The 205,031-nt window shown below is 38.2% G+C and overlaps 3 protein-coding genes and 1 pseudogene across 6 annotated transcripts in view; all 4 read right to left on the reverse strand.

The window, feature by feature from the left end:
• Positions 1–618, reverse strand: part of CCNJ (cyclin J) — a 14,760-nt gene extending 14,142 nt beyond the window's left edge. For 2 of the 3 annotated variants that reach the window (XM_045568248.1, XM_045568245.1), the window contains exon 1: positions 312–475. The gene's annotated coding sequence lies outside the window, so the exon portion shown is untranslated. Of the gene's footprint in view, positions 1–311 lie in introns of all 3 variants that reach the window. The other variant, XM_045568247.1, reaches the window with a different exon arrangement.
• Positions 619–11,455: 10,837 nt separating this feature from the next.
• CC2D2B (coiled-coil and C2 domain containing 2B) lies at positions 11,456–91,146 on the reverse strand. The gene is made up of 35 exons (XM_045567909.1): positions 91,095–91,146; positions 89,901–89,977; positions 89,462–89,507; positions 88,796–88,807; positions 86,579–86,679; positions 83,858–84,056; positions 83,405–83,541; positions 83,178–83,306; positions 77,435–77,644; positions 73,838–73,935; positions 66,196–66,336; positions 63,153–63,161; positions 60,805–60,898; positions 60,484–60,602; positions 58,072–58,249; positions 54,754–54,904; positions 53,395–53,542; positions 49,957–50,095; positions 48,592–48,795; positions 43,059–43,151; positions 37,647–37,738; positions 36,452–36,622; positions 35,023–35,119; positions 34,138–34,247; positions 32,764–32,860; positions 27,520–27,618; positions 25,153–25,335; positions 24,796–24,993; positions 23,362–23,451; positions 21,845–21,958; positions 19,419–19,553; positions 18,950–19,069; positions 16,098–16,156; positions 13,934–14,111; positions 11,456–11,710 (listed from the first exon to the last, which is right to left on the reverse strand). The coding sequence occupies exons 1-35, from the start codon at positions 91,144–91,146 to the stop codon at positions 11,522–11,524; spliced, it is 4,269 nt and encodes a 1,422-aa protein (XP_045423865.1). The 3' UTR covers positions 11,456–11,521.
• LOC123649619 lies at positions 40,832–41,209 on the reverse strand (annotated as a pseudogene).
• Positions 91,147–100,841: 9,695 nt separating the features above from the next.
• Positions 100,842–190,724, reverse strand: ENTPD1 (ectonucleoside triphosphate diphosphohydrolase 1). Of its 2 annotated transcripts, XM_045567857.1 has the most exons (10): positions 190,608–190,724; positions 146,815–146,942; positions 130,505–130,622; positions 128,075–128,225; positions 125,935–126,094; positions 125,026–125,265; positions 123,310–123,570; positions 110,067–110,180; positions 106,208–106,345; positions 100,842–104,066 (listed from the first exon to the last, which is right to left on the reverse strand). In XM_045567857.1, exons 1-10 carry the CDS (start codon positions 190,621–190,623, stop codon positions 103,860–103,862), a joined length of 1,533 nt encoding a protein of 510 aa, XP_045423813.1. In that variant the 5' UTR covers positions 190,624–190,724; the 3' UTR covers positions 100,842–103,859. The 2 variants fall into 2 exon arrangements, with proteins under 2 accessions (XP_045423813.1, XP_045423814.1); XM_045567858.1 differs by lacking the exons at positions 128,075–128,225; positions 130,505–130,622; positions 146,815–146,942; positions 190,608–190,724 and adding an exon at positions 126,228–126,314.
• Positions 190,725–205,031: the final 14,307 nt, after the last annotated feature.

The raw sequence follows: 205,031 nt of genomic DNA on the forward strand, positions 1-205,031 counted from the left end.
CTCCCAGCGTCGTGGGTTCGAACTCTCCCGCCGGCCCTGAGGAGCGGGAGACTTGACACTGGTCATGGCCCAGCTGAGGTGAAAAGCTCCCCGCGAGAAGCCCGGAGGTCAATGTCTGCCTGCCTGGGGGGCCCCGCGTAAGGCCATCGGGCGCTTGCTCCTCCTCGGGAGCCCGGAGGGACTCACGGGACCGCGCGGCCCCAGAATGGCGAACAAAAGGCCGGGCCGGCCGGGCTCCGCGCCTCGCCCCGGGCCGGTCCGGTGCCGCGCGCGCAGTCCAGGCCCGCCCGGCCCTACGGCAGCTCCCTTACCCGGAACCGCGGCCCTCAGAGCCCCAGCCCCGCCGGCGTGCTCGGAGCGCCGGCCCCGCTCATGCTGCGGACAGTCGGCCGCGAAGCGCCGGCCTCAGCTCGGGCCCAGCGCCGGGGCGCTCGCGCCGCCCATTGTTAAAGCACCGGCAGGCGGCTCCGCGTACAAAGCCAGCGCTGGGGCACAGGCGGCCCGCTGCTGCCAATCTCGTCTCGCGATACAGTGGGGTCGCCCCGAGCCGCCCAATCGGCTGCCGGGCCGGGCCCAGGTGCAGCGCCCGCTGAGCCCCAGCCTTGGCCCGGGCAGCATCCTGGGCGGCGCCTTGTGGCCTCGGCTTCGGTTGCCCAAGAGACCTGCCACCACCTAGCGCGAAGCCGGACTGAGGGTGGCTGAGATCGGAAGTGCGTCGGAGATATTGTAACGTTGATCACTGCAATGACCAATCCAGCCAGGCCACTCACCTGCTGAGAACCTTCGATGGCTCCCTGGTGCCCGGAGGAAAGTTCCGACGCCTCAGTCTGGCATTTAAAACCCTTCACAGCATGGATTCAATCTGCCCTATCTCGCATTGCAACAGCCCCATATATCTTAGGGGCTGCTCTGTGGGATCATCAGTCTTTCCAAATCTGCTTTAGCTGTTTCAACTGCCCCTAAAGCACTTTTTCTGTGAAATTCCAATCTCTTTTAACTTCCACCTCAAAACCCATTCTTCCAGAAACCTAATTAATCTCTTTCCACTTCTTATTTCCTTTGCTTTCGAGATTCCCAAGAGCTCTGAATGAAGGAAATTAAGATTACCTTTAGTAACCTTGCTTGTCAAATCCATAGTGGATGTAATTAACCATCTGTGGTCGTAAGTCAGGAATCTACAAAACTGAAAACACTCCAACGTCAATTAAAGTGATGTGGGAGCTGAAATGTAATTAGCAGAAACCTAACCAATTTATTTTAACCTGTTTGGTGGACCATCACTAAAGTGGATAGTCACCAAAAGGCAGTGATCCCCACTTCTCTGAAACTATCAGCCTCCTTTAACATTAAAAAAATAAATATTAAAACATAAAACCCCTCCACTTTTACTGTGAATCCTTTTCCAAAAAGATGCCTGATGACAAAGAACTACTACAAAGTGATGAATGTGTGTTACGTGCATCTAGGTTTATCACAATGGCATCTTCATACACTTAAAGAACGGGAGCAGGCATATATATGAGCCATAGTCCACCTATAGACTATGCCTATGCCCAGGAGAGCAGGGCTATAGGAACCAATGGCAAGAAAAGGGAAACTTAGAAGCAGAGGTTGTCAGAGCCCAGAAAGGCTGCCCTGGCCTATTTCAGTTGCAGGGGTTTCTCTAGAAAGGAGATACACAACATCAGGCTAAAAGCTCCGTGCCATTTTAATGGCATTTAAGTAGTATCAACGTCCTCAGGTTCCAATTCATGACTAATGAGCAACTTTATGTCAATAATTTGGCTTCCAAATGACTTAAATATCCAGGGCCTATTTAAGAACTCTTTCAGAAAAATAGGTCACAGACTATAATCATCGGTATAATAAGTAGGTTGTCTCATGGTTTCTACTTTGAAGGTATTGTTCACTGGGAGATATTTGTTCAGAAATCATTCTTTTATTATTTTCTGGATTTGCCTCATGTGATGAGAAGACTTCAATGTTCATTTCCTTTTATAGATTAACATTCATTATATAGACATTAATCTACACACATGTATTTTTCCCTAGTGTGTCTTAGATTATAAATCCCTAAAATGCGAAATTCAGGTTTATTATTATTTCTTTTTAAATTCCTATAGAGCAAGGTGGACACAATTAAGGTATTTACTTAATTCCTAAATAAAAGTCTTCTCATAGAATTTGAATGGAAGAGAGAAACATAATGAACAACAAAAAAACATGTCACATGGTGACAAGTGCTGTGAAGAAAAACAAACAGAAACAGAGGCTAGAAAGTGACCATGGGTAGACCTTTTTTTTTTTTAATGAAGGGGTGAGGAGTTGTGAGGAGGCATTGCTCAGTTGCCTTGTTTGTTGTTGTTGAGACACAGTCTCACTCTGTCGCCCTGGGTAGAGTACAGTGCCGTCATTGTAGCTCACTGCAACCTCCAACTCCTGGGCTCTAAGTGATCCTTCTGCCTCAGCCTCCTAGGTAACTGAGACTACAGGCGCAAGCCACAAAGCCTGGCTGGGTTCCCCGCCCCCCCCATTCTTTTTGGTAGAGACAGGGTCTAACTCTTGCTCAGGCTAGTCTCGAACTCCTGAGCTTGAACAATCCTCCCACTTTGGCCTCCCAGAATGCTAGGATTATAGATGTGAGCCATGGCACCAGGCCAAGCCCCAACCCCAGCTGACTTTGTTTTATGATAAAGTGAGGCATGCAAAGGCATGAGGGAAAGGAGTGAGAATACACATAATCTGGTGGCTGAGATTTCCAGGCAGAGGCAACAGCAAATCTCTAAGGAGAACATATGTTTGGCATGAAAATAGGGGCCAATGTATGTCTGCAGTGAAGAGGAGATAGGAAGGATATTCCAAGTATAGGAAGCAGTGATCATCAGCAAAGGTATGAAAGGATGGAAGTAAAAAAGGCAGAACATCTACATAAAGAGCAGAGAATGGAAACTCCAGAGTCCAGTGTGACTGCAGCATAAGGCACAGCTGGGTTTGGCAAGAGATGAGGGAGGAACCAGATTCTCCGGAGAGCTTTTGTAACTCACTAAACTTTAGGCAATGGAAAGGTGCTGGTTTTAAATTATTTATTGAAATTTTTTAAATGAATGCATACAAAAGGTAAGACCTTCAAACAGTAAAAGGCTATATACAGTGACTAGCAGGTCTTCCTCCCTCCTCTAATCCCAGTTCTTCCAGAACCAACACTATTACTCCTTCATACCCTTCTAGGGATATACAGGTATTTATGATTATGCATCTATATAACCCCCTTGACCCATTTTGTACACAAATGGTAGCACATTACATACTGTCTTGTGTACTTAGCTTTTGTCATACAGAATATTCTGGTGAACATTCCATAATAGAATTTCCAGGATTACTTTCAATGGCTACATTGTATTCTACTGGATGCAAAAGAGTAGGAGCCAGAAGTCCTGGGCTCTGGTTCTTGGGTCTTGATTTGCTGCTATTTGTACTATTCAACTCATTGCAACTACTATTCATATCCACCATCAACATTCTTGCCTAAAGTACCATCATTTCTCACTGGGACTTGTACAATAGTCTTTTAACTGGTTTTATTGCCACTACTACTGTCTTTTTCCAAAATATTTGTCACCTAGTAGCTGGAGTGGTCATGAAAAGGTAAATCACACCTGTTAAGAACTTGATATGGAAGAGTTCCTAGATCACATTTCCAAACTGTTTTAGCCTGTTGCAGAATGTTAAGGTTAGTTTTTAAGTCTGTTTTCAAAAATAGATGCCAGAATATGTAGACATTTATACATTTGAATATGTAATTTTCAAATTTTAAAATGCTGTATAAGATTCTACTTCTGGATAAGATGGATGTGATAGTTAATTTTATGTGTCAACTTGACTGGGCCACAGGTGGCAGATATTTGGTTCAACATTATTCTGGGGGTGTCTGTGAAGGTGTTTTTGGATGACATTACTATATGAATCATAGATTAAGTAAAGTGGATTGCCTTTCCTAATGTGGGTGGTCCTCAGTTGAAGGCCTGAATAGAATAAAAAGGCTGACCCTTCCTTGAGTAAGAAGGAATTCCTGCTGCCTGATTTATTTTAGCTGGAACATAGGTCTTTTCTGACCTTTAGATTCAAACTGAAACATCAGCTCTTGCATCTTGAACCTGCTGGCTTTCAGACTGGAACTATACATCGATTCTCTTGATCTCCAGCTTGCTGATAGCAGATCTTGGAACTTCTCAGCCTCCATGATCATGTGAGCTAATTCCTTAGTTTATACATCTATATATATATCTCCTTCTAATATATACATTTACACACATACATGCATATATAGACATATGCACACACCCATGCTATTGGTTCTGTTTTCTGCAGAACCCTAATACAATGGATTAAGCAAACTTCACCCTGTTTCTCCCACTTAATGTAGATATAAAACTTGGACAGACTGCATGGAGTAGCCATTTGAAGACACTGAAAAGTAAATTGTAGCAGGCAGTTGGGGAAGAAGACTATAATTTGTAGTATCACCAAAATGGTGGTGAGTTGCCCATTCTTCCACCAGCATCCCCCGGCCTGACTCAGGCAGCCTAAAACTTAGCAATGGGCACCAGGGCACCGAGAGAGTCCTAGGAGAATCCCTTTTGTCATGAGGAACAAGAAAGGAGTCTCTTAATGTGAGGGAGTCTTGCTATGTTGCCTAGGCTGGTCTCAGACTCCTGGCCTCAAGTGACCCTCCCACCTTAGCCTCTCAAGTAGCTGGGATTACAGGGCATGGTGACTTGGGTCTGCCAGTCTTTCTTTCTTTTTTCCTTTCTTCTGCTCTAGCCCCCAGGAAATTCACAGCAGATTGGTGGTAGCCACAAGAGTGGTGATAGGGGCCCACACAGGTGCCTAAAACCAAAGGGAGGGAAGCTTCCTATCTGGAGAAGCTTTGGTTGCTTTTTTTGCTCTTTGTTCTCCCACTGCTTCACTCTGGATGGAGGTACAATAGTAGGAATTGCAGGCAGAGAGTTGTAACTAAAACTCCAGCTTTATGTATGTAGAACCCAAAAAGGGAGCCCCAGGGAACTGAAAAGTACTGGGCAGACTGTGGAGAGGAAGGAGGAACTTTGGAAAATGATCCCACAAAGTTGTTATAGACAACTGGGCTTACCTCTAAGTTGTGCATGCATAGATCCACTCTGGAAAGACCAAAAACTTTGAGAACTTCCCAAATCTCAGGCTGGCCACTAAGCAGTACACATATGTGACAGATCTGAGTAGCACTAAAAGGCTTTGAAAATGGAACTGACGTTGAAACTACAATCCACAGAAGGCTAGCCAGAACTGGCAGCCTGAACCCAACCACGTTGATTCCTGGCTACAACAAAAAATGTCAACATTTTCCATAAGATTTAAATAAGACACAGATATCTTAACATATAACATATTCAGATTGCCTCAGATACAATCCAAAGTTACTCCACATATGAAGAACAAGGGCAAATCTCAATTCCTGTGGGAAAGACAATAAACAGACACCAACACTACAACAGAGAATTATCTGACAAGACTTTAGAACAACTATTATAGGAATGCTCCAAGAAGATCAAAATTTCCTAAAATGAATGGAAAGATAGAAAGTTTTAGCAAAGAAAGAGACTATATAAAGAGCTAGATAGAAATTTTATGACTAAAAAATACAAAAACCCCACAAAAATTAAAAAAAAAATTCATTGGATGGGCTCATTAGAATAGTAAACTTGAAGATAGAGCAAGAGAAATAATACAATCTGAAAAAAAGGTGGAAACAGCCAGGCATGTAGCACATGCCTGAAATCCCAGCTACTTGGGAGGCTGAGACAAGAGTTTGCTTGAGCCCAAGAGTTTGAGACCAGCCTGGGCAACAAACAAAACTCCATCTCAAAAAAAAAAAAAAGAAAAGAAACAAATCAACAGAGACTTGGAGACCCATGGGATAATAATACCTAATGGTCTAATGTTTATGTCATTGGAGTCCCTGCAGGAAAGGAGAAAGAATATGGTGTAGAAAAATATCAGAGAAAATAATGGCTGAAAACTCCCTCAATTTGAGAAAAGACATAAACTTATAGATTCAGGAAGCTCAGATGATACTAATGAGGATAAACTCAAAGAAATCCGCACCCTCACACATCATAATAAAACTGCTAAAAACTAGAGAAAAAAGAAAAATTGTTGAAAATAATCAGAGAGAAACAAGGCATTATTTATAGGTGAATAATGAAAGATTCAAAGGATGATGGATTTCTCACCAAAAAGTAAGAAAGAGACCAGAGAGAACTAGAACAAGATTTTTAAAGTGCTGAGAGAAAAGAACTGGCAACCTGGAATTCTATAGCCTGCAAAAATATCCTTCAGAAATGAAGTTGAAATGAAAACATTGACAAATGAAGGACAACAAAAGAATTTGTTGTCAGTAAACCTGCTCTAAAAGAATTGCTAAAGGACATTTTTTAAACAGAAGGGAAATGATACCAGAAGGAAACTTGGCATATCAGGAATGAAGAACAGAATGATAAATGTCTGGGTAAATACTCTTCTCTACTTGAGTTCTTTTAAGTGTATTTGATGGTTGAAAGCACAAATGTTAGCCCTGTCTTCTAGTGTTTTCAATGTATATTTCAACAGATACAATATGTGAGACAACTACACCATAAAGACAGAAGAATAATGGAATGTGGTAAGATTTCTATACTCTACTTGAAGTGGTAAAAAGTAGATTCTATATAGATTGTGAAAAGTTAAATATGTATTAGCATAATCCCTAGAGAAACTTCTAAAAATATATATAAAAACATATAGTCAAAAATACATGTATTAAAATAAAATACTAAGAAATGTTTAAATAACCTAAGAAAGCAGGAAAGAGGAAACAATGAAACAAAAACTGAACAAATATAGTACAAATAATAAAATAGTAGACCTAAGTCCAAACATACCAATAATTACAGTAAGCGTAAATGGTCTAAATATACCCATTAAAAAAGAGATTGTCAGATGGTATTAAAAATACCATAACCCAAATATATGCTATCTACAAGAAACTCACTTCAAATATAATTATATAGGTACATTAAAAATAAAATGATGAAAATATATATACCAGGTGGACCCTAATCAAAAGAAAGCTGGAGTGGCTACATTAACATCAGACAAAATAGACTTCAGAGCAAAGAAAATTACTAGGGATAAAGACAGACACTGCATGATGATAAAAGGGTTAATTTACCAAGAACACATAAATCCTAAGTGTCTGTGCATGTAACAACAGAGCTTCAAAATACATGAAGCAAAAACTAACAAAGGTGAGAGAAGAAATAGGTAAACTCATAATTATTGTTGGCAACTTCAACACACCTCTCTCAGTAACTGATAGAACTAGTAGACAGAAAAACAGCAGGGATATAGAAAAATTAAATAATGCATCAACCAACTGAATCAAAAGAAATTCCTATCAGTAGGGGAATGGTTGAATAAGTTATAATAAATAACATGCACAACCAGGGCTGCAACATACTACTCCAGGGGTCCTTGCACATAAACTTTGAGTTGTGTGGTATATAACCTGCTTAAGCGTATTTAATGGTTCTGCCCACACTCTAGACCATTATGCATTCCTTAAGAAGAATGAATAGTTCAGTTGGGGGGGTTCACTATTTTTGAAGGAGAAAAGCAATATGCAGAAACACATACATAATGTGATCTCATTTTTCTAAGATAAACAGGAACAGGTGCATATATATGCGTGCGTGTGTGTTGGCATATGAATATTTGAACACATTGGTTAAGCGAAAGGATACATACTTAGTTGGAAGGAGGTGGGGGAAGTAAATAATGTGAGTGGAGGAGGGAAGAACAGTGGGATAGGGACCCAAGCAAAAAAGGAAAAGAAAAATAAAACCTGCACTTAAAACATGGTCACATTTATGCACTTATACAAAATAATGAGTAACAAAATGAAATAATTTTTAAAAAATGAAAAAAGAAAAAAGAAAAGAATGAGTATCTGTAAAAAGTTTTAAAAGTACTCTCAAATATAAAAAAGGAAATATTATTTTATTTAGTAGCTTAAAACCTTTCAATGATTTCCTACTGCACTGTCAATGAAATCTGAACTCTTTACTATGACCCACGTGGTCGGGTCCTGATGTACCTCTCCAGTGCTGCTACTCTCCCCTCCCCAGGAAAGTCTCTTTTTGGACTGAAGATCTTTGCAATCAAAGTTTCCTCTTGAATACTTTCATCACAGGTCTTTGCACTACTGGCTTCCTTTCACCTCTGGTAGACTGTGATTTGCCCCCCCAACAGCCACCCTCCTCTTCTTCCTCACCAACAGAATGCTGATTTTAGTTGGGGGAGCAACATATCCATGTAAAACACTTGATCTCCCAGCCTCCCTTATAGCCATAGGAGTGATACAGTTCTGGCCAGTGGGATATAAACAGATGATACTGGGAATGGTCTCCTGGGAGGCATTTTTAAAACAGCAAAACCAGCTGGCATACTCTACTATCCCACTCCTTTTCTGTATTTTCTGGTCATGAAAATGCTTGTGAAACTACAGCCAAGTTTCTGAAAGTGTGCTCCCTAGATCAGCAGTCTCAACATCACCTGGGAATTTATTTATTTATTTTATTTTTTATTTTTATTTTTTTGAGACAGAGCCTCACTCTGTTGCCTGGACTAGAGTGCCATGGCGTCAGCCTAGCTCACGGCAACCTCAAACTCCTGGGCTCAAGCAATCCTCCTGCCTCAGCCTCCCTAGTAGCTGGGACTACAGGCATGCACCACCATGCCGGGCTAATTTTTCTATGTATATTTTTAGCTGTCCAGATCGTTTCTTTCTATTTTTAGTAGAGATGGGGGTCTCGCTCTTGCTCAGGCTAGTCTCAAACTCCTGAGCTCAAACAATCCTCCTGCCTCGGCCTCCCAGAGTGCTAGGATTACAGGCGTGAGCCACCACGCCCGGCCATCACCTGGGAATTTATAAGTGCAAATTATCAGGCCCCACCCTAGACCCACAGAATCAGAAACTCTAGGGGTGGGGCGAGCATCTGTTTCAACAAGCCCTTCAGGTGATTCTTATGCTTGCTGAAATTTGAAAGCCACTGAGGTAGAAGATAGAAGCCACCTCAGAGATGGCCAAGAAGTTGGATGAAGCTAGTATACCTACAACATCATGGAGCCACTATACCAGACTTGGACTGGCTCCTCTGGACCTGCAGTGATGTGAAAAAGTAATCCCTATTTGGTTATGCTACTGTGGTTAGGTTTCTACTACATGCCATTGAATGCACTTCTAATTGATAAATCATTGTTTAAATCTCAGCTTAAATGTTATCTCCTTAGAGAAGCCTTCCCTGACTACTCTGCTTACAACCTTCATCTCCACCAAATACCTTCTTTATCATCTTATCCTATTTGTTTCCTTTATAGTACTCAAATCACATCCTGAAATTTTCCCACTCACTTGCTGTTTATATGCTATGGTTTCTTTGTCCTGTAAGAATGTAAGCTTCACACCTGTAGGAAGGGTCTTTGTCTTTTTGCTGCTGTACTCCAGCACATACTCAAGTGTCTGGCACATAATGGATGCTCCCTAATTATTTGTGGAATGATTTAAAAAAAACTTTAAACTTATACATCCCACTTAAAATCATGTATTTTTAATGTTTAAATGAAAAATGATTCATTATATATAATTTCACAATTTTCAGGGAAAAAATTTAGTTGTAAAAAAAATTCATACAATATGGAAAGGTCCTCTGTGCTTGCCTGTGAACACTTGCTACCTTACTCTTGAGTGGCCTATCAATTCTAAAACCACAAACAACTAATAAAATAGCTATGTAAACATTCAGAGCTCCACAGAAGTGAACTACATGAATTCAGTATTTCTTTGGCAACTTTATCTTTCCATCAGCATCATTTTGACTTGTTTAATAACAACATTTCATGCAACATTTAAACACAAATATTCAAATAAAAATAAAAATTCTCATTAGTTTTCTAGTGCATGCCACAAGACATGCACAATTAGGTTTTAACCTGGGAGGAAAAAACATTCCTTTATCCACTTTGCTTTCTCTAGTAATCTCAAGCTTTGTCTAACATCACTGCAAATAAATGAGGCCTGCTCTGGCACAGGTGCATGCAGGCACATTTGGGTAAGGGATGCAGATTGGGGGTCTCCTGCAGATGAATTTGGGGTCTCTGGTCTCTGCATGTGAGAGTGAACCAAGGAACCCCTATGCTTCTGTCATGGGAGAGATGAATTATCTTTCTCTTATCTTTACCTCATACAAAACTGCTCTGGTCAACCTTTGGAAATCTGTATCCCTTGATTATTTCTTTTAAATAATAAGTTGTTATGTCACATTTAAGTAAATTGTATAAATATTTTTCTCGATGAGGACAAAATAATCAATAAGAAGAAAGTATAGTGTTTCCTACTTAGATCCCTGTCCACTTTTTCTTGAGGAGCTCCTAGGATCTAGATGGACCATCACTAGGAAAAAAAAACCAAACAGCAAAAAGTGCCAGAGGCAGAGTGAGGGGCTGTTCACTAAGGAGAAAAGGAGCCCTGAGATTTGTCAAGACCATTTCCTCCCTCACAGAATCGGGAGAGATTAGAGCTTCCTCGGAGTCCCTTCCAAATACCTCTTTCATGTGTAGCAAACTTTCATCAGGTGCAACCTTTTGAAACAGCTCCAGAAACTGACGTACCAGCCCAACATGGTAGATTTTCCTTTTTTTCTTTCTCAGTGAAACAACCTTTTATCTATGAGAGGCAATGACCTTAGGTTTCCATTTGAGTAACATCTACCTGAAATTATATCAGTACCAGCCTTACTTTTGTAATGACAACATTTCTTAAGTCTGGGTTCTTCCTCTTAAAAGTGCATCAGAATTATCTGGGGGTGCTTGTTGAAAATAATGCAGGTTCTGGAGCTCTACTCCCAGAGGTTCTGCTTTAATAGGTCTTGGGTAGGATATAGGAAACTACATTTTCAACAAGGCTCTCCAGATGATTCTGATGGAGATGGTGTGAGGCCCACAATTTGAGAAACACTGGCCTTAGGAGGAAAGGCCAGAATTGCTTCTTTCCCAGAATAAGACTTACTGCAGACAGTGACCCAAGACAGCCAGACTTCCCAAAGGGTCCTCCTTGAAGAGGTTTCTGGTGAGGAGGTCATCCAGACTCATCCTCAAAGACTCAGGGGAATAAATCTCCATACTTCCCAAATTGATAAGTGAATCAAAAATTTGGTTCAGCACTTGGCTAGATTTTAGAATAAGCAGCAAAATCCCAAGGTACCAGAAAAGTTTGGTTTGCTCCTGGTCTAGGGACTCATAGCACAATCTTTTCCTTTTTTTTTTTTTAATATTTTTATTATTTTTTCTTTTTCTTTTTATTTCTTTTTAATTTTTTTTTCCTTCTTATTTCCCTTTCTTCCAGACCCCACAAGGACACCAAAATCTTTCCCTTTTCTCTTCTTCCTTTTCACTTATATTGGGTTAAGGAAGCCAAATAAACCCACACAGACAATATGTTACTTGGGTATGAGTGGATGTATACAGCTAATGCAAATTCTGTCTGGGGAAATTCAGAAGAGTGAATTCCAGTTTGATACACGGCATCAATAACTGACTGTAGATCAGTGTATGGCATCTGGATGGGAAACCCTACAACCTGGATCAAAGACAGAACAATATATAAACCCACATTACAATCACGTAATCAGGAATTATTGTACACAAAAAGATCACAGAAGCCTCAAAGAAATGATAATCATAATATAATAATAGTTTTTTGTAGGTGCTGATTATGTTCTAGGAATAACTAAATGTTTCACATACATATTTAATCCTCAAACAACCCTATGAGGTAGGTACTATCATAATCCCCACTTCACAGGTAGAGAGGAACACAACCAGGTCTGTCTGATGCTAGAGCCTAGCCTGCACATTTAACATTCTACATACTTGCACCCTTTCTAGACAGCAAACTGCCAACAAAGAAATTACTTGGTCCTACATATGAGAGATTTAAGTGAGAATTTTTGAAGACTTTATTCAACATTGATTCAGTTTATATTTACTAAGTGACTATGTAACAAGATTAACAGATCATGGAACATGGTCCTTTGCAAAATTATCTATTTAATAATACATAGTGACATTCATAAGCCTCTTTCAACCTTATACAGGAATATTTTCCTAATTCTTAAATCTGTTCACGTGTTCTTCCTATGTGGTTGTGTAGTGCACTGTCCTTCCTTGAGCTTACTTAAAAAAATATATTGCAATTATCTGTTTCCTAGTCTGTCTTTCTAAGTATAAGTAGTCTGTCATCTCTGTGGATGCACAAGATCATATCTGCCTTGTTTAATGCCATAACTTCAGTGCCTAGCACAATTCCTGGCACATAGAATAAAAATAATAAATAGCATCTACTAAGCATTTAGTAGGTGTTGGGTGCTATAGTAAGTAGTAACTCACACAATCCTCAACAAAATGACAAAACAGATAACTATTTTTATCCCAGTTATCCAATGGGGTAGAAAGTGTAGACAGGTTAGGTAACTTGCTCTAGATCAAAACTAGTGAGTGGTTAAGCCAGGTTTGAACACAGGCTGCAGGGTTCAGTCCAGGTTTATTATTGTTGACTGTATTATTAAATAGATAATTTTATATCAGAACACCAAGTTTTAAACCTTGGCTTATATTTAACTATGCCTTGCTTATCTGTTTACTCCCTAATTCTATTGAAAATAAAACAAAACAAAAACAGCTTCTTCCCTACTCATGAATGAATAGTGCTGACAGATCCCTTCCTGGTGGCCTAGGTACTCAACTCCAAACAATCTCCTTACTTCCTCCTCTCAGAGGCTTCCACTAGGAGACATCTTCCAGTCTATATTGATGGTAAGGGGAACGAGGAGTCTTACTCTCGGGAGGCTTGGTTTTTCAAAAACCCACTGGACCAGTTCATGGGGAGAGGAGGTGAAAAGATACCCAGAGCTGAGGGTAGGGTAGGAAAAGGAAAGGAGAATCCTAACAATATATCAGATGCCCACCATGTTTGCTTATGGACTTGCTGAGTTTGAGATGCCTTTTTCCCATCCAAGAAGATGTCAATGGGCTGGTGAATATATGAGAGGAGGTCAGGAGAGAGGTCCAGGCTTAATGTATAAATTTGGGAGTACAGCTGGCCCTCCATTTTGGAAGGTTCTGCATCCCATCCACTGATTCAACCAACCAAAGATCAAAAATATTTGAAAAAATAAAAAATAACAATATGACAATAAAAAATAATATGAATAAAAAACAGTCTAACAGCTATTTACATAGCATTTACATTGTATTAGGTATTATAAGTAATCAAGAGATGATTTAAAGTATACAGGAGGATGTACATAGGTTATATGCAAATAGTATGCCATTTTATTAATATATGAGGGACTTGAGTATCCATAAATTTTGGTACCCATGGAGGTCCAGGAACCACTGGTCCTGGATGACTATAATTTGCATATAGAAGATAGTGAAGCTTGTCTGCAGTCCTCTTGCCCAGAACTAGTGACAAGGAATCCAATCTATTACTAGAGATCATCTTTTACTTTCTTAATTACAGGGTGGTTTCCTTTTGGGCATCTCTTTCCAAAGTCTATAGCTCATACATCATAAAATATGTGACTGGTTTCAAGAAAATGCCATGCAGTGTGGTCCTGGTAATGACTGTTCACTACATTTGAACAATTATTCTTGGTCTATAAGTAAATCCATTTTAATACCATAGCATCTATCTTTCAGGATCGAGACAAAAGGCATTTCAGAGATATTCAAGATTGCTATTATTTAGCAATTAACATAGATAAAAGAATGTCATTAATGCATTAAATTATATACAAACCCAATAAAGTTGTAGTAGTCTTTCAAATTCACTCTCTTTTTCATCTGAAGCAAAGCTTCCTATGCCAACTTCTAGCTTAGGAAGGATTTGTCGCAAACTAGATGAACATTGTCGATTCCAACGTGTTGGTTGTTGAGGTCGCCATTCCATCATTTTACACTTTAGAGTCCTTTCAATCCTAAGATAAGATTGCAAAGATAATTTTATGAGAAATTACAACTCATCTAGTAAATATGATAATAGTTTTGTCACTTTTATTCAGGTATGAGAATGATACTTTTTGGGCTTAGGAGGAAACCAGACCTCGATAGCTAGGGGTTATCTGCCACCATTGATATTAATCAAGTTGGGGAGAAGCAAGGTCTTGCTTGGCTTGGGAAGGCAAGAAGCTTCCTGGAGTAGCCAGAAATTAGCTCTCCAAGTCACATCTCTTTTCCAGTTACCTGTGTGTAGGAAGCTGCCTACTGGGTATGATTTGACAACACTTACTATCCGATTACTGGGTTGACATTCCTACTCCAAGACCCTACTTTGACATAGGATATAGTATTTCTAAGTATCCACCTTTACGAAAATTCAGAGATCTGGTCTGGCATGATGTTAGCAGGGATAGGATTATTTGATCAGTTAACTTAGCAAACAGAGTTTGGAGGAATTGAGGCATTGGACTGAGAAGTACGAGAGGTATGGTGATCAGCTTCCCCCTACCAGGATGTAAGCTCCATAAGGGCAGGGATTTTTACCTGTATACTCAGCCCCTAGAACAGTGCCTGGTGATGAATGTGCCAGGGAGGAGAGAGAATGGGGACAAAGTGTGGGTTGGTTGATGAGGTCTTCCTAAAAAGCCTATCTGTGCAGGATGACTGTGTGCGATTGATTCTCTAACTGCAGTGTGTTACAGAAGAAGCTGCTGGGAATCTCCTCTTGGTTGACTTTATAGTCCCACTAAGCGGTTGGAGTTTGCAGAAGGTCCCAACAGTGGCCATGCATCAGAATCCCCTGTAGGGCTTTATCAAAACGCTTCACCTCCAGACATTGATTCAACAGGCCTGGTCTGGGATCCTGGCACTTGTATTTTTAAATAGTTCTAGAAGTGATTCTAATGAAAACCAGAAGTTGAGAACCATTTACATTCTGCATTTCTTTCTTTTTTTGCTAAGAACTTGGATATGAGGAATGGGAATGACAGGGTATAGGGGAGGAGGTTGTGTGCTATTGAGAAAAGAAAGTGGCAAAACTATTTTTGTTATGCTCTGTTTTGATTGGTTGGTGGTGGCTTACATGCCAGCCTGCTGTGTGAGTGTGAGTCACTGTAGGCAGTTAGATCTAGAGCCTCTGATATATCTGGAGTAGGAGTGAGGCCTGCTGCCAAGTCTGTGACCCTCTGGGCTTGACTGACCAGCTCCTTAAGGCATTTGTGTGTATGTGTTTGGGGAAGTGGGGAGCGCCCAGGAGTGACAGCAGTGTTGTTTCTGCCACCCAGCTGGAATGCTTTTACCATGCCCCAAGTCATGGGCCATTTACCTTCAGGTCCTTTCAAAAGTGTTAGCTAGGCTGGGCATGGTGACTCACGCTTGTAATCCTAGGACTCTGGGAGGCTGAGGCGGGAGGATTGCTTGAGGTCAGGAGTTCAAGACTAGCCTGAACAAGAGCGAGACCCCATCTCTACTAAAAATAGAAAAATTTAGCTGAGCAACTAAACATAGAAACAAAATATTAGCCAGGCATAGTGGCGTGTGCCTGTAGTCCCAGCTACTTGGGAGGCTGAGGCAGGAGGATTGCTTGAGCCCAGCAGTTTGAGGTTGCTGTGAGCTATGCTGAGGCCACGGCACTCACTGTAGCGTGGGCAACAGAGCAAGACTGTCTCAAAAAAAAAAGTGTTAGCCATTGCATTATTATTACTACAGGCTTAACAGGCATATGTGCTGAGAACTTTTCAACGGTGACCCACAATGTTTCCCAGAGTTAACTGAGACTGTCCTTTCAAGGAAAGCCCTAGATGGCTAAGGGCTCACTTTTCAACGCATGTACCAAGAGATAGGTGGTTCCATGAAACTATTACAATCTCCCTTTCATGTTGAGTTGCTGAATGTAGCAGGTATTTTGAATGGCTGGGTCAGGGGACTGAAAGGTGACTAAATAGATTAGGGAGAAAACACAGTACCTGTTCTTTAGATCTTCTACCATGCTTTTATTAGTATCAGTGTAAGTTATTTCTTCAGGCTAAAATACAGACAACCAAAAGTTAGGAAAGAGTGTATAGAGACCATTTTTACATCACAGTCACCCTGGAGTGCTACCTAAAATGAGGAACCCAAACCAGGCTCTCGTGGCAAAAACACTTCATTCCATGGGTAAAATGTAGACCCCAGTATTTTCTTAGACACATGCAAACACAAAGAACTGGATCCTGGCAGCTGAAAGAAACAAATAGTCAAAGAAGGAAGAAGACAAATGGTGTTAGAAGATTAATAACGATGTCCAATGTTTATTGAGCATTCCACATGTGCCAGGATTTACATGTATTACTTTATTTTAAAAACTTTAAAGACCCTAGAGCAGTAAGCACACTATTGCCCCTACTTTAAAGATGAGGTAACTGAGACTCAGAACAGAGAGGTTAAGTAACTTTGCCAAGGTCACAGTGAAAAAGACCAGTATAGCTGCCAAAGATTATTTGGTAGAATCAATGAGCATGTCAAATGCTTGTCTGAATAAATGAATGGGGACGGCAGGTCTGTCTTACCCATGAAAAATACCTTCTTTTGTAAATCCATACCCCTTCCCATGCACTGGGGAAGCCTCTATGGGTCTTCGTGCTCGTTGCTGCCACTCTCTGATGGGACTATTCTCTTTCCTGATTTCTGTCTAGACCAGCTCCTGCTCCCCCTTCCTCACTCAGCTTGTCATCACTTTTCCCCAGGAAGCCCCTGCAACTCCTCCTCCCTCAGGTCGTCTGGTGGCCATGCTCCCAAAGTACATTCATTTCTTTTGTAACAGCATTTATCACTCTGTACTGGACTTGCTTGTTTCCTTTGTTTCCTCCTCTAGAACCCAAGTTCCAAGAACACCAAGGCATGTCTTTTTCTTTGTAGTATCTACACCTAACATAGCACTGGCTCACAGCTGAAATCAATAAACATCACTTGAATGAATAAGAGAATGATCATATATTAAATAAACGAAACCTTCATTTCCAAATAGGTCTTTCAACCCCTAGGAGGTAGCAATACTTTGGTCACACCTTTAGGAGGGGAAAGCAAGGCATGGGTTATAGAGGCTGTGAATGTCTGCTCAGGAGAGATAAGCACATTTCGGCTTCTTTAAAATAACTTTTCAAATGGGAAATACATATATATGTTTGCATCTGCATGGAGAATGTTAGAAAGATGCCCCCAAAACACTGACAGTAGTTATTTCTTCCAGTGTGGGAAAGCAATGTTGAAGGGGAGAGAAACACTTCACTTTACACACTTGGGTATTCTTTGGTTTCTTCTCTCACAGCCACCATGCATTCTTTTTGATGGTGTGAATGGCCTCGAATATACAGACAAGCATGGAGAATAACACAAGGAGAGCCACCCACCATACTCCTTTAAAAACTACTGATGTGTGGCTACTTCTCTCAGAGATTCTGATGTAATGCACGTACAGACAAATTGAGAACTATTATAAATTGGTTCAGTTGGTTCATCTTTTACTGCTGTACGGAAGATTTCATTTTATGAGTACTTCACAACTCATGTACCAATTTTCCAGTTGATGAATCGTTTCAAATTTTTGCTCTTTCGAGCAATTCTATAATGAACATTTTGTACTTGTCTCCTTGTGAATGTTCCTCTAGGGGATATACATAGAAGTTTGAACTTCCCTTTACCAGATATCATCATATTGCTTTCCAAAGTGTTTATAGCAATTTATGCTCCCACCATTTCTCTGCCTCTTTGCCAACACTTGGCAAAATGTATGATCACACGATTTGTTTCCAGTTTTATGCACGTGAAATATTTATTTCACATTAAACTATTAATTTCATAAAACTAATAGTTTAGTTTAAATTGCATTTCTCTGATTATGAGTGTGGTTAAACATTTGAGTTTCTGCTTCTGTGATGTATTTTGCCTATTTTTCTATTTTGTCTCTTTTTCTCATCCTTTCTCTCTCTCTCTCTCCCTCTGGGCTCACAGCTCCTAGTTTGTAGATTTTGCCATTGCCTGCACCCTGACATACCATGGCCCTCAATCCAGAAACAGCTGCTGATACAGTATTTGGAGTGCCTTCCCAAAGTGATACTGAGTACATCGCAGGTCCACTGGCCAAGCCATCTAGTGATTGAGTTAGTTTTCAGTCTCCTGCCTTCTGCACCCCAGGCAGTGAGTCTACAGGTTTTCTTCCCAATTTCTTTCAAAAGTAGGAGAGTAGGGGAGCCCCATCATAGTCTCTGGCTTCAAAAAGTGATGCTTGCTCTGGTTCCTCATAGTCTCTGGCTTCAAAAAGTGATGCTTGCTCTGGTTCCTTGTCTTCCATGAAGCATTTTCAGACCTTGCTGCTATCCCTGCTTCAGCCCCACTCACTGTCAATGTTTCTCTCCCGTTTCTAGTCCATGAGATAATTATCATGGTTTGGAGCCCAGATAAGCCTTTTGTCTGTCAATTTTTATACCTGATCATCACCATGGATGTGGAGCAGGAGGGCTAGGTTAAAGTAATAACTTACTATACATCTTGAACATTATATGCTATGTTTTATGATTAAAAATTTTTAAATTCTATTTTAACATTGAAATTCACATTTGAAATGGCACTTTCTTCTCAATTTCTTTTTCCTTCAGGTAGAGCAAAGGGGCCAAAGTAGCCCGAACATGGGCTGGATGGCAGAGAAAACTAATTTTTGATTAACGTTGCAAATAATTCAATAAGCAATCAACTACGGACCATGGCAAGAGCTGTCACAACTAGTAAAGATTAGAAGCAATGGTAACTCTCATACAGACACGCCTGGAAAAATATGATTTACCTGTATGCTTTGTGCTGTCTCTTGAAAATTGTTTGGAAGCAACTGTTTCCAGAAACTTTCCTTTGAATAGTCAAAATGTACAGCCATTGGTATATTATTTTGTTGAATATTAAACCAGACCTATTAAAACATTAATAGAAAATCATTGTAGGTCCATGGAACACAAGGCCCATAGTTGGTAAGGATGAAGCAAAATTTTACAGTCTTACTGCCCAATGAAGTGGCAGAAGCCAAGGGCAGTTCTGAGGCGAGAGACACAGATTCCAGGGTTTTGTGATCACTAGACTACCTCACTGGTTCTCAACCTTGGAGGCACTAGAGACCCACCTGGGGGATTGCCCAGGCCTCATACCCCAGGGATTCTGATTGAACATCTTTATTTTCTCCAGAGTTCCCAGGTGATTCTAATGTATAGCCAGAGTGACTCCTGAGGAGATAACTCAAAATAAGATTTCCCCCATACACTCACATTTCTATCATCAAACAAACAATCTACACTTTGTAAGGGACAAAATGGGTCAAACTGCTTATGATGTTGCCCAGTTGATGGATTCCAAAGCAAATATTCATCAGTTTCTTGAGTTAATACATAAGCCACGGGCCCCTGTATGAAGAAACAGAGTTAAAGTCATTTGTGGTGCATTTAACTAACTTCTGTATGTGGAAATTATAATGCGCTGATGCTAATTCTTAAAAGCCTTTTTTAGGGCTTTTTAATTTTTTGAAAACAAACAGACCCCCAAAGCTCCAGAAATCCTCAGGCCCAGCTTAGCACGAGGATTCAGATGAGAGAACCTATGAGCCAGTGCAGCCACGTATGGTCCTGCAGGGTATTACCCTCATGGCAATAAAATATGTTATTCTAACAAAATCAGTATATTATTATGATTTCCCAACAGATAGTACTAAAGTGTCTTGAGGCGGGGGCACTTTTGTCTAATTCACACAAGGTGCTATATGGACTAGTCCTGCTTTGATGAGAATATAGTTGGAGACTTAAGGGTGAACATCAGGCAGAGTTACGGAATGGAAACTGGCTTATGGCTCTGATAAAACCAAGCCACTAAATTAAAATTTAAGAAATTTTAAGCCATTAAATTAAAATTAAGAACAAGATTAGAGGCTAAAGAGAAAGTATACAGGAAACTAGTCTGAGGAATTAAAAAGTAGTCATTATGTTATTATTTTTCTCTGCACATACCTTTTATAGCGTAAGCCTTTCTTGGCAAATAATACAAGTTCAGGTAACAAGAATAAGACCATTTAACATTTATTCATTATTTATGTGTATCAGGTACCATTTTAAGAATTCACACTAACTTTCACTCCAAATTTTGTGACGTAGGGATGCCCATATTTCAGATAAAGAATCAAAGACTAAGCTAGGGTAACAGTGAATGGAATTATTCCTGTTTTGTAAGGATATAACTGAGGCGCAGAGAGGTAAACAAGGCTGACAGCATACAGTTAGTAAGTGGCATTGCTGGGTGTAAAACCCATGTCTGACTATGCCCCTAACCCATGTACTTAACACTATGGTGTGTAGCCTGGTCTCTCTGACCCCTCAGTTCTTGCTCTCCATCACCACACTCCTCTTCTCTGTAGGATAGAGGAGGCTTCAGCTAAACCATGCAGCCGAGGGGAAGCCCTGTATGGCTGCCTCCGGCGGTGTGGTTCACAGGTACAGACGCAAATGTCCATCAAAATATTGTTGACTGTTTACTGCCATCCTAGTGGCACTTAAAACTACAGCAGGGAATTATATGGGAAGAATTGACCATAGCATAGGCTTTTAGTGAACAAACTTGAAAAAGAAATAATAAGGGAATATAGGGAAACAAATGATTATGACAAAAACCATAAGGCAAGACACTCCCGATAGGGCTAGAAACAGTTCAAAAAGTATAGTTTTCTAGAGGTATGAATGCAGGAGAAGTATATAAATTAAGTTATAAAAATGTCTGATAGGTAATAGGAATTTCTGACCCACTTCTTATAAGATTAAAACCTGGGTAATGGAGCATGAAGACAACTGTTTTTTTAAAGATCTTAAAATATACTTATTATTAATAGAAACATATGGTGAATTATAGCTACCACAAACACACTGTAACTATTGCTACATAACAACCACCACCACCATTTATTGAGTATTTTCCATAAACAGGTGCTATTCTCAGTGCCTTATATGAACTAGGCCAGTGGTCCCCAACCTTTTTGGCACCTGGGACTGGTTTCATGGAAGACAATTTTTCCATGGACCGGGGAAGTGGGGATGGTTTGGGGATGATTCAAGCACAAAATCTGTATTTGCAGCCACTCCCCAGCACTAGTGTCACCACCTCAGCTCCACCTCAGATCATTAGGCGTTAGATTCTCATAAGGAGCGTGCAACCTAGATCCTTTGCATACACAGTTTACAGTAGGGTTTGTGCACTTATGAGAATCTAGTGCTGCCATTGATCTGACAGGAGGCAGAGATCAGGCCATGATGTAAGCAGTAGGGAGTGGCTGTAAATACAGAGGAAGCTTTGCTTGCTCACCCACTGCTTACCTCCTGCTGTACAGCTTGGTTCCTAACAGGCCAGTACCAGTCCGCAGCCCAGGGGTGGGGACTGCAGTACTAGGCACTTTAATATTCCCAGTAACCCTATGAAGTAGAACTATTTTTAGTACTATTGTGTAAAGGAGAAAAACAAAAGGAAGTCACTCTTTACATTGTATTATAGAAATTTTGATGAAACATTATCCTCTTAACTAGTAATAATAATTGCTCATGAAATTCCAAATTAGCTTGTGAAGAGATGGAAACTTGGAGTTGAAGTCTTTTAAATTTGCAGCTCGTATCTGATTTGGTTTTGCTTACATTATTTCAGTATGAACTCCAACACTTACTTCTAACACTGAGGTTCCCAGTAGGACAAACGCCTTCTTCCCCAAATACAGGAAGAAATTACAGAGAAGTATGGCATGCTCCTCCTTATTTCCAATAGCCAAACTGATGCAGCACTAAGGCAAAACAAAAGCAACGAGAACAAAAAATAAAAAAGGAAAGGAAAGTTGAGTAATGCAAGCATCCAACAGATTTAGAGCCCCTCTACTCCCTTTAATTCCAAACCTACTTATTTTTGCCAAGGTGCTAAGATGACAGCAAAGCAGTCAGCTCTGGCTTTGCTAGGGCATTAGAAGAACAGAACATTGACTAGGAACATTGGGGTTACCTTTATTATGGGGCACTTAATATAGATATTATGTAGAGTAACCAGATAATTTATACACAAAATGGGACATTTTTTGTTTAGGACAAATATTAAACTATGCTAGGCAAACAGGGACATATAGACTGGTATTTTGAGGAATCTCATCTGATAGGGAATCAATCACATAATGTTTGGGAGGAACTGATACCTTTCTGAGTTCTACCAGATTTGAATCACTGGATCTTAGAACAAAACCATACATTTGTATCTTCCTTGGTCCACTTGGCAGGACACCGGGCTAATTTAACAGACCTAGTAAGTCTATTAAGTCTAACCTATGAAGTTAGCCCTGTGTCCCTTAAATCCAGTTTAGCTCTAACCCAGCCTTAAAACATTCTAGATAGGTACCAGGATTATCACTTCCAGATGAAAGTGTCCCTTTATTAGGCTCCCATTATATTTGTATTTTCTAATTCAAATATTTATTGAATGCCTGCTAAATTTAAAGCAGTGTACAAGTGATGAATATAAAAACAGATAAGAACAAAGTCTCCCTCTGCCTTCAAGGAGTTTACAATCAGGATGTATGTGTACAGGGTGTAGGTGTGGGGTCAACATGTTAGCAACTAAACATAATTTAAGGAGAATGGAGGAAGTGCTCTAGGGTTGCTAAATTTAGAAAAAAAATTTATAGGATGCCCAGTTAAATTTGAATTTCAGATAAACAAATAATTTTTAATATTAATTTGTCCCAAATGTTGCATGGGGCCTGTATTTAATTTGGCAACTAGTCTAAAGAGACCTTTAATCCAAGTGCTAAGGAAGAGCACTGCTATATGAGCTCTTCATTCCATTGGGGGAGACTGAGGAAAGCTTTAGGGAAATGACAGTGTTTGCCCAAGACTTTAGGGTCTGACTAACTCTACAGTGACAACCATACTGCTCTCTGGAGAATGTCATAATATTGTATTTTTGGAATTCCTGTGGAATCAAAATATTCATGAGCCACCACTTAGAATGTTGAAAAGATTTTTTGGCCTTCATAAATTATTTCCATAGATTGTTGCAGAACTGAAGATGTATTTAAAATTATCAAATACTTTTAAATTTCACAAGGCAAAATATTACATAAATACATAATATTTTAAAAGGCTTCTTTCAAAGAAAAGCAAGAAACACTATACACTTTAATTATAAAATATAATTTGTTACCTCTGATGTCAACCATATATCAAAACCATCATTTTCATCCAGTGTATCAGGCATAAAGGGAATCAAAGATACAAATCGAGAAATGATGTCCTAAAATAATATTAATTTACATTTATTCAGTATGTACTATATGTCCATCACTGAGCACAGTGTTTTACATGCATTATCTCATGTAGTATACGCTATAAGCCTATGAAGTAGAAACTATCATTATTCTAGTTTCACAGAAGAGGAAACAAGCTTGGAGTGATAAAATAACCTGTACAGAGTCATATGGCTAATATAATATATAGGTGAAGTCTCTGGGGAACTAAGCCCAAGTTGGCCTGACTCCAGAGGGTGCATGTTAGTCATTATATTTTATCGTAATAAATTATTAAAATTTTAATCATTATAACAATATGTATCAACATTAAACATGTACTTTAAAGTGTAACTGTTAAAAAAAAATTTCTTTTTTTTGGCCAGGCATAGTGAGTCATGCCTGTAGTTCTAGCACTCTGGGAGGCCGAGGCGGAAGGATTGCTTGAGGTCAGGAGTCTGAGACCAGCCTGAGCAAGAGCAAGACCCTGTCTACTAAAAATAGAAAAATTAGCTGGGAGTGGTGGCATGTGCCTCTAATCCCAGCTACTCAGGAGGCTGAGGCAGGAGAACAGCTTGAGCCCAGGAGTTTGAGGTTGCTGTGAGCTGGACTGATGCCATGGCACTCTAGCCTGGGTGACAGAGTGAGACTCCATCTCAAAAAAAAAAAAAATTATTTTTAATGTTGAAGAATAGCAATGGTTTGATTTGCTTTTAAGTTCAAAATCTATTTGAATTATTTTTAGTAATATGAGCTTATTATAAGCTGCTGCAGTGGGGAGATAGATAGTGGTTCGGTCTGCTTTCTCAAACAACAGAAGCTATACCGTGGATCTTCCCCCAGACAGCGCTGGAGACAAGGACTCAGACTAAGGTAGGAAAGAAAAAAAGGATACAAATAAACAATGAGTTAATGAACAGAAAGTTCATTAACATTTTAATTGACATACAATAGCTGTCATTTATGCACAATCATGATTCTGTACACTGGTGACTTCATGTAATTAATAAACGTTTCATAATCCTTGACAAGCAAAGGAGTTAGGATTTATATACTTTTTAAAACCATAACGATAGTCTTTGAAATAAATCCGAGAGCACTATTATCTCCTTGGATATTGGGTGTCAGGAAACATACGAAGAAACCCATGATGGAAAAGTAGAGGGTAGCAAAAGGCAATCTAAATTAGAACTTTTGATTTTAGCTTAAAGACTAAGGCTAAGAGAGCTTTATAATTCACAACTAGTATAAATATTCTGAGAAGAGATAACTGACTAGATTGAACCCAAATAAACAGAAGGTAAAGGGATTCCTCAATCACAATGAAGCTGTTATTAATAAAAAAAACTTACAAGTGTTGCACTAGAATCATGAAGTAACATATCCAGAAGTTGCCGAGGTGGATTTAATGCCTTGATGTATCTTGTTACTAAGATCTGTTTCCCTTCATCATTAAAGACAGTAGTTATGATTCTTCGGTTAGGAAACATTGCCTTGCAATTTTTTTTAAAAATCTGTGCTCTTTGCAAAACATCTATTTGATCTGAAAACTAGAATCAAATTTAAAGTATTGTACTATATTGTTCCCACAGGAAAATGTCAAGAACAAATGTTTATTTTTGCTAGCTTTGAGATTATTATCACTAGTTTTCAAAATAATTTAAACTTCTTTGATGGTATAAATGAAAGAAATTAAATGTAAAACCTACCTTATCTGGTTTTGGATTATAGGTAACATATGATATTTGAGGTTCAATGGTAGCAAAAATATTTAAGAAGGTACATTCTTTTAAATTCTGCCAATTGTAATCTTCTTTAGGAGATATATAAGTCTTACTCCAAGTATACCCAAGCAAAACTGGTGGAATATTTACTTGAAATGTTCCACTAATCTGAAAGAGTATATTAATATAATAGATTATACATGATGAAAACAAGCATCACTTAAATATTATAGCCCAGCTCAGTCCTCTCCATAGGAGAAAGCAGGCTTGCATAAGTACATGGGCTTCTACTTGTATGCACTTGCCCAAGAATGATCAGGTTCTCCATGATGATCTGCTCATAGGTACTCCTGACACCTTGGGTCCCTGCCCAACATATACTATGTAGAGACGGCAGGAGTAAGAAAGGGATGAAACAAGGAAGGAAGTTACTACATTGGACTGATAAAAGCTCTGAGAAAATCTAATTCAGGCTCAGAGGAGAAGCTACAAGATCATGTTGCAGTTTGCATTGGGTCTAGAAAGAGAAAAAATGTAACAGCAGGAAAGACATCTCTGAGGCATCCAGGAGGAGGGATTGTGTGTGTGTGTGTGTGTGTGTGTGTGTGTGTGTGTGTGTATGTGTGTGTGTTTGGAGGGAAGAGATGAGTTACAATAATAACTAATAATAATAGCTAATAATTACTGAGCACTATGTACAAGACACTGTGCCAAGTTTTTGGTATAGATGGTAACATTCAATGCAGTAGATAATGCCCTTATCTCCATTTTGCAGATAAGGAAACAGAGGCTCAGAGAGCTGAAGTATTTTGTGCAAGATCACAGGAACTAATGGGTAGTGGAGCCAGGATTACAACCCAGGTTTGTCCACCTTTGAAGCCTCCATTCTTAACTACCTCTCTCACCTACAGTCTGGCCTGAGACTGAGAAATGTCGTAGGGATTTACAAAGTAGGAAGCCCTGTATTTCCAACAACTTAAATCCCTATTGCTTTTTTATTTGCAACATACACCATGCAGGCACTTCTACTCTTCTACCCAATATCCATTCTTTCCTCCTTTCTTACCAACAGTTTTAGTTGGTAACATAACAGCTAGGCAGTGGCCATACCACACAAATAAAATGCAAGCAGAAGTCTGTTGGAGTTTTCTGGGGAACTGTCTGTTTTTCTGATACAGGCATCGCCCCTGCTTGCTTCTCCCTGCCCCCTGTTGCAACATAGATTTGAGGCTAGAGTTGCAATGAACGTTTTCCATTAATGAGGATGAAAGCCACGAACCTGGATTCTTGATGATATCCTTGAGCTGCTGCACTGGCATCTGGACTTCCTTTTAGGTGAGATAAATAGACCTCTTACCTGCATCAGCCACTGTTAGTCAAGTTTTCTGTTGCATATGGCTGAATGCAGTCCTAACTAATACACACACGATTCCTTCTCACTCAAAAGCCCTCATTTGCTTGACAAATTTATCTTTAAGGACTTAACTAAAAAGTTATCTCCTCAGTAAAGTCTTCCCTGACCTTTCATTCTTCTCCTCAGCCTCTGCTTATCCACCACCAAACGCTCTGAACCACACCCCCATCCCTGCCCACTTCCCCCTGCAACCCAGGAAGAGTAATGTACTTCCTACTATATGTTCTCACAGTACCTATCTCCTGCCTCTGTTAAAGCACTACTGCAGTATCACATTGTACCAAAATGTTAGTTTTCTTCTATAGACAGTGAACTCACTAATCTAGAAAACTCATTTGTGAATTTTTAAATCTTCTGTGTCTGGCATGGCCTCAGAGATATCAAGGCAGTGACCTTGCCTGAAGCCACTCAGTAAATAAGTAACAGAGCCTAAAATGGAGTCTAGGCTGGGATTTTTATACTTTGCTGGTCATGTAGGCATATTCTTGCTACATAACCCAACAGCAGAGCCCTCTGAGGGTCTCACAGAGATCAGGTGCTAATCATCAGTCTCACCATTAACAACAAGCAATGCTGACAAGCTGAAACTCCTGGGACTCATCATTACAAAGCAACACCATTGAGCATATTCCATGAATCTGGGCTTACAGAACTGTTATATGCAAATATGAATGTTGCTTTAAGACCTAAGGCTAGTTGTCCTATTCTTTATTAGTGAACACTCTCAAGATATAAGAAATAAATTTGTGGGTATCCCCTGTTCTAGAGATAGTCAAAACCTTCAAATACTCTAAAACCCAGAATACTCTAGTACAGGATAATTTTAATTGATTTACCAATCTGCCAATCACAGAATCTGATTCAAAGACAACAGAAAGTGTTTCTATTAGGCAGAGGTCAAAACTTGGAATAATTAGCAAAGAACCATTTTCTATTACCTCCGATTGTTGCAGAAGAGCAGAAAAGGGAAAGATGATAGATCCAAGCCAATTCTTTCTTACATATGAATGACCACTACAGCTCTTGAGACAGTGAACCTATTAAAATAAATAAATTTTTTATTATTTAATATTATGTGATGAATAGTTTCATAAACTCACAGGTAAGTATAAAAAAATCATCCTTTCTTTTTGAAAATAAAACAAAAGATAAATAGAAAAGACATTTTTTCTTGTGTTTTAATTTTTTAAAAAGATAATTGACTACTGAAAGCAAAATAATAACCTGTTGTGGAGTTTATGACATGTCTAAGTAAAATGTATGACAACAAAGCACTGGAGGGGGAAATGTAGGTGTTATAGCATTCCATTCTGCACTATATGTGAAGTGGTAATACGTTATATAAAGACAGTCTGTGGTAAGTTAAAGAATATATTGTAAACCCTAGAGAAACAATTAAGAAAATAAAGAAGTATAGCTAAGAAGCCAGTAGTGGAGATAAAATGAAATCATAAAAGTAGTCTATCAATCCAAGAGAAGGCAGGAAAGGAGGAAAAAAGAATAAACAACAGATGGGATAAGCAACAAATAAGAAGATGGAACCCAGCCAGGTCAGTAATTTCACAAAATGTAAATGGCCATATATTAAAAGACAGAGATTGTCAGAATGGATAAAAAAAAAAAAAGCAAGACCCAACTATATGCTGTCTACAGTAAACCCATTTTAAATATAAAGAGACAGATTAAGAGAAAATAATAAGAAAAGAAAGAAAAGGGAGAAAAAGATATATCATACAAATATTAATTAAAAGAAAGCCAGAGTGACTATATTTATAGTAGATGAAGCACATTTAAAAACAAGAAATATAACCAGGGATAAAGAGAGATATTTCATAATGACAAAGAAGTCAATTCATCAAAAATAAATACACTCCTAAACATGTATGAACTTAATAACAAAGTTGCAAATTACCTAAAGCAAAAACAGAGCTGAAAAATATGAAATCAAAAGCAAGTTGGTAAATTTGACATCATCAAAATAAAAAACCATTCTCTTCAAAAGACACTGTTAAGATAATGAAAAGATAAGCTATATACCGGGAGAAAATATTGGCAAATCATATATCTGATAAAGGACTTATATACAAAATATACAAAGAATTCCCAAAACTCAACAATAAGAAAATAAACAACCAAATTTTAAAAACAGAATAAAGACTTGAATAGACACTTCCCCAACATAGATGGCAAATAAATACATGGAGAGGTGCTCAACATCATTAGTCATTAAGAAATGCAAATAAAACCACAATGAGAAACCACCATACACCTATTAGAATGGCTAAAATTAAAAGCTCTGACAAAGTATTTGTAAAAATGTGAAAGACCTAGAAGTCTCATATGTTACTGGTGGAAATAAAAAGTAGTACAATCACTTTGGAAAACATCTTAGCAGTTTCTTAAATATCTACTCACTATAATATGCAGCCATTTCACTCCTAGGTATCTACTAAGAGAAATGAAAGTCTATACAAAGACTTGTACACAAATGTTCACAGCAGCTTTATTTTATAATAATCAGAAAATAAACTTAAATGCCCATCAACAGGTGAATATATAAACATGCAGTAGGATGTATGTTTATCAATGAACTACTACTGTACAATAAAAAGGAACAAACTATTTGATAAACACTCCGACCTGGATGAATCTCAAAATAGTTTTTCTGAGTAAAAGAAGCAAGATTGAAAAAAAAAGAGTACATACTTTATGATTCCATTTCTATAAAATTATAGAAAATACAAACTATAGTGAAAGAATGCAAATCAATGGGGTGGGAGGCAGGAAGACAAGGGAGGGAGCTATGCCTCCAGAGCAGAGGAAAACTTTTGAAGATAACACATATGTTGATTATCTTGATTTTGATGATGATTTCTTAAGTGTATACATATGTCAAAACTTGTCACATTATACACTTTAAATATGTGCAGATTATTGTATGCTAATTATTCCTCAATAAACTATTTTCTTTTAAAGACAGGGTCCTGCTCTGATGCCTGGGCTAGAGTGCAGTGGCATCATCATAGCTCACTGTAACCTTGAACTCCTGGGCTCAAGCAATCCTCCTGCCTCAGCCTCCCAAGTAGCTAGGACTATAGGTGCACGCTGCCATGTCCCGCTAATTTTTTAAAATTATTTTTTGTAGAAGCGGGGTCCTACTATGTTGCCCAGGCTGGTCATCAACTCCTGGGCTCAAGTGATCCTCCTACCTCAGACTCCCAAAGTGCTTGGATTATAGGCATGAGTCACCATGCCCAGCCAACACTATTTTTAAAATTAGGTAAATTATGTATAGTGGGGAGGAGCAGGGATTAAGCATAAAAGGGATTGGCGTTTACTACCACCACTGTCCCTACCACTGGCAGTATCCTATGATCCACTCCACTTTTAGCCACTTAACATTTTTTATTTCATCAACCAAAGGCCAGAAGTGGAGGGCCTCTGGGGAAAGTGGGAGAGAACAGTTGAAGTTTGAAAAAAGTTGCCAAAACCCTGATTCCTGCCTTGGGCATCAGGAGCCCTTCTTTTTGTACTTTACTTTTTTGTACTTGTCCTTGAGCTGAACAAAATGCACCGTGTTGCTCTAGTCTAAAAAGTAACAGGCACTCTTAGGTAGTAGCTTTGTAGCAATTAAGGCCTTGGACTTCTGACTGATGTGATCTCAACTGAATTAATCTTTCCATCCCAGGTCCCAGGGATGCTGGAGGCTTCCTAGGTCTACCTTGTCTCAGGCTATAGATTATACTTCTATTGGAGTTCACTTTACAGTTGGTTCCCTACGTATCCTCTCTGAGAAGAAATGAAAGAATTTTATTCTTAAGACCATCAATATGAATTATATATGAAGCAACCTTTAAAGAATCTATTAGTATGAGAATTGTTTATATCAAGTGATAAAAACAAGAGTTAATATTCCTGAGCTATAATTTGTATGTGCTAAGTCTGTAACATATTGGCATAAGTTGAGGCAGGGCCAGGGACTCTTTAAATGGCTGAAGTGGGGCTGCTTTGATTGGACCACATTTATGTGATTTATTTATTTAAACCACATAAATAAAACTGAGCTATTTGTGTATTTAGTTTCTCCAGCCCCTTGTAAATCAAAATAACCCCTTCATCTTTATCCCGGTATGTGATTTCTTGGTGAGCAACCAGCTTGCCCTATAGGATCCCTTATCTTGTCATTGGGATAAGAGATACAGTCTAAGATTTTTTTAGAGATAAATTCATAGTCTTAGAATGTTTCCGTTATTTATAAGAGGGCAAGAGATCAAACAACCTAGGCATTCAACACATTTGGCCAAAATATGTACAAAAATCAGTCCTAAGGACATTGGGGAAAAAATTATAAAAATACAAGCAGAAATAAATGAATTAGAAAACCAAAAATGAAATGTAAAAGCAATTTCAATAGTTAGTTCTTTAAAAAATAGGCAAATCTTTCTTCCAAATTAAATCAAGAAAAAAAAACCAGAAAGACACTTGGATAAAGTTAGAAATGAGAAGATAAATAACAGCAGGTCAAAAATTATGCTGAAAAATTGTATGCTAATAAATTTGAAAATCTTGAAGAATAATTTTTCTTTCTTAAAAAAATAGCATTTAAACCAATATCTGAGTATTAGATTAATTTAAGTTCTTTTTGTGGCTACTGGGATTTTTGTGAGAGATTCTAGGCTCCAAATCTGGAGTGGTGGTCAGGGCTTGCTTTGTCAGCTCCAAATGTAAATTTCTTTCATCCCCAGTGTTAAAAATAGGGTATGTGCCTGTGAGATTTCCAAGTCCTCAGGTTGCTGCCAACAGGTAACTAAAGAAGGGGAGACTCACGAGAAGTAAGAATCAGTAGATAGCAGAAAGAAAAAGTGCAGGAGGGACATAGAGAAAAGAGAGGATAATTGAAGAATTTCTAGACAGAATAGTAATCAATGACAAACCAATACCTTCTTTCAACTGAGTGGCCATCTTGGGACTCCGCCTAGCTCTAGTTCTTTCTGAGAAAATGGAATGTTTTGGCCCATAGTTACCCTGCAACCCTGTCCATGAGAGGAAGGCAAGAGTACATGGCCCCTTCCTTTCCTAAATAGCATGTCAATACTGTCACAACCAAGTCTGATACCTAAAGCATATGGATCATTCCAATAACAACACAAAGCCTTTTTAAGGTTCTATTGTTAATCAACTGCTATTCAATTCTGGTCAAATTAGTCACTGAGATAATTCTCTTTTGAGAGAGAAAATCTGGTAGGGATTCTTATGGGTTTTCTAAGCTGTACCCATTATCAGTTTAGATAATCATAAAACTGCTCAGTTTAATTCCTTGGAGAAAAGCTATCACCAAATTTCTATTTAATATTTTACCCTCTGCCTTTATCAGGAGCTGGTAAAACGTGTTTTAATATTTGTCATATCTCTTGGAAAACTGGGTTTGAAAATATTTGCATTATGATCTGTAGTCATTTTACAGAAAGCTTGTTCCTGAACCATATACTTCAAGGTCTCATTCAACTTCTCTGACCTGGACCCCTGTTCGCTCCAGGTAGAATTAATTGCCCCTTCAGTAGTCTTGCCCTAGAATTTGATAAACATCTATATTCAGGCATTTAATTTACCTATCCCAAGAGAGTAGTTACAATGGATATGCATCTTTATATTTTTAGTGCCAAGTTCAGTAGGGAAGAAACTAACATTTATTTCAGAGCTTGCCATGGCACTAGGCATTGTGTTAGGAACCTTCACATATCTATGAGAAAGACATTCAGTAATTTTAGAAATTGATTAAATAAAACTGAATTTTAGTCCTAGGAATAACTTGGTCTCTTTTGTAGAAATGGCGTATTTTCTTTGATCAGATAATGAGAACTATGTAAACTATTTTTGTTTATCCTTCTGTCTTAGCTACCAGGAAGCTCACATTTAAATGTAATGTTCCATTGCAGAAACCTACTTCTCCCAAGTTCTTGGTATATTTATCCCTCCTCCTATATATGGTTTATGATCTCTGTTATTTTTGAGCCACCTTGTCACATATCTGATTTTATTGTAAGTTGCCTCAAATCCTTTTAAGAAAACGTTGGATATAGATATTGCATCTAAAATCAAATTTACAAATATTACTAGACTTCATTCAGATTGACCTTCTTAGAATTATTCCAGTGTTGGTTGTTATAATTATTCTACTTTACCTCATGCTTTTCAATCATCATTTCATCAAAAATGTTAATATATATATAATCTTTTATTTTAGATAAGCTTGAGAAGCTATAATCATGTCCTGGTGAGCTGCAAATAAAAAAAACATACTTAAATGCTTGATTTTCTCAAAACCTATTTATTTTCTAAGAGCATTATTCATAAAGAACTATAAAATTGCCTGTGTTCTTTTCTTTTATAAAGAGTAAACTAAGACAAAGCTATATCCTTTGAAGACTGTCACTTATCTAGGTGATTCTAATGCACAAAAATGTTTGAGAGCCACTGTCTTAAAAAGAAAGTCTTGCACATGTGCTCCAGAAGATAAGTACAAGAATGTTCAAAGCATTTTTTGTAATGTCAAAAAATTGGAAAAAAGACAAATATGTATCAACAGAAAAGAGCATAAATAAATTATGGCATTTTCATACATTGGAATACTATATAGAAGTGAAAATAAATAACAGTGTCTTAGTTTATTTTGTGCTGCTATAACAGAATACCTGAGACTGGGTAATTTATAAAGAACAGAAATTTATTTCTCATAGTTCTGCAGGGTGTGAAGTCCAAGATTGAGGTGCTAGCATCTGGTGTCTGGTGAGTGCCTTGTTACCGTATCTTCACATGGCATAAGGCCAAAGGGCAAGCTAGGGAGGAATGCTGTGTCCTCACATGGCAGAAGAGCAGAAGAGGGTGAACCCATTCCCACAAGCCCTTTTTATAATTAATCCATTCATGAGGGTGGAGTCCTCATGATCTAAACACCTCCCATTAGGTTCCACCTCCCAATACTGTTGCATTGGGGATTAAGTTTCTAACAAATAAATTCGGGTGGGACACATTCAAACCATAGCAAACAGCTGCAAGCATGAACATGGATGAATCTCTCAAAATAATTAAGAGTAAAGAAACAAGACTGCAGAAGAATACATAAATATAACTCGATTTACATAAGTTGAAAACATGTATAAATAAATAATATATAGTTAGGGATAGATACTTATGAAGTAAAATTGTAAGGAAGAGAGAGTGATTAGAGAAGAATGATAAACACAAATTCATGGTTGTTACCTCTGGGGGGAAAAAGGGAGATGCAGTTAGGTTGTGGCACAGATGGCCTTCTAAGGTATTGGTAATATTCTATTTTGTAAGCTGAATGGTGGGTACACAGGTATTCATTTTATTTTTCTTCAGAACTTATGTTTACATATATATCATATATTAGTTTATATATATGAAATATTTCATAAAATAAAAGCTTAAAAAATAAAGCCCATATCAATCATTATATACAATAAATGGCTCAAGAAAATAATTTTGTTATTGCTCTTTTTTTAGGACCTGTGGAAAAATGGACTCCAACTTACATAAAATCTACTTTAATTTCTTCATTCCAGCATGGATGAGATCCACTTGTAGTATTGGTTTGGTATACAGTGTGCTGAAAAGAAACTTCCACAAAAGGGTGTACAGCATCCTGAAACACGTAATAAACACGGACTAGACTTGTGTAATATTTTACATAGTTGATAAAGGTAGAAGGCTAGGAAATTATTTGGCAACTGTATGGCTAAGTTTTTCCAGTTTTTCAAACAGCCATTATTCATTCATTCATTTAATGAACATCTATTGGTCCTATTCTATATCAGGTATTTTTCTAGGCTCCAAAAATAAACAGAATGTTCCCTTAGGGATTTCATGGTCTATTAGGGGGAAATCAACAGGTAAACAAGTAAGGGCAGTGAAATGTGAGAAATGAAATAAGAGAAATATATTCAGGGTACAAGAATTACTTAGGAAAGGGAGTGATTAACTTTCTGGGGTGAGGACAAGGAGGGCATCACAGAGAAAATATTGCTCAAGCTTGGGCTTTGAAACATAAAGTAGTATACAGTTCACTTGGCCAATGATATGAAGATGTATGGAGGCCATTCCAGGCAAAGGAAACAACTAGCAGCGGCCTTGAAGAACAAGTAGCAGTATGATACAGCTGGGGAGTAGAGACAGCTGAGGCTGATTGGTAGGCAAGGGCCAGATAATTGAAGATTGTGTGGTTTCTACGGAGCTTGGACCTTACCCTACAGACCCTGAAAACAGGGAATGAAATGCTTAAAATTACATTTTATAAAGAACACCTTCACTGTGTTACAAAAAGCCAAGGAAAATAGAGATGAAGAGACCAATTAAGAGCCAATTGCAATTCAGAGCAAACATAATCAATATTCTACTTTACAGAAGTGTTAAATACTTACCTCATTTAGGATCTCATCTGAGGCTGCTGATTGGATTGTGTCTTTCTGTCTGAGGCAAGATATAGGTGACATCAAAGAATTAGGCATATCCAAGACTCTTCAAGAAAAACAATATAGAAATATATACCTTAATTAGTTTTCACATTAGTTTTGGTAAAAGGGGGTGGGTTTTCTTCCTGTACTTATGGAGATATGTAATTCAGTTATTCTGGATCTTATAGAGTTTGCTTTGGATTGTCACATTGTAGGGAAGTAGAGCTAAACATCTGACAATCGCTACTCTGGAAGAGTGCCTCCTAAATGCTGATATGGATTAGATACATACACTCGATGATAAAATTTTCACTGGTATTCAGCAAAAGGAGAACAATAAGGCAAGTGATACTTTGAGAATATATACTTCCTACTTTTTTGGTGTTACAATATGTTTTCTTTTACATAATGATGATTACAGAAAATGGTGGTGACTTTGTATGTCCTTACTGCATGAAACAGCCTTTGAAATGTACATTTGTTTTGAGAATATTGTATTCAATTAGATGAATAAGGTTATAGTTTGTAAAACATAGGCAAAACTTTTATGACATTTTGACTGTAGATTAGTAGCCAGTAAGCAAAATGTTTGTTTTTCATAGGTAGAATTCATGGGTCGTGGTAAGCATAATCAGGTAGAGCACATGTGTGTTAAACACAGATAGAGAAGGATATCTAATATTCCTGAGGCGCTTGGGCACTAAATATTCATAATATATAAATCATACATGACATTAAATACATGAGACACTAAATATCCTGGATATACTAAACATGCATGAGCGTTCATATTCGGTATCTAGCCCCACATATCTTTTGCCCAAGAAACATAAATAAAACCCCACTAAGTGCATACAGAAAGGATGGGTGAAATCCCACTTTTGTAGAAGTCATCTAAAATAACAGGTCAAAAGCAGAGCAGGGTGTAAATATAGCAATTCTAATTTCATAAGCTATTCCACATTTCCTTCACAGCTTTCCTGGAACATTTCCTACAGCAAAATTAGTGTCCCACCTACTTTCTCCAGCTTCATGCTTCCAATATTGAGAGGGTAAGTGGCATGGAACAGAGCAGTTGGCAGCAGAAGCTTCAGAATTTTCACAACAGGGAATATGGACAAAAGGTATTTATTTGATATAGCATGAGAAGGCGGGCATGGGAAAAAACCTCTAAAATATACATGTTAAAGTTACTCTGGGAATCTCAAACTTCAGAAAACTTAATATGTGGCATTGACAGTAGGTCTGACTATCCAAATGAAGATTTCAACTTTCATTCATTTTATGTATCTGAAATATTAATCAGGTACAAGTTTTACAAGTAGGACAGCATGGAAATTTATCACATTTAAGACAGATCTTTTGTGATTCTAAAAATTGGAGTATATTATCTTACCTATTAACTATTGTTTTCCTTGTAGGAATATTATAGGCCCTCACTATTCTGATAAGAATTTTAAGATCTCCATCAGAGACAGTTTGTGCTGTGACTTTTTTCCTTTCTTTCCTCTGAGGCTTTAACTTTCTTTGTGGTTCAACAAACTTACAAATTGCATCTGTCAACTGGCTAAAGAGTTAAAAAAAAAAAAAGATCAGTCACCGATTTTTTGATTAATTATAAATAAGGCCATTATTCTGAACCATATTCTTTCCATTATGAAGGGGATACAGAGTTGTCTTAAACCCAAGGAAAGAATCTCTTTCTGAGCATAGAAAGGAAGAGATGCTATGTTCCTTTGTGTTGAGAGACAATGTGATTGCCCCAGGCCCTTTAGGTACATGGTCCAAAGAGAGAAGGGACAGGGAGAGGTAAAGCCATGAAACATGATGATCTTTCAGATTATTCATTTTTTAGGGATTATTCTCTTGAAAGTGCCTGGATATTCACATTTTCTCCATGGCTCTGAAACCAGAGTTACACATGCTGCCAATTTTGGCAACACAAATCCATGGAATTATAGTTTTGTGGTCACACCCAGTTTTCCCCAAGGACTAAAAATAAAACACCATAGAGTTCATCATCCTAAACCAGTTAAAACCTTATTGGTAATACCAAGAATCTGTATGTGGCCTCCTAGGAGTTTCCCAGAGACATGGCAGCCCTATTCTTACCCTTAGATTTCACAGATGGACAATATGAGAATTGAGTTACTATAGCGAAAGCTCCCCCAACTACTACTTGTAGATCTCAGCACTCTTGTAAATTGAGGATTCTCAGTTTTGCAGGGGAGAAATTACAGGCTTAGTGTGGTGCTACCAGCAATGACTATTCCAGTAGCAATTTTAGGGCTGGTAATCTTAAGACAAAACTAACTTGGAACAAAGGCATTTCTTTTCTTTTTCTTTCTTGCCCTAAAAACTATCAATGAGTATAGAGCAAAAAACTACCCTAAAATAGTATACAACTGAAATCATATACATGTTCCAAAATGCAACTTTAAAATGAACAAATATATTTTAAGTCACTATATTTCACTTTATGCTCTGAAACTGCATTTTTGGCATATTGCTTAATTAAAATAAAAAACAGAGAACTTAGACAATTTTGAAGGTATTAGCTTTATGTTTAATACTTAATCTTTAGCAGTTACCTTGTAGATGCAATTTCTTCATAATCATTCACAATATCTGACAAGTTAAATTTGCTAATTTTGGCAATTCTTTTCATTATCAATCTTCTCATCTAAAAAACATTTTTAGAATTTAAAGAAATGTAAGGCTTATATTTTAAGATTAAGTATTTACAAGCTACTGGTGCCACTATATTTTACTCCTAATTTTTACAAGCAATGAATGGAAAGGGGGATTATACAAGTAAAAATATAGTTCTGTTTGCTACCATTATTAAAAAATTTTCCAACTCTCACACTAAAATGAGTTCATTTCTTTCCACTTTTTTATCCTTCTATATCCACTCCATCTCATCTTAAACTCATTGCTCTCATATTTTTTCCATCTAACTCACAAGTATACAAGGCCAGAACTAGTTTTCACCAAAGGAGATAAATCCCGTTCTACAATAGCCACTAGTAATGGACATGAATCTTGATCTACAAACTCAAAGAAATATGGTCACATTCCTGTATCTCCTCGGAGTCAATCCTTTTCTGACTTTAAGCCCTTACTCTATCAGCCTGGCAACAAAGTCAGTGCTTTAACAGAGCCATCTCCCTAAGCCCTTGCTACCTGCAGCACCTCTAGGCCTTGGGTCCTCAAAGGACTCTGAATATCTCCTTTTAATCTGAGGAAACCCCTTTCTCCTGCAACTCCATTTTCCCGAATGGGTTTAGGTTAGTCATTCAGACGTGAAACCACGAGAAGCATGTCTGGAGGCAATTTTCTGCTTTCTGTCCTGCCACAAATCATTCTGGAGACAACGTAACCTAGAGCCTAATTACCATCTTGAATGGGGTAGGAAAATGGAGTGATGGGAGAAGAATGGGAAAAACATAATTCCTAAAAATTATCCCATCACGTGAGCAACAAATCGTTTCCCCTGAAGATAAACCAGACCCATGTGGCCCCATCACTGCCCACACTCTCTCCTCTCTCCCTTGGCAGCAGGCAGACTAGACTCCTTGCTGTTCCTCCCATAGGCCAGGGTGCTCCACTTCATAGTTTTCACGTAAGGGTTCCAGCAGGCTGCATTGTTCTTTCCCAGATAACTCCATGGCTGGTTCCCTCACCTGCTTCAGGTCTTCTGCTGAAGTGTTACCTTCTCACACGCTTCCTCGACCACCTTATTTAAAATTGCACCCTTCTCACCACCTCCACCCCCTGGAACTCCTATCCTTTCTTCCTACTTTTTTCTTCTTTTTTTGACAGCCAGTGCAACCATTTTAACAAATAAACTAAAACTAAACAAATAAAATGTGCATTGCTGTTTATGGACCAAGAATGCTAATTCTACATATAAAGGGTAATATATTCATTTTCCTTCCATTCAGTACCTTCATTTTGGCATACTTTAAAATGAACACAATTTAAATTTTGAAGTTTACATTAAAATATAATAGATTATAAATTTCTTATAAATCAAAAAAATATAATTGCATTGCATACTTACATGTGACTGCTGAACTCTATAATATAGTGCTGGTGGTAAGAGATACAGCTCACATTTTTTTTCCCTAGACAAGTCTATCTCCCACTTGATTTTAAGCTATCCCAACTCTCACACTATTCTTACTCTGGATTTGGCTCTTCCATTGCCTTCACGGTCTTCCACTGTTCATTTTCACAATTGAGCCCCAATTAGCCCATGATATGCAAAAGGGTCCCTAAAAAAGAGCCCCATCTCAGTCTGGAAATCTGCCCTAACAAAAGGTAAAGGGGTGCTTCTGGACGTTTTTGTTGGCGAGCTGCAATTCAAATTTACAAACCATACCTGAGTATAAAGAAGGTTAAGAAGTACTACCCCAGTGATCCTGCTATATATTCATTCAAAGAGCTGCTTTTCAAACCACAGGTTCTTGGCCTAGTCTTCATTAACCCTATTTTCTGTTAAATACCCAGATTGAAATAATACAGTACTCCGAGCACTTAGAAAGCACATAGCTGATCCCTTCCTTTTAACTCAAATTCAGCATGTGATATTTAGCACCACCCAGTGGCAATCTTTTCTTATGTTCTTGTGAATAAATAGCAACTTTTGCAAACTCTTGATCATAAGAGAGAACACCTCAATCAACAGATACTAGAAAAACATTGCAAATCAAGTTAAAGCAGTTTCATTTTTAGTATATGTGCTGCTGAAGCGAGCACGAGAAGTTTCATTTTTAAAAAGTCATCTATTTTTAAAAGTTGAGACTGTTTTAAGATTGTTTTCCTTGCCTCCTGTCTCCTTAACGATGAATAGCTTAGATAGTTTAAAAACAACAAAGAAATAAAAAAAATTCTCCTTTTCTTCTGTAGCTGTATACATATATTGGCTTTAAAATAAAATTATAGGTTAGAGGAAGGGTCCATTTGTAAGGTATAGTAGTAAATTTTTCTGTCTTTTCTTTTTTTATTTGAGATAGGTGCAGTGGCATCATCATAGCTCGCTGCAGCCTTGAACTCCTGGCCTCAAGTGATCCTGCTGCCATGGCCTCCCAAAGTGCTGGGATTACAGGTGTGAGCCACTGCTCCCAGCCTGAATTTTTCTTATGAGAAAATAGGAGTGTTATCATCAATGCTTTAAAAAACAATGTAGAAGAGTGAGAGAGAAAATCAGGGCTCTTTCTCGAGAAATCTTCTGATTATTTCTTCTAAGAAAACCAACTGGAATACAGGATGACTCTGTCCTATAGCAGTCTAAAACATGACCTCCCTTAACATACATGTAGACAATCTACGTCTTAACCAACTTGGAAGAAAAGCAAAATTCTAGAAATGTATTTTCTCAAATTATTCTTTTTTTGAACTGGATTCAGTCCCAGGCTGCTGCTTACATCAGTGATCCCGTCTATTAAACAGGACCAGGCTGGAGGGCTTGCATCCCACTGAAAGGGCATGAGGCACCTGCTGCCACAGCCGGGAATTAAAAAAAGAAGGACCATAACTGCCCTTCAAGAACCGAAGAATTCTTTAAAGTTTGAATATTTGGGGAACACAGACCAAGGGTGTGCCCTGATTTTCCATTTCTGAAAGTCACACTTTAAGTGAAAAATTTCTGTTCTGCAAATTTCCACATATCAAAAGAAAATATATAATTTAAATCATAGTATCTTCTCAAAAAGAAGAGAAGAAGATAGTTCTTCACAGAAGTCTTTTTCTTTTCTTTCCTTTTTTGGTGTCTTAAATGTCAATGATCACAAAAACTTCTGGCTTCTCTTCATTGTAGACCTGCATTGCTGAATATGTTATTGCTTTGACTTCTGTTTCCTGAGGGTGTTTGCACAATGAAAATTCTTCTTCTCACCCAGTTGACTGTAATTTGAAATTTCAACATTAAGTACCTTCACTTCCCAGGGTGTGAAGAATTCATCAGCACTGAACTTATAAAGCCATTCATCCAAAAAGCGAAACAGAAGAGACTGTTAAGTCATCTCTGAACATCCTCTGTGTGATCCAAATATTCGTACTTCCTATTGACTGGCAGATGCTTGGCCTTAATTGCCTTCTGCTCCTCGGTCAAATTGTAGTCTCTAATATCTGCCTCTTCCTGCACCATCCCTTCCTGCTTTTTCCATAGCACGTTTCACTCTCTAACATACTAACAATGTGCTGTTTATTATCTTATATATTCTATATACTCCAGGAGGTCAGGGATTATAGCGAGTGCTCAATAAATATTTGTTGAATAAATTAACAAAATGGACAGACTTAGGAGACGCACTGCTCTCTTAAATGCAAACATTTTAGCAAAACTTTAGTAATCTTTGAGACTGCTGGGACTCCATTCTTTACTGCTATACCCCTGGCCTCAGCCACCACTGATCCCAGTAACACAGCAGGAAGTTAATGCACACAACTGACAGTTCCACAATTTCCTTCTGTGGAAGGATTTAAGTATTTATGGCCCTAATAGGCCTCCAGGATCCAACCTTTCCAGTATCTGTAATTAATTATCCCATGAAAGTACCAAACTTGTAGTTTTAAACTGTCTCCAGAAAGCAAAGAAGTCTTTGCGAAGTGTTGAAATCTAACCACAGAATTTTCTTAAAGCTCTTTCCCAGGATTCCTATATGAAGTTCAAGCATCCTCAGTCACTTGCTTATCCTCTGCCACCCTCCCTCTGAGACTTCCCCTTAAATAAAAAAGAAGAGACAGGATAAGAAGGATATGTGCTCTCTTTTCTCATGAGCAAGAATACTTCTTTATTTTCCAAGATAGCAAACTCATTATTAAAGCACATCCCAACTTTTAAGAAATATGGAGCTAGTAAAGAAGGGGTAACAGGGGTAGGGGAGAGTGGGGAAAACACCTGCCAGTGATAAAGGGGGGCTCTCTCATGCCTGGGACAGCTAGAGTGGTCTGCATTCTACCACCATCTCATAGGAAAGATGCATGAACTAGAATAGCACTTGACGTTTTTAGCTCATTTGACCCTCAGGTCAGAAGCAAAGCAAAGCAAGCATTATTGTCTGTTTTTATACAAGAAAGTGGGACTCAGTGATTACGTTACTTGCCAAGGATAGACGGGATAGTAAGAACAGGTCTTCAGACACCTGCTGGGGCTCTTCTAGTTACACATGGCTGCTTCTCACTTGTCCCCATGAGGGATCTGGAACGTATGTCTTAGATCTTTCCACGGCTCTCCTTGTTTCTTTTCAAATTACCCTACAGGGCTGTTCTGGTGCTGTCCAGCAAAGGCTATTACTTGGGTGAGGGTCTATTTTTGTGGGAGTTTTAGAAACCACCTCAGGCCCTAATCCCTCCACTTCTTTCATTTCTCAAACTTTTATCAGCTGGGCACTGAGGATCTGCAGATACAGTCCCTGCACTAAGCTTCTGAGTCTAGAAACTTAGAGTGATGAGGGGGCCATAGAAAGAAATCAAGAATGAAATTCAGTGAGAGATTGCACCTCAAACCTGGCTATGGCTTTGCCAGAGTGTTCTGTAAATGTTTAATATTTGACTTGGTATCAAAGCGTATGTATTTCTCTAATCCTTTCTGTGTGCTTCTATTGGCTCCTCCATTCCTTTATGTCCTGAATTGCTCTGGTCTATGACATTACAAGGTACTAGTAAAAATAGGGATTCTGACAAAATGCTGGAGTATCTTTCAAGGTGAACTACTAGGGTCAAATAAAATATGGAAAATTTTTAAAATTCATGTTTAAACAGAAATGTGCATAAGCACATCCCAACCATTCAGAGTTCACCATCAATGAAGTTAAGCTAACTCTGAAGAGGAAGTCTAAAGAGAACAGAAAACTCCTCAGTGATCAAAAAGAGGTGATGAGTAAGTGTATTCATGCACCTGACTCTTTGGGAAAGTATAATACCATGTATGCAGCAGACCAATTTTCACATAAGTAAATGCAAACATATGGATAATACTGTGTTGATGTTTTTACCTTTTTCAGAAAATTGGCAGAATTAATCCTTTGTGCAGTAATAGAATTCACATCTGAAAGGGATACATCCTTCTCGATCTGACTTTCAGACTCCTAAACACAGAATTAAGTTAGTTTCACTTCTCCAATGTAATAGAGTTCAGATATGACATGTTGCAATAAATATTACTATTCATTTCAGTTTATGTGTAGGACATTGGCTAAAAGCAGTTTATGACTACGTTCTGTTTGCCTCTAGGTTGAGGACCATTCATCTTTTAAAATAGAGTAATGATTGAGAAAAAAATTATGACTGAGAAAATGATGAAAACGTGAAGATGATTGAGAAAAAATTTATTTATGTATGCATTTGCCTGGCAATCACTGAGAACAAAATGAATGGGAAGTAGTATAGTGCAGTGGTTACTAAATGGACTTTGGAGGCAGATAGTCCTGGATTCAAGTAGGCCCTGCTATTTACTAACTGTATGGTTTGGAGAAAGTTGATTAATTGCTCTAGACCCCAGTTTCCTCTTCTATATAATAATAATGATAATGACACCTATGCTACAGTATTGTTTGTGAGGCTTAATTGAAACAGTATCTGTAAAGTGCCTGGCACCTAGTAGTCAACATGTGTTGAGTATAATCAGTAACTTTAATATTACATGTGTAGTTGTATATAGACTCTTCATCTATATGATTTAAAGTAAATTTGCACCTGTTATTTATGCATTTGTAGTACACATCCCCAATGCACATGGAAATCATTTTATATTATAGATGTCATTAAAGACTACACAAAAACAATAAAGTAGATATTTTAGAATCTTCAGCCATATTACAATATATGTTCTATCATCTGAAGGTAAGTCATTTGTTCTTCTAATTACCCATAAGAAATCTTGAAATTAATTCTGTTGACAAGTAACAAGTTTTACTTAAGGACATATTATATAATATTTTCTATCACTTTATTTAATTTTTAAAGTATTAACTTGTAGGAGTTAAAATACTCTGGATATTAATATTTTATTGTTATGTATGTTATAACTTTTTCTAGTCTGTAGGTTAATATTAATGTTATCAAATTTATTAATCTTTTTCTTTATAGTTTATACTTTTTGTATCTTAAGAACTACTTTTGTACCCAAGAGTAAGATACCCATTTAAAGTTTTGCTTTTCACAAGTAATCTTCATTACACATGGTATTTATTTCTTTTGTGATGTTTGAATCTAATTTTATTTCATTCCACATGTATGAACAATGATCCCAGAACCACTTAATGGATCATTCATTCTTTTCCAATTGATTTGCAATGACACCTCTGTCAAATATAAAGTTTCCACATAGGCATAATAAGTCTATTCTATTTTCACTGATTTGGAATTACATTACTACATTTACAGATTAATTTGGGGAGAACTGGCATCTACAATGTTGACTCTTCCTATCAACGAACATTTATTTAGATTTTTTTTTAATCAAAGAAGTTTCATAATGTTCTTTTTTAAGTTCTTGCACAATTTTGTTAAATATATTTGTGTTTCTTATAGTCTTTATTGCTCTTGCAAGTGATATCTTTGTTAAATTACATTTTTAGTGGGTTTCTATTGGTATATAGGATGCTATTCATTTTTGTTTAAAATTTTTTCAAATTTTCAAACATACAGAAAAGTAGAAAGAATGTTAAAATCCATATCCCCACTCCCTAGATTAAATAATTAAATATTAAAACCATACTTGCTTCATCTGTCTCCCTGTTTTTATTTTTTTTACTAAAATATTTCAAAGTAAATTATACACATTATAACACATCACCTCCAAATAAATACTTAAGCATGAATCTCCAAAAACTAAGGACATGCTTCTACACAACCAAAATGCCATAATCATAGCCAACAAAATTAACAATTCCCCAATATTATCTAATACTCAATCCACATCCAAATTTCACTAATTGCCTCAAAAGTCTCTTTTACAGCTGTCTTTTTTTTCCTCCCAAACTAGGGTCTAATAAAGGATTACGTGATACCCTTGGTTAAGTCTCTTTAGTCTCTTTTACTACAGAACATTCTCCTTCCTTTTTAAAAAATGATGACTTTTTGAAGAGATCAAGCCAGTTGTCCCACATTTCATATTTGTTTGATTCTTTCCTTGTAGTGCCATTTAACTTGTTTTTCTATCCCTCGTATTTCTTATAAACAAGAAATTAGTCTAACATCTTAATTAGATACAGAATATACATTTCTGGCAAAGAGACTAAATAGGTACTGCTGTGTATTTCATATTGTGTCACATTAAGAGGCAATAATGTTTGATTTTCCTTTATTAGTGTGCTAGTTTGCTATTGCTGCCATAACAAATTATTACAAATTCAGCAGCTTAAAATAACAAAAATTTATTGTTTCACAGTTCTGTAGGTGAAAAGTCCCTGTCGGCTCAGTTTGACACCCCCAAGGGATCACAATGGAGCTACAGTAGTGAGCTCCAACCACAAGGAATTACCAAAAAAACAGAAATGGAATTCAGAATATGGATGGCAAATAAGATGAATGGAATTGAAGAGAAAGTTGAAAACCAACAAAAAGAAGCCAACAACAACAAAAAATCTTAGAAAATTAATGAAAATGTCACTAAAGAGCTAGGCAACATCAGAAAGGATATAATAGAACTTAAGAAATGAAAGAGTCATTTAGGAAATTTCAAAACACAGCAGAAAGCTTCAGCAAAAGACTAAACCAAGGAGAAGAAAGAATCTCAGGGCTTGAAGATGAGGCTCTAGAGTTAACCCAGTAATTCAAAGAGGCAGAGAGAGAATAAAAAAGACTGAGCAATCACTTACAGAGATATGGGATTATTCAAAGCAAACTAACACATAAATTATAGGTATCCCTTTAGGAAGAAGAAGAAAGAGTTAAAAGCATGGAAAACTTCCCTGTTATTGCCAGAGATCCAAACATCCAGATACAAGATGGTAATCTAACACCAGGAAGATTCACAGCAAACAGGACATTTCCAAGACACATAGTAATCAACCTGGCCAAAGGCAAAATAAAGGAGAAAATTCTACAAGCATTAAGACAAAAAAACAAAAGACCTCCAAAGAAAACCCATTAGGCTAACTGTAGGTTTCTCAGTGGAAACCTTATAAGTCAGAAGGGAGTAGGGCCCCAACTTCAATCTTCTTAAACAAAACAACTGCCAGACTAGAATTTTATATCCTGCAAAACTAACTTTCACAATTGATGGAGAAATTAAGTCTTTTCCAGACAAGCAAACACTGAGGGAATTTGTCATGACCATACCTGCCCTGCAGGAAATACTCAGAACTGCATTATACATGAATCAACATAATAGACACCTGCCAGTATAAAAACACCCCAAATAGCTAAAACTCACAGCTCTTATAAAACAACAGCACTAGAGGAAAAACAAAGCAATAAGGTACTACCCAACATAATGAAGAGAACAGCATACCACATATTGATTCTATCACTGAACATTCATGGTTTAAATGTGCCACTCAAAAGACATAGGCTGGCTGAATAAAGAAAAAAACACAACCCAAATATATACTGTCTCCAGGAAACACATCTGAATCACAAGGACACATACAGGCTCAATGTGAAAAGATGGAAAAAAATATTCCACGCAAATGGAAACCAAAAGAGAGCAGATGTAGCCATTCTCATATCAGATAAAATTGACTTTAAATCAACAGTGGTAAAGAAAAAGATGGCCATTATATAATGGTAAGGAGAATGTTCAACAAGAAGATATAATAATCCTAAATATATATACACCTAACACAGGAGCTCCCAGATACATAAAACAAATTCTACTAGAGCTAAACAAGGAAATAAATAGTAGCATCATAATTGCTGGGGACTTCAACACTCCACTGTCAGAGCTGGACAAATCATCAAAGCAGAAAATAAAGAAACACTGTATTTAAAGGGGACCCTAAAACAAATGGACCTAACAGACATTTACAGGATATGCTACCAAAAAACTACTGAATATACATTCTTCTTATTAGCACATGGGACACTCTCCAAGACTGATCATATCCTAGGCCACAAAACATGTCTCAACAAATGTTTAAAAAATCAAAATCATACTAGGTATCTTCTTAGGCCACAGTATAATAAAACTAAAAATCAATTCCAAGAGAAATACTCAAATATATAAAAAGTCATAGGAATTAAACAACCTGTTGCTGAATGATTATTGGGTAAATAATGAAATTAAGATGGAAATCAAAAGATTCCTTGAACTGAATAACAAAGGGGACACAACTATCACAATCTATGGGATTCATCAAAAGCATTCCTAAGGAGAAAATTCATAGCTTTAAATGCCCACATCAAAAAGACAGAATGATCACAAATTAATAACCTAATATCACATCTAAAGGAACTAGAAAAGGAAGAGCAAACCAAACCCAAAGCCAGCAGAAGAAAACAAATAACTAAGGTCAGAGCAGAACTAAATGAAAAGGAAAATAAAAACAAAAATACAAGGCTGGTTCTTTGAAAAGATAAACAAAATTGATAGACCTCTTGCTAGATTATTGAGGAATAGAAGAAAAGGGACCAAATTAAGCTCAATCAGAAATGAAAAAAGAGATACTACAACTGATAGCACAGAAATACAAAACATAATCCATGAATGCTACAGAAATCTCTACACACATAAACTAGAAAACATAGAGGAAATGGACAAATTCTTGGAAACATACAACTTCCCAAGACTCAATGAGGAAGAAACAGAACTCCTGAACAGACCAATAAACAAGAGGTGAGATTGGGGCAGTAATGAAAATTCTTCCATAAAAAAAAAAAAAAAAAAAAAAAACACAAAACCCAGACCAGATGGATTCATAGCTAAATACTACCAGACTTACAAAGAAGAACTGGTATCCATAATACAGAAATTATTCCATAACATCGAGAAGGAGGGATTCTTCCCCAACTCATTCTACAAAGCCAGTATCACCTTGATACAAAAGTCCAGAAAGGACACAACAAAAAAGAAAACTACAGACCAGTATCCCTTATGAATTCAGATGCAAAAATCCTCAATAAAATACTAGCAAACTGAGTTCAACAGCACATCAAAAAAATAAGCCACTATGACCAATGGGCTTCATCAAGGGATGGAAGGATGGTTCAACATACGTAAATCAATAAATGCTTTATAATCAATGTGTAAGTTTACTGTGGTAGTGTTTCTCCCTCTTACCCCCAAAAGCTGCTTTTAAATTGGTGATACATTTTATGATAACAAAAATAAAATAGTTACATAAATTTAGAATATACATGAAGGATTTTGGCTGTTAAACTGATTGGACAATATTAAGTTGCAAAATCAAGCTAAGGGCTTTCTGGAATTATGGGAGATCTGTACATTTTTATTGTCTAAAGAGAAGGAGGTAAATCTATCTACAGATTATTGATTTAAAAAAAGAAAGAAATTAAGATGAGTTTAAAGCAGCAAAATGTTAGCTTTAGCATACAACAAGCCATATTCAAATAGAAACCAAGTACCTGGAAGACCGAATCTGGAATTTCTCTATCATAGGCAGGCATTTGCTGCAGAAGGAAAATATCTAATTGACCTGCATTTCTAAGCTGCAATAGCTGGAAACGTTTACTCTTTTTCATCTCCTCTTCAGAAACAAAGTTAAATTCATCTTGCAACTGTTCAAGACGGAAATATTTTGGAATAACCTGCTCCTTATGTCTCATGTACTGTAAAACACAAAAATGTAAAGTCTTTACTTAAAATATTAATTTTTTTAAATTAGGAAATATTTCAAAATTCTTTTTCTTCCTCATCTGTGAGATGTAAGAGTAGCAATATAAGTAGGAAAGTAGGAGAAATTGAATCTGTAGAGGGATAGTACATGCAAAAAAATACAGAATGCAGTCTACATGGCTTCTCGACCTTCTCCTAGTCATGACTTACACAGAGAATGAAAATATTTGTATGGTACACTGAATAAAAAGGTGAGCCTGTTCCTATTTGGTTGCCCTAAGAGTTGAGAGAGGATCAATATTTCTGTATACCTGTAACCAGTTCTGTACATCAGTTGGAAAGCTCTAATCTAGGGGAGCTCAATGTAATAATCTAATTTATAGTTTGCTTTAATCAACAAATGCAAATATGAGTGCATCATTCATGCAAGGAATAGTGCTAGTTGCCAGCAGAGAGACAAAGATTTATTAGCTGTAGTTCCACAAGAAAAGATAAAACACATGAATGAATAACTACAGTAAAAGGCAGAATGAGATTAGAGTTGTAAGAGTTTATTTAAAAAGAAAAAACATTGATAGGAGAGCAAGGGAAGAGCCAGCCCATGTCTAACTGAGGCTACCAGGGAAGCATTTTTCAGCCTTGCAGGGTGGCTAAGATAGCCACTGTGGATGCCCTTCTAGGCAGAACAGTGGCATGAATAAAGGCATAAAGAAAGCATGTTTGGGGTACATAGAGCAGTTCAGTTGGCTATAAGGAAGAATTAAAGTGATCATAAATGGAGTCTGAGGGAAGGAGTGTGTCAATAAATCATCTTGATAAGTCATCTTGATATCTTCAGCATCTAATAATATGGCTGGCATATCTACTGGTTTACGATAGATGTTAACCTCAAGGTTAGCCTACTAGATACGCTGTGGTCTGCTCAGTAGGTACAGAGGACCAACCATCAGGCCTAACAGTAATTATTTCAGTTGCTGAATGTCCAATTGCCTTTACAGTACTGTACACTAGTTGAAAACTGTATCTGTCCTCAGATTTACCTTGACATGCCCCCTAATGCCTAGAAAAATATATAGCAAACTATGGGGGAGGAGAAAAGGGTGGAGCTTAGGAAATAGAATACATTTACAGCATTGATATTTGCTATAACTTACCATAATAAATTCCATTAAATCAGAATATTCTGGATTATTTGGATCAATTCTGACTTCGTTTGACCATTCAAAAAGCTTCTGTGCATCAATGAGCCATGGAATTCCAGGAACCCCTCTTGCATTTACATTCCTTAACACACTGACACAGAGAAAACATTTTGTGAATTTGCATACAATATGCAGATTATACATTATTAAGCAGGGTAAAAACATACCCTTTGAGTCTTTAAAGATAAAACCTATCTTTCCCCTGTATTTGAGGATAAAATAGAAAGTTTAGATGTGATAGCTCTCCTGGTTCTTCTCCTATTCTAACTTGTATCATAGTTTTTTGATAAATGTCTACAAAAGACAGGAAGCTTCTTAAGAATAAAGTCCATAAATCTCTGCCATCTCCACTCTGTGTAGTAGCTAAAAAATAGCAGATGCTTAAGGGAACAGTGCTGTGGATGTATTCTGTAAACCCTAAACATAGAAACTTATTATTTGCTTTTCACAGGATGCACAATAATGAAATTTAACTAAAATGTTTGCTTAAGCAAAATTAAGAAAGTACACAAAATAAAAACAACTTTAGGCCATATCTTTACAATTGAAACATAATAGAGAGTAATGCAATTAACCAGACAGGATGTGCCAGGCAGATATCTTTACATGATCGTATGAGACCATCTTCAAAACTCATAGTATAGCCTTAGTGACCTTAGCTGTAGGCTAAGTGCAGAAGGAATTCAACCCTAAAGAGTAAACATTTCTTTAGAGCTATCAATTATCCTAGTTATTAAATCTCTCTCTTCATAGATTTGTTCCATCATGTGTAGAGAAATTTGGACTAAAAAATTTCCAATACCCTTTCTATAAAATACTTGAGAAAAGGTCCCATCTATAAATTGGGACTCCAGAAATACAGTTCTGACGAAGATTGAATGATGTTTTAGCCCAAATACTTTATACATCTCCTTTCCATCTGTTCATGTTTCTATGAAAAATCTTCTGAAGCTATTGCTGCAAAAGCCAATGCCTGGTATGATAGGATGTAAGCAAAATTATAAATAGGTGAAGTTTGAGTATTCTTCTTTTCTTTTAATTCTTATTTCTGCTCTCATGTTTGAACTGTTTTGATGTCTATGTCATAAAAGATCTCTAGGACTTGACACCCTTGATAGTACCATGTAACAAATTTTCCTTCTGAAAACAACCTTAGCCCAGGTCCCCTATAAGACAGAACCTGAGGCAAAGATTAAATGTTAACAAATAGATTAGAGAGAGAAACTTACCCCATTATATCCTGAAAAAAAGGGAATTTGTAATTGGATTTCAACATAGTCCCATGATTTCTGCCTCCTGGGAAGTAATAAAAGCCTCAGAGCATTGCTACAGTGATTCCTCCAGCTGTTCTGTAAGTAGTTAGCTGAGGGCTATGGCAAAGTCCCTGTGTCATCTGTAGAGCCCCTCCACAACTGAACACCAAGTAAACAATGTGTCTCTTGGCTCAAGACCAAACAATTAAAGGTTTTCTTTCTCTTTCCTTCTTTTCTTTCTCTTTCTTTTCTCTTTTCTCTTTCCTTCCTTCCCTTTCTCCCTTCCTTCCTTCTTGAGACAAAGTCTCACTCTGTCGCCCTGGCTAGAGTGCAGTGGTGTCATCATAGCTCACTGCAACCTCAAACTCCTGAGCTCAAGCAATCCTCCTGCCTTAGCTTCTGGAGTAGCTGGAACTACAGGCACACACCACCACGCCCAGCTAATTTTTCTATCTTTTGTAGAGACAGGGTCTCACTCTTGCTCAGGCTGGTCTTAAACTCCTGACCTTAAGCAATCCTCCCCCCTTGGCCTCCCAAAGTGCTATGGTTACAGGTGTAGCCACCATGCCTGGCCCATTCTTTCTTTTTTACTAAAGATTTTCACTTTGCAGGTGGAGAGCTGGAAGTAGTACACAAAGGGCATGTGAAACTTTTTGATTGTTGTCTGTCTAATGGTGTCCTAAAATATTATTTCAGTCAAAAAGAATCAAAGTATAGCATGGCCCTGAAAAAAAGGCATTCTTTAATTCTAGCAGTCCCTAAGACACATGGCTTATATTGCCAAATGCTAGGCCAAAGGCATCATTTTTTAAAATTGAGATAAAATATACATAATATAAAATTTACCATTTTAACCATTTCTAAGTATACATATAATTCAGTGGTATTAAGTACATTCACAATGTTATGCAACCATCACCTCTATCCATCTCCAAATTGTGGTGATAATTGTGCAACTCTGTGAATATATTAAAACAATAACTCCCTATTTCTCCTGGCCCCAGCCCCTAGTAGTCTCTATTCCACTTTTCACCTCTATGAATTAAGAAAAAAAATTAAAGTTACCAGGGAGGAAAAACAGTCTAAAAAAGCCCAACATTTAGACTGATAGTGAACTTTTAAACAGTAATAATAAATCCCAGAAGATTATGCAGTACTATAATAGCTTTAAAGTGTTATAAAAAATAAATACCATCCTCAAATTTTATACCCACCTAAATTACTAGTCAAGAATTAGGACAAAATAAAGACATTTTCAGATAAACAAAGACTAAACAAATTTGCTATCCACAGAAACTAACTGAAATAAACATTAAAAGAGCAGACTTTGGCAAGAAAAATAAATCCAGAGTGAATGTATGTAAAATAAGAAATAGGGGCAAACATAAAAGTCAATAAACTATTAATATGTTAGAAAATTTCATTAACTATTAAGTGTAAGAAAAGTGTTTTATGTTTAAAAATGTCTAAAATGAAAACTAGATAATCATTGGGATTGGAGAGGTGAGTTTAAGGTAGTACTAAAGCATTCTAAGACCCTCTTTTGGTTCACTGCTTTATCTCCAGCTCAATCAGCATTCGATAAGTGAATTAATAAGTGGATAAATGAGTGCATTAGAAATGCTGCCTTTCAGATCTCCTTCAGCTTCGTTCTCTGACTCCCACAAGTTAGCCCTGCCTTCTGGAGTACCCATTCTGAGTTCCCAGAACCACTGCTCAGTGCCAGCCCTTGAGCTCCCACGACTGTGGAGGACAGTTCTGTAACTTTCTCTAATTATAAAGTTTTACTTAGAGAGAGCCCTGAACTTTGAAAACCTCTCTTTCAATTCACTTCCTGTTGAAACCTGTCACCTGTCCCACTCTTGCACAGAACCGCTTTCAATCTTTTGTAAACTTGAGTTCCCCAGTAACTGGAATTGTAAAACAGTGAGGACAGGCCAATGTATATGGCAAGAAGGTCACATTCTCCTACACATAAAGTTACTGCCTTAGAAAAGTGATTTAAAAAAAAAATAAATCAACATCCAAATAAACTAAACTGTTCCTACTACTCCTTGAGTTTTCTCTTTCACACACGCATTTTGTCCGATGTCTTGATCAGATTTGGCATTATTTTTGAAACATGTATGTTTATTACCTGCAGTAAGCAGATCTTGATGGCTGGGACAGAGGTGTCAGAGGAATGCCATTTTCATCTAAGGCCCATGATAGAGAATAGCTCAGTTTTCCTGATGTTAAAAGACACAGTTCTTCAGTTCCACCTCCCTCAACAATAAAAGGCACATCTGTTTTGTAAAAGGCAGTAAAAACATGAATTTTTAAAGTGTGCAGTTGAAGCACATTGTGGATTTTTCTCCTGACTTTCACTTGTGGAACCAAAGGAACACAAAGGAGGTTCTGTGCTGAGCCCAAGCTGTTCTCTTAGTGCTCTCCCTCATCTCCCCTCTAAGACTTCAAGGAAGACTAGTTCAAATAGACTACAAAAGAGAGAGGAAAAGACTGAGCTGACTACATAGAGATGAACACCTGTATTTTCCTCTTCTTATGCCTAGAAGTTTCTTAACCATTCTGTCTGGGAGTGGCTTCCAGCAGGAAAGGACCACTGGCAGTAGAAGAAGGGGCAGACAAGCTCCTCTTTCTCCCCTATCCCTAAATTCCTGAGTCTTCTGCCTCTACCCATTTTCCTTCTCAATCTCCAGAGACTTTACCAATACTTCTTGAAACTTTTGCTGAGTTCCCAGTGTTCCTTAAATTTTTTGCATCCTGAGTCCTTTTCTCCAGGGTTTCTACAACCCTATTCCTCTGCTTCATCTGGACTCTAAGCAGACTCTATACTTTCCTCATTCCTTGTTCTCCCCAGGCACTTTTGCCTACTTATTATCTTCCCTTCCCTCCCTGCTCACTTGTTCTAACGTCCTGCCTTTTCACCAGATGAGTAGTTGCAAAACCCCTAAGAAGGTGAAAGAAAGGAATCCTGGGGAGGAGAGGAAGGACAGTGTTCTTGGAGATGTGCTAATTGAAACTTAATTGCCTAAGAGTAAAATCCATTGAAAAACAAATAAACAGAAACATCCCTTTTTCTTTCCACTCTCCTTTTCTCTGTCCTTCCTTCTATGCTTCTCTCCCTCCCGTTCTTCTTCCCTTCCCTACACAGTCAGAGACTAATCCACATGTCCTGGAGGCCTTTAGGCTCACTGAGGGAGAGGCAGAGGCAGAGCCATCCATCCACCCAGGAGCAGAGCTGCTTCCAGAGAGCATAATGCTCTTGACCTGGAGGGAAAACACAGGCGCTAACCGCAAATTTTAAATTTCCTGAAAAATCTGATTCAAGACAAAGTTTTAAACAATCTAGTTTACCATCTAAATGGAGAATTTAATTCATTTTTAACTAAAAACTATAAATACAGGATTCTTTGCTCACGTAAATGACCCAGGGTTATTTAGGATATGGTGCTCATAAAGAAAATGGGGGAAGAAACATTTTTAATAAACTCACTGCTTCGTACTTCTCCATCCTTAGGTGTGACCGGCTTCTCAGAGCCAAACTCTGCATATTCCAAAACAGTTTTGCCTTTCAGTTCTGTGTAGTTAGGTAAAGGCAAGTATAGTTTTGCCAGTAAGCTTGTACTTTTACTTACTTCATAAACCTAAATAGAAAAGAAATGGTTGATAGCTCACAAGAAATACAAAATAGAAAAGAAAAAAATAGGCACCCTCAATAACATATTTTTATTCATTTTTTAAAAATACTAGAAATAGGTGTTGTTCTATAGCATTTCAACCACATGATTATGAGGAAAGTGAATAATCATATGTCCTTAAAAGTATAATGTCTTTTACTGGATTCACAGAAAATAAATTGAATATAAGAATTACAAATACAGTTCAGAGAATATAGGTACATACAACACAATATCCTAATAACTTACTTTGTGTAGCACTTTAAAAATTCTTTATATCATTTCAACCTGATAAAAATTATAGGAAATATTAATAGATGTTATTCTCATTTTACAAATGAGGAAATGGAGGTTCTATATGAAAATATATTAGTTTTGATTATAAGTGATTGAAACCCAGGTTGAATTGGTTAGTAAAAAGGGAAATATAATCCTAGCACTCTGGGAGGCTGAGATGGGAGGATCTTTTGAGCTCAGGAGTTCGAGACCAACCTGAGCAAGAACGTACCCGGTCTCTACTAAAAATAGAAAAATTAGCCGGGTGTGGTAGCAACATGCCTGCATTCCCACCTATTCGGGAGGCTGAGACAGGAGGATCGCTGGAGCCAGGAGTTTGATGTTGCTGTGAGCTAGGCTGAGACCATGGCACTCTAGCCCAGGCGACAGAGCGAGACTGTCTCAGGAAGGAAAAAAAAAAAAAAGACAAAGAAAAAGGGAGAATCACTGGCTTGTGGAATCCAAGGACAAGTTAAACAAGCTATGACAGTGGGAGAGGGAGGAAAAGTTCTGGAAGAAGGGAAAAAGGAGGTGCTAAGTAGAAAGTACCATAGGGGTTCAGTGGGTACCAAACCCAGGTCTTCTGATTCTCTATGCTGTGCTTTCTACTACAATGCCATGCAAATTCACTGCCATAACTATAAACCAAACTTTTTTTCAATAGAAAAATGTCATTTTAACCTATACTATTTTGTCAGTGCTTGGGGAAACAGTGACATGTGCTCTAAGAAGGAAATCAAGGGGGAAAACTGCCCCTTGGAAGGTAAGAAAAAATGTGCCAATCAAAATGATGGCTGATTAGCAGAGAAAGCAAAGAAAAACGAAAGTCAAATAAGCACATATTTTTTTTCTGGTCATCTAAATGCTTTCTTGTAAGAGTGAATTTAAGCCAACACACTGTTCTCTTTGACAAAGGCATCCCTAGCGTAGAAAGGTTCGTAGGAGGTGCAGGCCTGGGAAAGAAATTTTTTTTAGGGGCAGAGTATCCAACTCCTGGGCTCAAGTGATTCTCCCACCTCAGCCTCCTGAGTAGCTGGGATTATAGGCATGTGCCATAATCCTCTTATTTTCCTCTTCTTATGCCTAGAAGTTTCTTAACCATTCTGTCTGGGAGTGGCTTCCAGCAGGAAAGGACCACTGGCAGTAGAAGAAGGGGCAGACAAGCTCCTCTTTCTCCCCTATCCCTAAATTCCTGAGTCTTCTGCCTCTACCCATTTTCCTTCTCAATCTCCAGAGACTTTACCAATAATTCTTGAAACTTTTGCTGAGTTCCCAGTGCTGGAGTGAGAAATTTCTTATTGTAAATCAATAAATTGACTAACTAAAAAGAGAAAATGAACTGATAAATATATTCAAATGTTGAATTGGCATTCTGATTTTATACTTCAGCTTTGTGAATTAGCTTAGGGTTTGTAGAAGGATTCTCAGTGGCCTGTAAAATCCAGGTTCTCTGATTATGGCTGGAGGCCAGCCCCTGGACAGTGGTAAGTGGACAAAGGTAGAAAACTGCACCATAGTGAGGCCTCCCGGGAGACAGTCTTGCATCCTGATGACAGTTATCAACACCACTGTGTGGCTGAGGCTGAGCATCTTAAAAGTGTTAAGAATGAAAATGGGCATTATAAATGAAGCGGCTAGAATTTGTAAAAGTTCAGATGTAGAAAACTGCAAGGATGTATGGGAAAAAGAAAAGCAGTTCAGTCTGGCAGAATTGAAGAGTAAAGAGGAAAGTAAGAAATGAAGTAGAAATATAAGTTAGAATCTGTTAGGCTAGGGCATAGAGATTTACTTTGCAATTTTTGCAGCTGCTAATGGTACAATTTGTAGAGACAAGCTAGATTCCTCTCCTTCCCTGCCTCTTGGTATATTAGGATGATGTGCTAAGTGATAGGATGCATGAAGGACTCAAAATACACATTTACCTATTTGGGGAAGCAGATTTTAAACCTCAAGTGATTGGACTATTATATCACAATTTATTTTAGGTTAAACAGTAGGAAAATATAGTCAGCATATTTTTAATGTAGGAATTTACACAGAGGGAGATTGTAAAGATGATAGGAACTTGAATAAATAATACCCAATAGAGCATCTATCAGGGATAGAACAAAATTATCTTAGGCATTATAAAAATAATTTTGATTTAGATTTGTAATTATAATCCTCTCCCTACTCCTCAAGCTCCACCTTCCACAAATCTTTATTCCCTCCTAACTTTTCTTTCAGGTCTAGCTTCAAGTTTAACCCCTATATGAGCCATCAGGACTTCCTGTTTAGACTCCTTTACTGCCTCTATTTTTTTCCATCATCCTATTTTCTTCTTCCTTTAGCACAGGGGTTCTTATGGTGAGATCTCTGGACAGGGTTCAGGGGTCTTGTGTATATACTTTCATCTGATTTTTAAAGGGATCCAAAATCCAAAACAGATGAAGAACAGATACATCAAGAGACCGAAGCCACCAAGTCAGGGCTGGGGCAATGTGGAGAAATCATTCCACACTTAAAATAGCTATGCTACTCATTATACTTTAAGAAACTCTCTTCCACCTCACTTGAGAATGAATAGTAATGCTGTACATCCAGGGTGGGCAGAAATTTTAGCAGGAGAAAAGTATTTGGAACAACTACAAATCAAATAAAAGATTATATTATAAATTAAGATTAATTATAAATATCTTGCCTATATTGAGATTAGGGATAATCTCAATATAAAATATATAAAATGATCCATCTCTTAATATAAAAGAAATTACCACATATGTTAGTAGCTAATAAAAAATTTTAAATTATGTATGGCATAATACATACATTAGATGCAAAAGATACATAAGATACCAAAGTAAATGACAGTGGCATACCTTCAAGCAAATTGTTTCAGGCCAATATAATAACTGCATATTGAAAATTTGCTGAAACATGACTTTAAAATCAAACTGTAGGGAAGATACTGAAGTACGAGAAACTTGCTTATCATTGTAAAATATTTTAATAAAGTACTTAAGCTTCTGAATTTTGGCTCTCCTCTTTTGTTCATGCCTAAAAATTAAATAAACCTTTAATTGACCCTTGAAAACGGAATGGATACAAAATAGTGTTCTTTCAAAATGTACTGTAGCATGTTAAAATGAAGGTGATATTTTTAGAGGACAAATGGTATCTTTAAATCAAATAACACTTGTCTACGTGTGGATAAAAGTTTCTCATTCTCAAATGTTTTTAATGAAAAATATGTACTCGGAAATAGAAAAAGAACTAAAATCAAGGTACTTTAAATCATTCAGCTATTATTTTACTAAATTATAACATAAAGAGATTACAGCACTTATCCACCAGATGTCTTACAAGAGGAGACAACTAAGGGACTGGGGAATGCGGGGAGGGGGCTCGAATAAAAAATTTAAAAATATTTTCTAACTTTTAAAAGACACACACACACCATGTTTTCAATAACTTCAAGGATGTAGCTCTAAGGCAATAGGCCTGTTGTGTCCTCTTAAAGGTCTTTGTAGATCCCCTTAGGCTTTAGGCTGTATACCCCTTTTCCCAGGACAGTGGGGAAGCTATTCTTTCTCTGAACCTAAAGATCAGAGAGGCAAGCCAGGTTACATCCCTGGGGCTTCTGTGGAAATATTTTTACAGGGAATAAATTGATTCTGTGAGTGATATAAAACTCCTAGTCTTTCATCCATTCATTCATTCACTCAACCAACATTTATTGACTATCTTCTCAGCTGCAAGGCAACTAGCCTAGTGATGTTTAAGAACACCTTCTTTTTCAGAAGAGAGAAGACTGGAATAAAAGCCCTAGGCTGAAACATAAAATCCCCTTCTGCTTCCACCCTAATCATCCTGTGAGCCCAGTGTCTCTCTGCCCCATTATCTGCCCATCTCTGTAATGTTCTCAGAGGATTAGGGGACATCTAATATCTCCTATCTCCCTGTGGGCCTCTTTTGACTATCTTCCCAATTACTTTTAGAGAAATATCTAAATAAAAGTTACCCTTTATGTTGCCCTCTAATAGTAGTTTTAACAATGAGCTCATGAATTGATTATGAAAATTTCTTAATTCAGGACTATATTTATCTTAAGGAAATCTTGCCTTTTTCTTCACCTGTAAATTCTTTTTAATTTCTCTCTAACCTCTGTATTCCTCTCACTTCTATCCTTGATATCAACATATTATTCTTTTCTAGAGAATCAATTTTTATTAAACTGAACGTTTTAAATGAATGACAACAATGCTACCAGATAGCAATAGCTTTGAAAGTTAATAAGGCATTATATTTCCTTTTGCCTGGACTTCCACTAAGTTTTAGTTTAGGTTTTCCACACATCTTCTTTCTCTTTGTTTTTTTTTTCCCCTCCAACTTCCATTCTATGGCTCCTTTTTTCTTACTGTCGTTTAGATAGTCTTCATTTACATAATAAATCCTATTTTGGAAGGAGGTGTGCAATAAACAAAGGATTGCTTCACTGCTGCACTTCTCTGGTCAGAAAGAGAGTGGTGATAATTGTGTCTTTGTGTCTGCTACTCTATGTTCCTTTTAAAATGTAAATATCCATTCACTCATTTAATAAATAGGAATATTTCTCAGACACCCACTATGTTCCAACACTGCTGAATGATGCACGTTCACAATACTCGAAGATGGACCGGTACAAAGTGTGCTATGGGATAGAGATGTTGAAAAATTGGACCTAGTGCTCTAAGTTGCTGTATCCATAAACCTTGTAGGTGAGAGAAATGGGGATATGTATGATGTCTGTTTTTGCATAAGGTCCAGAAAATTGTCCAGAGGGCCCTCTTGATATGGAATAGTTTTTATGAGAGCCAGGGGTCCTTTAACAAGCAGAGGTTATGGCATAATCTTATTTTTCATAGTAGTTTATATCCCACCTATCTATACCTGAACAAAAATTATTATCATAGCAAAATGAGAAACCCAATTCTCAATATATGAAGCTTAGTAGTGAAGACATTATAGCCTCTATAGCAAACATGACTGGAATATATCCCACATCAGCCATGTATTAGATGTGTTACCCTGGGCAACTTAACCTTCCATAAGCATAAATTCCCCCATCTCTAAGATGAGGATAATATCAGACTTCACAAGAGCTATGGTAACAATTAAATGTGAAAATGCATTTTTAAAAACTTAGCAGAGTATGAGGCATATGGCACTCACGCAAGAAATCTAACATTATTAAAAACAATATAAGTAATAGACAATATACAATGAAGAAATAATTCTTAAAAAGTGCTTACAGTGAACACTTGGATAAGTTTGTTAATTCTGCAGTGAAGGAAAGTTGTGGCATCAAAGTAATTGGCTTTATTCTTTCAATTTCTACTTCTTCAAATTCTGCACCTAAATATGACAGTTTCTAGAAATCAAAAAATAAATATATAATTTACCATTAACATTTCTTATGTAGGATACGTGTTCTTAAAATTAAACTTTTATTCCCTATATTTGTCATTTTGTTGGATATCTGTTACAAATACCAAGATTTCCTGAATTCTACCAAACAATAAACTATTATAACTAGTTAAGATGAATTGAATATTATTTTACAATATAAATACCTCCTGGTTTTCTTCATTAAGTGCTTTTCCTTTAGTTTTCTTCTCAGTCTGAGATATTTCTGACATTTGCTCTTGTTCTTGTGCATATTTATTCCTAATAAGTAGAATTATTTAAAGCAGAAATAACAGCAGTATTAGAGAGTTGTTAGAGGTCTTGTCAAAACACACACACACACACACACACACACACACACACACACCCAATCTCTTACAACAAATTATTTTGTATCCTAATGAAATTATCAATATGATAAACATAAAAAAAACTTCATAAACTTGTTCTTAGCTTTCACAGATTTCTCGCTAGTCTGTAAATTCACCATTAGTGTTTACAGCCCTTTTTAAGGGCATCAAGAAACCTTTCCCTGCCAGGCATGCTAGCTCACGCCTGTAATCCTAGCACTCTGGGAGGCTGAGGTGGGAGGATCGCTTGAGCTTAGGAGTTCAAGATCAGCCTGAGCAAGAGCAAGAGCCCGTCTCTACTAAAAATAGAAAAAAAAAAAAAAATAGAAAAAGAAAAAAAAACTTTCCTCTGGTGAGAATAAGTAACCAGGGGAATGGGGAAGTATAAATTAATGTATACACACCGTATTTCCTCTCATTTTTCTTCCTCTCATATTTTTTAAGCTCTGAGAACATGACAAGGTATAAGGACAGGTAACCACAGTGATGTTAAGTGTTTATGCATAAACAGTATGTAGTTCATGACATTAGTACTATTGCTGCCACTGCTACCTCTACTACTAGCTAACACTTATGCAGTACTTAATAAGTATGTGCCAGGTAATGTTCTGAGTACTTTACACATATTAACTAATTTAATTCTCACAGCTCCATGAAGTAGGTACTATTACTATTCTTCTACTATTAGTAGTTCAACAAAATCCCTGTTATCTCAAACTATGTCAGAAAATAATTGATGTAGTTGTTTTTCTGATAGCTTAAAGGTTTACTCTTTTGAGCACAAAGTTTTGTTTTTTAATTTTCATCATTTAAGAAGGAAACCCTTTGGTAAAGTAGGATTATATACTCTGTTGGGAATGGAAAATGGGGTGCAGCTATTTTAGAAAACAGTCTGGCAGGTCCTCAAAATGTTAAGCATTAAGTTACTATATGACCCAACAATTCCACTCCTAGGTATATAACCAAAAGAAATAAAAACATATGTCCACACATACGAGGAGTAACTGCTAATGGGAAGATGGTTTCTTTTCGGATGTGACTAAAATGTTCTAAGATTGAATTGTAGCAATTGTAAAAGCCATTGAACTGTACATTTTAAATGGGTGAACTGTATGGTATGAAAATCATATCTCAATAGAGCTGTTTAAAAGCTATTGTGACCTGAGACACCCCCTTACCAACTACTATGGACCCTAAGGTGAAGGAAACACAAGTTTCCTATGGGTCGAGGGTTCAGGGCCCGGCTGGCATGGCACATTTCTAAATTCTTAAGGCCATGAGAAAAACCACGCTCTTGCTCAACTCCCTAACAATAGGCACTATCAGACCCCTCCTAATTCTGATTTATAACCCAGACCACTACAACTCTCACTGGACAGAGGACTGGCCTTAACAAACATTCTCTTCTGATGAGCAACTGCAGACCTTAAGCCAGTGCAACCAGCTTACAGAGGCTGTGCACAAATTGTCTTTGTGTCCTACAGTTCACCTTTTGACATAAAGAGCCAAATTCCATCTCATTTTAATGCTAAAACCCTGCCCCAAAGCGAACATGGGATGTATTTTACATATATATTTACCCATTGGGTATAGCTTTCCCCCCAAATCTGCAGAATATTTATGACTCTATTATGTAATACAGACCCTATAAGGCATAAAAACCCAAACTGCCCCTTTCGTCCTCTAAGAGAGAACACCTTCAGCACATGCCAGAGACTATCTCATCCTGGTTTGCAAACTATCACCAAAAATCTCTCCTTTCTATTATCTTTCTACTATTTAGCTACCCTGGTGGTCTTTTGGACCAGTGGTCCCCAACCTTTTTGGCACCGGGGACCAGTTTCATGGAAGACAATTTTTCCGTGGACAGGGTGGGGGTGCAAGGTGGTGGGGGGTGGAGTTCAGGCAGTGATGCAATGGGGAGCAGCTGTAAATACAGATGAAGCTTCACTCTTTCCCTCTAGCTCACCTCCTGCTGTGCTTCCCGCTTCCTAAGTTTCATGGGAGACACTTTTTCCACAGATGGTGGAGGGGCTGGGGGCAGAGCTCTGTGGCCAGGTCCCTAACAGGCCACAGACTGGTACCAGTCAGCAGCCTGGGGTTGGGGACTGCAGTTTTGGACAGCACTATTATTAATAGAAGGTTTTTGCCTTCTGAAATAGAACATAGGGAGCCTAGTATGGATATTACCTGTATGGTCTATGCCTTACTTTTCTCATCTGAAAATTAGGTTGTTATGAAGATTAAATGCACTAATTCATGTAAAGTGCTCAGCCCAAGGCTTGGGGTAAAAGAAACAGTTAATAAATATTATTGTTTTCCTCTGATTTAGGGTAATCACTATGACATCAATTAACCTGCTGTTCTTTAATACAGTGGTTCTCAAACTTTGTTACATATTAAAATCATCTGAGGAGCTTTTTAACATGTCCATTGGTATGGGGTATGTCCAGACTATACCCCATACCAATTAATCAGAACAGTGGTTTATAAAATTCCCCCAGGTGATTCCAATGTGCAATAATTTAGAGAATAGCTGTTATTGTAACTTACAGAATGGGTATTCTACCAAGAATGCCTTTTGGGGGAGGTTACTGAGGCAGTGATCTTAGATCCATAGCTTCCTCTTTTCTATTCTGGGCCAAGTGCCTCTGGGAAGTGATGACAGGCCTCAAGTTATTCTACCAAATGCTCTGGGGTTTCCAGCTTGTATAGCTTGCACTTTCTCATTTTAAAAGCCTCCTTGACAGTTATCTGAATCTTCTCCAGGTAGGTAATGCCTAATAGAGGGCACAGGTGAAGAAAATATGCAGGAATCTTGGTTCTCGATGCTATTTACCAGTGCTGTGGTTTGGATTCCATGGCCAGAAGACAACAAAGGCTACAGCTACTTGCCCAGCCAGTTTCTCTAAACTTAATGCAGTGTTGCTAACATTTGACAAGGAGAATTTATTGCCTGAATGAGAAGAGAGAGCTACAGCCTCAATTTCCTGCTACCTCATTTCTGCCACTATCACTTTACAAAACTTGCTCTAGTTAAAATTATCAATAACCTCTATGTCAGGAAATCCAATGAACATTTTTAGTCCTGAATTTAACTGATATTTCAGAAGCATTAAACACTGTTAACCACTTCCTCCTACTTACAATGACTCCCTTTTTTTTGCCTCTGTGACAAAACACTCTAACGGGTGCTTCTCTCTCCCTTCTCTGGTTTCTCCTCCTCTACCTAGTCATTCAAAGCAATTTCTCAAGACTCGGTCCTTAGCTGTCTTCTCATATTGTTCCCTACCCTCTCCCTAAGCAGTTTCATGTACATCCATGGCTTCAATTGTGATTACTCTGCAACAGACTTTCATACTTTTATTTCTAGCACAAACCATACATCTCACTGCTCACTCAATTGCTTTATTCAGTGATATCTCAAAGGCATATCAAATTCAACATGCCCCAAACTAATTATATGAAGAAAAGCTAACTCAAGGGAAGTGTCTAGGTCTCAGATCTTATTGTCATAAATACTGTCTTTCCTAAAGGCCTGGCTACAGTTTATTCAGTTAGGACTCACAAGGACCAAGTTTGTTGTGAGGTCAATAGTGGTAACCTTGGCCAGAAAACAGAGTTTCCAGAAACATCTTCCAACGTATAGCTCTTCTAGACGATTAGAATGATACGTTAACTGCTTAAACTAAATGCCCCAATTTAGGATCACTCGGGCTAGCCCTGCTAGAGCCAACCTGGTCACTGACAGAGTAGGATTTAGTTCAGAGGTCTCCAACTAGACATAGTCTGGAGAGGTGAATGTTTCCAAAGTCCACTGAAAAAGTTGATTGTTAAATGTCAGGAAGAACAAACTCATAGGGCCTCAGGTGGGACTGAAGCTCAGAGCAGTGGCAACAACAAGAGTTGTTGGTGAACACGAAATATGGGTCCGGAGCCAGTGTTCTCAGTAATTTTCCTCTTTTGCTCATGACTTCATGATGCATGGCTGTGTCAGGCTGGTTTAAAGGATTAGAGGCAAGTCATTAGAGTTATTTTAATTCAGCAGTCTAAGATAAAGTTCCATGCTAGGTTTAGGTTTAGAAATTGTCGGAAGCACATTTGTTGAAAAAACACTGTAGCATGAGAAAAAATCAACAAAATAAACATCTTTCTTAGTCGCCTGAAATTACACTAAACTTTTATACTTTTAAAAAACAGAAAACCGGCCAGGCGCTGTGGCTCACACCTGTAATCCTAGCACTCTGGGAGGCTGAGGCGGGCGGATTGTTTGAGCTCAGGAGTTCGAGACCAGCTGGAGCAAGAGCGAGACCCCGTCTCTACTAAAAATAGAAAAGAAATTATATGGACAGCTAAAAAAACATATATATATATAGAAAAAATTAGCCAGGCATGCTGGTACATGCCTGTAGTCCCAGCTACTCGGGAGGCTGAGGCAGGAGAATTGCTTAAGCCCAGGAGTTTGAGGTTGCTGTGAGCTAGGCTGACAGCCACAGCACTCTAGCCCAGGCAACAGAGTGAGACTCTGTCTAAAAAAAAAAAAAAAAAAATAACCAGGACAATGGGTTGTGGTTAGGAAACTAGTTATTTCCCTGTGAGTTCACAAACAGCCTAAGTGTTTAGTTTTGAATTGTAATTATCTACTCCACTAGACTGAGGAGACCTTTATGCTTTTATGACTTTATCCAATTATCCAAAATATGTTTCACCTGGGAGTAAGATTGCTGGGTCTATATTTAACTTTATAAGAAAGTGCCAAACTGTTTCCAAAGTGGCTGTACCATTTTGCATTCCCACCAGCAATGAATCAAAGTTTTGTTGCTCAGCGTCCTTTCCAGCATTTGTTAGTGTCTTTTCTTATTTTTGTTTTATTTGGGATTTTAGCCATTCTAATATGTGTGTAGTAGTATTTCATTGTAGTTTTAATTTGCATTTCTCTACTGACATGACATGATGCTGCACATCCTTTCATGTGTTCATTTGCCATTTGTGTACATTCTTTAGTGAAGTGTCTGTTCAAATCCTTTGCCCATTTTTAAATTGGGTTGTCTTCTTACTAAGTTGTAGAAATTGTTTATATATTCAAGATACATGTCTTTGTTGAAACAGTTGTCTAGCTTCTGGATTTTTTCCCAGTTACTATAAATTCCCAGTTATTCACTGACAGTTTCCAGGAGACCAATAAGAGCAAATAGAGCAGCCACTTACCTCTGGACCTGTAACTTTATCGGGGTGCTTGTAAACCCTTGCCATCGTCGAAGAGATTTTATCTGTTTCCAAGTCCGTATTATACTACGTAGTAGGGAGAAGTCCTTTTCCCTTTCTAAGTCATATAGCTGTTTAGTATTACTACAATAATGGTAGATCAAAAATATTTTGGTAGATTAGAACCATAAGTCATTAAAAATGGCATGGAAGAATGGTATTGCATTAACTCTTCTGAACCACCTCCCCACTTTATTTTTTTTTTCATTTTACCCACATCTGAACCCCCTACCTTATTATTTTTTATGTTATTCACTGAAATTCCACTATTAGAAATTCATCCCTTTATGACTTAAAAGTTTTTCACTATTCAAAAGTGCTCTGCTAAAATGCAAATGTTCCTGAGAAAGGAAATATCCTAGTTAGAACTCTGCAAGATTTTGAAGTACCAAAGAGAGAAGAGCAATAGTGGAAGAAAGAAAATAGTGAGAGAAAGATGGGTAGAAAGCCATAGTGGGGGACTGGTTTAGATTCAGGATGTCAAAATCTCAAGAAGCCTTGATGGGAAAGGATAGTGATGGCCCCAGACCACAGAGTTTGAGTTACTCTAAGAAAATGCTGGGGAGAGATTCTTATTTCATTAATGTGCATGAGGATAGAATATATGCCTTTCAAAACTCAGTTTATATCACTTCCTTGGTGCAGCCATCCTGAATACCACTCAAACACAAAATTAAAATTTCTTACCATAGCCTGTTATGCTTATCCTTTTTAATACTCATAAAACTTTCTATAACTCATTCAATGTCTGTTTCCCCATGTGATTTCAAGGTTCAGTATACTGTGGGTAACAACAGGTATGTACTGTAAATAATACCAACATTTTGTGTAACCCCATATCACCTCCCAATCCATTCTTGTAGCTGAAGTGTTGAACAAATATACATAAAGGAGTATTCTCCTTTAGGCCATTTTGAATAAGTGCTACTAGAAGTGTGATGTAGTAGAAAGAAGAGCAATATCCTTAAAGTCAGACAAACCCATTTTTTTTTTAAATTTCAGAGTGTTAGGAGGTACACACACTTTGGCTACATATATTGCCTTTGCACTGCCCAAGTCAGAGCTACAAGTGTGCAGAACCCTCAGAAAGTGCACACTGCACCCATTAGGTGTGAATGTACCTATCCCCTCCACGCCCTCCCACCTGCTCAACACCCGATAGATGTTACTTCCATATGTGTACATAAGTGTTGATCAGTTAGTGCCAATTTAATGGTGAGTACATGTGGTGTTTGTTTTTGCATTATTGTGATATTTTACTTAGAAGAATGGGCTCTAGCTCCATCAAGGATAATACAAGAGGTATTAGTTCACCATTGTTTTTTATGGCTGAGTAGTACTCCATTATATACATATACCACATTTTATTAACCCACTCATGTATTAAAGGGCACTTTGGTTGTTTCCACATCTTTGCAATTGTGAATTGTGCTGCTATAAATATTTGAGTGCAGATGTATTTATTAAAGAATGTATTTTTTTCCTTTGGGTAAATACCCAGTAGTGGGATTGCTGGATCAAATGGTAGTTCTACTTGTATCTCTTTGAGGTATCTCCATATTGCTTTCCACAGAGGTTGTACTAGTTTGCAGTCCTATTATCAGTGTACGAGTGTTCCTATCTCTCCGCATCCATGCTAACATGTGTTGTTTTGGGACTTTTTGATAAAAGCCATCACAACACTGATTGTGTTACAAATCAGTAACACAAATGATACTCATCTGTATACACTGATTTTGAGGTAAGTGACATCTCATTGTGATTTTTATTTGCATTTCCCTGATGATTAGAGATGTTGACCATTTTTGCATATGTTTGTTGTCCATGAGTCTGTCTTTTTTTGAAAAGTTTCTGTTCATGTCCTTTGCCCATTTTTTAATATGGCTGTGATTTTTTCTTGTTAATTTCCTGAGTTCTATACAGATTCTAGTTATCAGCCCTTTATTGTAGCTACAGCATGCAAATATTTTCTCTCATTCTGTAGGTTGTCTGTTCGTGCTTGTGATAGTTTCCTTAGCTCTGCAGAAACTTTTTAATGAGATCAGGTCCCATTTATTTATTTTTGTTGCTGCTGTGTTTGCTTTTGGGGTCTTCTTCATAAATTCTTTGCCTAGGTCAATGTCCATAAGAGTTTTTCCAACATTTTCTTCTAAAATCCTTATGGTTTCATGCCTTAGGTTTAAGTCTCTTACCCATCTTGAGTTGACTTTTGTGAGAAGTGAGAGGTACAGATCCTGTTTCAGTCTTCCACATGTGGTTATCCAATTTTTCCAGCACAATTTGTTGAATAGGGATTCTTTTACCAGTGTATGTTTTTGCCTGCTTTGTCAAAGATCAGATGGCTGTATGAGGATGGCTGTTTTATATCTGAGTTCTCAGTCCTGTTCCATTGGTCTATGTCTCTGTTCTTGTGCCAGTACCATGCTGTTTTGGTTACTATAGCCTTGTAGTACAGCTTGAAGTCTGGTAAATTGAAGCCTCCTAATTTCTTCTTTTTACTTAAAGTTGCTTTAGCTATACGAGGTCTTCTCTGGTTCCATATGAAACATAGAATTATTTTTTCTAGATCTGTGAAAAATGACGTTGGCATTTAAATATGGATTGCATTAAATCTGTAGATCATTTTGGGTAGTATAGACATTTTAACAATGCTGATTCTCCCAATCCATGAGCATGATATGGTTTTCCATCTGTTTCCATCCTCTGCTATTTCCTTCCTTGGTGTTTTGTAGTTCTCCCTGTAGAGGTCTTACACCTCCTTAGTTAAATATATCCCTAGGTATTTTATTTTCTTTGTTGCTATTGTGAAAGTTAATGAGTCTTTGATTTGGTTCTCAGTTTGACTGTTGTTGACGTATATGAATGTTACTGATTTGTGTACACTGATTTTGTTACCTGAGCCAGGAAAGGACTCAACAAAAAAGAAAACTACAGACCAATATTCCTTATGAATATAGATGCAAAAATTCTCAATAAAATCCTAGCAAATTGAATTCAGCTGCTCATCAAAAAAATAATCCATCACAACCAAGTGGGCTTCATCCCAGGGATGCAAGGATGGTTCAATATATGCAAATCAATAAATGCAATTCACCACATAAACAGAAGTAAAAACAAGACCGTATGATCCTCTCAATAGAAGCAGAAAAAGCATTTGACAAAATTCAGCACCATTTTATAAGAATGCTTAACAAAATAGGCATAGACAGGTCTTAGCTCAAAATGATAAAAGCCATATATGACAAACCCACAGCCAACATCATACTGAACAGGGAAAAATTGAAAGCATTCCCTGTTGGAACTGGAACCAGACAAGGTTGCCCTCTATCACCACTTCTGTTCAATAGATTTATCAATCACAGTGCTCTCTTGGCAGAATCTTTGGAGCTTTCTAGATACAAGATCATATTGTCAGCAAAGAGCAACAGTTTGACTTCGTCTGCCCCCATTTGGATGCCCTTGATTTCCTTATCTTGTCTGATTGATTTGGCTAGGACTTCCAGCACTATGTTGAAAATCTCAAAGTCTTTTATATTCAGAGGATTTAAATCACTCAGTGCAGAAACCCAATACAAAAAAATACAGCCAGGAAATCTCCTTATGTTTGCAAATTAAGAAATACATGTCTAAATAATCTATTTGTCAAAGAAAATATCATATTGATAAATAGAAAATATTTTGAATCTACTGTTAAAAATTACTATGTACCAAAATTTCTGAGGTACAGCTGAAATAGTTCTTAGAGGAAAATTTGTTGATTTAAATACATATATTAGAGAAAAAGAAAAGTGAAAATGAATGAGCTAATCCTTCTTACCAAGTTAGGATAAAGGACAGGAGTAATGAAATAATAAAGAGAAGACTAGAACTTAATAAAACTGTAATAGAGAAAAATCAATAAACCCAAATGTTTCATAAAAATTGATAAGGTTTTAAATTTTAGCTTTATGTCCATAAATATAGTGTAGGGAGTGTTAGAAGGATGAGAGAGATTAACTTCTAGCTTCTGCAGGACACTGTTCCCTGTCTCCAGACCATCCTGCACCCTCCCACTTCCACCTTCCCAATCCCTTCAAGCACTTGCCAAAAGTGGACTCTGTCTCTTAGCTACCTTCTACTGATGGGCTGGCATACCAAGACAGAGATAGTACACTCATTTGAGTTTTTTTGACCTCTGATATCCTCTTTTACCTCTCATAAACATGTTAGGTCTTTGGTGCTTTTAAGAAGAAAAACTGTATTTCATCCATACTTTTTTTTTTTAAATCTATCTTTGGCGGGAATGGTAGGCCTCTATTACTGAAGTGACAGTCCAATGAATTTTTCTTTGCTTCTTTAAATTTTAATTAATTAGATTTAATTTTTTTTACTATTCTCTTTTTTTCTTCTATTGAATTTTTAAAGTCTATTTTGTCTGATATTTGTATACCCACCCCTGCTGTTTTTTGGTTACTATTTGGCATGGAGTATCTTTTTTTTTATCCTTTTACTTTCAATCTATTTGTGTCTTTGGATCTACAGTGAGTATGGTATAAATACCATATAGTTGGATCATGTGTTTTTATCCATTCTGCCAATCTCTTTTGATTGGGAGTTAAAGTAATTACTGATAAAGAGAGACCAGCATGTCCTAGTCTTTAATATCTGGCTCCAAAAAGGAGAAAAAAAGAAAAATGAAAGGAGGGAGGGGCACCAGCCTTTTAAGTCCTGTGGAGGTCACTGTAGCTAGAGGTGGAGGAAGACTTGCAACTATGGGGGAAAGTATAACAATAATGGCCCCCCTCTCTTTTCACCTCTGTGATCAGAAGAAGCAATCAGTTATCAGAGCACAGATCCCAAATATTTGGAAGACTAAGTCCTTTTTGCCAACTCTGGCTCCTGCAAACTCTGTGTAGGTTGCTCCAGGAACACATGGACAGCTGCCTGCCATGGGGCTGAGGGGTGGGGCATAGGTAGCTGCTATTGTGCTGAGAGCTGAAATTGACCAAAAATTAACCCTAATTTGCCATCCAAGTCTTCCCCTGCATATTGCAAGCCTTCAATAGACTCTAGAGTTCCAAAGTATAGTTGGCCCTCCACATCCACTAGCTCTCCATCTGCAGATTCAACCAACTGCAGACTCAAAATATTCAAAAATAAAAAATAATACAAATAAAAAACAATACAGTATAGCAACTATTTACATAGCATTTAAATTGTATTAGGTATTATAAGTAATCTAGAGATGCTTTAAAGTATGTAGGAGGATTTATATAGGTTTATATGCAAATACAATTGCCATTTCATATAAGGAATTAAAGCATCCATGAATTTTGGTATCTGCAAGGGGTATCTAACATAGTGCTAGAAAAAGAAGCCTACATCCATTCATTCATTCAGTAAAGATTTGTTCAGTGCTTACTACATACCAGGCATTGTTTCAGTCAAGGGGGAATAAATACATCAAAAGACTTGCTGAGTTCAAGAAACTTACAGACACATAAATTAATCAATGCAATAAAATGTTATAGGTGTTATGATAGAAATCCACACAAGTTAGAGTTTGGGCATAAATAAGAGAATGGTAGATAGAAGTAGGGAAAGACTTCATAGAATATATGATACTCAAATAAATACATATGTAATAAATATCTATTATGTGGTAGGAATTATCTTAGGTGCTGGTAACTAATATCCCAGCAGAAAGGACAGAACAAGTAATTACAAATGTGATGAGTATCACAAAAGCGGAAATACAAAGTGCCATACAAGTATATAAAAAAAGAGAATTTAATCTAATTTAATGAACAAGTAAAGGCCTCCCTGAAAAAGTGACATGAAATTGAAAAAAATTTGCAATATTTACTAAGTATTAGGCAGAAAAGGATAAAAGAACATTCTAAAAGCAAGAGGCATTAAAAGAAAAATATAGATGTGTTAGCACTGCCCATTTAGAGTACTAAAGTTCCAAGGCAGAGAGCTCCTAACATGAGGCTGGAGTGGCAGCAGGAATCAGATTATGCAGGGCCTTACAGATCATTCCAAAGATAACAGGGAGCCACTAAAGATGTTTTATTTATTTATAAAAATCACTATGGCTTCAGTATGGAGCATGGCTTAAAGAGGTATTTTAGGAGACTATCTGAGTAGTCAGGCTACAAGAGAAGCACCTGAAATAAACAGAATCAGTGCAAAGAGAGAGGAGGGCAAAATGGAAAGAGATTTTAAAAATTAAAAAATATAATAACTTGAGTTGTTATATGAGTTGGATGTGAGGGATGAGAGGAGAGGCAAAGGGAGGGTCGTACATGACTTACAGATTTCTTTCCTGGGTACCAGGTGATTGTGGGTACTAGGCACCTAGTAGATAGTCATTAAAGGTTAAATATATATGTGCCATTCTTAGTTAATTGTATTTTGTGTGCAAATCTTCTCTAATAGAAACGTTATTTTTCAAAAGTACCCAAACTACCCTTTGCAGCATTTCAGTATCACCCCCAAAATTTCCTTAATGAAAATCTATTACATGCTTCTTTTCTGCTTTAATAAAAGTGATTACCTCTTCAGCAATCACCCCCTCCTATACACACACATACTCACACACAGTAGCAGACCCCCATTCACCAATACTGGACCCCATCTAGAGCCAACTTTTTTCTTTTTCTTGAATCAGTGTTTACTTGTTCTGTGCTCTTTATGTCCATGTTTGTTCTGTGCCTTCAATTTTAGCTAAATTATAAATAACACCAGTTATTGCCTTATAAATGCTGATGGCTTCTGTTCATTTATTCAACTAATATTTATTGAGTACTCACCATGTACCAGGCCTCATGTAAGGTATATGTCAACCTTCTCAAGTAACACTGTTTGCATTTAAATAGGTTATCCTAGGAAACCAACGATTTAAATCAATTGTTGCCTCTAGTGAGTGGCTAAGAGTTTGTAGAACCACGTCAGGTCAATGAGCAGGGAGTTGGGGAATTTCTGTACCTAGCAAATCACTCTTATATATAGGCAACTGTTATATTTTTGTGCACAGTTGATCTTTCTACCTATTATCTTATAGTGAGCTTACCTGCTTTTGGAGATTCCTTGACACATGAATATTTTTTGTCTTAAAATTATTTTTCCAGTTATTTCATACTTTCATAACTTCTCTTCCCAGCTAGTCTATAAGCCATTGGTTTCCAACTTGTAGACCATGTTTTCTTACACGAGTCCTTAAATCCATATGTTCATAAAGTATGGCTTTAGATTGAATTAGTAATATATTTTTGCACATACACAATGTGTACCAGTTCTCAACTATATACAAATACTTGAGATTAATAATCCAAGTCACTTTAAAAGTATTAGTGAACTCACAGTTTTTCAACAACATTTTAAAAATCAATAGATATTAAAACTACAATTACTTTCACATGGCATTTCTGTGAAATACTTTTATACAAACATGGGCCTTAAGGAAAGATTGGAACCATTTAGGTAGTCTCCTAAAGTGTAGGGATCTTGTACTTTTCTTTATCTTCCATAGAAAGTGCAGTAGTTTGTCTAAAGAAGTTACTTAATAAGTACTTGATAAATACATGAGTGGCTCAAAACCTACCTTATCTGCCAATAATAATCTTGTAGGGATTTTCTGGTCAGCTGGTTTATTTCCAAATTTTCATTTGCTAATTTGGTAGCATTTGTCAATGCTTTCAGCTATAACAAAGAAAAGAGCTCTCTGGTATATTTTATCCACCTGTTATCATTACTCTAATTCACTTGCAGGTCTAGGTGTGTGCAGCAGAAGCATAAATGTGTAACTTTTTGGTGTATTATTTTCTTGTCTTCTAAAATATATTTCATACAAGCATCTTAAGACAGAACTGAGAAGAGCTTCAATACTATCTAAGCAATAAACATCATACCTTGAATATACTAGATGATCAGTTCATCAATTGATATAAAGAAATGCTATTAGATCAAGACAGAAGATTGAAGACAGACAGTATCTATTTTATCTTCCGCCTAAAATCCCCTGGTTACAGAAAAGATATCTGTTTGTCTTTATTCACATCCATTGCCATCATCACATCTATATCTATGTACCTATATTGATAACTATCTACATCTATGAAAGAATAAATGCATAACATAGGAAAATGAAAATAAAATCAAGAGAATAGAATATACTGCAGAAGGTATAAAACAGAGTAATATCCATACAGAAATAAAACTAGAGGAAACTATACGCTAAAACACATACAGGAGACATCTGTCACAGTGAGGGGTAATTTGCAGGAACTTCAAGACTAGAGTCAGTTGATATAAACTTTTACTGGAAGACATAAGAGAAGACCTAAACAAACAGGAAAACATACTATATTCATGGATAAAGAAACCCAGTTTTTACAAAGATCAAATTTCTTTCAAAATTAATATAACAATAAAAGCTATCACAATAAAAATGGTAATATGACTTTTTAAAATAGAAGGTGACAAGCTAGTTCCAAGGTTCATATGGAAGATCAAATCTATGAGGGTACCCAAAAACATTCTAGAAAAGAACTATAATAAGGAGACACTTGTCCTACTGCATACGATAATGTAATAATTAAATATGGTAATGAGAACAGAGCAGGACTAGACTAATATGTCATATAAGCTACATGAGTGGAGCTAACCAAGTCTATTTGCTGAAGATGAAGAGAAGGAGAGAAAAAGCTAGCATTGTAAATATTGTTGAGCCACCAAATTAACTATCACTATAGTTACCCTAATTTCGGAAATATGAAGTAATACCTTTTCCTTATTGTTTAAAGTAATTGAGGCGGAGTTTTCTGTGAATTGCAACCAAAAGTCTGCTAACTGATACACATGAGGTAGAAAAGGTCTTAGGAAACTTGGGAAGCAAAGAAACAAACAACAAAACCTAAAATCCACAAGAGAAACGACTGACGGATTTGACCTCATAAAAATTTAAAAATGTTTGCCAAAATATATAATAAATGAAGTTAAAAAGCAAGTAACCAAAGGTGACATAATATATAAAACACACTTAAAAGACATACATCTTTTATGGACTTACATCCAGAATATATTAATACATATTTTAAAATGCTTACAGATTAATTAGTTAAAGATAAGCAAAGCAAGAGAAAAATGGGCAAATATCACAGGTAAGGAATCTGGGAAGTGGTTTCTGTCCTGTCCTGCCAGTGTAAATTCAAATTGGAGCAATGTTTTTTGGAAAGGCATTTTATCACTTTCTAATAAAATTTAAACGGTATGTACCCTTACCCTTGATGAAGCAACTTCACTTTTAGAGATTTAGTCTATAGAAGTATTGATATGTGTACTCAAATACATGGGTTTAAGGATGTTCATTGTTTCATTATTTTTACTCATAAAAAAATGGAAATAACCTAAATGTCTTGAATGGGAAGTGATTAAATATATTATAATAAAACTATGTTATGGTCCTGTATATAGTGATATGGAAAAAGTTCCAAGATACAGTATTCATGTTAAAACACCAAGTTGCCAAATAATATATATGGTAAGATCTAATTTATGTTAAAAATGATTATGGCATATGTATATGTAGAAATAGAGGGGAAACAGAACTTTAAAGTTGTACTGCAAACCATGAGGTGAGGAATTAAGTAGGCCTTTCACCCTTTGACACTTCTACAATGAATCCTTTCTAATGAGAATATATTCCCGTATTACTTGTATGATTTAAAAAAATAAATCTAGAGGGAAAAATAGCAGAAGTATACACATCTGTACATTCTTTCTACTCTCTCATACTATCTGTAACATTCCTCCTTGTTCTTTAAATGGAGTTCATGCTCATATAAAGGAGCATATTCCAGTTTAAGAATTCCTTGGATGCCAGTGAGTCTTCCACTACTCTGAACTGGTTTGAAAACACTGGGAACAAGCAGAGCCACATATTTCACACCAAAGGACTAAACAGATACATACTAAAAATCAACTTTGCCTGCTAAGAGTCAATCATAATACTGAAACATATTGCAAGTATCAATCCCAAAAGATTTTTATTTTATGCAGAGAGCCATGCATGCTACATGAAAAATAAACCTAAAGTCTATACATACACTAATATAATAGTAATCTAATCAAATAAAATTGATAATGCTAGATAAGACTTTAAAGATTATATATTGTTGGAAAAAATTTCATAAAGTAGAAATCTGTAAATCAAATCACTTTTTACAATGACCTGCATCTGAATCTCAGAGTTGGTTCCTTTACTCATTAAAAAAATGGCCATACTGTACTAAAAGTTAAAATATTCAGTATCTGTTTTAGGAAATATTCTGATGTTATTAATGTATGGTGTTTATCTATTAAATTCTCCCACATAATTGCTACATGAAAATTCAATCAAATAGATTAAGTCTTGCAGATTTTGCACTTGTATTTTAAAAAGCTGATATTTAGTAAGGTACAGTTCGTGTTCAGCTTATCAAGAGGTGTTGGTGACTCCATCAGGATTGAATGTTTAATTAAACATCTAGTAAGTAGTTAATATCTTACTAGGTATTTAATTTCAAATGTACCCATAGTTGAGACCTATTAAAATACCGTTCCTGAAAGAATACTAGTTAACAAAATGATCATGTATCAGAAACCCAGAGAGAGTTTAAATGAGAGGTACAAGTCTGTAAAAATAATCAGTCGGTACTCCTTTGATTTCTCTTCAGACTTTATATACCCTTAATAATGTCATTAGATGGCTATCTGGATTAACTCTTCTCAGACCAAGACTCTTCAAATTTGATATGAGATTCAAGATTTCTAACATTTTTAACAAAATACTTTAAGACTTAAAACAGGTACATGGCTCTTCTAAATAGCAATCATTTCAAATACTCTTCTTGAGTCATAGGGCCAAAAATACTGATTATCAAACCATTTATATGTGGTAAATATCCTGCAGGATATGTTTGAGGCTATATCCCCAGCCAATCAACTCCCACAGTTTTATCAAACTGTTGTTCTAATTAGTTAAATATTTAGAGTACTAAGGGAAAATATCCTGATAACCTGCTCTGTACTAATAATTTTTTCTCTTTCAATATTAAATGTTGAGCTCTATTCAATGGTAGGCTGTCATGATTAATGAAGTTAAAATTAAAAAAATTTAAAAAGTGTTCAGCATTATAAATGTAATGAAAGCCATTCTCACCTTCTCATAAAGCAGCTGAGGTAAATTCTGTTGCTGCCTGTCCTGAAAATATTCATAAAGTTGGAGCAGCCTAGCACATAACACTTGTTCTTGATTGAAGAGATGATGGTGGCTGAATTGCAAACCCACAATGTTGAGATCTAATTGGTACACTTCCCTTTGATTTTCCATTTTCTCCCTAAAAGAGCTTCCTACGTCATATTTTACTGCCTTTTAAAGAAAAATATATAAACTTTGTTAATTTGATTCAATTTCTTTTGGAATTAGAAGTACTTTTCCTTATAAAAATAACATGTCAATGATAGGAAAATCAAGAGATACAGAAAAACAAAAAACAATAATGTGATCCTTCTTCCTTTAAATTGATTATGGCTCTTAATTTCATAAAATATATTTATATTATAGCATTTTAATCATCTTGCATAAATTATCATCTGCTTCACTATTGTGCGCTGATGGAGGTTGGACTTTCAAGTTATAAGACAAAAAATAATTTCCTATAGGAACACTATGACAAATGGTGCTTAGAACTGTTGGGTCACTAGTTCAGCTACATGATGATGTAATGGACATCTGCGGGCCAGAGCTAAATAGTAAATACTTATTAAAATGTTATTTCTTAGTGAATATATTAGTGATCCTCTGGAAAATTCCCTTGAGGAATCTGGGTCCTCTGAGAAAATGCTACATTCCACAGCACAAATGTATATGCTGCACATTCTTTATCCATTCAACTGTTAATGGACATCTAGGTTGTTTCCACCTCCTGGCTGTTGTGAATAATGCTATAATGAACATGGGAGTGCAAATATCTTTTCAAGATCTTGATTTCATTTTTAAAATAAATACCCACAAGTGAGATTGTTGGATAATAATTATAGCTCTATTTTCAAATTTTTGAGGATACTCTTTTCCATAGTGGTTGCACCAATTTACATTACCACCAAATAGTGTATAAGAATTCCAGTTTCTCCATATCCCTGCTAACACTCATTATTTTCTGAGATTTTTTTAAATAATGATCATCCTAACAGGTACGAGGTGATGTTTCATTGTGGTTTTAATTTGCATTTCTCTGATGATTAGTGATGTTGGGCATGTTTTTATACATATAACTATTGGTTGTTTGTATGTTTTCTTTAAAGAAATGTCTATTCAAGTCCTTTTCCCATTTTTTAATTGTTTTTTTTGTTACTGAGTTGTAGATTTCTTTACATATTTTGGATATCAACTCTTTATCAGATGCAAATACTTTTTCCCATTCCATAGGTTGCCTTTTCTCTCTGGTGATTGTTTCCTTTGCTGCACAGAAGCTTTCCAGTTTGACGTAGTGCCACTTGTCTATTTTGTTTTTATTGCCTATGCTTTTGGTGTCATAGCCAGGAAATCACTGCCATTGTCATAAAGCTTTTCCCCTATGTTTTCTCCTAGTTTTATAATTTCAAGTCTCATGTTTAAGTCTTTATTCCATTTTGAGTTGATTTTTGTGTATGGTATAAGACAAAGGTCCAATTTCATTCTTTTGCACGTGAATATCCAGTCTTTCCAGTATAAGTTGTTGAAGAGACTCTCCTCTCCCCATTATGTAGTCTTGGTACCCTGTTGAAGATTATTTGACTATGTAAACGTGGGCTTATTTCTGGGTTCTTCATTCTGTTTCATTGGTCTATATGTCTGTCTTTATGCCAGTATCATACTGTTTTAATTATTGTAGCTTTGTAATATGTTTTGAAGTCAGGAAGTATAAGACATCCACCTTCAAGGTCTTTTATAGTTACTCATGAATTTCAGGATTTTTTCTATTTTTGGAAAAAATACCATTGACATTTTGATACATTTTACACTGAATTTGTAGGTTAATTTGGGTAATATGGGCATTTTAACAATATTAAGTCTTCCAATCCATGAACATGTGGTGTCTTTCCATTGAATAGTCCTTTATTTTTAAGGAAATAGTATATATAATTAAAAACGTTCCCACAAATTAATTTCCAGGCTAAGGTGGATTCATCAGTAAATTCTTCCAAACATTTAAAGAGGAAATAACAACAATCTTACAAAACTCTCCCAAAGAAGAGAAACAGGGTACATTATGCAATTTGTGTTGAAGCCAGCGTAACCTTGATAGAAAATCCAACAATAACATGATGAGGAAGAACAACTTCTCTTAGGAACAAACTTGTGAAAATCCTAAGCAAAATGTTAGTAAATCAAATCCAGCAATAAATATAAAAATATACTACAAATGAAATTTATTACAGAAATATTTGAAAATCAATGTAAGTTACCACATTAAAAATAAAAAGGGGAAATTGACACTAATATCTCAATAGGCTTAGAAAAAGCATTTGCTAAATATCAAAATCCATTCATGATAAAAATTCTCAGCAAACTAGAAAGAGGGGAAATTCCTCAACTTGATACATATTATCTATAAATCTTTCACCAAAATCATACTTAATAGTGAAATTCTGATAGCTTAATTCCTGAGATTATGAGAAAAAGGATGACTGTTATCACGAGTTATACTCAACTTTCTACAAGCTAGCATCATATGGTGAGACAAAGAAGATATCTTGGTCTTCTTGGGCTGCTATAACAAAATACCACAGAATGTGTGGCTTGAACAGAAATTTATTCCTCACAGTTCTGGAGGCTGGAAAGTCCAACATCAAGGTGCCAGCCAATTCGTTTTCTTGTGAAGGGTCTCTTCCTGGCTTGTAGACAGCCTCCTTTCTCTGTGTGTCCTCACATGGTGGAGAGCAAGCAAGCTCTGGCGTGCCCTTCTTTTCCTATAGGGGCACCAGCCCTATTGGGTTAGGGCCTCAGCCTTACGATCTCATTTAACCTTTATCACATCCTCACAGGCCCTTTCTCCAAACCTAGTCACATTCGGGTTAGAGCTTCAACATATGAATTTTAGGGGTCACAATTCAGTCCATAGCAGAAGATATAAGAATTGAGAAAAATAAAATAAAGTTATATTTTTTATAGACAATATGATATTTGAATATAATCCAAAAAACTCTACAGATGAACTATTGAAATTGATAAATGAATTTAGGAAAGGTGTATAAAAGGTCAACAGACAAAAATCAAGCGCATTTCTACACAACAGCAAAAATAGAAAACAAAGTTTAAGAGGTAATACTATTTATAACTACATTAAAAAACATTATTGCCTAGTAAAAAACATTATCAAGATAAAACTTTTGAAAAAGTAAATACAAATAAATCAAAAGATGTTTTAAATTGCATTATCAATCAAAGTCCAGCAATTTGACATGCCGATTCTAAGATTTATAAGGAAATTTGCGAGGGCAAGAATAGCCAAAGCAACCTTGAAGAACAAAAAAACTAGTGGACTTTCATCATCAGATATCAAGACTTATTATAAAGCAAGAGATTTCTAGAAGCAGAGAGGAGCAAACACATTTCCATACTTGGGCACCTCCTGACTCTCTCCTGGGTTCCATTAGGGCAGAGTAGTTGCCAGTTCTCTGCCAACCCAGGATTAGGCCCTGTGGCTACAGTAAAAAGAGTTCCAGGAGAAAACTCAGGAATAAAAATGGAGAAAGTGAGACTTCAGATTGAAATTATTAGAAATTCTCAAGAAGTAAAGAAGAAAAAAGAAACCAGAAAAACCATTAGAGCAATTAATTAAACCTTGGAGTAACCAGAAGATCCAGATTTTCCTAAAAGAATGGGAATTTCTTGAATTTGAAGAGTTGAGAAAGAAGAATCATGATCTAAAGCAACTGCCCAGCGTCTCCAGAAGAGGGGCAAAGAGTAGTAGGTAAGAATGTTTCCAGATAATGACAGGTTTGTAGGACTCATACTGGATGACTCATGAGGCCAACCAGAGGTCAAGGAGCCAATATTGTCCTTGTCCTAATGTAGAGGCCCTACACAGGATTCTGGGATGCAGATGGAAGCACAACATCTTTTCAGGTCCTCTCTGTGCAGACGTGGTCATCCTACCAACACTTGAGTACCAGCCACAGATCTGTGCCACCGATGTTCACTTTGAGAGGCAGCTGTTGGCTCTCTGACCCATGATCTACATAGAGGATTCTCAGGTACCCAGATGAGAGCCCTGGAACATAAACCCTCCAGAGCCAGCTCCATGTCTATTTCCTTCCTTTTTTCTGGCATCTCTCAGCCTCCAGAAGCAGTGGTTGACCTATTTTGACTCTTACTGATTCAGACCCTGAACTTAGAGACAGTTAGAAAGCAAAGGAATAGCACAACCTGTACACTAGTGCCTAACTCCATCCTCTCCCATCCCAATGTAATGAGAATAAAATGTGAAATAAACATATGACAATGACCTCAAAAAACTAAAAAAGACTTATTATAAATCTACATTAACACAGTGTGATATGGGATTAATAATATACAAGTGGATGAATAAAACAGAATGGAAACTCCAGAAACAGACCTACATATATACGGCCAACTGATTAATGTCAAAGATGACAATGAATTATAATAAGAAAAGAATTACTGACCTTTTTCAATAAATGGTACTAAGTCAACTGAATATCCATGTGGATAAAATAAAACATGTCTCTCTACCTAACATTATACACAAAAAGTACATTCTAGATGGGTGATAATTCTAAACAAGAAAGGCACAACAATAAACCTTTTAGGAAAAAAAAAGAAGAATATCTCCAAGACTCAGAGTATGCAAAGATTTCTTAAACAGAACACAAAAAAATGCTAACCACAAATAAAAAGAAAATGATAAATTAAACTACATTAAAATTAAGAATGTATCATCAAAACGCACCATTATGAGGGTGAGAAGATTAGCCATAGAGAATTATATATATTCATCCAACATAGGGCTCATAGCAAGAAATCAACATGTCAATAAGAAAAAGCAGACAACCCAATAAGAAAAAAATGTATAAAAGTCTTAACCAAGGTTTCATAAAAAAGCTGTCCAAATTGCCAATGAACATGAAAAGGTGTTCAATTTCATTAGTCTTCAGAGAATAGATTAAAACCTCATGAAGTATTACTTATGTACACCAAAATGGCTATAATTTAAAAGCCAGACAATACCAAGTGTTGACAATAATATAAAGCAGCTGAAATTCTCACACACTTCTAGTTTATGTATAATGTGGTACGACTACTTTGGAAAACTGTTTGGTACTACATATTATAGTAAAACTACACACACACAAACCTAAAACCCAGCATTTCAACTCAGATACTTACCCAACAGAAAATGTATATACATATAGTTGTCAGAAGATGTGCAAAAATTTTATAGCAGTGTTATTAGTAATAGCCAAGAACTGGATGCAACTTGTATGCATCAATAGGAGGATGAATGGATAAATAAATAAATGTATTTTTTTGTACAATGGAGATCTATACAGCAATAAAAATGAGCAAACTACTGCTGCACACAACAACATAGAGTACCTTGTGTATGATTCCACTTATGCAAAATAGGTAAAACAGACAAGCATAATCTATAGTGGTAGAAATTATCTATTTTTATAAATTTAGGATCATACATAAGTTTGCATTCTGGCCTTTTTTCAGTTCACATTTTAATTTGAGCATTTCCCTGTATCATTAAATATTCCTTGAAAACATAATTTTAAGGGCTATTTACTAGACTTAATATCATTAAAGGGTAGGTTAACACCACAAAAAGATTAGTTATAATTGACATTACAAGAATTCTAACCATAATTATAAATAAATTATTGTTGATTACCTTCCTGTATGTGGTCTTTAGTGCTGGATTTGAAGATTCCTTGCTTATGTTTAGTAAAGAACTCCATGACTCTTTAATAGGTGTAGGTAATGATATTAATTCTCCACTTTCTTCAAACCAACACTTTCCCTACCAAAAATATTTGATAAATATAGTATTAAATATCTCACTAAAAAAAGATCACATAGTATCTGTGAGCAGTTTAACATGTTAGCTGGTGCACTTGCCTCTTCTAATTTAAGCAGGCGATTTTCCATTTTGTTGCAGGTCTTTTTATATATTTCTGGCTTTCTCTGAATATAGAACCCTTCATCTTCTAAAATGCGTGGTATCATACCTTTTGGCAGTTTATGCTGGCTGTCCACTTAAAAACAATAAAACTCAGATATTACAGTTAAAAATATTAAACAGGTATTGACCAAATAAGAAGCACAAAGGAGTTATCATTATACCCTACCACTAAAGTCTAGCAGAAAGTGTGTGTGCACACACATGTATATACGAGATAAATGAGTTCTCTTAATCAATTCCCCTAACTCAGAGAAGGCATGGAAAACAAATATAGAAAACTTACTATAATTAGAGATAAGTACTTTTTATTTACCCAGCATACAAAGAAGGTATTATCTTATAACATGATTCATTAATGACTTGACTATTTTATTGTAAAACAACATTACCTGGAGAGCTACTTGGCACAAAAATATTTGCCTGCTGCTTTTTAATTTGTTCTTGATCATCTTCATATTCAGCAGCTTTTACTTCAAGTAAATCTGTAAAAATGACTTTTTCCATAAAATTTTCATCTTGGCTCTCAGCAACATTTTGTAAATTAGCACCAAGTGAAGAATGTTTGGAGTAACTATCATTTACTGATTTCTGTTGAATACCAAAAACAAAAATAAGTCTACATGCTTGTCCCCAATGATTAATATGCAGATAAATGAAATGTACTGGAACCTTACTGTGAACTGTGTTCCTGATCCATGCCACCTAGATCAAGTTCTAGTTGAAATGAAATTTTACTGAACATAATGGAACTCACTTAGGCTTAGTATCATACAATATGATTTTTCTATAGCTCACCGTTGCAATTTCCAATGAAAGACTGCTGAAACAGAACTATAATTTAAGCCCTTCCTCCACTATAGACAATGTTCTGAGATACTGGACTATAATACTTCAATTACTGAGAATTCACAGTGTAGGGCAGGGTCCAGGGGCATCAGACTATGTGGTCTTAAACCCCATTTTCTTTATCATTCAGAAAGCAGTACTACTTACAGTGCTGTGGGGTCGGAGTACTGTTTTCTAGAAGGTATTTAAGAAAAAAAAAAAAGAAGAAATTTCAATTCAACATAGAAGTCTGGCAGAGTGATTACAGTGAAATTCTGAAATATGATGATATATATAAAAGTTATAAATAATCTGAATATAGGTATGAAAACAGACATATTACTAAAGTATACTTTATACCATAATCAGAAATTTAATGAGTCTATTCACAAAAATATAACCATTAATTTATTTTAGACTTTGTCTAATTTGAAATATATATATAATGAACAAGAGAGAACATGTATGAGTTATGCAAATAAGAATCCCTCAATTCTCAAAACCATACATTTAGGGTAAATTATAAAATAAAAAGAATTAAAGAATTAATCACATAACTCCCTTTGAAAAGAGAACCTACATGGCTTTGATCAACTCTGACAAAATTAAATAAGCTATGTAATTAAGCATCACCTAGGTTCATATGAAGTTATATCATCACACCCTCCTTCCTATCCCTGTCATAAAATCAAGAAAATATTTTATACTCAGAAATCTTTGCAATGGCTTTTTCAGAATTCAAATAAAGTATGATACCAACCTCTAGGAGCAAGATTTGAAGGGCCTATACATAGGAGAGATCTCTGAAGATCCCAATCATAGACTAAACACGGCTCTTTGCTCCAGCTCGAACTCCCATTACCAAGCTTCCTTTACAGCACCCCTAGTGTGGACCATGGCTTCCAACCTGCCTTCAGAGCTAAGGTCTGCCCTGATGGCTGAGTATGTCGGGCTCCCATCTTGGACCCCAGCCTCTGATTTATGAGCCCGATCCAATCTGCCTATATTTTTAGCCTGAGACAAGCTGTGATCTCAACCCATGTAAGCCCTATCTGTCTAACTATTTCTCTAAATAGTTCTCTAAACAGGATTTGTGATGCATTGGGCACCAGGCATGCAAGTAAAAGAGGATCCGAGGGTGACACCAAAGTTCGGCTCAGCAATTGGAAAAATGGAATTGCCATTTACTACTATGATTCTGTATATATGAAACTGTGTGTATGCATATACGGGCATACACATAGAGAAAGATATGAAAAAAGATAGTAGTGATTATCTCAGGGCAGTGGGATTTTGGGTGATTTTTATTTCCTTCCTCATGGTTTTCTGCATGAAGTTTTTATAGCGTATATGTTTTATTTGTTTGAAATTTAAAAAGATAAAAATTTTTATTGTGGAAAAAACAACGATAACAAAAAAGGAATGAAAGGACTGGAGCAGAATTCAAAAAAAGGGGAATGGAAGGGACTGGGAGGCAAGTAGGAAGGCACATGGGGGTCCCAGAGCTACTTGAAAGGAGGACTGAGGGATCTGGAAATGATTGAGAGGTGTCTGAAGATACTGGCAGGGAGACCACTGGGAATCGGAGGTGCAGGGTAGAAGGGGCTGAAGAAAACTGGGGAGACATGAAGGTACAGAGGAATCGGAGAAAGCAGACAGGAACAAGAGCAGATGGGGAGACTAGTGAGCTGACAAATCAGGAAGAGATGGCAAAACCTGGTGAGACTAACTAGTACTGGAGGAAAGGGCAATCAGAGAGGACAGGGCGACTTAGCCGTTTGAAAGGGACTAGGAAGGACTGAGAGAAATTAGAAGGGTCTGGGGTTGGACTAGGAGTGAGGAAAAAAGGGGAAACTATGAGGAGTGACAGAGATTGTGGAGAACAATATGGGGCACTTGAGAAGGACAAGAACAACAAATAATAAAGAAAACCGAGGTGCTTGAGCTGACAGCCTATGCTTCCCAGCTCTATCAATGCTTAACCCTCCGTGCTCAGTTTCCTCACCTATAAAGTAAAGATAATCATAGTGCTTCCCTCACAATGATACAATGCACTTTAAAAACTCAGTATAACATTGGGCATCCAGTAGGCACTCAATAAATGTGAGGTATTATCATAATATTATATATAAATAATAGTATTATTGTTATGAACAGCTTTTCAAAGGTAAAAGGAAAATACAATAAAAATTTCATCCCCCATCCATGTATTTCATTCTATACCTTTAATAAAGAATTATTTTTCCTGAGAGTGAGGAAGTGGAAGGGAGGGGAACAAATCTCACCTGTTCTGAAGACTGGTCCAAAGCTGAGCCTTCTTCACCAGTCAGAATGAAAAATGAAAGACCTTCCTCTGATGAGACTTTAGTCTGTGGGTTAAACAATGGTAAACCATTACTTAGTGCTGAAATGAATAATTTTTCTGCTTATAAAAAATACTTTTCTATAATATGGTAAACAATAAATATCTTAATGTACAAAGAACAACAAGGCAGACAATATAAAGTTATATTTAGCTTCAAGTCTCTTTGGTTCATGAGCTTTTATTTTATTTTTTTAATGTTCTGGTTACTTCAGTAAAAACCACAATAAAGTAGAGCCAAATCTTCTCCATCTTCCCAAACTATCTCCTCACTCTAGTCTGAGCATTAAGAACATTACCTCACAGTTTGACCAAAACGCCAGCTCAGGTCAAACTGTTTTCTCTCCCTGTTTTTGGGTGTGCGCTCGCACGCTCTCTCTCTCTCATACACACATACACACACACACACAAACACGAGTACCACCTCGCCCCACAATCTTTTGTGGAGTTAGATATAATTAAAAGTCTTAAAAGTAGTATATTCTTAGCTATAAACTTGCTGATAAAGAAGCTCCCATTTTGCAATCCTGTAAAGTCTGAATCTTTGAAATATAAATCACATCACTTCTTTCTTACATATATATATTCAAATGCATTGTTTTAAGGAAGGTTTTATCAATTCTATATAAAAACTAGAATGCATAGTTCCTAGGAATCAAAGAATTTAAAAATATGTAAAAGATAAAAACTTATAACCTGTTTGTACATAATTTAGCTGTCACATTAACTTTAAAAGTTATTCACTTTGCAACAATGTTGCATATAGGAATCCTCAGTATATATTTATACTTCCCATCATCTCTGCTCATCTCAAAACCATTTGCTAAAATACCCTAATTCCTGAACAGATATCCCTGTCTAGTAGTCAGTATGGAGATTCTCAGAGGCCAATTTCTCTTCTCTTTTACCTCTCTCTTTTTCTTGATACTCAGTGGATTGACCTTGACAAACTTTGTACTATTCATAGTTTTTACTATTTGTAGTCAAGTTAAATCCAATTTAAGCCATGCTTTTATTCATATGTTGAATGAATAACATGTACATAAACATCAGTTTCAGTCTACTTTTATTTTTAAATTTAATTACAATAAATTTTATTAAGCACTTGTGAGGGGCACCATAGAGGAGAGAAAGATAAGTTAAAAAAATCTTTACTTTTTAAAATTTGCAAATTGTTTTTTTTTAAGAAAGGGATCTCACTCTGTTCCCCAGGCTGGAGTGCATTGGTGCAATCATGGCTCACTGCAGCCTCCAACTCCTGGGCTCAAGCAATCCTCCCACCTCAGCCTCCAGAGTAGCTGGAACTATGCATGCCTGGGCAATTTTTCTTATTTTTTGTAGAGACAGGGTCTCACTATGTTGCCCAGGCTAATCTTGAACTCCTGGCCTCAAGTGATCCTCCCACCTCAGCCTCCCAAAATGTTGGGGTTACAGGAAGGAACCACCATGCCCAGCCAAAATTTGTGGAGTTAAATACTTCAGGTGTTTGTGGCAGCAACTACTAGTTATTCCTTACTGTCTTTTCTCCCATCTCTAATAATATAACCTACTTTTAGCTGGATACCCAGATACTTCTCCCACGTTTGCTTAGTGGAAATGATGTGTACAATTTGCAGGTCTTATCCCATAAAAGATCAACCTGCAATCCTTTGGTTCTTTCCTCCTCCCTTCCCTTTGGCTAGAAAATGAAAAAACTGGAGCTTTCCCATTGGACCCAGAGATGGAAATCACATGTTGGAGATGGGAGAACTTTCCTACCAGCCTGTACTACTTGTCTGTTACACTAGAGAGAAATAAAACTTCTATCTTAATTAAGACATTTTACTTTTAATATTCTTGTTACAGCTACTGAGTACTCTAAATCAGGGGCCCCCAACCTATGGTGAGTTGTATAATTATTTCATTATGTATTACAATGTAATAATAATAGAAATAAAGTACATAATAAATGTAATGCACTTGAATCATCCTGAAACCTTTCTCCGCTCCACCTCCCTAGTCCATTGAAAAATTGTCTTTCATGAAAATGGTCCCTGGTGCTAAAAAGGTTGGGGACCACTGCTAATACAGTTCTCCAAAAATATGAGTGGTTTAGTCATTTCAAGTTTCCAATATGTGATTACATATTGAATTTTCAAATATCGATTATGCACTGAAAATCTGTAAATTGGGGGTCACCTATAATATTGTTATAATAGTTAGTTGGAAGGCCATTAGACTGAGGTGGTTCTAGGGCCCTGAGCTCCTGTGTAAGCAAACTGAAACCCAACGCAGCATGAATGGTCATATTCCAGGAAAATGAAACTTAAGTTTTACCAATCAGAAATTTCCAACTAATCTCTAACTGGGGACTTTAAGGCTATTGCTCCACTTTAGCCAATCAAGTATTTTCTTTGCCTTGCTTTGCTGGCACGTTATAAAAGTTTTCCCCTCATGCCCCTTTGGTAGAGCCCTAACTACCCACAGTCTGGTACTGCCCAATTCATCAATTGCTGTCTGCTCAAATAAACTGCTTAAAATTTTAATGTGCCTAAGTAAATCTTTTAATGATGTTTTATTAGAATTTTTAGGATAAAAAGTAATGCTAAGTAAGAATAAGTAGTGGCTGCAAATGGGTATGAGAGATCTATTTTGGACTGATGAAAACCGGATTGTAGAGTTGATGGCATAATCCTGCAAGTTAACTAAAAATCAATAAATCATACACTCCAAATGGGTGAATTGTAAGTAAGGTTTATGTAAAGTATAGCTCCATAAAGCTGTTTTTAAAAATTAAAAAAAAAGTTATTCACTTTGGAACATTGACATACCTTATCAATGTGCTGAGTTGAAGATTTTTCACCTTGAGTAATCTGAAACACAACATAAATAAACCTCAACAGAAACAGACAAAATTGTGCTCTTAAGTCTTTTGTCCAAAATGGATAAAAGTTAAGCCTTTTCAATGTTTTTCTTCTTAAATGTATATATACATATAGATTTTATATATATTCCTCATATATATAATTATTAATACTATTACTATGATCAAACCATTTAACTTTTCTTGGCTTTAGGTTTGACATTATAGGGATGTTATGAGACAAAAGGAAAGAAAAACCATGGGAAAGAACTTGAAACTTTTTGGAATTAAGGAGTTATACTAAGACTGAATTTCAGCTATTTTTTGAGAAAGAAAAGTTTATTATGCTATATGTCTCATTTAAACAATATGTTTGAAAATAGGAAATTTTAAAAAGCATTACCTTAGCATTTTTAAACTTTTCTCTTACTTTGCCTCTCAACGTGTTTGCCATGTTTCGATTTTCTTCTGCATGGAAATCTATCAGGAAACCAACATAATACAGTTCATGACACTTTCTTATAATTCAACAGCAATAGCAGCAAAAATATTTAATAAATATCTTAATTGCATGCATTTCTAAGCCTCGTGACAATTATGACAAATGGGTCATTGCCCCATGAGAGCTTAGAACCTAAGGGCAATAGGCATCCCTTCCCCCTTCTCCATCTGGAATAACTACTTTCATCTATGGTCAGGACTGAAGTTTATCTTTGTAACTTCTTCTCTATCCTCTATCACATTCTTTTGGTGCTTCCTCAGCTATTGGGCAGAATCCTTCATTGGCTTAAAAAAAAAAAACACAGATGAGCAAACTTTTATTTTTTTTCCTTTTAGGAAAGAAAATCCATGAGAACAGTCATATTCTATATAGATATCTCTGTGAAATATATAAATATCAAAGCCAGGTTACTTCTATTTGATTAAACTGGAAAGAAAGGAATCTGAAAAGAAGAGCCTTTTAAGACACAATGTTCTACAAAAAGTATCATGACTTCCAGGTATTCCATTACCTGACAAGTTTGAAAATTAACATCTTTTAGTTAACTGTGCTCTTATTTTCCAAAATCAAAAACTAGGAACAAGTGGGCTGACAAAGGATTTTCTGATCTTTGAATGTCTTTGAATGCCATCAAAACTAAATCACCCACTGCTCTCAGAACCAAGGCTTGTACATCAAGAAAGATTTGTACTCACTTCCCTTTTTGGGGACTTCTGGTACAGAAAAGCTGAATAAATGTGGAAACAGGTGGTACTATATTTTGAAAGTTTATATCTAACACACATACAATACAATATAGTGATGATACTCACAAGTTAATTACAAGATTTATAAAAATGTACTAATTGATAGAGCAACCATGGGCCATGAGGTCCAGAAACTCTGACACATTTAAGTCCTGAGATGTCTTTTATTCAAACCTGTAGATTTATCTCTGCCTGCACCATAGCATCAATTGGAGAGAAAGTCAACCCAGAGGCCCTTTCTGAAAGTGAAGTCAAAGGACCCTCATGGCCACTTCCCCATCTAAGCCCCGTTCACCACTCTCCAACAAAAACCTTCAACTACAGCAGGCTCAAACTCTTGTTTACACACCCTTGACACCTCCAACCTTCGATTTTTGCAACTTTCCCCTCATGGAGAGCATTCCGTGTTTCAAAGCTTGATTCAAACTCCACATCCTCCAGGAAGTTTTTTCTGACTCTGGCCTTTGACTTCCAATAGTACTTACAGTTTGTAATGCTAATTCTTGTGCATTACATTCTACCTTGCAAGCTCATCCTTCTGCTTAGCCCAGACGAGGGCTGGGACATGAACTTGCCTACACCCACCCATCCTAGCAAGGTGTTCAGCGCACGGTAGGCACTCGATATGCTGACCCGCATTTGATGCAGACCAAGCACTGCTCTCAAACGCTGTAAAAAGCAGCGGTGTTCAACCCTATTAATTCCCGAAGGGGATGACTGACGGGTCGGACGGGCCCTGCGGACTTGCACGTCCCAGCAACAGGCCCGCGCGGCCCCGGCCCTGGCTACCCCGCCCGCCGGTCCTTCGCACGGCGCAGAGCGGCGACCCCGGTGCCGGCGTGTCTGACGGGGAAGGAGCCGAGGACTCGCACCAGGCAGCACGACGCTCACCTCGCTGGCCAGCGCACTTCTGTCAGGTCTCGGCAGCGGCGGCAGGGCGCGCGAGTCACCGCGGACCGCGAACACTCACCAACCGACCGGCGCCGCCCCTCACGCCCGGCGGGCGCTCACGGCGGCCCCGGAGCATGCGCGATGCGTCCCCTCGCCGGCGGTGCGCCTTCTGGAATGTTCTGTGCGGTTCCTGTGCTCGTCGCTCCCTCAGCTTGTGGCTCGCGTTGAGGCGCCAGAGTCTGCCGCTCCCGCCCTCCTCTCTGTCCGCGCGCCTGACGGGACCCGGTCACCCGCAAGCTACGTGGGTGCCACAACGGCCGTGGCGGTGCCCGGGCTCTGGTGAGGCCTGAGAGCGGGGTTCCCTGGGTCGTGGGCGCCCCGCGCCTCTCTCGTCCTGGTGAAGACGGGGAGCACCCCCAGCGGGTGGGTATCAGCCAGAGCCCCCGGTCGGTGGGCGCGGCCGCAGGCAGCGTCTCCGGCTGGTTGGGTCCTGGGGAGGGTGCCCGGGCGCAGGGGGCCGCCGTGGGCTGGCGCGTGGGTTGCCCGCCGTGACACCGGCCTCCTTTTTTTTCGTCGCCTCTGCCTTGCCAGGAAAGAGGGGTGCTTTGCTTTCAGGGTGATTTGAGTATGGCATGGAAAAGAGCCCCCTAAATATGCAAGCAGTTCTTTACATTTCCAGAGTTTTCTAGCAATGTACAAATTTAATGTTTTTTAGTCTTAAAATAGGGTATAGTAGGCATGCTCACTTGGTCGTGTCATCATCACTTAATAAACGAAACAGCTTACACCGTTTTTTTTTTTTCTTTTTCCCGGTGCCTCGCCAGAGTTATTAATAGTTCCATAGCTCTACCTACCTAATACAGCACTGTAACTGGATTACATTCTTGTAAGGGCAGAAGTGAGTGTGGAGTAGTGAGAACTTTATTAGAGAGACTTTGTCTACCTTTTTCCTGTAACTTCTTTGATCTTGTCAACCTAAAATAATCAGAAAGGTCAGAATCTAGTTTAAAGGGAGATTATGCAAGAACAGAGGGTGAAGATGGGCCCACCCGGGAAGCACAGATTCCAAAGAATGGAAGTCAGCGTTCCAAAGTGTAAAAGTTCAGGATCATTTATCCAGACAAACTTCAGGGAAGTTTAGCAGAATTTCAACATCTTTCTATGTAAGGCTTAATGCATACTTGCAACAAACTAATTAGTTGAGGTGGTCTTTTTCTTTCGGGAAAGGTACATTTAACATTCCACATTGAGGATGTAACTCTCATGGGGTCTCTGTTCCAGCATCATTTGGTCTGACTTGGGTACAGGACAATAAAGGGAGTAGTTAATCTATAACAAAGATCAGTGATTGGAAGGGAGAGATCTGTCTGGTCTTCCCTAATAGTTTACAGAACAAGAACAATGAGAAAGAGTTAAGCTATAATGTAAGAAGCCGAATTGCAAACATGTCACCCTGCTCTGCTTGCAGTCACATCTCTCTCAAAACTCAAAGAGTTTTGGGGGTTCAAACAGCTTTTAAATTTTCTTTTCACAATCCAATAATGCTTTGGAGAGCTCTTGAAATTCATATACCAAATAGGAAAATCAGACATTATTCATTTATATCCTTGATTGTGGAGACTTTAAATTCAGAGTCTGAAGATACAGTTTCTTTCTTTTTTATTTCAAAATAACTAAGGGGGTACAAATGTTTTTGTTACATGGATTGCTTTTGTAATGCTTAAGTCAGTGCTGTTAGTGTGCCCACCACCCAAATACTGTTTGTTATACCTGTTAGGTAGGTTTTTACCTCTCCTCTCCTGCCCCCTCCCTCCTTCTTGACTTCCAATGACTTTTACTTCTCTCTGTGCCCATTGATTAGTTCCAAATTACCAGAGAGTACATGTGGTGTTTGTTTTTCCATTCCTGGGATACTTCACTTAGGATAATGGTTTCTAGTTCCATCCAAACTGCTACAAAAGACATTAATACATTCCTTTTTATGGCTGAGTAGTGCTCCATGGTATGTATATGTATATACATGTACATACCACATTTTATTAATCCACTCATGAATTGATGGGCATTTAGGTTGATTCCACATCTTTGTGATTGTGAATTGTGCTGCAATGAAAATTTGAGTGTGGATGTCTTTTTGGTAAAATGAATTCTTTTCCAATGGGTAGATAACTCAGTAGTTGGATTGCTGGGTCCAATGATAAGTCTATATTTATTTCTTTGAGGAATCTCCATACTGTTTTCCATAAAGGTTGCACTAATTTGCAGTCCCACCAACAGTGTATAAGTGTTCCTATCTCGCCTCATCCATGCCAACATTTGTTGTTTGTGACTTTTTGATAAAAGCCATTCTTACTGGAGTTTGCATGCTGTACGTCCAATAGAAGGCTGATAACTAGAATCTGTATAGAACTCAGGAAAATCGGCAAGAAAAAAAACAACTCCATTAAAAAGTGGGCAAAGGATATGAACAGAAACTTTTCAAAAGAAGATAGACTTATGGCCAAGAAACATATGAAAAAATGCTCAACATCTCTAATCATCAGGAAAATGCAAATTGTTGAGGGTTTTTATCATTAAAAGGTGCTGGATTTTGTGGAATGTTTTTTCCACATCTATTGAGATGATCACATGATCTCTACTTTTGCTTCTGTTTATGTGGTGAACCACATTTATTGATTTACATATGTTGAACCATCCTTGCTTCCCTGGCATGAAGCCTACTTGGTCATGGTGGATTATTGGTGTGCTGTTGAATTCGGTTTGCTAGCATTTTGTTGAGAATGTTTGCATCTATATTCATAAGGGATATTGGTCTGTAGGTTCTTTTGTTGTTGTGTCCTTTCCTGGCTGTGGTATCAAGGTGATATTGGCTTCATAGAATGAGTTAGGGAGAATTCTCTCCTTCTCCATGTTATGGAATAATTTCTGTAGGATGGGTACTAGCTCTTCTGTGTAGGTTTGGTAGAATTTGGCTGTGAATCCATCTGGTCTGGTGCTTTTTTATTGTTGTCGGGAGATTTTTTTATTACTGCTTTGATCTTGCTGCTCATTATTGGTCTGTTCAGCAGTTCTGTTTCTTCCTGACTGAATCTTAGGAGGTGTGCATTTCCAGGAATTTGTCTATTTCCTCTGCATTTTCTAGTTTATGTGCTTAGAGATTTTCATGGAATTCACAGATGATATTTTGTATTTCTTCAGTATCAGTTGTAATATCTCCTGTGTCATTTCTGATTGAGTTTATTTGGGCCCTTTCTCTTCTATTCCTGGTTATTCCAGCAAGAAGTTTATCAATTTTGTTTATCTTTTCAAACAACCAACTTTTTGTTTTGTTGATCCTTGGCATTTTTTTTTATTCCATTCCATTTAGTTCTGGTCTGAGCTTTGTTATTTGCTTCCTTCTCCTGACTTTGAGTTTGGTTTGCTCTTCCTTTTCTAATTCCTTGAGATGTGACATTAGGTTGTGAATTTGTGATCTTTTTGTCTTTTCAATGTAGGCATTTCAGGCTGTGAATTTTCCCCCTAAGACTGCTTTTGCTGAATCCCATAGATTTTGATAGCTTGTGTCCCCTTCGCCATTTTGTTTGAGGACTCTTTTGATTTCCATCTTAATTTCATTATTGAAATTATCATTCAGCAACAGGTTGTTTAATTTTCATGACTTTGTGTATATTTGAGTGTTTCTTTGAAATTCATTTCTAGTGTTTTTCCACTGTGGTCTGAGAAGAGACATGGTATGATTTTGATTTCTTTGAATTTGTTGAGATTTGTTTTGTGCCCTAAGGTGTGATCAATCTTGGAGAATGTCCCATGTGTTGATGATTAGAATGTATATTATATTCAGTTGTTTTTGGGTAGAATGTTCTATAAATGTCTGTCAGTTCCATTTGTTCTAGGGTCCTGTTTGAGTCCAGTGATTTATTTATTTTCTGCTTTGATGATCTGTCCAGCTCTGTCACTAGGGTGTTGAAGTCCTTGGCAATTATTATGCTACTCTCTATCTCTTTTCTTAGACCTAGTAGAATTTGCTTTATGAATCTGGGTGCTCCTGTGTGAGGTGCATATATATTTATGATAGTTATGTCTCCTTGTTGAATTGCTCCCTTAACCATTATATAATAACCATCTTTGTCTTTCTTTACTATTGTTGATTTAAAGTTAATTTTATCTGATATAAGAATGGCTACACCTGCTCTCTTTTGGTTTCTGTTTGCATGGAAATTTTTTTCCATCTGTTTACCTTGAGTCTGTGTGAGGCCAAGGAGGGAGGATCGCTTGAGGCCAGGAGTTCAAGATCAGTCTGGGCAACATAGTGAGACCCTGTCACTACAAAAAATAAGAGAAATTGCCCAGAATGCCTATAGTCCTAGCTACTCTGGAGGCTGAGGCGGGAGAATTGGCTGAGCCCAGGAGTTCGAGGCTGCAGTGAGCTATGATCATGCCACTGCATTCCAGTCTGAATGACAGAGCAAGACCCTGTCTCAAAAATAAATAAATAAAGAAAATTAAAAAAAAAATTAAAAACTAAAAGCAGACTTAGCATATGACCCAATAGTTGCACTTGTGGGTATTTATCCCAGAGAAATGAAAACATTTGTTCACATAAAAACCTGATATGAATGTTCAAAGCAGCTTTATTTATAATAGATAAAAACAAGAAACAGCCTAATTGTGTCATTTTTATAATAAATATGTTATCACCTCTGTTAATATCTTTAGGAGTAAATAATAAATCAATATACATTTTTGATTGTTTCTTCTGACATGAAGTTAGTACAATAAACCAGCACATCATCACTCACAGTTGTAAGATTACTTCTTTAATGCATCAGGTAAATTATGCTAAAAGTGATCTGGTTATGACATATTCCTTTAAATGAAAAGATGATGTGAAATGTGTTATTCACCAGTTTTTACACAAAATTTACTCTGTCTAACACCAACACACTTTTGTTTGGAATTTTACAAGCTGACAGTTGCAGGATAGAGAGTTTTGGGCTCATAAGCAGATACAAAGGAGAAATGACAATGAGGGACAACCCAATTTAGGTGACATTACACCAAAGTTATCTGTGTGCTGTTGAATTGGATAAAGGGAGATTGTGCTAATAACAGAGCATTTATACTTTATTTATTGTTAAAATACTAGGGATTTATAGCATATTTTCCACTCCTACACACAGGTCTGGGAAAAGGTCAAGGCTTCTTAATGATCAACCCTCTCAAAATGATGTACAGATAAAGGATTATGATTATGTCAACAATGGACTTTCCCAAAGACATGGGAATTTTTGTGAATACCAGCATAGTGACAGCATGACAGAACAGAGACACCTGAGAGCCTGAGATTTTGGTAATAAGGGGCCAGGACCAAGATGTTCATTTTTTGCTAATCACCAGTGTTATGATGTCCCCCAAGAAGGGATGGATTTCAATAACAATGTGCCTGGAATAAGACCAAGACCATTTCGTGATCACCAGCCTCACAGTAACTTCCATGAACCAGACCCTGGAGATGATTTTGATTTTGTTAGCAAAGTTTGTGGATGAAGGATGCATGCTATTCATAACCATCAGGACTATAGTAACTTTCAGGAACAATTTTCAAGGAAAGATTTGGTTTTGTTAGCAGAGGCCAAAGACGAAAACAATGACCTCTCTGTAACAGCCATGAGTACCCACACATGATGATTTTCAGGATCCGTTACCTGTACGAGGTTTTCATTAACTCAGTAGAAGTAGTTTTCAAAGGCAAAGACCTTTCCGTACCAGCACTGTTCTCATGATGAAATGAATTTGGAAGATTTAGAAAATACAGAAGTATCAGAACATACACTGACACCTTTACATGACCATTCCAACAATGACAGAAGAAACACTTGGATTGGTGTGTAAGAGAAGGAGTAAGCTTTGTAAGTGGCACTTGAGGTAGCCCACTATAGAGCAGGCTACCTATGGAGGACAGCATTCGGGTAGTAGATGAACACTCATCTGAGAGCCAGTAAAAAACTCCATGGAATGATAAAGTGGTCTAGATCTTTCATACCCAAAGTGTGGTCCCTGGACAGACATATTGGCATTACCTGGCAGTTTGTAAAACCTCAGCACTCACCTCAGATTTACTTAATCATTTTTTATTAATTAAAATTAAATAATTTTTATTCCAGCAAGATCCCTGGGTCATTTGTATACACATTAAATCTGACAAGCACAGTCTTTTAAGGTTCATTCTAATCCTTAAATTCCACTTTAATAATGTGTACAACAAAGTGCTGTATGGTGAGCTACACAGAAACTAAATGTGTGTTCCAAAATGGAAAAGTTCAGTGTGGATAGAGTAATCAAAGAAAGCTTCATCAAAGAATCAGGAGTTGAGCTGGTTCTTAAAAGCTGGAGAATGAAGATGGTTATATCAAGAGAAAACATAAAGAGAGTGAAGCAGAAATAGTGGTGTGGACCACCCACCAGGAAGAGAAGAGTTTGTAGCTGGCAGTGACAGGAAGATTGGCTAGGACTGTTACCTTATGTCCTATGAAAATACCCTGGAATTCAGCTTTTCAAAAAAATAGATCACATATATGTTGCCCCAAGGAGCTTCACCCAGATACTGAACAGAATGGTTTGAGTCCTCTAATGGAGGCCCACATAAAGGGCTATGGTAGCACAAGGAAGAAGTATCCTGACTTGGAGATTTGGAAAAGTCTTCATGAAAGAAGGGCATTTGAGCTGAACTTTGAAAGTAAAGTGGGGCAAGGGTATTCCAAGTTGAGCAGAAAACCTGAATAATGTCTGGTGAAGAATCAGTCTACCTAGCTGAAGTGTAGGGAATATCAGAGGGGTGGCATGGGATGTGACTTAGGAGAGAGCTGACAGCCATAGATTGTCGAAAGCCTCGAATGTCTGCTGGGGAGTTTGACTTTACTTTGTAGGCAGTGGAAAGCCTCCAGTGGTTTTAGTTGGGAAGCAATGTGATTAGGCCTGCTTTTTATAAAGATTAATCTGGCAGCAATAGATTGGAGGCAAAACCACCATTCCTGGTATCAGTACAGGTGACATATATTATAGATCTTTACTGGGGTGATAACAGTAAGATTAGAAGGGGAAATCAAAATGGAAAATCTTGCAAGGGCAGAATGGGCTGGTCCCATTGGTAAAGCAGATTCTGATCTTGGTTTGTTGAGGCAGTGGTGGCATTAATCATGATGAAACACAGGAGGAGGAGCAGGGTTAGGATAATGGTAGAGTTCAGTTTAGGTCATCCCAGTTACATACTATTCCGTGCCTACTCCCAAGACTTTCCTTCCCTCCTTTCTTAGAACTTCATTATAAGGGGTAATGTTGTTTGTTAGGGTATCTTACTTGCCATTGACTAATCTGTGTTCTCTGGTGAGCTCTGCAATTCAACATACATGCAAAAAGGGATATTAAAAACAAAAAGTCAGCACTTGTGCTCATGAGGGTGATGCCAACATTGTGTCAATTTAAATTTAGAAATTAATTTATCTAAAATAGATTTAAAAGGTATAGCAATGCCCTCATCAAATTAATGGTCTCGAATGTCACTTTTCTAAAGAGAAGGCTCATAAAGGCACCTCCTCTCTCTATTATTGAAAAATCTATTGTACCTGTGATAAAACTGATTGTGTTCAGTTGTGTTAGATTCATGTGCAAATAAAAAGTTGGGTAGTTAGCTGTACATTGTCCTAAACATATAAAATAAGAAAAATAAATAGATACAGTCTCTTAGGAAATCTACCAGTTTAGAATATGAAGTTAATTAGGGAGCTGTTAGAGCATCCTGATTAAGGTTATGGAAAAAAGTTACAGACTGATAAAGTCTTGGAAATAATGACATTTTTTTAAAGAGAATATTCCTTTAAATGTTGTAATTTACAGGAAATGCACTTGATGTTTCAGTTAATGAGACACTGGTAGATTGAACCATCATGCCCAGTGCTTCACTCCTTTCCTGTGTTGGAATTAATCATCCATGCCCTTTGCCATATGTCTTCTTCCCAGTGTTTCTCTAACTTGCTTATAATGTATTGAGCTTGGTCATATGACTTGTTTTGGTCAATAGGATGTGGATGGAAGTGATGGGGGCCCCGTCCTGGCCAAGGCCATAAGAGACATCCTGTTAATAGTTTCCTCTCACTCTCAATGCTGTTCATCATGAGAACATGTCCCAAGAAGCCACTGGATGAGGAGAATGAGAGATACATGGAACAGTCTTGATCCAAACTTGAAGTAGAGATACCCAGCTGACATGCAGACCCGTGAACATGAAAATCAGTGTTTATTGTGGTAAGCCACCAAAACTTTGAGGTTGTTATAAAAAATAAAAAACGTAATGTAAACTGAAAGAAATGTATAGTTAGTGACCACAGCTAGTTATGAGCAACTGTCATGTTCTAACAGGATAGCAACTATTAGAATTTGAATCAGAGTGGGACCAGAACAGTTTGGGTGAAATTCAGTTCATCTTTTAAGCTGATTATAAATGGGAATATATTTTAATAGTAATTTTACCATTATGTGGCAAACTTTGTTCTGTGAGCTATAAAAATACTGATCTTTATTTAATATTCAAATTTACATTTTGATTATGGAATGTAAGCATCAAGGATTATCTTATATTATCTTTAAATCCAGATGAAATTTTCCCAAGGTCTCTCATCAGGCATCTTGGCCTGTGTAACAGTCATCTCTGCCTTCGCCTGAAGGCCTTCACCTAAGGGCAACAAAACCTGAGAAATAAAGTGAAATTCTGAGCTGGAATCTGAAAGGGTTGTTTAAGAATAATGTTAAACCTCACATATAATAAATATAGCAATAATATAACAGCATCTGTAGCTGCTGAAATCCCCCACCCCCAAGGGAAAGGCAATGAGGGCTTAGTCTCTGTGTCTTTTTAACTTTACATGTACTTTTTTGGACACATGCTGTCCAGTATGGTAGCCAATAGCTACACATGTGCTGAGCACTTGAAGTGTAGCTAGTCCTAATTAAGATGTGCTATAAATGTAACATACCCAACATATTTTGAAAACTTAGTATAAAAAATATTAATAACTTTTATATTTATTACTTATTGAAATAATAACAGTTTGGATTTAGTCACTTTCTTAAACTCTCCTAAGTTACTCATCTGTTGAGTGTACCATCTGTTTCTTGCAGGGACCCTGACTAATACAACAGTAAAAAGAAGTGTACTTTTAAAAACTTTTATTTATTAATATATCACATTACATATTTCTTATGAAGAACTGGGTAAGTTGAAAATTTTATATTTCTCTCTCTTTCCCTCTGTCACACAAACACATACACACACACACACACACACACACACACAGAAAGCCTGATTAAGTAGCTTCATTCTTTTGTCTACAGAAGTAACCACATCTGCTGATTTTCTCCCTTGTGGGTTCATAGAAAAAAAAATTCCTACCTTATCTTTATCCTTTGAACAGAGTTACCAGAACCAAGTTTTGAATATTAAGTGAAAGTCCAGGGAAGAATGGTAATCAATTATAACCAGTGGCCAATTCAATAGTGACCCATCTTATTTCACCTACCCCACCCAGAATGGCCCAACGCAGATTCCTGGATCTGCCTCAAAACCAACCCTCTCTCCAGCAGAATTGAGATTAGGTTGTACCTGCTAACTGTCTCCATAATTGGAGATTTTGACAAGTGGATTTTGGCTTCCAGATATCCAAAGGATTTTTATTTTAGAACTAGGCAACAAAACAGAAATGGAGTAAGAAAATATTTGTGTTCTCTGAAGGAAACTTGTGAATTATTACATAATTCCAACTTGCTGAGGGGCAGTGTTTAGAAAAGAAAAAGCAGTATACTGGAGGCAGCAGACATGAGTTTGAGTATCATCTCTGCCATGTAGTAGTTTGTATGACCCTCGTTTCTAAAATGGAAGTAATATTTACACCCTCATGGTTTGTTGTCAAGCTCAGAACAAATAGATAATGTGCATGACAGTGCTTTGTATATGCAGACAGAAGGAAGAAGGGGGCTGTTACTGGCTCAACTTATTTAATCTTTATTTTCATCATCTCATCAACACTATTTATTTGATGCTGATCTACTGTGGCAGCAAATGAGCAGTATAATTAAGAAGCCAGGAGTACAGGAACCATTGATTAGCATCGTATGCCACACATTACCATTGAGACCACACGAACAGAGTATCTGTGTTGCCATGACATCCTTTGTGGACTTAATATTAAATTACAAGCCCATCAGGAACATCTAGACCATCTGTCTGCTTCCCTTTCTACCATGTCCCACGAACCCTGTATTCATGTGGATCATGTGGAGTTTAAGGTGCATGCTTGGAAGTTATGAAGAGACAGCCTAGTATATTCAGGAAAGAAAATAATGGTTAAGTGCATGCCATGCTTTTGCTCAGCCATGTAGGCAAGTGACTTCTCTGAGATTCAGTTTCTGTTTCTATGAAGTAGAGGTGGTAATAGCTACCTTCTTCAGATTGTTGTGAGGCTTAAATGAGAAAATGAATGCAATGCACTTGAGCATAGAGCCTGGTACAACCACAAATGCTCAGTCAATAGCAGCTATAACAACATAGGCAACTACCACTAGAAAGAGACTTTGAACATGTCCCAATTTGGCTTCTGGTTCCTTATCAATGTCCAGAGAATTCCAATGTGAGTAGCAGAGAAGAAAACAAAAAGGTCCTGTGCACAGCTTTTTAAAGTTTATATTCACCTGGCTGTTGTAAAAAATGGCTTGGTTGTTCAAGAGATACAGAGACATTTGGCTTCTAGTTTGTGGGAGAGATTTTCTTTCCCCATAAGTTCAACAGTCAGTCCCCAGATCCAGAGATGGAGAGCTTGGGACAAGGTCAGAATAATGCATCACCACTCAGTCCTGCTCAACAGGTAACTCTTGCAGCAATCCTTAAGGGAAAGGGATATAGGGTCTCTTCATCTTTTCCATCTTTGCATTCTGCTTCTCCCACAAAATATTCCATGGAATAAGTAAATAAAGCCCATACTGAGTGACAAGGGTGGTGCAGACTTGGTTCCTGGCACATTTTGATGTGTAAACACCATGAAGGGCAAAAGCATGTCACTCCAGACTAATGCCACCCTCTCACTAAATTAAACCCTGTGACAATGAGATGTGGCACAGCTTTAAAACTCAGCCATCTTTGCAGGTGCAGTTGTTAACTGAAAGGTTTGTGGTTTGTGCCTACCCAGGATGGTCTTATCTCCAGACAATTTCTTGATGAAAATGTTCTGGAACTAAATAGTGGGGATGGTTGCAAAACATTGTAAATGTACTAAATGCCACTGATTAGTACTGAATTGAATGCTAAAATGGTGAGTTTTATTAATGTATATTTTACCATAATAAAAACAAAACCTCATAAGATGCGTTGGAGGATGTATTTTCCTGACCCTGAGTTGTAACTATATTTTCTTCCTGACATGTATACGTTTACTATATAGTAAGCCCTGATATTTCAATGCCTGTATGTACATCTGCTTTTTAAAAATCTCTGCTCTGAGTGTTCCTCTCTGTAGCATTTTGGCATCACCCAAGAATATGTGACTCATTCACATCCCTGTTTTGGATGAGATTAATAGTAATAATTATATTAACTGCATGAGTACATAGATTCCCTTGTAAAACTCTTTGGCTTTAGCACATATTTGCCTACTCTAGAAAATTTTCTTAACCAAAAGGCAGCCTGGGAATGGGATGTGTGTCTTCCCTCTCCAAAGGCATTATATGGCTTTATTAATGAATGGAAAGCAGGAGAGAGAAATTCTTAAAGAGTACAATTGAACCAGTTCCTGAGATTCTTCTTTTAACCAGCTCAACTTCCAGGCACAGGACTCAGGACTCTCAGTTTTTCTAGGCAAAGTCAGTATTGTTCTTTTATAAAGCAAAGATCATGAAAAGTGGCAGGTCTTCACAACCAACATCAAGCACAGAGTACAAAGGAGAAAGGGGTAGCTAAGAAAGACTCACAAAAGAGAGTGTCTACCGGAAGTCCTTGTGGCAGAGGGTGGTGAATACCTCCCAAAGAAAGACTTCAGCAAAAGCCAAGGAAGCTTCATGCTGGTCACGACTGACCCTGGCAACCAGGGAAGAATGACCTTGTACACCACCATATAGGAAATTGCTCCCTGGGCAAGTTTTTTTTTTCCTCACTCCAGCCAGCAGATTCCAGCTGTTCTTGCTATACCACTTCTTTCCGGAAAAATGAAGGCTTATGAAAGATAAACAAGCCTGTGATGACCACTGCAACAAGGATCAGGGAGAAGAGAATCATGAGGAAGACATATGTGGAGTGGGGGAGAGGTAAGGATATAGGCTTCTCAGCTGGGATCATGTTGGTCAGGTTCAGCATGTAGCCCAAAGTCCAGCCGGCGTCGCTGCCGTGGATCTGCAAACAGTGGGGAAAGTTGTAGTTTGTGGTTCAAAGAGATAATCTGTAGCTTTCATGCAACCCCATCCATAACACTAAGCACCCAATAGGTGGAAAGACCACATCTGGTTCTCTAAATGGATTAATTTTATATTCCAAACTGGGAGGATGATTTTAGGGAAAATAGAGAATAGGAACAAGTGATTAAGAAAGATAGTTCGGAGCCACCCTACTATATTCCCAAAATTCAGAGAGGAATCTGGTGAATGACTGCCCAATTTTCCTGCCTAGAAGAGCTTAATTTAAGTAGACCTTTGAAGCTTTGCATTTCTTTTTTGTTTGTGTGAATTTGGGGGGAGGATTGGTGAGGGGTGACAGGAAGCAGACAAAAGGCTAAGGAAATAATGATTGTCCCTAGCCTTTTACATCTTCATGAGGCCCAGGAAACTCATCCATACAAAACCAGGACTTCTCAACTAGGGAAAAATTATGGAATAATCCCAGCAAGTCAATCTTAATTCATGGAAGTTGGAAGACTATGCATATGCATGAGAATGGATTTTTATTAAATGATAAAACATGCTCTGACCTTCCCATCTTCCTAGGAATATTTTCCAGTTACCTTAAAACATATTGGAATATAGGTGGTCTGTGGATAATAAATAATTTTGGAAATTTTTTTATTGCATGAGCTATGCATGGTCATGGTAGAAAAATTAGGAAGTATAGATAAACCTAAAGAAGAAAATAAAAACCATCCATACTTCACCATGCAGAAGTTGCTGCTGTTATCATTTTGTGACATATTCTTCGAGTCCTCTCTGCACGTTTTTTTCTTACCAAAAATGGAATTAAATTGTATATAGAATAATTCACTTAACAGTACCTTGTGAACATCATCCTATGTCTCAAGATATTTCTGCATCCTCACTGGCATGAACTGCCTTATACATTCACTTTTACTCACTTTATCCAATTATCATAAATTCTAGAAACAGATTAGACAACACGATGTGCACATTTTTAAAGGTCCTTAGCACATATTATCAAAACAGTCTCTCAAAAAGTTGTGCCAGTTTACACTCCAACAAATATCACATGGAAGTTCCCTCTCCTTTAAACTCTTAACAATACTGGGGATTAATAATCTGTGAAAGAGCCACTCCCCTCTGGAGGATGGGAACCTTATCTACTGCCTGTGTCAAAGAAGGATCCAGAGCTAAAGGAGTTAGCACCTAGGGCTTAGAAATGCTGGATCATGCTTTGGAAGAGTTCAAAGAATAGCTCAGTACTGCCTGTGTGTCAGTCCTGAATTTGACATAGACATATCCCTCAAACAAAATAAACTGTGATGGAATGGAAGGATGTCTGGGATATGAAAACAAGGAAAAGATTTGAGCTTGAAATAGCAAGGGCAGTACTGACAAGAGTGTAATGAAACTAGTATCCTCAGGGCTACTACAGCCCTCTGCCTCAGTGATTTGTTTTGCTTGAAATCACCATATTTAATACAGGGATAAATGTTTTTGCCATTAGTGAGCATGGGTTTAAAAAGGTGGAGAAACACTGCTGTCAATGTTTTTCATAAAGCATGAGTTGCTAAACTGATGTCCTGCAGGTGGCGCTATGACAAAGCACAGCAGTGAGGTTGCTTCAGGGCTCACGCTAAGCCTGGCTTCTGAACAATGGTCCCATCATTTATAGCCACTCAGTCCCTCTCGTCACACAGAGCTTTTAGATTGGTCAACCTTAAAGTAACAACCAAAAAGGATGATGAAACCAGGATTATCCTTGCCCAGATTGTGAAAGGGGCCTTTGAGAGTGTTGTTGAAGTCAGCACACAGAATTACTGTGACTACTGAAATGCTGTTACTTTAATATTTCACTTTTTTGTTTTGTAAGGAATTAGCCACTGTTATGTGGGAAGGGAGGTGCAACCGAGAATGAAGGGAGCTCTCCTTGAAGAGGATGCCCGCAGCTGGTCGGCACACCCAGGAGGGCTTGACACAGCGCCAGCTTGGTTAGAGGAGGAATGGTAGAACAGAACATCAGGCCAAAACTTAAATCAAGTTGACTCCCACTTCTTTCAGGCCCAAAGGTGCTTCAATCACTAACACCCAAACCCAACCTCCCCCTGAGCCAAGAGTTACCCAAATTACCTTGCCAATGAAATGAATATGCTTCCAAGAATCGGCTGTGAAATGATAGCCTTGCAGGAGGAGGGAGAGGATGTAAGTCCCAGAAAAGCAGTATTCACTCAGGTATTTCTCCTTTACGCCGACAAAAGATGCCTTTACCTAGAAGTAAAGTGAAGGAAATATCACACTTGTACAGCAAGCACCTCTCCATGGCTCTCTGTTTCACTACTAGACCTGATGGAGAAAGGAGAAAGCCCTTAGTTCAGATGGGCCTGAAGGTTGGCCTCTCCCAGGAAGCTTTGGAGTGGTGCTGCGCTCCTTCAGTGGGTGCAGGGGTTTACAGTTTAGGGTCTCTTAAGGAAGCTTTTCCTCCACAGGATTCTATACTAATAGGTCCTCTAGGGAAAACGTAGTTCCTGTGGTCTAGTAGGTTGAGAAACACTAAGTTTTAGAATCCTTTTCTTCCCCTAAACTTGGAGTTTCACAATCACGTTAGCATATTAAAAGCTGTAAAAAATGTGCATGAAAGAAATCCATTCACCTTTCTTTAATCAGAGTTTTCTGTATGCCCTTGACCAGAGTCTTTGGCTCAGAGCTTCTGTCAGCATATGAGGACAATAGAGTCATGAAAAGCCTTACAGCTCAGTTTAGTCCCTGGACTACCAACTCAGAATCTGCATTTTAATATGATCCCTAGGTGATTACTATGCACAGTAAAGTTTGACAAAACAGATCTGGAGCAGAGTTTAGGAAGCATTTTGCTAAGGACTGCTAAAAGTACCAATACCTCTCCTTCTATCTTTACTTAACCTCTTTTTTCTTTTTTTTATCTGGGTCATGCAAAGTGGTTGCTCCCTTGAGTCTTTCATGTGTTTACTCATCCTGCTCCTACTGAAGATACTAAGAGCCACCCGTCACCCCTGGCCCTTACCTGTCCTAGCTGTTGTGACTGTAAACCCAGATGCCCACAGTCTACCCTGTTCCCACAGGCCAGGGCATCTCTAGTTCAGCCAGAGTTCATCTGTAGCCCTTCCCTGCTCCTCAGCCCTTGAGATAGGTATTTCCTCCTGGACACCCTGGGCAGAGAGAGAACTAACAGTTGTTAAGCATATATTATGTATCAGGAACTATAGCAGATGTTTTATATGTAGTATCTCCTGGCTGCCTGAACCACCCCCATTTTCCCAGATTTCTCTCCCATCCTATAAACCCTACCTGCTGGCTGGGGACTGTTTCTCACTTGGTTCCTGCCTTCCCCCAGTTTCCAGAAGGATAAGGCCATGCCTAGCCTGCCTTGCTCTGCTCTGACGGAACTCTTAGAATGACCCAGCTTGGAACTGTCTTTCCAACACAGTTCTGGAAAATACCTGTTGATCGATTCCTCTATGTATGTAACATTCTCCTGAGACCGTGGTGCGGACATCAATTGACACTGCCTGTCCAGGCCCCTACCTCTTCCTTTCAGTACCTGCATTCTGCTTTTCCTTTGTGGAAAGACCTCCTCCCCTATTTGATATAGTCTTGGTGGGCCTGTCAAAGAACACCTGTGGGACATGGAATTCCAATAATCCACTTAGACCCAACTTGAAACTGCCTGCCCCTCCTCCCCACCCCCCTCCCCGTAGGTTCTCGAAGGCTGGCTTATCCCTGGAGAGGAATGCCATTTTGGCCTAATTTCCCTGAATTCTTCAATATTCCTATCCCTCCCCTCCTTCTGGAAAGTTGTACATTAGCTATGAAGTCTGAGCTCCTGGGGGTTATGATAGCCAACAATATAGAAGCCAAAGGCATCCATCTTGTTTATCACTCCAGAACTGATCATGCTAATGTTTGCAGATTCATTACTATGTGTTTTCCAAGTGGGGGGAGGGGCTCCACTCCTCTCTCTCTCACATCCCCCTCTCTCTTCTCTTTTTTCTATTCCCAGGGCAGTGGAACAGTACCAAGTTCTCTGTCCCTCACCAACATCTGCTTACTCCTCCCATCTAAAGGGGCATTGGTAGATCTTCAAGAATGGGATGCATTTCCCTAGAAGGGCTAAAAATTCATGGAGTTGAATGTCAGTGTCCAGAGCATACTGAGAAATACCTAGTTATTAGTACACATAGAATCTCACAGCATTGTTCTCTTGGATGACCAGACTTTCAGAGCAGGGAACAAGTGGCTGTATTCTGATTGCTGAAAGATTCTACCAGCCCTCTAATTAACCTACCAGAAGGTAAAAGGGAGTGTCTCTTTCTCTCACTTTTATAGTCGTTCCACCTCAGGGACCCATTGATTTGGGGCATCCTACTGAACATTAGTAGGTGTGGTTTATATTTTATTTCCCCTGCCAAAGCAGAAACAAACAGCATGATATGACATGTATGAAGTATCTAGCCCACCTTTCAGCATATAATATATGCTTAACAATTGTTAGTTTTTTCTCTGCCAAAGGTGTTGGAAGGAACATTCCCAAACACAGCCATGCTGGAGTAACAGACCTTCCTCATGGTGAAGTTAGGAGGAAAAGAAGAAAGAGTCACCTTTTAACAGTGTACTTGACAAAACAATGCTTCCCACATGAATAGACAATGTAGTTGGGGAAAATGAACCCTGGGTCATAACCCCCCTCACCATTCTAGGCTCTTGGTAAGGATGTGGGTCTCATCCTGAAATCCATCCCCCCCAAAAAAAAATGTTTCAAGATTTCTCCCAAATGCAGGCCTTTCTGAGCTTACTTCCTGGGCCTTTGAGCAATTCCCCATGTGGCTGACCTGAGCAGACCTACAGGTCTGCATATGCATGTTCCCAGACTAACAATCTGATGATGTAAAAAATTAGATGTGGAAAAGAAAGGAAATCTGACAGAACTTTTACTCTGCACCAGAATTAATTTTTTTTCAAAGAGCAGCTTAAGTCTACTTCCTCAGCAGCCACATGTCGGCCTGGTCTCAAGTTGCCTTTACTCCAAGATGCTTATCTTCCTCCACAGATCACCACCTGCTGCACAAAACCTCCCCAAAGTGTTTTCTAAACTGTAAAGTGCTGAGGCATACTTGAGCAGCTCTTGCTGAAGACCTTGACCACACTCCTTTCATGTTCTAACTCAGAACACTTGGAGAGAATGCCAAACCTCCAGGCACAGCTTTTCTTCCCCCTCTGTCAGTGCAGATGAGGACAAGCATCCTTTTTGAATTAATGGCATTTCTTAAGAATGAAACTACCATTCACTTTTGCAACTGTATCAACTTTAAAACAGCTGCTGTTTTGAGCTACCCCTAGGTGATCTATCGGTCTTTTTATAATCAGAATGGTCCCCTCAGGGGCTGAGGAAGGACAGTGAGCCACAATGTGCCCAGCACCAGGCAGCAGCTCAAGATGGGTCTAAGGCTCTAAGCCAATCATGAAATCCTGCACCTTGCTTTCCCAGTCAATCTTGGCCAACGAGATATAAGGGGAAGACTGCTGAGGGACTTCTGGGATAGCTTTTTGCTTTCCTATAAAAAGGAACAAATGTATCTGGTTCTGCTCTTCTTCAGACCTTGAACATGGCTGTGATGCTTGAAGCCACAGCAACCATCTTGTATCCATGAGGAAATAGGCACAACAGAACTGAAGCAGCAATGGCTGAGATAGACCTGATCTGTTGACCCCATGCCAGCAGCTGTCTACTGGCCGACTTTGTATTAGGTGAGAAAAATCAGATTTTATTTAAGCTGCTGTATGGCAAGTTATCAAGGAATGCTGATGAATTCATTCCTGAGTCCGCCATCTGTGCTTCTCTAACACATTTCCTGGATCTTGGTCAAACCAGCCACAAGTTTAAGAGCAGACTTACATCCTCCACTCTATTGAGGTCACAGGGCAATTGTGATAGCTGCTATTTCTAGTCACTTACCTCCTCCCAAGGCCTAGAGCAGAAATTTCTCATCATCTCAATCACATTTTCCTGAGAGAGTTCCTCTGATGTCAAGTTTAAAAAATTCATCACAAAGTAAAAAGCTGAAAATGCCTGGAAGAGAAAATTGCAGAGTTTTAGGCTGTGTCCAACAGAGAGGGATGTCAGCTTGCTTGGCTTAAGGCCATATCCCTAGCACAGGTACCTCCGTAGAGTAGATTAACACACCAAGTGATATTGCAGGTCCCAGAGCTGTTTCCTTCCTGGGAGAGGGGCCACTTGGCTGCTGACACACATTTCTAAGCCACTGTAAAGTTACTTTTCTCTACGTTTGTAGTGGGAAAGTCAGGGAGAAAGAAAGACGGAGAAAGTGGTTAAGAGAAGAGAGAGGAAGGGGTTGCAAAAATCCCATTTAAAAATACTGTGTATTATATATGAATGTTTAATAAATAAATAAAACTGGAAACTTTTATGCAATGGTATTAAGAGTTATCTCTGAATGGCAAAATTATAAGTTTTTTTCCCCTTTGTGCTTATTTTTTGCCTATTTTCTCCCATCCAAGTACTAACTAGGCCCAATGCTGCTTAGCTTCACGGGATCAGACAAGATCAGGCACGTTCAGGGTGGTATGGCCATAGGCTATTTGCTTATTTTCTATAATGAACATATACTGCTTTCTTAATAAAAACCCAACCTATTCAACAAATATTTATTATAGGTCTACTATGAGCATGACCCCAAATTCTACTACTTAGTGACAACTGCTATTAAATATGGGATATAGTCTTCTAGTCATTTTTTCCCCATCAATAATAATATACACATAAACTTTTATGATACTTTATGCCATCCTAAAACTACCTCTTTTAATGAAGTATGATTTAAAGGGGAAAAATAATTGAGCAGAGCTTGTTATATAAGGCAATTCAAACCCCAGCTCTAGTACTTTTTCTCTCTCCTGCCCTAAAGGGTGCCAATTTTTAGGGGAAATCATTTTCGAGGTTATAGGAACACATCATTTGTTCATTCAACAAACACTCTGAACTTTTTATGCTAGGCACTGGGCTGAGTCAGAGAGTTTACTGTGATTGTTCGAGGGAAGCGAAAAATTGTCCCTGTGCTAGAATGGTTTGGATTAGGGATTATAATTTGCCTTTTGTAAAACTACTAAGCCAGAATTGAACATAGTAAGGAAATGTCATTCCCAAACAAGCCAAGCAACAATCTTACCTAATTCTCATAGGCAAAGAAACAAAGTTTTGGTGGCAAAGAAACAGGAGGTAGCAGAGATCCCACTGGGGGCTCACTGTAACTCAGAAGATGGAAAATGCCCTCTACCGGCAACTTCCTGCTGCAAACAGACCTTATACTTCAATTCCAGCTAACATAAACCCAATGCCAGCTTCTTAAAAATTGCATTTAAAAAATTATATTCTTATATGTATATAGCATGTCTAATTTAACAAAAATTAGGTATGAGCATATTAGTCCTTTTCATAAATTTTCTTTTTTCTAGCTTGATTATTTTCTTCCACTTCTAGTCCCAACAGGAGCCTATATTAACAACTTAATATAAAGCCTTCCATTTTGCCCCCAGGCTCACACAATCATATACAAACAAACATGTATAAAGGGTTTGTTTTATAAATGAAATTTTAAACATATTCTTCATCTTGCTTTTCTTACTCAACAATACTTTGTAGAAATCCCTCTAAGTCAACTAGCAATACTCTAATGGTTACATAACAGTATCTGTGGTGTGAATGTATTAATATCTTAATTGATTCAATGACTCCCTACTAGTAGATATTCTCTTGATTTCCAGCATTTTCCCTTATGAGCAATGTTGCTACAAATACCTCTGCACATTTACCCTCTAAACTGGTGTGCTCATTCCTTTGGGAAGTTGAGCTCCCCGGGAACTCTGAAAGGCAGCCTCTATATTCCCTGAACTCAGGAATGCTAGCACTTTAAACATCATTGTATGCCAGTTGCAGAAAAAAAAAAATCTTGGTTTGATGCTATTTCTGCGATCTTAACCAAAGACATTATCATCTTTGTGTGGACACCGCAATGGCCTCTTAATTGGTCTTCACATTACCTTTCTGGTCCTATTCCAATGCATCCTGCAAACAGAAGTTATAGGAATCTTTTAAAAACAAATTCGATCGTATTATTTCCCTGCTTAAAGCCTTCAGTGGCTCTTAATTATACTTAGAATAAAGTCTAAATTCTACTAGGTCTCTCAGGGCTGGGCATGTTCTAATCCTGCTGACCTCACCAATATCATCTCATACCCCTGCCCACCTTGCCCACCACCCCACAGCCACCCTGTCCTTCAATCACTGCCAGGCTTTTCCTCCTTCAGGGCCTGCACACACTTGAAATTCCCTCTGCTGGAATTCCTGGACTTCCATATCTCCTCCAGAGAGGTCTCTGACCACTGGCCTGGACTAGGACACTCTGTTATGCCCTTTCACAGGACTCTGTTTCTTTCTTCCAAGTAGTTGCCACAGTCTGATTTGCTTTTCTGTGTGTTTCTAGTCTCATGTCTGCCTTCCCTCTGGAATGACAACTCTGTGATGGCAGGGATGGAATCTGCCTCTCCTTGGCTCAATCTGCCCCACTGACATGGCCCTCGGCACATGTGAGAGCTCTATAATGAGGAAGTGGCAGAAAATTGCTCTCTCTCTAGTTCCTAGGCCACTGCCTAGAATGTGGGAAACATTCAGTAAACCTCTGTCAACTGAAAGACTAGATAAATTTCTATATGCTTGGATTTGCATAACTAATGCCTAGAAAATTTCCTTCTATTAATTACAACTATTAAGAATTTTTTCCCTCTAGTGAACTGATGGTCAGGTGGGAGGGGAGGAGAACTTTTTAGTTTTTACTTTAAATATTTTGTACAGTTTGATTAAATAAAAATTATAAAAAACAGATGAACAAACAAAAACTTTCTATGAGGTAGACTCAGCAAGATATTGAGCCTTCAGTGGGATACACAGCAATCAAGTCAGCAGGGCCTCTTGGTCCATGTCATCCCTGACCCCCCAAAAACTCTGCATGCCATGGGCTCTTGAAAACTTCCCCCGACCTTCAGAAGCCTCCCTTTGGCATCTCAGAATCCTGCTTTTATTTATTTCTCAACACATGAAAGTTACCCTCTTCATTTCTTTTTCTTCAAAATAGAAATGTCTTCAAAATTCTGAATTATTCAAAAGTAACACATTTATTATCTAGAATTAACTACAAGTTAAAAATGAAAGTCTCTCCTTAATCTAATCGTCCCCTAGAGATAAACACTTTTAACAATTTACTGTTTAATACATACAGCAAATATACTTTTAAAATAGTAAAATAAATGTATATATTTTTACCTAAATGTGATCATACTAGACACAATGTTTTATAATCCTGCTTTGTTTTACTTAATAATAATACAGCACAGACAAATTTCCATGTAGATTTACCTTACTCATTTAATGACTATAATAGGTTCTTTGTATGGACATATCACAATTTACTTAATCTCCTTTTAGGCTTTCTACTTACTACCATAAACAGTGCTACAGTGTGCTTTACTTTTTGGACCTTTACCTATTCATTCTTGAGGAGGATTTCCTTGGGGTAACATGTTTGGCTAGAAGGTAAATATGAGTACAGATATCCACCTAAAAGACATGATCAAAAATGCCCATATACCAATTCATAACAGTCCAAAACTAGAAACAATCCAAATGTCCACCAACTGTAGAGTGGGTAAATTTTGGTGTATTCCTACAAAGAAATAATACAGTGCAGTGAAAAAGTAAACAACGATTACCTACAACAACACAGAGAAATCTCAGACAACACTGAGTGAAACAACCGAGATGCAAAAGAATATGCAACACATGATTTCAAGAACTGGTAATACTAAGCTATGGTGATAGATGTCAGAATAGTGGTTACCTTTGGAGGGAAAATTATCAAATGGGAGGAAGGACAAGGGAGCCTTCCGGGGGTGCTGGAATTGTTCTATATCTAGATGATGGACTCATGGGTATACACCTTAAAAACTATCAAGCTGTGCCCTTAAAATGTGCACACTTTACTGCAGGTATGTTAGACTTCAATTTCAAAAACAGAGGTAACCATATAGTAAATATCTATATACATCTTGTCAGATCATCTTTCAAAAAGATTGGATCACTTTAAAATTATTGGAGATAGCTTTTTTTTTTACCCTAGAGCCTAAAATATGTTCTATTTTCTATGAGTCCCAGAAATTGCCTTCTGTATGCCCCCTAAACAGACTATTCATTTGCTCCAGAGCCTGGACAATTTTTCTTTCGAGACCGCTGTAGCCATCTCTTCATCTTCAATCCTCCTAAAGTCACCATTTTCCTGTACTATAGAAACCCAAGTTTATGGATCATAAACCTCAGACTAAGCCATCTGAAAATCAAAAAGATGATCTTTCAGCTTGGGAAAGCAGCCATCAGCCACTTCCAAAAACAAAATATACAAATAATTTTTTTTAAAGATGCTAAGGCAACTGAAGTTCTCAATACTAATGAATATAAACAAATGGATTTAGATTCAGTAGTTAAAAGGGAAGGTTTAATTTTATTTTGGATAGATTAAAAAAATTGATGTATAGCCAAAATTTTTAAATTTGAAACATAACCAAAATTTGAAATTTTAAATTTTAGGAAGTTACAGTCCAATAAAAGTTATGTCCTAAAAATTAAAATAATTCTAAGAAAAAATGGAAGGTTTTGTGATATGATGTGCTTCCTGTCATAGATATCTCAAGTGGTTGAGAGACCTTCTATGTGGAGAAACAGTAGAATAGAAGGTATTTCTGCATGAGACATGAGGTTAGATTGCATATGTACTAAAGATCCTTCCAACACTAAGATTCTATAATTTAAGAGTTCAGCTATGGCCAAGGACAGATTAATGCAGACTCTATTAGTATTGATAAAGATTATAATAAAACAGAATGACTCCTGAGTTGCTGAGACTTTATTAGAGCAGCTTACAAAAGTATGTGAATTAGCCAGGCATGGTTGCTTATGCCTGTAATCCCAGCACTTTGGGAGGCTGAGATAGGAGGGTCCCTTGAGCCCAGGAGTTCGAGACAAGCCTGATCAAGATCTCATCCATACAAAAAAATTTTTAAAAAATATCTGGACATGGTGGTTCTCATCTGTAGTCCCAGGTACTTGGGAGGTTGAGGCAGGAGGATCGCTTGAGCCCAGGAGTTTGAGGTTGCTGTGAGCTAGGCTGATGCCACGGCACTCTAGCCCGGGCAACAGTGCGAGTCCCTGTACTTCTACCCCCACAAAAAAAGCATGTGAATTGCTTGATAGCTCCCACAGTTAATCTCAAACCTGTGAGTCAACTGGTGGAGAATAAATTTGTGACTTTTTTCAAGATGCTGATACCAAAAGGGAGATCACAGGATGACTTGAAATATCAGAACTGCCTGAAAAATCTAAGCTGAAAATGAAAGAAAGCCAGAAATATCCCATTTCAAGATCATCATATACTTGAAATTGCCAAGATCTTACAGAGAGGTGAAGTGGAGGCTGGAAAGACATTTGCTTTTTAAATAGTAATGAAACAAGATTCAGGAAAGAAGAGAAGAAATATGTCAGAACAGCTGCTGACACTTTAGGCTTACTAATAAACCATATCTTGAGGACATAGAGCCCATGTCAGAAAAGGGTACTATGCTTTATGCAAAATATGCTCTGGGTGATGGTGTGAACAAAAAATATATGAGTAAATGTGATTCTATTAGTAAGTGGTCTGGGGGCTGGGACCCACACTCTTATGCTTTGGTTCCACTTTTGCCTTCTAGAATATCGAGGGCAAGTCTCCTTCCTGGCCCACCTGGGAACCCATTGATGTACTTGCAGGTCTCTGAATGCACTTCATTCTTTCCCATCTCCAAGTTTCTGTGCATGTTGGTCCTTTCCCTAGAATATTCAAAATACTAAATTTCTTTTACTGAGCATGTGTTAATACAATGTTCCAGGCACAGTGGCTGACCTAGAAAAGGAAAGATGAAAAAGACAAACCCTGAGTTCCAGGCCTCAGGATATTGTGAGGGAAACAGACATATGAACCTATAATGACAATACTCATTCTTGCCAACAATACTTCTGCCACTCTTAGCTTTCACAGAAATACAATACACAGCAAGAGGATAGCATCTAGTCACCTATAAAGGAAACCCCATCAGAGTAAGTGGACTTCTCGGCAGAAAGCTTACAGGCCAGAAGAGCATGAGACGCTATTTGAAAGTACTAAAAGAAAAAAAAAAACCTATCAACCAAGAATTTTATCTCCAGCTAGAATTAGCATCATATATGTAGGAGAAATAAAGTCTTTCCCAGACAAGGAAGCCCTGAGGGAATTTGTCACCACTACATCAGCTTTACAAGAAATGTTGAAAGGAGTCCTAAACATGAAAACAAAAGGCTAATATTCACTATCATAAAAACACACTAAAGTATAAAACTCACAGATCTTAAATAATTACACACAGGGGGAAGAGAAAGGAATCAAATGGCAACACAACAGAACTCCAACAAACCACAGAGATAAACAGAGAAAAACAAAATAAAGAATTATAAAACAACTAGATAATGAACAATATGACAGAAACAAAACCTCACATATCAATATTAACCTTGAAGGTAAATGGATTAAATGCTCCACTTAAAAGATATAGATTGGCGGAATGGGTAGAAAAATATGATGTAACTGTGCTGAGTACAGAACTCAATTTACCTATAAAGATACATATGGACTGAAAGTAAAAGGGTATAAAAAGATACTCCATGCAAACACAAACCAAAAGCAAGAAGAAATAGCTATACTTACATCAGACAAAACAGACTTTAAATCAAAAATAGTAAAAAAAAAAAAAAGATAAAGAAGGTAATTATATAATGATAAAGGGATCAATTCAGCAAAAGGATATAACAATCCTAAATATATATGCACCCAGCACTGAGGCACCCAGATTCATAAAATAAATATTACTAGACCTAAGGAAAGAGATAGACAGCAATACAACTATAGTGAGGGGCTTCAACAACCCACACACAGCATTAGACAAAACATTGAGACAGAAAGTCAGCAAAGAAACATTGGACTTAAATTGTACTTTAAACAAATGGTCTTGACATTTATGGAACATTCTACCCAACAACTACAGAATATACATTCTTCTCATTAACACATGTTGGCCGGATGCAGTGAGTGGCCCACGCCTGTAATTCCAGCACTTTTAAAGCAGGAGGATTGTTTGAGGCCAGGAGTTCAACTCATTAGCATGTGGAACATTCTCCAAGACAGACCATAAGTTAGGCCACAAAACAAGTGTCAATCAATTTTCAAAAATACAAATTATATCAAGTATTTTCTCAGACCACAGAGGAATAAAACTAGAAGTCATTATCAAGAGGAGTTTTAGAAACCATACAAATACATGGTAATTGAGGGGGGAAAAATGGCAGATTAGAGGTGACCTCCTGGCTCACTGCTCCCAGAGAAAAGTGAAGAACTCGGACAGCTACACACCAGTGGATCACTCCCCCCGCCCCCGCAAGAACAGTGTTGTGAATCTGCAGAGAAACAGCGTGGGACACACAGCGCAAGGGGAAAAAAGGTGAAAGGGAGATAAGAGTGTAAAGACTGGAGAGTATGAGATATACAACAGGGAACAGATGGCAGGAGGGCTGCGCCCACCCAGCCAGCCAGCGCAGTGTGATCTGTCCGACCCACAGGAGGATGCCTGGCTCCACTACAGACCTCCACACCCATTCAGACAGGGATATGCCTGAAGGTGGGGCAAAGTCGTGGCACCAGACGACAGGCTCTGTGAAGAGGAGACAATAGCGGGAAACATTTTGAATTCTCAGTGCTCTGTGCTGGGTCCACACTGAGCTGGGGTGGGACTGGTCTGAGTGGTTATTTCCCGCAACCGTGACCGGCGCGAGGGACTTTAGAGACAGGCACATCACCTCTGGTGGTCAGTGGGACCAGAGCACAGGAGGTAAACGCTGAAAAGGGGGCTCTGCCCCCTGGAAACCGCTGATGATTTGGCTGGCTCAGGGTGGGACAGAAAGAGCAGGACACTCTGCTACGCAGACGTGAGACTGTCGGACTGTGATACAGAGGGGACAGCTGGTGGTGTTGATTCAGCCCGCTGGACCGGCATCTGCCAACTCCTGAGTGGCTGCCCCCAGCACTAGCTCTCCAGGGCCAGGCGGCCACCGTTTTGGAGGGCCACAGCCCAGAGGTGCTGTCGCATGCAGCGGTTTCGGGTAACACCCCTCCCCCAGCCCTGGGACTTTCTCTGTGGGCGGCAGGCTCAGCCCTTGGAGGTGGGGAGAAGTGAGAAAAGTCGTGTTCTCTGTACGGCTGGCATGAATCTACACGACTTTGATGCAGAAAAATAATCGGTGACAGGTTGATTTAGCTCACCAGGCCAGTCGGCAGACAAATCTTGAGTGCGCCCCCCCAAACGCTAGTTCTCCAGGGGCGGGCAGCCGCCATCTGTGGGGTCCCCAGCCCGGAGATGCTGCGGCATGCAGCAGTTTCCAGCAGTTTCAGGCAACACCCCTCTCCAGCCTGGGGACTTCCGCGCCGGGCGCCCTGGGCTCCGCACCTGGAGGTGGGGAGAAGTGAGAAAAGCCACTTTCTCTGTGTGACTGGCAGGAATCTGCGGGACTCTGGCACTGAAAAATAGTCGGTGGCCTGTTGATTCAGCCCACTGAACCAGCTTAGGTCATCTAATAAGATCTTAATTCCAGGGCTTTCTCTCTGCATCTGGACAGCTGCCAGCATTAAGGATTGTAGACAGGAAAGGAAAAACCTGGCCAAAGACCTCAGCAAGTGCACCAATTGACCCCTCCCATCAGGAGCAGCCTTACCTGAAAGAGCCCTGAATAACATATTAGCGGCTCCCCCTAGCGGCAGATCAAGCAGCCATAGAAGCACACACACTCAGGCCTGCAGGCACCAGCTGCAATCTATCTGGCCCTTAACTGCACCTTAAAGGGGAACAGGGTCCAAGTAATTCTCAGGAGTGGCAAGGCCCCTCCTAAAGATTGGGGCATTCGTATACCCCTTCCAGGGGACAACAGCCTAACATAGAGACATCAGATTACTTCAATAACTGGCCCCTCCATGCAAACTACAATCAGTGCCAGAGAGGGGAACCCCATAGCTTAATACAGTGCCTTCCATCTCAAACTATTAGAGGGCAGTGGAGTCATACTCACAAGTACGATCCACCAGCTGGGAGCTTAAGCTGGGGGGCCAAATTCACTAGTCTCCATTGGCAAGAGGTGAAAACAACAGGTCAGAAGTACCTAAGGCAATACAGGACCAGTGTGCCTCTCCCCAGCACTGTCAGGGAACAACCCTTGGGGACATGGAGATAGGACCATAAAATAGTCCTAGCACCCCCAGTTCTCAACCAAATAGCCTGATGAGAAAGAATCCGGAAAAGAACACAGGAAACATGTAAGATCAGAGAGAAAAGTCACCCCAAAAGAAATCATTAGATCCTCAACAACGGATACCAACTTAAACTAAATGATTATAATGTCACAGGAAGAATTCCGAATATGGATTGTAAGAAAACTCAGTGGAATTGAAGAGAAAATAGAAACCCAACACAAAGAAGCCACAAGAACAATAACAGGAAATGAATGAAAAATTCTCTAAAGAAATTGAAATATTACAAAAGAACCAAACAGAAATACTGGAAATGAAAGAAGCATTCAAGGAACCACAAAACACAGTGGAAGGCCTTAAGAATAAGACGGAAAAATCAGAGGAAAGAATCTCAGAGCTTGAAGATGATGCCTACGCGCTAAACAAATCAGATGAAGAAAAAGAACACAGAAGCAAGAGATATGAACAAAACATACAAGAAATGTGGAATTATGCAAAGAAACCAAACATAAGAATTACACACATCCCGGTGAGAAGAAAATACACAAGGACTGGAAAACCTATTTCTTAGAATAATGGAGGAAAACCTACCTGGCCAGAAATCTAGATGTCCAGGTACAAGAAGCACACAGAACTCCTTGGAAACTTGATGTGAAAAGGCAATCGCCATATCACATTAGGCTGGCCAAAATTATTAGGCCAGCCAAAGTAAACACGAAAGAGGCAATCCTTTGAGCAGTAAGACGAAAACAGCAGATAACCTACAAAGGAACACCTATCAGACTAACTACCGACTTCTCAACTGAAACCTTACAAGCTAGAAGCAACTGGACACCCATCCTCAATCTTCTAAAACAGAATAATGGTCAACCTAGAATTCCTTACCCTGCAAAACTAAGTTTCATCTACGAGGGAGAAACTCAGAGCTAAATACAAACACACACGCACACGCACACACACACACATGTTTATCTATGTAAACAAATACATTTTTAATGTTCTTTAATTCCAGTTCCCTATTGAATTTGTTGCTACCCTTTCTTGTTTATATAAACGGCAAAATGTGTTCTTAAAAAATAATTTCTAAATTACCTCATAAGTAATTCCCTACAGATGTTCCCTCTTTTCTTACTGTTGTTTCTAATTTGCCCACAACACTGGATTCTGTCTAGCAACCAAGGCCACAGTATAGCTAGACTACGAGGGCTTTTAACACTTTACTCATAGACTAAGAATTAGATCATCAGTGCTGAATGTAATTATGGCAAAAAATTCCCTCCCCACAAATTCTCTGTGCCTTGAGAACACCCAGGCTAACTGGTTCTATAACTAATGGGAATGCGACTGGATTTTTGTGTTGTAAATAGTTATCCTTCAAGAGGCAGGACTTGGAAATGGGAACTTCCTGCATGAAGGACCACACAGAATAAAGACTACTAGGAGAAAGAACCTTTTTAAAGGCCCACCTGGTGCCAGAATATGTTAGCTTTTTGCTATTTGCAGTACTGTGCTAGAGCTGACTCTTACATATTCATGAGTGCTGACTGTTAAAATTTCAGGATTTTTGTGAGTCAGTTGATACCATGTTAATAGCTTGAAATAGGCTGTGTTGGGAATATTTATACCATAGAAATTGGCAAATACTACAAATCAGCTCTCCATTTCCAGAGACCTGGTTGTTAAACATTTACCAGCCCATCACTGCTTGTCTGGCTCACAACAACCTACCAATGAGATAGGTATTACTGTCCCTATTTTATAGATGAGAAAACAGACAAAAAAAAAAAAAAAAACCTTAGGCTTTAAGGAAACATTACAGAGGGAACCAACAAAAAATACAAAGCAGAAAAGAAACTGCCAAAGCAGCAATAGGTATAGGGCAGTGCTAATTCTGAGGGCTGTATCCAGAGGAGAAAGGCCCTATTCAGAGGAAGGAAATGAGCCAATTTAAGGAATTGCCAAATTGAAGTTCAGAAGGCTGTCGGAACAATTTCAATGAGGGACTAACGAACCAAACAGAAATACCACCAGAGGGAGCATGAGGATCCTCCACCCTTTTCCAACCCCTATCTCTCCCTACCTTGGTTGAATGAATCACATTCAAAGGCAAAAAAATTCCATCCTCCCAAGGAGGAAGGGAGTAGTCAAGTGTGAGGGCAGGAATTAGATCATGTTTCCCAGTAGGCAAAGCTTTCAGAGAAGTTACAAAGTCAACACACAAGGATATGTTCATTTTCCTTCATATTTTACTTCCTAGCAGTGACTGGAATGGAAAAGGCCCTCGGTAGATGGCCTCCCTATTGTAGCACCCTCCTTCCTCTTCGAGGAGTTTGACTCAAAGCAAGGGCCCTAGCCCAAAAAAGCCCAAGGTGAGCAGCCAGTGCCAACTTAGCTATAGGGCACCCAAGTGGGGTTCTAGTTTGTTCTGAATTTGGGTTTGCAGTCAACTGATAACCAAGTATTACTCTGCCAGTCATAGTCCTGTCATGTATTAATATTTCCCTCAAGAGTCTGGAGGGGAGGGGATGCTGTGGCTTGGGCCATGGTTAAAGCAAGTCTTGATCCACAGCACTACCTATTATTGTTTTCTCAGAGACCAAAATAATGAAGAACTCATACAGTTTACAGTAATCCAGAAGTTAAATCAGGTCTGAGTATCATGGGGCCTGTACACTCTCCACAGAGTTCTTTCTGTGACATTGGATGAGGCTAGGAGACCTTGCAAGAAATTCTCTAGCTGGAGTCCTAGAGGGGAGTTGAACTTCCCTCCTCACATGCTGATCTGTTTTCTGAAAATGGAGAAAGAGTATGAAAAGCCCTTGTTTCTTTGAATGTTATCTTGAAAGAATAAATGAGATAATGTGCATATGGTGCTTAGTCAGTAATTGGCACTTGATAGATGGCAGGTAATTGTGCAATATACTACCAAACTATGATTATAATAATGCTTGGTCTCCAGGACCAAAATATGGAATTTGAATAAGATTAAGGAGTATCTCTTCTGCCTCTGCTCAAATATTTTATCTTTTTCTGGTATAATTAAGAAAAGAAGGAATTTGGAGCTGGGATTCAAATAATTCTGCAACTCTTCAAAATGTAATGACAATGATGCTATCTTCAATATTTCCTTGAGATTTCCTCAGTTTCTACCTCCTAAATGTCTTTATAGAGGAAAACTCTCAGCCCAGTCATCTAAGTGCTGCTTCTTCTCCTCCAACATTTGAGAAGCCACCTGTGGCAGACTCAGATGTGTGCATACCCCACAGCCAGCCCCCTCCTTCCTTGCCTATGGATTTAACCCAGGTAGAGGGAAGCAATATGCTCAGGGAATACTCTCCCAAATGATGGACAATGATTAGTCTAAACCAACCATGTAATCCATTTCTCCTTATCACAGATTGGTATAGAGGTGTGTATTGTACCAAGTTTTGGCCAACAGGATCTAGAAAGATGTCTGTTGGCACTTCTGCAAAATAGGAGAGAGATGTGTGCGAGAGAACCTCTAAAATTCTTTCCTGCTTTGCCTTTGCATGTGAAGATATGATGCTTAGAGCAGTAACTGCCATCTTAGCACCACAAGGTCAAGAAGATAATGGAGAAGCTGATCCCAAGTCCTGACATTGTTAAGCCAAAGAACTCACCCTGAATTATCTACCTGAAGACATTATTATATGAGAGAAAAATAAATCTTATTATTTAAATCCTTTGTAGGCACATATTCCATAACTTGCAAACAAAATCATTCTAACTGATATGCCTCATCATTTCACTTACCCCAAAATTCCCTTGGAGTGGTGGCAAGAAAATCCCATTGAAAGCACACTGGGAATAAGGGCAGTAACTGGTGTTGAAGAGCCCTAGGATGCTTTGCTGACATTGTTGATAGTCTCCAGTACCCTGGATTTCAAACTGCTCGAACGGAAGGGTCATCTCAAATTTCTTGGTGCAGGGGGTCTTGTAAAGGTCACTTACATTCACTGTCTTCTCATATCCAGAGTGAAAGCATGGGTCCTTGAGAATTCCATTATTTGCAACCTGAATGGAAAAATCACTTGAAGGCACCATGTGTTAATGCTTTGGATACCAAGGGCACAGTCTGACTTCATCAGTGTGTAAGCATTATGCTACATCCCAGCTCTATGTCCCTGCCCTGCCCTTGGGATTAAGTTTAAAAAAATAGATTTGTATAACAGGCACCAGATGTATTATCAGATGTAAATGTATTTGGCTATTTATAGAATGCTGATATAAAGCTGGGTCCAAAATGCTATTAGTTTGGAATGACCCTGAACACTTAGTGCTAATCACATAGGTCAGGAGCACATTCACAAGGAAAATTTTGAAGGCTCTCTAAATTTGGGGCCTAGGGGTAGTTCTCTAGGAGTCTGCATACCACCCCTAGACCACCACCACTTCTCCTGTCAGAGAATCAGAAACTCCAAGATTCTTTAGGTCATTTAACACATTGACTGCCATGGGAGTTGTATTTAACTCAGGCTAGTTTTAAACCCAGGGCCTCGTGAAGCAAAATCCTGCAGTTGGTTCGTGAAAATCTTCCTTGTTGATGTTTTTATTGTTACAATTGATGATTTAATTCTAAAAATGTGGATTGCATTGCATATAACTCACACATAGAAAACAATAAAAAAAAAAAAGAATTAGAAAGGATCATTTTGTTTTAATAAAACACCATGGCCCCAGGGAAAAAAAATTTTTTTTCTAGTGTGGCAATGTGTTAAGCCAGTAGTATCAAAACGATTTCTAACCCATAAGCTATAAGAGGAGAAAGGGGATTGTGGTAGATGAGAAGATTAATGGCTCCTATGGTGATTATATTTTTGATAGTGGTCTTGAGAATTGGAGAGAGTGTCTTGGAGGAGAGCAGAGAACTGGTTGTCCTTTCAGTGGAGACAGGGAACAGCTGGATGTGATATCCTTCCTCTGTGTTTATTTGTCAGGGTGTGCCTGGTACTCGCATGATGTTGAGTGTGTTTAACTTTTCTTGCCTTCAAAATGCAGAAAGCATCTGGGGACAAGATTTGAAGCACTGATTGATAAACTTTCTGTTTTTTCTGAAGTGTTTTTTTTCTCCTCCTCTTCAAGTCATTTCTAACAACTGCTTTCTGTAGTTTGTAGGAAAGGGAGACTAAAAAGTGGTCTAGAAGTACTTATAAACTGCAATCCACCCCCCAAACAACACTCTACCATGTAATCTTCATTATCATCCCCACAAGGGTGAGAAATTATTTCCTAAGAAAGGATCCAAGTCACATCCTTGGAGATAATGCAGTAAACAAACGTAAGAGGTGATGTCTGGATGGAACAATTCACAGGGGTCGACCAGATGTCATTAAATATCCTGCCTGAAAGGTTTGGAAAGTACGATAACCAACTTCAGACCAATTACTGAATTAGAAAAAGAAAATAACAGGATGTGGGGGCTGGAAGCCCAGAGGTGGGGCGGGCAGGTCTGGATTCAGTTATACTTGCCTGAATGTCCTTGGCCAGTTTCTGCCAGAGCGCTTGATCCTTCCCATAGCACAAGAAGCTATGTGTGTATATGCTGTAGTCCTTGCCATAGAGGCGAAATTGCAGATAGCTGTCTGCGGTCCCAGGAGTATTGTTTTGGGGCACAAAAGTGATTTGTGTAGAGGCTCCCCCAAGGTCCAAAGCTCCAAAGGTTCCCTCATCTTTGCTTTCATAAGAAATTAGGTCTAACCAACTCGATTTCTGAAAGAGAGTATAATGACCAGTGCTAGAAGTCTCTGGACACCTGCTTTTCATATTGTTTCTTGGACCCAGGGACTCCCTAAGGCAAAGAAGCAGGGACATACAGGTGAGGCAAAGCTCACTGGAGGTTCCCAATCTGCAGCAGATCAACAGCAAGAAAAGAGAGGCTTCAAAGACAGCTCAGACTGCAACAACACAGAAGCAGTGTGACTAGTGTTTACAAACAAGGGGACTGGGGCCAGATGGACTCAAGTTCAAGTCCCTACTCAGTCAGTCATTAGCTGTGCAGCTATGGGCAGAATAAGTACACTCTTTAGGCATCAATTTGGGGCTCTAAAATGGGAATAATAATACCTCACTGTGTTATTCAGAGAATGAAATCAGTGCATGAAAAGTGCTTGGCATAGCACAAGACACGTAGCACTAGGCAAATATTAGCTATTCTTATTTTAATGATAGATTTTTAATTTCCTTTGTGTCTTCCTAAGGTGAAGACGTGGTTTAACAGAATTATACTTCCAGTAAGCCTTACAAATGTGGTAGTAAATTCATTCATTCATTAATTCATTCATCCATCATTCATTCTGGCTAGTCACCCAAGTACTGCCTGAGATAGCAATGGCATTGGCCCTTAGGGAGCCACCTCTGTGGGTGCTGTGAGGTATTCACCTGAGCAAATTTGCCCAGCAGATAGTTGACAGTAATCCAGCCGTAGGCACCTTCCTCTTGGCCAGTGATGATCCTGGCACCCTGGAAGTCAAAGGAGTAGCTGCTGAGGCTCTTTGTCACCACACCCAGGACCCTGTCCGCCAACTGCTCACTTTGCATCCTACACAAAGGAAGAATTGAGATTATCATTTTTGTTTTAATAACTACACCTATCCATTTCAGCTAGAGATTCCATGCAATACTCCTAAGAAGTGGATCATAACACACTGGAATAAACAGAGAGAAAGGGATACCTGCACATGGCTGTCAGAGGAACCCTCTTTTTGGATGAGGCAGAACTAATCTTTTGGGCCCCCTCTCCAAATTCAAATCCTTTCAATCCTTGGATAGGTTGGTTTTCCTAAAATACCATTTTTGTTCTGTTCTTCCCTGGATGAATAAAAAATTATCAAGACTTTTAAAATCACTGTGGTGTTGATAGCTGGGTATTATTTGATCACCATACCTGGAGCTAATGTGTGCTATATTAGCCATTACTGGTGGCTCCTAGGGGGTTACATAGCCAGACTCTGCTCGCAGTTTTAAATTAAGGCTTTAATAGAAACCAGGTGGCAAACGACCCTGCTGCCAGACTGGGAAAAATCTTCCTCGTATTATCCTTCACTTCTTGGGTCTGTTTGAGACCTTGAGACCTAAAGGAGTCTTCCAGGGTTGTCATAATGAACATGGGATGCAATTGCTTCCAAGATCTAGTCTATGTCACACTGAGAGCCTCTGGGTGAGAGGATGCTGCCTTCCAGCTGGCCCCTGTAATCTCTCATCCATACCTACGAACCGCTTTTCTTTTATCCCCAGCTTTCCTCCCCTCAAAACCATCTTCTCCACTAGTGTCACCAGTTGTGTAAGGTCCTATAATGGCTTCCCACTATCTTCAAGATAAACTCCAAACTTCCTAGCACTGCCCATAAGGCACTTTGTGATCTGGACCGCATCTTCTCAGAATCCCACTTGGAACCCTGGCTCTACCACTTACCACAAGTGTGACCTTGGGTGAGTTACTTCCATTTGTAAGTCACAGCTTCTTAATCAGGTTAATAATAGTTAACAACATCTCTTCGTAGAGTGATGATGATTAAATTAAACAATGTATGTTAAATTCGTAGCACAGTGCTAAGAATAGCAAGGACTCAAGACATAAGAAGTGCCATTATTATTATTACTACTATTACTATTATTTTACAACATTTCACCCTATCTTCTATCTATGCAAAACTACTTATGGTTCTCTGAATATGCCATGGTCTTTCACACTTCCCTCCATTTGCATATCCATTAGAACACAAGCTCCACGAAGTCAGCTGCTGTATCCTCAGCACTTAGAACAGTGCCTGACAAATGATAGGTGCTGAATAAACATTGGTTACCGATGCATGCTGTCTGCTCTGCCAGTAATGCCCTTCCTCCACCCCCAACTCATTTTTTATGATCAGCGCATGTAACCCCTCCTCTGGTAAGTCTTCCTGACCTCCTTTCATCCCGGGAAGGGCCAAATGTACTCCCATAGCAGCTCTGAGCACTCCTTTATTAGAGAATTGATCATCCTGTATCAAAACTGATTTCCTTGAGGGCTGAGACACATATTTCCATATTCTAGATAGAGTAAGTACTAAATAGACGTGGAATGAATGAATGAAGGAAGGAATGAACAAGTGAACAAATAATGCACACAGCTACCAGGTGGTAGCCAATAAAGATGTGTTACTTGTGATTCTTTGTGTCTTAGGACACCTGTGAGTCTCCCTTGACCCTCCTTCTCCTAGATATTGAATGGCTAAACCTGTAACCCCAAATCCCAGAGTATATAGGATCAATCTTTCTCTCCCTGTGTCCCCTTCTCCCTTGAATTCCCTGTGGGGAGATGGGCAAGAGGTCTTTTTTTACATACTTAAAATCCTACAATAATAGTATACATCCTACTAGAAATTTGGAAGTTTTACTCAATTATTGAAATTTTCTTTCTTAGAAATGGACTTTGGGGTGTGCAGAATTTGAGTTATTGGTGAAGTGTAGCCCTCTCACACAGGCTTTTCACTGCCAAGCCTAACTTCCAGACATTCTTGTTCCCTACATGCTGCTATACCTGAGCAAACGCATGCCTGCTGTGGCTCCCAGGTAAACAGGTGTTTCTCGGTGCTGGGACTGTGGAATCACTTCCTTGGCTCTTTCCATGCATTCAGACAGGTGAATGCCTACGTCAGTTATTTTCTGAACATATTTTGAGATTCCAGGACCTATAAGGAAAGATGTAGAAGATAACCTTTTTATAAAAAGTATAAAACATACCTTGACAATATTAGAGCAAAATATGGTGTTATCTGAAAAAACACAAGAAAACAATTTCCTGATGTGGTATATATTAGGTTGTTGTAATTAGAGGGTAACTCACTGGACCTAGCCTTGGTTAATTTTCAAACCTTGAGTTGGGTCTATCCGGTGTTCAATAATTTTGCCACTGGATGGCGCAATTTTACAATTGCATAACATTCCCAGATTTTCATGGGGCTCTTATACATAGCTACTCTATTAACTGCTTTTTGATGTTTCTTCTACAAAGTTTTAATAAACAACACTAATTTATGGAAGAACTAAATAAATGTGATATTTAGAATCAAAGTTAAAATAAGCACCAGACACACTGGCTTTTACTGAAGGAAAAAAAAAAAAAAGAAGCAGGTACTGACTAGCTATGTTGATCATGGCCAGTGCCCTAAAACTTCTGAGGTGGAGTTTCTTCCTTTGTTAGACGAAACAGAAATAAAATTCACGTATCCTCAGCGACTTTTCAACTCCAGTACCCTGCCTCTCCAGTAAAACTGTTTTTCCAGTTTTAGATCAAAACTAACTGTTGCTATGGAGAGGATTTGGAGCCAAGATTCCTTAAGCTTTTTGAAGTTAACACGCAACATTTTCATTTCACATTAAGATAAATACTTACACTATTTGCTTTAAAGTTAATTATTCAAATAATTTACCTAGATCATTCATAGGTTTTTAAATAGCCTGTTTACTTAATCATGAGACAATCAGCTCTAAGTTATCAGCTAGCTGTTTTGATTCAGAAAATCTGGTGTTAAATATTTGATTAACTAGATAACTCTCTTTTGAGAAGGGAATATACTGCATTTGTTAAGCCAAATGCTCATGGGATGAGTCTCAGAAGAAAGACATCTGCGAGATTAAAAAAAAAAAGAACTTTTAAAAATGGAAGCCAGTGAATTAAATAAAAGGCAAAAAATGAGAGATTTGGGCTTTAAGAAATACTAGAAGTACTGTCTCAGTATTGATGGTGCCAAAGGCTCAGGATATCAGGCTACTGAGTAGAATGGCTTGCTTCCTTGGAAACATCTCCTCTGTACTACTTTCTTGACAAACTACAAAAATTAGTGGACTCCACAGGCTATCAAACTAAAAATCCCTTCTGGGATCTAGGTTACCTAGCTGACTAAAAATATACAGTGGGTTCCTGGCCCATAAAGCCAACAGATAAAGGTCAAAGAGATTACAGTGCAATGTGATGTTTGGTGCATGGTGGGATACTGAGTGGAAGAAGTGGAGAGAGCTGAACTGTCAACTGCTTTAACTTGTATTGTGACCTTAAAAGAAAAATAACTAGAAATAAAAAATCAATATGTAATGCATAGTTCAGAGGAGCAGGAAGCCTGGAGTACAGTTAGGAGACCTAGATTCTTGTCCTGGTTCTGTTGCTGCTTACAAGGCACTAATCCTCCAGGTTTTCGTATCCTTCTCACAAGATTTAAATGATCCACAAGGTCTTTTGCCCAGCCCTAAAAGTCTATGATTTGGGCTTTCCTGCCTACACAGGGGTCAAAGGCTTTCAAAAACATCTTCTAAGCTACAGATTAGGGTACAAGGATTAAGAGAGCAGTAATTCCTTGGACCAGCAGCATCAGCATCACGTTGAACTTGTTAGAAATGCAAATTCTCAGGTTTCATCCCAGCTCTGCTGAGAAACTCTGCGGGGTGGGGCCCAGCATCTGTGTTTTAACAAGCCCTCCAGGTGGTTCTGATACAGTTTCAAGTTTGAGAACCACTGGCTAAGACATGGGTTTGATGTTGGGCAGAACTTAGTTTGAACCCCAGCTTCATTACTTACTAGTCCAAGTAACCTTAAAACAAGTGATATAACCTCTCTCAAGCTCAATGGCCTCATTTAAAAATGGGAATAATAACACATACTTCAAAGGAAAACTGTGATGATGAACTGAAATAATACATGTTCAGTACTTAGTGCATGGCATGCAGAAGTGCCATTTATGAAAGCCACTATTACTCAGTTATTTTTAAATGTGCTTATTCTTGAGGCTTGATCATTATGGACTGATTTCAATATTATTTTTGTAATGATAATAAGATAACAACAATAGGAGCTCCACTGTGTTCTTCACTTGGCTTCCCATGCTTGGGGCTCATTTTACTTTTGTGTTCTACTTGCCATACACCCTCATATTCTCATGTCCCACTGTCTCCCCTTCCCTTTTCTTCATCTTACCTTTTACTTTGCATTCTTCTATCTGATGCACCACCCCTGTGTCATTCTCCTTTTCTGCTGGCCACTTATAGATATATAAGCTTGTGTGAGAAGAGCCTGCATCCAGCACAATCCCATACTGAAAGCAAAACAAACCAAAAACTTATGAGTATCACATCGTTCACATCCATATTCAGTTTACAACAGAAAGGCCATTAATCTGTAGTTTCCAAACCTGTCTACACCTAGGAATCATATTAGAATCACCTGGAAAGCTTCAACGGCTACTGATGCCTGTGTTCTAGCCCAAGATAGTGTGATTTAATTGGTCTGCTATGTGGACTGGTTTTTGGAATTTGTATAAGACCCCAGGTGATTCTAATGTATAGACAAGTTGGGAAACAGTTAATCCATTGAGGGCCACACAGACATAGTAAATATCTTAATCTAATTTTAGTTCAAGAAATGTAGAGTTTGTCTTAAAGAGATGTAGAAACTACTAAGTGCACTTTCTTCTTAATTGTAAATATAGCTATAAAATTGTATTTAATACATTTTAAAATATATGTACTTAAACATCATGCTTTTAGCTCTTAAAAGTAGGGGGAGATGAAAGGAAGAATAAACTAGCGGGAAGAGGGGGGAAAAAGCATGAGGAATAACTAGATGGCCAGAGGAGAAAGGGAAAAGAACAAAGTCACCATATCATGTTTCATGAGTGTATTAAATGTTATCAGGCAGGTGTTGTATGAAGCATCTTATATGACTTATCTGACTTAATTCTTAGAACAGTGCTATAAAATAGCTACTATTTTTGTCCCTTCTATATAAGTGAGAAACTGAAGTACAAAGAGCTTAAATAATCTACTCAAGATACACAGCTAATAGATGATAGAGCATAGATTTGAATCAAGGTCAGACTCAAGACCTTATGCTCCTTGTACACAGAAACATAGGAGCCCTTAAGGGCTGGGCAACAGTTTTCAAACTGGTGCTCCCTTTTAAGGACACGAAATGAGGGACAATTACAGAAAAGTGTGCAAATCTTAGGTGTACACCTCAATGAATTTTTTCATATGTGCACATCCTTATAAGCACGACCAAGATCAAGATACAGAATATTTTCTAGCCCCAGAAGGCTCCCTGGTGCCCCTTCTCAGTCACTTCCCCTCAAAGGTGACCACTGTCTTGACTTCTGTCACCATGGATGAGTTTTGCCTAGTTTTGACTACAATAAATGAACTCATATAGTGTGCCTCCTTTATGTCTTCTTTCACTCTACAGTCTGTAAGATGCATTCAAACTGTGCATGTCAGTAGTGCATTAAATGCATCATCCCTTTCCATTGCTATAGAGTATTTCATTGTATGCATACACTATATTTTTATTCATTTGACTGTTGAACACTTGAGTTGTTTTCAGTTTGGGGTTATTGGGAATATAGCTGCCAGAAACATTCATGTACATTTCATTTTGTGGAAATAAGCTCTTGTTTCTTTTGGGTATTTACACAGGAGTAGAATGCTGAATGCCCATTTTGATCAATTGATACTCATCTTTTATTTTTTTAAGAGACAGGGTCTCGCTTTATTGCCCAGACTGGAGTACAGTGGCACAATCATAGCTCACTGCAGCCTTGAGTTCCTGAGATCAAGCAATCCTCCTGCCTCAGCCTCCCAAGTAGCTGGGACTACAGGTATACACCACCACACTCGGCTAATTTTTAAATTTTTTGAGATGGGGGAGTCTTGCTATATTGCTCATGCTGGTCTCGAACTCCTGGCTTCAAGCGATCTTCTTGTCTCAGCCTCCCAAAGCACTGGGATTACAGCCATGAGTCATCGCGCCTGGTTCCGCATGGACTCTTTATTATCCCTATACTAGAGAGAAACACAGAAGGGAGTAAATGGGCAAGCAAAAGGAAGAGAAGCAGAGGAGGTCCTTCTGAAATGTGACCCAACTACTCTTGTTACATTTGGCTGCTCATTTAAGCTGTGGACCTCAAAGTATGATCTGCCACTTGAAAATACTTAATTTGGCAGTTTATAGATATACATACATATGTATGTATATTTCTATACCCTCATATTGTCTTGTCACCTGATAAGAACCTAAGAACCTCCTCCAAGGAGAAAAGAAGATAAGAATGAGGATTCAAGAGACCACCCTGGATCATTAGGGAGGATTTGAATCAGGCTCAGACTCAAGACCTTATGCTCCTTATACACAGAAACATAGAAGCAAGGGCTGAGCAACAGTTTTCAGACTGGTGCACCCTTTTAAGGACATGAAATGAGGGACAATTACAGCAAAGTATGAAAATCTTAGGTGTACACTTCAATGAATTTTTGCATATGTGCACAGCCATATAAGCACAACCAAGATCAAGATACAGAATATTTTGTAGCTCCAGAAGGCTCCCTAGTGGAGCCTACTGAACGTCAAACTTCATTCCATTTCACTACAGACCAGGGAATATCACTGTGCAGACTTCATGAAGATCCTTGACCCTCCATAACCTTCACAGTGTCCTCTGCCTTGTTACACACAGCAGGGATTCCCTCTACTAATTAGCGTCATGCCCTCAGAAAGAAAAGGGCCTGTGTACTGGCTTTGGGCACAGCAAGGAAGCAAGCTGGACAGACTCCACTGCAGCTAGGCCTGCAGTGAATGGAATTCAAAAAAATGGCTTAGGTGGTGACCATTGTGGGCAGAAAGGGATGCTGAGTGAGGTCTGGGGCCTTTGGACCTGGGGGAAGCCTCCCTAGATGGAGAAAGAGGCTCAGGGGTTGCAGAGTAGAAAGTTCTGTTGTCCCTAGCAGAGCCCATGAATTCTTCCTGCCAGAAAATGTTCCAGCCACAGCAACATATGATAATAGCTGGCGAGGCAGCAGCAACAAGCAGCCTTTATCTGGAATCAGGATGTTCTATTCTGTCTAACTTTGTTAACATGAAAGTCACTCTTCTAGTAGAGCCAAGGAACCAGCCTTGCTTCTGTCAGCTTGTTTCTCTAAGGCCTTACACAGTGAGGTAGTTGAAAAACAAAAGCTTTTACTATTAATACATTTCATGTGGCCAATGTTTGAGAAAGGGGTAGAGTATATTTTAACACAGGAATTGAAGACATTTCACTTTATGTATACAGTACACTAGAATGCTAACCTGTTGAACTGTGCCAAATGTTTTGCCTTCTAAAACGGTTTGCAGAATAAAAAACGGGCATTGCTTGCAGCTTGAGAGAGAGAGAAAGCTTGATTGTCTGCAAGTTCTCGGTTTGAGCACTTTAGGAGTTTGCCTTTCTTTGTTCCAATGTTCATCAGAGCCCAGGTCGCCACCACTTTCTGTCCTCTTTCCACCGCAGCAGCATTTTCCAATGCATGTTCCAGAGAGCACAAGGCCTGCAAAGGTCTTGGCAAATTAAGCTTCCCAGAAGTTTGGGGAATGCTTGTGCATATGGGCTTACAAACATTAGCTAGTGAATGCCTCAGAGAAGTCTGACAGTGGAGAAACCCAGTGTTTCTCTGTAGCTCATATTTAAAACATTTCCAAAAGCCCTTATGAGTATGTCTCTCACATTAAAGAAAAAAATCCAACATATGGGTGTTAAGGAAGAAATCTGACACTCCCTTAATATCATTACTTCAATCTTATTTTCTACTTTAAGAGTACTAAAAGTTTATTAAATATCACCTTGAAAAAGAAGGAAAAAAGAGACATTTAAGATTCCACCAACTAGATATCAGTTATTTTTATTTCATTCTGTTCTTTTAAAAATGCATAGTATTTTTATATAGTAGTAATCTTACTGTGCATGCAATTTTGTCCTAAGCTAGCTTTTTATCATGCACATGGTTTTAGTGATCATAACTGATCTTCATGAGCTAGGCTGCATGAACAGAAGCAGTGGTCTGGAAAGAGGGAGAGCAGAAATGACCTTGCTTGGTTCACAGAAACACCATTGCACAGGCCCTGGTGAAGACCTGTAAATGTAGGCAGTAACAGACCCTGAGCTCATTAAGCCTGGAGGCAATGTAGAGGTGTGGCAGAACCCTCCTTAGGATGGAAATAATTCTACCTGCACAAGTGTCATAGTTTTGGGCTTCTGGGTAAGTAACCTTAGATGCAGAAATAGAAAACTAGAGTTATCGGATGGCTTGCTTCCTGGTTCTGCAGAAGTAGGACGTTTAACCCTCCCCTCTGAGTCTCATCATTCAGAAAATACATGCCATGGAACTAGCTTACCTGCAGTTACCCGCAGGCTATATGGATTCTGTTCTGGGGCCTGTGCCCAGAAAGCCCTTCACTTGACATCCCAGCCTTCCTAACCTCCTTGGATTAAATCCTGCTCCCCTGATCAGAATGCCTGTGTGTGTCCTCTAAAGACAGCACTGACCACATAGTATAATTACATATTTTGTGGGTATTTGATTAATGTCTGTCTTTCCTATTAGATTGTAAGCTACCTGAGGGCAGGTCTACTTTCCTTACCATGTATATCCAGTATTCACTATGGTATATCCTACTATATATTAGGCACAGAGAAGGGTTCACCATCTTCTGTATTTCTGCCATGTGAGGAACAATGTTCCTCCCCACCAGAGGATACAGAATTCAAGGCAACATCTTGGAAGCAGAGGCCAGGCTATTACCAGACACTAGACGCTACAACTTTGATCTTGGACTTTCCAACCTTCAGAACTGTGAGAAAATTAATTTCTGTTCTTTATGAATCACCCAGTCTGTGGTATTCTGTTTCAGCAGCACAAAAATAGACTGAGACACCAGGTAACACAGGCAACAGTGTCATCATTAACCTCTGGTGGTCCCTTCAGATATACTGGTTCTTCAAAAACTTTCTTAAAAGTTCCTGCAGCTTTAATGGTAACTTCAACAGCCTCATCAGTCTGTCTCAGTGAATTTGGATTTATAAACAAAGCTTATCCCTTTGAATGTAACTCTAGTAATCTATAAACAAATCAGGTTAGCTACAGAGATGCTAGCAGGACCTATAAATATTTAGAAACCATTTTCTTCCTTTCCTTTTTTTAAATTAGAGTTACTAGATCTTTAATACAAACCAGTTTTCTTAATAGTGTTAATATATATTAATACATAACATAAAATTTACCATTTTAATCATTTTTAAGTATACAGTTTTGTGGTATTAAGGATATTCACACTGTTGTGCAACCATCACAACCACCCATCTCCAGACGTTGTTTTTAAAACCAATGTTAAAATCCAGTAGAGTAAAAATAATACAAATATTTTCCAAGAGTATTTGAGGTTGGAAATCAGAGCAAATCCATCCAAATTCTCTATTAAAAGATAAAATCACAAATGCTTATTATCTAAGAACAGTATTTTAGTTCATTTTGAAAAAGCAGATGCATAGAGAAAGGCAGTAGTTGAAAATCCTGCAGGGTGCTGGTCCAGTGACCATAACACACTAACAATTAAGGGCCTTCCATAGAACACATCTTCATTGACCAGTGTTGACAGGGGGTCTCCACTGAAAGTTTCTGATATGTTGGGCACTTTGACAAGTCACTTGTATCATTCCACTTAATCCTCACAATCATCTTCCAAGTAGGTACTATTAATATCTCCATTTTACATATGAGGAAACTGAGGCATAGAGGGAAGAATTCATTTGCCCAGAGTCTCAGATAGAAAGTAGCAGATGCGGGATTGAAATCAAAGCAGTCTGCTCCCTCAGCCTACATTCCATAGAAGTGGCAGCTTTTAATGAAGGCATGTGGTTTGGTATTGGGTCAGTCTAATTCCTGTGTGAGAGCCTCAGTGTGTGCCAAAACATGGAATGTTTGTGCTAAAAGGAATATCTGATAACTCACTAACTGCCAGTGTTCAGTGATGAGCAGGCAATTAAGGAAGTGGTGAACAAAGCAGACCTCAAAGCTACCTCCACACCTAGGTCCACCAGGATGAAGGCACTTGCCTAGGGGAGACTTAGGTACAGCTAATGACTCTTCCATTCATTAAGGTCTGTGTTTAAGTGATCATTGTGTCCCTACTATTAATATCTACAGACAGTGATACACAGAGTCCAGTGACATGAGAATGTCCCAGGATGCCTTGTTACACATGCAGATTCCCAGGCCCTGCACTCTGGAGGTTCAGACTGGGAAGGCTCTGGGGCTAAGAGTGGGGAACCAGGATCTCTAGAGGATCCTCAAGCAGGATTCTCCCTCCCACACTGACATCATCTGCTATCAGGCTAGTCCTGTGACCTTCACATCCAAGGAGAGAGTAGTTTTATCGGTTCAAGATGCTCTGTCTATTCACTGAATCAGCAAATTTCTATGGAGCAACTACCCAAGAAAGATGCTGTGCTGGTTGTAACTTTAACATTTATTTTGTGATTATGTGATTAATGATTATCTCCGTACTAGACCATATGTCCAAAGAGAGTAAGAACTTTGCCAGTCTTGCTCACTGCTATATCCCCAAGACCTAAAATAGAGTAGATGTTCAATGACAATTTGTTAAATGAATGAATTCATTCATTGAGTGAATGAATAAATACAACATATGCAAAGACAAATGAAACCCAGTCCCTGTCCTCAATATGCCTTACAACCTAGTAGGTAGCTGGGCAAGTAAATGCATCAGTACAATAAAGAGTTATTGCTGTGCTGTGCCAGATGTGGCCCAGGCATGAGGCCACCACCTCCCCAGCAAGGCTGAACCCAAACTGGGTCAGGCAGGAAGATGACTAGACTGGACTAGCAGCGCTTGTGGCTGACCTGAGCTGAGCTAGATGAGGGAAAGTCAGATGGCGAGAAACAGGAATAAAATAAAATAACTGTCAATTTGTCACTATGGCAGACTAGCTGTCAAGAGGATAATACATGAGCTATCAATCATTAAGTGTCCACAGTAGGCCAGGCCTCCTGCTTGGCACCTCACATTTGCATATACTTTATACCATTTAATTCTCACAGCAATCCTACAAGATGAGAATTATTAGCTCCATCTCACAAAGTGGAGAAACAGGCTCAGAGAGTTAAGTCCTGTGATCCTAAGAGCAGAGCTGGGGTTCAAACTCAAGGCAGTGTGAGTCTATGGCCCATGTTGTACTGTGCCCTGGGCAGGCAGAATAATTATTCCTGCAAGAAGACTGGGATGATGAATCAGAGGGAGCGGTTAGAAGGACAGCTGAAGTTGCAGCGCGAAAGGCTTGTGGCTACCACGAGTCTTAGGACTTTTTTTCTGCTTCTGTGAAGAATGTCATTGGTATTTTGATAGGGATTGCATTGAATCTGTAAATTGCTTTAGGTAGTATTGTCATTTTAATGACATTATTGATAATTCTTCCAATTCATGAGCATGGATTGAATATATACTGAATAAAAGTGGTAGAAGTGGACACACTTGTCTTATTCCAGATCTTAGAGGAAAGGCATTCAGTTTTTCTCTGTTCAGTATAATGTTGGCTGTGGGTTTGTCTTACATGGGCCTTATTATTTTGAAGTATGTTCCTTCTACACCCAGTTTGATGAGGGCTGTTACCATAAATGGATGTTGAATTTTATTAAATGCTTTCTTAGCATCTATTGAAATAATCATATGGTTTTTGTTCTTGGTTCTGTTGATGATATATCACATTTACTGATTTGCTTATGTTGAACCACTCTTTTATCCCTGGGACAAATACTGCTTCATCATGGTGAATGATCTTTTTCAGTCTAACGCTCTCCCAACTGAGCTATTTCGGCTTCAAGTGAATGATCTGTTTAGTGTGTCATTGAATTCATTTTGCTAGTATTTTGTTAAGGATTTTTATATCTATGTTCATCACTGATGGTGGCTTATACTTTCCTTTTTTCATTATGTCCTTGGTCTGGTTTTGGTATCAGAGTAATGTTGGCCTTATAGAATGAGTTTGGAAATACTCCTTCCTCTTTAATGTTTTTGAAGAGTTTGAGTAGACTTGGTATTAGTTCTTTAAATGTTTAGTAGAATTTAGCAGTGAAGGCATCAGGTCCCAGGCTTTTCTTTGATGGGAGACTTTTTATTATGTCTTTGATCTTATTACTCTTTATTGGTTTATTGAGGTTTTCTATTTCTTCATGGTTCAATTTTGGTAGGTTGTATGTGTCCAGAAATTTATCCATTTCTTCTAGGCTTTCCAATTTGTTGGTATTTAGTTGTTCATAATAGTCTCTAATGATTCTTTGTGTTTCTGAGGACTCAGTTGCTCTGTTTTCATCTCTGATGATATTTATTTGAGTCTTTGTTCCTTTTTTCTTACCCTAGGCAAAGATTTGTTGATTTTTGTTTACCTTTTCCAAAAAACAACTTTTAACTTCATCTTTTATATTGTTTTTTCTAGTCTCAATTTAATTTATTTCTACTGTGACCTTTATTATTGCTTTCCTTCTACTTTTGGGTTTGATTTGTTCTTGCTTTTCTAGTTGCTTAGGGTATATCATTAGGTTGTTTATTTGAAGTCTTTCTACTTTTTTGACATAAGGGTTTATTGCTATAAACTTCCCTCTTAGTACTGCTTCTTACGTATCCCATAGATTTTGTTATGTTTTATTTCTGTTTTCATTTGTTCTGAGAAATTTTTAAATTTCCTTCTTAATTTCTTCTTTGATTCATTGGTCATTGAGAAGCATGTTGTTTAATTTCTATGTGTTTGTGAAGTTTCCAAGGATTCTCTCGTCATCAATTTCCAGTTTTATTCCATTGTGGTCAGAAAAGACACCTGATGTAATTTCTACTTTTCTGAATTTGTTCAGACTTGTTTTGTGGCCTAAGATATGATCTATTCTGGAGAATGTTCCATGTGCTGATGAAAAGAATGTGTATTCTGCAGCAGTTGACTGAAATGTTCTGTAAATGTCAGTTAGGCCTATTAAGTCTAGCATGTAGTTTAACTCCAATGTTTCCCTATTGATTTCCTGTCTGGATGATCTATTACTGACAGTGAGGTGTTAAAGTCCCCTACTATTATTGTATTGCAGTCTGTGTCTCCCTTTACATCTATTAATGTTTGCTTTCTATACTTGGGAGCTCTGGTGTTTCATGCCTAGGTATTACTTAACTGACCCCTTTATCATTAAATAGTGATCTTCATTGTCTCTTTTTACTGTCTTTTATTTGTAGTCTATTTTATCTGATGTAAGTATAGCTATTCCTGCCCTTTTTCGGCTTCTAGTTGCATGAAATATCTTTTTCCACCCTTTTCAATTTCAGTCTATGTGTATCTTTATAGATGGCAGTGTATAGTAGGGCCTTGTTTCTTCATCTATCTAGCCACTGAATGCCTTTTTATTGGACAATTGAGTCAATTTACATTCAGTGTTATTATTGCTAAGTAAGGACTTAACTACTGCCATTTTGTTACTTGTTTTCTGGTTGTTTTGTAACTTCTCTCTTCCTTTCTTCCTGTCTTCCTTTGTGGTTAAGTGATTTTCTCTGGCTGTATGTCTTAATTTATTGCTTTTTATTTTTAGTGAATCTATTACAGGTTTTTGCATTGTGGTTATGATGAGGTGTACAAAATATCTTAACATAACAAGTTATTTTAAGCAGATGACAACTTATCTTAGATCAGAAACAAAATAATAGAACCAAAGAAAAAAATTTTTTTAAATTCTTACATTTTAACTTCACTCCTTCTCCATATTTTTACTTTTAGTTCTTTCAATTTATAAATTTTTACATTACCTATCTCTTAACAGGTTGCTGTAGCTGTTTTTCAATAGATTTGTCTTTTGGGCTTTATACTAGAGGAAAGAATAGATTGTACACCACAATTACAGTATTAGAGTATTCTGGGGTTTCTATGTACTTAATTTTACCAGTGGGTTTTATACCTTCAAATGTTTTAATTGTTTGTATGTTTGATTGTTTTTTGCACATTAGTGTTTTTTTTTTTTTTTCTTTCAGATTGAAAAACTCCCTTTGACATTTCTTGTAAGACAGGTCTGGTGGTGGTGAATTCTCTCCGCTTTTTTTAGTCTGGGAAAGACTCTATCTCTCCTTCATATTTGAAGAATAACTTTGCTAAATACAGTATTTGGGGATGGCAAATTTTTTCTTTCATCATTTCAAAATGTCATTCCACACTCTCCTGGCCTGTATAGTTTCCATGAGGAGTTCCTTTATATGCTATTTGCTTCTTTTCTCCTGATGCTTTTAGGATTCTTTCTTTATTCTTGACCTTTGAAAGCTTTATTATTATATGCCTTAGGGTAGTCTTATTTGGATCAAATCTGTTTCATTTTCAATGACCTTCCTGTACCTAGATATTTATATCTTTCTCAAGTTTTGAAAAGTTTTCTGTTATTATTTCTTTGAATAAGCTTTGCTCTTGCTCAACTCCCTTTTGAACACCAACAATTCTTGAATTTGGTCTTTTGAGGTAATTTTCTATATCTTGTAGGCAATCTTCGTTGCTTTTCATTCTTTTTTCTTTGTTCTCTTCTCACTGTGTATTTTTATATAACCTGTCTTTGAACTCACTGATACTTTCATCTGCTTGATCCATTCTGCTGCTGAGAGCCTTTAATGAATTTTTCAGTTCAGGAAATGTATTTCTCAGTTCCAAGATTTCTATTTTTTTTAATTATTTCAATTTCTTTGTTAAATTTCTCTGATAAATTTCTGAATTGTTTTTCTGTGCTATCTTGGAGATCCCTGAGTTTCCTTAAAATTACTATGTTGAATTCTTGGTCAGAGAGCTCACACGTCACCATCTAGATATGGTCAGTTACTGGCTCCTTAATTTGTTTATTTGGGGAGATCACGGTTCCCTGTTTGCTGTTGTTTCTTACAGAAGTATGTATATTTCTTTGCATTGAAGGATTAGTTATTTATTCCAGTCTTCTCTGTCTGGCTTGTTTTGGTTTTGATTGTATATATTTGCTTAGAAGTTTTTTAGTGCTAGGCCACTGCCTCCTTTTTGGCTCTAAGTATCACCTTCAGCCCAGGTCTTGGCTCTAGTAAATGATCAGAAATCTGCCCTTCTCAAATGGGGGAGGTCACAAAGGGGATATCCTGGCAATGTGGGAAGGCTGGTGAGGGGTCCATGCCCAGGGGATCTGTGAGATGAACCTCCTATAGCATGATGCTGCTGACCAGCCCCTCTAATTTGGCATCTCCTCTGGTAGAGTTACAGAGCGGAGTTTCTCAGCCTGGAGATAGTAATCTCACTTTCTCCCTTTGTCTCTGACTGTTATCAGGGATATTTCTCCCTTAAGGTACTCACAATACTTCCTATGGGTTAAGGCAGGGATAGGTCTCCTGCCAGGGAATCCAAGATGGTGGGGATGCTAGTTGTACACCTCTAGCTCACTTTTTCCAGTGTAGAAACAGTGAGTGGGGGGAATTTTCCATGCTCTTGGTGCCAAGCAAAATGGGGGAGGAGTGTCTCAGATGTAGAAGTCTGATTCTTTTATCATTTACTTGGGTTTTTTCACTTCCTTGTCACCCCAGGAACTGGTTTATCTGGCATATTTATAGTGATAATCTTGGTGCTATATATTTGTTTTTGGTTTTCTGTTGGGAGGAGTGAAGCCAGCTTGCTTCTGTGCTGCCATTTTGGAAGCAGAACCCAGACATCAAGCTCCCCAGGTGCTTTTAATATGAAACCAAGCTTGAGCACCACTGAAGTTCAATGGTGCCCACTTTTGAGCCAGGTATACTAAGCTCAGACTTGGACCTCCTCTCCCACAATTCCTTCCTTCCATCATTCTAGCCATACTGATGGCTGTTGATTCCCTAGGCATTGCTTGCACTTTCAAGCTGCCACTCTTCAATACACAATATGACCTCTGTCTGGAATGTGTCCTACCACACCTTTTGGAAAACTCTCTACCATTTATCTTAGTTCATTTTCTGTTGCAATAACTGAATACCTGAGACTAGATAATTTATTTTTTTTTAAAAAGAAATTTATTCTTACAGTTCTGGCAGCTGGGAAGTCCAAGGTCAAGGGCTCACATCTGGTGAGGGCCTTCTTTCTAGTGGAGACTCTATGCAGAGTCCTGAGGTGGCACAGTGCATCACAAGGCAAAGGGGGCAGGCTGAGAGCCAAACTGGCCTTTATATTAACAGACCTACTCTCATGATAACTAGCCCACACCTGTGATAACCCATTAATCCATAAATGGATTTGTAACAGAGGGAATGGCCTACAAAAATGGCAAAACATGTTTTCTCTCTTTAAAACTTCCCCCACTCTTTTTGGGAACTGAGGCCTGCATCCCTGACTTGGGGGCAGGTGGTCAGAGGGGCAGGGGAATATCTTTTGTTCCTTGTGTTACAGAAAATAGCTCAGCTGAACTGCTGGCTTCAGCCCAGGCCTGGTGCCTGGCCAGCAGAGGCCTGGGTAGGCCTCCCAGGTGAGCGGTGGTCACAGGCTTTGTCTTAGGCAGAGATGAGACTATTAGAGTCATTAAGGACAATAGCCTAGAACTGAAGGCCCTCCCTTTAAAAGCTCTGTATTTCTGCTTATGTTCAGGAATTTGGATTTTGATATGATAGTCTGCCACTTTTCCTCCTTTGTCAGCAAAGTAATAAATTTCTCTTTCCTTCTCCTCAAACCACTTGTTCTCATTCTTCTGATGTGGCCTCCAGAACAAGTGCTGAGCTTTTGGTAACAGATTAATCCATTTATGAGGACAGAGCCCTCATGAACCAATCATCTCTTGAAGGTCCCACCTATTAATATTGTTACATTGGGGATTAAGTTTCAACATGAGTTGTGGAGGGGACAAACATTTAAACCATAGCACTGTCCTTTAAGACTCAGCTCCAAGGCCACCTCCTCAGTGAAGTCTTCCTGTGATCAGACGCAATTGGTGGCTTCATTCTCTGAGCTTCCACAGCACTGTCTACCTATCTCTGTATTAATATATCTCTATTGTATTGAAATTATTTGTACAAACAACCTCATCCCATAAAAAGCAATAGGTGCAATGATACTTCAGATACCTCTGTGGCCACTTCACATCTTCTTCGCCAACTTTTTACTCCAGCCCCAGCTGTATCTCCTTATCTCTTTATTTCTACCCAGAGGCTTCTCTCCTGCTGCCTAGTAGGTCATCTGTGGGATCCACATAGGCCCTCTGACACATGGACACATGTGCAAACCTGGAAGTGCTAGGGTTTTAACACCCAATGGGAGTAACCCTTGACCAACAGGAAATGAGAACCAGGGGATAAGTCCCCAGGGCAGAAAATTCTGAAGTTCATTCTCCACAGCTCTTCAGAGGGTCCCTGGCAGGATCAAGTCTCAGTTTCCAATGTAGTGATTTGCTCCCAACTTGGGGTTGCTTTCCTTCCTTCTGTTTCCTTGGGAATGCTTCACAAAATTTCACTGCATGCAATTCTTGTTATTAGGGTGTGTTGTTTGGAAAAACTCACTAAGACAAATGGAAAGAATTTAATCATTGCGTCAGAAAACTGGGTTCTAGTTTTAGTTCCACCTCCACTTTGGGCAACAGAACCTCTAAGACTCTGATTTTGTTATCTATAAAACAGGAATAACCTTCCATTCCTCATAGCACTCAGGGGGGAAAAATGGAAATGTGTGTGGAAATTATTTATAATTTCAAAGCACTATATTAAGTAATGTTATCATTATGCTCTAGGAGGCATTAGTTCACTATTCACCCTTTAAATGACAGAGCTCCTCAGGACTCAATCCTTGACCCTCTTCTCACTGTATCACCCCATCCTAAATGACTTCATCCATTTCTAAGGCTTTAGTACATCAATGCCATCAGAGACAAGACCTGTGCTTTCATTTTTGGAAGCAAATACATTTATTCCAACAGACTACTCAAAACAGTTTGGTAGCCTTATGATATTTGGAATGATCTTGGTACTAGTTTATAACTATGCAAGAAAAAAAATTATCGTATTTTGTGCCTTATTCTAGATTTTATAAAATGTTTTATCATACACCTTATTCATTACACTTAGTTTTGAATGATTTCAGAGTTATCAAAGAGTATGCTCTAAAGCAGCAATGCCCAATAGAACTTTCTGCAGCAAAGGAAATGCTCTATGTCTACATTGTCCAATAGAGTAGATATCAGCCACATGGGGGTATTGAGCACTTGAAATATGGCTAGTGCAACTGAGGGACAGAATTTTTAATTTTATTTAATTATAATTAACCTAAATTTAAAGAGTAGCATTTGGCTAGTGGCTGTCAAATGGACAGCACAGCTTAAAGCCATCACCAGATGACAAGTTCCTAAAATATTCTGCCCCCAGTATGTGCTAGGAATCTTATTAAAATTAGTATATAACTTCAACAAATGGCAGTTTGCATATATAAAATTATCTTTGTGTAAAATAAATCAATAGTATCATAAAGTTCCACTTCAGAAGCCAGTGACTGTTCTTGAAATACTCATACTTTTCATTTAAAGAATGCCAAAGACTGGCTGGGCACAGTGGCTCACACCTGTAATCTTAGCACTCTGGGAGGCTGAGGCAGGAGGATCGCTTGAGGTCAGGAGTTTGAGACCAGCCTGAGCAAGAGCGAGACTCCATCTCTGCTAAAAATAGAAAAAAAAAAGCTGGGCATGGTAGTGTGTGGCTACTCAGGAGGCCAAAGCAAGAAGATCTCTTGAGCCCAGGAGTTTGAGGTTGCAATGAGCTATGATGATGCCACTGCACTCTAGCTGTGGCAACAGAGCAAGACTCTGTCTCAAAAATAAAAAATAAAAAAGGAATGCCAAAGACCTTGCTCCATTGTGCCAGGCCAATATAACAACACAGAAGCACAACAGACTTGAAGAAGACCACTGTGAATGAGGGAAGGTCATCCGTGACCACAAGAATTCACTGGGAACACAGAGCTCAAGTGTATCATGGATTTGGCCTCCTAGGCAGTCGCCCTCTCCAATGATGCAATACTGAACATGTAAAAAGGTCAAATCAAGAAGGAAATCATGTATTTTTGGAGCCAGTAAACAAATAGCAGAATCAAGATATCAACTGTGAGTGAAGTTTTGCCAAAAGAACAAACGTTACTCAACATTAAAAGGCAAGAGACCATTGACAATAAGATAGCATCAGCATCTGCTCTGACAAAGGGGCTGTTGTACACAGCCCCGCTGAGTTGAACTTGACAAAAGGATACTACCCACGCCTCCACTACACAGTAAATGATTTGGGTGGATGGCAAAAGCTTCAGAGGCCTGGCATTTGCATGCATCTTTCCAGGCTCACAGCTCACCATCTTCAAATACAAGAGAATGTATTTCTATACATATATTCCAGGACCTCTGTGGTCAAGTTAACCTCTGGATCTGTCTTTGCCCACGTGTACATATGTGCTCATTAGCATATTGGTATCATCTGGGCCCTTGTAGATTCGTTTACTGTAATTTCAGTGAAAGTTTAAAATGGTATATATTTTTTTTAACACCCACTCCCACAAGGCCTTTTGGCACAGCCCCCCCTCACAACCTGAGCACCCCCAAAATGGTATATTTATAATATAAATTTATATTTACTACATGCTTTTTAATTAACAGTTTAGATAAAATAATAACCATATTACAAGATACTTGTGAGCTACTCATGTCTGAAATTTTACTTTGATGAATTGGAAAGAAAGCAGAAATATATCACAGAAAGGTAATGATCTTGATGATATTTAATGATATTGATTAGTTTTTCAAATGTAAAAACTTCACAAGAAATCTGCCCATCCATGAATTCATTTTAAATGACTATACTTGACACATGTATATGTTCTCTGGTTCTTTTTTATAGATTTTGTTGCTTTTTTAATATTTTAGGAGATAAGAAACATGTCTTCTCTACAATCTTTGACTTCTAAAGTGCTTTGTACAGAGCTGTCTGATAAATTTTATTATTTTGATGATAGTGATAATATTGGAGTAAAAAGAACAAAGAGTGCAATGTTTCACCCATGGTGAAACAATGAATAAGAAGTACACATAGCAGTAGAACATAGAATATTGACATAGTATAACACAGATCTAGATGAGGTAAATAAAGCATTCATCTCTGTTAGAGTATCAACATATACTCTAATTTAATGAGTTTGCTGAATAATCATAAAGGCAATTATTTTCCTACCACTAATTGATTCAAGGCATTCCCTCTTGCAGAATGAGCATCCTTTTCCATTTTACTTCCCTAATCCAATGGATATTGACTTGTTCCCAGGCTGCTAGAACCTGGACTCCACCTGTATGTTGTGGTTTACCTCCACCCTCCTTCTCCTGCCCCACTCAGACCCTTTCTTAGACTTAGACACACACACACACACACACACACACACACACACACACAAGTATTTGACTTACCTTAACATTTTCTGGCAATGGTTTATTCTGGGTCAGCCCCACAGCAAGCAAAGATATCACAGACATGATAAAGAAGAAGCCAAGGATGGCCAAGATATTTCGGGAACAAAATCTCTTCCCCTCAGAACCTAAAACCAAAAGCAGAAGAGAAAATATCAACAAGACATCAACAAACACTAATTTTCCTCACCTTTCTGTCTGGTCTTGTAAAGGGTATCTGAAAACGAAGAGATAAATGCCAACCTTTATTAATGATGCGCTTGTGAAATAATTGGGAAATAATTCAAGAACAAAAGGATTTGTCTGTATTGTGACAAGGCCAAGGCTGAGTTAGTGCCTATGGCAAGGAAAATGGACAAAACTAGGTCAGTGATCAGATATGGAATGAGGAGATGGAAGAGTCCCAAATCGGCAGTTTATTTAATAGGTCATATAGATCTTCCAAGGGACAAGTAACAAATAACAAAAAACAAAGATAACCATCCTCATTTTTAAAATCCACCACAAAATGTTTAAGATGTTAAAAAGTATTAAGAATATATCATCAAACATCAAATCCTACCACACCATGAAATTTCCTGGCTTGACATACCCCTTGCATTTCAATCATCCTTATATAGTAAGCAACTAGTAATAGCCTAGAGGCTGAAGAGTTTTGAACATTTCAGATCATTATTCACATTATCTTACTTATCCTGTCCTTAGTCTTACTCTGTCATGGGACATAAAAAAGCTCCAATAGCAGAATTATATAAAAGGCAAAAGTTGCTTTGATCATATGTAAACAGAATATATAGAGGAGGTAAGCAGGAAACAAAATTATTGCACCATCCCCTCCACTCTGACAACTCAATGTCTTCTTCCTCTCTCAACTCTCCAAACTATTCCCAAACTTTTTACTTAGGCTTTGTGGAGGAAGGATACGATAAAGTAACAAACAAGCATATGGAAATGAGATGGTTTTCCAGAATAATTCGCACTTCTCTAATGACACTGGGGGTGGGGGGATCAAAGCAGCTGAAAGAGGAGTCCAAGTCTCTCCCTTCTCTTTCCCTCTTGGTCAGTAGCAGCTTGCTGGGCACTGAAATGGGAGCTCCTCCTCAAGCTCTTGAGCAGAAGCTTAGACAATCTAAAGGACTGTAACTGTATATAGGTCTTCAGTCTGCCTAAACCCCTAGAATCTTGAACCAGTTTTTACCCATCAGACCAAACAGTACAAAACTTACAAGAAAGAGTTTTAGCAATACCATTATCTATTGCACTTCCACCCTTCTTCCTTCCCAAAAGAACCTCCATTTTGTTCAGATGCCTGAATCTCCCCCAAGCTTAGGAGAGAAAAGAAAAGAAGTACATAAATAAGTGATTTCAGGTCATGAATGATAAGTGCCAAGAAGAAATTAAAACCAAAGAAGATGATAGGGTGATTTACAGCAGAATTGGGGATGAAGGGAAGGGTATTAGATTGAGGGTCGAGAAATCATCTCTAGGAAGTTAACATTTGATTGGAAACCCAGATGAGGAGAAAACACCAGCTAGGAGAAGGAGTAAGAACACTCCAGGAAGAAGAAACAGAAACTGCAAAAGCCCTGAGGTGGGAACCAGTTTGATGTGACTATAACTGTTCCTTCCTTTTCCTAATGAGAATATTTACTAACTCTTATTTTCACTGAAGAGTTGGATGTATACTTTTCTACATTTGCCCAACTTTTTCAATGACATTCACACTACTAGAATATATTAAAGCCTCTCATATTATTTCTTATTAAAGATATGATAAGAAAAAGAACTTACACCAGAGAGAAAGTTTAGGAATTTTCCATACAGTATTTTCAAAAGGTTTATTACCAAAAAAAAAAAAAAAAAAAAACTGGCTGTTTTTCATGTAATTAACTAGATTACCCAGACAGCAGTAATTAAAATGCTTTGTCCATAGACTACATGACAGGTAGTTTTCAAAAGCCCTAATCATATGCAGGGAGGGGGACTCGTCTCAGGAAGTGGTGCTAGAGGTGGAGTGTCCAGGTTGACATCTTCAGGATGTGCTCACAAAAAGGGAATCTCTTCAGTAACTGCCCCCTCTACTTGGGCCCCAAGAGTTCTTTCAGATCTCATGATTGCTACAGTCACATTCTATTATGGAAAATGCACACTGACAGTTTTCCCCCTGAAAAGCCCTTCGTTTGCCTCATGGATAACAGAAGTGTGGTTTCTTTAATACAATATGAAATGTTATTTCAAAAAACAATTTTAAGAAACAAGTTTACCAAAAATATACAACAGCAAAGTTTTTTTTTTTTCCGTTTGAATTGGCTCACTATACTGAAGAATTTAAGACTGCCTCTTCCTTCTCATTTTTTTCTTTTCATGTGATAAGTGAGAGGGCTTTTCTGTTTAAAGCGAGAGAGCCAAGCAGTAATTTTAACTCTTCACTTGACAGAGAGACAAACCTGAAGGAAACTCAAGCTTTGAGTAAACACAGACTGATTTCAAGCCAATTAGCTATGTTAGAAGCAAAAAAAAAAAAAAAAAATCTAGCTTTTTGATTCTCATAGAAACAGCCATCATGACGTCTGATTAGAATCCTTTCAAAGTGAAAATCAAAATTGTTTAATTTTGTCCTTAGAATCCTGTCTACAGAGAAATCCCAGCATCTCTACTTCATGATACCAAAAATATATTATCTTAAAACTTTACTGCAATAATAAACACATATGGGGTATTGACAGACATGGTGAATTTCAGGCAAAAACAACAAAGTTTTGCTTTGCAGATCCAGTGCAACTGACTAGATTCAAATTGTTTCCAATTTCTGATGGGTCACATCCTGACTAAGCTTGGCTTGCCATATACTGAACAAAACAGCAAATGTGGATAAGCACTGGAGAGTAAACATTGGAGGAACTCCGTGGTCCTTACTGTGTTTACACAGCCCAGTGACAGAATAATCACTGAAGCTAACTCAGGAGACTGATCGTAATTAGGCTTTGCCATTCCCCTACTGTCAAAGTCTCCACACCATCTCTGCCACCTTCCTTGCTCTCGATCATGGAGTTCTTGGGGACACATATTTAAGTTGTTCTCACACTCAAGAGCCTTAAGATCCTTTCTTAACTGCTTCATCCCAGGCCCTTTAGACTCACCTTCTTTTACAGTGATATCCAACCCCCTGTTCCAGTCATTCCTACTCATATCTGATCTTCAACAGCCCTTTCTGGTGACTCCTACCCTTCCTAATTCTTTTCCTTGTCTAAACCATCCTTCATGTAGTTGCAGCAATCTTCCATAATTGACATTCCTAAGGGTCTTCCTGATTAAGAACCTACAGTAGCTTCCTGCTGCCTGTCAGATGAAAGCTATATTGGTCTACCTAGACCTCCCAGCCCTTCCCACCTCACTACTCTAATAAGCAGATCTGTTTGTGCCCAAGATCAGAATGTCTGACACTATCACCACTAAAATGTAAGCTCCCTGAGTGCTGGGACTTTTTTGTGTGTGTGTCTTGTCCATTGCTATATCCCATGTTGAATGAATGAATGAATTTTGGATTCCCTGAGTTTTTTTCTATGTGAGATTTCCTCTACTTGGAATTCCAATCCCCTCATTCTCCATCAAGTCTTTTTCTTTGTCTTCTTCAAAATCAAGCTCAATAGAAGGCTATGTTCCCCTCCGTATTCATCAAAGCTCAATTATTCCAGTAGTCCTCTCTACATTTGCTACCTCTAGACATTTAATAGTTTGAATCATTTTAGTTTGGGAGTTCTATAGTTGTTGGAGAGGGAGCTGTGCTTTATGATCACTCAGACTAAGGCAAAGCCCTCACTAGGACCTTCAAGGCCTTTTGAGCAAGGCACCCTGTAACTCCTCTGACCATCTCTTACTACTCTCCCCTCATCACTCTTCCTGCCACACTGGCCTCCTGGCCAGGCACTGTCCCGTGCAGGGCCTTTCCATGTGCAGTTCCAGATGCCTTAGGTGCTCTTGCCTCAAAGGTATGCATCCTTTCTCTCTGCTCCCTAGATTGTTATAAAGATCACCTTCTCAGAGAGGCCCTTCCTAATCACCCCATCCTTCCTCTTCATTGTTGAAGTCCCTGGAGAGTGAGCCTGTGGCCTTTTAGGGCAGCACATCCCTGCCTCTTGTGGTGATGAGGTGCTGAGGCTACTCCAGTGACATCAGACCACACAGCCAAGTGGGGACAGAGCCTGGCTCCATCAGAGCAGAGCTTGGGCCAAAACAGGGATAAGCAGATGCATCCAGGAAGAGTAAACACAGTCACATGAGGTGGTCTTCTCAATACCTTCTGGACTTCTTGGTGGTGAGCCACTGGAGAGTCTCTGGTGAAAGAACATCATCAGGAAAGGTCACCGAGCCAAGAGTTACCAGGATCCATCAGCAGAAAGCCAAACTCCACAGACATCTGGGGGATGGTTCAAGGGAGAGCAAAGTCCAGACAATCTTACCTTTGCTTAGTCTCTTTAAGCCTCCATTTCTTCATGTTCAAAATGGGATTCATAATAGTACCTACTTCACAGAGTTGCTATGTAAGTTTCAATGAGCTAACCATACCTAATAGGCTATACTTGCAAGAGATCTTACTGTATTCCAGATTCTACTCTTAGTACTTTAAATATAGCCACTAATTTAACCCTCATGACAATCCTGTGAGGTAGATGTAATATTATCATCTGTATAAAATCTGTATCAGTTTCCTAGGGCTGTCACAAGACATAACCATAAACTTGATGGCTTAAAACAACAGAAACTTATTCTTTCATAGTTCTGGAGGCCAGAAGTCTAAAAGTAAAGGTGTTGGTGAGGCCATGCTCCCTTCAAAGGCGCTGGAAGAGATTCCTTTCTTGCCTTTTCTAGCTTCTGATGGCTCTTGGCATTCCTTGAGTTGCGGCTGCAACACTCCAATTTCTGCCTCTGTCGTCACATGACCTTTTCCCCTGTGTCTCTGTGTGTCAAATTTCCTTCTTTCTCTTACAAGGAACCAGTCATTGGATTTTGTGGCTACCCTAAATCCAGGATGGTTTCATCTCAAGATCCTTAACTTAATTACATCTGCAAAGACCCTACTGTATTTCCAAATAAAGTCACATTCACAGGTACTAATATTAACATTGTCATTGCTATTATCACCTTACAGATGAGTAAACTGAGACACAGATAGGTTAAGTAATTTGCCCAAAGTTACACATACAAATATTGGGCTAGGAATTAAACACAGGAATTCTGGCTCTAGAGTCCAGGCTTTTTTTATTATTAATTTATTTTTTAATTGTCAGCTTTATTAAACCTTGTTTTGTTTACACTACTTTTTGTTTTCAGAATATTACAGGGGTACAAACCCTTTGGTTACATAAATTGCCTTTGCACTACCTGAGTCAGAGCTACAGGCATGCCCATCCCCCAGACAGCATGCACCCCGCACCCATTAGGTGTGAATTTACCCATCCCCTCCTCCCTCCCAACCCACTCAACACCCAGTGAATGTTCCTTCCCTATGTGCATGTAAGTGTTGATCAATTAGTACCAATTTAATGGTGAGTACATGGGGTGCTTGTTTTTCCATTCTTGTGATACTTCACTTAGAAGAATGGGCTCCAGCTCTAACCAGGATAATACAAGAGGTGCTAGATCACCATTTTTTTTTTTTATGGCTGAGTAGTTAGAGCCGAGGCTTTTAACCAGCATCCTACCCTACACCACACAACTGAAGCTTATACAGTGCCTGGAGCATGGTACTAATACTGTATGTGGAAGCCAGAAATAAAAAGTGACTGACAATGAGGATTTGGCTGGAGGAGTTGTGTGGACTATTCTCACTAGAGTCTTTGATTCCCAATCCCCTAAGCTTAAAGTTAACTGGCTGAAGCCTGAGATTTTGATTCTCAGGAAGGTTAAAGGACTTGTCCAAAGTCATACACCTGGCCGGGTGCGGTGGTTCACGCCTGTAATCCTAGCACTCTGGGAGGCCTAGGCGGTGGGTTTTTTGAACTTAGGAGTTCAAGACCAGCCTGAGCAAGAGCGAGACCCCATCTCTACTAAAAATAGAAAGAAATTAACTGGACAACTAAAAATATACATACAAAAAATTAGCTGGGTGTGGTGGCACATGCCTGTAGTCCCAGCTACTTGGGAGGCTGAGGCAGTAGGATCGCTTAAGCCCAGGAGTTTGAGGTTGCTGTGAGCTAGGCTGACTCCACGGCACTCTAGCCCGGGCAACAGAGCCAGACTCTGTCTCAAAAAAAAAAGAAAAAAAAGAAGTCATACACCTTCCAAATAGCAGGGGAGGGATTTGATCCAAGTCTCTCAACTCCACTCCATGGCTTCAACCACTGCCCTACATTAGAGATGTATAGAAATTTCTCAGCTCCATTCTTTCTTAGTTGATCCAATGCAAAAGAATTTGTCCAAAATTCTATTCAAATGGAAAGGTCTTATTCTATTTCATAACTCTTCATATCTCTCCAATTAACCAATCCAGGGTCAAAGTTGGAGGATAAAGCAGTTTAATTTAGTGCTTTTTTTCCTGCCTGTGTTTGTACTGTCTGAAGTCAGTACAAATGTCAGTAAAAACACAAATGCTAAAGATGAACTACAGGGCTTCAGTGATGACCAGTTAGTTAAAGGCAAAGGAAGAAGGAAGGAAAATAAGATAATAAGATGGATATTGGGTTGGGAGACATAGGCAAGAAGATAGAGCCAGGGAATAAGATGGAAGGGAAGGGGTGTGGGTAAGAACAGAAAGAGAGGTAGAGAGACAAGATAATTGAGTAAATAACCCATGTCCTGTTCCACTGATCTCTTAAACCACAGATCTCAGAAGAAGTTATTGGCTTTCTTTTAATTATCTTTTATTTCCAAAAAAAAAAAAAAAGTAGGACTGAAACCTCAGCCAAGGGAATGACCAACTTTGGCAGTCTTTTAGGTGTAAGTGTTAGTGTGTTTGAGAGTGCTTGTGTTAGGCTGTTTTTATTGACATTATAAATCATGATACAGCTGTAAATTAACAAAATAATTTAGTAGTTAGAGGACAGAATTTTTACACCATGTACCACACTTATACAGAATAAAATAAAACAGTTTTCAAAAAAATAAAAATAAAAGGAATTGATACAAGGAAAATCAGAATACTAGAAAACAACCCAAAATGGATGGGAAAAACAGAGTCCAAAGTGAGTTCCTGTAAAGAAGAATAAAATGAATAAACCTTTGGTGAGACTGTACCACTGCCCAAGAGAAGTAACCAAAAATATCAGGATTAAAATGTTAAAGAGAGAGCAATCAAGAGCTGGAAATATTTTTAAAACGATGACATTGTGATTACCTATGCCAATGAATTTGGAAGGTTAGGGAACACGGGAAAATTCCTAGAAGGCTTAACCTGCCACAAAAGATATTAGAATTGTGGAAAGTCATAAATGTTTAATGCACCCCATGATAAAAGTGAATAGTGCCCAAAATCATTCCACAGGGAAAATTCAAAGAATGCTGCAAGGATGAAGTTTGCCAAATACACTACATATGAAATATATGTACAAACCACATTGGATGGAAAAGTAAAAATAGCATTTTATTAACCACATAATCAGGTTAGCACAACCTTGAGGACAAAAATGTAATACAGATTTTTATGAAAAGTCTGATGATAAGACTATTTATGTCATGAATCTTGTGAAAAATTGTTGATACAAAATAATTGTAAATATGAATTCTACATTATGTAAAAGATTCAACCAACAGATCAAGAGAATTTTTAAATATGCAAGGTGAATTTAATGTAAATTTTATCTGTATGATTAATCACAATAGGAGATTAAAGGAGAAAATCAATAATCACTTCAACAAGTATATAAAATTATGTGATAAAATTCAACATATATGAATGGTTAAAATTTTAATTATGCAGCAATAGAAAGGCTTTACATGGCTAAAAGAAAAATATCTACAATGTCAACAGTATCATATTAATGGTTACAAATTGAAAGAAAGTCAAATTTAGAATAATTAGGGAAAAAAACTTTTTGAAATATTAATTAACTAATTATTCTCAGTTCACAGCTTTTTAGCTAGAAATCTTAACAAAGTAGCCTGATACTGAGTGGACCCCTCTGAGGCTCAGGTTTGGGTCCAAACAGTGGAGATGGAGTTTGGGGTACAGAACAAGCTCTTCCTACAAATCAGATTCTGCTAACCCCAGGCTCCCCATGCACAGTACTTTTTGTGCAGCGTGCTCTTCTCAGGCTAGTAGCATATAACTGACTTTGCACTTGGTTGCGCCTGACTCTAAAAATGTTAATGATTGCAAAAATCAGATGCCAGCAGAGGCTCTGTGTGTGGGAATGAGGAAGCAAAGGAGTCCCCTTCCCTTGCTTTTCTCCTTACTTCCTCCCACAACACCATCCACACGCTCTTCACCCACACCCCTTCTGGCCTCCCCTGAATTCTTTTGCCCATAGATTGCATTGAGCATAATAGGCCTTTGTGGTCAGAGTGGAATCCCAGTTTAAGGGTAGGGTTGGCAGGGAGGAGGGGTGTTTCCGGCAAAGTGATGTCACTGAGACTGCAGACAGGAATTCCCTGTGTCCTAGCCAAAAGGCATTAACAATCTGGTGTATTGATGGTCTCTGCAATAAGCACATTGCTTCCACTAAGTGAATCCCCTTCCACAGCTGAAATTGAAGAATTGTGCTCTGGGGACTCTACCCTTTCTCAGAGCAGCTGCATTTGTCAACACGCCTTGGTTATTTGCAGATGGGGAGAAAGACTGAGAAAATCTGTACTGGCCATGCATTATAATGTGGGATAATAGAGGAAGTGGGATGAACTGACTCAAGGGTGGAAAGCCTTATAATCCCCTACCTTCTATACCTTGCATTAATAAATTCATTTCTACCTCCTCATTTTTGTACCACTGAGGTATAAAATTTGGAAGCTACATAAAAATATTACTGTAGAAAAATATGCTATAAACAAAGTAAAAAATGACAAACTGGGAAAAATGTTTATAATAACTATGAGACAGTTGGTTTCCCTAATATATAAGATTCATTAAAAATCATTAAGAACATGATCAACTCATCTAATAGGAAAATAGGCAAAGAATATGAATAAGCAATTCAATGAAAAAGAAAGACATATTCCCAACATATTAAATGTATTCTAACTACCCTTAAAGAAATGTAAATGACATAATGACGAGATTCCTTTTATCACTTATCAGGATAGCAAAGTTTTTAAACATCTGATAAGTACATGATAGTCACTACATACTTACAAAGATGGCCAAAATTTTTAAAATACTGACATTATGAAATGTTGGTAAGGATGTGGAGCAACTGGAACTCTTGAACATTGTTGCTGGGGATGCAAAATGGCACAGACACTTTGGAAAAGTGTTTGGCAGTTTCTTATGGAGTTAAATATATACTTACAATAACACCAGGTAATCCCACTCTTAGATATTTACCTGAAAAAAGTGAAGACCTACATCCACCCAAAAATCTGTACCTAAATATTTCTAACAGCTTTATTCATAATCACCAAAAACTCAAAACAATCCAAATGTCCAGAAACTGTTGAATGTACACAGACTGGGATACCACCATACAATAGAATTCTACTCAGCAACTAAAAGGAATAAACTATTGATAAATATAACAACTTTGATGAATCTCAAAAACATTACGCTAAATGAAAGAAGCCAGACTCAAAGGCTATATACTGTATGATTTATTTCATTGATATAACATTCTAGAAAATGAGAACAGAAATTAGATCACTGGGCAAAGGCTCTGGGTGAGGACAGAGGACTGACTACAAACGGCCACAAGGGAACTTTTAGAGATGATAGAAATACTCTACGTCTTGATTGTTGTGTGGTTAGATGACTTTATATATCTGTTAAAAGTTCATAGAACTGTATGCCTAAAAATGGTGAATTTTACTATAAATTTAATAAAGAAATTATACATATTGACAAGGATGTGAAAAAACAGACATTTCTTATATGTTAGTGGGAGTAAAAATTCTTGCAACCTTTTTGGTGGGAGACAATTTAGAAATATCTATCAAAAGGTAACACATATATGTCCTTTGACTTGAGAAATCTATGTCTAGAAATTTAACCTGCTGATATACTCATGAATGTCTGAAATGATGCATGTATGGGGTGTTCAGTGCAGCATTGCTTATAATAGCAAAAGACTAAAAATGACTAAAGGTCCATCAGTTGGGGTCCAGATATATAAGTTTTACAGCAACCATAATGCATAATACTATGCAGACATGAAAAAGGCTGAGCTAGAGCTATGAATGTTGATGCAAACTGTCTTTGAAACATTTCATTATGTAAAAAGCAAGATATGGAACAATGTATACAGTATATTCCTATTGGGTAAAGACATAGACATCTCTGGAAGGATGTAGATGGATCTATTAACAGTAGTAGCTTTCTAGGAAGGGTCTGGGGCTCTATAGTGGGAGTGTCAGAGTTCCCCAAGACCAGACCACCCCAAGTCTGATAATTCACTAGTAGGACTCACAGGACTCAGCATATTTGTCATAGCTCATGGCTAAGATTTATTGCAGTGAAAGGATATGAAGCAAAATCACTTCATAGAAAAAAGATCAGAGATGCATCAGACTAAGTCTGAGAGAACCTAGGCACAAGCTTCCAAGGGTGTTCTCCTGGTGAAATCACACAGGATGTGCTTAATTCCCCCAGCAATGAATTGTAACAGCAAGTATGAAATGTCTAACAGGGAAGCTCACAGGAGTCCCAATGCCCAGGGCTTTCACTGGGGGCCTTTCTTTCACATAGGCACCTTCCACCCAGCACACACCAACGTGCCAGATTCCCAGAAGGCAAACAGGTGCCCAGCACCAACCATACTGCCTGCAAAAAATAATCCAGGCACAGCAAGCAATTTAAAATCCTTAATAGAAATTTCTGAAAACCCAAAGGCTTTGAGTTGAAGGGAAAAATTTACAAAGGGTTTCCAGTCTGGAGTAAAGTGGCAATGATAGGAGCTGGGAAGGTGGGCATTGGGTACATGGGAAGTTGTGCACTGATGTTGACTTTGATGACTCTGCCCACTCTAGCACCCACTCTAGCATCCTGCTCGCCACTCACTCACCTGATTAATCCAAGCAGACACCTCTGCATTCTTTCCTTCCAGATCAGTGCCATTTCTGAACTCTTTGAGCAGAACTGAAAGGTCTTACTTGGCCAGACTTTGGGTAGATTCATAGCTCTATTTGGCACCTCACCTCAGGCACCTCTGGTGTTATGCATCAGTTTAAGAGAGAATGTTCCTCTTGGATAAGATATGGGCAAGCTTGTAAATGCTCATGGTAACTGTCACAGATCATCTGGTATCTAAACAGCTGGCTCTCTCTTTAACCATCAGCACAGAGTATCTGCAATTTAGATATGTAAGAACTCAATCTTAAATTGATTAGTATCTACTCCTATCAAGAATGTGACAGATATGGCTGATATTTCAGAGTGACAATATAAGGGTCCCTTAGATTTCTTTCTAAGCATATTTTCTGTACCCATTTAGTGAAGAGGAAGGCAGAAGCGGTTAGAGAAAGGTCCCTGAACCTTGGAGACAGGAGTTTTCTCCAAAAGCAAAGCCAGTAAGACCAACATAAAACAGACCAATATATAACAGATGAGAGTAGCTTTGACCAAAACCATCCACACTTAGAAGAAAAGTGCATTCAGTCTTGTGGCTTGAGTATTTCCTCAAATCCAGAGTATGACCAAGTAATGTTCTACTCAATTTTGTACCCTGAATGAAGGAAGAATATGTGAATATGTTGGGAGTAGGATCACTTGGAGTAAAAAGGCAACTAAGGGTTGGGTATGGTGGCTCATTCCTGTAATCCTAACATTCTGAAAGGGAGAGGCAGGAGGATCGCTTGAGGTCAGGAGTTCGAGACCAGCCAGAGACTTGGTCTCCACTAAAAACAGAAAAAATTAGCTGGCCATGGTGGCACACACCTGTAGTCCCAGCTACTTGGCAGGCTGAGGCAGGAGGATCACTTGTGTCCAAGAGTTTGAGGTTGCTGTGAGCTAGACTGACACCACAGCACTCTAGCCCAGGAGACAGAGCAAGACTCTGTCTGAAAAAAAAGGCAACTGAAAGAATTTGTCCTTGTTATCTCCAGCATGGTCTAGGGGAGAAAGTGCCTTGGCCTGTGGACTCAAATATGCCATTTCCCTGAAAGTCCTTTTCCCATAATGATGAATAATGCCCCCTCTAAGTTTAGCACACTAATTTCTCCATCCTGATTTCCTGTTCACCAAGCTGTCTTGCCATGTCCATTTTTTTACAAGGTAAAAAATGAGCTCATCATTGTTAATCAATAAATAGGTATTATGCCTTATATACCCATGTTTTGCACGTTTGGTTTCACAGGATTCTCATTCTTTTTATTCCATGAGGTGAAACAGATTGTCCCTAAAAAACCTGGGCTCCCTATAGAATGCAGAGGCAATATGGAGACCACTGAAACCACATGTACAGCGCAATCCATGTACTTCTTGCTCACTCCCAGGCAATTGCTTTGTCGTTTACTCAGACTCACAGAACTAGGATGGGTGCAGCCATGCAAGCAAGGCCAACGCAGACAACAGTAATTCCACAGGCTTTTTCTCATTTGGAATTATAATAATGTTCTGAGTGAAGGAAAAATTGCCTCTAACAAAAGCTCCAGATACCACCCTGAAGAAAACATTTATTACTGTACTGGAAAATGAGTGGTAAAATAGTTCAAATTCTTTACAGAAGTTCCTAAAAACCCAAAGACTCTGGGGAACACATGAGTTAAAGAGGAAAATAAATTTTACTCTACCTTCTGGGAAAGTCTTTGTTACCTAGAGCTGACCTCTGGAAATGACTTGCTAGACCCATCTTTAGGGATGGGATAGCTAACAAAGACAATATTAAACCTACCCCCCATCCATTCTCTCGGGATTGGGTGGGGTGAAGCTACTTCTTCTCTTCTTAGAGCTTTTTATAGTGATGATTTATTCCCTTCTCTCATCTTCAGTTCTCGCCCTCCAGCATCCCCCAAGAGCTGATCCATGCCACTCCAGTTCTAATAACTTGACTTCCTCTAACTTTTTTTTTCCTCCTCTTACTATGTTCATTTTTAAACTCTACCACCCCACACACAACCCACTTGCTCAACTCCCTGCATCTGGTTTCTGTCTCCTGATTCCACGAAACCTGCTCACACAAATATAACCAAAACTTCCTAGTGACAAATCTAATAGACACATTTCAGTATTTATACTTCCTGTAGAATTTAACACTTGACTTTACTACTTAAACTCTCTCCTTTTTTGCCTCCCATGACACCAGGCTCTTCTAGAACCCTCCCACTTCTCTGACCCCTACTTCACCAGCTCCTCTTTTGCCCCATGCCTTTTAAATATGAATGATCCACAGCCTTTTAAATATGAATGATCCACAGTACTCCATCTTGGGATCTTGGTTCATCCCATTTTAAATACATACACCCAACTGAATAGTGATGCATCCCTAATCTATTATCTATTGGGATGACTCCTTAATCTCTGTGAGGATAACTCTCTAATCTCTATGATGACAACCCCCTAGTCTTTTTTTTTTCAGCTTATTATGGGGGTACAAAAGCTCAGTAGGTGACTAGCATTATGAATCTAGAGCTCAAGAGAAAGGCCTGGGCTGGCCATGGCCATAATGGCCATGATTCCCTGATCTGTATTTCCAGCCCAGGCCTTTCTCTTGAGCTCTAGATTCATAACGCTAGTCACCTACTGGGCATATCTGCTGCTTAGATGTCCCACAGCCAAATTTACCAAGTCTAAAATTTAACTTTTTCCCTCTCTAAATTAATCTTTCTGCATTATCTGCTCAGTAAATGTCATCATCTTCCCCCCTAGTCTCCTTAGATTCCTTCTTCTCCCTCCAAACTCCAAGTTTTATTGATTCTATACAGTATCTCTCAAATCCATTCATTTCTCTTTATTTCTTCCCTAGACATCTACAACAGCTTCTGTAGAGGCCTCTCCACCACTAGGCTTCTCCCCTTCCACACATCATCTACTTTGAAGCTAACATGGTCATCCTAAATATGCAAACCTCATCATGTGGCCTGACCAATGTGAATTCCTTCAATGTCCATGCTGCTCAAAAGCCAAACTCTTTAAGAACAATTTTAAGGCCAAGCTAACCATCCAGCCACACAATCTAGGTGTAGTAAAAGGTGTTAGTTTCTAAATGGGGCCTACTTTTTCATATCCTCATGCCTTGTAAAATGTCCCTGCTTCTTTCTTCCACCTCAAACAGTCTTCTTTACTCTCTTCTTTATCTAACTGTACCTTATAAGGAAATTGAGGCTCAGGATAATCAGGTTTATGGGTCACTGATTCCATGAAGTCTTCCTGAAAGCCTCTTGCCCCTTCTATAATGATGGACCAAATACCCTCCTTTGCATCCCTCTTTTAGCATCCCTCCCACCTGTGTCAGGTCTCCCACTGAACCTTGAGAACAGGGTGTACCACTCCAGAGCCCAACAAAGGATCTGCCCTATAGTGGTGTTCCATATGTGAGTTGAATAGGTGAGATTGATTTAAATTTTTAGTACACAGTGTTTTCCATCGGGGGGTGGGGGGGTTGGGATGGGGTGGGGATTTATGTCACTATTTCAAATGTGTTTTAACATCTCAACTCTCTGGTTCTATTTTTAGTGAGCTTCCAGGCAATCTCAACTTCAGTTTGCATGTTTTGTAGGAAGCAAGGGGACAGATGTTTGGGCAGTAAATCCAAAATCTGTATCCCAGAGCTTAGTCATAAACTCCATAGGATTTTTTTTTTCACAAATTACCAAGAATAACAGACTCAAATGCCATGTTTATAATTGAAGGAAATACTTAGCTGGTCATTCCTTAGCAAACATGGTTAACTCTACACTGTATCTGAGAATCAGTCATTCTGATTAAGGAGAGGCAGTATGACTAGGTAATAATACATCTCCTTCTGTGAAATGAAATCTTGACCCTGCCTCTTACCAGTTGTGTGACTTATGCAGGTTACTTAAAGTTTCTCCTTTCTTTTTTTTTTTTTTTTTTTTACCCCTAGATACAGGGTCTCCCTGTGTTGCCCAGGCTGGTCTTGAACTCCTCTCCTCAAGCAATCCTCCCACCTCAGCCTCCTGAGTAGCTGAGATTACAGGCATGAGCCACTGTGCCCAGCTAAGTTACTTAACCTTTCTAAATCTTCATTTTCCAGACTAAAATTTTAAATACATCACTTACTTTGGTAAGTTGATATGAAGATGTAGTAAGTGCTATATGAAAATAATGATTACAGTGATCCCACCTGGCCCTGTAGCCTCAGTTATGGTCCACATGTGGGAAATACTGTATATTTAGTCCATACATATGTACTGTTGACCTTTCAGCTTGGATGCCGCACAAGCACTTCAAATCTATTCTGCCCAAACAGAATTCATGCTTCTCCCTTCCCTCCACATCTGTTCCTTCTCCAGCTTTCCACAGCTGAACATTCACAGCTCAGTGAACAGCTCCACCACTCCCTCAGTCACTGATACCAAGAACAGCGGCATCATCCTCTAATCCTTGCTCACCCTCGTCCTTCACATCCAGGCAACCCACTCACTCAGCAAATGTTCCTGAGGTCTTGTGTCAAGTCCTAGGATTCTAGCTCTCAAAGATTCTGAAACCCATGCACCCCTCTCCATCACGCTGCTGCCTTCTTACTCCAACCACCACCACCTCCCACAGCAGGCTCCTAACTGGTCTCCCTGTATCCACTCATGCCTCTCACCCATCTGCTTTCCTACTGCAGCCAGAGTGATCTTTTCAAAGTATTTATATGATCATCCACCAGTTACTTAGAACACTTCATAGGTTCCCATCACTCCTTTATGTAGCCCATAGGTCCTGCATGTTCTGGTGCCTTTCTGGGTCTCCAGGCTCTCTTCTCCCCATTTCCTTTACTCTTTGCCCCCTGCAGCCCTTACTTCACCATGCTATTCCTGGCATAGGGCCCTAGCACAATTTATTTGCTTTGTCTGGAACATTCTCCTCCTACCCTCATTGCTTAGCTATTTTCTATTCAGCCTTCAGATCCTAGCTCCAACTCACTTGCTCAAGGATGCCTCAGAAACCCCTCCCTTGAACTCCATGCTATTAATAGCTGGTGCCCTTCACAGCAATCTGAAATTTTTCTTCATAGTACTTAAGGGTATTATAATGAATTGTCTACAGGTGTAAGTCTTTCACCAGACCAGTCCTTCTCAATTCTGGCTTTACATTAGATTCACTGGAGAATTTTGTAAAAATAATAACTCTGGGGTCCCACCTCAAAGCAATTAAATCAGAATCACTGGGGGTGGGGCCTGGGTATTGGCATTTTCTAATGGCTCCCTGGTGCACCTAACATGTAGTGTGCATTGGGAACCACTGGTTAGGAGGGCAAGAGGCATGTTTGCTTATCCATGACTTTATCCCTAGAGCTGAGCACACAGCAGCATCTGCACAGAGTAGGCACTCCATAAATGGTAACTGTAGTTATGGTTGTTGTTGTGGTCTAAATAATTATGATTGAAAAGATCATTAAGCCATATGACTTTTTTTTCACATTTTTGGCCTCTAATTCTTTGCCACAGAACTCTAAGAAAATAAAACCCTAGCAGCCAAATCATCATTTTAAAATTCAGTGAGTTCCTGTTTTCCTGTCAACATAAAGCTTCAGTTAAGGATTAACCAGAAAGTACTAGACATAATGTTTTAGCAACAAGTCATATTTCCAAGATGAAACAAAATACAGCATATCAAAAAATTCAATGGATATCATACAATTCCTTTTTATGCAGGTATATACTAGTAATTACAGTCATTTCAATAGTGATTTTCTAATTTTGTAATGACAAGAATCACTCAGATTAACTACTGCTATGTCATTCTGATTCTGTTTTTACTGTTACTTTTTCTCTCCTGTCACATGACCTATCTTACCAAGTAAGTGTCAAACCCACTCCCCACAGTGGCTCAGTGGTTAGGACTAAAGTTTCTTCTGCTTGCAGTTTTCCTGTTCAGCCCTGTGTCAGAGGCAGGCCCTGGACAACTTCTCCTTTAGAGGACATAGTTCCTCTAAGCCAGTTCTCAACCATAAACCTGCACCAGAATCACCTGGAAAGCTTGTTACAACACAAATTGCTGGACCCCATCCTCAGAGTTTCTGATTCAGTAAGTCTGAGGTGAGGCCAGAGAAGCTGCATTTCCACCAAGTTGCCAGGTGATGCTGCCACTGCTGGTCCACGGACCACACTTTAGCAACACAACTGCTTTAGTTCATTATGCACAGTAACTACCCCCTAGTTAATAGCTGATATGAGAGAGAGAGAAGCGCAGTTGTGAGGCCTTTCAGGGGACAGTGGGTGAAGACTACTCAATTTATCCTTTATATTTAAAGTGCAAACTTGGGCCCTTTCCCCATGATTTCAGAGGAATTTCTCTATGCTATTTTTGTAACAACCCAACATATCCATCCCATCCATACTTCTCCTTTTATAAGAAAGATATTGTATGTGGGGGTAGCATGCCTCCACTCTATTCCTTATTAGGCAATTCCCTCAGTCACCATTAGCCTGCTTTTTAAGGGCAGCTCTTGTTCATCCCTAAAGCCAGCCTGTTTAATGAAATCACTTTTGGGATTGTTTAACACAATGGTGGGAGGGGGATTGAAATAGCAGTGAGGAAATTGCTAAGAGCTCTTCAAAGAAACAAGCTTCAAAATCACTTTAGGAGGTTTCAGCTGGAGTTAGGACAGAGTAGTGAGGTAAGAAACTCCACAGCACCCCAAAGAAAGCATACTGAGCCCAAGACCAGCACCCTGGCAAGATGCTGGGCAGGCAAGCAAGACACTATCACTGGACTAAACAGCTAGAGTCAGTATGACATTTTAGCCTTTGTAGTTACTCACTTTTAGTCTCTCTCTTAGCCAGTTCTCTTTTCTCCCCTGAACTTAGTTACGTGCCTGACTTCACTGACATCTTTAGGCTTTCCACCATTCTGACTTTTTAAACACTTCAATGAACATGATTTATCTTTTTCAGACCAAAAAAATCTCAAAGTTGAAAGGATCCTTAGAGTTCACTCACTCCAGAGGTTCCCAGCTCTGACTGCACAGAAGAATCACCTGAGGACTTTCCCCAGTCCTACCTAGAGCAATTGCATCAGAATCTCTGGGGATGGGACCCATACATTAGTCATTTCTAATTCCCCTCACCAGGTGATTCTAATGTACAGCCAAGGCTGTGAACCTTTGACCTAGTCCAACTCCTTCCAAGTGGCAAATCTGCTCCTACAGAATTCTTGAAAGATGAGTGTTATCCTCTGCAGTAAAATTCTCCATTGATGGGACAGAAGTGCATTTCCATGTAGCCCAGGCCATTGCCAGATATCTGTAATTGTTAGGAAGCTCTTATCTGGATGCAAGTTTTGTTTCATTCTAACTTGCATCCACTGATCCCAGCTCTAAGATACAAAGCAAGTTAAAATGTATTTACTTCTTTGTTAAAAAAAATTTTTTTTTCCAAATCCTCAAAGGTAGCCAGTATATAAACCCGGTCTTCAAGTGTGCTGTTCTCTAGGTTAAATAGACCCAGTTCCATTAACTATTATTTACATATCATGATTTCCAGATTTTATGTCACCCTACTTACCTGCCACTAGATGCCCTTCAGTTTGTGAATGTCCTTCCCAAAACACACTGCTCTGAACTGAAGATACTGTAGCAAATATAGTGGAATTATTACATCCCTTCATCTGGAAACTAAACTTCCATTAACACTGCTTAATATGACTAGTCATTTTAGATACTCATATTGAGAATTGTAGTCCGGGAAAACCCATAGATTTGTTTCACATGAACTACCCCCCAGTCAGGAATCTCACCCCGTGTGTATCATTCAAATGTCAACCTTATGGTTTCAGCCCATCTTTTCAGCCTTATACTTGATATTTTTATGAAATACATCACAGTCTCTCACTAAAAGTGTTTTATTGTTGGCAAATTTTCTAAGCATATTTTCCAAGTTTTCATCCAAATCATTGATAAAACATGCCATGTAAGATAGGGACAAGGACAGAATGTTGTGGTGTATTCCCCTATATCCTTTATTCAAGGTGGATTTCAAACCATTTATCAACATGATTTGGCCATGATTCATGCTAGTACCAATCCTCTTAGTTCACTCTTATCCAATCCCTATTTCTCCAACTCATCTCTAGGCATATCATAAAAGAATTTGCTATCCATCTTTCTCATGAAGTACCTACAAGTAAAATGATATAATATCTGGATTTGCTTAAAATATTCTAGTACCGACAACATAATGGGGGGGGATGATAAATGAAATAAAACATCTCAGACTATTGATAATTGTTGAAGAGGGGTAATGTGTATACAGAGGTTTATTATACTATTCATTTTGTATTTGAAAATTTCTACAAGTAAAAACTATTTAAAACCTCTTACTGAAATAAAATACACTATGTCTATGAATTCAAGAGACTCCCAACATTTCTTAATCCTAGCACCCTCCTACATATTTTCCAAATTGGAGCACTTTGATACAAGTTGATTTAGAAAATCCATCCCAGTTTCAAGTGATTGGAGCTGTCTTTTCAAGATGCTAACAAATCGTCCATATTTATTTTAAGATTTTGCCAAATATCAACCTCATATGGAGTTTCCTGAATCCATCCTCTTCCATCTTTTGTGATATGGATCACCAATTCTAAGAATTTAAAGAGCAGAATCTCTGTAAACTTCTTTAAGCTCACATAGAAAAGTCAAGGGCTCTCTTAAATAATTTTTCATCTGTTTTGATGACTTCTTAATTACGTGTGTACTACTTTGTCTTGATTGAACTGCATTTTTTCAAGATGGAAGCAAAATAGAAGTTCAAAGATTCCAATTCCCTTGCATCGTCCATTATCTTTGTGCATCCCTCTTCCTGTTAGTGTTCTTGCACTGAACCGTAACCAAAATAACTTTTGTTATCTTTAGCATTTTTTCCTGGATGCTTCATCTCCAGCAAATATTTAGCCCAAGTGGTGCTACTTTTAAAAGAATTCTCCTAACTTCTAAATATTCTTCTCAATTACTTGCCATCTACTTTCTCTATTGTACAAATCCTTGGGAATGGGGAAAGTTTTTATTTTGTAAAAGTCATGGTCACCACAGAAATTTTTAGAAAATAGAGAAAAGTATACATAAGAAAATTAAACTCACCCATAATTTTGGAGCTCCTTCTTGAAGTCCCTCTGGTCAAATGTTTTAAATGCCTTTTACTTTTCTTACCCATTAGGATTCTTTATGATTGCATAATCAGACTTCTCATCTTGTTATTTCTTTTTTAGACTCTTATCTTTTTTGAGCCATATTCTTTTTAGCATATCTGACTATGAGATATCCATCATTTTTCCGATTTTTTTTTTAATCCGCTTTCTTAAAAATTAAGTCCATGTGTTTGGTTCCCTTACATTTTCCTCTTTTAAAATTATTAATGCCTACGTGAACTTATCATTTCTGCTACCTTCTCTATCATAACTTTCTTTTGAATTAAATCAAAGAAGAATGGCACAAATACCTTCCTCTAACTTGCAAAAAGTATCTGCAAGGAAAATGAAGAATTCTTCACATGTTCTACTTTTGGAATATTAGATTTCCAATAAATATCCAGATAAAGTTACAGCGTTTCAGAATTTTCACAATCAAAAGGGTTTTTGGGGTTGCCAATGTCCATTGCAACTATCTTTGTGCCAGGCACTGCAGGCACTTCACATAATTCTTTTCACTTAATACTCTCAAATATTGTATAAGGTAAATACTATACTATTTTAGTCTCCATTTTATAAATAAAAATGCAAATTATGTAAGTTAAGCAACTTCCCCAAGACCAAGACAGAAGACTATCTTTGAAATAATATTCATAATTTTCATATCCAGTGTGTAAATCCCACCCCTAGTTAAAATACTCCATCAACACTCTATTTTGCTTCTGTACCAGCCTTGTAATTTGTAATAGAAACAGTTAAGCCAGATCCTGCCCTTAACTGGGGTGATTTATCTTATATTCATACAACAATGTCTTTTTTACCCTCTCTCCTTTGCATTCTCACCGAAACCCCTCTGTGGAGCTGTCAATTTCATGCCTCTATATTTTTATACAGGCAAACAATACCTTTAACATTCCTTTCCCTTTCTAAAACATCTATACTATATCTTGAAATAAAAAATAGACTTCATTGCCCTCTGCCAATTAAGAGGCCCATCCTTCCAAACCCTTAGTAGCATGTCAAGCTTCATGTTTACATAGAGTAAAAGAAGTATGTTTATTTTAATAGGTTAAACTTTGATTCGGAAAAACATGAAGATGATCAAAATAAAGTTTGGAATACCAGACTGACCAAATTTCCCTAAAAGTTGTATCAATGAATCATATATTTATTCTTCTTTTCTTCCTCCCTCAGATCTTTTTCTGGAAATTAATACATTGGGTGATGCTTCATCGGAAGATGCAAAGTCTGTAGCCCAGCACCTTTCTATGCATCATTCTAATGTTGGTAGCTCCTTACCTAAGTCAAAAAACAATAGCAAAAGAAAAAAAACAAAACCTAGAGGTTACTAGCTCTGGGATCTTGAGTAAGTCACTTTTTCTATCTTTGTTTTCCTCAGCTGTAAAATGAGGATTAATGGTAATACATATTTGACAGGGTTGTTAAGAGGATTAAATTATATCAAATAGTGTATAAAAATCTGCCATATGAAATGTAAATTCAATGATTATGATGATGATGATGGTTCACAAGGCCAAAACTCCATTTGTAATGAATACATAAATTTAAATATGTAAATATGAAATAACCAAGTAACCAGAGGCTTTTTATGTTTATAAATGGTGTTAAAAATGTTAAGTTTCCCAAGTTTCCAGGTTTCATCTTGCTGAGAATTTTTCTCACTGGATTTGGTGTTTTAGGAACCAGTTTTTTTTTTTTTTTTTTTTGCTGACAGTAGGCACTGGAAGCCAGAATCTAGGACTGAGCTTGGCTTGGTGGGTCCGGTCCTGAGTTGCCTTCCTCCTTGGGGAAAAACATTAGTGTCTAAAATCAGGGTTTTAAAATCAGAGTTTACTTTCTCAGACAAAGGAGGTGATGAAGTAGGGAGGCTGGGGATGTGTACACCTTCCCTTCCCTGCTGATCCTGCCCTCCTCCAAGCTTATTTTCCAGGCTCCTTTTCAAAGCAATATGGAAATCCTTGTGCTCAAAGTACCCTCCATCCTCCATTACTTCTTACTCCACTAATTTCCAATTTGGTGAAGTTAAAAAGAAATATCCCTGGTGTCTTAAATGTAAAAGGCTGTGTGGTTCTCACCAAAACCTGGCTATGGCAAACCTGAACAGAAAGAACAGGAGTTTGGGGTCATTATGGGAAGAGGAAGGGCAAACCATCCTAGGAAGTTGGGAGCAAAGGCAACGCTGGGAGGACATAGTGAGTCAGGAGTTAGAAGAGAGGCTCAGAAATGAGGCCTTCAGATAATCACATCTACTTCACCAGCACTCAGTTTTCCCAAGTACCCACTCTGTCTCCTCCCTGCCTCCTTAGATAACAAGAGCAGTACCACAGGACTCTAGGCCAAGAAAAACCCCTGTCAATCTCATAGATCATCCTCTTCACCATTTTTCATGTGCTTTCTAGGTCCCAGACACTGTGCTAAGCACTTTACATGCATTGTTCCTAAACTCTTCACAACATTGTAGGTAATATTAGCCTATTTTACACTTGAGGAAATCAGGGGTCAGAAAGTTTGATAATGTGCTCATGGTCACACAGATGGTAAGTACAGGGCTGGAATTTGAACACAAGCCTATCTGACTTTGGGAATTCTATGCTCTTAGTCATTTGAAAGAACTGACACTCCTTTAATCCTTCTCCCTACACCCACCCACTTTCTTCAGTCCAGTGTGGTCAATTTATACAGTCATTTTCTGAGAAAAGTTGTCACAGGTGGTTTCTGTCTCATAAGTTGCTAGGTTAGTTTTGTGGCCAACTTTATGTCTTGAAATCTTATGTTCTTGGCCACAATAGATTGTTCCAGCAACTACAGGTTAAGCCAAAGTCAACTATAGGCTGGACTTGCATTATCTCATTTAATCCTCATAACAAAGCTTTAAACTAAGTACTAATATCAACTCAGTTTTTACAGGTGGGAAAACTAACTCTCAGATAAGTTACCTGCCTAAGGTTGTACAGCTAGTAAGAAGCAGAACTAGGATTGGAAGTTAGGTTATCCAAATGCTGGAACACTCTGCTCTACCTCCCTCTTTTTGAGAGATCGGTGGAGTTGGCCTGGAACAAAAGACTCTTTAGAATGCATGTTGTAGCAACTGAGGGAAGTTGTCCAGCCACAGCAGTAGGAGATGCAGACAGCGTAACAGAGTCAGAGAAGAGCTAAGCTTTGAGAATGAAAGTGATGAGAGGAGATGACTTCCATAGTGGCTGTCTGGTCATTTGGGCTACTGTTCTACCCTCATCAAAGGGATTTCCACTCCATGAGTCTCTGATGTGCACCTGGAGAGCCTATTATCTGTGTTTCCTGACTTCTCCATGTGGGCCTGTCAAACCTCCAACACCTCAGATAATAGAGCCCTGTTCTTGTCACCTTGTGCCTCACACACACACTCCCTTAGGCCTAAACTCCCTGCAACACCCCCATCATCGTCTAGGCCTTATGGAGTGGAGTGATGAGAGCCTTAGACCTTTGCAGACCCTAATGCTTGTATCCTGCCACTACCTCAGCCCCCAGTTTTACTTCCTCCCCCAACAGGTAACTCTTTCCCCTTTCTTCATTGTCTGCCAGTTCCAGGGAAAGAGTACTGAAGCCTAGGGGTGTTTTCCAAAAAGCTCTGGGTGCACTGGGTGTACATTAAATGTTTCCTGAGGGAACAGCAAGACTGAGGCAGTATGTAATTCAGAAGGCCTTATAGCTATTGGCCTCTAGAAATGCCACATCCTGGGTCCACCAAGGTCTTGGGATGACTGGGGAACAAAGCCAAAATGTTTTTGCCATGTCTTCACACCCTGTGGTTAGACCCATTCTCTACACAAGAAAACAGAGCTCATGGGAGTCCCCATGTCTCTGAGGTTGGCTAGGGCAAAGAGCTGCTGGTGAAAGTCATTGCTGGAAATGCTGGCAGCAAGCCACATAAGACATTTTTAGTGACCCCATAAAGTCTATGTATTCTAAGGAACTTGTATTCATGAGCAGCTAGTGCTACATCATTAGAAGTCATGCATGACAGGCTGTCTCAAGAAAGATCCAGAAATACAGTAATCTGGATTTCTAGGCTTCAGTGTCCCTGGATCTTTAATACTCACCCTGTCTTATAGGCAATTTGGCCAACGGTCAAATTGCTACCCTGATCTTTCCTACAATTTAAAAAAAATGAACAAGAAAAGGAGTTGGCTATATAAAGCATCCCACTATATTCCTCACTCAGGAAGGAAGGATATAGTAATCAGAAACAGGCAAAAAGAAAAAAAAATTAACTAGGAACCTATGTTTTTACATAGATCTACCTGCTTCCACACCTCTTCCCTGGCCTCCTGCTGTCCTTGCTCACCAAATTTGTTCTATCTCCAAATCTGTTCCTCTTCTCTATAATCAGTAATATCTAGAAACTGAGTTCCCCAGGCAACCACAAATATTTGTTATTCTTTCTGTCATGTGACATGCCCTAAAAATAAATTCAGATATTTTTCCTACCGTCAAAATGCCAGAAAGAATGTAAACGGATATTAGTTTTTTATGCATACTTGTAAAATAGAGACGGCCTAATGCTACATAGCTGAAATTTCTAGGAATAGTGTGAAAGTCCTAAAACAGAAGATAATATAAAAACCTGGTTGTTTGATTATCCTGTCTTTAAAATGGGACAACCAAAGGAGGGCTTGGGAAAAGAGGATTGGTACATGCTCACACACACCCTTTCTTTTTTAGAAACAGAGTAGCAAAGAGAAGAGTGCATGTTTGCTCTAAAATTTAGTCAAGATTTTGCCTATTTCCTTTGAAATGCTCCCTTGATGTGCCAGCCAAGGACCCTTAGAGATCTCCATTTGAAGCTGACAGTACTTGAAGCCAATTAACAAACAAGATTTGCTTTCTAGTCTCATGTGACTCTGGGGTGGGTGACCTTTCAGAAATCATGGACAAAGTCTCCATTTAGAGCTCTTACATAGTTATGACCCCACTATACAAATAATTGTGAATTAGGAGGCTTCCAAATTAAACTAGGTCCAGAAAATAGAAGTGTGACAATGACAACAGTGTTATTTATAAAACTTTACATTTTGATAGTCTCAACAAATACATTTATGTCCACTCTCTTTTTGGATCCTCAAAGAAACTCCCTAGGACACAGAGGATCCACACACACATACACACCCCCATACACTTCCATTTTACAGGTGTGCAAAAACTGAGGCTAAAGAGCAAGGGAACTTGCCCAACCTGTATGTAACTGAGTATAAAATTCAGCCAAGTCTTCTACTTTCAGCCCAGGGTCTTTTTAGCCTAGTTTTCCCATGCCCCGATCCCAGTATCACCCAAGAATCCTGAAACCAATAGGATTTGTGATACAGAGGACCAGGAGTGGAAAAAGCAGCCTTACAGCTCTTAGATAATCAATTCAGAAATAGATAAAAGAATGGAAAGAATGTATGGGGGGAAAACAACAGGAAGAGCTGAGATGAACTAACACAGGATGGAGTCACTAAGGCAAGGGGGCAATTTCTCTCTTTTTTCTCCTTCATATCCTTCTTGTTCATGACTGCCTATCCTAGGACACAAGACTTCCCCAAATGGCCCTATAAGAAAGAACCCTTTCCCCCAACATTATGTTGTCTTTACCAGGTTCATGTGATATTCTCTTAAAATATTTTATGAAACTTTCTTATTGACTGGAAATAAGTTTCCATTTTTTTTTCTTGGAGCTACCATATTACCACCAGTCATGTTGATTTTCACTACCTCCTTTGACATTTGTTCTTTGTATGGCATGGTTTCTGAATCCTTCCCCATTCTGGACATACCCACCCAACTTTGTAAATATCTCACTTCAAATGTGGTACAAAAAGGAAATGTACTACCCATAGAGTGATTTTCAGTTCTTCACTCAATAAATCAACCAAAAAATAAATAAATATATCCTGAATCACAAAGGAACACTTTGGAGTGATGGAAACATTCTGTATTTGATAGGGAAGTAAAAAGTGTTGTTGTAGGGGTAAACAAGGTGATGAAAGTCAAGCACTTAGTACAGGGCCTGGCACAACATGAGTCCTTTATAGACCACTGCAAACTAGTGTCTTCATGGCACTATATTTGCAGTATTATCTTCAGTTCAGAGCTGTATATTTTGAGAGTGACATAAACAAACTGGAAGGCAGAAGGTCCAAAGAAGAGAAAGGAGCTCCTACTCACAGAACTCCTACCAACAATTTGTCCCTTTCAGTTTACCTCTCTCCAGTTCTGCCCTGCCCCAGTGAAGACATATCAGGCTTGACTCCTGATATTCAGTCCCACCCAATTCCTGGAGTACATTATAGACTTCTTCACTCTAGTGGGAGAGCATCTGAAAATCCACTATTACTCCCATGCTTGTGGTCAAGTGTCCTGGAAGGAATTTAACCTCCCTTTGGGAGAATCTGGGCAAACCTCCTTGGCTAAATCCATTCCAGAGTATATAATACACAGTGTGACCTTCTGTCTGGCTACCAAAGTCCTAGTCCTCATTTCATTTCTACCCTAGGACTAAAGCCTGACCTCAGATGTTGACCAAACTGATAGAAGGGCTGGCTCCCTTCGGTGGTTTTAGTCCTCTCCTCTCACACATGGTCTGAATTCAGTCTCCAGTATCTCCCTGGTGCTCACTGAGACAGACCTCCCTGACCAGTGACTTGGACACAGACCAAGAATGTACTCCCCAGATGCCCCCACAACTGAACCCCACACCTAGGATCAAAGCCCTTAAATATGGTCATAACTTGGATCAAACATAAGTTTGTTCCTCTGCCTTGGACACAATGATCTAGATTGTCCGAGACAACTTCCTTTACTCTCTCCCATTTGCAAAGAGCTTCAATCAGTTTCATATCTATAGATATTCCACTTACAATGATAGTGAAGAAAGAAAAAAATTACAAAGAGCAGACACACAAACTCATAAAGCAAAACTGTCTGGAAGATTTAGTGTAGGGGCAAATAGCTCTAAAAACTTTAAAAGACCTTGAGATAATTGCTGTTTTATAACTTCATTCATTCTTTCATTCATGTATTCATTCACTATGCATGCTTGCACTGATTTGAATGTTTGGCCCTGGATATACAAATATGAATAAAATTCACATTTATAGTGCAACATATTTATTCATATTTAAAGGGCCACAAAAATTAGTGTTCCTAATGTCAATGTCATCACTTTGACCTAGCAGATAAAAGCTTTTATGTTTGGTATGCTCTGTTAAAGAAGGGAAATATGCAGTACACCTTAGCAGATTATAAAATTCTATCAAACAACATCAGCTATAATTGGCATAAAATGTAATGTACAAGCTTCATTTCTCTGGGTAACAGCAGTATTAGTCTTCAGTTTGGCATGTTTAGGTCTACATTACACCTTTGGCCCTCCTAGTTGTATGGCACTGGCCTCAGTTCCTCATCTCAGAAGTGGGAATAGCAGTAGTTCTCATCTCATAAAGCTATTATAAAGGTCAAATGAGATAATACAAAGTGCTTAACATGGTACCTGGAAAGCCTCTGTTTATATTGTATTTTCCTTCTCAAATATGCATATCATAGTTTTTAATTGTGTGATTTACATTAACAAGATCTTTCCATTTTTCAAATGACCTTAGCACCTCCATTTGGGGTTAATATCTAAGGTTAAATGAAAATGGCCTTGAAAAGGAGACTTTAAGAAGTAAAAGCAGTAACCAATAAGGACAACACACCCATAACCTTAATTAAAAAGGAATCAAGTAGAAGTAAGCAGCCCAGGGCCCTAAAAATTATAATTTGTGAGAAAATTATCAAAACTATTACCTACTAGGAAAAGAAGTTATAAGACATAAAACTTCCCAGGCTGAAACTAAACCAATTGCAGGGATGCATCAACAAAAATGCAGTATCTCATTCAAGGATCAGTCTTTCAAAGCATACCTACCTGGAGACTCTGTATTAAGTTATAGACACACACTTAAAGTGAGAACTTGATAGCCAGGATATGGTCCAAAACTTTCCAAAAATGTAAGCCAAGCAGAGTTTGACAAAGAAGCAAAATACAGTAGGATCTAGGCCTCTTCAGGCTGGGGAATGGCAGATGTGGAGGAGTCATGACAATATCATTTCAAATATCTGCAGGGCTATCTCCTATGGAAGATTTAGATATGGGAGTGAATCTCTGTGGCCCAGAAGGTAGAACTGGTGTTAATGGCAGAGAGAAGAGAAAGATTTAATTCAACTTGAAAAAGATCACAACTTTCTAACAAAAAGGCAGGGTACTGCACACACCCAGCCACCAACCAGCTGTGCAACTGGGCACATTCCTTCCTACCTGAGGACTTCAGTGTTTCTGTCACTAATACACTGCTGAAATTTGGAAATTCTACTTTTAAGAATTTATCCTAAAGAAATATTCAAAGATGTGCACTGGGATTGATCCATGAACAGTTATTTATAATAACAAAATAATTGGAAATTTCCCAAATGCTCCATAAAAGGAAATGGTTAAATAAACATGATATGTGTTCAAATGATGAAACATTATATGCAACCATTAAGAGATCATACGGTAAAAGCCATTTGATTATCATGACATACTGCAAAGTAAAATAGAAGACTGCAATTGGTATGTATAATATTGCCCTCAATTTGTAGAAAATAAGTAACAATAAAATGTAGGACAAAGAGAGGGAATAAGAGAGACTGGAAAGTCACATGACAGAGATATGAGTATAGAATTTTTATTTTTTACTTTTTCTTTACATATTCCAAATTTTCTCTTATAAACTTGTATTATTTTTGTAATTTAAAAAGATAGCAAATGTAATTAATTTTACTTTAATTAAGATATTTGAGGATACTCAAGTCCCTGCCAACACTAAAATGCATTAGGACTTTTTAAAATGCCAAGTGCATAGATACCTAGACCACATCTGAAATGTGATTTTCTACTCTCCCCCTCCCGGCCCTAATCCTCCCTTAAAGTGCAGAGTCCTGCAAACCATTGGGTTTTGCAAACAGATATGCCCTCTGAAGCCATAATGCAGTTCTGGGAAGAGCAATCGTAGGTAGGGGCCTGAGGTTTGGGCTGTCTTCGCAATCTGAATCCTAGAACAAGCTTTTTGAGAAAAACACACTTGAAAAAGACCACACTTCCTGGTCCTGAAGGGCCTCTGGTTTTTCTTTCATTGAAAATGTTTGCATCTTGATGGTCTGTCGGCACCAGGGAGTTACAGGTCTTCCTGTAAATGTTTCCATTCCTAAAAGACTTTACAGGTAACTGATAATAGAGGTATAAATAGAATACAGAGCACAGAAACAGGCTATTTCTAGCTGAAGTGAACATTTGTTGTTATTGTCTGCCAAAAGTCCATTTCCCCTTTTTCTGGTACAAGGGCTGTAAATTTCCTTTAAGGAACCATACCTCCCTCCATCTCAACCATGTTCTTTGGATGTCACTGATTCCTTCTTAGTTCAGGGAGAGAGGAGGGGTTGAAAACAAGGGGAGGAGAGAGTAATGGGACAAAGTTCAGGGAGACTTTTGTATCCAAAACTCCACCAAAAGCGTCTTATCAAGGTTACCAACAACCTTCACTGTGCTAAATGTCAGGGTTAATTCTCAGTTTCACTTTATTCCACCCATGAGCAGCATTAGACCCAGATGACCACTTCCTCTTCTTGAAATACTTTTCTCTACTTCGCTCCCAGGACACCATACTCTCCTACTTTATTCCTCCCCCCCCCCCCCGCCCCCACATATACACTTGCTCAGTCTTCTTGGATGATTTCTCTTCTTGTCCCTAACCTTTAAAGTTGGAGCATCCCAAGGCTCAATCCTTGGATCATTTTTTCTTTTATATCTACACTCAGTCATTCAGTCCTGTTACATTTAAATCCAGTGTCACTGAGTTTAAACCCCATCTGATGACTCAAATTTATATCTGTAGCCCAGTCTTCTCCCCTAAACTCCAAATTTGTATATCCATCTGCTCTAGTCAAAATCCCCATGCTGTGACCTAACTTCTAGCCCTCAATTAGAAAACAAATGAGAAACTAAACCAGTTCAACGGAAAAATAATGATTGGTGAGACGTGTCCCTTCATTTAAGTGAAAAGATCTTGGCCAATTAACTCTGAAGCATGCTAATTCAGTCATAGAAAGATAATAGAGAAGAAAGAAGACAAATGTCTTTATATTTCTCCTAAAAACAACATCTTACCTTAAAGCAAAGAAAAAACAGAAACTAAATAAAGCCGAGAAAGATGGATAAAACCATCCTCGGTGTTAGTCCAGATCTGTGTTTAATAAATGTTTCCAATGATGATTTATAAAAGAAAGAAAGAAATCCCCGTGTCAAATAGGCATTTGAAACTTAACACATCCAAAACTGAGATCCTGATCTTCCCATATAAACCTGTTCCTCCTACAGTCTTCTCATCTCAGCCCAAGACATCTCCATTCTTCTAGCTCCTTGGAAGGCCCAAAACCTTGGAGTCAAGCTTCCTTCTCTGTTTTCCATCCAATCCAATTAAGAAATTCTGTTGGCTGTATCTTCAAAATAGATCCAAAATCCAATCACTTCTCACCACTTCTGCTGCTACCTAGAAATGGACACCATCTTTCACCTGTATTATTGCAGTAGTTTCACAACTGGCCTCTCATCTTCTACTCATGCCCCCTTTAAGTCTATTCTCTACAATAAAGCCAGAGTGACCCTATTAAAACATAAATTAGATAAGGTCACGCCTCCGCTCAAGACTCACAGTGCTTTCCCATTGCTCTATAATTAAAAGCCAAAGGCTCTACAGTGGCCTGCAAGACCCTAGATATTCTGTTTAGGCCAAACCTCCCTCTCAGCTCTCACACCTCCTTGCTCTTTCCACTCCAACCACACTGGATTCCTTCTTATTCCTTAAACACCTAATTTCTCTTCAGGACTTTGTATTTGCTGGTCCCTCTGCCTGGAACGTTCTTCCCGGAAATAGCCACACTGGCAACCATGTGTTTTCCATGAGTATAAAGAGGTCTTAGAACAGTTATCATCCAATAAAGGCTCAGGAAAAGTGTTAAGCAGTAGAATAGGAGTTCACTCCCCAATTCAACAGACATTTCCTCTCTGTGGGAAAGAGCAAAAGAAAGAAAATGGGTCCTTCCTGAATGCCTTTATGCCTCTGGGCAGTGATATAGACAGAATTCTGACAGCCCTAGTCTCTTTATCCTCTGAAACATAACTACTATATATGACAAGAGGACTTTTGCCTTTTTTCCTGTACCTGAGTCAGCCTTTCTGCCTAGAAGATTTAGATATCTTCCCACACTTAGATAGGGATCTAGCATTAGGTGATCACATTCTTCTAAGATCCAAACAGAATCTGAGGAAGCCATGGACAGACTAAATATTCCAGTCACTTCTAACATTAGACGGAGATGACTCTACCCTAATGCTTCTTTAAATCCTTTTTAGAATAAGGTGAAAAGCACATACATTCATTTGTACAAACATACAAAAGGAATTTCTTTCTTTCAAGGATAAGGCCTTAGATTAAATAAATTTTGCATGAAAGTATAAAGCAGAATGAAGGAAAAGCTTGCCTCCAAAATAGATATGACTCAGGAAAGAGAGGGAAATCTTTTTTTTGTTTCTCTTTTTAACTATATACAGAAGGACGTTGCTATGAGAACAGACTAAGAGAAAAGATTTCATGGAAGCCAAAAACACTGTAGCCAAATGAAAGTTTATACTGGAGATAATTAAGGAAAATTCAATCAGTGATGTAGAAGAAAATCTTAGGAAAATATTCTCAGAGTGCAGTGAAAAATAAATGAAGCAAAGGAAGGGAAGAAAAAAGGAAGGAAGTAAGGAAAAAGAAAAAAAAGAAATATGAAGTTTAGAGATAAAAGATCCAAATAATAGGTCCCTGAAGAAGAAGAAAACAAAGCAGGAGCATCTATCACAGTCATGACAGAGGAAATCTTTCTTGCTCCAAAAGAAGTCCTGAATTTGGAAATCAAGAGGGTTTTACCACTTGCCAGGCAAAATCTAAAGGAAGTCTATATCCAGCGGTCAAAATTATAAATTTCAGGAATAGGGAACAAAAACCATTCAGGCTGAAAAACAGCTGTCCTCAACTTGTTAGTCCATTTTGTGCTGCTATAATAGACTAAGTAATTTATAAACAATAGAAGTTTACTTGGTTTATAGTTCTAGAGGCTGGGAAGTTCAAGGTCAAGGGGCCGGCATCTGTTGAGGGTCTTCTTACAGCATTATCCCATTGCAGAAGCCAAATGGCAGGAGAGCATGAAAGCAAGAGATCAACCTTGCAGCCTCAAGTCCTTTAAAATTAATCCATTCATGAGGGTGGAGCCCTCATTACTTAAACACCTCCCATTAAGCCCCACCTCCCAACACTGTTGCATTAGGATTAAGTTTTGAAAACATGCTTTTAGGGGGACACATTCAAACTACAACAACTTCTTTACAGCATCAAACTTCTCAAGACAGTGAAGGAATGTCTCCAATGACTTGAGCGGGAAAGACTGCTATATTTAAGATAAGTTGTCACTATTTTACCACACTGATACCTTTACTAAAAAATTATTTTTGTATGATTACTAGATCATTATGAAAGGCATGGAGGGATGAGATTGATTGTTAGTATCTAAATAAAAAGGAAAGCCCCTGTGAAATAAATGACAACAGAATTTTCAATATTGGAGTTTATAACATTATCACACCAAACATTTAAAATAAGAAAGGAGGACACAGGGAAGCAAAAGCTCTTAATCCTTCTTTCATAATAGGGTTCAGAAGTTACTCCTTTTCACTTTGATATTTAGATAAATTTAAGCTAAAGACTATTTTTCTTTTAACTTAAGATTTCCACAGGTAGAATTAAAAATAAGATGTCTGTTATCCACAGCTTTATAGAAACATATGTAAAAACAAAGAACAAAAGCCCAGAGTCTGTATAGCAAAAAGCATAATAAGAGAAAACATTAAATATCAGGGAGAATAAAACAAGAATGGCAGATAAAATAAATGTGAACTCTTTAAATTCCTCTATTAAAACAAAGGCTCAAATTGGATTTGAAAATCCAATTACAGAGATTCATCTAAAATAAGTGGTATAGAGAAATTAAAAGTAAAGATGGATGAAATATATCAGCCAAATGAAGGGGAAGAGGAACAGAATTTAAGACAAAATAGATATTCAAAGTGGGTTATCTAATATTGCATCAAACTATGGACTATAAAGACTGTATAAAACATGAGTAGAGGTGAATAGACAACAGGTGATTGTATTGTATTAAATGTACCTTAATTGTATTAACAGCATGAAGTCATTATTATTTGAAGCATTGCTCAAGAATCTATGAAGAGTATAGTGTTGGGGCCAATTGAGGTAATTAAAACTATGATAACAGGCCAAAAATGAAATTTTAAAACAACTACATTTATAATAGCCTCAAAAGGGACTGCATCAATAAATATCTCTTTCAAAAAAAACCAAAATACTTAGAATAAATTTAACAAAAGAAGTATAGAACTTATACTCTGAAAACTACAAAATATTCTTGAAGAAAACTAAATAAGACCAAATAAATGTAACAGAAAGATATCACATGTTCATGGATTGGAATGCTTAATATTTTTAAGATGGCAATATTCTCCAAACAGATTTACATATTTGATGCAATTTCCATCAAAATATCAGCTGGTTTCTTTTCAGAAATTGGTAAGCTGATCTTAAAATTTATTTGGATATTTAAGGAACCTATCACAGCCAAAACAATATTGTAAAAGAAAATCAGAGGGCTCACACTTCCTGATTTCAAAACTTACTACAAAACTATAATAATCAAGACAGTGTGGAACTGACATAGGGATAGATATATGGATCAATTCTCATTTTTCAAAGAAGGGTTTCAAGAGATACTGTCCATAATAGATAAAAGAATAAATATTTGTGTATTTTAAAAGTGATTTAGGTTAAACTATGAATTTGTCATTTTTGTGGGTCAAAAATGATTGAAAATTTGTAACTTCATATGACTCGGTGAAATAAAAAGTCATCCTAGAGAAAATTAGAAAAAAAAATAGTAGAACTGAAAGTCCAGAAATGAACCCTCACATTTATAGTAAATTGATTTTCAACAAGGGTGCCAAGACAGTTCTCCAGATAAAAGAACAGTCTTTTCAACAAATGGTGCTGGAACAACTGGATATTCACATTAGGAAAAAAATGAAGTTGAATCCCTCATAACATATATAAAAATTAACTCAAATTGGATCAAAAACCTAAATGTAAGGACTATAAAACTTTTCAAAGAAACCATAAAACTCTTGGAAGAAAATATAGGCATATATCTTCATGACTTTGGATTAGACTATGGTTTCTTAAATATGACAACAAAAACATAAGCAACCAAAGAAAATATAGATAGATTGGACATCAACAAAATGTAAAACTTTTGTGCTGCAAACAACACCATCAAGAAAGTGAAAAGACAACCTATAGGATGGGAGAAAATTTTTGGAAATCATATATCTTAAAAAGATATATAAAAGATACATAAAGAATCATTACAACTCATAATAAAAAGACAAACCAATTTAAAAATGGGCAAAGGATCTGAATAGATATTTCTCCAAAAAAGATATACAAATGCCCACTAAACACATAAACAGATATTCAAAACCATCCATCAGCCATCAGAGAAATGCAAATCAAAACCATAATGAGATACCACTTCATACTCATTAGTAAGTTTATAATCAAAGACAGATAGATTATAACAAGTGTTGGCAAGGATACGGAGAAATTGGAATCACCATACACTGCTGGTGGGTACAGCTACTTTAGAAAACAGTCTGGCAGTTCCTCAAATGATTCAAAGTGATCCAGCAATTCCACTCCTATGTATATACCCAAGAGAAATTAAAAACATAAGTCCACTCAAAAATTTGTACATGCATGTTCATAGCAGCATTATTCATAATGCAAAAAGTAGAAACAACACAAATATCCATCAACTGATAAATGATAAATGAAATGTGGTATATCCACTTAATACAATATATGATATGAAATCAATGTCCAGAATAAGCCAAACTGTAGAGACAGAAAGTAGGCTGGTGTTTGTCTAGCTAGGATTCAGAAGAAAGGCAGCGAGCAGGTAAGGAGGAAATGGGGAGTGATCGTTAATGGGTACAGGGTCTCTTTTTGGGATAATAAAATGTTCTAAAATTGATTGTGGTGGTGCTGGTGCACAATTCCGTGAATATATCAAAAACCACTGAATTGTATGGGGTGAATTGTATGGTATGTGAATTATTTAATATATATCTCCCAATAATAATAAGATCAACAACTATGGATTTGAATCTCAACTTCAACACTTACAAAACTTATGAAGTGAGACTTTAAGTAAGCTACTTAACTACCTATTCCTCAGTTTCTCATCTGTAAGATAGGGACAGTAAATAGTAAAATACCAACCTCACAGGATTGTTTGAGAACTGAGTTAACATCTGTAAGGTGATTAGACCAGTGTATGGCCCAATGCACACTATAAACCTGTATGTTAACTAACTAAAGCCACTACCACTTCCATTTATTAAATACTTACTGTATCAGTTTACTATGGCTGCTGTAACAAATTACCACAAACCTAGTGGCTTAAGACAACACACATTTATTCTCTTATAGTTCTGTGAGTCTGAAGCCTGAAATCAGTTTCACTGGACTGAAATCAAGGTGTCCATGGGCTTAACTCCCTCCAAGCTATAGGGGAGATAAATTTCCTTGCCTTTTTCTGTCTATAGAGCTGCATTCCTTGTATCTCTTGAATTGTGGTCCCTTCCTCCATCTTTAAGCCAGTGACATAGCACCTTGCTTCAGTGGTCACACTGCCTTCTTCTGTGTTAAACCTCTCTCTTCCTCCCCCTTATAAAGACACTGTGATTGCCCACCTGGATAATCCAGGATAATCTCTCTATCTCAAAATCCTTAACTTAGTCACATCCACAAATACCCTTTTCCACATAAGGTAACATTCATAAGTTCTAGCAATTAAGATCTAGAATATCTTTGCGGCCTACCACAGTTACTATATTAGCCAAAAAAGAAGAAAAAGAAAGAAGAATCTATGAAAAAAAATCTTATGATTATTTCAAAGCATACCAAAGTAAAGACATTAAGCAAAAGATAGTAGCAACATTTTATAAGCTTAAATTAGAAAATATGAGTAGTGAACTATTAATATTCCATTTACTCATACTTGTTCACTGGAAACTTTCCCTTCCATGACTTTTCAGTGCAATACCTAAAAAACTTTTTTGCTGATGACACCTCTCTTCAGATGTCTTTCTGTGCATGTGTCTGAGCAATACCATTCTGATTTAATAGCTCAAAGATTTGGATACCCAACTCCACCTTCTGATTCTGGCCTCCTGGGGCCTGCTCTTACTTGGGGGTTGGTAATTTTTGCCACATCCATTCCATATTACCTACAGTTGTGCAGCCACACAAGGCTCAGCTCCCTAAGATACTATATGAAAATGTTACCTCATCTTCCTTCATCTTTGCCAAGTCTTTATGGAATTACTCCTTCTCTATATTACTTTACCTTCCTTTTATATTCCCAACTAAATAGCCACAATAAAAAATATTCAACTCATTTTTTTTCAGGAACTGAAATTCTCATGGGTATCAATAAAGTGTACAAAAGTAAATGTATATACATTATAATTTTACATAGGAGAATAATACAGTTAGAGATAGATTACTGTATAATTGAAAAGCCTGGCTTTATTAATAAATATCCAATTTTATATCTTAAGAACAATATATCTTATTCACAAGTATTTATAGATTTACAAATCCACCAAATGCTTGGTTACAAGAAGACCTCAAAAATTATAAAGCTATATACTCTAACCATGATGCAATAAAATGAAAAAATAATAATCTAAACAGAAATAAAAATCATTTGGGAATTTAAAAAATTATTAACCTGGATTAAAGAGGCAATACAAATGCAACATCAAGTTACTTAAAAAACAACACTATATATAAAAATGTGTTGAATCTATTCATAGCTTCTCTTTATAAAAAACACTAAGAGTAAATTCAGAAAAACTATTACAAATATGGCAGAAAAACCTGAATATCTTACGTGATGAAGAACTCACGTAAGTTAATTTAAATAAAGTCCAAATAAGTTATAAACCTGCAAAGGATGTAAATAGCATACAAAAGAAGCAGCACATCATGTGAAAAATGTCAAATTTATTAGAATTAAATACAAACTAAAAAAAAATCTAAAAGTGGATAAGATTATTTAAAAACAAAAACACCAAAACTGTCAAAGATGCAGCAAAACAGGAACTGTTTGTGCATGAAGGGTCCACTCTTTAGGAATGCAACTTGGCAACAATAATCAAGGATTTTTAAAAACATTAACAAGTTTTAATCCAGTAATTCTACTTCTGGGATCCTATCCTCAGAATGCAATCCTACATATGGAAAAAACTTCCTGCACAAGGACATTTATTGGAAATGGAAACAACCTCAATGTTCAATAACAGGGGAATTGTTAAATAAACCATGTAACTATAACAATTATAACAAAGACTATTGCTATAAAATGGAAAATACTTGTGCTTCACTGCTACAGTAAAAGCCAGGCTTTAAAATTGTATATACAGCCTAATGATCATGGTGCCATCTCATAATTTTTCAAGGTTCTACTCAAGTAAATGTCAATGAGAGAAATAACCCAGACATAGTAAAAAGAAACTGCAAGGAAATACACCAAAATATCACAAGCGATTGTTTTTCTCCCCTTCCCTAATCTTTATCATCATGTTCTCTTTAATAGAGATGTGCTATATTACTTATATTATCATGAACATAAAGGAAGTATTCACATTCTTCCTATGAATCAAAAGAAAACACTTCTTTATGTAGAGCAAGTACTGCCATTGTTCCTGGGTCTCTAAAGTCACTTTGATACTCTAACACAAAAACTGCAAGTTGCACACATGTTAGACAACTTCTACCCTACATTCTTTTCTCCAACAACTTCTTTTCTCCTCACAATCCCAAGTTTCCAGACCTAAAGAAATTTCATCAGTCCTCTCTGCACCGGCTTTCCTTCCTTTGCACCTAGGATGATCCCCACCTCTCCTGTGCAGAAAGGGAACAATTCCCTGCTCCCAATCTCAGAGCCCTAAGTCTCTGCTATCCCCAGCTCCCTGTTCCACTCCAACTTCTCAAGTTGGTGGCAGGGAATAAGGGAAGCTCAGGGAAACTTGGAGCCATGTAGAAAAGGTGGAGATATTTAGGAAATCCAACAAAATGCCATTTTGCCTAACAACAGTTCATGTGTGCTTATGATTCAGATTTGTTTCTAGGATTTGGCAAATTGGGGGCCTCAATTTCCTCTTCTAGGCTGTGTATTTGCTGAATGAATGAATGAATGAATGAATGAATTAGGCTTCCCATCTTCCTGCACTGACAGCTGATCACTATGACTCAAAGTGGTAACTTGGTAGGGGGTGTGGGAGCAGGACTTGGTTAGTTGGTACCAAAAGAAGCCCTGAAATCAAGGCATGGAATGACCCTTTAAGATTGCTAGTCAAAGTGTGGCCTATGGAGGGGCAGAATTACCATCACCTGGGAACTTGTTAGAAATGCAGAATCTCAGACCTCACCCCACAGCTACTGGATCAGAATCTGCATTTTTACAAGATTCCCAATGATGGATACGCATGTTAAATTTTGAGAAGCACTGCCTCAGAACACAAACACACACACACACACACATACACACACACACTTAGACAAAAACTAGTGCCTTGGCTCTTCCACAATTCCATCAAACCATCAAGATATTTGATGATTCTTCACCACAGGGGCTTCCCTTGATTTTGGCTTCCCTCCAAAACGTTTCAAAGAACAGACTCTATGCGATTTACCTCAGGCCTCATCTTCACTCTGCACAGGCTGAGCTCAGCACCGCTGGACAGTAGAGGTGGGATTAAATGCTTACTGCCCTTGAGCACAATTACTGATTATAAAGAGCAGAGAAGCAACCAAAAACACAACATAAGGGAGAAAACACTCTTAAAATGAGGTCTGGCCAAGTAAAAGCATGCCAATCACAATCATGTATAAAAGCTGTTTACCAGATGTACATTATCACCATGCAGGACAATCATGATTAAAGAAACCATTTAATGTGCTGATTACTTTGTAAAGGTTTATTTGGTTACATGACTCAGTCCGGGATAAACTCTGGACTTCTGCCTTCAAATCTCCAGGATGGACAGGAAAATAGATTGCCTATTCAGAACTTGGAAAAGAAGAAGGAGCTTTTTACTCTTAAATCTAGACTGTAGTTTTGGTAAAAGAGGGAGAAAAGATCCTTAAGCATTGCTTGGCAGTGAAGGAGCTTGTCATGGGCACCAGACTCTATACATCTTTCTAGTTCCAACTGAAATATCCCATCCCCATCCTTTGAGAAGTTTTCCCAGAAGTCTTCATTCCCTATTTTGTTTCTCATGGCATTTTCTTTTTATTATTTTTTTGAGAGGGGTCTCACTATGTAGCCCAGGTTGTAGTGTAGTGGGCTACAACCTCAAACTTTCTTGACTCAAGCAATCCACCTGCTTTAGCCTCCTGAGTAGATGGGACTACAGGCATATGCCACAGTGTCACTGCACTTTCTGTAGACTTTTATTACAACTCTTAGAGAGGTAGAACTCATCCATTTGGATCCCAGGCTTTGCAGCCTAACTACATGGGTCAAAATTCCCCCTCTGCCTATTCCTAGCTATGTGCCCTTGGCCAAGTGACCTCCTTCCACAGCTGTAAGATGCAGTATCATGGAGTTTTTGTGAAGATTATGAAACAATGCATATAAAACACTACAGTGGGGCTGGGCGCAGTGGCACACGCCTGTAATCCTAGCCTTCTGGGAGGCCGAGGCAGGTGGATCGCTCGAGGTCAGGAGTTCGAGACCAGCCTGAGCGAGACCCCGTCTCTACTGAAAAAAAAAATAGAAAGAAATTATCTGGCCAACTAAAAATATATATAGAAAAAAAAATTAGCCAGGCATGGTGGCACATGCCTGTAGTCCCAGCTACTGGGGAGGCTGAGGCAGTAGGATCACTTAAGCCCAGGAGTGTGAGGTTGCTGTGAGCTAGGCTGATGCCACGGCACTCACTCTAGCCTGGGCAACAAAGTGAGACTCTGTCTCAAAAAATAAATAAATAAATAAATAAAAATTAAAAAAAAAAAAAACACTACAGTGTCAGGCACATAATAAATAATCATTGTTAGCTGTTGTTATTAGCACTTCACAGAATCTGGCTTCGATTACAGTAGGTGGTGAATATGTCTGTCCTACCAACTAGACCATCAGCAAACTGTTTATATCCTGAGCATCTGTCATAGAGACATACAAATGGTAGACACACAATAATATTTGTCAAATTGGTTTGAAGCTATGCCAGGAAGAGGAAAGGGAGGGTGCTGGAAAAAGAAAACTTAATGTACTTTATGATTTTACCCAGGGCCAACTTCTGTAGTGTTTGTTTTTCTTTCATTACCAGAGTACATTGTTTCAGACAGCAAGGTTGTTATAAAGTGGGGCTAGGGAGACACTATTTATGGAACCAGATGTTCTGTTTAGAGATAGCAAAATTGTTCTATGAGGTTCTATGAGGCCAAATATCCAGTTTGGCCCCTGGCTGAGCAGGGAGTGGTAGCTGAACCAGGTGCCTGGGTATTGCATCACCTTTGAATTTTATCCACCTAGAAGGGATGCATTTTGTTTTTCAGTGTATCTATTTAGGGGGATGTCTTTACAGATTGCATACAAGAACTGTATTTGCCTACTGCAGACTCAAAGGTCCCCTTTTAAACCAGCCTCCTGACTCTTGAATGATCATCAGCTAAAACAATAATACTGAAGTTACTAAATATTTATTTAATGCCCATTAAGAAGCTCAAGGTACTAGTGGTTGACAAGGACCTTCTGGACTTGCACAAGAGCCTGGTGTTCACCATCTTCTGGTGAAAACCTGGCATATTCTCTGAGATAGACACCAACTTCAAAAACCTGTTCCAGGGGCTGGTGAATATGGCTGTCAAGCTGACACACAATAAGGACATCGGAGACCTGTTTGTGGACCTTGGGGAGAAGTTTATGGAACTCTGCCACCCTGACCCCTTGCCACTAAATGACGTGTGGCTCTTCCTGACTCATTATTTAATATCTGTCCACTCCCTGGATGGCTTACTGGCACCAGACCTTCTGGGACTGCTACATGGGCACCATTTGTAGCTGCCTCCTGTGCCTCTATCAGGACTGAGGCCCCTCTCCCACCACCCTGCCCACACTGACAACAAAGTTGCCTTGAGTCTAAAGACTGAAGAAAAATTGCACTAGACACTACAGTACCAAAGGTGATTACAATTGGGGAGGGGGTAAGGAGGGCAGGAATATGGACAAGTATTATGAGTGCCACCTTAGGCATAAATGGAGAGGTATTGTAGAAACATCCAAAATGGGGCCTAATCTAGGCTTGAAGGGTCAGAGAAGGCTTAAAGCGAGAGTAACATCCAAGATGAGGCTTCAAGGAGTGATTTATTCAGCACGTTCTACACATCAGGCTCTGTTTTAAGAACCTTACACAGATCCCTCATTCAGTCCCTACAATACCCCTGTGAGACAGATGTTATTATTATGCATTTCATTTTACAGATGAGGAAACTGAGGCACAGAGTAAATGGTGGAGCTAGGATTCAAACCAAGGCACGTTGGCCCCAGACTAAAGGGGAAGGAAAGGGTCTCGCAGCAGTCTGAGAGGGAGGAAAGGAGCAGTTCCCTTGGGGAACTGAAAGCAACTCAGTGACGCCCAGCTGGGGGTGGGAACAGAAATTCAGAGATGACTGGGCTTGCTTTGCATGTCTCCTCTAGACTTTCAACAACTAGCTGTGTGATTTGTGTCACCTAACCCTGGCCTCAGCTTCTCCCTTTTGTAAAAGGCCATAATAATACCTGCTTCTTTATCACAGAGAATGGCCATGAGCACCAAATGAGAAAAATGTATGTGAACTTGACCGCAAAGTACAAATTCCTTCACAGACTTGAGCTTTCATCAGTTTCATTTCCCCAAGAGTTTCAAGTATTTGCAAACCTGGAATCTACAATGTCAGGGGCACCAGAGAAAGCAGAGCAACAATGTAGTGGAGTGGAAAAGCCCTCAGGCTCAGACTGCCCACATCCCAAGGCAAGTTACACTCTCAGTATCTCAACTTCTTCGGTCATCTGGAAAATGGGAATGATAATGATAGCACTTATCTCATAAGGTTGATGCAACAAATAAATACCATGTGTAATATGTTTAGTACAGCTCCCAGGGCAGAATAGAGACTTTAACGTTAACAGCTATCATTATTATAACCATTAAGAAATGTGTTGGCTACTTATCCTATTCCTCCCCATTCTATGCACATACTAGAAGTTAGAGATGATGAAGAAGGTTTGCAACTCCACACTCCCTCACTGCTGCAGAGATTCTTCCTGGTTTCCACAGGCTGGCAAGCAGCTGGCTCTCCGTCCTGGCAGAAAATGCCCAAAAGAGGTAAAAGACAGAGACTGCACGCCATCTGTGCAAACTAGGCTGCTCTTGTAGGTTTTAGACAAAAATCTAAATGTAGTCAGCCAGATATGACCTGCTATTTTAAGACATAACTATTCTTTTTCCTCTTTCCACCCGTCCCTGCTCCCCTCCACCCCCCTATATGAACTCTCCCCCCCTCCCGCCCCCCACACACACATCTTAAGAAACTTTCAGCTTTTTGAAAGACATACTCTGGGGTCCTGTGGTGACAGCCTCTTGCCACATTAACTTCTCTGTCAACTCGCAGCAGAGAAGCCTTTGCTAATTTCACAACAGGAAAGCACGCAGGAAATTCAAGAACAAAACAAATCTCCTACACACAGAGCCCAGCATCTTCCAGCAAACACACTGAGGTACAGATCCAAGGCAAGATGACTCCCGACTGTAGATGAGGCAGCTGCCTCTTAAACGGCAAGGGAACTGAAAAAAGTCATTTGCATCTAAAAACCGAGATCTGAATACAAATTGATAATGAATATTCATGAGCCCTTCAGCTTGCTCCAGAGCCACCCTTAACTACATACAACCCTGGGCTCTGCTTCCTAAAAAGTTTCCCAAAGTTCTTTCTCTGCCTCTTCGCAGAAGGAAGAGGGTGGGAAAGTTCATTCAGTGCTTTTTGCCTCTTGCTCTTTCAAGTACTTGCTGTTGGTCTGGGCTTTTTTTTTTCCCTCTTTTTTTTCTCCCCCATAAGGATTCGGATCAAATCAATTTTGGTCTTACCCTTTATATCTTCCATAAGTAGCAGCCTTTGTTTTCCTCTTTCCTTGTTTTTTTTTGTTTGTTTGTTTGTTTTGATTTTTTGGGTTTTTCCCCCCAGCCTCTGCTTGCTGTGGTCCGTCTCAGTGACAGAGGTACTCAAGGAACAGAGATATAACAGAACCTTGCGCTCGTGGGAGGGGCTAAATTAGCCGGCCCCCGTTTCGGAAGGAACCTCAAACCCTGTCTTTTTCATTGACTAGAAATGACAGATTGGCCGAGGAGTCCAGCAGCTCATTTCCCCAAAGTTTACTCGAAGGATTCCCCAGGTTGTAACTTTTTATATTCTTGAAGCAATGTGTGTTCAAATCTCTCTCCTCCCTGCCTCCCTCCCTTCCTCATTCCCTTCTCATGTCTCTCTCTCTCTCTCTCTCCTCCCTCTCTCTCTCTCTCTCTCTCTCTCTCTCTCTCTCTCTCTCTCTCTCTCTCTCGCTGTTACAGAAATCCCCTTTTCTGATCACTTCTGGTCCTGTAATGAGCAATCCCTTTTTGAGGCTCATTAGACATAAAGAGCAACGGGTCCCCCAAGCTATGGGCACTGCTTCAGAAGCCAAGTTACTGGTTGGAAGGCCCGGTGAGAACACAAAGGAGGCTGTTCACTGGGCTGTGTAGCCATGATCTGATGAAAGTCATCCACCATTTCCCTTTTTTGACTTCCTACCTGTGAGTCTCATGAGCATGAATTGCCACGCCCACACTTTGGCACAATGACCCAAATGCAAATGAGAGGCTGACCAAATTATTTTTAAACTGTGTATGCAAAATTATTTTGAAATCAAAACAAAAGCTAACCTTCTGAGAGGAAGGTAAGTCCTCAAGTCCCAAGGCCATTTGGCAGCTTCTCCCTAGACTGTCGCAAAACTCAGCATTTCAGGTTTCAAAGAAACCTCAGACGTCTAGTCTAACCAGGTTAAAGCTGTGGACAGGTAAAGCCACCTGCTGATGTTCACACAGAGAACAGGGTGCTGGTCTCTCTCATTTGCTGCCATGCTCCCCAGAACTCAACACAATTTCTCCCACAGTGTGGTCTCTCAGTAAATACCTGATGAATAGTTGAATTAATGAATGAATAGCAGCAAAGCAGGAACATAGATCTGGTTTTTTGGTTCAAGTTTATATTTTTCTACATTGCCTTTCCAGCATGAGAATTTGTGTCTAAAACCGATTATATTATAAGACATTCTTCTGCATATAAATCATTAAGTTTGTAAGCCCTAAGGATTGTTTTTGACTATATAAATTTAAAATAAAATAAAATATATTCTCCATTAAACTTTCAGTCATACTTTAATAAGATCAGGGCTGATTTTTTTAGTTTAGGCATCACTTATTTTGCATACTGTCCGGAAAATGGTATGTGCTCAATAAATTTTTGATGCTTTAATAAATATGAAGTTGTATAACAAGACTTTCATTATCTTACTAAATGGTTCATAGTCACAGGATTTTGCATTTATAATAACAACTAATTATACTAAATGAAAAATCCAATGATGCCTGCTCCAGAGACAGTTTAGACATCTCTAATAATGAATATTGATTTGATATTTGTCCTATTGTGGTAAAATTGTTATTAACTGATATGATGGGATATTTGTAAAACTCAACAATCTTTATTATGGGTTTGTGACTGTTTTTGTACTATTGGTTTGAAGAAAAATTTGAAAAAGAACATGCCCACAAAATATCCTGTGAACTACAGAATGAAAACCAGACCATCAAAGCTAGAAAGAGAAATGAATGATCAAAGGAAAGATCCAGAATGGCTGATAGATTAGGCAGAAGAAACAGACAAATACCTGAGCATGTCAATGAGAGACCCACTTTCGGCACTGTGGCAACACTTCTCTATTTTAAACAAAATTAAAATTCAAAGCAACTCCTATCATGTTCTATTTGGATGTTGTTGACTACAGGTTACTTTGTACAATTGATTCATTCCCTTTTCATTTCATCAGAGAGAGATGCAATCAGGAGTAAAGTGTTCTACACAGGCTCATATGACTCAGCCTTGACCAGCCTCATTCCTTCATCTGCCTCCCCTGTGGTGGAGTACAAGGAGTTCCCTGGGAGCTCCAGGCCTGCACCCACCACCTGGGGCATCCAAGTGCTTCTCCTGATCCACTAGAGCCAGTCAAAGGTCCCTAAAAATACCACTGCAGCTGGCTCTTTCTTGTAATCACCACCTTCTGGCAGGGAGGACAACCTGTACAGCCCATTACAAGATTTACTGACTCAATCATACAGGGCGTGGCTGATTCTTATCCACAAGCACCACCTACTGTCTCAGAGATTAAACTGGGCATTCACAATATAATTCATACTGTTAAGAAGACAATAGGGCTGGGGAAAAAGAAAGGATTTCAAAGATCTCCATCTTCCCTCATCAACCAGAAGAAGGGAATCTGCCTACACACGTAACATACCACCACTACATCCTACAAATAACTAGCAACTGAGAAAACCACCACACTAGGGATGTCTATAACAAACATGTCCATCCAGAACCTAGACCCCCATCAAAGTACCCAGAAACAAAGCCAAAGGTCTTTACCCAATACATGTTACAGATATATGTTGTATGTCTTAAGAGTGAGGGAGGTGGGGAAAGTCTCATCTAAACAAAAGAAAATCCAAAAGCAAGAAGTGGCAGTCACTCCAGATGAGAAGGAATCAGCACAAGAACTCAGGAAGTATGAAAAATGGTTTCACAGCCAACTTTTGTTAGACCTACAGAGAATTGGTGCCCATATGGTGGAAATTATTCCATAACATTAAGAAGGAAGGAATCCTCCCCAACTCATTTTATAAAGCCAATATCACCTTGATACCAAAGCCAGGAAAGGACATAACAAAAAAATAAAAGTACAGAACAATATCCCTTAGGAATATAGATGCAAAAATTCTCAATAAAATCTTAGCAAAACAAATTCAACTGCACATCAAAAAACTAATCCATCATGACCAACTGGGCTTCATCCCAGAGATGCAGGGAGGGTTCAACATATATAAATCTACCAGTGTGGTCTGGTGGTTCAAGGCACTCTCCGTACACCCAACAGTGACCAAGCAGAAACCACATGGATTAGACTGAGTAATGACGGTAGTTTCTGTCATACTGGGGGCCTGGGAAGAAGGGGGGCGGCTGGTTGGATAAGGTGTGGAGGATGGGCATTCTGGTCTTTACATTGTTTCTAATTCTCCATTAAAACAGAAGTCTATTGATAAAACTCATGAAAGGAGGTACTCTGGTTTTATGCATCTTAAAATAAGTGCCCAGGGTAACTATTGTACAAAATGACTTGCTTTGCCATTTCTAAGAATGCCTGTATTTATCCTTTCAGCTTTTATTATATGTGAATATACTAAAATGTCCTTCATAATATTTGACACAGTGTTCAAAATGTTATGTCCTTTTGATATTTTTAAAATAGTCCTTGCTCATGGTCAGTTTCAAGGTTAAAAGGACACTGTAAAACAATGGGTTTTTATAATTGATAGAGATGCCATAGACGTGGCAAATCACAGTACTTTAAAAATATTAGGATAAAATGTTACATGTTATATGGCAATTAACAAATCTAATCTTGGGAATTCATAATTTTTTTCTCCACCAGCAATAGACCCAACGTCTATATGTTTATACTTCCAATAAACCAAGGTACTAAGTGAGTACTACTTAGTGTTTGTGTATCATATTCAGCAAACCATTTATCAACACATTTTGAAACCATATCAAATTTTCTTGACACTATCTGGCATGGTGCTTTTTTCTATTTCAGAGTATTATGGGGATACAAATGTTTTGGGTACATGTATTGCTTTTGTACACTTTGAGTCAATGTTATGTGCCCATCACCTAGATAGAGTGCATTGTACTTATTAGGTGTGAATTTACCCAACCCCTCCTGCCCTCCCCACCTGCTTGATTTCCATTGAGTTTTACTTCCATATGTGCATTAAGTTGTTGATCAGTTAGTTCCACTTTAATAGTGAGTACATGTGGTGTCTGTTTTTCCATTCTGGTAATACTTCACTTAGAAGAATAGTCTCCAGTTCCATCTAGGTTGTTACAAAAGGTATTAGTTCCCCATTATTTTTATGGCTGAGTATACCATGGGATACATATACCACATTTTCTTAATCCACTCATGTATTGATGGGCACTTGGGTTGATTCCACATCTTTGTGATTGTGAATTGTGCTGCAATAAACATTCTAGTGCAAGTGTCTTTTTTATAACTTTTTTTCCTATGGGTAAATGCCCAATAGTGGGATTGCTGGATCAAATGGTAGGTCTACTTTTAGTGCTTTGAGGTATCTCCATATGCTTTACATAGAGGTTGTACTAATTTACAGTCCCAACAGCAGTATGTAAGTGTTCCTTTCTCTCTGCATCTGTGTCAACATCTGTTGCTTTGAGACTTTTTGATAAAAGCCATTCTCACTGGAGTTAGGTGATATCACATTGTGGTTTTGATTTGCATTTCCTTGGTGATAAGAGATATTGAGCATTTTTTTGTGTTTATTGGCTATTAGTATTTCCTCTTTTGAAAAGCTTCTGTTCATGTCTTTTGCCTGCTTTTTAATGGGCTGTTTAATTTTTTTCTTGATGTTTTGCTTCAGTTCTTTAAAGATTCTGGTTATTAGCCCTTTATCAGGTGTATAGCATGTGAATATTTTCTGCCATTCTGTAGGTTGTCTTTTTGCTCTACTGATTGTTTCTTTGGACATGCAAATCCTTTTTATTATAGTTTGATCAGGTTCCATTTATTTATTTTTGTTGTTCCTGTGATTGCCTTTGGGGTCTTCTTCATAAATTTTTTGCCTAGGCCAATATCTATGAGTTTTTCCAACATTTTCTTCCAGAATTCTTACAGTTTCATGCCTTAGGTTTAAGTCTTTTATCCATCGTGAATTAATTTTTGTGAGTGGTGAGAGGTGCAGATCCTGTTTCAGTCTTCTACTGTCTACAGTCTTCTATGGCTATCCAATTTTCCCAGCATCATTTATTCACTAGGAATTCTGTTCCCCATTGTATGTTTTTGTCTGCTTTGTCAAAGATCAGATGGCAATATAAGAATGGTTTATATCTGGGTTCTCTGTTCTGATCCATTGGTCTATGTCTCTGTTCTTGTGTGAGTACCATGCTCTTTTGGTTACTATAGTCTTGTAGTATAGCTTGAAGTCTGGTAAATTGATGCCTTCTGAATTGTTCTTTTTGCTTAAGGTTGCTTTGGCTATGTGAGGTCTTTTCTGGTTCCATATGAATCATAGAATTATTTTTTCTAGATGTGCAAAAAATGACATTGGTATTTTAATGGGGATTGCATTGAATCCATAAATCACTTTGGGTAATATAGACATTTTAACAATGTTGATTCTTCCAATCCATGAGCATGATATGTTTTTCCATTTGATTACATCCTCTGCTATTTCCTTCCTCATGTTTTGTAGTTCTCCCTGTAGAGGTTGTTCAGTTCCTTGGTTATATATATTCCTAGGTATTTTATTTTCTTTGTTGCTATTGTAAAGGGTATTGAGTCTTTGATTTGGTTCTCAGCTTGACTGCTGCTGGCGTATAAGAATGCTACTGATTTGTTTCATTAATTTTGTAACCTGAGACTTTGCTGAATTTATTTATTAATCCTAGGGGGTCTCTTGGCAGAATCTTTGGGGTTTTCTAGATAAAAGATCATATCTTCAGCAACGAGCTGAAAGAGCGGATTTTGACGTGAGATGAAAAGTGGATTTTATACAACAACTGGTGACGACCAGCTCAGTTATTTCTATAAATACGTTTATTTTTTTAAAATATGTTAACATTGCATAGGTATTTAAATGCAGCTGTTGTACCGAAATCCCTTGCTAAAGCACGTCTTTATTGAAGTACTGCTACATGGACATGATTTTGCAAAAGCATTTATTACACGTTTTCTTGTTTAAACAAAACTCATTGTAGCCACATCCAGCAAAGCAAAGTTAACGTGGGTTGTGTGCCAAGGCATAGAAATAGCCTTGTTATATTGAACTCAATGTGATAGTATTAATGGCATTCAAATCTTTCTATCCATGATACACAATATTTCCATTGGAAGAAAGAAAAGAAAGAAAAGGAAAGAAAAGAGAAAGACAGAGAAGAAAAGAGAAAAGAAAAGAAAGAGAGGAGGAGAGGAGGAGAGGAAGAGAGGAGGAGAGAGGAGAGGAGAGGAGAGGAGAGGAGAAGGAAATTCTCTACTAAGCTGACTTTCCACTGGCTTAAATAGTTTCCAAATAAGTGTCTCTGGGGAAAAGACGTCTGAAACTCTGGGGCTGGGAGAGAGCAGGAAGGAGTAGCGACTGTTGGTGCCAGCACTTGAAAAAATAATAATAAAAGGAAGGAAAAGGGTTAGGCTTCTCCAGACAGGGTCACCCTTATTTAAGAACATTACCAGAGAACTTAAAGTAGCTCTGAAGGAGAAAAGCTGTTGTTAAGCAAAATTTACTACACTAACCAACCTTAAGTGCCCCAGGATTGTACTTGCTAGGTAATTAAGATTCCAAAGGGCATAAATCTCTGTCTTCTACTTCTGGACATTGCTGGTCCTAAGAGTTAGCGGAAATTTTTGAAGAACACATGGCTCTTGGAATCTTATGCTGATGACCTTATCAGCATGGCTGACACACCCAGCTTTTGAAGGCAATAATGTGCCACAATACCAGACCAGGCTATAACAGGAAGCTCCTGTGTTGCTGTTAATGCCTCCGCCTTTGCAGAGATCAGCCAGGCGTGACAAACTTTTGAGGCAATGCCAAAATCAGGCTTCCTGTTCTCCTTTACATTAGGCCCTTCGTCCTCTGGGGGCCAGTTGGGCATGAAGAAATAGGGGAGCAGGAAAAGATAATAGCAATTTTTCAGACTTGAGATCATTATTTATCTCAGACGATTCTCTCAGCTGATCTTTCAAGGTCTGGTTCAAACCTTAAATCTTTAAAGTCTTCCAGGTAACACTTCCTTCTCCAAATCTAAGAATATGATTCTTCTTTCACAAATATCAAGCCATATGGCACTTACATAATGTCTCACATTGCTAGTTTTTCATGTGTAATATGTTTCATATAGGTATACTGCATTTCATTGCACTTTGCTTTATTGTGCTTTGCAGATATTGCGTTTTTTACAAATTGAAGGTGTGTGGCAACCCTGTATCAAGTAAGTCTATCAGTGGCATTATCCCAACAGCATGTGCTCACTTCAAGTCTCTGTGTCACATTTTGATAAATCTCACAATATTTCAAATGTTTTCATTATTATTATACCTGTTATGGTGATCTGTGATCAGTGATCTTTGATGTTATTATTATAATTGTTTTGGGGTGCCTCAAACTGTGCCCAAATAAGATAGCAATCTTAAATGATAAATGTGTGCTCTGACTGGCCCACCAACCAGCCAATCCCCCATCTCTGTCCCTCTCTTCAGGCCTCCCTATTCCCTGAGACACAAAAATATCGAAATTAGGTCAACCAATAACCCTACAACAACCTCTAAGTGTTGAAGTGAAAGGAAGAATTGCACATCTCTCACTTGAAAACAAAAGCTAGATGATTAATCTTAATGAGGAAGCCATATTAAAAGCTGAGATAGGTCGAAAGCTAGGCCTCTTGTGCCAAATGGCCAAGTGGTGAATAAAAAGAGAAAAGTTTTGAAGGAAATTAAAAGTGCTACTCCAGTGATCATATGAATGATAAGAAAGCGAAACAGCTTTATTGCCGATATGGAGAAGATTAGAGTAGTCCGGATTAAGCCAAAGCCTAATCCAGAGCAAAGCCTTAACTCTCTTCAATTCTATGAAGGCTGAGAGAGGTGGGAAACCCACAGAAGAAAGTTGGAAACTAGCATAAATTGGTTGATGAGGTTTAAGGAAAGAAGCCATCTCCATAACATAAAAGTGCAAGTGAAGCAGCAAGTGCTGATGTAGAAGCTCCAGCACATTATCCAGAAGATCTAGCTAGGATAATTGATGAAGGGGGCTACACTAAACAATTGATTTTCAATGTAGATATTATAAAACAGCCTTCTCTTAGAATAAGATGCCATCTAGGACTTTTATAGCTACAGAGAAGTCAATGCCTGACTTCAAATCCTCAGAGGACAAGCTAACTCTCTTGGTAAGGGCTAATGCAGCTGGTGACTTTAAATTGAAGCCAATGCTCATTGACCATTCCAAAAATCCTAGAGCCCTTAAGAATTGTGTTAAATTTACTCTGTCTGTGCTCTATAAATGGAACTACAAAGCCTGGATGACGGCACATATGTTTACAGCATTGTTTACTAATATTTTAGGTTCCCTGTTGAGACCTACTGCTCCAATAAAAAGATTCTTTTCAAAATATTACTACTCATTGACAATGCACCTGGTAACCCAAGAGCACTGATGGAGATACATAAGAAGATGAATATTGTTTCCATGCGTGCTAACACAACATCATTCTGAAGCCCATGGATCAAGGATTAATTTCTATTTTAAAGTATTATGATTTAAGAAATAATTTCTGTGAGGCTATAGCTGCCAAAGATAGTGATTCGTCTGATGAATCTGGGCAAAGTAATTTGAAAATCTTCTGGAAAGGATTCCCCCATTCTAGATGCCATTGAAAACATTTGTAATTCCCGGGAAGAGGTCAAAATATCAACATTAACAAGAGTTTGGAAGAAGTCAAGCCCAGCCCTCATGGATGACTTCGAGGGGTTCAAGACTTCAGTGGAGGAAGGAACTGCAGATTTGGTGGGAATAGCAAGAAAACTAGATTTGGAAGTGGAGCCAGAAGATGAGACTAAATTGCTACAATTTCATGATAAAACTTGAACAGATACAAAGTTACTTAAGAGTTGACCAAAGAAAGTGTTTTCTTGAGATGGAATCTACTCCCAGTGAAGACACTTAACATTGCTGAAATGGCAACAAAGGATTTAGAATATTACATAAGCTTACTTGATCAAACAGCAGCAGCAGGGTTTGAGAGGATAGATTACAATTTTGAAAGACGTTCTACTGTGGGTAAAATGCTGTCTAATAGCATCTCATGCTACAGAGAAATCTGTTATGAAAAGAAGAGTCAATCAGTGTGGCAAACTATTGTTTTATTAATCTTTTAAGAAAATGCCACAGGCACTCCGACATTCAGCAACCACCACCCTGATCAGTCAGCACCATCAACATGAAAGCAAGACCCTTCACCAGCAAGATTACAACTCACCTAAAGTTCCGACCTAAAGTTCCGATGAATGTTAGCATTTTTTAACAAAAAAGTATTTTTACATTAAGACATGTACATTGTTTTTTAGGCACAGTGCTATCGCACACTTAACACACTACAGTATAGTGTAAACATGACTTTTATATGCACTGGGAAACCAAAAAATTTATGTGACCTGCTTTATAGCAATATTTGCTTATCATGGTGGTCTGGAACCAAACTCCCAACATCTCCAACCCATGCTTATATGCCTGTATATAGAATCCAAAGTATGACTTCAAATTCTTGAGTCTGAGTGCAAATTCTTTTTTTCTCCACCCCATCCAAGTCCTCTTCTATCCCATAGCACCTAATCTAGTGTTTTACATAAGTGCTTAATAAATAGCTGATCTTAATTGGCTATTGTGATCTCCCTCAAATTGCCATTAAAATATTAAATGTAAACCAGATGTTTTCCTCATTTACCCTTCTGGATAGCCACTCAAAATAGCCAGGAGGACCAGGCACAGTGATTAATGCCTGTAATCCCAGCACTTTGGGAGGCGAAGGCGGGAGGATCTCTTAAGGCCAGAAGTTCGAGATCAGCCTGGGCAACATAATGAAACCCCCATCTCTACATGTGAAGGGCCGGAAGGCAAATGGGCCAATATCCAACATTTTGTTGTGAATATTCCCTTCTCCTTATGGGGAAGAGATTTACTCCAACAATGGGGACTACAGCTTTCTATTTCCTCTTTTTAGGAGGGGCCACTGCTCTAATCCAGCCTTTAAAACTACAGTGGAAAACAAATACACCGGTATGGGTTGAGCAGTGGCCCATTAAAGCTGAAAAACTTCTACATCTCAAGGAACTCGTTCAGAACAGTTAAAAGCCGATCAAATAGAAGAATCTAATAGTCCTTGGAATACTCACTCCTATTTTTGCTATACCTATAAAGTCTGGAAAATGAAGACTATTACATGATCTTAGAGCCATTAATGCTGTTATGAAACCTATGAGCCCTTTACAGCCTGGATTACCCTCCCCAGTTATGATCCCAGAAAATTGGCCATTCATAGTCATAGATCTTAAAGACTGTTTCTTTACTATTTCCCTACGTCTCAACGATAAAGAAAAAGGCTACTTGTAATCAACCATCAAGAATCAGTAGCCAGATATCAGTTCTGCCTCAGGGAATGATGAATAGCCCCACCATCTGTCAATATTTTGTTCATAAGGCCCTACAGCCTGTCAGACAAATGTTTCCAAATACAAAAATATTTCATTATATGGATGCTATCTTACCTGCTGCAGCTACCACACAGGAAGTTGAACAAGCCTATAAGAAAGTAACCCAAGTTACTCATGAACAGGGATTACATATAGCACTGGTAAAGGTTCAAACTTCTACTCCATGGAAATATTTAGGTTATATTGTAACACACAGGAGCATTCACCCACAGTTTACTAAAATAAGTATTCCTCAACGTCTTACTTTAAACTCGTTACAACTGCTAGGGCAAATAAATTGGGTACGTCCCATACTACAGGGGAATTAACACATTTATTTAACACTTTAAAAGGTAACTCAGACTTAAATTCCCCTTGCTCTCTCTCTGAACAAGTATTTACAGTAATTATCATTAGTGGAGGAAAAATTACAAGGTTGTTTCTTATCTCGAATTAACCCATCTTATCACATTGATCTTTTTCTCTTTAATACTAAACATAGTCCATTTGTTCTATTAGGGTAGTTTATAACTGAATTACGTTGTTTAAAATGGATATTTTTAGGTCACACTTATAAAAAAACTTTTAATAAAGTTACAGACATGTTAGCGCATATTATACAAAAGGGAAAGGCACGCTGCATTCAGCTTTCGGGTTATGACCTGGCATGCATATATGTTCCTTTAAATCAAAAAAATTTAGACACTTTATTAGCGCAAGACTTAAATTGGCAAAGTGCTCTCTCAGATTATCTTGGACAATTGCTAATTCATTATCCTTCATCCAAATTATTATAATTTTTTCAAACTATTCCTGTCACCTTGCCTAATATTTTACAATCTACCCCTGTCACAGGTGCTAAGACCATCTTCACAGATGGCTCTGGCAAAACAGGCAGAGCAGCCATAGCTTAGAAAGATGCCAAATGGGATTACTTATGTAAGAAAGTAATCTTATTTCCACTCAACAAGCTGAAATAAGAGCACTAATACTAGCACTAAATATCTTTCCTAACATGCCTATCAATATTATTAGTGATTCTCAGTACACTGTACATGCTCTACAAAACCTTGATAGCTCCTTCATTAAGGACATACCTGGCCAGGCATGGTGGCTCACGCCTGTAATCCTAGCACTCTGGGAGGCCAAGGCAGGAGGATTGTTTGAGCTCAGGAGTTCGAGACCAGCCTGAGCAAGAGCCAGACCCCATCTCTACTAAAAAAATAGAAAGAAATTAGCTAGACAACTAAAATATATATAAAAAAATTAGACAGGCATCGTGGCTCATGCCTGTAATCCCAGCTACTCAGGAGGCTGAGGCAGTAGGATTGCTTGAGCCCAGGAGTTTGAAGTTGCTATGAGCTAAGCTGACGCCATGGCACTCTAGCCCGGGCAACAGAGTGAGACTTTGTCTCAAAAAAATAAGAAATAAATTAATTAATTAAAAAAAGGACATACCTAACAAAACTTTGTTACAATTATTTATTAATTTACATGTTCTATTTTCTTAGTGACATCATCCAATTTTTATTACACATATTAGATCACATACCTCGTTAACTGGACCACTTATAGACGGCAATAATTTTGTAGACAATATTGTATCTAACCAATTATGTCTCCTTGCGCAAGATACTACAGCCTTTCAGGAGGCATGCTTAGATCATGACTTCTTTCATCAAAATGGTAAGGCACTGAAAAAACTATATCCCACTGCTTTAACTCAAGCAAAATTTATCATTAAAACTTGCCCTGATTGTCAACAATTCTCTTTGTCCTCTATAACAATGAGTTCTGGAACAAACCCATGAGGGCAGTTGCCGAATGGTATTTGGCAAACTGATATTACACAATTACCTTATTTTGGGAGTCTCAAATACATACATGTTACTATTGATACACATTCAGGCTTCATTCATGCCACGCCCTTGACAGGGGAAACTAGCCATCATGCTGTCCGACATTAACTGGAAACACAGTTTTAGGATTACCCAAAATTATCAAAACGGACAATGGCCCTTGCTATTTATCGAAAAAATGTAATTCTACCCTTCAAAATTGGAAAATTAAACATCTCACAGGAATAACTTTTAATTCTTCCAGACAAGCATTAGTGGAACGTGCACACCATACTTTAAAAACTTATCTATTAAAACAAAAAAGGGGGAGCAAGGGACTATCACCTAGAGAACAAATAGCTAAAGCCTTATTTACTTTGAATTTTTTTAATTTTGGAGGTGATGGCTATACTGCTATGGATCGTAGATTGGAAAAACATAATTGTAATCAATTAAACCAAAAGAAAGTGTTGGTTAAAGACTGGGTTAATAATTTATGGCAAGGATCTTTTCCTGTATTAACATGCAGTAGAGGTGCAGTTTGTGTTTCTCGAGAAACAGGTCCAGAGTGGGTGCTTACACAAAGGGTGAAGCTATACCATGAGCTGGAAAACACCAGAGAACCCCATCCTGCAGATGATGAATCTGACCCTAGAGCAACAAAGGACAATGTTGACCAGGACGAGACAAGCTTGTGACGTGACCTGGGGACAATTTAAGAGGCTTGATCAAAAGACGGTAACAGTAATTAGAAGGGCTGGGGCTGCCCCAATAGCAAAAAATCGATTTTTGGCATATTTGGCAAGGATTCTGAATAGGTAGGATGATGGTTTCTACTCCTTTTAGGATGGTCATTGCTATCTTCAGCAAGTGCTACAGTTTATTGGAGTCATTTATTGAACCCACCTTTATTTCATTGCTTACATGGTGGGATGTAGATTCTCCTTTGTCTTCTAATGACACGGGTGGACTGGTGGCATTTGGCTACCACCATCAGGACCATTAACGTCACATACTGAATAGTTACATAATAATGATTCCGTGCTATTTACTGCCAACAACCCTCTTATTTGTTTTTCCACCTTACCAAATGTCGAGGGTTGTGTGCAAATTATTTATTCCTCAAGAATATTTGTTTTATCAGCCTAACAGTGGCAACAATACAGCTAATTTAACCTTTATCTCCGCTTTAACTGTAAATACAACCATAAATATCAATCTTACAACCTTTACTCCTGACCTGCCCATTTGCAGACCAAAAAGAGATTGGAGATATAAATTTTATTCAGTACAATGGGCCCCATGTAGAAGAGAATATCCCAGAGGATTAACTTTGTTTAATAATGGAAATTTATGGGATTGAGCACCCCATGGGAAACTACATTCTTTGTGCAAAGAATTAGAATTTGGCAGCCCATCTAATTATTCCATTACTCGGAGTGAACATGGATTATCAGGTCCCATTCTTCAACTCACAGATGGCATTCATATGAGTCCTATCCATACCAAAATATGGAGAATGGGATTGCCATTTTTTAATCAAGTATCATCCCATGGCAATTACACTAATCGCACTGGCATCTATACAGTGTCTTTAAACAATAATGTCAGTGATTGAGTAATGATATGTACCACTCACCCTTATGTTTTCTTTTTTGGACAAAAACCTCCTAATATAACTCAACTTAATACTTATTATAATATTTCCTGTGAGTGTCCTTCTTGGTGGGGTTCCTGTATTACTTTGCAAAATGTTACTAATCTTAATATCACTTATATATTTATATTAAGAGGAAGAACACAGCTTGGCTTCCTGTTAATTTAAGGAAGGAAACAAGGACTTAGCAAGGAGAATCTTCCTTACAGGTCTTACAATCTGCCTTAACAAAAATTAGACCCAAATGCTTCCTGGCTACTCTTACTGCTTTCTTAGTTTCAGCTATTATTATCCTTGCTACTCCAACAGTGGCTGCTGTATCTCTTACTGAATCTATACATACGGCAGCTGCAGTAGAAGCAGTTCTAGTAAAAGTTACACATCAAATGCAAGAACAAACTGAAATTGATAGAGGTACATTGGCTGACTACAAGCACTTGAAGCG

This window comes from Lemur catta, chromosome 14 (assembly GCF_020740605.2).
Source record: "Lemur catta isolate mLemCat1 chromosome 14, mLemCat1.pri, whole genome shotgun sequence".
NCBI lineage: Eukaryota > Metazoa > Chordata > Mammalia > Primates > Lemuridae > Lemur > Lemur catta.

What these genes read in the sequence shown, in the direction of transcription:
- CC2D2B (XM_045567909.1), bottom strand. Translation starts at nt 91,146, where the DNA reads ATGCTCTCCATGAGGGGAAAGTTGCAAAAATCGAAGGTTGGAGGTGTC. An exon ending in TGGGAACCTCAGTGTTAGAA is followed by an intron (nt 19,554 to 21,844) that starts GTAAGTGTTGGA and finishes TTCTTCATACAG; the next exon opens with GGGCCCGTGGCTTATGTATT. An exon ending in GACTACTACAACTTTATTGG is followed by an intron (nt 11,711 to 13,933) that starts GTTTGTATATAA and finishes TCTTTGATCCAG; the next exon opens with GTTGTAGGGTTTCCCATCCA.
- ENTPD1 (XM_045567857.1), bottom strand. An exon ending in AACTGGCCAAGGACATTCAG is followed by an intron (nt 123,571 to 125,025) that starts GCAAGTATAACT and finishes TTTTCCATTCAG; the next exon opens with GTTGCAAATAATGGAATTCT. An exon ending in ATATTCATTTCATTGGCAAG is followed by an intron (nt 104,067 to 106,207) that starts GTAATTTGGGTA and finishes CACTGTTTGCAG; the next exon opens with ATCCACGGCAGCGACGCCGG.